We start from the raw sequence: 244,208 nt of genomic DNA, 5'->3' as shown, positions 1-244,208 counted from the left end.
GTGATCACTCACTGTAACTCCTCTAGGAAGCTAGCTTCCCTTTAATGACAAATATATTAAAGCAAAATATATACAAAATGGCTAAATCAAGATCATTTACCTGAATATACCTCTCCCATACATCGGCATCAGCCTAAATGTACTTAGTTTGATGGTTAAAGGAGAAGCCACTCTGGGCTAGCAACTCTGCAGCAACTGTGTAGGCACCCTTTAATGTCCTTAGCCTAGAGCGCACATTCTTCCATTCCACGTTTTGAGAACCAGAATTGGTTACGACACTTGCAACTTGATCTAGAGTATCTTTCTTGGAAATATTAGAATTCTGAGAACCCTCCCTAGAACGATAATGATGTCAAACAAAGTTCGACAAGGACCTTGTCCATTCCATCGCTTCCAACGTATTTGATGCTTTCCACGAGGAGCTTACGGAATTGGCGGAGGTGGGGGTGGAGGGCGTGGTGCTTGGCTTCTAGCATTGTTATGTGACATTGTTCAATATAATAAACCAAAAGAGATTAATATAATAATCAATGTTCTATATCGACACGAAACCAAAATGTAACAGTAAACTTCATAGTGTTGGACCTGAAACCAAAACAAAGTTAAGATAATCATACACAAATCTAATAAAAGAGTTACTAATATAAGGAAGGCTATAAAGAACCATACTGTCATATAGAATAACAAAAGTCATAAGCCAGAATAATACAAGCATCCCAGAGGCAAAACACATCATTCAACATTGCCAAAACAACAACAACAAAAAACATAAAGTTAAACCACTATTGCCAACAACACACTAGTTATTCTTCTCCATTTCGTTCATCTCGACGCTCCCACATGTTCGCCATCAACCCATCTCTCCACGCTGTCCAACCATCACTCGGAGTCATGGTTATCCCCGCATCATCGCCTACTTGTCCATTTCCTTCCTCTTCAATATTTGCTCTTTCTTCTTCCCATATATCATCATTATTATCAAGCAAAAAGTTATGCAACCCACAACATGCACAAATTATCTTTGCTTGTGTCTGAACGTCATGGTGGGGAGCATGCCTAAGATACGCAAATCTTTTCTTCAACACACCAATTGTCCTTTCAACAACATTCCGCAAAGATGAATGACGGAAGTTATACATTTCTTTTGCATTTCGGGCACCGTTGTATCTAGAGTACGTTGTTGGTCACTAAGATGATATCTTACAGCACGATATGGTGTAAGGAAGTGTGGAACTAGCGGGAACCCAGCATCGGCGAGATAATACTTACCTATGTGAAAAAATTAATTAGAATGATTGCTGAATTTTAATAATACTAAAAAATAGTTGGAATTTGAAATGTTTTAAGGATACTTACCATGTGGTACAGTTAGTTTGTGCCCTGGCCGACTCAACATTTTTCTCGAAAAAGCGACCATCATGGGCTGAACCCTCCCACCCAGTAAGTACATAGGTGAATCTCATACCAAATGTACATGCCACTAAGACATTCTGAGTAACCTGACCCTTTCGATTACGATACCTAACTTGATCTTGAGGTGGTATGTAAGCTTCAAAGTGGGTGCCATCAATTGCACCCACAACATCCTAATTAATATACCATCATCAGTAAAAGAATTATTAATTAACATTATGTGCATTAGATATATAGCTAACAAACCTGGAAAAAATGGTGCCAATGTTTAGATGGTCCACCACAGTCGGCTGGAGAGTTTTCTATGGTAGCAGGTCGTACCTTATCTCTATGTAGCCTAAGCAGTGCATTTAAGACTCGGTGGAAGTATCGGTTAATTGTTTCAGTTGATCTAAAAAACTGAACTTCGAAATTCCGATTCCTTAAGTCGTGCCCAACCGTGTGTAAGAAAATGGCTACTTGTTCTTCAACCTTAACAGACCGACTATCAACTAACCCATACGCCCGCAATCGAGTGCATAGACATTCAAATGTGAATATTCTCATTCTCAATTGTTCGTAGCATATACGGTCACTACACCTGAACATTCGCGTGAACACAATGTTTCTCTGAGCATCCCAATTTCTAATGAGGGCCCTAGGAACTATAAACCTTCGCTTATTTCTCCTATACCATTGGTACCACATCATAGCCTGCATGATTGTTAGCATCATGGTAACCGCAGCAAACCTACGCTCTTCGTCAGTCGGCATTCTACCTAATTAAATGGACAGTCATGCATGAGACCAATAAGACAAAGCAAAAACATGGAAAACCCCGATTGATAAAAATTTAAAACCCATCAAGTGTGATTTAAAATATGCAATGGTTGTTAATCTTAAGAAAGTATGAAATAATCTTTAGTGGTCAAATAACTATGACAAGTTAAAGAAAAGAAAAGATTGAAAAAACAATGATATTGACTGAAACTTTAGTGGTCAAATAACTATGGACAATGTCAACATTTCTATAGCATATTGATAGCAAAAATTTTGTACCATGTTGTATGCCACATTGCCCAGCGTCATGTACATGCTACATATAACATAAAAATTAAGACATCTCGAGTAATCCCGATTAATCCCCAACTGAGTAGACCTACTCGCTACTCGCTCCTCCACCGAGTAGCGGTTTAAAAAATCGCCTGAGTAATCCCGATTAATCCCCAACCGAGTAGACCTACTCGCTACTCACACCTCCACCGAGTAGCGACCGAGTAGCGGTTTAAAAAATCGCCCGAGTAATCCCGATTAATCCCCGACCGAGTAGACCTACTCGCTACTCGCACCTCCACCGAGTAGACCTACTCGCTACTCGCACCTCCACCGAGTAGTGATTTAACTGCCCAAAGAAATACAGTAGTTTTTTTTATTATTTTTGGGTTGAACACAAGTAATTTGTTCTTAACATCCTTGTCATGCACTGGATGAAAGTCATAACTAATAATTAACCAAAATTCTCACACCCCCATTTTATAATTACACTTAATTAACCAAAGTAGAAGGACCCAAATAAAAAATACTTCAAAATTGACTAAAATAAAGAGATGGGTACCAAAATTGAACAAGAAGGAACAAGCTTTTTATCTAAAAAGTTGCCAAAACATTCTCAATACAAAAAATATATATATTTTCGAATAGAGAAACGAGAAGGAGAGGAAGAGAGAGGAACGAACCTGTTCAGGAGAGGAAGTGATTTCTTCCTTGACAAAATCGTAACTCACTGGTTAGATTTTGAAGAAGTTGGGTTGGAGAAGAAGAAGTCGGGTTTTTTTCTTTTGGTGCGGCAATTTTTTTTTTTTTTTTGGTGGCAAATTCATGTGTTTTTTGGCGTTGCAAAATTTACGCAGCTCCCCCCAATGCAAAATTTGTCACAAAAATGGTGGTAAATCAGTGGGTGTGGCAAATCTTTTTTGCATTTGCAACTGGGTTAAGATGGTATCAAACATTGGCAAATATGAGATTTTTGCATTTGCCATGATTTGCATTTGCAACGGCTCCAATCAAACACAGCCCAAGTCTTCCATCTTAACAGGAAATTGCTTCAACACTCCCGAGTCAAAGAGAAGGGGTGCTGGGGAGACATATCGAGGGCTTCAGCAAACAGTGAAGGCATTAGAAGCCGAAATAGATAGGATGAAGAAGGAGCATGCATTGTAGCTAAAGCAGAAAGACAATTTCATACTTGATCTTACACGAAAGTTATCCAAATCATCAATAGTAGGAGGTGGAGGAGGAATAAAGAGAGTAGTTACATGGGCAAGGTTGCGACCCAAGGAGCCAGTAGTGGAAGGTGAATTGAAGAGCCCAAAACATCGGTTTCATTCACCAGCACCCACAGCTAAAAAGCGGAGCTTCTGGGATTAACCACTGCAAATAGCCCATCACTGACATCACTAAGTGGTAGAAAAACCAGAAGCCATGTAGCAGAACCAGCACGAGCTCCTTCAATGCTTCTTCAGGTATAGTGTATTCCTTTCTTGCATATTTCTCTCTGGATACTATTGGTTGTGAAATTTGATGAATGGCCTAATTTGTTTATGAATAACCGTTTATAAATAATTGGTAATCTATGCACACATCTGTCTACATTGCGTCTCATTCCATTTTTGGCATAAGCACCTTCTCCAACCGGTGAATGTGGTTTTGTTTAGTGGCATAGTATCCAAACTCTATCTTCTATTCCCGTTAGGATACGTGTGCATCCACCTAATAGAAAGGGCTGCCCTTAGCCCAGTATGGAGGGAAGGGAAAGAAACCGATGCAGCTATTTCTTCAGTAGGGTTCTCCTTCCTCTGCAATAGATCGTTTCGATCCTACCATTTCTTTCACATTTCTTTCTTTTTTTCACTTAATATGTAATATTCTATTATATAGCATAATATGAATGAAGCAAGCAACCACAGCGATCGCTAAAGCTTTGACTCCCACCCTAACATTGATCTTACTCTCATCCCTTATTAGGTAGGGGCTTATAGCTTTAGTAAATTCTTCATGGCTGTCATCATTTGCTCATATCTTATTGTGAAATCTTCCGGTAAGATTTGAGTTCCTTTTTTTTGTTAGATTCATGTATTTTAACACTGTCTTCATTCCTCTATTTGTAACTATGGATATGTCTTTCTTATACATCATTTCGATTGAAGCATGTTAGATTTGTATTGATTATTAGTTTTTCGTAGGACTTATGACACCGGTGGTGGCCAAACGATGGGTTTTTATTCTTTTTAATGAACCAATATGGTCTATTAGACTTAATTGGTGTAAACAAATGGGAGAGAAAGCTTCACAGTGACATCCGTTGTTCAAGCTACAAAAAAAAAGGTATTAATCATCCAAATTTGCCTAAAGCATTTTGTTGTATAAATTGTTTCAAAGAACTATCATAAAAATTAGGCAACTTATGTTTGATATAGATTATTCTGCTACATTGGATGGATTTAAAACATAACTTTGATAAAAACTAACTCTTTCATGTATCATTTTCATTATTTTGTTGCTTTTTACTATTCCCCCTTTATGATTTTTTATTTATGACTTTGCGGCAGTTGGTTTTTTTGTAGCAATATTACATGATGTATGGATAGTTAGGACAATATGGAGAAGGGGAAATTTGGAGGATATTAGCATAAGCGAGAGCCCTTTTATGTGACACTGATTTCTGTGCCCTTTTGCTAAGTTTGGTTAGATGAATTCATTTAAATAATTTGAATGAGGAGTGTAGTTCATAACTTGCAATTGTGCCTAGAACTGAGAAGCTAGATGTGAATGAGTTTATCATACTATTTTGTAGGGGAATGATTAATGTCTTTGAGATTGCTCTATGTTGTTACAAACTGCCCAAAGAGGCAAGGATCTGTCCATTTAGTCCATTTAATTGGTGTATTTTAATTGGACTTGTTTCATTTTTATGTGTAAGAATCCTATAAAATTGTGGTGGTATGGTGATACTATTAAGAGTGTAATGATATCAACCTAAAATATTTCCATTATTGTCATATATCCAGGGGATGAAGATGCACGGTTGTAAGATGTCGGTTTCTATTCCAGGCAGATATTGTTGTTTTGCTACTCTTTGGCATAGATTGGCTTTGTGGCATCACTTAGCCAAGATTTAGATGAAATACAGACGAATTTGTGAATGATTGATTTCTCTTTTTGCTAGAAAAGAAAGTAGGTTTTTTTTCAAGTTTGAACAACAGAAACCTTCATTCAAGAATTGTAAGTTTTCATTGATGGCCTGGATATTCCATGATAAAGTTGAAATGTTATTGGTTATAAAAAAAAAGTAGAAAGTAGAAACGATATTGAATATTGTATAACTTCAACTTTCAAGTACTTATTTAATTGTTTTTTACCCAATTGTTGGTTTAAAAATTAAAGAGACCCAAATTAATGGGCCTTAAATATAGGCCCAGACATGATGGGTTTAAAAATAGCAGGCCGGACCACCAGGTCGGGCTGCATAGCTGGTGCTTATCCCTGAGCGTAGCAAATTCTTGAGGTCGCTTTTCTCAAGTCACCCAAAAAACCACTTGCTACGTCACCCTCTCCTGTGTCTAACCGTACTCCCAAATAACACTTCTTTTTTGTCTGACCGTAACCCCCCCCCCCTCTTTTCCTATTTTCCCCTATCTTCCCCTCCCAATCGTCTCTCTATTCTCGCTCTCGGATTCGCCTAAAAATCTGCAAGTTGGAAATGGCTTTACAGATGGTGTGACGCAGGTATTCAATCCTCCAATTTACACTAAGGTTTCTCTATTCTCGCTCTCGGATTCGGCTCTCTCTCTCTCTCTCTCTCTCTCTCTCTCTCTCTCTCTCTATCTCTATTTTCAGTAGGTAAGAGATTTAAGTATATTCGTTCTCTCTCTCTATTTTCCGGTAATTATTATTTACATTGAAAACCCCAAAATATCATTTTGTTGAGCCGGTCCCCAGTGTAACCATTTGTACGCTTTTAAATGGTGATAATCTGCTTACACTGATTTCAGTTGTCTTCTTTTTTCAGGGTCCACTGATTAATGAAGTTGCCATACAAAAGGTTAGTTCTGTTTAAAATTTTGTCATCTTTTTATAAGCTCTTTTCTATTTTTCATACTCTTGTTTATAGTAATCCGTGATACTATAGTTGGACCCGCATTCTTCATTTTGTTGCAGGTTGAATGATTAGTTTGACCCACATTCTTCATTTTGTTGCAGGTTGAATGATTTATTAAGGATGCTTTCACAAAGGTAATTTTTATAACCTCTGCAAATATCAACTATGTTATCTAAGATCATAAGATCAAACTTAGATGCCTGATGACCCATATACAATGTGTTCCTTTCTATGAAAAACTGAGACACAATTTTCTTTTCCTCCAAGTACTGTACTATATTGAAGGTTTTCTTATTTTGAGTGGGCAAGATTTAGAGTTGGGGAATGTGACAGACTCATACTTATGTTGGATTTGATGTGCAGAACCTCTTTATGTTGCTTACCATGATGAAGAATGGGAAATTCCTGTTCATGATGACAAGTGAGTTTTTCTTCTATAGACGTTCTCTTTATAGTTCTCTCGTTCTAAAAAACAAAAGAGAATGACATTTAGCCTACAAATTAAAATGGTACAGGATGTTGTTTGAACTGCTAGTTTTGAGTGGTGCACCAGTTGGAATAGATTGGACATCTATCTTGAAAATACGCCAAGAATTCAAGTGGGTTTTCTTTCAAACCGAACCAATTGAAATCTTTTAAACGACAGATACTACATTTTCTTCAGATATATCTTGCTCTCGGATTCGCTCTTGGATTATTATATTTCTCGCTCTCAGATTATTATTATTAAGAAGCTTCACGAATTAGGACTCAGACATCAATCAATTGAGGCTCAAAATTCTTTATTCAGAAGTCATCAATCACTGTAGATAGGTAAGTTTCTTTCAACATCCATAGACGTTTTGACGCAGTAATCATTGATTCATTGGCATTGTCTTTCAGTCTTGCTTGTAAGCCAATTGTAGATTACACAACATTAAATTAACTTGCTTTGTTTAGTTCAATTCATGATCCAAATAGATAGATCGGTGGTATGCTTTGTTTACTTATCTCATTGACTTGGATTCATCACCTTGTTTGATCCGCAACCCATATTGTATATATTACAGCTATTTTATTTATGGGTGGGTTTCTTTTTGTTATACTGATTTGGGCTTTTGGGCTATTTTTGTTTGGGGGTTCAATTTAACTAAGTTCTGAAAATTTATTGTCATGATCCAGTTTAACTTTGATATTCACTTGTACTTGGCATGATTTAAATGTGTTTTGTTAAACAAAATAAGGCATAATAAAAATATCAATTGTACTAGCTTTGGAGTCCCTATATATCTGTTCTATTAGCTTCTTGTTTGGGTTATTGATGAATGTTGTTGCTAATTAGCTTTTCAATCAAATTTACTTGAACATCACATTTATTATATGTACTTCCTCTGCCTATTTTCCAAGTGTATTTCTTTATATATATAATTCATGCATGTTCTACCATGTCATGTCCCAATAACCCAATAGAAGGGATGTAAGTAGACTTACGGCTAGTGGGTTACACCACTAGTGTCGGTGTTGAAAGCCCCAACCACATCACCAACTAGAGATCCATTAGCGTTTACACTTACGGGGAGGTTTGAAGATGTGGAACCAAGCCTTACTAGATGCATTCAGTATAATCTACATAGACAGATATAAATTTTTCTCAGTATTCTAATTGAACTATTTTATTTCTATAGGAGGGAGTGGAGAACTTGATAATGAATACCAAAGTGCCTAATAAAAGCCTATTGGAAATCATTAACAATGATTGGAATAGTGGTGATTGGATCAATTGGAGGCAAAAGAGTGGTATGGGAAACACACTAACTTTAGCTAAACTCGAAATCAATTGGGCTTTCATAGAAGCACTTGTTAGATGTTGGGAGCCAAATGACATGATTTTCAAATTTGGCCCTCATCAACTTTGTCCTACACTAGAAGAATGTTCTCATCTTCTTGGCATGTCTCTTGAAGGAAGCCCTGCTTTTCCCCACCTAAAAGATAGCTATATAAAGGAACTTATCGATTTCCTGCATATCTCCAAAAAAACTCTTGAAAAAGAAACAAATGGTCAAGTGAAAACTTGCTCTCTTGATTTTCTTATCGCTAGACACTCGAATGTTGGTGATCCAAACGATAAAAAAAAATTAGCTAGGGGCGTGCAAATTCAATAGACTTAGCAATTGTGGGACATGTTCTTCTTCCGAATAACACAAACAAAATTGATGCCTCTTTATGCAAAATTATTCAAGAAGTTAGAACTGGGAGCGTTACTATCGTACAAATGATATTAGCAGAACTTCTTATAGGTTTGACCAATTGTGTCATAAATAGACATACCAAGCTTTCAGGATGCATTCCACTTCTTCAAGTTTGGGCATATGAGCACTTATCAAATTCCTTGGTGAAAATGAAAAGTGTTGGAGATAGCAGATATAATCTTGTCAAAACAAGCATTAGCAAGCGTCCTTGTACAATTCCTAAGGATGCTAACACATGGTACACCAGCTTAAATTCTTTGAAGACGAAGGACATCAAGTGGAAATGTGATTGGCTCTTGTGTCAGAGAGATATTTATCTACATATTCCAGGTCGACAAAGTATTGTACTTGTCAGCCTTCATGGTTCCACTCCGTATGTGCCACTTCGAGTACTATGCCAGTTTGGTTGTGTTCCATTCAATCCAACCACCGCTGATCTTGAAAATGACCGTGTTGATTTTACTTCTTACTCCATGAAAAAAGAAATTATATATGTCAAGACATGGGACCAGAGTCGTCAATCTGTTTTTTCGTTTCTTCAAAACAATACCTCTACCATAAGTGAAGTAAATCACCTTGCTCCAAAGCGTAGCAGAGAATTTGATGGAGATCAAGAAAACCCAAATAACAAGATGTCCACTTGTAATAATGCAAGAAGAGAGGGGATTTAATCTCTGTCATGATCACATTATACTTCAACCTCCACCAATGCATGTAAGTCCAATATTTTAAATTATATTGTTTTATTTATTTGGCAATGTATTTTAACTTTAAATTAGTGAACAAATTTATCCAAAACGAATAACAATAAATTAGAAAAAACTTTACTCTATCATTTTCAAACAATTCCAAGAAAAAAAACAAGATTTATTACCCTTTACTCACTGTGCAATATTTGACGTATTCGGTGTTACCCTTTACTCTTGCCAAATATGATTAGTTGTATGCTTCTGTCCTAGAACAACACATTTATTAATGGTACTTCCTTTGCACTATTTTCCATGTGTATTTCTTTATATATATCATTCATGCATATTCTACCATGTCATGTCCCAATAACTCAATAGAAGGGATGCAAGTAGGCTTACGGCTAGTGGGTTACACCACTGGTGTCGGTGTCGAAAGCCCCAACCACATCACCAACTAAAGATCCATTAGCGTTTACACTTTTGGGGAGGTTTGAAGATGTGGAACCAAGCCTTATTAGATGAATAAACCAATTATCTATATGTTTAAATCATGATTGAGAATTTTTGTTTGTTTATGTCAACTGCATGTAACTTCAATTTTAAATTTGAAAGTGTATTTATGCTTTAAATTTGTTAGAAATATTATCCAAAAGGAATAACAAGAACTAAGATACAACTTTACATTAGCATTTTCAAACAATTCAACATATAAAAGCAACCAAATCGTTATGTAGATTTACTTTATTGAATATCTATATTCCCATGGAGCTAACCATTTTCTTCTGTTTTTACAGCTGCACTTTTTTTGTTCTAGGTATTTCTGTTCTTGTGGAAAATATTGAAAAAAGGAAGCGGTATGTTTTCATTCAGATTTGTGGTATTCCTAATCCTACAACTAATATTTTCTTGGCCTCTAACTACCTGTTTTTATTACAATATATTTCCAAAGCTAACCACTATTTGTTTTGTCCTTGCAGGCCCAGTTCTTTTGGTTTTGTTTTCGTTCCGAGTATTTATGTTTCTTGGAGATATTTTTGTCAAACAAATTGGTATGTATTCATTCGCATTTGCTTTACTCCTTGTTTTAATTTGTTTTCAACTTGAAACTACGATTTACATGGTAATGCAATTGGTGGAGACGGTCTCATATAAGTCGTGCAATCCTCGTTAATATTCATGCATTTCTCTTGCGCTTAATATTCTTAATATCTCCTAATACATTAGTTACTTTGGATGCATTTAATAGGTGAGTATTGAGTAATAATGGCCCAAATTTCATTATTTCATTTAGATATAACAAAGTAAGTGGTCATATTTATGTTTCATATATATTGCAAGTTTTTCACATTTATGACAACCACGGTTGAAATAATAAGTTTGAAGTAGTTGGACTTTATAGTTTTTATCCGTTTATTCAACTTTTCCTGGCTTAACTTCCCGTTAGAGAAAAGAAACAACTTTCCTAAGCAAAACTTTCAACTATTTAATGCTCCAGTTTGCCCACCATGTAGGAATTTCAATTGACACGACATAAGAAGACTACCCTCTCGTCCCTCCTTTTCCACTCTCAGTATTTTAATGCACAATGGATGCAGCTGTGGAAGGTTTTCCAATAGCACTACACCAAATTGATAGGTTCTTTGGTAGATTTTATAGTCGTCGGAATCGACATACTCCCCTACCAACTACTACTCGGCCGCGTCTTCATAATCGTCGGCCCCGTAACTCTTTCGCCCAAATTTCAGCATACATCAGGAGATTAGACTACCTACCAGAAATTGCATATCCAACTACTCAAAGACGTACAATTATTTCCAGACGTACTTCTTCTCGGATTATGACGGCGGTGGCATCTCAACCTGAGAGTTCAATGCATATTCATAGGAGACCTGATCACCCAGAATCCTCTATTAGTAATCACATGGTTAGAAATTATGAAGAAATCTCTTCAGCAAGGGAGAGGGTCGATGATCTAGATGAAAATTGCCCGCTCATTGAATGGGTTCGTACGGTTGGAAATCCTGCACCAAATTCTTTGGTAAGGGAGACTATATCTAATTTGCCAGTAAATGTACCCCGTATTCAAAGGGTTGACAATCTACCATATCCAACAGAGACTTCAAGAGGTTATGACAGGGTTGGAAGTCAAGTAGATAAATCTTTGCAACTAGATAGTGTATCTGATTTTGATTTAGCAGACAATTGCCCGCTCATTCAGTGGCTACGTAATCTAAAGGTTACATGCCCAGTTGATAATAACATCATTTCCCACAAAATGCAACGGGTGGAGCAAAAAAGGGCAAAAAATACTACAAAAAAGAAGAGAGCCCGTGCAAAACAGACAAGTGAGCAGCATGCATCGACGCAGTCAATTAATAGTGCTAGAAGAAAAGCAGCACGCATTTGCCAAACCTCCGAGCAAAGAGAAGCTCATCGTCGCCTAGACACTGCTCGTAGAGGTTTGGCTCGTGGATTGGAAATGGATGCAATACGATATTCCCTCATAAGGCAAAGTGTAAAGCATGGTAGGTCTACAAATACTGCAAAAAAGAAGAGAACTCATGCAAAACAGACAAGTGCGCAACATGCATCAACACAGTCAATTAATAGTGCTATAAGAAAAGATGCACGCATTGGCGAAACCTCCAAGTACCGAAATGCTCATCGTCGCCTAGACACTGCTCGTAAAGGTTTGGCTCGTGGATTGCAAATGGATGGAGTACAAAATTCCAGACAAGCTCGTAGAAGATTAGCATTTGTAAGGCAAAACCCTGTTGAAAGGGTTGTTCAAAATGCCCTTAATGCGTTTCGTAGCAGAGTTGTTGGGCAAAGACTTGCACGTAAAACAATTGCCCTTCAAAGAGTTGTTATTGCTCGTCAAAGAGTTATTTCACAGAACGTTGTTCATCAAAGACTTCCTGGTGTTCAACTTATAGTGTGTGAAGACAATATCCGTGAAAACCCTGATCTGACACCTACTATAGACGACTAGATACCACTCTCCAACGCACAAGTATTTAGAAAATCCTGCAATGATATTTCATAGGTCAGTTGTCCTCTATGCAAAAGAAAATTTCCCGATCTAAAGATTTCTGCAGGTATTTGCTTTTCTTTGTATATTTTCTTGGAATATGTTTGTACTAAGTGAGAACCTCGCTTATAACAAGAATTGATGCAGGTATTTGTACCTCTTGCAAGTTGGATAACCGGGACAACACTAACGCTGGCATGTTCAGTGTTAACAATTCAATGGATCCGAGCATTGTACCTCTAGAATTGTCTCGTTTGTCCGATCTAGAAAGAATTCTCATTGCTAGGGTGCACCCCATGATGTCTATGTATCGTGTTAGGGGTCAACAATATAAGTACAGTGGTAATGTAATAAATTTTTCCCAAGATGTCAATCTGATTCACTACACCATAACATCTTTTTTGTGACAGGGGATTTTCTCAATTTGTGACACCAAATAGGCGTCAGAAAATTTGTGACGTCGAAGTGCCGTCAGTAATGTTGTTTGGCGTCACAATAAGTCAAAAAATTAGTTTTACTTTATTTATGAAAGTTATTGAAAATATAGTGACGGCAATGAGGTATCACTTCAATAAGGATCAGAGTCACGTGTTTGGCATGTGCCCACGATGATGAAGCGTCAACTTCCAATCTTTGCGATTTCTTCTTGACCTCAACTCTTTTTCTTCTCAACACGGCAGAGAGAAACCTCTTGTCCACTTTTCTCAATCTATTCGAATTCCACTCTCTTTTTTGTTCATCTTCCCCAAATTTCAATGAAAGTGAACTGAAGGAGGTAGGTTGTTCATCTTAAACAAAGGTACCATCTTTCCGATCTTTTAAGTTCAGTTTCTATGAAAATTAGTTATTTTTTTTTGCGATTTTGGTTTTTAGGTTTGCAATTCTTGATTTCGTTTCCTAGGGTTTATAATTTCCTTGCTGAATGAGTTTGTTTATAATAGTTGGTTTCCAAGTTAGACTTATTACACTACCATTGTTGAAAGTTAGACTTGTCATTTTTTTGCACTACTACAGCTGCAGAGAGAAGGGGAGGGACTTCCAACGTCAACCATTTAAGTAATTAGCTTAAAGTCTAGACAAGGAGAAATTAGCTTGGGAGAAAAGGACGATACCAATGATGTCATGTCATTCCAATCTCCACTGTACAAACATTTAAGTAATGGTGGGGGCGACTGAAAGGAATGAAACTCCTGGAAATATGATGGGAAAAGGATGAACAGAAAAATACTTCTCAAAGAATTGGTACTCATGCATGCACCTTTTTGGGTTCTCTCGAACAAGCAATGACTTCAGAAGTAGGGACACCACCTCTTCCCTGAACATGCCACAATTTATCTTGAAGATGATGCTTACCATTTTTCTCGAAGTGGGGGATTCTCAGTAGGAAGGAATCTTAATTGAGTCACAAAAGAGAGAAGTGGGGACGCATGGACATTCATTTTCCTAGCTATTTCCTACATAGCAACCATCAACAAGATAAGTATCTTTTAATGTATGATTTTGATTATTTTGTTTTCATGTTTACGTCAATTACTTGTTTTAAGTTCTGATTTCCACCAGGTAGCTAGTAAAGGGTAAGTTGGTAAGGAACACCACACAGTGTAATTATATTGATTCAACAATGAATTTCTAAGACAACATGGATTAGTATCTTCTTTCCCTCCATTTTTGGATTTAGTACATTCATCTTCATTTTATACCAAGCTAGATAAGTTGTCTGATCTCAATATATTGGGTTATGCTTATTTGTTCGATGCAAATTGAACCGCATGCATGTGTTAACGTTTGCTAGCGGACAAAGTAGTCAACGCAAACTCGCATCTATTTATAAGTCCACCACTTATAATTTGTCTCTCCTGCATATATCACTTGATATTTTGATTTTTGTGTTTTATTTTTTGAGGCGATTGAGTAACCTTTCAATTTATTTACAAAAGAGATTTTACTATTCTATCTCGATTTTTTTATTGTTGCTAGGTTAACACAAGCCCATTCGACGAAAAAAAAGGCATAAGCACTCAGGATCAACAAATTGGTGAGTATTCTAACTGTTTGGTGTATCGTTGCTTACTTAACTACTTCCGAAGGGCCAAGGAATGCTCACTACGCTCTACCAAATGCCTAGTCAAGTAGTAGAATTGGATAGGGCTTATTATACTTTATAATAACTTTTTGTTTAATCTGATCTTGTACCGACCTGCACTCGTACAAGATGGATCCATACCAACTTGCTGATACTGTGGTGGTGTGTTCATAGTGTGGTGGTGCTACTGGCATGTGGTGTGATTGTGTGCTGGCAAGTGTTGGTAGTAGGGCAGGGATCGGGTCGGGTTCGGGTCGGATATAGCTATATCCGAATCCGAATCCGAATAGTTTCATAATATCCGAATCTGAACCCGAGCCCGATTATATCCGAATCCGACCGAACCCAACTAACCCGATTGGATAACACTAAAAATTTAAAAAAAACCCAAAAATTATATCCGAATCCGAACCTGAACTCGACATACCTGAACCCGAATCCGACCCGATTATATAAACAAATATAAAAATCGACTCGAACCCGATGTATTCGGTAATCGGGTCGGGTCGAATTCGGATCTACCCGACCCGATTCCCTGCCCTAGTTGGCAGTGTGGTGTATGTGAGAGTGTGTGCAGGTGGTAGTGTGTGAGTGTGTGCAGGTGGTAGTGTATGAGTGTGGTGTTGTGCGGTGTGGTGTTGTTGCTGCTGGATGGAGTGTGTGTTACTGCTGCTGCTGGGTGTTGTTACTGTTGGATGGAGTGCGTGCCTGCTGCTGGGTGTTGTTGTTGCTGCCTGCGGCTACCATGGACCTGCTAAACATGTTGACTTTATAACCTGTAATATGAGTTTTAATTTAATCTTCTTGTAGGGGTGTGGCAGTTGTTAATCCATAAATTTGTTGTTAATTTAATTTTGTTTTTCATGAGAATTAGGACTGGAGATTCACGTGGACTTGCGTTTGTTCGGTACAAGTATGGTGAAGACTCTTAGAAAGCGGTTGAAAGGCTTGATGGTAATCCTCTTATTATCATTAAATAGCTACTGTTGCTTAAAGTTTAGATTTTTTTGTTACAAGTATCATATTGTGTACTGTGCCTTAGTTAGGGCAAAGCAGGTTTAGACTTACAAAGTCTTACAATTTTTTTAAACTCTCGGATGGAAGCTGTTTTGCATTCTTTCACGTTATTCTTTTGCCTGATTCAGTTACAAGATTATGCTGAATATATGGGTTATGTTGCTCGAGTGGTTCTTGTACCATCTTTACGAGATGCTTACCATGATTTTGTTTTTCCTTAGGTACGTGCTGTCATTGCCAAATTCTATAAACAATCCTTTTCTCCTGACATTAGAGCAATGCTTTAATTTTGAAATATTTAGATTTGAAGACTAATATTTTTGTTCATCTTCGTTTTGCAGCCTGCATTTGATATCCATTCAGATCTCAAAATCAGGTATATTCTTATGTTGGCTTCATACTAAGTCTGTTTTCTATTTTTATGTACTAGCCCTTATTGATCATTTCATTACTATTCATATTCATTGTTCTTTCTTCTCTCTTGACCCAGATTACCCGTCTTACAAATCCAGGGCTTTTCGATGCAAATAAGGTAAAACGGTTGGTCTCTGCCCACTTATGCGAAAAAGCTTGATATTTTGATGCAGTCTTCAATCGTAAAGGAGAGAAGCTTTGATCTGTAAAGCTTCTTCTGCAATTCAAGTTTGTTACAAGGCAGTATGTATATAGTCAATTCTTCAATGTTAGAATCTGCAGTGAGCCTGCATTAAGCTTGGCTGAGAGAAGTTCAAAGGAAGGCTATGAAGACAAACTATGGTGGGCTGGTCTTTCTTGTCGTTTTATAAGTCGTTGTCCACTGGTTTTTTGTAAGTGTTAGAACTGGTTCTTTGTAAGTGTAGGCGTGTTAATACAATTGTTGAATGAAATTTATTATGTGGGACTACGTATGTAGCAAGGTTACAATTATATTGTTTGTTGAGAATACAATGTTATATATATTAAATATTTTTAATACAAGATTTATTCTTTTATTTGTGTGGTAATCGATGTGGATGGATGAATGGAAACAATTGTATAGTAGTGATTATAGCATTTGCAAGTAGTTTCTAAATATATGGCAGCAGGTGCATTATTATGTTTTTTTAAAAAGCAAAACGAAAATATGATTAGTGACGCCATAATGTCATCACAAATTCAAAATACCCTCACAAAATTACTGACGCCAAAATGCCGTCACAAATTCAAAATACCGTCACAAAATTACTGACGCCAAAATGCCGTCACAAATTACTGACGCCAATATGTCGTCATAAATTTTTGTGACACAAATTGAGACGCCTAAATTGTGACGCCTATTTGGCGTCACAAATATTATTTATGATGCCAAATAGGCGTCACAAAAAAGCTGTTTTGGTGTAGTGATTGCCACTGTTCTTCCATTCAAGCCCGCTGATTTGTCTGCAATTCTTGTCGTTAATAGAGGGGGGCCACATGCAAGCAAGGAATTCCGTGTTCGGCGAGAATTTGTACGCACAGCCTTGGTTTGGTTGAAAACTTATCATCGGTACTATAATAATATAATTATTGATGATGGAACTATCGAAGGACTACCTGTAGATGGACAACCTGATGACCTACCACATATGTCCCGACCTGTGGAAGATATCGACAACGAAGTTTTTGCCATACCTAGGGAAGCCGATGACGATGACGGGCTACCTGACTTGTATAACCAGGATTTGCACATTGATGAGTTTCATGCTGTTGGAACTATTTCTATTGCGGCACAACCCAATCAACAAGCACGTCTCCAGAGGGCATTTATGGTACAAAATGTAGATCAAACTAATGTTCATATGCCTTTAACAACTCACATCATTGATGAGTTTTCAACCACAGGATATATTGTTATGGCATTTCCAACTTTGTTTCCTTACGGTGATGATGATCTACGACAAGCTCGCCAGCGGAAAGTCAATCCATTGTTGTACTTCCAGTTTTTGATGAAATATCATGATGGCCGATTTGCTAGAGATACGAGATTCCGCTACTTTGCTTGGAACTCTCTTTCAAGGTGGCAGACACTTTCTTTAGGTGATGTTTTTGTGAGGAAGAATCCGGGGATCTTTGAGTTGTCAATTGAGGAAATTCGAAATATGATTTCGTCCGGTGACAAGCAATTAGCTAATCGTGTCTCTTACTTTGCTAACAACATTCATGGTACTCGGTCTTATTGGTATACAAGATTGAAAAAGCTGACTGCCATGGTTAAACAGTTAGGTGCACCAACCATCTTCTTCACACTCAGCGCTGCTGACATGCAATGGCCAGAACTGTTTCGTATTTTAGATCCTTCTAATGATCTTGAAAGGATGTCTCCTTTAGATAAAAGAAGGGGACGCACAAAGTTAATTAATGATAACCCAAATGTTGTCGCTTGGTTCATTCAGGTAAGAGTGGAATTCTTCTTTCGGGATTACTTACGATATGAGTTCTCTGTGGTTGATCATTGGTACCGGTTTGAGTGGCAAAATCGTGGTAGTGGTCATGTTCATGGATTTCTTTGGCTAGCAGATGATGCTCCAGATGTTACTAAGATTGCTACAAGTGCTATCGATAGATCTAATGTTATTGATTATTTTGATAGACTTGTTTGCACTGTGAACCCAGACCTAAGCATGTCTAGAAATCTCCAAGAACATCCTTGTGCACGCACTTTGCCACTCGATTTACAACTTGATACAAACGAATATGACTATGTTTCATTGGTCAATTGGGTCATGCGACACTCTATATGTGGGAGTCATTGTTTGCGCTTACACAAAGCAACCAAACAAATGGTATGTCGCTTTAGATACCCATTTGATGTAATTGGTTAGTCGAAGATTGTAGAAGAGCCTCCCAACAGTAACATGTATCGTTTCCTCGGCCGCCGAAATGATGAACTAGTCTGTTCCCACAATCGAAAGATTTTGCAGACCTGGCGTGCAAACATTGATTGGTCGCATGTCCTTTCAGTGCAATCTGTTGTCAATTACATTGCTAAATCTGTTTGCTAAATCTGAACCCGACTTCAAAAGTTTGGAGATACTCTTCAAGATATTGTTGAAGATTTTCATCGACCCTGTCAAAATGCAAGATCTGCTTTCAAGCGGCTACTTATGAAAAGTGTCTCTGAAAGAGATATCTCTGCCCAGGAAGTATGTCACTTGCTAATGGGGTACCCATTGACCCGATCATCCAGAAAGTTTGTACTCTTAAATGTTAGCGAAAAGAGCATGCTAGCATCAATTGTACGCCGTTGAAGAGTGGCCGACGAGAATGAAATTGTTGGAACAGATCCAACCTTTGTAGGAAGATATCTGCAACGACCTTTTTGTTATGAAAATATTTCCCTCCCTCAATATGGCAAAAGACATTATTTCAAGCGGCATGTTTGGCACACTTCGAAGTGAGACGTTAGCGGTTGTGCGTTTGGTTCCGGAGCTAGACGGTGACATCCTACCAAACACTGAAAAATGGGAATCATTTTGTCGTCAACAAGTCTTAATTCATCACCATTATCGAACTCTCGAAGAAGCTCGGGGAGAATTTCCCTTGTGGTCTGAAAGATACTATGACTTGGGATTCGAAATCACTTATGGGATTATTCTTCCAGAACCGATAGATGACGAGCTTGAAGATGGTATTGAGGTAGAGGTTGGTACTGAAGACTTACTTCGGGATGAGTGGATGATGGCAGCAGCAATGGGGCCCATGTTTGTCCCTGGGGAAATTGTGGAATTAGGAAGAAGAGACTTCGACATTTCACACAATTGGGCTGATGGTTTACATCGATATCCAAATATAGAAATTGATAGAAAATTTGTCCATGCTCTGCGTGGTGGCAATGAACTAAATCATGAACCTCAAACCGTTGTACCAAATCATGATTTATCTAATGAACAAAGACTGGCTCATGATATGGTAGTTAGAGCACTACAAGCTGGAGCATGTATTCGGTTAATTGTTTGTGGGGGAGCAGGCACAGGAAAGTCCACACTCATAAATGTAACTGTGTATTCAATTACTGCAATTTTCAGAACAAACAAAGCAGTGCGTGTCATCTTTCACTGTGGAACAGAAAGGTGTGAAAGAAACTTCCAAAAATATTGAAGGTGATCAATGTCAACGTATGCAAGAAGACTTTAAAGACACCAAACTTATCATTATCGATGAGTACAGCATGGTCAGAAGAAGTATGCTTGCAAATATTGACCGGCGTTGTCGATATATTTTTGCAAAGAACGAGCCATTTGGTGATGTATCTATTATCCTCGTTGGTGATATGCGTCAATTACCTCCTGTATGTGACAGTGCATTATATGTCCAAGGTGGGTCTATTCAAAAACAACATGGTGGAATTGTGTATTCTAGTTTTGATAAATGTGTTCGGTTATCACATATATTTCGACAAGCAGGGGATGACCAAGCATCATTTCGAGAAACACTGTTCAGACTAAGTAATGGAACTTCAACCGTCAGTGATTGGCAATTATTTCTAACTCGGGATATTTCCTCGCTTAATATGGATGAGGTTAACACCTTCAAAGATGCTTTGCGTCTTTTTCCTACCAAATAGCCTGCACATGATTATAATCTCACCCGACTGATTGAGCTTGGTAAACCAGTTGCTCGAATTGTATCACTAAATAATTGTGAGACCGCTACCAAGGCTTCGTCAGATGATGCAAAGGCTTGGAGAAAGTTCTGTGTCTATCACTTGGTGCACGTGTTATGCTTCGTTCAAACATTGGCACCACAAATGGGCTAGTTAATGGTGCAATGGGCACTGTTGTAGATATTGTTTACGGAAATGGCTGCAAATCACCAGAAGATATACCTCTTGCTGTTATGGTTGACTTCGACCACTATCGTGGTGCTAGGTTCCGTCCAGATTCTAATACAATACCTATTACTCCACACACATCAAATTGGAAGTCAGGTAATGCTTCATGCCAGCGCATTCAGGTTCCCCTAGTACTATGTTGGGCGATAACAATTCACAAGAGTCAAGGCCTCACTCTTGATGGGGCTGTGGTAGATATTGGTGAAAGGGAAAGCCTCGGTTTGACTTTTGTTGCATTGTCTCGCACAAGAAAGTTGTGTGATCTGGCATTTTGCCCTATGTTCTCTTTGGAAAGACTTCAAAAGATTGGAAAATGTGTTGGTCTTAGAGGCCGATTGCAAGAGGAGAATCGTTTGTTGCACTTGTCTGCTTCAACCATTTGATGTTCTAGGAAAATCTTATAGTTGAAATGTTATTTTCTTGTTTTTATCTCGGTATGTAGTATTCATCTTTCTACCTTAATTTCTATTTATATTGTTTGCAAATTCACTTCATCAATATATTATATATTTATCATAAATGAATATCTACTGTCGTTATCATGCTTAATTTTGTTGTTTGGATTTATGTATAGGAGGACATTTTTTGATGGTTGCTGCAAATGGATTTTGTCACTTCAACTACTACCTTTTATATTATAGTTGTTTGGACTTTTGCTAGCCCCTCTCTCTGTGTCTTTTGAGTTGAGTTGAGTAGTTTGTAAAGTAAATAACTGTGTAACTTGTTATATGTATAGTAGTTTAGAACCTTTGGGATGTTGTTATTTTGGTTCTTCTGGTCATATGACAGGTTTTTTATGATTTAATATTGAAAATACAAAAGAGGCTCTGTCGAAATTTTCATTGAAGAGTTTGTTTTCCTTAAGTTGTAATGTCAAACTTAGTTAGCGTCGGCATCGTTTTGGCCTCTTTGATGCTCAATTTTGTATGACATTTATATTTGTAGTTCAATGTTGAGTGTTTTAATTGTCTTTGATGTATTATTGGATCTTCAGAAGGTGTTGATCATGGATTTCTTTGACTGAGTTTTATCTATCAATAAAATTGTCTCAATATTGTGTTTGGTTTTCGGCCTTGATATTGATTATGATCCATAAACATTCATGCGTATGTGCACTTTGAAGTAAACCTTTGATTGAACTTTCTTCTTCAATTTGTAGAAATGGTTGTACTTGCAACATGTTTTTTTTCCTTTGCAACTATGTACTAGCTAGATGTGCTTGATATGTTTTTGTCGGCATAGACTGCAGACCCTATTGCTTAGCTGGAATAGTGCATTAGTCATTCTATGGTTTTAAAAGTTGTTATTTCCTAAGAGCATCTTCAGTTGTAACATTTTCTTACAATTTCCTAGAAGTCGTAGGAAACTATATTAATCTTGCACAAGTAAAAATGCAATCACACACAACCCACAGTACTGTTTCACAGATTAACTTGTTTGGGAAAAAAACAATTTTTTTATCTTGGGATTAAAATGTCAAGAAATTGTTAGTGAGGCTAACGTGGGAATGTATATAATAATACAACTCCGCTTATTAGTGCGAGATAGATAGAAATCGAGGGCAAGTCGTAGAAATAAATAAATAAATATAATTATTGTTAAAAATAAAAAAAGAGAACCAAATAAATGATATACTACGCTCACGCCCCACGCAGTATACTAGTACGGTTATTTATTAGTAACTTTTAAGTAGAAATATAACACCTCCATCTTTGTCCCCCCTTCATAGTATGTCAATGTCTTGTTTAGTTGTTTGTAGAAAATTGCTCTTTCAAGCCAATAGAGGTAGAAACCTGAATACCCGATTCGTTTATATACAAAACCCATTCTCCAAACCATTCTCAAAGTGTACTGAAAATGATTGTTCATCCTCGTTCACAGTTTCTTATCTTGAAAACTCGTGTGGTCTCTCCACTGAAGCAGCTCTTAAAGCTGCTAAAATAGTTCACTTTGAGAGCACAACTAATCCTGACTCAGTTTTGAAGCTCTTCCAAAAATATGAATTTACCAATGCTCAAATCACATTTATGATCAGTAAATTCCCTGTGGTTCTGTTGTCCAATCCAGACCAAACCCTTGAACCCAAACTTCAATATCTCAAACAGATTGGTTTTTCCGACACTGACTTATGTCAATTCCTTACAAAATGCTATAACGTTTTTCATTCCAGTTTAGAAAACACGATCATCCCGTATTTCCAACTGCTCAAGACGTTACTTCCAAGAGAAGAGAATCTCGTTTCAGCAATAATCAAAGGGGGTAGTGTTGGGTTTCTTCGTTTGGATCCTCAGAAACATTTGGTGCCCAAAGTTCAGATCTTGCGTGATCTTGGTGTACCAGATTCTAGTATCTCCAAACTAATCTTGATTGGACATCGAGCATGTTCGCAAGGAAATGATAATTTTAGTGACTTGGTCAAAGAAGTTCTTGAAATGGGTTTTGATCCTTCTGGCAAGATGTTCGTCTATGCTGTTCGTGAAGTGTCAAGTGCGTGTAAGGCTAAGCGAGAAGCGAAAATGGGAATTTTTAGAAGTTTTGGCTGGTCAGATGAAGAAATTCGTTTGGCGATTAGACACATAGCTATTTCAGAGGAAAAGCTTAGGATCGGATTAGATTTTTTCATGAACCGAAAGAATTGGGAGGCTGAACTTCTTGCCAAAAACCCAAACGTACTCAGTCTTAGCTTGTATAAGCGGATTATTCCGAGGTTGAATGTTATTGAGTTTCTGATCTCGAAAAGCTTACTGGAGAAAGACAGAATGCTCACTAGTGCACTACTTCTGACTGATGCCAAGTTCATCCAGAAATATGTGGCCAAGTATGAGGACAGAGCTCCTGAACTTTTGAAGTTGTACCAAGGTCAGTTTCGATCTATATAATTAGCATTCCCTCTTTTTGTGGTTTAATGTTTGAGGGACATCAGATTCGAGTTTCAGAAAGTCAATGTCATTGAGGAGTGTTGGGCGTGAATTGAGATTAAAACGCCAACACTATGCTTTGTTTGTCAATTATGTACTTTGTTTTATGAGCACAAGAAGCACACATTTGTTTTATTTATTTAATTTGCTTGCAGTTTTATTTTCGTTAATTAATTTTATTGTAAAATTACTAGTTCTCATAGTTGTGGTTTATTGTTTGGCGAATATGAGTGTCCTTTTAACATGGAAAATGGTTTGATCACAATGAATATCCTGGATTCGATAGTGCTTGTATTATTTGTTGTAATGTTATCTCGTATCTAATTGTACCATAAGTCCAGCGCGGTGATAACCAGGTCAAGTGAGGCAGACAAATGCTACCAAGCATTCAGAGAAGATGCTCCTTACACTAGCTTTCTATCTATCTTTAGACATATAAATCTGGATAACCTTTTTCCAATTTTTCCTAATGAGTGTATTATAATTAGGTTTGATGCTGCCTTTACAGAGAAACTGGATGGGCTGGAGCGGAGCGGGAAGCATTGCCTGGAACAGTGAAGGAGACATAGTAGGAGCAGCACTCTGGAGGTTCAAGGCAAGCAAAGCTATGGAAGCCGAGATACAAGTACCAGAGGTGGCAGTAAAGATAGGTGAACATTTACAAGGTAGAGAGTTTGCATTTGAAAGAGATTTTTTGGAGGTTATCAAGGCAATCAATGAGCCTGAATGTAATTGGACTATGATAGCTCTTAGGAGCTCTATTATATCTCGATGTATGAGTTTTAGTTTCAGTAGATATAGATGGGCAAGCACTCCAAGCAGATATTTTAATGGGAATGCCCACTCTCTAGCAAGCTGGATGTGTCATCAGCAGGGCAGAGGGGATCTTCCAAATTGTATGTCAGATCCAAACTTGGTGCCTGTGGTTCTTGATATATTTTCTTTCCAAAAAAAATAGTACTAACTGAAATATCCCGATATATAAAACAGAAAAAAGGAAAATAGGTGACATATATATCGACAATTTAATGTCATTAACCACAGTATATCGGGTGGTTGTTTCAGACCTCTCAGTAAGCCCAAGTGTTTAACAAAATCAGTGGGCATTTTCTTGTCCAACTTCCTTCTGGAGTCTTCTTCAAATCCCTCGGCAAAACCGTTTCTATTCTGGTATGTATGTTATGTTTAGCTTTTAGTAACTTCAACTAGAAATCTAACTAAAGGGCATCACCAATGCAGGCCTTTAAAACCCAGGCCACGTCAGCGTTTTGGAGGGCAATAAGGAGCTAAAACTCTATATGACAATATTGATGGGTGTTCCAACGGAGAAGATGACTGCTCCTTTTAGTGTTTTATAGAAAAATATGGGGGTCGATGAACAGTAATTTTCACGTACGTCACAGGGGTAAAATCGTCTTTTCAGTATCTATTGTGGGGATATGTTGGTCTTTTCACCATCTAAAAAAAAAGATTGTCTCCGTAGTTCTCGATTATTCGTCTCCGACCCTCTTAAACCGGAGGAACGGATGCTCTGTCTCCCCATTCTCTCTTTACAATAGTTTTTCGTTTTGATTAGAGAGGTTCCAATCAATATTAAAGGCAACTAAATCCAATTTTTGCACTTCTTTATCCATATTTTCGTGAGACAATTTAAATTATAATGGTGACAATGGGTCAATGGCAATGAGTGCGTAGGTAGAAGCTTATGAGGACGAGTATATCGTATTAGGATCTTTTTCTTCTAAAAATGTCAACAATCTCAAGAAAGTGTGTACTGATCTTATGTATGTTTGGTGCAAAGACTAGAACTCTGAAGGTGAAAGGATCGGTCAGAATACCCACCAAAGTTCTGAAAATCACAGCCAAGAACTCTCCTTGTGGAGAAGGTAAGTAGATTGTTTATCTTGGTTTCGTGCTTTTATCAATTGTCTTTTTTTTTTGGGCTGGGAAAACATACATGGTTTTACTAATTTGTTATTAGAATGGGGGTAAATTAAAATTTTGCGCTGCATATGAATTGTTCGAAGAAAGTTATCAACGATAGTTTCGTACTGAGTTTGTGGATGAAGGTTTTTTGACAACAACACAATAGGTGAAAGCAGGCATATCGTTGTGGATGAACAAACTTACTATGAGTAAGATCACTTTCTACTTAATATTTGTGGATTTTGCAAATAGAGAGTTCATGTATGACATAAGTATGTACGCTACTATGACTTTCATAGAGGTATGCAATATATATGTATTGCTTAATCTTAAGCTTCCTATTATGATAAAAGGATCCCTTTGATGGCATGGCCCTTCGAAGAAAACAAGAAAAGTGATAAAACTATATATGTATATCAGATTATGGGATTTATACTTCACCATGTTATATCGACAATGGACATAAATTGCAAATTCTCATGCTCAATTGTGATGGATTCTTAGTCTTCTATGTATTTGCATTTTGTCATTAGCATCGTGTGATGTGCATAGGCTGATTAAGATCAATTATTATTATTATTATTTTTTAAGCAAGTGCCACACGATATATTTCCAATAATGTAACGTCCTATACGCATTCTTCCATTATTAGCCTTTAAATAAACTTTTGGATTTCTGAAGTCTGAACAAAATTGTTGTAATGTTTTGAATGACTTTGAAGCGTATTTGATATTAATATCAGAGGTGGATAGTTATATTTGTTTAAGGTTCATTGAAAAGACTATCTGCTAAAAGTATTTTTATTTGTTTTATTTTATTTTATTTAGTATGTATTTAGGAAAATGGTATTAGTTATATAGATTTGACATATTTCAAGTTTCTTAGCATTGAGAGTGGAGGGTCATTGTTTTTGTATGCAAACACCGTTGGGATTGAAAAGTGGTGTTTTGCCTGTGAAGGTTTTATAAATAAGTCAAATTGAAATTATTCAGGTCGTAGATGGGATTGGGAGCAAGGTTCTTTTTTTGGGTAGATAAGTGTTTATTCTATTAATGAAGTAGAAAGGAAAAGGAAAAATGTAGATAGTAGAAACTATGACAAGTCCAATATTTTCAACTAGCAAATGTACCATCTCAAGTGTATATACAGTTTTCAATTAGTAATAGGTTTTGATAATTTGTTTGTGAATTTGAGCATCGTGATTGTGCATGTTTTGATTGCACCGGAAACATGTGTCATCTTTGTTGATGATATTTAATTAACTGGAAAAGTGCAAAACATTTATTAGCAGGTGTGGTGTTGAAGTGTTGAACGAATGACCTCCAGATTGGTAGTTTTAGAGAGTTGTTGTTAAGTCGCAAGGCATGCTTTCTTAGCAACGAAGTTCGTGGTGGTGGTCATAGACGTACTCAGTGTAAGGTTGATTTTCCCATTTATTGTTCTATAATTTTCATCTTGAAATTGGTTATAGATAAGAAACTTTTTTAGTGACACAACAAATCCTTATCTTATATACGTGGTTTAGTTATTGCATTATCTTTACTATAAAGAAAAAGCTTGGGTGTGAGCGAGCGAGCAATAGTGCAGTGTGTGTTTGTCACGGTGGCATTTTAGTAAATAGCATCTGTAATAGGGGAGAGATCGTAAATTGCGTTAATTATCATAGCTTCTCGAATTATCAATTTTTCCTTTCTCCCTCTTCGTCTCCCACCCTTACTCTCTGCTCAAGCTACGATCTCTCCGCCCTATCTCATTGTGTCTATAATTTTTTTATTTATTTATTGTTTAGTCTCTCTCTTCGTCACCCCCGTTTCTTTCTCGACTCAAGCTTCTTAAGTTATTATTGAATATTTTATAAATTCGTCACCTCTCCCTCTATCTCTCTTTCTCTACAAAAATGTTTCTTTTTCGACGATTGTGAGAATGTGAGGTGCTTTTCTTTCCCTACCTCATTCAATTTCATGTTTTTTTTTTTTAATTATTAATTTCTACTATTATCTCTTCATCCACTAACAATAATTGCGATTAATTGAACTGGTCGTCCATTAGCAATAAGTGCAACTAATTGAATTGTGTAGGAACTGACTTGATTGCTTTCAATAAGATTTAGGTTTTTCCTCCTGTTTTGATGGATTTTATTTTATTATTTTTGATGGGGTTTATAGGTAATAAATACTAAACCATACCGGAAGTAAGACTTTGAACAAACTCTAAAGTTTTAGGTAGGTTTGGAGTGTTGAGTCAATTTTTTAAGGATGCTTCCAAAATTACTGAACCTAAGTCATCTTTATAGTTACTCCGGCTAAAAAATGAAAAGGTCGAATATATGAGTAGGACTCCCCTACTCTTGATGCACAATCTTATTCAAACACACATTCGCCAATGGAGAAAATTCACTTTGATAATGAGTCTGAGCCAGTTACTCACCAATCTCAAGTTCATTTGGACGGGTAATGCAAACTTCTATTATTGTAATGCAAACTTGGTTTGTTTAGAAGAAAAATTTTCCCTCTTGCATATTTTTTCTAAATTCGTAGCTAATGCACTTTATAAATTCTTTATTGGGCATGAGTTGTGAGCAACAATACCCTCTTATTATGAATATCATGATATGTCAACGACACGTTACATATGTTACCAAGTGAAATGATTTTACATTAAGCTCAATCCTTCTTGATGAGAATTATTGTTGCTATCTCATTGTTGTGGAGTTAAGTCCAATCTGAGCATCTTCTTGAGTTTACCACATGCTTCGGTGATATCACTAAGAGCTATTTTTTTTTGTTGATGCAAGGATTTTCAAGGTTGGCATCATCTTGCTTTCTTTACTACCTTTTTTGTAGCTCTCTCTCTTTCTTCATTTACTGATTTTTAGGTTCATTAACTAATTTATTTGTTTCTTTGATGTTAACTTTGATATTGTGTTGTAAGTCACATTAAGCCATGTTTTTACGTTAATGAATATGATAATGATCATTGTGATAATGAATTGTTTAGTTACTAATATTTTTATGTTTTGCTATGTTTTCACTTTTCTAATGATATATAGATTTAAGTTGGAGATGCTGCACTCGCTATCTTATTTTTTCTTTACATAATTTACATAGTACAACCTCTACCGATATGAAGTATTCTTCTTTTAAATAGCTTCCCTCTGTACAGGCTGTGTTTTTTTTTCCTGTTGTTTTGTTGTTGTGTTCTGTATAGATACTATGATTATTTTTTTTTTGTTTTTATATATATAATATTATTGTTGCCCGATTCAGTTACACTGTCAATCTCGGTATCTCTTAATCTCATATTAGTGGTTAATGTATAAACTCGGCAGTGCTCCCAAATGTATGATCTATTTACTGATGCTCCAACAATTGTTTCTCGGGTTCCACCCCTAACCACAGGAAGAACTTGTCTGAAATCTCCTCCAAAAGCAATCAAGTATCCCGCCAAAAAGCCTATTTTCTGAATTAGGATTTATTCCACGCATCAAGTCTCTTAAAGTTCTATCAACTGCCTCAAAAGAATTCCTATGGTTTAAAGGAGCTTCATCCCATATTATGAGGCTAGTTTTTTGTATTAGGCGAGCTAATTGTGACTTAACTGGAATGTTGCAACATGAATCATCATCAGCTATGACTGGAATTTTAAACCTTGAATGTGCAGTTCTTCCTCCAGGTAATAAAAGAGCGGCTATCCCCGAGGACGCCACCACCAGAACTATTTCTCCTTCAGAACGTAACCTTGATATTATTGTCTTCCACAAATAAGTTTTGCCGGTTCCTCCACTCCCATAGACAAAAAAAACCTCTCCCTTTTTCGAATGAACAGCTTCAACGACAACATCGAAAATAATATTTTGGTGAGTATTAAGCCCACTGTGCAACCTAGAAAAATCAGATGCAAGAAGATCTCTGTCAAAACACAGTTCCTCTCTCAACAAACTATTACGCGGGTGTTGATAGGATGAAGAATCCGGCGATGGCATGCAGAAGTCTTTCAGCTTTTTTCCATGGCCGCTCAGAATTCTTTCAATATCTCTCAATGCTAAATTTTTAATTTCAGCCTCACTAAGTTGCAAAGTAAGATCCCTTGATTCCCTCTGTTCTCTATGCACAATATCATCAGACAATAGTTCCCAATGCCCACTCCAAAGTTCAAGTGGATTTGTGACCTCACAAAATAACAAAAGTGTGACAAACAATTCACGTAAAGAACTGCCTGTAGACCAAGAACCCGCCTCGACCAAAGTTTCACGCCATTCTTGATCATCTTCTAACAATCCCAAAGCTAAGCATGCCGATTTAAAAGCAGGATATGTGACACCATTTACTGTCCGAATATCTTCGTAGCACCGTGGACCTCTAACAACATTTAATAACAAACGGAGATAAAATCTTTCTCCGGATGTTGGATGAGCATAATATAATCTTCCAATTTTTGTCCCACTTGCCCTTCTTGTCCATATTTTTTCATCCTTGTGCCAAACCCATTTAATCGGAAATTCGACATACGTGAGTTCCCTAGCATCTTCATACAAAGAGTTTGTATACAGCCACTCTGTAAACATAGTTTTCTGGACATTTGGCCTATTGACTACATCAACTGTGTGGTCTCTATCACGGAAGATAACCATATGTTCACCTTCTAAATGGTAGGAAAGTCTCTCTACAGCCGGTTCACGGAACTGAATCGGGAAATTAAATATCCGCCAACATGCTTCGTGAGCAGATACATATCTACAATCAAGATAAGTTTTGATTTCATCCACTTCTTGAACGGTAGATTGTTCCGCTGGCTCGACATTAGATAAATTCTCTTCAACCACAACTGTAGCCCTATCACTGCCTTTGTTTATGTACTTGAATAAATATTTAACCGATCTCCCCCGGTTGCAGATTTCTACATTGATATGAGCATCAAACTTTACGACCAAGTCTCTATTATAGGGCACTACGAAACCATTGCTCAACTGAATCCCACTCTTCGTAGCTGTTCTTAAATCGTCTTTTCTTTTATACGCAGCAAAACCGGCATCATCAAAAGAAGTTTCACTGCAAAATTTCTTTGGAAAATGCTTAGTACATTTTCCTTTTACTGTGCAAGGTGCATCACTCTTCAATAATCCACATGGCCCATGCATCATGAACTGAACAACATGTTCATATCCCACTGGATCAGCTATCTTATCAGGTAGTTCTGCTGAAATTATTTTGTCAACATCGGTAATGGTAGTTGGCTTATCATCACGATGAAGAAACAATAGGATGTGCGCATGCGGCAGTCCCCTCTTCTGAAATTCTACTGTGTAAACTGCTGCAGGGAGGGGAAAATTATATAGTTAATATAGTATGCTACCTTAAGAAGTGAGAGTGTAGCAAAAAAAAAAACGCGGTGCGAGAATCTATGATATACCTGCAAGAACCCGACCAAAGCGCTAACCCTGCTTTAAGTCTTTCATGAGTGCATCCAGTTTCATCTTGAAAATGCGTGCAACAACATCTGGCCTATCCTCTGCCTTCTGTCCGTCTATACGTTTCAACCCCTCTCTTATTTCACGCCAATTTGGATTGCAGGTAAATGTAATAAAAGATCTGGTGTGCCCGCCCATCTACAAATAGCAATGGCATCCTGATAATTTCAGATCTTATATCGTGGACCACCAGAAATGTCGAAAGGCAAGACAATTCTCTTCCCAATGTATAAATTGTGTGTCTCCTCGCAACAACCGTGATCCATTAGTCCATCAGATAGCTCTGCTCTGACTTTGGATTGATTATCTTTATACCAAAATAAGCGATCTTCTTCAATGCAAGCATAAGCATCTACAACATACTGCTGAAACAACCGACCTCCACGGATCAACGCCTGACCTTCTTCATACCTCTGCTGAATCCTATACGCATAGAATTCTCTCATGCTGACCCTTTGACGCTTGGTAGTCCTTCCTCCACCAGTGTCACGATAAGGGATTTTGACCATAAACCCATCCTCCCCATAAGGAAACAGTAATGGATATTGCATAGCCATAAAACTTGGATACAAAACACTGATTCTTTTCAAGCCGGCATCCTTTCTATCAACAATAATATCCCGTCCGTCGTTGTGTTCCAAACCGTTGCCCACCATAATAGCAGCAACCTCGCATCGGTTGTTGGACAGCTTATATTGCCTTGCATCCCTACTACTACGACTTCCAATAATCCGCAGACTAACATCTAAAAAATGACATTGCTGAAACCTGTCTCGTGCCATTCTAAAAGTTCGTGCAAGATGATTATTGTCATCTAATACCTTTATAAGACCTTTAACAATTTCAGGATCCAAGTTGTCCTCCCTGTCATCCTTTCTGAGTGAATTCAACCTGTTCTGTACCTCATTTTGCGTATCATGGATGTATAACTGTGCGAACTTGGGTTTATATCCTTCGCTCGGTATTCAAGTACCAAGCCTATGATAATTATGACCTTTTAGCCGAAAGGAATAGGGTCCCCGGCCTTTATTTATCTTCCTATCTACCTCCCCACCCATTGATGTAAAAGCAAACATCATATTGTAAGCGCGGATATTTCTCCTGAATTCCTGCGTTCTTCTTCCTCCTCTGTATTCTAAAAGTTGACCCAAAAAGTGAGGTGGGTCTTTTAGTAAAGGTAACTGGACTTTTCCTGCTTGGCAACAAATCGAAAAAGATGGATGACGCGGCCATTTCGATTTCTGGTTCCTTTCTTCATACCAGGCAAATGCTCCACAATGATCGCAGATATGTTCCATTGGCCCCAAATAATGCGTATCCAACAGATGACCTATAATGAAATTAAAAAAATTAAGTCATATCTATGTTACCCATACATAACTCCATAACTAAAAAAAGAAAATAACCCATTAATCATACCTGTGTCTCTTTCATTATTATGTGAACATCCATTAAACTGTTCATCTCACAAAGTCACACTAACTCCATCATTTGCAACGGTGCAACCATGTGTATGGCTTGTGGTTGTTGTAGTCGTGCCATCCGCACAAACAACAGTACATGAATGTAAACAAACCTTAGGCGTAGAACGTTTAGAAATCGGTCGGGACCTTTTATTTAAGTGCCTATTACATAGACACTCAATCTTCCTCTTGTTGTATCTCTGTCGAAGAATACTTCGACGAAGGAATCTCGACTTTTTCGCCTCCTCCCTGGTAACAATATTCATTTGTGCCTGATCATTTAGAGTCTGTGTATGATGTAAATGATAAATAAAGGGATGGAAAAGGGGTTGGAAAAAACAACAGATTAGAAATCAGTGAGGGATTGAAAGAGGGAGGGATCAAGCATTTTATACTCAATTGTTGCAAAGCTTGGGGAAGAAAATAGAAAATGAGTGAAATGTACGCTATGCGGATTTTAATGTAATTTTTTGCGAGGGAAGAAAATAGAGAGTGAGCGAAACGCTTTGTGGTTTTTAATATCTTTTTTTATGCGAGGGAAGAAAATAGCGGGGAGCGAAATGGTACGCTTTGCGGTTATGAATATACTTTTTTTTTTGTCTCTTTTTTTTTGTTAAGATGACGTGGAGCTATGACAACACGGTAAAGGACAGCCCTTTAGTAGTGTTAATAGATATTACAAGTTGTATATAAGTGTCAATCAACTGGAACTTTATAGAAATGAAGTTTTTCAGGTCTGGCTTGAGAACCAACACCAACTGGAACTGATCCTCAAAAGGCAACCTTGGATTGTGTCGCAGCATATCTTGCAGATTGAACCTTGGATAGATGTGAAGGAAACCAAGGAACTTGATTTCAATAAGTTCTTTATATGGGTTCAATTACTAAACTTTCCTGAGATTTTTCAGGACAAGGAAATAGTTGAGAATAATCTACTTGAATCTGGTTGTTTTGGACCAACCCAACTGATGCACTTAGAACTATACCCAAAGCATAAAGAAATGGCTGAACTAACAAGAGTCAAGGTGTTGCTTGATGTCAACGACCCCATTCCACCTGGTTTCAAGCTTCCAGAATCGATTAATGGAGCGGAATGGATCCAATTTGCCTATGAGTATCTACCAATTTTCTGCTTTCGGTGTGGCTTCATTGGACATATTCAGGCCTCTTGCAATTACAACAATGCTGATTTCTGTGCTGAACCTCAATACACCTCAACTGGTTTGAAGTTTGAACTCTACAACGCCAAGAACCGCATTTTCCCAAAACCAATTGCTGAGCGCCCCCTCCAAGAATCTCCAGTGATATCGCCAACTGAACCACCTCGAGGACATTACCCTTTTCTCACCAGGAACTCATTTAATGTAGAAGGGCTGTATACATCAATGAAAGGACCAAATGACGATGATTACAACCCAGGACCATCAGGTAAAGGTAAAGGTAAAGGACCGATGATTATGGAATTAAACACCCCTGACTCTAATCTGGGCACATGTCAGTATTTTAATGAAGACTGGATGATTAATGACAACCCTGTCAACTCTGAAGTCATTTTTTCTGATCAACTTGTTTTTAACCATCAACTCCCTGCCATTCAGTTTAATCCACTTCCACAACAGACTTTCTATGCAGGCTCATCACAGACAGAACCATCTAATCCTAATGTGGTTCCTTTGGTTGATCTTACTACGCAGTTGGATGGCGAGAATGCGAAACAGATGAATCAATGCAAAAGGCAAGAAATTAGTCAAGGCAAAGCTGCTGATACTGATGAAAACTTTACCCATGTCCAGACTGAAGTGGTGGATAGCTTTAACATGGACAGAGAGCAGCGACGCAAGACTCCTCTTCATGTAATTATGGAGGATCGTGAAAACTCCATGTCTTCAAATAGTAATACTTTGTGCCTATCTAGCAGGCGTAAGAGAAGCCAGATGGTGAAGGCAGCTGCCCGTAAGCAGCTCCACCCCAAGCAATGAATTGCATCAGCTGGAACTGTCGAGGATGTGGCCGTTCCTCGACTTTGGAGGAGCTTAAAAAGAAGATTTCTGTTTTTAGGCCTTTGTTGATTTTTGTAATGGAAACTAAATGTAGTATTCTAAATAAAGCTGCTAGTATGATACGTAGATTGGGTGACTATCGTTCTTATATGGTGCCAAGTATGGGTTTGTCAGGTGGTATGTGGTTGTTGTGGGAAAGTTTTGTGAAGGTTGAAGTGTTGGGAGCTGACAGTTGGTTTATCCATTGTAATGTCGACTTATTTATGAATGGAAAGGAAGAGAGTTTTGTTTTGTCTTGTGTATATGGAAATCCAAAACTGGCAATTCAAAAGATGCAATGGGCTGTCTTACCTCTGCTAAAGCCACAAAATGATGAAAAATGGATTGTGATGGGGATTTTAATGAAGTAACAACCCGTGACTGAAAGAGGGTGGTCGCCTTTCCACTTTGTACAAGCCATACCATTTCGGATATGATTGTCTTGCCGTGAATTGATCGACTTGGGCTTCATTGGGAACATTTTCACATGGACAAATAAACAAGTTGGACGACGGCGAATATGGGAACGACTTCGATAGAACTCGGTTAATGCTTTGCTTGGATTCTTCATTTTGTTAACACAAAGGTTTACCATCATATGTCTATGACTTCGATCATAAGCTCTTGGTCATCAAAGTTTGTAATGAATCAAATCACCTTCCAAGACCTTTCCGCTTTGAAGCCATGTGGTTACAAGATAGAGAGTCGTTGAACAAGTTCAAATGGCCTTTGAAATTGACACTACGGCTCTCCTCTTTTACCTTGTGTAATAAGCTAAAGCAATGCCGAAGAACCTCAAATGGTGGAATAAGAATATTTTCGGTCTCTTAGACACCAAAATGCAAGACGACAAAGATAGACTTGAGCAGATTCAATATGAAATCCTTTCTCAAACCGACCACGATGATTTGTTTCGGCGGTTGAGCACACTCAAATTCAAAGATACAATGATCTTCTTGTCCAACAAAGCTACTCATTTCCACTGGTCGAAATCTTGCTCTAACTGGTACAAGTTCGGTGACCTGAATACCAAGTATTTTCATGCTCTAGTCAAATGTCGTCGGCAAAGATCTTTCATTCACCGGATTAGTGACCCTACAGGGGCAATACTCACTGAAAGGCGCTAGATTGGAGATAGATTGACGGAATTCTTTGCAACATTAATGACAACTTCTGAACCGTCTTTGGATTCGGAGATTCTAAATGTAGAGACACCAGTTTTGTCCACTGAGGATCTTCTTTGTCTCGCGAAGCCAATTGACAATAAGGAGATCTTGTTTGCTTTAAAACAAATGCACCCTTTCAAAGCTCCAGGGCCTGACGGTTTTCAAGCAATTTTCTTCCATCATTTCTGGCACCTCGTCGGACCACAGGTGTGTGATGCGGTAAACAGATTTTTTACCCAAGGATCTTTTTCACTACAACTCAATCATTCTTTCATTGCTTTAATCCCAAAAATTTCACATCCTACATCCCCTGAACATTATCGCCCAATCAGCTTAACTAATGTAGTGTACAAATTAATCTAAAAAATTATTGTAAATAGGTTACGCCCTATTCTGAGGAAAATAATCAGCCCTTATCAAACCGATTTTCTTCCACAAAGAAGTATCCATGACAATGCTCTTCTAGCCAATGAGTTTTATCATAAAATTAGAGGTCGTGGAAATAGGAAATCCAAGTTCTTTGCTTTAAAGATTGACATGCAAAAAGCTTTTGATAAACTTGAATGGTCTTTTCTTAGAATTGTTCTTTCCAAATTTGGATTTCCTATTGACTGGATTAACCGCATTATGTTTTGTGTGGAGAAAGTTTCTTACTCTATTCTCTTAAATGGAGCTGCTCATGGTTTCTTCAAACCAACAAGGGGTCTCAGGCAAGGAGACCCTTTATCTCCGTATCTATTCATTATATGCACTGAGATTCTATCTTTGAATTTTCTGAAGTTACAAAGACAAGGTCTAATTCATGGCTGCCGTCTTGCAAGACATTGTGCTGCTGTTTCCCACCTTATGTATGCCGATGATCTCTTTGTTTTTGGGAAATGTGGTCTGCCGGAGCAACTTCATTTGAACAACTTGTTATCAGAATACTGCAGAGTTTCTGGCCAGACAATTAACAGAGACAAGTCTCAGATTCTTCATCATCCGAAGCTCCACAGGAGGCTTGTTTATTTTCTCCGCAAATCCTTCAGAATGCCTTCCACCAGCTGTATGCCGACTTATTTAGGAATACCAAATCTTACAGGTAGAGGCCGCATTCATAAATTTGCTCCGTTACTCCAACGTTTTCAAAATAAGCTTGCTGGCTGGAAGTCGAAGATTCTATCTAAAGCAGGCCGTTTGACCTTGGTAAACTCTGTTTTATCTTCAATACCGACTCACACCATGCCTTGCACTTTACTACCGGCACAGATTGTTGACACTATGGATGTCATAAGAAGGTCTTTTCTCTGGGGGCACTCTCCTTCTGAACGCAAGATGCATTATTTTTCTTGGAGGCTTGCTTGTACTGCCAAGGGTAATGGAGGACTTGGCATCAAAGACCTACAACTTCAAAATTATGCACTGTTTGCCAAAAAAGCTTGGGATTTGCTACAGCAAAATTCCATGTGGGCGAAACAGATGAAGGGCAAGTACTTCCATTCAACAAGTTTTCTCAATGCAAAAATTCGAAGCAATGACTCCATCATGTGGAAGCAACTTTGTGCGGTGCGAAAGGTGATTAGAGCTAGTTGTTTTTGGAACATTGCAACTGGTTCATCAATTAAAGCATGGGAGGATGCTTGGATTTTAAATGCTAACGAACCTCTGTCGATGCCTCCAAAACCACAGGCATGTGATTTGGAGTTAGTTGCTGATTTTATAAACCATTCTAATAACACATGGAATTTGGAATTGCTTCGTCAATTTTGGCCGCCTGATTTTGTTCATAAAATCACTTCCATTCCATTGTTTCACACGACTGATTGTGATAAACTTGAATGGAAGTGGACCAGTTCGGGATGTTTTTCTGTCAAGTCAGCATATAATGGATGTCTACATTTGGTGAATTCTGGAAGTAGTTTGGTGTGCGAACAAAGGGTTTTGTTCAAATTTGTATGGAGACTCAAGTTACCTTTTCGAATTAGATTTTTCTTGTGGCAATGTTTGCAGGGTGTCATCCCCACAGTGGATCATTTGGCATCTCTTCATTTTCAAGTTTATGCGCAGTGTACTCTATGTGAGACTACTTCAGAGACTCCATTTCATGTTTTTTTCGAATGCAGCTTTGCAAAGGCTGTATGGTGTGGTACAAATTGCTTGACAATGATCGACGACGTCCTCTACTTTTCTGTTCAGGATTTTAAACAAAGAATTTTCCAGATGTTTGATACTGATGAAGGAAGCAAAATTCTGAAGGGGATATTCAAGTTTGCCTGCTAGGACTGGGTTTGTGGTTCATTTGGCTTGCAAGGAACGACTCACGTTTCAGCCGCAACAGTCCAGATCCTATTTTTTACATCAGAAAGATTTATGGACAGCTGCAAATTCTTAAAGACATCCTAGATGAAAAAGAACACAAGGAGCTTATCACTATATATATTAAGTGGCATCCACCTATTGAAGGGTGGGCAAAACTCAACACAGACGGAGCTGCCCTTGCGAATCTGGGATTCGAAGGTGCTGGTTGTGTTTTACGAATGGCTAATGGTCAGTTTATCATGGGTGCTGCGATCCCAATACTTCACACCTCCAACAATTTGGCTGAGTTTTTGGCTATGTTATATGGTATCCATTTGGTCGTGAGACTCCGCCTCCCAAGATTGAACTGAAACCGATTCTCAATTCTCAGACAAATACATGATCGCTACAACGGTCGATACAAATTGGTCATTGGCGAAAAATAAACAGGGAAATCATGTCCTTGTTACAAAATTTTGAGGAATTCATAATTCTTTGGTGCTACAGGAGGGAAATTCAACTGGCCGACTGTTTTTCTTCTCATGTTTGCTAGTTTGGCATCGTCGATATCGTGGAGAGCACACCCAGTTGCAGAAAACACATCTTGGTCTCTAGATGACTTAAGTTTTTTACCTCCTTTCTCTTCAGTTTGGTTACATCGATCACCTGTTTTTGCTGCTTCAGTCCTAGCTTTTGATGCTTGGGGCTTTTGTAAATATAGAATTATAAATAAATAAGATCTTAGCTTTCGATCAAAAAAAAAAAAAAGTGTCAATCAAGTACTCAAGTGCAAATCTTTTCGATCAAACATTGTGGTGCTGGAAAATTATGCTTCTGTCAAACAGAGACACCACAGTTGACTTCCACAAAATGCGGTCCATTTAGGTCATTTGACTTTCATAGTAGCGTTGTCTTTGGGGTGTACATATAGTTTTTAGTGGGTGAAAATAATGATTCTTCACTAATAAAACGTAATCCATTCTCATCATCCTCGTTTCCTTGTGGAAGCCATGGAGCTCCAAACCATCCCTCGTTCTCCCTTTTCAGGTACACTCTACTTTATCATTCTTTTTCATTATCTTCATTTACTTGTCTGTTAACAGTATACCTCTATATATTTACTTCTCTCTACCAATATCATATATTTTTACACTAACTTAATTATCTCCCCTTTCAACATGCAATTTGAAAATCTTTGTTTTTGTTGAGTTATTATACACTGTCTGTGACATACCTGAAACAGTAAATATATCTCATATTTGGCCTCTTTTTTGCTTAATGTGTTATATACATATATAACAGAATGTTTCTGCATTTTAATGCGCAAACAATCCCGCAATCGGAAAATTCATTACAGAAGTAGTTCATGCAATGAAAAACCTATGTGGGGCAGAAGTTTCCAGAAGCATATAAGATCGGAAATGAAATATTCAGAAGGCATTGGACCTCACATTCCTAGTTCAAGTGGAGTAGGAAAGGATCCATTTTTGGATTCATATGAAACACGTCTAGCTGACGCCCGTGTGCTCTATTGTGTTGCTCCAGCCTTGGGTCATAACCAGGTATATTAGATTCAGTCATGTATGAAAATTGAGCTCTACTTTTTGTGCTAGTTTTGACAGTGTAAACTTTGTTATTGATTGATGTGTGGACGTTTCTTCATAGTGTATATTAGTTGAATTTTTGTTATATTATCTGTACTGGAGGGCACTGATAGAATTAATGATTTTAGGAGTCACATCCAGAATCTAACTTTCGGGTTCCTGCAATTATGAGTGCCCTTGAAAAAATGGAGCTCACTACAAAGGTATGAAACATGGTCTGAACTCTTTCTCAATGATAGTATCTTTTCACTAAATATGACAGGGGAAATTGTTTTGCAGTTTTAATGAAATATTTATATTTGTGTTTTTCAAGCCTTACCATAAGCGACCGCCATTGGGAGGTCTTTTGGGTTAAGGCAGCTAACTAACATTTGACTGTGCGTCCCCATTTTGTGTCTGTCTCACCCTTTCTTCTTCCTCCAACTTCTTTTCCCTTCCATTCATCATTTTCCGTGAGTCATGTTACCGATGATCGACGATCGTCAATCCTCACTGCCTCACGGTATACTAGTTGGTAGTAGTTACTTTTTGTCTATGTTTCCAATAATTTCTGTCCTGTCATAATGTCCAAGTAAATGCATTGAAGAGAGGTTTTTTTTCAATTAGTAGATAGTAACTTATGACCTCAGAATGATTTTCAGAAAAGTCCTTACTGAGATTTGTTGAATAACTTAATGTATTGTTGTTGGTTTTATTGTACTCTTAATAATGGTCTTTGTAAGTTGCCGCTCCCTAATTGGAGCCACTCGTTCCGTATTTGACACGACTACACGTGACCTACTCAGGCTCGCCGTGCTGGTGTTGCATGTTGATTGCAACAGAGTTTCCTTTTATTTAGGGAATTATACCAGCTCTTTACAATGTGTGAAACCCGTGTTGCTGTACACTAAACCTAAACCTCTACCTTAGTAAAAAAAAATGTGCTTGGTAATTTCTTTTAAACAACATAATATACAGCTCATGTTCCTGTTGACGCGGTTCTCCTTGAGGCGTAATTTGCTACTTAATTCCTCACAATAAAAATACATAGACCATTTGCTTTAAGAATCTTTATGACTTGACTTTTATAGGTTGAAAAAATTGCTGAACTTTTTTCTGTTAATATATTCTATTTATTGTTCTAGTTTCGTAGCTCGGAGGTTGTTGAACTTCAAAATTTCAAGCCTGCTTCGGTGGATGATATTACTAGTGTTCATTCAAAGGCTTATGTTTCGGGTCTTGAGAAGGTAATCTTGTCTTACACTTGTTTGGTTTCGTCCTTTACCAGCAGTTAATTTTCTATTAGGAAAGTACGTAAGATACATTGTGAAACATGTCCATATAGATATCTTGTATAAATGTTGCGGATGAAGACAACTTTTATGCTCGTACCTTTATTCACCTACCTTTTGAGCTAAAAGTATTTTTGTCTCTTGAGTATGTGGTAGTGTTATATATTAGACATGTAAATGATTGTACATCGATTGCTTAGTCAACAGTAGAAGATGAAGACAATCAACAGTCAAGATAGTTACAGTTTAACAAATGATAGAGTGACAGTTGTACATAAGTTTTCTGTTGAAGTAATTAATTATGTTTTGTAGTATAAATACTTGTAACAAACAAATGATTGATGAGTAATGAAAATAACATTCATTTGAGTGTAAGATCTTTTGTTCGTGGTATCAGAGCTTCTCACCATTCAGTGTTGATCCAAAATCAATTTTGAGAATTTTCATAGAATCATCAAAACAATACTTAGATCTATTACCTCTAAAGATCAAGTCGTAGATTTCTTCAGATTCAAGATTATCAATTGAGTTTTTCAATCAAATCTAGGGTTTCAAATGGCAAGAACCAATCAAACAACACAACCATCAATGAGTATCAATCAAATTCTCACTGTGATCGATAACACTCAATCAATTGTGAATACAGTTCTACCTGGTTCTGATTCAGTTGCTGCAACTCAAAATCCAGCAATAACTACAAATTTAAGTGTTGTTGCTCCGATTCCAGCATCAAACATCAATTCTAATGATTCTACTCAAGTTCCTATGTTCAATGTTAACTCATCTATGCAAGATCGACCTTCAAATCTCAATTTTAGTGATTCTACTCAAGTTCCTTTGTTCAATGTTAATTCAGCTATGCAAGATCGAAGTTTTTTTGGTTTTCAACCAATGATTTCAAGTTTTAATGGAGTTCAGTATCAAGTGCCAGTTTATACACCTTAAAGTCTTAAACCCTTAATTGCTGCATTGCAGCTTGAGATAATTCTCAACTGTATGACTTCAATAACTGGGGTTGTAAAATTTTGTTGCAATATTTTGTTCTCATCCCAATTTTATTCTTATACGCTCATTCATCTTTAATTCAATTCAGGCTAAAATTCAAGAGAGTGAGATAAAATTACGAATCCAAAAAATTTATCCTTGATTCAACTTGAAGGCTCCATTTTACTTCTTTAATTGTTTAGATAAAATTCAATAAAATACGTAATGTAAGAGAACTAAATGCATGCAACTGATTACAATGTTTTCTTTGTAAAAAATGTGTCTTTATGAAGCCATGTTGACTTGGAAATTGGTTTTTCTATGGAATTATGGAAACACCAAAACAGTAATATCGTGAGCCCTTAGTTTCCCTATATCGGATAACTCTAAAAGCTCATTTAAAGTGGTTAAAGGTTCATCTGCCTTGTGTATACTTGAAACACACTCGATCTAAGATATAAGATTGCGCAGTAAAAAACACTCACCTCCATTCACTGTTTTTTCAGTTACTGGTGTTTTGCTCATCATCCTTTTACTAGATTTAATTCCTCACTGAGGCATGTCTTCATTGTTTTTTAGGGTCGCTGCTATACTTATTGGTTAAGTATGTTTTTTAGGCCATGGATAAGGCTTCTGTAGAAGGTCTAATTTTTATTGAAGGCTCGGGACCCACATATGCTACTGAAACAGTGAGAACTGCATCCCTCTTTTCTTATTCTTCTCTATATTTGTATTCTGTTATTCCCATTGCAAGTATCTTTTGGTTTCTGAAAGGTAGTATTATGTATTACTTCATCATAGGATCTACAAGGATGATTTGCGCAATTCACCGTTTGTGTTACGCCTGAGTGTGTCTAATAGTCAACCTTTTATGTACTTCACCATTTCACTAGAATGATGATTTGCGTATAATCTCTATCTTTTGAAGTGTGTTCCATGCCTTTGACTCACATATTGATTGTCCCGAGATTCTAGATCAACTATCAGTCCATGTCCATGAGAAAGTCTTCACTAAAACATTTCACAGCATGACTGGAGGTGTAGTCTCATTAGGAGATCAAAATGGAGTGTGATACTCGCAAACAGGTGACTGGTAAGGGCTACACTATAGTTGGTTGGGAGTTAATTAGTCAGTTAAATTGACAAGTGGCCTCTAGTCGTCTCGGACCTACCATGCCTATTTGGTGATGAATTAATTGGAATTAATACTATGATATTTTTGACAATTTTTAATATGCAGACCTTCCAGGAGTCACTTATTGCGGCTGGAGCCGGGATATCCTTGGTTGATTCAGTGGTACGTTCCAGTGCAAAGCGTATTCCATCATCACTTTCATTTCACCTCTGTTTTGTTCATTCTGATATGAGCTAGTAAATTCTCGTTGGGGTTGTCTACCTGCCAAAAGATGCCATATGATATTTCAGGTAGCAGCATCAAGGATCAGACAGAGTCCACCTCTGGGATTCGCCTTGATAAGGCCTCCAGGACATCATGCTATTCCAAAAGGTCCTATGGGCTTTTGTGTCTTTGGGAATGTGGCTGTTGCTGCTCGTCATGCTCAGCGTGCTCACGGACTGAAGCGCGTTTTCATTATTGATTTTGATGTCCATCATGGCAATGGAACATGTGATGCTTTCTATGATGACCCAGACATATTCTTCCTTTCAACTCACCAAGTAAGACATCATTTGCAAAGCACTTATAAAAAAAAACTTGAAGAAGTTGTTGCTCATTTAAACTTGCATTATATGTACTTCAGCTTCATCTGTTTATATTATCTTGATGCCATTTTACTCTCTGTCCTCGTGGTAATTCTATATGGATAATAGCCTTTACATACGAGCTCATAGAGTACCTTAGTTTTGAACTGCCACTGTTAAATCAGGACAAAGCTGTTCTGAACATAGTTTTCAGTGACTTGTGGTAGTTGATGAGTTGCTAGGCCATCAGGCTACCAATTATCCATTTCGTCTTGGTTTCAGTCTTTCAGAGTTAGTCACTCACTCTGACATTCATATGTAAAGACTGAAACTTGGCACTAGGCTTTAACCAAAGATGGACGACTTATGAAGTTGTTTGCTACACATATATCTATCTTCATTACTTCAATGTGGAAAACCCACAGAATAAGATTCAGTTTGAAATTTCTATAATCTAGGACGGAAGCTACCCAGGTACCGGTAAGATAGATGAGGTTGGCCATGGACGTGGAGAGGGAGCAACACTAAATCTTCCATTACCCGGAGGCTCTGGTGATAGTGCAATGAGATCTGTGTTTGAAGAAGTCATTGTGCCATGTGCACAAAGATTCAAACCAGACATAATTCTTGTCTCAGCTGGGTGCGTTTCCTTTTTCTTTTTCTTTTTGGTTTTTTTTTTGTTTGTTTGTTTGTTTTTGGATAATTATTGTTTACAGTTGAAACCTGGTCAAGAATGTGAACTGTGCAAAATTATAACCTAACTTTCACCAGTCTATACACATAATCATGAAAATGTGTTGATCAGATATATTTGAAAGGGAAAATTTTGAACTGTATTGCATGAATGTCTTGAGAAAATAGTCACCCTCAAGCTCCTAACAGAAATTGTTTTTCCCTCAGTTACGATGGCCATGTGTTGGATCCACTAGCTTCTCTGCAATTTACAACTAATACATACTACATGCTCGCATCAAACATTAAGCAATTGGCCAGAGAACTCTGTGGGGGCCGCTGCGTCTTCTTCTTGGAAGGTGGGTACAATCTTCAATCTCTCTCATATTCAGTAGCAGACTCATTTCGAGCTTTTCTTGGTGAGCGGAGCTCTTCATCCCAATTCGACGACCCTGCCATCTTGTATGAAGAACCTTCAGCCAAGGTGAAACAAGCTATTCAGAGAATCAAATACATACATTCGCTGTAAAAGTTTACTTTCTACCGCACCGTATGTTAAACAGGTGTATATATGCTATACTTGTTTTTGAATAGTTGTGTATATCATACAAATAGGTCGAATACTATGCAATAAACGGGATAATCTGTTTTGATGCTGTAGTGCTCAGGTTTTCTTAATGTACACATTCTGTATGTAATATTATGCTTATGCAACAAAAATTTAACTGGAGAAAAGAAGTTTGCTATTATATTTTCGCCTTTGTTTTTTCTTTTGATTAGTACGATTACTGCTACACCCCCTTTTTTCTATACTAATGTCGGGGCATCCCTTTTTTTAACTGATGTCTCATACATTATTTGTAATACCATTCCCTTTCATAAACTTGGGTCTGAAAGTCGGGGCACTTAATCAGTGATTGTATTCTCAACTTAAAGAAGTCATTGTGCAATGCGGACAAAGAATCATTAAGACATAGTTCTTGTTTCGATTTGCTAGGTTAGTTTCTTTTCATTTACAATTGAGTCCGACTCTGTTGCGGTGAGTTGGTCTAGATGGCAAAAGAAGTAACCGTAGGAAGGGGAAGGTGCTTGCCTTTTCCTGTTGTTTAAAAGCCTTTTCAGTGCGGTTTAGAGCACAGTAAGTACCGCCTGATATTTAATTCCATTCCCGTGGCTTTCTCCCTAGTCTCTGCTCTTAATTATGTAACATTATTACATGGATGAGGTCACATTAGTTCATATGCTGTTGGAAGTCATTCAAATAATCCAACACCCTGTAGAAGCTATGCTCAACTACTTCAGCTCAGGAAACTCCCCAACACCACTGTTACTGATATTCCTCCACTCAAACAATCAGAGAGGTAATTAGTTACACACTACACTAATACAGTAATACTACACCTTTTCTTTCTTTTTTTCAAACCAAAGGAGAAACCCAATTGGAGATTACATCACAAGACGTCATGATGAGGAATTGGCCAAACCAAGCATGTTTCTTATATTGGTTGTGTTCCATTACCAAATGAGTGCATATATCTATTTCTATTTGCATGTGGTACACACTCAATAACTTGTATGTCCTCCTTGCAAGGTACTACTCTTCATTGAACAATTTGGCATATAAAATGCTGATAAGTTTATAGTCTTTATGCTATTGTGGGCAGCAAAGGGGAACCATGATTGCTAAGGTGGGGGTGGATTTATTGGTTTCAGCATGCATTGGCTTCGTTCCTAAGTGATTTGACTTGGTACTTCCATAACACGTCACCACACCCACACTCTTAGAAAGTGAGCTGAGTGATATATATCTGGTGATGAACTTAGAAAGTGAGAGTTTTAGTCATGTTGACGTACTCATTTTGGTGTGTGACATATGCTGCTGAAGCTTCAATGGGTCCGTTACACAGTTTTAGTATTGAAAATATAGTTGATCGTGGTTCGTGTCCTGGACACGCGTTCGTCCATTGAAAGTGGTAAGTAAACACAAAAGAGTAAGGAAATTCGCCATAGATATGCTTCAGTTGTCATAATATAATCTTGTCGAATATTACCACAAATAAATAATTTCAATATTGGTAGTCATTTTCTCTGCTTTTGCGTCAAACCTGTCATATGTCACATTATGACGGCGTAATCTGATGTAAGAATTTGGCAAACTGAATATGAAAATGCAAAGGTTCGATTTAGCCAGAATATAACATCCACTGCACCATAAGCTCAGCCGTATAACTATGTATGAAAGAGATGGCCACGAGCATTTTGTGGATGTCAATAGCATGGTTCACTGTACCTCTACATGCGTCTTGATGCCTACAGCTTGTGATTTGTGAACAATAATGAAACTCATTCTGATCAAATTTCTATAACTAGATTGACTTGCTTTAAGGTACACTTTGGGTTAAAACTTAAAACTCAATAATTAGAGGTACACTTTTGTTACAACTTGAGATAGACAAGAGAGAGAATGAAAGTAACTACCAACTTTGTTAGGTACAGGGCACTTACAATATCTGATGTTCAACTTTAAAGTCTAAAACTCACCACCAGAGTCGTTTTAACTTTTAAGTGAGAGACCACATCAAATAACATGACAAGTATATTACGGCTGCTAAATCCTGTTAAGATAAGTTTACGAGTAAACACATGACTTCGCCGTTACTAGGCGAAGTCACAAAGATCTCAACTTTAAGTGAATGTATGGAACAGTTTTGAAAGCCATTTTGATTTCGTAGGACCAAAAGACTATCGCAGTAGCTGAGGCGGAGAATGGCAAACAGGGTACCCAACAAATACGGAAAAGAAAAACAAAACAAAAAAGCCTCGTATTTGTACTGTGAAGATACAATTATACACCAAGTGGCATTCTGAACCTTTTTTTAAGGTATTTGACTCTATTTGTGTTGGCAATGTTCTACTTTTTAGGACTCTTTGCGGTTGTTTGGGCAGTTGGGTTGCATTTCACGAGTCATGAGGCCATTAAAAGGCTACAATTGTAGATCTAGCTAGTTGATATGATGTGGCTCATTCATAGAATAGAAACAAAGATGGCCTAAATATAATTTACATTCCTTTTCCCTCCCATGATCCATTAAACGTCTAATCGTGTCAATTCATCATGGGTCGTGTATATATTGTATAAAAGTATAAGACATAGAAATGAGAGTAAGCATGACGTTCTAGAAAGGCCCGCATTATAAATCTCATATCACAAAAAACTAACAATATGCACTAGTTATCGCTCCCTCAAACACAACAGATTCCGTTATAATCAATGATTTTTCAATGAGCTTTAAATGAATAACTTCACAACATTCCGTTACCGCCGCCTTCCAAACCCCCCCACAAACTCAACTCAAAACTTCAATTGTCATCAAACCACCTTCTCTCTCTTATCTCTCTAACTCTTTCAACCCCTATAAATATCAACCAAGACAAACTTAAAAACAACTTCAACCCCACTCTTCATATCTCATATAGGCATATCTTATTACTTGTTGCTTCATTCTTGTGCATTTTATAACGTTGAGCTATCGATCGATATGGGAGATGATAATGTAAACCTCCCTCCCGGTTTTCGGTTTTATCCAACCGATGAAGAACTCGTCGTTCATTTCCTATACCAGAAAGCGGCACGCTTACCTTGCCAACCAGATATCATTCCCGATCTGGAACTCTACTCCTACGACCCATGGGAGCTCAATGGTACGTAAATACAACTCCAATGATGAATTACATTCTATTTTGTTGCATGAAGAATTACTTTGTTATACATAGCAATATCAAAATGATCACTTGTAAATCGTAATATATGGTGACGTACTTACTCTTCTCGTATATTTTGTGATATGTTAATTGTGTACATGTAGGTAAAGCATTAGCAGGAGGTAATTATAAATGGTATTATTTCAGTAGGAGGACACAAAGTAGGATATCAAATAATGGATATTGGCAACCATTGGGTGTTGATGAACCTATTATTTCAAGTAGCAGTGGCAAGAAAGTTGGTATGAAGAAGTACCTCATATTTTGCTTGGGTGAAGCTCCTATGGGGATCAAAACAAATTGGATGATGCATGAATATCGTCTCTCTGACAGTGGTACTAGCAGTAGGACATCCAAAAAGAGAGCAAAACCACGGGTAGGTTTTTAATTAGCATGCACATTTACAAAATATATATCCAATTCAACCTCTAGGTAGCTTAGTGAGTTAATTACATAGTTTTTAAAGATCATCAAATCAAATCTTTGCTGATTCCATCATACATGATTGATCGAGTTGTACTATTGACTCAAATTATTGCTGCAGGAAATGAACTTAAGAATCGCATATGAATCCTATCTCCCATCCATAAAACACTCGATCTAGCCTTCAACTTTGGGCCAAAAAGAAATGCATAGGCAATACGTACAATATATAACTAGTACTTATTTTTGTACTTCCACGTCAACCAAAAGTTGGACACCACCCGTAGGGTAGTTTCTGAATGATTTAGGGGTGTCCAACTCAATTCAAAATATTCGTGACCCTCATTTTGGCCAACCAATATTTTACCGTGTAAAGCTTTACAATTCAAACACCATGGCACTTACATATAAACTCGATCGGCCTGAGTTGATTGTGATTCAAGTTGACTCAATAAACTTTTGAACAAATTATTTTAGCTTCTGCGTTACTCAAGTTACAAGAAAAGATTGAACTTCCAAATTCTTGCAATGACTTTTAAGGTTTCGCAGGAATCAAGTAAATGGGTCTTGTGTCAAGTATTCGAGCGCAATGATGGCTCACAAGGAAGCTTCTGTGATAATGATCAAGAATTATCATGCTTAGACGAAGTTTTCTTGTCCTTGGATGATGATCTAGATGAAATAAACTATCCAAATTAGATCAAATCAATGTGATCTAAATTTGACTAATGTCAACATATACATTACATCCAAATGTTGTTAATATTCCAATGTTTAAAATAAGATATTGCAGCAAAGTTTGGTGACACTTAATTGTAATTGCCACCTTCTCATTTTTTATTTTCCGCATATTGGAGTAACTGAGTAAGGATAAACGTGGAGTATGGGTGGAGCCCAAGTAGCACCGTTAATATTTGCTGGGCTTTGAACATTCCTTCTTAACTTTTGGCTTTGTTGCATCGATGATTTGATGGTCTTTGGTGGTCACTGGTGGTTGTCTTGTACTCTTGTGTCAAATTAAAGTCTCAAAGAACTGGAAAGGAACAGTAGTGTTTTTATGGGTGTTTGCTTAGGCTAGCATTTCGTCATATACATGTAAGCGCTTGCATGTCTGACAGTTTTCATCCTATATATATATATATCTGTGACTCTGTGGCACTAAACAACTAAGTGATTATTTTTTTTTCGATAATAACACATAAGTGACTAGCATTAGTCAATCTACAATAAAATATAAAAGGCCAATGTATTAACGTACCTTTTTGATATGGGAGTGACTTTCTTGGATCATCTAGCGCAAAAAAAAAAAAAAAAAAAAAAAAAAAAAAAAAAACACTGGATCATCTGTAAATAAACCATGACTTGCAAAGTTGCATTGTCAATATCTTTCCACTCGCGGTGCCAATTGCTATATAGCCAATTAATTTGATTGGCTTACTCATGTTACAACTTCGTACACACACGGTTTCACAGCACAAACATATGTTTGATACTTTGATTGATCATTGAATATGCACTTACTATGAAAAAGATTTATTTAATTAGTTTTGCGGGTTGTTGTGTGTCCCCTTAGCCGCAATTATAATAGTAATATTCCTTGGTTAATAAGCTTGTAACCACTCTCTAATCATCCCAGGCCGCCCAAACAAAAATAGCACATTTTGTTCTCTTCTTTAAGGGAAGAGGTGTTAGGTCTACTCATATTCATGCACGAAAAGGATTGGTTTGAGGTAAAGAGAGAAGTTGACTTGTTTAATAGAGACAGTTACCATTTATTTGTTTCTTGGAACTTTAGAAAGATTGCGATGTAAAAGAGTGCGCTCACTTGCTTCTTAATTGCAACAAAAGCCAACCCAATATAAAAAAGGACTGCCATATAATGTGGTTAAAGGACTTTGCTTGAAACAATGAGATCATACAATGAGATCATTTTGCAAAATGATCGATATCATTACACAAAACATGCTCTTGGACCTATCTCAAGTTGTTCATAAAAGTTGGTGTAAGTTGAAATGGACATGAAGGTTTATATGGAAATGGACCTACTCTTCCATCCCATAAAATCCCTTAGTTAAGTAGGTATGGCGATAATGATGATTTACATAATTAAGTTAGAAAGAGGAACTAAAAGGATAATTAGGCCAACATGATGCTTTTGAGCCTAACTCAATATACTAATCCATTTAAGATCAAGCACATCTATATATGAAGCAAAGTGTTCATTAAGCAGAGAGTCAACATCCACATGTAGTATAATACGAGATTTTGTTGATCAATTACAAAATTCATGCGAGCTTATGATGTAAATAGGAATTTGAAATTCCATGAAGAAATTTTACAAACCCTAATTTCAAAAACTTGGGCAGAAAAAAAAAAACATTTACATCACAAAAGTGAACTATCCAAGTCCAAGACCAAGCCCATGGGCTGAGTTGGAGGTTGGGCTTCTCCTTGGATTAAAACCAAACCCAACTAGCCCGCCCAAGTTTACACCTGAACGCTGAAGAACAATGATCGAATTCAACGTCGGTTTACCCAAACATGGATGCCCAATATTACTGTGTATCTAAAATGCATTTTAGTTACTTTGTTCTTGTGCAATGTCCTATTATGTAATCTGCAAAAAAATTGATGTCTGAAGCTAATAGAACTACAAGTCTAGAAATCTCAGAATCCATTTCATTTTTATACAGTTGGGGTTTTGTATACAAGATAATGATCCTTTTAATGACGCGGTTAAGAAAATGCTTGAAATAGGTTTTGATCCTTTTAGCAAGATGTTTGTCCATGCTGTTCGTGACGCGTCAGGGACGAGTAAGGCTAAGCGAGAAGTGAAAAGCTGCCGATAGTAATTGTTTAAGGAATGAACGGTCCTGTGAATTGGGACCCTAAACGTCTTGCCTAATGTGCATTCTTGGTCTCCCTTAAGACTGAAGAGCAGGATTATTCCTATAGGTGGAATGCTATTCAATATATGAAATCAAAGTGCCTAATAAAAAATGAGATAGACATGCCTAGCTATAAATGATCCTGTGTTTGTCAGGAGACTTGTGCGGTTGTGCCAAAGTATGAAGACAAAGCTCCTGAAAAGCATCTATGTGGTGGTAGTATCACATGCATATTTGAAACCGAAATTTGAAGAAATTATCTTCAAATTTTCAAATTTTGACCAACTCTGGTTGGACACAAATATAAGTCGCAAATTTGGAGTAGGGTCTACCATGCGACATTGATGTAGACATTACCATTGTCGCCCCAAGTTGAAAAAAGTTTAAAAAAAAACCATGCGACATTCCCACTATCACGCCAAATTGAAAAAGTAAAAAAAAAAATAACCCACGCGACATTGACAATGGCGCGCGACATTAGTATGGTGCGGTGTGCTGGTCAAAGTTAAAAAAAAAAAAATTGGGATTGGGACATGAGGAGGTGGGCCACGGCGTCTGCATCTGAAATCACAAATTTGCTAGACAGGTGATAACTCCTTATTTGCTTTCACCTAGAATTGGTTTTTCGCGAAATTCCGAGTTGTGGAAGCAAATTTGAACGTGATACTACCACCTTAGAGATGCTCTTATGAAAGTGTACCATAGTCCATGGCAACTATTTGATATTTATTATTTTATTTTATTTGATTGGAAAAGAATTTTGGAAAGCTTGGGAACATCACATTTCGAGGTGACGAGGTAACTAGTTGAAAGCCTGAAAATCTTGAAGAAGTTTATAACCTTTGGTCAGTCTAATCATTTGAATGTGAGAACTTTTAGCGTTATATCTTTTTTCATCAATAAGTATTCAAGCTAATTGGATCGTAACTTGCTGACATTGTGGGCAGCGGAAGCGACGGCACCTTAGAGAATCAAAGTTCCCGAAATGACTACAAGTTGGAGTAGCAAAACTTATATCATATAAGGTAAATTAGCACTATGAGTAATACCAAGTTCAACCATAGTAACCTTCACATATGCATAGACAACATGATTTACGTAGTTCGGCGACTCTGCCTACACCCACAAACGACAGCTTCACTGAATGTCCACAATATCAAGAAGATATTACAACTTGAGAACCCATGACTAGGGCCTCCCATGATTTACATCATGCCACATTTACAAGAGAAACCCATCCCACACCCACAACCTTGTTTCATACCAATTGGCATAACCAAATGGCCTTGAGAATGCACTCACACTCTCTGCACAATAGTGAAATCCCCTTGGAAGCACAAAGAATTCATGTACTGATCAGAGCATCGAAATATGCTCTAGATTCATTTCAGAGCAGGTGCTAACCACCAAAGTAAAGCTTCTGGTTCAAGTACATGTTCTCATTTTTCTTCGTTCAAACACAATGTCCCAACACCTTTACAACTTGGCTGGTGTAAACAACTCCACCTACAATACGGCCAATTCAAACTTGGTTACTTCAAATTTAAGTGTATACGAGAATACTATTTCACCAACCCTCCAATGCATGTACGTGCTATTTCACTTTCTTTTTCACTTTGGTGAATACAAGCCAATATCCTAACAGGCATTACGATTGAATATCTTCAGGGAGACAACCTAGTTTGTACTTAGCTTGCTCTTTGGGTGCTATGCGCCTATGCATAGCCCCCAAAAACCTTGTATTTTTTCATTTTTATTTCTTTTTAGTATAATTTTCGCTCACCTAGCAAAAAAAAGATTGAATATCTTCAGGGGGAAATATCTAAGATCCATGAAAGAAGTAGAAATAGACGAATGTACACTGAATGTATATTAAATACACAGCTGACAAAACTACTCAAGTTGAACTATCACATCATCATGGGTGGCAGGAAAAGAGTTAACGACGTCCATGCCGGCGACTCTGGGCATCGTTCATTCAAGGGGCTGCCAGACTTGATATATTACTTCCTACCGGGTTATGACCACTGAATTGGAGTTCCCAACATCATTATTTGGCAAATCGGCAGGGCTATCAGCTACTTCTTTCAGTTCTTTGAATGTGGATGCGGGAATTGAGCTGGGAACATATGGATTATGTCAACAAACATCTGTTCCATAAAATTGTATAGATCTTCAAGAGAAGAGTACTCACGACTACTAATGAAATTCGTGATGACAACAGCTACTTCATCCCATACTAAATCAGAAGGCAGTGCAATTTTTAGTCCGTTGATGATCACAAGTGCACGATGGAAGCTAGCTAGATTGTGGTTGTCCACTAGCTTGTGCAAGTCTAGATATGAGTCTGTTCTTCAAGCCTACAGAATGTATTCTCTTATCAACGAATCGAATCAACTCATGAGCTTCTGTGTATGTTTGTACTAGACATTTACAAAGGTCGTATGGTATAGAAACTTGGACAATTCTCGTCAGGAGTACCAAGGAAAGAGAAGATACTTGAATACCATTGTGAGGGAGCAATATTCACATCCAATGAATACCACACACGTGTCCAATATGTGTAGAACTAACAACCAACTTCATATCCTCGTCCTCAGAGCTCGCTTCATAGTGACTCGACTCAGGTGGCAACCTATTCAACTCGCAACCAGAGTGATGTCACCACCAACCGATCTCTCGTACTCGACCTGCGAGCTCGCTTCAAAATAACTCGGGTCGAGTAGACGATCTCACCAAGAAACGAACTCCATAGCTCGCTTCCAAATTTAAGACCCTTTTAGCAGTCCCATTGGAATGACATTTTTGTGGTTGGAATGCTATATTTGCCTTTAGCCCCCACTGGACTTGCTCTTATGGAAAACTAGCTAAATGCACGGGCTATGCACGTGTGCTAAAGTTAGTACAGCCCACATGTATCGAGACTTGTACCTACGCCCTTCTTTTACGGTCTCTCTCTTTTGATTTGTGTGTGTGTGTTTTTAACTTTTGGCTCAAAACTAAGTCGTGAACGTGTCAAAAAATTAGCACTTATCAAGTGAGCAAAATTAGCACTTATCAAGTGAGCGCAACAAACGTTTGTGAGAGGGGTGTGGGGTACGTGGCCCAAAATGTACTTTGGTAGGTTTCTGTATGTCCGTCCCCAATCTCTCGTTTTCCCTCTCCCTCTCCCTCTTTCACTCTCCGCTCACTTCCACTGCTAACAGTTATACTAGTAAATAGTAGAGACTAGAGATAGAGATGGGATCCAATGGCTGAATCACTGCTGAGTAATAAAGGAAATGTAGGGAACTGAACCATATATGCTAAGAAATAACGGTCTGGATGTTCAATCTGATTACTTCAGTGCACCTGTTCTACAAGTTAGTACTAACCAGAGCTCAGTTTATAATGTACTATTGTTCTACTTGGAAATTTAAAAGAAAGCTCCTAGATTTGCATAAGATAAACGTTAACTAAGCACGAAATTAAAAACTAAACTCAACCAAGTGTTAAGATCTAGGCATTATAAAAAGAAAACGTGTGGGTACATATGCAGTTATTCTTTTCGCTCCAGATAAGCTTATGCAAGTTCAACTGTTACACTATCGTCAATGACGGGAGAAGGTTCCCATATTGTATTAATCTGACCCTGAGCAACATCAACTTGGGAGGTTACCGAACCGGGATAGTACCTCCTGCAGGAAACGACCATTGAATTGGAGTTCCAACAATTGAATTTGGCAAACGAGTCGCAATGCAAGTCCTAGCCTCTCATCAAATTCTTCAGCTGGGCATTCATTTACTTCTTTATGTATTGCATGTGGGAATCGAGTTAAGAGTATACGCATCATGCCAACAAACATTTTCTCTATAAAATCATGCAGATCTTGAATGGAAAAGTAGTCATGACGACTGACAAAAGTTACGATGGCACCTACTTCATTCCCTATGAAATCAGAAGGCAATGCAGTTTTTAGCCCTTCAATGATCACAAGTGCCCGCTGCAAGCTAGATCCCTCAAGAATTACAAGAAGAAGGCTACTAAAGTTGTAACCTGTCCATACAGCTTCTGCAAGTTTTAATCTCTTCCTATTCTTCAAGCTCACAGAATTATCTCTCTTATCAATGAATTGAATCACTTCATGGGCTCCTTTGTAGGCTTGTACCAGAGATTCACCAAGTGTGGGTGGTAGAGAAACTTCGGCGATTCTTACAAGGAGTGCCACTGAAAGGGAGGACACTTCAATACCCTCTTGATTAGGATGAGCTGGATCTTTGAGTTCCATTGTGTGCAAATCTTGAGAGGGATCAGGACTTTTTGAGAGGAGTTGGGACAGATGAATTAGTGACTCGCTCGCTCTCACTTGCATCCATCTTTTCATTTCCTTCACACTTTTCCCCAGAGACCACTCATCCAGCCTCAGGTCACTTATGGGAATCAGATGTTCATAGTCCTCTATCTGTGTGTTGTCTTTATATGTCTTCAAAACATGGTTTGCAGATGCAGAGAAGAAATGCAAACACACAGTCAAATGGAATGTAGACAATAACAAGTGCGCAAGTAACATACCGCATTAGAGCCTCTGTCAGATTACATAAACGCTGGCTTAGCTTCACTGCGAGAAAAGGACTCGAATTTCTTGAATCTCTTTCTTCGTCAGACTTATTCGAATTTTCTAAATCTATTTCTACGTTCATGTGTATAATAATTCATTCTTGTCTTGCTATACAACGCAAAGAATCTAAAGCTAGTGGCAAAACTTCCCACGATAATAGTTACAATCTGCATCACAACTATTATCCACATAGGCAGAAACCCCTCGACAGAACTCCAAAGTATGCATTCTAAATACATCCAGCTAGTATCAATATAGCTAAACAAGGGATGCAATCACACTCACAAGTTGACAATTTTGGTGCTTACTTTGTACAAATTGAGGATTTGAGTTATGCCCACACAAGTAAGCCAACTTCAATCTCTCTAACAAACTTCCATGGCTCTTTGTGAAGAGATCTTTGTTAATATCAAGAAAAAGATCCTTTTGACGGTTAATTACGACAGCAGAGAACCACATCAGAAAGAGCAGTACTAGCATACAGCACATTATTATGATATGTTCTGTTTTGAACGTGAAGATAACACCCGTGTTAATTTGTATACAAATGTTGACTACAACCGTCACCACCAAAATGCTCAAGACCGCCATGTTTGTCAAACAATCCGACTTCTGATTTGCTCCGAGAGAAGGCATAAAAAATCCCATTGATATGCATATAAGAGTGGTCGCAGTAAGTTTTGAAATTTGATCAAGAGCACTTGGCATTGGTGTTGTAAGGTCCACTGGGAGTTTTGCAGTTGCAGAAAGTAGAGTCAATGTCACTGAATTCAATGAGAACAGTCGACATGGTATCCATCTTTTCCTGTGACGAAATCCGGATACAATGTCATAAAGCATAGCTACGAGACATACCAGAGAAGCTGTGGTTATGTATAACCCAATCAAAGGCACAGGTAAAGAATACTTGGCATCATCCAACTCTATTTTTTCACAACCGTGTTTCTCCATGGTCTCTCCTTGATCTGTCTCACTGGATAGAAGAATTTTCTATTGAGCTTGCCGTTGAGGAATTTGGAGAAACCAAAGTGGATGAGTTAGACAGTATATGATGTTCAAACAAACAATTAGCAGATAGAACTGCTATTTATTTGTTTAATTAATTGATATTATCTATGCTTGAAACAAATAAAACTGTGATAGAACCTAGTCAGCAACAAGAGATAACCTGGCTCACACGCACATAGGAGAAAGATTTCATCTTTGTTGTTTTCTGATCTTTCGTAGGGAACAAACAGTATTACATACCCGTCAATCTTTTTTTCTTTTTCTTTCTAATAAATATATTCTCGTATCCTAAAAAAAATATTATCCAACTAATAGAACATCATCTAAAATTAATGGAGCTTGATGAGACAGCAAATAACATGGAAGTATATTGAAAAGTACAAATGAAGCACACTTAGAAAGGATCAAAATTGATACGCAAAAAATATCAATATCACACACTTTCAGATACTTAATTCTGATGTCCCCAAACTTAGGGAAACAAAAACAAGATAACCAAATTAAGTCAGTCAAAACTTACCTTGGTATAACTCCATAAGTTCAAGGGCTTTGTCCTTATACTTGCCCACAAATTTCTTGATGAACTTTTCATCAGTAATAAACAATGCATTGACAAGGTATACGTCTTTCTCAAGTAAACACTTCGAGATCAGAAACTCAATAACATTCAACCTCGGAATAATCCGCTTATACAAGCTAAGACTGAGTACGTTTGGGTTTTTGGCAAGACGTTCAGCCTCCCAATTCTTTCCATTCATGAAAAAATCTAATCCAATCCTAAGCTTTTCCTCTGAAATAGCTATGCACGTAGGCTGGTGTCTAATCGCCAAACGAATTTCTTCATCTGACCAGCCAAAACTTCTAAAAATTCCCATTTTCGCTTCTCGCTTAGCCTTACACGCACTTGACACTTCTCGAACAGCATAGACGAACATCTTGCCAGAAGGATCAAAACCCATTTCAAGAACTTCTTTGACCGCGTCACTAAAATTGTCATTTTCTTGCCCACATGTTCGATGTCCAATCAAGATTAGTTTGGCGATACTAGAATCTGGTACACCAAGATCACGCAAGATCTGAACTTTGGGCTCCAAATGTTTCTGAGGATCCAAACGAAGAAACGCAACACTACCCCCTTTGATTATTGCTGAAACGACATTCTCTTCTCTTGGCAGTAACATCTTGAGCAGTTGGAAACACGGGATGATCGTGTATTCTAAACTGGAATGTAAAACGTTAGAGCATTTTGTAACGAATTGACATATGTCAGTGCCAGAAAAACCAAGCTGTTTGAGATACTGAAGTTTGGGTTCAAGGATTTTGTTTGGATTGGACAAGAGAACCACAGGGTATCTACTGATGATAGTTGTGATTTTAGCATTGGTAAATTCATATTTTTGGAAGAGCTTCAAAACTGAGTCAGGATTAGTTGTGCTCTCAAAGTGTACTTTTTTAGCAGCTTTAATAGCTGCTTCAGTGGAGAGACCACACGAGTTTTCAAGATAAGAAACTGTGAATGAACAATCATTTTCAGTACGCTTTGAGAATGGTTTGGAGAATGGGTTTTGTATATAAACGAATCGGGCATTCAGATTTCTACCTCTATTGGCTTGAAACAGCAATTTTCTACAAACAACTAAACAAGACACTGCATACTATGAAAAGCAAAGGAACTACAAGGGCTTTGGAGACGTTAAAGGGTTTTGCACTATAAGATTTCAAGTAAAACAAAGATGGGGTTGTTAGGGCATCACCAATGGGGCCTGGATACGGGCCTCTATCTCCAAATTTAACGGACCTTAGCGAAAAACTGCTTCTCCAATGCGGGCCTCTAAATGGGCCTCCAACTTATTCTATGGATGTTTATAAAGGACCTGAAACCCAAAGCCTAATTGAAACTTTGCACATGACATATGACTTCACTTAAGTCAGCACATGACTTCACTTTTTGATTTTTCGGTCTTGTTTCACATATTACTAGCAACAAGTATGCAAACTGAGGTACACATCAGTTGTTCAGTCTTTAAACCGGTCTTTCAAGATCGATAGGTACCATGGTTTCTGATTGTGTGGAATAAAAACAGTGGGGGGCTAATTGAAAAAAGGGGGGGGGGGGGTTTCTAAATTATTAATAAAGGGGGAGCTGGTTATAATTTCAGTGAGGGAGGTACTTCTCAATTAGATAAATAGAGAGATTAAACTTTGCCTATTCGATGGTGAGAGTTAGTTCCGGAAAACCCGGCTATCATATAGTGTAGAGATATGCATGTGTAATGCACGTATTAACAGTATAGGAAGTCACAAACTTTGCATTGATACTTTAATACTTAAATTAAACATAGGTTGTACAGAGTTATATACCCACTACCCATTTAGCTATATTATGAGCGTCATAATTACATTTACCTATTTAAAACCGACTGTAAAATCACTTGAAAGTAACTCTTCAAAAGCTTTCTAAATACTATTACAATGGTCTTCTAATCTCATACTGCTATCCTTTACTACAACAACCTTCATAAGTTTTCGTTGTCACCTATTACCACTGTGTTGACTGTCTGTAATCTCTTTGCTAACAGTACTACTAATTCTCCTCTTTTAAACTATGCTTGCATAACATTATAACACTTGAACCTGCTGTAAACCGCACCTAGAAGTCGTCCATCATGTTTGATATAGTTGGAACTGCTAGAAGTGAAGGATTAACTTCTCTCACGCATCTTCTAGTTTGTACTTCAGTAAGATGGTTAACATACTCTTGCTTAAGGATAAATAAATAATTGATTATGGTCACGCTTAGTAGGGGGGCAAGGGCATGCTCAACTGTAGATTGTATAGGAGCTATTATACAAAAAACTACACAAAAATCAACAACAATAATATTATATATATAAAAACAAAAAAGAAAAAATCATAGTATCTATACAGAACACAACAACAAAACAACAGGAAAAAAAAACACAACCTGTACAGAGGGTAGCTATTTAAAAGAAGAATACTTCATATCGGTAGAGGTTGTACTATGTAAATTATGTAAAGAAAAAATAAGATAGCGAGTGCAGCATCTCCAACTTAAATCTATATATCATTAGAAAAGTGAAAACATAGCAAAACATAAAAATATTAGTAACTAAACAATTCATTATCACAATGATCATTATCATATTCATTAACGTAAAAACATGGCTTAATGTGACTTACAACACAATATCAAAGTTAACATCAAAGAAACAAATAAATTAGTTTTTTTTTTTTGCACGCAAGTAAGAAAATTTATTAAAGAAGGAATTGTCGAAGATAATACAAGTTACATACTGTATCAACTAAAACGATAATATGTCCTAAAGGGACATTCTATCTTAGAGACAAAGTCTGGTCTACAAGAGTGCCATACTGAAGTGCCCATCGATAAAGTGGATCCCTTCCTTGCGGCTGCATCCGCGCTAAAGTTGCATTCTCTCCAGACATGTGATAGCTTCCAGTGTTGTAAACGGGCGATTGCTCGCTTCCATCTCGCTCGAAACCTCCATGGGATTGCCTCGCCATTGAAAGCTTTTACAAAGCAGCTTACGAAGTGGCTTCTATCCATATGCAACCCCAATCCATCTCCACTGCTTTCGGCTGCCATGACTATGGTCACATTCGCATGATAGCCGTCTACCCCACCCGCCGGACCACGGCCCGGAACCCCAACCACGCTAACTCCTTATTCCGCATACCATACCAGCCCCGCCCTTACTAGGAACTCCCTGGGCTGATCCATCAGTGTTGCATTTGATTACGTTGCCCACTGGAGCGACCCAGTGCACTTCTTGGATCGACTGTGCTGGTGCGCTTTTCACATGTACGTCCAACCTATCAAGAATGCGAAATTCTTGCATGTCATTGCGTTTTTTGCCTTTGGACAGCCAGCCCGAAACCTTGATCCCCTTCAGCACTTCTCTCTTAATGAAACTCAAGCGGATAGGGATGTCCTCGAAGTGCTCTCGGTTCCGGGTTTTCCATACCTGCACCATAATGTGGACTATGGCCGCGTTCCACAAGTCTTGGACGATAGAGCTTCTCCCTTTTGCTATTCTCTGTAAAGCTTTCAAGCTATGCTCCCGAATATTCAGTTCGAACAAGTCTGCTGCCCATGCCCAAATTTCTCGAGCCTTGCTGCAGTCCCATAACATATGCTAAACGTTTTCCTCCTCTTGCTGGCAGAGGTGACATCGTGATGCAAGATTGACCCCTACCTTTTTCACTCTGTCCTCTGTTGGTACCGCCTTGTGCAGCAGCTTCCACGCTATACAAGCTGTTCTGGGGTGTAGATGCACTGCCCATAGCTTCTTATGCCATGAGATCTTGTTCTTCTTCCGTCTAATAGCTTCAAACGCAGACTGAACTGTGAAAGTGCCATCAATTTCTGGTTTCCAAATACGAATGTCCTCTTCCCCACTAGGTTGTGGGATAGAGGACAAGTCTATGCCCAGCCGCATGAATACTTCAGTTACTGCCTCTGGAAACTTCCACTTATTGTCCTCTATAACATCTGCGACCTTTGCCTTGAAACCAGACCAGTTCACCTCTGGGAGCAGCCCCATGACCGATTGCCCTGCCCAATTATCTCTCCATAGATCCACCTTGTCGCCTTTGCTGATGATCCATCCAGTGAGAGGTTGTACATCCTGCAGTGCACCTCGAAGACCTGGCCAAACCGATGAAGGTTTGTGGTAAGTGAGGTAGCTTCCATCCTTTTTTGTGAATTTCCATCCTTTTTTGTAAATTAGTTAATGAACCTAAAAATCAGTAAATGAAGAAAGAGAGAGAGCTACAAAAAAGGTAGTAAAGAAAGCAAGATGATGCCAACCTTGAAAATCCTTGCATCAGCAAAAAAAAATAGCTCTTAGTGATATCACCGAAGCATGTGGTAAACTCAAGAAGATGCTCAGATTGGACTTAACTCCACAACAATGAGATAGCAACAATAATTCTCATCAAGATGGATTGAGCTTAATGTAAAATCATTTCACTTGGTAACATATGTAACGTGTCGTTGACATATCATGATATTCATAATAAGAGGGTATTGTTGCTCACAACTCATGCCCAATAAAGAATTTATAAAGTGCATTAGCTACGAATTTAGAAAAAATATGCAAGAGGGAAAATTTTTCTTCTAAACAAACCAAGTTTGCATTACAATAATAGAAGTTTGCATTACCCGTCCAAATGAACTTGAGATTGGTGAGTAACTGGCTCAGACTCATTATCAAAGTGAATTTTCTCCATTGGCGAATGTGTGTTTGAATAAGATTGTGCATCAAGAGTAGGGGAGTCCTACTCATATATTCGACCTTTTCATTTTTTAGCCGGAGTAACTATAAAAGATGACTTAGGTTCAGTAATTTTGGAAGCATCCTTAAAAAATTGACTCAACACTCCAAACCTACCTAAAACTTTAGAGTTTGTTCAAAGTTTAACTTCCGGTATGGTTTAGTAGTTATTACCTATAAACCCCATCAAAAATAATAAAATAAAATCCATCAAAACAGGAGGAAAAACCTAAATCTTATTGAAAGCAATCAAGTTAGTTCCTACACAATTCAATTAGTTGCACTTATTGCTAATGGACGACCAGTTCAATTAATCGCAATTATTGTTAGTGGATGAAGAGATAATAGTAGAAATTAATAATTAAAAAAAAATCATGAAATTGAATGAGGTAGGGAAAGAAAAGCACCTCACATTCTCACAATCGTCGAAAAAGAAACATTTTTGTAGAGAAAGAGAGATAGAGGGAGAGGTGACGAATTTATAAAATATTCAATAATAACTTAAGAAGCTTGAGTCGAGAAAGAAGCGGGGGTGACGAAGAGAGAGACTAAACAAAAAATAAATAAAAAAATTATAGACACAATGAGATAGGGCGGAGAGATCATAGCTTGAGCAGAGAGTAAGGGTGGGAGACGAAGAGGGAGAAAGGAAAAATTGATAATTCGAGAAGCTATGATAATTAACGCAATTTACGATCTCTCCCCTATTACAGATGCTATTTACTAAAATGCCACCGTGACAAACACACACTTGCACTATTGCTCGCTTTCGCTCACACCCCAAGCTTTTTCTTTATAGTAAAGATAATGCAATAACTAAACCACGTATATAAGATAAGGATTTGTTGTGTCACTAAAAAAGTTTCTTATCTATAACCAATTTCAAGATGAAAATTATAGAACAATAAATGGGAAAATCAACCTTACACTGAGTACGTTTATGACCACCACCACGAACTTCGTTGCTAAGAAAGCATGCCTTGCGACTTAACAACAACTCTCTAAAACTACCAATCTGGAGGTCATTCGTTCAACACTTCAACACCACACCTGCTAATAAATGTTTTGCACTTTTCCAGTTAATTAAATATCATCAACAAAGATGACACATGTTTCCGGTGCAATCAAAACATGCACAATCACGATGCTCAAATTCACAAACAAATTATCAAAACCTATTACTAATTGAAAACTGTATATACACTTGAGATGGTACATTTGCTAGTTGAAAATATTGGACTTGTCATAGTTTCTACTATCTACATTTTTCCTTTTCCTTTCTACTTCATTAATAGAATAAACACTTATCTACCCAAAAAAAGAACCTTGCTCCCAATCCCATCTACGACCTGAATAATTTCAATTTGACTTATTTATAAAACCTTCACAGGCAAAACACCACTTTTCAATCCCAACGGTGTTTGCATACAAAAACAATGACCCTCCACTCTCAATGCTAAGAAACTTGAAATATGTCAAATCTATATAACTAATATCATTTTCCTAAATACATACTAAATAAAATAAAATAAAACAAATAAAAATACTTTTAGCAGATAGTCTTTTCAATGAACCTTAAACAAATATAACTATCCACCTCTGATATTAATATCAAATACGCTTCAAAGTCATTCAAAACATTACAACAATTTCGTTCAGACTTCAGAAATCCAAAAGTTTATTTAAAGGCTAATAATAGAAGAATGCGTATAGGACGTTACATTATTGGAAATATATCGTGTGGCACTTGCTTAAAAAATAATAATAATAATAATTGATCTTAATCAGCCTATGCACATCACACGATGCTAATGACAAAATGCAAATACATAGAAGACTGAGAATCCATCACAATTGAGCATGAGAATTTGCAATTTATGTCCATTGCCGATATAACATGGTGAAGTATAAATCCCATAATCTGATATACATATATAGTTTTATCACTTTTCTTGTTTTCTTCGAAGGGCCATGCCATCAAAGGGATCCTTTTATCATAATAGGAAGCTTAAGATTAAGCAATACATATATATTGCATACCTCTATGAAAGTCATAGTAGCGTACATACTTATGTCATACATGAACTCTCTATTTGCAAAATCCACAAATATTAAGTAGAAAGTGATCTTACTCATAGTAAGTTTGTTCATCCACAACGATATGCCTGCTTTCACCTATTGTGTTGTTGTCAAAAAACCTTCATCCACAAACTCAGTACGAAACTATCGTTGATAACTTTCTTCGAACAATTCATATGCAGCGCAAAATTTTAATTTACCCCCATTCTAATAACAAATTAGTAAAACCATGTATGTTTTCCCAGCCCAAAAAAAAAAGACAATTGATAAAAGCACGAAACCAAGATAAACAATCTACTTACCTTCTCCACAAGGAGAGTTCCTGGCTGTGATTTTCAGAACTTTGGTGGGTATTATGACCGATCCTTTCACCTTCAGAGTTCTAGTCTTTGCACCAAACATACATAAGATCAGTACACACTTTCTTGAGATTGTTGACATTTTTAGAAGAAAAAGATCCTAATACGATATACTCGTCCTCATAAGCTTCTACCTACGCACTCATTGCCATTGACCCATTGTCACCATTATAATTTAAATTGTCTCACGAAAATATGGATAAAGAAGTGCAAAAATTGGATTTAGTTGCCTTTAATATTGATCGGAACCTCTCTAATCAAAACGAAAAACTATTGTAAAGAGAGAATGGGGAGACAGAGCATCCGTTCCTCCGGTTTAAGAGGGTCGGAGACGAATAATCGAGAACTACGGAGACAATCTTTTTTAGATGGTGAAAAGACCAACATATCCCCACAAATGAGATAGTGAAAAGACGATTTTTTTACCCCCAGCGGACGACGCGTGAAAATTACTGTTCATCGACCCCCATATTTTTCTATAAAACACTAAAAGGAGCGCAGTCATCTTCTCCGTTGAACACCCATCAATATTGTCATATAGAGTTTTAGCTCCTCCTTATTGCCCTCCAAAAACGCGACGCGGGCACGGGTTTTAAAGGCCCCATTGGTGATGCCCTTTAGTTAGATTTCTAGTTGAAGTTACTAAAAGCTAAACATAACATACATACTGTTTCGACCAAATATGATCAAAACACCAAGTGTTGATGAAAAGACGAAGAACGTAGAAAAGTAATTAGAAAAATGATGGTGATCGGGGGAATGATGAGACTGTACCTTGCGGTTGCCTACGCACTCCAAATTATCGGTGGGATCAAGTCTCAAGAACGTAGTTCAATGAAAAATAGTTTTGTATTTATATAGGTAGAGTAGAGAGTCCTTGCAGCTCAAGTAATCTTGTAGCTTGAGCAATTGTGATAGACTATAACTTTCAACTGATAATTATCTCTTTGATAAGAAATGAATCTGGACATAAATCAATGTACATTAGTGGCAAAAGCCATGTGGCTAAGGTTCACCTTTGTATTACACATGAGTTAATGGGCACATTTTGATCCATGATATTCGCGAATCGGGCTTTAGCCCCGATTAAACTAATAAAGTGGAGACTCCTACCAATGGATGTTTGCCACGTAGGTGGGGGGTCGAAACACGCCCCTTTTGGCATCGCTTAACAAAGTTCATATGGCAAAGAAGAAAAAGAAAAATGAGCGGAATGTATAACGAAGTGTCGTCGCGAAAAGAAATAATTGGAAAATTGACCGCTGAAAGAAAAAAAAAAAAAAAAAATTATCTGAACGAAAAAAAATGTCAAACTAACGATATCCTAAAACGCTTGATGTAATTAAATAAAAGATGGTCGAAAATGCATAGAAAAAAAATAAAATATGCACAGAAATAAAATTGCAAAAGAAATTGATTGCCGAAAACTGTACCGAACGCATCACGTAAAAATACGAAATTTGAATTCGACGACGCGTGCCAGCGGAATAACGATACTTGGATTATATCGTTAACAATTAAATGTAGGGGCAGTTTAGTAATAATAGTAATAAAAAGAAGTTAAATACTAATTGGACTCAAAGTGTGCGGATGAGATAAGAATTGAGAGTATAGATAAAGTTGGAGTTGGAGAAGAATCCCACCAGCACTGGAAAACCCGCTCGTAATCCTATATATAAGTGCTGTGGCCGCACATCCCAATCCACAAAAACACTTTACGCGCATCCAACAAAACAAACGTAAGCAGAAAAATCTTTGACATCGCACAAAACTCGACTTCTTCCGTATTACTGCTGCTGTGTGACGCCTTCCATCGAACTAGCACTGTTCAGCTCATCTTGGATTCTCGGTAAGTTAAACTTTCACTCCTTATATTCAGCTATAGCAACAGTGTTACCACCAAAGGTCCAGGCGATCATGGTAGGAAAGCCTTGTTCTTGTGGTGCGTCTGGAGAATTGTGTGATACAAGAAGGACCGCGATACTGACAAGATGGGTTCTTTAGGTAATCGATTCATCGTCAGTCTCTTACTAGAAGCCAAAAAGCTTGTGAACACATTCAACCAACCAGAGAGGGGCCAGGACAGTGAACCTCAAAAGTGAAAACCCGCTGTCCATCAAAAGCAATGAGCCATTGACTTTAGCTGGCAGTAATGCGTCGGCATGTAGTGTCCTAATTTACCCACAGCCAGAGGGGATCCTCTCTGTAGAATCCTTAACGTTCTTACCGGTCTGAGATCACAGCAAAGGTGAAAAAATATACTGTGTGGGAAGAGTGGAGGGGAGTAATATGGGTGATTTAATTTTACTAAACTATGGGGTGAGGGCGATGATGGCGCCAGCACTCAAAAACTTGATGTTAACAAAACATGATACGGTGCACCGACATCAAAGGAAGGGCACCGTAACTGCTATTATATAAACTGGTTTGGTGCATCCGGAATTGAAATAACAAACCATGATAAGGTGTCGTGCCAGCCAAGGAGGGGCACCGTACCTGTGTTGCCTTGATCTGACCCGGTTCACCCTTGTGGAGCTATTGCATCCGGTTTTTGAGCTATCTGACCCGGTTTTTGTTGTTTTTTTTGCAGGTAGAAACGACTCTATTACACGGGCGAAAAATATCGACGAAAAGTCTACAAAGAAAAGTGTCGAGCGGAGAAAATTTTCGCTTAGAAATTTGACGTAATGCGAATTTTTACCGCTCGGAGAAACGGCGGTACTACGAGCAAAATATATTCAAAGAGTTGACGGATAAAAGTTTCGTGCAAAAAGGTGTCAATTAATGCCGTAGAAGAATTAAAGAAGCTTACAAAAGTTTCGTTGAGAAAGACCGCTCAATGCCTTAGAGAAAAAAATGAAATTTGTGAAAAATTTTTCGCCGGAAAATTTTTCAGAAAAGTTCGACACAATGCCTTAGAAAAAAATAATGAAGGTGAAAAATTTTCGCCGAAAATTTTACGTGAAAGTTCGCACAATGCCTTAGAAAAATAATAAAAAGCTGGCTATATAGTTTCGCTTTGAAACGGAAAGAGTTGTACGAGTTGTATAAACAAAAATCGATAAGGAACCATTGGCTTTTCCCAACCCAATGATTATGTGATTGCGTGAATGTAATACAAATTCTTTTTTAATAAAGTATGTATTGGCTATTGAATATCATTGTGATGTTAGATAACATACCTGTGGAAAACTGACAATGTTGTTGAATTATATAGATGACACGAAATAGAATGAAACGCCCCCAATGCTAACTTTAAGCTTGCAAAATTAGATTGAAATGAAAAAATGCTCGATCTGCAACCCGACAAAACGAAACGGGGTACTTCATCAGATGTTGACATAGCGCGAGTAACCGACTAAGCGAGCGTAAAAGCGTTCAACTTAGACTGACGAAATTAAACGTGGTAATTTCGCCAGATTTTGTTGTAGTGATAGTAACGACTAAGCGAGCGTAAAAGCGTTCAACTTAGACTGACGAAATTAAACGTGGTAATTTCGTCAGATTTTATCGTAGCGATAGTAAATCGACTAAAAGCGAAATGTAAAAGCGTTCAAACTTAGACTGACAAAGCTAAACGCGGTAACTTCGTCATATTTTGTCGTAGTGATAGTAATGAACTAAGCGAGCGTAAAAGCGTTCAAACTTAGACTAACGAAGCTAAACGCGGTAACTTCGTCAGATTTTGTCGTAGTGATAGTAATGAACTAAGCGAGCGTAAAAGCGTTCAAACTTAGACTAACGAAGCTAAACGCGGTAACTTCGTCAGATTTTGTCGTAGTGATAGTAATGAACTAAGCGAGCGTAAAAGCGTTCAAACTTAGACTAACGAAGCTAAACGCGGTAACTTCGTCAGATTTTGTCGTAGCGATAGTAACGACTAAGCGAGCGTAAAAGCGTTCGACTTAGACTGACGAAATTAAACGTGGTAATTTCGCCAGATTTTGTTGTAGCGATAGTAATGACTAAGCGAGCGTAAAAGCGTTCGACTTAGACTGACGAAATTAAACGTGGTAATTTCGCCAGAGTTTGTTGTAGCGATAGTAACGAACTTGCCGGCGTAAAAGCGTTCAACTTAGATTGACGAAATTAAACGCGTAATTTCGCCATTTTTGTCGGCGATATTAACGAACTAAGCGGCGTAAAGCGTTCGACTTAGGACTCCGAAATTAAACGCGGGTAATTTCGCCGATTTTTATTGTAGCGATAGTAACGACTAAGCGGCGTAAAAGCGCTCAACTTAGATTGACGAAATTAAACGTGGTAATTTCGCCATTTTTGTCGGCGATATTAACGACTAAGCGGCGTAAAGCGCTCGACTTAGACCGATTTAAATTAAACGGGCAATTTCGCGGATTTTGTTGTAGCGATCATACCATTGAACCGGTGAAAGAACCGCTTTTTATTGATTACCAAGTCTTAAAAATGCAAAGATAACAACGGAAAATACATGCCCGAACTGGAAACAAACTAAATATTGTATTATTTTATTTCTCCGTGATAACGGAAAACACAACTAAAATCTACTTATAGAACTTGCGCAGATGAAACGCATTCCACGGCTTATCGAGAACATTCCCATCTAAATCTCGGAGAAAATAAGATCCTTTGGTGGCAGGGCGATCTATGATGTATGGACCTGTCCAATTTTCTCCAAATTTACCGGAATCTATCAACCTCGCCTTCGACAGAAGTACCCACCATCTTTCTCAAACACTTTAAGTCGAACTTTCTTGTCATATTTTCGTTTCATATCAGCTTGATAACGAATTAACTGTTGAAGACCAACATCTCTTGTCTCATCTATCAAGGCTTTGGCTTGAGCAAGTGCTTGATCATTCAACTCCAATTCCACGTTAGAAGTTCGTGTGGTTGGTGTCATCAACTCAGTAGGCAAGACCGCTTCCGTACCGTAAGCAAGATTAAACGGAGAAAATCCAGTTGAATGCTTAGGTGTGGTTCGATAAGCCCACATAACCGCCAGGAAGTTCCTTAACCCAATTTCCTTTGGCTGTTGAAGTCGCCGCTGAGCATTGCAAGAATGGATTTGTTAGTAGCTTCAAATTGTCCATTAGCTTGAGGATGGTATGGTGCCGAAAATTGTGATCGATCTTCAAGTCGAGAACAAAATTGTCGAATTTCTTCAAAGATCAAATTTGTTTGCCATTGTCGGAAGTCAATGATGTTGGAATACCAAAACGACAAACAATGTCTCGCTATAAGAATTTTTAACATCCGGCATGGATCCGGGCTAAGGGCATATAGCTTCAAACCACTTGGTAAAATAATCGATTCGCGATGAGTAAGAAACGAACACCGCCAAGAGCTTTGAAGAGGACCGACGATGTCAAGACCCCACTTTGCAAACGGCCAAGGGCTCAAGATTGGATGAAGTTCCGTTCTTTGGAAGATTTCCCATATTAGCATATTTCGACAAGGAACACACTTCTCGGACAAACGCTTTAGCATCCTTTTGCATGTCCACCCACCAAGATCCTTGTGTCATTGCTCTATGAGCGAGACTTTGCCCCCCGAGTGGTTCCCACATAGGCCCTGAATGAATTTCTGCCAGATCGAGCAAACCTTCAAATTCTGGCGAGACAATCGGCATAGGGTTAAGACTTGTGCCTTTGCGATAAAGTTGCAAATGACCGTTCGCTCAAGTCGATATGAGACAATATTTCCAAGCATCGCGCGTTTGACACGATCACCCACTTTATGATCGGGAGGCAAGATGTGATCATGTAAATATGTGATATAAGGAAGACGCCAATCATCTTCGCCACAAGGTGTAAGTGGAAAACTTAGCTCTATATCGGGAACCTCGGAGCATTGTCGCCTTCATGATCGCCGCCGGTATGGATCGAGACAATATCATTGACGGGATCATTGTGGTCATCCGATAGCATAAGTTGTGGATCAAAGCGTTTTCTCTGCAATGATAGCCGGATTATCAAGATCACGCTTTGCGCTTCCGAAATCGACACGGAGATATCAAATTGGCATGACGTGATTCCTCGAAAAATGTCTTGATGAAAAACAACTCGAAGTGATGTACATATCGCGCGACATCCTCGATGGACAGATCGATACTCGGTTCCTTTTGAAATTCAATGGTAATCTGGCGAGGCTTATCTGACTTAATTGCCGCGGATAAATAAGCAAGAGAATCTGCATGTCGCACGTCATGACGCGGACGCCGCATAACATCGATAGAATCAAAATTTCGAAAGTATCCGATGAACTAAGTCCACATAAGCCGCCATTCTATCGTCACGAGCTGCATACGATCCACCAAACTGGCTAGCGACTAACTTAGAATCTGTGAATAATTGTAGTTTAGTCGCCCCCAAGTGAAGAGCAGTGCGCAAGCCGCAAATGACAGTTTCGTACTCGGCCTCATTATTTGAAGCGTCAAAAACCAAATGCACTGACTTCTCAATTTTTTCTCCATTTGGTTGCAAGATTACACACCCAATACCGGAGCCATACTTATTATGCGAACCATCAGTGTAAACAATCCAACAATCAGCAGATACATCTGATAAGTTTGGCAAATCATCGCCCCCAAGAGGTAATGGCGTGTTGTCGATGACATTTTCTTCGTCTAGTAATGTGTCAGACATAAGAATATCATAAATTGGAAAATCAGCCATTAGCGAAGCCAAAGCTTGTCCTTTCTCAGCTGTGCGAGTTTCAAACACAATGCTATAAGCGCTAAGGTAACTTTCCCATTCTCGCTAGGCTTACTTTGATTCCCCGAGCATTGCAAAAAGCTTTCGCGCGATATATTCGGTATAAACTTTGACGACTCGTCCCTGGAAATAAGGCTTAAGACGTCGGGCAGCATGAACCAAGGCCAATGCAATTTTCTCCACTCGAGAATATCTTGTTTCAGCAGTTGTAAGAGTCTTGCTAACAAAGAATATAGGACGACCATCGCCACCGTTGACAAATAAGACGGCACTTACGGCATGATCAGTGGCGGCTAAATACAGACCTATAGGCTGCCCCGTTGCTGGACTGGCAAGAACTGGAGGTTGGACTAAGTATGCTTTCAATTGACGAAATGCAAGTTCACAAATTCTTCCAAATTGAAATTGATCGTCTTTCAATGTTTGAAAAAAAGGACGGCATCGATCGTAATACCGAGATAAAGCGATTTAGGGCAGCCAAGCCGCCCCGTAAGTCGTTGAATTTCTTTCTTTGACGCCGGAGAAGGCATTTCAAGGATAGCTTCGAATCTGATCCGATTTGCTTCAATTCCGCCTAGTCATCATGTATCCTAAGAATTTACCGGATGATAAACCGAAAGAACACTTAGCCGGATTTAAACGCGTGTTGACATTGGAGAGTCCGGTCGAAAACAGCTTTTGCAAATCAAGAAGGTGATCGTGCTTCGTAGATTTAATAACCATGTCGCCGATGTATGCTTCGATCGCCTTTCCAAGTAGGTCGAAAAAAATAGTGTTGACTAGCTTTTGATATGTGGCTCCAGCCGTTTTTTCAGACCGAAAGGCATTACCGGTAATAAATGCCTTGGTCTCAGTAATGAATGCATGAACTCTTGGTCCTCAATGAATAACGGAATCGATGATAACCGGAATAAGCATCCAAAAGACAAACGCTGAAACCCGGATGTTGCATCGACCATTTCGGATATAATGAGGCAATGGATACGGATGAACCGGACAAGCCTTATTGAGATTTGTGAAATCGATACAAACACGTAATTTGCCGCTTCTTTTTAGGCACTCGCAACAACATTTGACATCCATGTTGGATAAGTCACGAGGCACCTTATAAAGTTAATGGACAAGAGACGGTCGATTTCGCTCTTTCACTTTCATCTTTCTATCGGGGCCATCCTTCGGGGCTTTTGTCGAACCGGTTTTGCATTAGGATTAATGTCGAAGTTTATGACAAGCCACCGAAGGATCTATACCAGCATTTGCTCTATTCGCCAAGCAAACACATGATTATTCTTCCGCAATAACAAAATAAGCTCTTGTCTCTCCTCTTACGAAGTTCACCGAAATAAAAGTAGTCTCTTCGGGGAGTTTGCCAATTTGAACTTCTAAAAGTGGATCGATTGTCGGGGTCCTTCAACATTTCTATTGGCGAGAGTAAACCAAGGTCCCGGATGTCAGAATTGCTATTTGACGCGTTGGAACTCGAATAGTTCGGCCCAACAACTTCAGACTTCTTATAATCATCGAGAACATTGTCGTGGCAAATTAGAGATGCCAGTTGATCGCTGCGCACCTTACAAACTTTTTTATTGAATGGGAACTTGATGGCTTGATGATATGTTGAGACGACAGCTTCCATATAATGAATCCAATCGCGACCAAGGATGACGTTGTAAGGGGATTTACAATCCATCAATAGAAAATCAATATTGACTTCCTTCTGCATAAGAGTGACCGGGAGAGACACCTTTCCAACGCAATGAGTAGCGGTACCATCAAAACCAACGATAGGCGATTTCGTGGGTGACCAAGTTATCAATAAAAGGAATACTGCGATAACACCCAGAAAACATGACGCTAGCTGAACTACCAGTGTCGATCATTATACGTTGTACACGCATACAACTGATATACGCAGTTATCACGACAGCATCATAATGAGGAACATGCACGCCCATTAGATCTTGGTCAGTGAAACATAATGGTTCATCTTCAATAGTCTCCGTGTGAAAACCTTCCACGAAATTGATCCCGTTAACTTCGTACAAATTAGACAGATATTTGACTTTAGAACGACGAGCAATTTTCCGCTGAGTATTGGACAATGAATCAATGATGGCATGTCCAACCTTAATGACATTGTGATAAGTGATAGTTAAAGCTTGAGTTGTTACTTTCTTCTGCACATATTGATCAAGTTTCCCATTCTGCACAAGCTTTTCAATTCTTCCCCGCAAGGACCGACAATTCTCCGTCTCATGACCATAATCATTATGAAATTTGTACCATAACGATTTATCGCGAGTTGTTTTAGTGTCGTCGCGCAAGGGAAACGGCGGAGTGAGCAGACTCTTATCCTTGATTTTGTCGTAAACTACCGCATATTTGGTATTAAGCGGAGTTAATTCAAAATCAATAAAAGGCTTTCCGGTTCCCGCCGTGGGAGTCTTCTTTCTTATACCTGAGGCTTCGACCGGGTTGTCATGATCAAAAGTCGGATTCTTCCGCTTATTTCACCGATCATTGAAATCCTTTCCTTTATTATCTTTGTCACGAGAAGTTCGAAAGAGCCGTCATCTCTTCAACATTGATAAATTGTTGAACTCACTGGTATAACGACGCCGGAAAGATGGAATATCCCTAACAAAGAGAGTTGTATAACCCATCTTTATCAAACAAGATAGTTTCTTTAAAAGCGTAAACCACCATTAGATCGATTGCTCGAAATCTCTCAAATTTTGCAAATTTTGGCGGAAACGAAATTATAAAACTACGGAGAGTTTCCTCACGTTGTTGCTTGATGTTGAAAAGAACTCGGACTCCATTTGGACGCTTTGAGATTATGATGAAAACGTCTTGAAAACTTTTCGGTTAAGTCCTTGAACCGATGAATAGAGCGTGGAGGTAATTCGCTAAACCATACCAACGCTTCCCCTTTTAATGTAGAAGGGAAAAGTTTGCATTTTAAAGCATCATCACCTCCCGATAAAACCAGTTTGTTTGTGAAATTAATCACATGAAGCATAGGGCAACCCTCGACATCATCATATTGATCAAACTCTGGTTGTTTGAAGTCTTTATTATGAGTAGCCCTTTGGACGGCGAGAGCAAATTTGTCCAAAATACCATCTTCAACTGCCAGATTTTCTAGTGTCGATTCAAAAGGATCGCTGTCCAGAAGAGCTTTTTTAATCATTTCTCTGACACGTTGAGGAGTCATCGATCCGTGATCCGTTGGATTGTGATCATAGTCCGCGATGACGCCTTATGGGAGCGAACAGAACGAGAAGAAAACGACGAAGATTCATCGTTTCCGTGTCGAGATGATTGTGGATGGTACGTTGGGCTTTCAGTACGATAATGTTCGGAATGATAAGAACCGCGTTGCTGAAGTGTTTCACCATACTGATGGTTCCGATCATGAGTGCGATCATTATTCTGGTCACCACTCGAATTCCTCGGGACTTGCCGATAATTTGTAGGACCGTGGGGTGCAATCGGACGATTATTAGCAGTACCTTGCCTACCGAGAACGTGACCAAGTGGGTGGAGATTTCTCGGCGGAGGTCGGGGAATTCGTCGCCCATTACTCTTAACTCGGTGATGGCTGTTGCGAATATTGCGAATCTCATCCTCACCACTTAAACGATCCCACACACTATTATGTCGTTGGCGTGTGTGACGTTGTGGTGTGACAGATACAACATCATCTGCGAGTGGAGCGCGTCGTTTAAGATGACGCTTTGTAGTAAATTATTCTCGCTTTTGGACAGCCTTTAACTTTTGAAGAAGTGCTTCGAGACATATGACTTACATTATCCGCATCGATAATTGGAGAATCGCCGGAAGCAATAACCTCATCGCCGAATAATTTGGCGATTGGTGGAACGACGATTATTAGAAGGTATTATCTTTGTCGGTAGCCAAGTTGTCCTTGACCATCATGTTCGTGATGATCGCCGAGAATCACATCGGGACCTTGAGCTCTTCGAGTATCGCCATAACTTTCGCAACGCATCAAGGGTGTAGTATAAGAACCGCAGACGGCCAATTATGTTTCGACCAAATATGATCAAAACACCAAGTGTTGATGAAAAGACGAAGAACGTGAAAAAGTAATTAGAAAAATGATGGTGATCGGGAATGATGAGACTGACCTTTGCTGTTGCCCTACGCACTCCAAATTATCGGTGGGATCAAGTCTCAAGAACGTAGTTGAATGAAAAATAGTTTTGTATTTATATAGGTAGAGTAGGGAGTCCTTGCAGCTCAAGTAATCTTGTAGCTTGAGCAATTGTGATAGACTATAACTTTCAACTGATAATTATCTCTTTGATAAGAAATGAATCTGGACATAAATCAATGTACATTAGTGGCAAGCCATGTGGCTAAGGTTCAGCCTTAGACACATGAGTTAATGGGCCTGTACTTTGATCCATGATATTGCGAATTGGGCTTTAGCCCTGTCGATTAAACGAATAAGTGGAGACTCCTACCAATGGATGTTTGCCACGTAGGTGGGGGTCGAAACACATACCAGAATAGAAACAGTTTTGCCGAGGGATTTGAAGAAGACTCCAGAAGGAAGTTGGACAAGAAAATGCCCACTGATTTTGTTAAACACTTGGGCTTACTGAGAGGTCTGAAACAACCACCCGATATACTGTGGTTAATGACATTAAATTGTCGATATATATGTCACCTATTTTCCTTTTCAAGAAATAAGCCAAAAGGCCCTAATTCCAGTTTATATCACTGATAAAACCAGCCGGATTTACAAATTATTGGTTAGGACAAGTTAGACGTCATAATCACTAATAAAACTGGTTTTTGGTTTTTAATCATTCAAAAGGACAAGTCCATGTTGACTTGACCTTTTTTTTTTAAATATCCAATTATACCCTTCTATGTTTCGTAGTATATAAGTCATCATTCATTTGAACTAGAAACAAAAAAATTGAAAAACCATCGAGCGAAGCAAAAAGGAAACACAAGATCAATCGCTTTCGATTGAAGATTACAAATTGAATCTAGAGATTCTATATTTCATTTGATTCGATTTGAAGGTTTGTCTCAACTTTATTATTCAAATTGAAATTGATTCGATTCAATGTTTGTTTTGATTCATTTTATTTGTTTGTTGAATTAGAAGGTTTTTTACCTTGTTTGTTTTGTTAACTATTTTATTAATATATGTTTATTTTGATTTGATTCGATGTTTTTTTTTTCGATTCATTATGGATCTAACTTTTTGAGTATGCACTAACAACCGCGCATACCACATTTTTTAATGATGTGGTTGGTTGATTTTGCAGTGCTACCACCAAATGTCAAGAGGGGTCCCGGTAGACCATGTTTTAAAGAGAATTGAGAATATGGGTGCAATCGCAACAAAGCGTCATAAGTGCCGAAAATGTCATTCGACGGACCACCACAATCGCAAGACTTGCACCGGGGAAAAAGAATGCGGACCAAAAAATGAGGGGCAAAGTGGAATGAGGGGAAAGGAGTGGGGCATTCGATGTTGCAATTATTTTTTTCCAATGTCGAAAACATAGAGGAAGTTGCACATACATTCAAGTAAACATACATGATTCTCTATCGATATTCTCATTTAATTCAATAAAAGTTTATTTTAGTTTGTTGGTTCTATTTTTTGTTTACTTATCTATCCCGGGATTTCATCTCCCGTCACCCACATTATTTTTGTATGTGAGAGGGTATCGCGTAGTTTTCGGTCAGACTTGAAGGGGTATGCACGGACTTTGGTGCATACCCTCTTTTTGGTGTGCAATCTGACAGCTTTTGCCTTTGGTGGTGGTAGTTCATCAACAAAAACTAATTGTCACTACCACAATACATACACACAACCATCTCAAGCCGCATTGAAGCAAATCCATAAGGAGAGACAAGTAGTGTGGTTGAAACATTACCGTTAATTGAAAACAATGTATCCTACAATCGACATGGTATGCACTAGAGATTTTTGTTTGTTTGTTTTGTACAAAACCACAACATGTAAACTTGGTTAATGCACAATTAATACTTATACTATATTCAATTGCATGAATTAAATTCATTAAAAGAAAAATATATAATGTAAACCAAAGATTGTAACATTCATTAAAAAAGTACTTGTTTTCAACTTAAATTCATTATCCAACAAAAACATACATCAGTGGCACTTGAAAGTTGCAACTAACAATTTCATCCATTCGGCCAACATACATTTCCACAATCAAATTCATGTGCGATGTTTGGTATGCACTGATGTCTGTGCATACCTCGCATACCAAGAAGTAGTATGCACTGACACTTGTGCATACCATTTTTTTTGTGATGTTTGGTATGCACTGATGTATATGCATATCTCGCATACCAAGAAATAGTATGCACTGACACTTGTGCATACCATTTTCTTTTCTTTTGATGTTTGGTATCTTGGCCCGACGCGTTTGTGCATACCTCGTGATTCCAAGAGGTAGTATGCAATGACACTTGTGCATAACATTTTCTTTGTGATGTTTGATATGCATTAATGTTTGTGCATACTAAAGGTAGCATATTTAGGTGGTATGCACCGACAACCGCATACCATCTGGGAATGCTTATTGTCTTTTTTTCGGACAAAAGTCAACTATTGTCCTTGAGAGTGTTTTTGAAATGCGGGTGGGTTTTTTGGTTCATTATTTCCGAATTTTGTCCTTTTTAGTTTTGTCCCCTTTCCTTTTTTCTGTTTTATATATCGGGATATTTCAGTTAGTACTATTTTTTTTGGAAAGAAAATATATCAAGAACCACAGGCACCAAGTTTGGATCTGACATACAATTTGGAAGATCCCCTCTGCCCTGCTGATGACACATCCAGCTTGCTAGAGAGTGGGCATTCCCATTAAAATGTCTGCTTGGAGTGCTTGCCCATCTATATCTACTGAAACTAAAACTCATACATCGAGATATAATAGAGCTCCTAAGAGCTATCATAGTCCAATTACATTCAGGCTCATTGATTGCCTTGATAACCTCCAAAAAATCTCTTTCAAATGCAAACTCTCTACCTTGTAAATGTTCACCTATCTTTACTGCCACCTCTGGTACTTGTATCTCGGCTTCCATAGCTTTGCTTGCCTTGAACCTCCAGAGTGCTGCTCCTACTATGTCTCCTTCACTGTTCCAGGCAATGCTTCCTGCTCCGCTCCAGCCCATCCAGTTTCTCTGTAAAGGCAGCATCAAACCTAATTATGATACACTCATTAGGAAAAATTGGAAAAAGGTTATCCAGATTTATGTCTAAAGATAGATAGAAAGCTAGTGTAAGGAGCGTCTTCTCTGAATGCTTGGTAGCATTTGTCTGCCTCACTTGACCTGGTTATCACCGCGCTTAAAATCAATTCTTAACGGTGTTATGGACTTACGGTACAATTAGATACGAGATAACATTACAACAAATAATACAAGCACTATCGAATCCAGGATATTCACTGTGATCAAACCATTTTCCATGTTAAAAGGACACTCATATTCGCCAAACAATAAACCACAACTATGAGAACTAGTAATTCTACAATAAAATTAATTAACGAAAATAAAACTGCAAGCAAATTAAATAAATAAAAGAAATGTGTGCTTCTTGTGCTCATAAAACAAAGTACATAATTGACAAACAAAGCATAGTGTTGGCGTTTTAAGCTCAATTCACGCCCAACACTCCTCAATGACGTTGACTTTCTGAAACTCGAATCTGATGTCCCTCAACATTAAACCACAAAAAGAGGGAATGCTAATTATATAGATCGAAACTGACCTTGGTACAACTTCAAAAGTTCAGGAGCGTGCTGTTGTCTTTTGTGTTCCAATTGCACAAAACGTTACTGCCATCCTTGCACCAAGAACTGCTAATTTGAACTTTAAATAATTACTGACATCTATTAACTAGAAATCTATTTTCAATCTAGAGTAATTTCACTAATTTGTAAGTTTCATAACTGCGTAATGTGTTGTTTTGATGCATTGATGAAAAATGTGTTCACGCTACTCTTTACAGTTGTAACTCCATAAATGTAATTTGTTAGGACTTAGAAGACCAAGAGTTTCAAAATGCCATTTTTTTTGGTTTTTTTTAGTGGCTCAAAATGCGAATTTGCACAGTTCAAAAGTGCATATACTTTTTTCTGATTTTTATGGCTAAATGATAATTTTGTGTAGAATTATATAATGAGCTTATTTGAAAATTTTGGTTTCTGTATGGAGTATAACAGGTACCCTGAAAAAACGAAGGAGCAAATTGAGAATGCATGTCCTGTGTGCTGTGGAAATTATAATTTGCAAGGCTTGCTTGCAAGCGAATATAGTGGTGGTGTGGACTTTTGCTTTTTTGCTTCTGTTACTTTTTAATTTCTGGTAATACTTTTTGGAGAATACTAACGTACTATTTGTGTACAGTCCAGATGTGAGGAACCCAATCCAAATTTCAAACTTCAGCGGCTCCTCTACTTGGTACACGGAGCTTTGCCTCTCCTCTGGCCGACAAGTTGTTTGGAGCAGGATTCCGAGATAGAAATGGAAGCCGAATCACAGGGTAATTTAATCAAATGTGGCAATTACATTTGAAATTGGTGCTTTCTCTATTTTCTACTTCTGTTTCAAATAGCTATGTCTTTACCTTTTAGGGCTTGAGTGTGCGGAAGTGAACATCAGAAGGATTAAACTTGATGAGGATGAACGTCAGTATTGGTATGCTCTAATACCCTCATGTTTGTACTGTCTTCTTCTTTCTTTCTTTTGTAGTTTTTTTTTTTATTTCCAAATATTGTAGTTACTTGCATCTGAAATTGATTTTTATTTTTATCTTTGCTTTTTGTTTTTTCGATTTGTTTGTGGTGGTGCTGGTTGTGTGTGCACGCGCCGGGGAGGGGGGTTGTGTCATGTCATTTTACATGTCAAGTGGATCAGGGTCTTGTTAAAGCTAGATGAGATTCATTTTTCTTGCGTGACAAGTTCTTAGTTGTATGGTGATATAACTCTGAGTCATCTTAGTTGGAAATAGATTAGATCTATTTTTGTGGTTTGATCAGTAGTAAGTCCTGTATACATGTGTTTTTGTTGTTCACTTGCCAAAAAAGGAATAGAGAAAACATAAGGTTTGCCATTTCTTATGATATGCAGATTCATTTTATTAGACAGAATATCAATACAAGAAACCGGGTGGGAAGGAAATCTATATAACCTAATACTCATTGGACAACTAATGCGTTTTATGTTCCTCATTTGAATGGCGTATGTGACTTATTCCCATCGCATTGCCTTCTTCAACAGCGACAATTGCAATACATCCATTTTCAAATTCCAAAGAAGCTGCCCAATCCTGATTGTTCATATGATCTCTGTCTCACATGCTGTCTGGAACTAAGGGAAGGCCACCAGCCTGGGGTAATGAAGTGTATTCTTCTCAGAGGCAGTATGTTGAACATGCATATAGTCTCATAGTCAAGATACGGATGGGCCTCAAGAAAAAGATCTGGCGGGGAGGGAGCTCAATCAACAGAAGGTTCATTAACAGATGTGGTTGGTCAGTTTTCTTACTGGAGAACAAGCATCGACTGTTCCATTCCTTGTCCTCCAATAGAGTGTGGTGGTTGTGGTTCCAAGATTCTTGAATTGAGACGCAGCCTTAAGGCTAATTGGACAAGTAACTTGCTTAAGAGTGCTGAGAAACTGATACTAAGCAGTGGGGGTGTGAGCGGAGAAGGAGAGGGAGAGGAAAGAGTGGAGATTGAGAGTGCGTGGAGAGGGAAAGGAGACACACAAAACCAACCAAACACATTTTTATTTTTGTCGGCGTAACCCCTCTGCCCAGAAAGTTCGCTCCGCTCACTTGATTGCATTGGCCTTATTCATAAAAATACCAGATGATCAAGTTCACTATTTCACATTGCATGTGCCATTTTTTTTTTTTTTGGCTACAATTATTTCTGCCTTATTAGATGATAGATTGATCTGATATCGGTTGAGCTTCAGACCAAGTTATATCCAAATAACCCACAGTCAGCCTTTGGCACACGCAAGGCTTTCCATACTGCAAGTGAAGCATCAACAATATTATTAGGACAAGGAGGTTGGTAATCATGATCAGCATCACATTCATCAACCACCATAGCCTTAACTGTCCTTCCGATAGTTGTGTGGATATTTATCCATTTATGGCACCTTGATCCGTTATTATACCACCCAGTTGATAGGGCAACAACTGGTTTATCATCTGAATGATACTTATTATCACATTTTGATGGACGACCGCCATAACCACCTGCTTCAAAGCTGTTTAAGGTTAAAACTGCTTTGGTTTTGCCAGTTACAGGTGGTGAACACTTGAAGACAGGGTAAAGTCTACCTTCTACACAACATACGTCATTTTCCCCGTTGCACTCATCATTTCTTGGTGGTTTTCTTCCTCTTAATTACTTTGCCACTTGGCTTGCAAGTAGGATTGCCTTCAATTTTAGAGGCAAGTGTAGCAAGAAGAACAAAGAGGAAAAACATACGTAACTTTGAATTTATAGCCATTTTCTTTCTTCCAATTCAACTCTTTTTTATCTTATTTACATTATATAGACTTCTCTTTGTTACATGAGAAATTTAAGAGGTCGTTGTTCTCCTTATATAATTGCAAACTCAGGAAATGCCAGTTTCTAATAGGACTTGTTTTAGCGGATAAGTTCGATGATTAAAACTTATATCAACAGATAACTAGCTAGCCTTCTATGTTAAGGTTTTCTTGTTAATTCGGCATTATATATTTATTTACTAGGTATTGCCCGTGTCGAAGACACGGATGATATTACCAATTTTCTCTACACTATATATACCTCATCCGTATATTAGAATCACCTCCCAGCTGAAATACTTTCTATAATTTTTAGATATTGTTTTATAATTTGTTTGGGGGCTAAAGTCTGAAAAAAGAAGAACCGGTGTAGACAAATTTGTTTCTATAATAAGAACTGTGAAATATAATATTAATACCACCAATTCCAATCATTTGTACACATTTACACACACAATTATTAGAAAGTGCTATTATCAATTATATTAAACTAAAATTAGTAGAAAGAACATAGGTTATTCTTGATCAATGTAACAAATCTATTCCAAAGATGTAAGAATGAGGCTACATCCAAGATTCCACTCCCTTAAAACAATTAGGCGAGTACATAGTCATTATGAGTATATAACTTTTATACAAATTTAGCCTAAGGTTGTAACAATAAGTTGTCATTCAGAAAAGCAGGCAACAAAAGATGTTTCATGGTATCTATGTAAAAGTGTAATATTCCTACTTGCAATGTCTTTCTATCTCCCTCCCCCTCAATTGTAGCACCCATGAAGCTATATATAGGCAGTGACTAAGTTTGAACACACTTTTTCATACCACCTATTTTTCAACACTGGTAGAGTTTCAAATTGAGAACTTTGGTTTACATATTCTTCTGCTAAAGAAAAGATATTTCATTCCATTCAATCAATTTACACCACTGGAAAAGGAATGAAGAAAGACCTTTAACACTTGATGTTTGCCATACAATCAATACTTTTTCTTTTTTTCTTTTACTTTTGGCAAAACTCAAAGCCGCTGTGGTGAAATGAAAATCCCTACTATAAAGAAAATACAATGAATAAGTTTGTTTTATAAAATATCATGTCTTGAGTATCATTTCTAAATTGAGTTGCAATTTTATCCGAGAAAAGGATATGCAAACACCATCGGTTTGTCCCAACTCCAAAGCAAGTAGATGCTAACTGCTAAGGTATCAACCACCTTGTTAGCTTCTCTGTGAAAACGCGTGGCTAGAAAACCGCCGTGTATTGTTCACATGTTCATTTGTTAAATTATACCTTTAAACGACCTATCAAAGAATTTACATCTAAAGTTGCGTAAATTTTTTGAATACTTGTCTATGCTTAGTACCACTAATAAGGAAAACAAAGTACTACCATTTGTACATTCCCATGATCCACCATTCGGAACCCTCTATGTCCCTCTGTGTTTCAATAGCTTGACCACGCGATTTAACTCCCTTTTTGAACCTGCAAAAAGTAAACCCAAAAAATAAATAATTAAGTTAATATCAATCGGCAAAGGACTTTGCTTCATTTTCTTACTCGTGAGACATAAAATGTTTGGGGTATTTTCTCATCACGGACTATCACGATAACAACAATATCTTAGATGCTTGAAAAAAAAAAAAAATAGTCTCAATTGGTTGTTAAGCCATTAGTTTAAAGGACTGAGGATACCTTACAAATGTTAGCAATGATAGATTAAACAAACAATACCAATTGACCGTTTAAATAAGGGATTGACCCTATGAGAAATTACATCTGACTATCGCAATAAAAAAATTCAATTAAAGTATAATCTGGCTTTTCAAATTATGAAAGGAAAAATAAAATTAAGATTTGTTGAACCAAGTAAAATAAGTTGTTCGAACAAATTTTTGAATTGAGTATGTAATTAAAATGGGTAAGCAAATTTAAAAGAAACTGAAGTTGATGGTAAACTATGTTAGTGTCTATTTGAAAGGAGATTTTCCATTTGATAAGTGCTTCTGCACAATGAAAGACAAAGTAACTGATTTAGAATACGTATTACAGAGAAAATCATACCCTTGCTTGTGTTAAAATGAGATAACCCTTTCCTGAGAACAAAAAACATAAAGATTTCAAAAAAGTCATTTGTACCTAAACTACCAGTCCATTTAGAAGCAACCTTTTGAGTGATAAGACACCAATAACCACAAATTGATTAGTACAAAGTACAAACTACAAAATTATGAAAGATCTGCAAAGCAATCTTATAACCAAAACTGAAATTAAATCCTATATTATAAAACAAATCCGCATTCCACGTAATGAGAAACATGAGCAAGCATAAGTTTCTTGACGAGGCAACCTTTTCAGTTGTTGTCGTTGCCGACAACAGTTCTAATAAAAATATCACCTTAAACGAGCTTTAAAGTATAGATTGAGTAGTCCACAAAATTATTAGTGTAATGGTGCATGAAACCAAACAAGAGACATCTACCTTCACCTGCAAATTGGAGATAAGAAGCCGAGCATAAAGTGCCACAAATTTCCCAGCAAATTAAATCAGAAAAATAAGTAGCATAAAAATTTGAGGGAATAAGGATACTCAGTGCTGTTGTGGTGGTGGATGAAGTGAATTCCTCGTGTCAATTAGTGAGGGGTTCTGAGGGAGGAAAGGGGTGTAATCCGGGAAATCATCTGAATCCATCACCAGTTGACAATTTCTCAGTCATTACATGTGTATCCCAAGTTTACTGGAAATCATCCTCTGCTCCGAATCTCCTTCCAAAAATAAAGCCCTAGAAAATTGTCGAAAGAAACATACAGAAAATTAGAGAGCATGATAGAAGAGAGAGAGATTACATGATAACAATTATGAAGAGAGTAAAGATTAGAGTTGGAGTTGAGGAGATGAGGAGCTGAGACTTTAGAGGGGCAAGCAAGAGTGCGACATTTATTTGAAAGTTATATTAAAAAGTGTTTAGAAGCCCATGCCCATGCAAGGTTAAGTTGCCTCACATCTCTGCCTTTGGTTACTGTATGAGTATGAGTATATGGAAACATATAATTAATGGAAACATTTCCTGATTAAATTCGTATAAATTCGATGTAAAGCTCAAAAGAGCTAAATAGGAAAGATAAACAGTTTAGCAAAATATTTAGATGAGCAGTTGCGGTTTCCTTCTCTCTTATGATAAAGAAGAGTTATGGTATTAAAAACCTCTATGGTAGGGATCTGCATTTTGATTTCCATTATAGCAAGTTCATTCCCTTTAAACACTCTTGGATGGCCTTCTGCCGACAAAACCATGAAGTTGATCTGCTCTGCCTACTCAGCCCACCTAAAAATGTTTAGAAACCAACTGAATTAGGTAACATACTTTGCCCACCAGGAAAGCTCGCTCACTCACAGAAATATTGGGCAAGTAACCAATATGCTTATTGGGAGTCCTCTTCACATCCCCAAAGTTCAAGGAGGAAATCATTAAATAAAGCCATCAATTACCATGTGCAAGAGCCAATGAGCATTTGGAAAGATGACCAGTTTACTAATTTACTTACATAGAGGACGTGGCGAAAACAGTAAGCTACCTCCCTTTCTTTGTTAAACACATAGTTGCACCGTTATAGTACAAAGCTTTATACTCAAGTTAATTAATAATGGAAAAACAAAGCAGAAAATACAGCTCCTAGTTTAAAATACCTACTCTCACGAAATACATACACCATAAACGTACATTACAAAGAAATTTATTAAACATGGGTTGCACTTATAAGAGTCACAGAATAAAATTATAACATGAAGCCTTGGGAGTAATAAGTTGTTTATTAGCCCAAGAGTCAGAAAGTCAAAAATGGAACACCACCATTATTGTGGTTTTAATACGCTCGACTCGTCAATTAAAGGTGTTTCATACTCACTAAACACTTGTCTCCTCTCTAATAAAATCTCAACCTAATCCGGGTTTTCTTTATCAGTCCAAATTCTCAACAAATTCCAATTTACAACCCAATATCATTTGAAAGCTAGCATAGGAAATGTATATGAAGTTTACATTGGTTTTTTCCCTAACTTTTTCTTAACAATGACATCCTTAGTGGACATGTATATACCATTATTTCCACTTCAATTGATTTCTAAATTCTTGGGAAATGAATACAGGACCTTCAGTACACTAAGCATATGTCTATCAGCTTTCTAAAACCAAGTACTCTTCGGTATTTAGGTAACAATACCTCCTTTTAATGACTACTACCCTACCACCCTACATAACACACATACAAAACCCCAAATAATCATTTTTTTCTTTTTTTTTTAAAAAAAAAAAAACTCACAGTCTACAAAGACAAAACCCCATGAAAAAGTAAACATGCCTTGTTTATCTCAGCAAGGCATGGAAACACCTATTCCTGCAATACTCTCCTTCCAATATTCGATTCCTTTTGTTATCCCTATTCAACTTAAAAGTTCATATATAATCAAGTTTTGAATCTCAAACACAATTTACAAAAACATAATTTTGAAAATGAAAAAGAAAATAGGGAAGCATGCCATTTCTATGGAAATCACCATAAGAGCAATTCCATGGAAATCACCATAAGAGCAATAATGCAGTTGCTTTGCTTAGTAAAATCACATAAGCGAAGATAACTACTAACACTATTACTACCATGCAAATCTCTTGAAAGAAAAAACATACTATAAACACACGAAATCCAATGTCTCTTCACCTCTGTTTCAATCATTATTTGGTTTCTACATTTCAACCAACACCCCCATGTGCCTTCGAAGTTCACTTATTGTCGTCTTTCACTTCAACTCTGCAGTCGGGACACATTTTTTATAAACAACTTTCCTCTTACATTTTCCCTTGTTTTATGATAGTAAGGTCAACCAATTGATAAATTATACAAAATGTCCAAATAAAGTTTTACCATGTAAGACCCGTCTCTTCCCATTTCTTTCAATTTTTCTATTTTAACCCTTCCATTTGTACGTAGTTCTTCTTCAGAAAGGCTCACAGCAGGAGCTGGATTTTCCATTCCTAGATGTTGGATCACACCTTCGAATCTGAAAGGTAACAATGCAAAGTGTTGGTAATATGGTTCTCAATATTAATAGGATGCGTAGCCAATAACAAACTCTTGCCAAAACCAAAAACCAAACTATTAGCCTAAAATAATTTATTTGTAACCAGACATTCATGGCAGAGAATGGACCTTTGAATCAATACATTGACTAAGTTGTCTAAAAAAACTCAAAATTAGTAACGTCAATGTTTTCCAAATTGATGTAAAGCAAAATATACATTGTATGGATTATTTGTAACCACACATTCATGGCAGAGGTAATTCACATTGGATGAATATGAAGAGAGCTTAAGTAATTATCTAGTTTAGGTGAAATGACAACTTAGGTGTATGGTTACTATGAAGAGCTTTTCTTGAAAAAATAAAAGAAATGAAGAATTATAAATAAAATAATGAATCTAACCTCAAAGTTCTAGGAAAACAGATAACAGATTAGAGTTGTGCTTCTTGATTAGAGTTTATACCCTTTTCCAATTATGGTCAAGTCGAGTTTTGATCACCGCAAGTTAGTCATTGGACTGAGTTAAGAAAAAAAAAGTTACTTCGTTGAGGCACTCTAACAAACAATAGTTCTTTACAGATTCTTGATTAGAATATAGCAAACACTTCGGGAAGTATAATTAGAATTCCATATTCAGTCAACAAAACAACAAATTAGAAAAGAAAAACTAAACCAAAATATATATAAAAAAAATTGCTTAGCCAAGAACATAGAAAATTTACAAATTGTAACATATGTGATTCAAGCTAGTGAATAATCAACACTCAGAAGGAACATTTAGTGAAGTCGAGAGTTAAACCGGCCAGGGCGTACTTAGATATGCACGAAACAATTGTACCTGAAAGGCCATCTTCATGTGATAAGTGTTCCTGCACAATGCAAACAAAGAACCTAGCTGATAAAACATAATCATATCGTCAGTCATGATGAAGAGGAGGAAGCCACCGAGATCGAAGAAGAATATGAGTGATCATCGTTCTAAAATAGAGTAATTTATTTTCAGGATAGAAGAGTCGGTATTCGGGGTTTTGGAATGGTTTCTGATTTTTCTTTTTGGATTCTCGACGTTACTCAAAAAGAATCCTTTAATGTCGTTTTAGCTGGGAAACGCTAGTTTTAAACTTCCTAGATTCATTACATAAGATTTCAATGTGTCATACCTTGGGAAAGACTGCATTTCAAGCTACACCGTTTATCTCACTTTCTCTTATCATGATTATCTGACTCAAATCAACTTTGTCATTCTGAGAGATTGGCCAAGAATATGATACAAAAAGAAATTAAAGATTACTGTTAGAAAGTAAAAATTACGCAGAAGTGTTCTTAAATGTTTGTTGAATTTTTTATTTGGAACTGTAATATTGATGATGCTAAAAATAAATAAGAGAAGAACAGTTATACATATAATTATACAAATGGATGCACCTAATTCAATGGAGCCATGAACCATTATCGAGAAAAGGAGAAGTTCGAAAATGTTTGTGTACCTTCAATGTTGCACAAAAAAGACATGCTTCACAGAATCTTGCCCATGCCTTCATTTATTATCTAGCAAACCAAATGATGAGATGGTTTTGAAGAAGAGTGAGATAACAACACCATTCCATACAATGTGAGCGCCTAGGACAGAATAAACTTGAAACGAAATTGTTTCACTTTTTGAATGAGGGAGATAGAAGGTTTAGAAGATGACGGCTCTCATAATGTACCTTTCTGATTACAATTGTTAACATTCATCGAGAATTAATTAGGGGATTTACCTTGTGAATCCATTTAACCATGAACCATTAACGTCCGAAGCCCATCGCTTTTTTTTTTTCTCGTTTGTTTTACGTGTGCAAAACCAACCATTCATCAACAACATTTGAGCTTGTGTGGAATGAGTCAAGTGGCACTATTAGTTCAAAATTGAGAACAAAAAAATGTAAATCAATAAAATTAGCAATAGAATTCATTTTGCAAAAGAAAAAAGGGGGAGAAAAAAAAAAAGATTGCTAGCAACCTAACCTTAAAAATGAAGAGAATGGAGTCGTGGAGACAAATGGTTGTTATTTCACTGTGTATTGAAAAGAAGAGTCTGTATTCAATTCAATAAATGAGAAAAGCATTCAATCATTCAGTTTGTGCGTTTTAGTATTTATTATTTAAACCATGTAGAAAGAGCTTTTTAGATTCCACAGAATGTCATCTTATGCTTGAAACTGACAATCCAAGGGCAATGAAAATGCCCATATTTGAATTTGTTCAAAGTTTAAAAAAAAAAAAATGTTCAATGAATGAAAGGAGAAGTTTGTGGGGGAAAAAAAATCGAACAATCGAAAGAGAACCTACCTGAGAAAATAGGAGTGGTGCATCATGGCAGTCGCAATCCATCTCAAGGATCAGAAATTATATTGTTGGGAGAGGATGAGAGACACTGGAGTCAGAGATGTTGAGTTTAGTTGTTGAGCAGCCGACTTTGTTTTAAGCGGTACTTGATGGTGGAGTTAATTCGCGGGTCTATTGGAAGTTCAGAAGTTGACGTTTTGGTTCCTTCCTTTACGTTTTGTTTAATCTAATAGAAACAAAGCCCAATCCAAAAGCCCACAACTGATTGGGAAGAGAACCCGTTATAAAATTTGTTAATTGTTATAAAAAGAACAAACTTAAAGTTAGCCCATTAAATTTTTATTAATTAAAAATTTAATTAAATTAAAGTAGGCATCCGATGTGTAACCAGTGTATGAATTGAACACAAATTATGTGGTTCCAATGCTTAGGTTTAGCTCATTAAATTATTATTAATTGAAATATTGATTACATATCAATGCATGCATTGAATTTGTATTACAAAACATTTAGTTCATCAAGTAATACTTTTAAATGGCATTGAAAAGGAGTTTCAAAATGCTCTAGATCGTACATCTGCTCCAATCTAACTCAGATCCCTAGACGATCCCGAACACTCTTTGTCCTGCCATTGTGTTTTATTATAATAGACTAGGTATTACCCGTGCCTACGACACAATTTGTTATGAAGTGCTTATTATGTTATTTGTGGTATTAACGTTGGTTCACCCATAGTTCGTGATTTTGAACGGAATCACGGATGAATTCCGACAATTATTTCAGTTTTCCAAATAACCGAAACGGAATCGAAACGAAACATCATACAATAACCGAAATGGAATCGAAACGAAACATCATACCACCAGTGGTATTTTGAGTAAATATATGGAATACCGACGAAATTATGGATAATCAACTATCTAACAAAACTGCAACGAAACTACAGTGGAATTGGAACGCAAAAAAATTAAATAGTATTTGAATTTTTTTGTAGCAGCCATTAATGGCTTTTTCAGCTTCTTCTTCATCAATTCGTAACTCAATAACTTTAGAGAAGATGAAAGAAAATAGGATTTGCATAAGAAAATAAATAAATAAATAAATGAGTAGAGGAGAATTGGTAAGAGAGTTGCAAAGATTGGGAGAGATGAATGAAAATGTGTTGACGAAGATGAGTGGAGGTGAAAACAGATGTGTTGACGAAGATGAGTGAAGGTGAAAACAGCCAGATGAATAACCAGTTATTTTCAAATGTGTTTACTCAAAATAAAATACTACATGCCATAATAATAATATTGCTAACATGCAAAATAAAAAATAAAAAAAAATTCTCAAATTGGCCATGGATAAAAATAATTATGAAGATTCATCGTGTCTTAACTTTCTTTGGTAGCTGAGATAACAAAGCCTCTTTGCCAAGCAAATGCTTCAATGTAACAAAAACAGACTACGGCATCGAGCACATGAGTTTGCTTCTTAAGTCAGTTATCACGCAAAGCCTTTGGTAGATACAGCTACTAAAGCTTTGACACGTAACCCTGAAAATTTAACACAAAAATTAATAACATTACAAAATCATTCCACCATTATTAACGGGTTAATCCCCACTAAAACATGTTTTCTTTTACATAAAGGCTTGACTAAAATATTATGTTAAGTTGGTATTTCTTCAGCATCATTGCAGATCTGGCATGATGTCCATTTGCTCACATAGAACTGGAGCACATGTCTCAACTATCACACCCTCTCGTTGATAATTGAAATATTTTCACCCAAGAAAATATCAAGATTAAGCATCAGTAACATATAATATGTGAAAGTGAGCTGGGACCACTTTCCAACATACTTGCCTTTGAATTTTCTAGTTGTTAATTAGGAAGTCTAATGAGGACTGGAAACACTGTCACGCCCCAAGACCCAACACACATCCCGAGGACGTGGAATGAATCTCGAGGCCGACACCTATCCCGATTCTACCGAAATTTCGGCAGAGTTTCCTTTGTTTGATCGGCGTTAAGAAACCCTAAAACCCGTCATAACCTTTGTCATAAACCTGTCATAACCACGGACACTTTGCATAATACCCTTCCAACAACCATATATATACAACCCAACCTTCTAAACAACATCACATCCCATCCACCAACTATGTAAGTGTAACTGCTACTTAAATACATCAAATTTTACATCAAAATGAGCGGAGCTCTATATATATACAACAAAAGAAGAAACTATCTCTATACATCCAAAGAAAAGAGCTATGCTCATTATCTACAGCAAAAGAATAACCTAGATTATCTCTATACAGCCCCAAAATGTAAACTTGACTCTGTCTCTCGTCAAGCATAAGGGAATCCTCCCAAATCACCATACCCGTCATTTCTAGGGTTAGGGAAACCTTCCTCTGCAACTGGCTCGTCTGAAATGTTAAGTAGGATGAGCAAACAACTATGCCCAGTAGAAACGCACATAACCAATAAATAGCTACTTATAGAAAACATTTAAAACATGCAGGGTTTCTATAATAGTATTCAAATATTGTGACTATGTATATATACATCACTAACTAGCATAAATCATATCGGCATGCTTCATTGATATACAAAATATAGTTTTCACAATCGAAGATACAACTACATGTGGGTCACGGCGCATCCTATTAGAATGGTGAGGGTACGACCGGTACTTCGGCCCGATCCGCGAGGCAATCTCGGTTCAAGACTTCCCGGTGTGAACCATGCACCGTTGTTTTCCCGATTTTACCGGGCGGGAGATGAAATGCCGTTGTTGTGTTCAGACACACAAAATCCCCAAAGCTTTTAGGGCTCGGGCCCCGCCACCACGACCCCCCCCATGCACGGGCTGTCACCTAACTTACGGTGGTCAACCGTTCGACGACCGCAGACCGCCGGGGATCCCACACATCCGAGAGTGGACTAAACTCTCACTCCTCGCCTAAACCTCATCGAGGTAACATGTAACCCACACAAGCTAATCACCATACAGTGACACGCAAAGCATGGTTATCTAGAAAAGTAGAAAAGGAATTCCCGGACTACATCCAGTGATGCATCCCTTTAAAGGTGGCCCACCACCTCGAAAGGTGTACACCACAGTTGGAATCCTAGAACGAACTGCCGTCTCCGGAAATGCGACAACAGTTCCTTCTTTATAGGAATTCACAGTTCCTTTTCTAAATCTCCTCGTGATAAACATAGTAATATCTATATATATATATACTCGTATTACCGATTATTTTCAAATACTCTAGGTACATATCTAGTTTTTCTTTTAAAACTGTTGATTATATAGGTGTGAGTTCCTGGATTTCCCGAAATCGAGCAGAACAACCTATGACTCCCAAACGGGCCAGTCATAGTAAATAACAACCGATGATTTCCAAACGGCGAATAATCGTAAATAACACGACCATCCCGGGACCAATCCAGAACTTCGCACCTAGTTACAAACAACCGGGTAATCCTTACCCGCATTACAAAATCCATCTCTCTGTCTCCTTGCTGAGACAAGAGACGCGAACCTTTCCCCAAAACCAGTTTTTCACTTTTAACCAGAAAACAATCCCTCGCTACCCCCGATTTTACAGAAAATCATTTCACGCGAAAGCTATCCATATACTTAATTCATATCGAGGAAAACTACAATGCAAAACATGAATATCATATATACATGCATGGTTGATCATAAAACTATTTCTTAACATTTTAAACAACTCAAATCATGTATGAAAATAAGCAGACTATATATTGGTATGTAGGTTCCTACCTTAGCAAGCTCCGTTCTCCTCCAGCCCACTTAACTGAATCAATCCCGCTTAACCCAATCCACTCGAATTCATTCCTATCATAGCATATACAAATACGTCGATTATTAGAATTGATCGAACAACGAGGAATTCTTATCTAGTGTAAGTCGAGAAGAATTCTCGGCGTTAAGAATCGGGTTTTCGGATAACTTTCCATCTAACTACACGTTATCAGAGCTACGGGCCATTTAAAATCGAACTCTGACGGTCTCTACGGCTGTTTCGGCCATGGCAGGCCCTCATATCGACGCCAATCCTATTCTATCCTACTTTCCAGTCCCAAATTTCAACTACAACCAATCCCACGCCCTTCGATTCATATTAACTCTAACAATAATATCGGGGTGTTCTTTATCCCTCACTCATTACTCATTCAAGTCTTAAACAGTTATAAATCAACATGAATTGCTCGAAATTGGATTGAATAATCAAATTCTTACCAAGTCAGCCACAAAATCACTCCTAGCTTGCTGCTCCACCAAAATCGCAGCTCTCCTTCTCCAAACCGAGCTACTGCCGATATTAAACCCATCCCATTTCAGTTATACTTCCTCAATACATCCCCAACTATCGACGTCGAGTTCAAACTAGTTGTTTGGAGCGGATTAAACTCACCCGGCAGCGGCGGCAGCGGCGGTACGACGCAAATCCAATAATTTTTTGAATTCCCACGCTTGGTTGAGTGTTGTTAAGGTTTGGGCGTGAGGAATTGAGGTTGAATCGATGGAATTTTTGGCGAATTCGTGTTTCTCTCTCTTAGGTTTAAAGGATTGAGAAAATTGGGGAAGATGGGTGCGATTTGGGTTGTTTTCGCGATTTCGTTTGGTGCGATTTTTGTTTTACTAAGATTGGGGTGAGGAATTATAGGTTTGGATTACTGAAATTGGGAAGAATTAAGTTTCTCTCTCTTAGGGTTTGAGAGATGCGAATTTGGGGAAGAAGAAGTGGGTTTCGCGATTTTCAGTTTGGCCGATTTTTTTGATTTTTCCAGTTTTGCGATTTCGTGGGTTCTATTTGGGCCGATATATTTAGGCCCAAGCCTAATATATCCTAATTAGACTTAACGCCCTACTTAGACTCCTAACCACTAACGAATTTGACGTCTCGTCGTAATTATTTTTCCGGCCCATCCCGCTAAATTTAATCTTCTATATTCTATCTCACCGCAGGCTATAGCAATGACCCACTCAGCGTAAGTCGTTAACTTCGCCTTCAGACGCTAAAAAAAACTTAACCGGCATTTTGTCAAATTTTCGCCTATGGTTGCTTACCTAACGTGACTTATGAGTCGGAGTCAAGTTTCGGTAAGTTACGTACCTTTGAAATATAAACCAGACGACCAAATTACATAACGACCCTAGAGTTGATATGAAATTTACACCAATACCCTTAATAATAATTCAGGACTTTACAAACACCAAGTCCATACAGTCCTTCACAACACTCCTTGTAAGCGTCACTTGCACCTGGAGTCAATATACAAAACGGCATGCAAGTATATCAGAATAAGGAAAAATCAAATCAATGCATATCAACTTTGGGGGATCACCTACTTTTCTTGGTTTTCACTAAAACATCTAACATTGCATATACATGTCGGTTGGCATAAGTATAACCTCCAATGAATTTGAAGCAACAAAAAAGCTAAACGTAGTTATTATTTCTTCCAATATACTCACAAACTGAGTATATTTAACACCTTGATGACATGTGGTTTATAAAAGTAAGATGGAGCACACGACTGCATCAACAGTTCTCAATATTGTACTCACAGTCGAGAACACCAAAAAAACAATAAATCTACGAAAATTCCCATAATGGCCTTTACGAAATGTATGTAAGCAGAAAATACAAAACAATATGCATCAATTTATTAATTAGTTATCCAAGTTGAACGATGCAATCTAAAACCATTTCGCAACCTGAAATAAGGCTTGCATAGTTTCATTCAAACTAAAATAGCTGAATTCGAAATGAAATGAAAATGAAAACTTACCAAACATGATCGGATTCATTAAACTTGTTCAATTATAGAAATCAGAAAATAGAAAACCTACCAAGTGAATTGGAACTGTATAATTGTATCATTAATAAAAAGAAAAAGAAGGAGTTTATTAATTAGTTATCCAAGTTGAACGATGCAATCTAAAACCATTTCAAGAACTGAAATAAGACTTGCATAGTTTCATTCAAACTAAAATAGCTGAATTCAAAATGAAATGAAAATGAAAACTTACCAAACATGATCGGATTCATTAAACTTGTTCAATTATAAAAATCAAAAAATAGAAAACCTACCAAGTGAATTGGAACTATATAATTGTATCATTAATAAAAAGAAAAAGAATGAAAAACTCTGCAAGTACCAAATTGAATTCTGAAATTGGAATTAAGATTCGCCCAATGAACAATGATTGAAAAAAGTTAGTTCTAAGAAATTGACGAAGACAGGAAGACTTAGACAATGATGTTGGAAATTGCAGTTGTTTTATACCTTATAGAACCCTTCTAGAGTTATGGGGGATGGTTACAACAAGCGAGTTTGAGCAAGTTCGGAAACCACCGATCTTGGGAGAGAGAGAGTGGGGAGTTGGGGTTTTATACGTGAATTGTGGTTCTATTGAATAATTGAATTGAATGGGAAAGGAAAATGGAGAAACAAAAGAGGCTAGGGTGTAACGACTATACTAATGGCAGTTTTGAATAATCCAATTAATTTTCTGGTGAAGAAAAAGAAAATTTTGGATTTAGTAATGGGGCGGGGAGAGGAAGTCGAAGAGGGAGTTGAGTAACGACTGCCACTAATGGGAGTCTTGAAAAATCAAATAATTTTTCTGGTAAAGAAAAAGGAAACTTCAATGATTCCGTTTGGAATACAAACTGTCACATGTTTGCTAGGCTTTTTAAAGAATTGAGTGCATGGTCTTTCTAAAGTACTCTACCGTTTCAAATTTCATTATTGTAAATTTAGTGGATGCTATATCGTTTTTATATTTAGATTTTGGTAACTCTTCATGTGATGTAGTTTTAACATTCAAAATATTACCCTTTCATGCTAAATTGTATTTTTGTGTTACATATTTTTTTACTAACAACTTCAAGACAATCTTCTCATCAGCAAAATAAGATCAAGTATTAAGAAAAAGGACCTTGAAGATGAGGTCATTGCGAGGCAACTTTTCAAGAAAATAAACACAAACTCTCAACACAAACGATAAATATATAACCAAGCTAGTTGAATGGTCCTAGCCTTCTAATAGATCGTATCATTGTATCATGCTCTTGAAATTTAACAATTGTGTCGGGTATTAAGAGCAGTACTCTCAACACAAACGATAAATATATAACCAAGCTAGTTGAATGCTCCTAGCCTTCTAATAGATCGTATCATTGTATTATGCTCTTGAAATTTAACAATTGTGTCGGGTATTAAAAGCAGTAATGCTACATCGACCCACTTATTTGACCTACTATTTGAACCTACCGATGTGTTAAAAGTCCTAATCATATCATTGATTTACATAGAGATACGTGTCCGTGTGTATTCCAATGCAAACTAACGTTATCCAAATATAGTGAGTCGCAATAGTAGGTCTAAAATTAAAGTAGGTCTGTGTAGTACCACTCTGTTAAAAGTCACAAAGCAATGCAATCAACATAAACGCTAAATTTTTTGTACGTTCCGCCCTGTAAATTTATATATATTAATTGATTCTCCACGAACTTAATTAGTTATATAACTATAATATCAACCATTTTGGGTAGAACAAATTAGACATAATAGTAGGTGGGGGGAATTATTGTTAATAAACTAATAAGCAAATTAATTTATGATAAAATATCAGTAACATAGGAATACCATAGAAAATCAAAATTTAAGAAATGGGGTTGAAAAAGATGTACAAATCTACCCAAGTACCCAATGATCTTACTTGATACAAAAAAACTTCTCAAGCATTGATATGGTCAAGAAATAATAATATTATTACCAATAGAGATTGCAGCAAGGTTTCACGAAAAGAATGAATGATAGTCACAACGGTGCTCAATAGGAAAAGACATATATTTTTAACAACGACAAAAACAAAAATTTCAAACTGAACTGAAAACAAATTGAACTCAAAACCAATATTGTACTCATTGCCTCATTGGAGAACATTAATCATTCTTCTTCCGTGAATAACATTGTGTTAGACTTATGGGCTATGGCTAGCTTCTACCAGCATACTAACTACCTCGAGTTGTTTATCAAAGAAAAAGAAAAGAAAAGAAAAGAAAAAACATACCTCAAGCTATATTGTCTTGCACCTAGACACCTTCATCATCAACAAATTGAAACTACAAAATAAATCAATTCAAACATGCTAAAAAGTTGAAAGCAAATAAAGAAATTGTTGATGTTTAATTGCTACTATTAATGTTAAAATTGCACGACAAGAAAACATACACAAATATTTGTGGGCAGTCGCAAGATAAATGAACAAATATAGTTTTACCTTGCATGGTTAGCAACTCTGAGAACATCAAGAAGCCATAGTTTCTTGAATCTTGAGATAGATTAAAATTGACGAAGAAACATGTACGTACTGCTCTTAAAGCAACAACAACACAGTTAATTAGTATTATATATAATTCGTATCAAGACAAATATGTCTTAAACATTGGTAATACCATATATGCAACATGGAGTGAACAGAGTAACAACGTACGTAACAAACTAACAATGGAATTTACGTCATATTGTTGAACCCCATATCATTGTCCTTGGTTTTTAGAAATGCATTAAACCTGCCAATAGTATTCATTAGCTTCACAAAAATATGTAAAAGTACCAAAATCAAAGTTACACACCATAAAAAAAAAAAAAAAAAAAAAAGCTAACATGACTAAAACAAATTAGTTAGAATTAAATGGAAATAATTTAAAACTTAATCAGAAGCAATAAACGAAGAAAACACATAAAATGTTGATGAGAAAATAAAATGAAAAATGAAAAATAGAGAAGAAAAGCAATGGCAAAAACAAATAAAACTAAGAGCTAGTTTAAGAGAAATTGTCATTTTTATTGACTATTGAGTAGTGGTTACATTTTAGAGATGCCTTTTAATGGTGCTAATTAATGTGAGAATACTAATTAACCTCATATCATAGCTTGTTTACCGTTTAAATTAAGAAGAACAACAATTGTGGAAAAATTAAGATAATTTCAAAGACTAAAATGTAACGTAGGTACATTATATTGATGGGTCTTTTGATGATTCATAATTATGAGAATGTTACAAATTGATTATGAGTATAATATTGTGTAAAAGGTCATTCCAAAAGACTACGGGTGTTTCAAAATTTCAAAAATGGTGTAGAAAATTTCTTGGATGGTGTATTAATCCTTACTATTAATACAACCATTTTTTTTTTGCAATTGATTAATTTCTTTTAATACAATCTTTAAAAACACTTAATAAGTTTAATATAGGTAAGGAATCGACTTAAATGTCATTGAGAATTAGCATCAAAGGGGTTTCAAAATGCTCTAGATCGTACATCTGCCCCAATCTAACTCAGAACCCACGCGATTTCTTATATTAGCATTAATTGGTTGAAAATGAACTGGTAAGAAACCAATTGGTTGAAAATGAACGGGTATCAAAACGTCACATAAACCGTCTAGCACGGTTTCAAACTGACAATCTTAAATTGGTTGATACTTGAGTGTATTTCAAGCTTACATCTTGGGGTTTAATATATTTCAAAATCATACATAATATCGATGAAGACTTGTCAAAGGCGTATTTAATGTGTTAAGTAAACACTTTAAATGTTATTAAGAAGACCTTTCAAATGTCTACATTACCCCATATGTGTCAAAAACGTCCAATGTATGTATTGAACACAAAATATTTTTTCCCTATTAAATTTTTATTAATTAAAATATTAATAACGATTAGGCATCCAATGTATAACCAATGTATGCATTGAACACAAATTATTTTTAATTAATTGAAACATTGATTACATTAGACATCTAATGCATGCATTGAATTTGTATTTAAAACCCCTCTTTATGCAAATCCCCACACACATCTAACTCAGATCCCCACGCGATCCTGACCACTTTTTGTCTACCCATTTTGTTTTATTATAATAGACTAGGTATCACCCGTGCCTACGGCACAATTTGTTATGAAGTGCTTATTATGTTATTTGTGGTATTAACGTTGGTGCACCCATAGTTCGTGATTTTGAACGGAATCACGGATGAATTCCGACAGTTATTTCAGTTTTCCAAATAACCGAAACAAAATCGAAACGAAACATCATACAATAACCGAAACGAAATCGAAACGAAATATCATACCACCAGTGGTATTTTGAGTAAATATATGGAATACTGACGAAATTATGGATAATCAACTATCTAACAAAACTGCAACGAAACTACAGTGGAATTGGAACGCAAAAAAATTAAATAGTATTTGAATTTTTTTGTAGCAGCCATTAATGGCTTTTTCAGCTTCTTCTTTATCAATTCGTAACTTAATAACTTTAGAGAAGATGAAAGAAAATAGGATTTGCATAAGAAAATAAATAAATAAATGAGTAGAGAAGAATTGGTAAGAGAGTTGCAAAGATTGGGAGAGATGAATGAAGATGTGTTGACGAAGATGAGTGGAGGTGAAAACAAATGTGTTGACGAAGATGAGTGAAGGTGAAAACAGCCAGATGAATAACCAGTTTCAAATATGTTTACTCAAAATAAAAGACTACATGCCATAATAATAATATTGCAAACATGCAAAATAAAAAATAAAAAAACATTCTCAAATTGACCATGGATAAAAATAATTATGAAGATCCATCGTGTCTTAACTTTCTTTGGTAGCTGAGATAACAAAGCCTCTTTGCCAAGCAAATGCTTCAACGTAACAAAAACAGACTACGACATCGAGCACATGAGTTTGCTTCTTAAGTCAGTTATCACGCAAAGCCCTTGGTAGATATATCTACTAAAGCTTTGACTCGTAACCCTGAAAATTTAACACCAAAATTTATAACATTACAAAATCATTCCACCATTATTAACGGGTTAATCCCCACTAAAACATGTTTTCTTTTACATAAAGGCTTGACTAAAATATTATGTTAAGTTGGTATTTCTTCAGCACCATTGCAGATCACGATTGCAGATCTGGCATGATGTCCATTTGCTCACATAGAACTGGAGCACATGTCTCAACTATCACACCCTCTCTTTGATAATTGAAATATTTTCACCCAAGAAAAGATCAAGATTAAGCATCAAGAATATAATATGTGAAAGTGAGCTGGGACCACTTTCCAACATACTTGCCTTTGAATTTTCTAGTTGTTAATTAGGAAGTCTAATGAGGACTTGAAACACCAAGTCCATACAATCCTTCACAACACTCCTTGTAAGCGTCACTTGCACCTGGAGTCAATATACAAAACAGCAAACAAGTATATCAGAATAAGGAAAAATCAAATCAATGCATATCAACTTTGGGGATCACCTACCTTTCTTGGTTTTCACTAAAGCATCTGACATTGCATATACATGTCGGTTGGCATAAGTATAACCTCCAATGAATTTGAAGCAACAAAAAAGCTAAACTTAGTTATTATTTCTTCCAATATACTCACAAACCGAGTATATTTAACACCTTGATGACATATGGTTTATAAAAGTAAGATGGAGCACATAGACTGCATCAACAGTTCTCAATATTATACTCACAGTCGAGAACACCAAAAAAACAATAAATCTACGAAAACCATTAATTCCAATAATGGTCTTTATGAAATGTATGTAAGCAGAAAACACAAAACAACCTGCATCAGTTTATTAATTAGTTATCCAAATTGAACGATGCAATCTAAAACCATTTTGCAACCTGAAATAAGGCTTGCATAGTTTCATTCAAACTAAAATAGCTGAATTCAAAATGAAATGAAAATGAAAACTTACCAAACATGATCGGATTCATTAAACTTGTTCAATTATAGAAATCAGAAAATAGAAAACCTACCAAGTGAATTGGAATTGTATAATTGTATCATTAATAAAAAGAAAAAGAAGGAGTTTATTAATTAGTTATCCAAGTTGAACGATGCAATCTAAAACCATTTCGCAACCTGAAATAAGGCTTGCATAGTTTCATTCAAACTAAAATAGCTGAATTCAAAATGAAATGAAAATGAAAACTTACCAAACATGATCGGATTCATTGAACTTGTTCAATTATAAAAATCAGAAAATATAAAACCTACCAAGTTAATTGGAACTATATAATTGTGTCATTAATAAAAAGAAAAAGAATGAAAAACTCTGCAAGTACCAAATTGAATTCTGAAATTGGAATTAAGATTCGCCCAATGAACAATGATTGAAAAAAGTTAGTTCTAAGAAATTGATGAAGACAGGAAGACTTAGACAATGATGTTGGAAATTGCAGTTGTTTTATATCTTATAGAACCTTTCTAGAGTTATGGGGGATGGTTACAACAAGTGAATTTGAGCAAGTTCGGAAACCACCGATCTTGGGAGAGAGAGAGTGGGGAGTTGGGGTTTTATACGTGAATTGTGGTTTTATTGAATAATTGAATTGAATGGGAAAGGAAAATGGAGAAACAAAAGAGGCTAGGGTGTAACGACTATACTAATGGCAGTTTTGAATAATCCAATTAATTTTCTGGTGAAGAAAAAGAAAATTTTGGATTTAGTAATGGGGCGGGGAGAGGAAGCCGAAGAAGGAGTTGAGTAACGACTGCCACTAATGGGAGTCTTGAAAAATCAAATAATTTTTCTGGTAAAGAAAAAGGAAACTTCAATGATTCCGTTTGGAATACAAACCACCACATGTTTGGTAGGCTTTCTAAAGAATTGAGCGCATGGTCTTTCTAAAGTACTCTACCGTTTCAAATTTCATTATTGTAAATTTAGTGGATGCTATATCGTTTTTATATTTAGATTTTGGTAACTCTTCATGTGATGTAATTTTAATTTTCAATATATTACCCTTTCATGCTAAATTGTATTTTTGTGTTACATATTTTTTTACCAACAACTTCAGGACAATCTTCTCATCAGCAAAATAAGATCAAGTATTAAGAAAAAGGACCTTGAAGATGAGGTCATTGCGAGGCAATTTTTCAAGAAAATAAACACAAACTCTCAACACAAACGATAAATATATAACCAAGCTAGTTGAATGCTCCTAGCCTTCTAATAGATCGTATCATTGTATCATGCTCTTGAAATTTAACAATTGTGTCGGGTATTAAAAGCAGTAATGCTACACCGACCCACTTATTTGACCTACTATTTGAACCTACCGATGTGTCAAAAATCCTAATCATTGATTTACATAGAGGTACGTGTCCGTGTGTATTGCAATGCAAACCAACGTTATCCAAATATAGTGAGTCGCAATAGTAGGTCTAAAATTAAAGTAGGTCCGTGTAGTACCACTCTGTTAAAAATCACAAAGCAACGCAATCAACATAAACGTTAAATTTTTTGTACGTTCCGCCCTGTAAATTTATATATATTAATTGATTCTCCACGAACTTGATTAGTTATATAACTATAATATCAAATGTTTTGGGTAGAACAAATTAGACATAATAGTAGGTGTGGGGAATTATTGTTAATAAACTAATAAGCAAATTAATTTATGATAAAATATCAATAACATAGGAATACCATAGAAAATCAAAATTTAAGAAATGGGGTTGAAAAAGATGCACAAATCTACCTAAGTACCCAACGATCTTACTTGATACAAAAGAAACTCGCTACTGATATGGTCAAGAAATAATAATATTATTATCAATAGAGATTGCAGCAAGGTTTCGCGAAAAGAATGAATGATAGTCACAATGGTGCTCAATAGGAAAAGACATATATTTTTAACAACGACAAAAACAAAAATTTCAAACTGAAATGAAAACAAATTGAACTCAAAACCAATATTGTACTCATTGCCTCATTGGAGAACATTAATCATTCTTCTTCCGTGAATAACATTGTGTTAGACTTATGGGCTATGGCTAGCTTTTACCAGCATACTAACTACCTCGAGTTGTTTATCAAAGAAAAAAAAAAGAAAAGAAAAGAAAAATGTACCTCAAGCTATATTGTCTTGCACCTAGACACCTTCATCATCAACAAATTGAAACTACAAAATAAATCAATTCAAACATGCTAAAAAGTTGAAAGCAAATAAAGAAATCGTTGATGTTTAATTGCTACAATTAATGTTAAAATTGCACGACAAAAAAACATACACAAATATTTGTGGGCAGTCGCAAGAGAAATGAACAAATATAGTTTTACCTTGCATGGTTAGCAACTCTGAGAACATCATGAAGCCATAGTTTCTTGAATCTCGAGATAGATTAAAATTGACGAAGAAACATGTACGTACTGCTCTTAAAGCAACAACAACACAATTAATTAGTGTTATATATAATTCGTATCAAGACAAATATGTCTTAAACATTGGTAATACCATATATGCAACATAGAGTGAACAGAGTAACAACGTATGTAACAAACTAACAATGGAATTTACGTCATATTGTTGAACCCCATTGTCCTTGGTTTTTAGAAATGCATTAAACTTGCCAATAGTATTCATTAGCTTCACAAAAATATGTAAAAGTACCAAAATCAAAGTTACACACCACCAAAAAAAAAAGGCTAACATGACTAAAACAAAATGAAACACGTAAAATGTTGATGAGAAAATAAAATGAAAAATGAAAAATAGAGAAGAAAAGCAATGGCAAAAACAAATAAAACTAAGAGCTAGTCTAAGAGAAATTGTCATTTTTATTGACTATTGAGTAGTGGTTACATTTTAGAGGTGCCTTTTAATGGTGCTAATTAATGTGAGAATACTAATTAACCTCATATCATAGCTTGCTTACCGTTTTAATTAAGAAGAACAACAATTGTGGAAAAATTAAGATAACTCCAAAGACTAAAATGTAACGTAGATACATTGATGGGTAAATTGATGATTCATAATTATGAGAATGTTACAAATTGATTATGAGTATAATATTGTGTAAAAGGTCATTCCAAAAGACTACGGGCGTTTCAAAATTTCAAAAATGGTGTAGAAAATTTCTTGGATGGTGTATTAATCCTTACTATTAATACAGCCATTTTTTTTTGTAATTGATTAATTGAAATTTTCTTGGATGGTGTATTAATCATTACTATTAATACAACATTTTTTTTTTGTAATTGATTAATTTTTTTTAATACAATCTTTAAAAACACTTAATAAGTTTAATATAGGTAAGGAATCGACTTAAATGTCATTGAGAATTAGCATCAAAGGGGTTTCAAAATGCTCTAGATCGTACATCTGCCCCAATCTAACTCAGATCCCCACGCGATCCCGACCTTTCTTTGTCTTGCCATTGTGTTTTATTAATTAAGAAGAACAACAATTGTGGAAAAATTAAGATAATTCCAAAGACTAAAATGTAACATAGATACATTGATGGGTAAATTGATGATTCATAATTATGAGAATGTTACAAATTGATTATGAGTATAATATTGTGTAAAAGGTCATTCCAAAAGACTACGGGCGTTTCAAAATTTCAAAAATGGTGTAGAAAATTTCTTGGATGGTGTATTAATCCTTACTATTAATACAACCGTTTTTTTTTTGTAATTGATTAATTGAAAATTTCTTAGATGGTGTATTAATCATTACTATTAATACAACCATTTTTTTTTTTTGTAATTGATTAATTTCTTTTAATACAATCTTTAAAAACACTTAATAAGTTTAATATAGGTAAGGAATCGACTTAAATGTCATTGAGAATTAGCATCAAAGGGGTTTCAAAATGCTCTAGATCGTACATCTGCTCCAATCTAACTCAGATCCCCACGCGATCCCGACCTCTCTTTGTCCTGTCATTGTGTTTTATTATAATAGATAGAGGTGGAAATCTTCACCCAAAGATAATTTTTGGAATTCAAAACGCATTAATTTATTTTCCAATAACCATGCATTAACCATCTTTAAGCCCAAGAGTCTTTAAGTATACTTTACACACCATGGTTACAAACTGACAATCTTAAATTGGTTAATACTCGAGCATATTTCAAGCTTACATCTTGGGGTTTAATATATTTCAAAATCATACATAATATAGATGAAGACTTGTCAAAGGTGTATTTAATGTGTTAAGTAAACACTTTAAATGTTATTTAGGAGACCTTTCAAATGTCCCCATTACCCCATAGCTGTCAAAAACGTCCAATGCATGTATTGAACACAAAATATTCATTTCATATTAAATTTTTATTAATTAAAATCTTAATTACGGTTAGGCATCCAATATATAACCAATGTATGCATTGAACACAAATTATTTTCAATTAATTGAAATATTGATTACATTAGGCATCTAATGTATGAATTGAATTTGTATTTAAAAACCCTCTTTATGCAAATCCCCACACACATCTAACTCAGATCCCCACGCGATCCCGACCACTCTTTGTCTACCCATTTTGTTATTGAACACAAAATATTGTTTCCCTATTAAGTTTTTATTAATTAAAATATTAATTACGATTAGGCATCCAATGTATAACCAATGTATGCATTGAACACAAATTATTTTTAATTAATTGAAATATTGATTACATTAGGAATCTAATGTATGCATTGAATTTGTGTATAAAAACCCTCTTTTTGCAAATCCCCACACACATCTAACTCAGATCCCCACGTGATCCTTTATCTACCCATTTTGTTTTATTATAATAGCGGTGGAAATATTCACCCAAAGATAATTTTGGTATTCAAAAACGCATTAATATATTTCTCAATAACCATTAACTATCTTTAAGCCCAAGTGTCTTCAAGTAGACCTTACACACCACGGTTACAAACCGACAATCTTAAATTAGTTGATACTCGAAATTTATTTTGAGCTTACATCTTAGGGTTTAATATATTTCAAAATCATACATAATATCGATGAAGACTTGTCAAAGGTGTATTTAGTGTGTTAAGTAAACACTTTAAATGTTATTAAGGAGACCTTTCAAATGTCTCAATTACCCCATATGTGTAAAAAATGTCCAATGTATGTATTGAACACAAAATATTTTTTCCCTATTAAATTTTTATTAATTAAAATATTAATTACGATTAGGCATCCAATGTATAACCAATGTATGCATTGAACACAAATTATTTTTAATTAATTGAAATATTGATTACATTAGGAATTTAATGTATGCATTGAATTTGTATTTAAAAACCCTCTTTATGTAAATCCCCACACACATCTAACTCAGATCCCCATGTGATCCCGACCACTCTTTGTCTACCCATTTTATTTTATTATAATAGAGGTGGAAATTTTTACCCAAAGATAATTGTTGGGATTCAAAACGACTTAGCACATTAAATACAGCTTTGACAAGTCTTCATCTATATTATATATGATTTTGAAATATATTAAAACCCAAGATGTAAGCTTGAAATATGCCCGAGTATTAACCAATTTAAGATTGTCAGTTTGTAACCGCGGTGTGTAAAGTCTACTTAAAGACTCTTGGGCTTAAAAATAATGGTTATTAGAAAATAAATTAATGCGTTTTGAATCCCAACAATTATCTTTGGGTAAAAATTTCCACCTCTATTATAATAAAATAAAATGGGTAGACAAAGAGTGGTCGGGATCACATGGGGATCTGAGTTAGATGTGTGTGAGGATTTACATAAAGAGGGTTTTTAAATACAAATTCAATGCATACATTAAATTCCTAATGTAATCAATATTTCAATTAATTAAAAATAATTTGCGTTCAATGCATACATTGGTTATACATTGGATGCCTAATCGTAATTAATATTTTAATTAATAAAAATTTAATAGGGAAAAAATATTTTGTGTTCAATACATACATTGGACAAGAAATTTGTTCTCCAGAAACGAAACGACTAAACTGTAAACACCTTAACCCAAACTGAGCCACGCATAAACGACTAAACTGTCAAAATGTTTTGCTACATATTTAGTTACCTCAATTGGAATTCAGAACACATGGGCAATCAACATAAAATGCTGTAAATGTTACATGCATCATATTATTGTGGCTACAGTAACGTAGACCAATTTTCAGTAAAAAAATATAGCATGCAATAGCAAATTACATAAGGTTCTGAAATCGAAAACTAATTGAAGGGAAAGCAAATTGAATCATGTCAAGAACCTGTTGGAATCCTGGTAGTAAGAGTTTGGTTAGCCGAGGCCGAAAATCTAGAGCCAGAAACAAACATAGAACATGAATTGTTAAATGAACAATTAGAAAAGATGGACGGTGATGTAAAGAAATAGACATTAGTAATAGAAAAGCACTTCTTTGAACAATGCCGAAACTGGAGTGAGAGTTTAGCGAATTGTGAGAGGGCAAACGCTCCAGGTTTTATACTGAGAGTAGAGGAGCAACGTAAGGGAAAAATCATTGCTGTTTTAATAGCAGACAGTATTGGTTATTTGGGAAGGCCAAATGAGAGAGAGGAGTTACAGTATCTTTGAAATTAGTCGTTGATGATAGGCATTTTGATGAGGATGTGAAATTAGTCGTTGTGAAATTAACTCATGCCGTTTCTTTGAGAGCTTGAAAGGTGGGAGCGCTAGACTATACTTGGATCGTTCACTCTCTCAATTTAATTTATCGTGCTAGACTGTAGTGTGGCTGAAGCCCAAGCCCATTCAAATTAGATTCGGAAGTCAGTGTTTAGAATGTATATATTTGAGAAAGAAAACTCATAAATTAGTCGTTAACTTTGTTTTAAATGCAATAAATAGGAAAGAGCCAAATGGGAAAGAAGAGCAATTTGATTTATGTCCATTATTTTTTTAGTAATTGAAAATTTGAAAATATTAAGAATCCAATGTACAACCAATGCATGCATTGCATTGAATTTGCATTAAAAGAATTATCTCATCAATTAATAAGGGCCGATGAAATTAAATTGATAATATTAAGAATGCATTGAATTGACAACATTTAATTCATTAAATAAATCTTTTTAAATGCCATTGAGAATTAGAAACGGTTTCAAAATGATATAAGCCATACATGTCTCTCTCTTCAGATTCCCATGCACATCTAACTCAGATCCCCACGCGATCCCGACCTCCCTTTGTCCTGCCATTGTGTTTTATTATAATAGATTATAATAAAACAAAATTGGTAGACAAAAAGTGGTCAAGATCACGTGGGGATATGAGTTAGATGTGTGTGGGGATTTGCATAAAGAGGGATTTTAAATACAAATTCAATGCATACATTAGGCATCTAATGTATGCATTGAATTTGTATTTAAAACCCTTCTTTATGCATCTAATGTATAACCAATGCATACATTATGCCTAATGTAATCAATGTTTCAATTAATTAAAAATAATTTGTGTTCAATGCATACATTGGTTATACATTGGATGCCTAATCGTAATTAATATTTTAATTAATAAAAATTTAATAAGGAAAAAATATTTTGTGTTCAATACATACATTGGACGTTTTTGACACATATGGAGTAATGTGGACATTTTAAAGGTCTCCTTAATCACATTTAAAGTGTTTACTTAACACATTAAATACGCCTTTGACAAGTCTTCATCGATATTATGTATGATTTTGAAATATATTAAACCCCAAGATGTAAGCTTGAAATACACTCGAGTATCAACCAATTTAAGATTGTTAGTTTGTAACCGTAGTATGTAAGGTATACTTGAAGACTTTTGGGCTTAAAGATAGTTAATGGTTATTTGAAAATATATTAATGCGTTTTGAATACCAAAAGTTATTTTTGGGTGAATATTTCCACTGCTATTATAATAAAACAAAATGGGTAGACAAAGGATCACGTGGGGATCTGAGTTAGATGTGTGTGGGGATTTGCACAGAGAGGGTTTTTATATACAAATTCAATGCATACATTAGTTACCTAATGTAATCAATATTTCAATTAATTAAAAATAATTTGTGTTCAATGCATACATTGGTTATACATTGGATGCCTAACCGTAATTAATATTCTAATTAATAAAAATTTAGTAGGAAAATAATATTTTGTCTTCACCAACAAAATGGGTAGACAAAGAGTAGTCGGATCGTGGGGGGATCCGAGTTAGATGTGTCTTGAGGATTTGCATAAAAAGGGATTTTAAATACAAATTCAATGCATACATTAGATGCCTAATGTAATCAATATTTCAATTAATTAAAAATAATTTGTGTTCAGTGCATACATTGGTTATATATTGGATGCATAATTGTAATTAATATTTTAATTAATAAAAATTTAATAGGAAAAAAATATTTTGTGTCCAATACATACATTGGACGTTTTTGACACCTATGGGGTAACGGGGACATTTGAAAGGTCTCCTAAATAACATTTAAAGTGTTTACTTAACACATTAAATACAGCTTTGACAAGTCTTCATCTATATTATATATGATTTTAAAATATATTAAAACCCAAGATGTAAGCTTGAAATATGCCTGAGTATTAACCAATTTAAGATTGTCAGTTTGTAACCGCGGTGTGTAAAGTCTACTTAAAGACTCTTGGGCTTAAAAATAATGGTTATTAGAAAATAAATTAATGCATTTTGAATCCCAACAATTATCTTTGGGTAAAAAATTCCACCTCTATTATAATAAAATAAAATGGGTAAACAAAGAGTGGCCGGGATCACATGGGGATCTGAGTTAGATGTGTGTGGGGATTTACATAAAGAGGGTTTTTAAATACAAATTCAATGCATACATTAGATTCCTAATGTAATCAATATTTCAATTAATTAAAAATAATTTGTGTTCAATGCATACATTGGTTATACATTGGATGCCTAATCGTAATTAATATTTTAATTAATAAAAATTTAATAGGGAAAAAAATATTTTGTGTTCAATACATACATTGGACGTTTTTGACACATAATATTGAGACATTTGAAAGGTCTCCTTAATAACATTTAAAGTGTTTACTTAACACACTAAATACACCTTTGACAAGTCTTCATCGATATTATGTATGATTTTAAAATATATTAAACCCTAAGATGTAAGCTCAAAATACGCTCGAGTATCAACTAATTTAAGATTGTCAGTTTGTAACCGTGGTGTGTAAGGTCTACTTGAAGACACTTGGGCTTAAAGATAGTTAATGGTTATTGAGAAATATATTAATGCGTTTTGAATACCAAAAATTATCTTTGGGTGAATATTTCCACCGCTATTATAATAAAACAAAATGGGTAGATAAAGGATCACGTGGGGATCTGAGTTAGATGTGTGTGGGGATTTGCAAAAAGAGGGTTTTTTATACACAAATTCAATGCATACATTAGATTCCTAATGTAATCAATATTTCAATTAATTAAAAATAATTTGTGTTCAATGCATACATTGGTTATACATTGGATGCCTAATCGTAATTAATATTTCAATTAATAAAAACTTAATAGGAAAACAATATTTTGTGTTCAATAACAAAATGGGTAGACAAAGAGTGGTCGGGATCGCGTGGGGATCTGAGTTAGATGTGTGCGGGGATTTGCATAAAGAGGGTTTTTAAATACAAATTCAATTCATACATTAGATGCCTAATGTAATCAATATTTCAATTAATTGAAAATAATTTGTGTTCAATGCATACATTGGTTATATATTGGATGCCTAACCGTAATTAAGATTTTAATTAATAAAAATTTAATATGAAATGAATATTTTGTGTTCAATACATGCATTGGACGTTTTTGACAGCTATGGGCCGGGTAATGGGGACATTTGAAAGGTCTCCTAAATAACATTTAAAGTGTTTACTTAACACATTAAATACACCTTTGACAAGTCTTCATCTATATTATGTATGATTTTGAAATATATTAAACCCTAAGATGTAAGCTTGAAATATGCTCGAGTATTAACCAATTTAAGATTGTCAGTTTGTAACCATGGTGTGTAAAGTATACTTGAAGACTCTTGGGCTTAAAGATGGTTAATGCATGGTTATTGGAAAATAAATTAATGCGTTTTGAATTCCAAAAATTATCTTTGGGTGAAGATTTCCACCTCTATCTATTATAATAAAACACAATGGCAGGACAAAGAGTGGTCGGATCGTCTAGGGATCTGAGTTAGATTGGAGCAGATGTACGATCTAGAGCATTTTGAAACTCCTTTTCAATGCCATTTAAAAGTATTACTTGATGAACTAAATGTTTTGTAATACAAATTCAATGCATGCATTGATATGTAATCAATATTTCAATTAATAATAATTTAATGAGCTAAACCTAAGCATTGGAACCACATAATTTGTGTTCAATTCATACACTGGTTACACATCGGATGCCTACTTTAATTTAATTAAATTTTTAATTAATAAAAATTTAATGGGCTAACTTTAAGTTTGTTCCTTTTATAACAATTAACAAATTTTATAACGGCTTCTCTTCCCAATCAGTTGTGGGCTTTTGGATTGGGCTTTGTTTCTATTAGACTAAACAAAACATAAAGGAAGGAACCAAAATGTAAAGGAAGGAACTTCCAATAGACCCGCGAATTAACTCCACCATCAAGTACCGCTTAAAACAAAGTCGGCTGCTCAACAACTAAACTCAACATCTCTGACTCCAGTGTCTCTCATCCTCTCCCAACAATATAATTTCTGATCCTTGAGATGGATTGCGACTGCCATGATGCACCACTCCTATTTTCTCAGGTAGGTTCTCTTTTCGATTGTTCGATTTTTTTTTTTCCCACAAACTTCTCCTTTCATTCATTGAACATTTTTTTTTTTTTTTTTAAACTTTGAACAAATTCAAATATGGGCATTTTCATTGCCCTTGGATTGTCGGGCTTCAAGCATAAGATGACATTCTGTGGAATCTAAAAAGCTCTTTCTACATGGTTTAAATAATAAATACTAAAACGCACAAACTGAATGATTGAATGCTTTTCTCATTTATTGAATTGAATACAGACTCTTCTTTTCAATACACAGTGAAATAACAACCATTTGTCTCCACGACTCCATTCTCTTCATTTTTAAGGTTAGGTTGCTAGCAATCTTTTTTTTTTTCTCCCCCTTTTTTCTTTTGCAAAATGAATTCTATTGCTAATTTTATTGATTTACATTTTTTTGTTCTCAATTTTGAACTAATAGTGCCACTTGACTGTTCCACACAAGCTCAAATGTTGTTGACTGAATGGTTGGTTTGCGCACACAGAAACAAACGAGAAAAAAAAGCGATGGGCTTCGGACGTTAATGGTTCATGGTTAAATGGATTCACAAGGTAAATCCCCTAATTAATTCTCGATGAATGTTAACAATTGTAATCAGAAAGGTACATTATGAGAGCCGTCATCTTCTAAACCTTCTATCTCCCTCATTCAAAAAGTGAAACAATTTCGTTTCAAGTTTATTCCTGTCCTAGGCGTTCACATTGTATGGAATGGTGTTGTTATCTCACTCTTCTTCAAAACCATCTCATTTGGTTTGCTAGATAATAAATGAAGGCATGGGCAAGATTCTGTGAAGCATGTCTTTTGTGCAACATTGAAGGTACACAAACATTTTCGAACTTCTCCTTTTCTCTGATAATGGTTCATGGCTCCATTGAATTAGGTGCATCCATTTGTATAATTATATGTATAACTGTTCTTCTCTTATTTATTTTTAGCATCATCAATATTACAGTTCCAAATAAAAAATTCAACAAACATTTAAGAACACTTCTGCGTAATTTTTACTTTCTAACAGTAATCTTTAATTTCTTTTTGTATCATATTTACTGGCCAATCTCTCTGTAATGACAGTGATTTGAGTCAGATAATCATGATAAGAGAAAGTGAGATAAACGGTGTAGCTTGAAATGCAGTCTTTCCCAAGGTATGACACATTGAAATCTTATTTAATGAATCTAGGAAGTTTAAAACTAGCGTTTCCCAGCTAAAACGACATTAAAGGATTCTTTTTGAGTAACGTCAGAATCCAGCAAAAAAAAATCAGAAACCATTCCAAAAACCCCCGGAATACCGACTCTTCTATCCTGAAAATAAATTACTCTATTTTAGAACGATGATCACTCATATTCCTTCTTCTGATCTCAGTGGCTTCCTCCTCTTCATCTGTACCTGATATGATTATGTTTTATCAGCTAGGTTCTTTGTTTGCATTGTGCAGGAACACTTATCACATGAAGATGGCCTTTCAGGTACAATTGTTTCGTGCATATCTAAGTACGCCCTGGTTTAACTCTCGACTTCACTAAATGTTCCTTCTGAGTGTTGATTATTCACTAGCTTGAATCACATATGTTACAATTTGTAAATTTTCTATGTTCTTGGCTAAGCAATTTTTTTTATATATATTTTGGTTTAGTTTTTCTTTTCTAATTTGTTGTTTTGTTGACTGAATATGGAATTCGAATTATACTTCCCGAAGTGTTTGCTATATTCTAATCGAAGAATCTGAAAAGAACTATTGTTTGTTAGAGTGCCTCAACGAAGTAACTTTTTTTTTTTTCTAACTTTCAGTCCAATGACGAACTTGCGGTGATCAAAACTTCGACTTGACCATAATTGGAAAAGGGTATAAACTCTAATCAAGAAGCACAACTCTAATCCTGTTATCTGTTTTCCTAGAACTTTGACAGGTTAGATTCATTATTTTATTTATAATTCTTCCTTTCTTTTATTTTTTCAAGAAAAGCTCTTCATAGTAACCATACACCTAAGTTGTCATTTCACCTAAACTAGATAATTACTTAAGCTCTCTTCATATTCATCCAATGTGAATTACCTCTGCCATGAATGTGTGGTTACAAATAATCCATACAATGTATATTTTTCTTTACATCAATTTGGAAAACATTGACGTTACTAATTTTGAGTTTTTTTAGACAACTTAGTCAATGTATTGATTCAAAGGTCCATTCTCTGCCATGAATGTCTGGTTACAAATAAATCATTTTAGGCTAATAGTTTGGTTTTTGGTTTTGGCAAGAGTTTGTTATTGGTTACGCATCCTATTAATATTGAGAACCATATTACCAACACTTTGCATTGTTACCTTTCAGATTCGAAGGTGTGATCCAACATCTAGGAATGGAAAATCCAGCTCCTGCTGTGAGCCTTTCTGAAGAAGAACTACGTACAAATGGAAGGGTTAAAATAGAAAAATTGAAAGAAATGGGAATAGACGACGGGTCTTACATGGTAAAACTTTATTTGGACATTTTAAATAATTTATCAATTGGTTGACCTTACTATCATAAAAATATTTTTATTAGAACCTGTTGTCGTGGCAACGACAACAACCTGAAAGGTTGCCTGTCAGCAACTTATGCTTGCTCATGTTTCTCATTACGTGGAATGCCGGATTTGTTTTATAATATAGGATTTAATTTCAGTTTTGGTTATAAGATTGCTTTGCAGATCTTTCATAATTTTGTAGTTTGTACTTTGTACTAATCAATTTGTGGTTATTGGTGTCTTATCACTCAAAAGGTTGCTTCTAAATGGACTGGTAGTTTAGGTACAAATGACTTTTTTTGAAATCTTTATGTTTTTTGTTCTCAAGAAAGGGTTAGCTCATTTTAACACAAGCAAGGGTATGATTTTCTCTGTAATACGTATTCTAAATCAGTTACTTTGTCTTTCATTGTGCAGAAGCACTTATCAAATGGAAAATCTCCTTTCAAATAGACACTAACATAGTTTACCATCAACTTCAGTTTCTTTTAAATTTGCTTGCCCATTTTAATTACATACTCAATTCAAAAATTTGTTCGAACAACTTATTTTACTTGGTTCTGCAAATCTTAATTTTATTTTTCCTTTCATAATTTGAAAAGCCAGATTATACTTTAATTGAATTTTTTTATTGCGATAGTCGATGTAATTTCTCATAGGGTCAATCCCTTATTTAAACGGTCAATTGGTATTGTTTGTTTAATCTATCATTGCTAACGTTTGTAAGGTATCCTCAGTCCTTTAAACTAATGGCGAACAACCAATTGAGACTATTTTTTTTTTTCAAGCATCTAAGATATTGTTGTTATCGTACAGTCCGTATGAGAAAATACCCCAAACATTTTTATGTCTCTGAGTAAGAAAATGAAGCAAAGTCCTTGCTGATTGATATTAACTTAATTATTTATTTTTTGGTTTACTTTTGCAGGTTCAAAAGGGAGTTAAATCGCGTGGTCAAGCTATTGAAACACAGAGGGACATAGAGGGTTCCGAATGGTGGATCATGGGAATGTACAAATGGTAGTACTTTGTTTTCCTTATTAGTGGTACTAAGCATAGACAAGTATTCAAAAAATTTACGCAACTTTAGATGTAAATTCTTTGATAGGTCGTTTAAAGGTATAATTTAACAAATGAACATGTGAACAATACACGGCGGTTTTCTAGCCACGCGTTTTCACAGAGAAGCTAACAAGGTGGTTGATACCTTAGCAGTTAGCATCTACTTGCTGGAGTTGGGACAAACTGATGGTGTTTGCATATCCTTTTCTCAGATAAAATTGCAACTCAATTTAGAAATGATACTCAAGACATGATATTTTATAAAACAAACTTATTCATTGTATTTTCTTTATAGTAGGGATTTTCATTTCACCACAGCTTGAGTTTTGCCAAAAAGTAAAAGAAAAAAGAAAAAGTATTGATTGTATGGCAAACATCAAGTGTTAAAGGTCTTTCTTCATTCCTTTTCCAGTGGTGTAAATTGATTGAATGGAATGAAATATCTTTTCTTTAGCAGAAGAATATGTAAACCAAAGTTCTCAATTTGAAACTCTACCAGTGTTGAAGAATAGGTGGTATGAAAAAGTGTGTTCAAACTTAGTCACTGCCTATATATAGCTTCATGGGTGCTACAATTGAGGGGGAGGGAGATAGAAAGACATTGCAGGTAGGAATATTACACTTTTACATAGATACCATGAAACATCTTTTGTTGCCTGCTTTTCGGAAGGACAACTTATTGTTACAACCTTAGGCTAAATTTGTATAAAAGTTATATACTCATAATGACTATGTACTCGCCTAATTGTTTTAAGGGAGTGGAATCTTGGATGTAGCCTCATTCTTACATCTTTGTAATAGATTTGTTACATTGATCAAGAATAACATATGTTCTTTCTACTTATTTTTGTTTAATATAATTGATAATAGCACTTTCTAATAATTGTGTGTATAAATGTGTACAAATGATTGGAATTGGTGGTATTAATATTATATTTCACAGTTCTTATTATATAAACAAATTTGTCTACACCGGTTCTTCTTTTTTCAGACTTTAGCCCCCAAACAAATTATAAAACAATATCTAAAAATTATAGAAAGTATTTCAGCTGGGAGGTGATTCTAATATACGGATGAGGTATATATAGTGTAGAGAAAGTTGGTAATATCATCCGTGTCTTCGACACGAGCAATACCTAGATGGGAGCATATGTGCGGTTGGGATCGTTTTGAAGGAATTAAATTTGTAAATTAAATTGACCCTTTATTAACACACTTAATGACTCGAGAGTTTCACTTGAATTTAAGGGGTGTGATAAATGACACAATGAATATTAGAAACTCTTGAGTTTGAGAAGAAATGTCATACACAAAACAAATTTAAGTTGAGAAATTTGAGGAGTGCATTAAATTATTAAAAAACGCTTCTATAGCCATATTTAATTTGTTTTTAGTAGTCACCTTAAAAAAAAAAAAAAAAAAAAACATCTCAATGTCTTAAAGGGGATTTTCTCAAAACTCCCTTCATTTTCTCAACGCTCTTCTCCAATAATAATCATAACAACACCCATCTCCTTCAAGTATGACTCTGGCTGATAATTCTTCTCCTTCATTTAATCTTTGTGTAACTCCTCCATTAAAGATTATTGAGAATAATGAGCATCTTCACCTCCTCTCTGTTTTTGTGTTTTCTCCATTTCTATAAATTGTTATTACTTTTTCTCTCCCTATTTGCCTTCTCTTTTCAGGCCTTTCTAGTTGGCAACTCTAGCATCACCAATCCGCACATCTAAGTTATTTTTAATTTTATTTTTTAATTTTCCCTTAATTTTTTTTGTTAGCATGCAATTTAACCATTTGGGCACCCACTTTAAGTCTCATGGTTATCGTTAATGGCCTAAAAAGCCAGGGATTCTACTTGCATTGTATGACTATTATTTGTTTGTATATATACATTTGTTTGATATAGTTATATGCCCACTATTTCAGCAAAAATTCCTCCATTTCCTGTCTCCTATTACATTTCCTCTATCTGAATTTCTTCTTCTTAGTTTCACAGGCATAGGTGCTTGAAGAGCTAGTCTATTTAACATGTTTGTATTCTTCCCTGTTTTTTATACTCTTCAAGTTATGGAATACTTATTCTTAATTTCTTATTCATTTGTTGATGAATACTCTCTTATAGTTAGTCTTGGGTGAATCTTATCTATGAATCCATTAATGATATGGACTCTACCGTTCATCATGAACATGAAAAATAGATGAAAATACCTAATTGATATAAGGGATTTATAGAAACTCTTGTGTCTATGTTTATATGACATATTTGAAATGAAGGTGAGTAGGGGAGGTCAGTTAATTACATCAGTTTATGTAAAATCAGATTCACAATCTTCTTCTAGTACTTGCGTTAATTATTGGTAAAATGTTTTATTTTGTTATGAAATTTGGGTTTGTGTCAACCGTGTTGCATGTGGGTACATTTCATGATTGCTCTATAAATTCCAGAACTCTCTTTATCTTTTCTCTTTGTGCTTCCATTTTAATCGATGAGGTTGAAAAAATGGGAGAAAATTCTACCAATTTGAGGAAACAAAGAAGAGCAACGATCAGAATTCTGACTACTATTTAGAAAATTATACTTCTCACAGTCTTCATTTCATCTCTTCCTTCTTTATAGCATTGGTGTCATTCACGTTGGTGTAAGTCGCTTCAAATTTAGAAAATTGTTCTTCTATACTTTAATATCTATTTTATATTGCCAATATGTATATAATGGTGTCGCTACAAAATTTTGTTAGCACTTATTATCTTAATCCATTTTCAAACAACTTTTATTATGCGTCCAATCTAACTTGGCTCCAAGTTTCTCTTTTGGTCTTGACAATTTAACTTGCCAAATGAGTCTGCACACTCAAATGAGTAATATTTTAATGTGGAATACATATTACACGAAAAGTAGTAGCACATAATATAGGACGTGTCAATGTCTTTACGCGTGCAGTTAAAATATGATTATTACATAGTGGTATTGAATGAACTTACATTAGTTGTTAGCTCATCTCGATTGAGTTTGCAATTTGTTTGTGCAGCTGAAGCTCTTCCTCGCTTGAAATTTGTTTTAGCACCCTCTTGAAAATTATTTGCAATTTGTACAGCAAATTCAAGAAACAGTTTGGCTTGTCGTGTTCTCTTTTTCCTATCCTTCTACAGTTCTACAAATGCATTTGTTCTGTACAAGAGCAAGTCATCATCAAGAGGTATTTACTTACCAATGTCTGTTATGGTTGTTCATGTTTTTCGTATATGAATTAGTCAATGTCCTGTATTTTTTGTTTCATACGATTGATTTGATATTGTCAATTTTGTGCATTGCATATACACTTCTTGGTTAGAGAACTATTTTTTCAATATCATTTTTATTCTTTTATTATAACTGAATTTCATGTTTTTCATAATCATCATTCTAAAATGAGCATATGTACAATTATACATACTTATTTTTGTATAAAAACTCAAGTACATGTTCCTTGGTTGGAAGTCCAACGTAGAAATGTTTTCAATTACTGAAAAGTAAAGAAACACTTAACTCCCAAATCTAGGTTTGTTTTTCCTATTTTTCTTTAAGCATTTTATGTTTATGGTTAGCGATCTTTTTGTTCTTTAAATAGAATGTAAGAATAAAAAAATATGTGATTCTTTGAATGATGTCAACTTTTATGAAGTCTACTACACAAAATTAAAAAAGAGAGTGGAGTGTTGATGACGAATAAGGAGTGGACATGGAAGATGGAGTTGATGCACTCTGGATGGAGTTGTAGGAATCAACGTACATTATAGAACTGATGTTATGGTGTTCTCTATGACCGATTTTTTTTAGGTTTCCAGAGAACTACATGCCACACTGTGTGGCGGCTAGAATTTGTTTTTTTTTTTTTTTAAATTTTTTTCCCACACGCCTTTGACAATGGCGGTTGGAGAGTTTTTAAAAAAAAATCTTTCCAAAACTAAACCAACATATTTAGCATTACTTTTGTCATAGTAACGTTGACGTATGAAAGTATTTTGTTCTTTTGGAATTTCGTCACCCCATTTATATATCTGATGGTTAACCTCTATGATGTCGAATGTTTGTTAATAATTTGATTTTTGTTTGATTTACAAATTCACAATCTTTGACAGCTTTTGATTGAAGAGTTTTATGTTTGGTAGCTAACAAAAATTGAGGATTCACTTCTATGATTTCTAGGTTCATAAGTTCAAGATTATCATTAACATTGGTCGTACGCATACTCAAGATGCAATACTCTTACTCTTGGGCAAGAGTTCAGTTACTACTCTACGCAAGTAAGCATAGTTTTTTGTTTGCAGTGTGAACATATTGTATTTATTAGTATTCTTGGAGATTGTATATGATAAGATATTGGTGTCTCCTCAAGCCATAACTTCATTTTTGTAAGAAACTGATAATAAAATTGTTTCCGGGTAAACTAGGGAATTGCCAGTGTCAATGTGTCATGTTGTACTCTACCCCGGATGGTTAGAAACTCAATTTAAATATTTTGAGCTTTTTTTCTCTCTCCCCTTGCAGTGGTAGGGAATGCATGACATCTTTGAGTTAAGGTATGCACAATATCAATTCCTCATTGTCAATTGCTTATAGTTTGATATTGTAGTGGATTGGAATTTGAATTGTTAGAGGTTCAAAATGTCCTTTTGGCATTAAGTTGTGACAACTTGGTTTAGTCTACCACCCATGCTCTTCAAGGGAAGGACAATCCTCGATTATGCCAATGAGCTTCACGAGAAGAAATCGAATCAAGGTTTCTTCATTCTCTTTGAACATTTTTTTTCGTAAGTTCAACTAATATCTCAAAACCTAAATAAAATTATATATTTTATATTTTTTTTTTGTTTCTTCATTCTCTTTGAATGGTTTTTGCATAAATTTAAAACTTTAATGTGGCTATTTTATCGTTGTATGCCATCATAATGCTTCAAGAGTCATAGTTGCGGATGATATCCATTTTTCTAAGATATATTTTTTAGGTATTTACTGTCACTTTGCATTATAATTTGATGCATAAGTTCGGATGATATGACTCTGTTAAACATGTCATATATTTCTGGATAAATTTCATTATTTCTCCCGCATTACCTGTAAGAAATATACGGGTTTTGGGTCTATGAATAAATCTTTGGTTAATTAGTTTGGCTTTACTAGGTGCTTTCATGCAAAGGTGGGATGGCCTTGGCATGCCAACTTAAAGCTGCTCTCAATTGTCCAATGCCAAAGGTTCTTGGTGTCTTCATTGCTAGGCTGTCCTGACTTAATCTGCTATATATCTTGACTACCAAAGTGATGTGTTATGTCTTGGGAACCTCTAGGTACGACTGTAAGTATTGTTTAATACATGTTGAAGTATGCCCAGGCTCATATATAGCTCTCCTTGCTTTTACTTGCCCTCGTGTAAATCTAACGTCCATGATGGATTGTTGTGTATTTGCCAAGTATTTTTTTTAACAGTTCATTTGTTTGGTTAATTAATTTCCACACTAAAAGCACTCTTACTAATAAATAGTACGGTTTTAAAAGGTTGTATTGAACTTTCTACATGGTATTGCTAAGGTTGTATTAAACTTTCTACATGGTATTGCTTTATAATAATTCTAAGGGTTGGGTTTGATGGTCATGGCGAGTCTTGGGGATTAAGCCCACTTTTAAAGCTCACCTATTTAATACAACACAGTATAAGCCCATTTTCATAGTGTATTGTGCTATGTATTAACAGTGTAGTCAATTTTTTAATAAATTCGGAGCCAATTTGGCTTGATACATCTATCTTTATTTTGTTTCCTTTGGGCATGAACGATGAGTTGGAGTTTTGGTGCTGCTCAGTAGTAATGGACACGTTTAGAATATGCTTCGCTATGGTCGAACATGTAAGTTAATTGAATGAAAGTCCTTAATCACTAATAGTTTGGTTTGTAACAAGCTCCAAGTTGGTATTATTTTTTGGTTTCTTTGTAGGACTCCCAACTTATTTTTTTACGTGAAGGCTATTTAATTACATATGGCACTGTTATTTGGTAGTTATTTCATCTCTAATCATTGGTTATTCACACTAAACAAAATTTTGTTTTGTTAAGTGCCTTGAGTATATTCAGAATAGGGGATCGTTAACTGAGCAATGATTGCGTTGCCAGGCTATAGTAAATCTCTCTCACTTCTCCTTTTTTGTTCTATATTCTATGAAGAGTTTTCCAAGGATAGATTTGTTTACTGCTCATTTGTGTGTGTGTACCATAGTGAAGGTCAAGGAGATTAAATGGGGGCCACCTAACCAATTAGTGTAGACGGGTTAGCAAATGACAATTCTGGCATAGCAGGTTTAGAAGTGATATATAGAGATTGTGATTGTCATACTTGAGGTGTTATGCATGAATATTGGTATTGACACAAGCTCTGTTCGTGGCTGAGTGTTTGGCGATTTTGAAGTGCATCGAGGAGTGCATCCTAAAAGGGTGCAAGAGACTATGGGTGGAATAAGACTTTGTGGCTGCTGTGATGGCGTATGGATTTTCAGAGCTACTGTAGTTAGTTAAGCCTAAATGGTTAAAGTGTTATAGATTGCTAGAATTCACCAATTTTCAGTAATTTCAATTCCTCAAACCAAATATAGCCTAAATGAACTTGAATAAATTCATCTTGACTTCTTATTGTTTGATAACGACTTGAAATTTGTTACAATATTTGCACATTTTTTCCCCTTTTCTGCACGGAGTTAATGGAGTACAAGACTTGCAAATGTATTCCGTAGAAGAACTTGATGATTTTGTTAAGTAGATTGCAGATGTGATGAAGAGTGGAATTCTAACCCAGTAGGTGGCATGTGTTGAAGGCAGTAAAAGCAATTTCTGCCCTGCTCTACACCAGTATATAATTCAGTTAGCCAGTCAGTTTTGTCAGACATTTGCTTCCAAGTTAAATTAACAGAGATCTTTTTTTGTGGCTAACGCAAGGCATTTATCTGTACTGCTACACTTTGATAAATGAAGTTGCATGGTTTATTCGTTTGATAATTCGTTGGTTGTTCTTTAGCCTTGATTAACATTTACTGCATATTGAATGAAACACAATTGGAATAAACCATGCAACTTCAGTTCCATAATTTTATCAAACGAATTATGAAACCTACAGAAGTGGTTCCTAGAGAAGAAGACAAGTCTATACTCATTACTCAATTCAATAATCTAAGAACAACCAGCGGAACATGCCTTGGAGCTTTAATCATTGATTTAATGCACATTTATACCAAATTAATCAATATTTACTAAATTAATAAATATTTATGGACCTGGGCTGGGCTACAAAACGCCCCAAATTTGCTATGCGAGATTGCACCATCTCTGCTCGCCTCTCTCCTCCTTCATTCCCACCTTCCAAACTCTCAAAGAAACGGAAGCAGTTAATATCAAAATATAAAATGACTATCCACAACTGTGAGTTAAATGTTAGTCATTCAAATTACCACATATAAACATTTTATTTCTCGAGCCAACTTTTGACTACCAAAGAGACAAGAACCACTGAAGCAGTTCTCTTTCTTAGTAAGAACTTCAAATCCCATTTTCGTTGCTGCGGGTGTTATTTTTTAAAATTAAAAAGTTTTAAATGAAATTTTTTTTTAGCCTTGGGGATTTAATATAAATTTACACTATAAATTTCCATTACCATTTGGTTATTAGGGTTTTTTTGCCAAAGCAAAACTACTTCATTAACTTCTTAAACTGTCCACTCTCCTTAAATCTTTCATTCCAAATTCTCTTATAGCTTTTTCCCTCCTTTCCATTTGGTATAAATTCCCTTTAAATTGCTTGCTGGAACCTTTTAGAAAAACCTACAAAATGTACGAAATAAAATGGCCCTATCTGTATTTCTTTAGTGGGATGTTCATATTATATTTAACATTTTTATCATATCATCTAGATAAGAAATTCTGTTTACCTGCTTTATTAACGTGTTTTCTCGGTGTTTGTTTAGGATTTTTGGTAAAAGCTAGGTGTTTGAACTGTCAGTGATCGACTTCAGTTAGGCATCTCTTTTCCGTCTCTAACCAGCAACGTCTCAGGTAACTTTTACATTACAGATTACTAATTACGTATCCTTCTTCATTGGCCACGCTTGACGAAATGAAGTTTTGCTTTGTTTCTTACTGTTTTTCTTTATGTTGATCGATGTTGTTAGTCCATTTTTTCCATGTCCAGTCAATAATGATCATCATCGTCAAACTTTGATCTAGTATACGAGTCTGGTGTTAGTCCAGTGTTGTGAAGTATCTGTGGAAAATGACTATATGGTAGTTGATGCCACTTTTGTTGAAATTTGATTGATCCAATTTGCTTGACCACTAGGTAGGGTTTTTTTTTAATGATGAGCAAGCACTGAGACAGTGAAAAGTCTCTGCAGTGTGCGGCTATGTTTCTACCTTTATTTTGGTTAAGGAAAAAGCCATTCTACATATTGTAATGCTACACTAATAAATGTTATTCTTAATAGGAAAGAACTTAACTTTCCTGATGCTATGACCGAAAAAATTGACTCAGTAAGTATTGCATAGTTGCGGTTCATTAATGTTTTGATGCAGTCTTATGCTGACGAGTGTTGGGCCTTGAATCCTATATGATATCACCCACGTAAAAACTCTGCCCCTACGGATAATTTTCTGTCTTCCTTTGATACCTTCGCAATTTCTATTCCAAGCCCTTGATCAAAATCCATAGTTGCTTCAAATTGCTCGAAAAAAAAAAGTGTATTTGATCATTTCTTATTTCACATTAATGAGAATATCTAATTTTATGGGTTAGGCTTTGCAGTATATCTCACAAACCTCAAAATCTTAGCCTGGAATGAATCTTTTCAGTGGTAATGTAGAAAATATTATGGGGTGACATAAATATTTGGTCTCAGTTTCTGAAGACTAGCGTAATTTACGCTTTCATTCTATATTTCTTTACTTCAGTTCATAACATGCTCATTCAAGATTTCTCACCCCACTCAGAAGCTTTATATGCATTCAGCGTTTAGTATAGCCATTTTAGTGATATTGGAATATTGGTGTTACATTTGCTGCCCTGATCTTTCTGTGTGTCTCAGCCATTAAGGTATTTTTAGTATTTCTTTGAATTTGCACAAGAGTTAATTAGGGAAGAGTCCTGGAGCATGGTCTTCAAACTAAATGGGTCAAAGTTGAACCAATACGTACTGAGCATGTTTTAAGACGTGGCTGCTTATAAAGCAAATGCCATTTTTGTTGCTAAAAAAATCCGTAAAAAGCTATCCGTTTATATTTACCCGAGTATTAAATTGGTATTTCTAATTTTTGTTAAAAAAAACTATATAATTGATGACCCTCCTAATAATCATGATTCTACCACTGGCAAGTGAAGTAGCATCTTTCTTGAAAGTGGAGTAGTATATACTTCAACAGCATGTTAAAATACCTAATCGAAGTAGCTTAGTTTTCCATCTTTTCTAACTGTTCCTTTCCCAATTCATGTTCTTAGTTTGTTTGTTCTAATTTAGATTGGTCCCTTATAGGACGAGCTTTGTTTCACGAGCTCTTACATAAAAGTTGTGAATGGGCCACAAAACATGCTTTGCTACGTCTTCCAACCGTTATGTTATTAGAAGTAGCGCAATAGAGTTAGTACAATAGCCTCTAAATCTTTATAATGATGCATGCTACTATACTTAAGACCCTTGTCGCATCCTATTCCGTAGGGGTGGGAATTTGGCCCTAACGACCCTAACCCGGTCCTGACCGACCCGACCCAAAGCCATATAAAGCCCTCACAACTAAAGCCCTCACAGAGTTTAGGGCAGGGCCGACCCGACCCTAAGGCCTTCTAGGGCAGGGCTAGGGCTAAGGTTCTGAAACATAGGCCCGACCCTAATTCAGCCCTAACCAAGCCCTAGTTATAGTTTTACATTTTCACTATAAATACACGTACCATAATTGTCCAACTCTTTGTTAAATATTTTAAATTAAAATAACATTGTCATTTATAATTTATCACTTATATCCAAGGGTACTTCTAATAACTTGTCTTATATAACAAAAACTTGTCAACCTATCTAGCAGCCATGAAGAATAATGAGCACTAGCCTAATAAAAAAATAAGACTTTATTCATTTGATCATCAAATCAAAGTCTAGAACTTATTATTCTCAATTTATTTTCCCACTTACTTCTTATAAATTATATTTTTATTCGCATACAAGCCAAGTCTAGAACTAAAGGTTTCCGTCCACACCATTAAAGCGAAATACAGAGCAGACATTTGTAACACAGAAACCAAAAAAACAACCTTTGTCTGAAAAATGACATTTGTAAAACGAAGAAAATATATAGGCCCGGCCCTAAAACCCAACCCTAAAACCCGCCCTTAAAGCCTTTAAAGAGGGCCTAGGGTAGAGTCAGGGCTTGAGATTTAGACTTGTGACCCGGCCCGACCCGACTCTATGTTGACTTTAGGGCCGGGCCAACCCGACTTTAATATCTAAAGGGCTTTTAAATGTTTAGGGCCGGGCTAGCCCGACCCGGCCCATTGCCCACCCCTACTATTCCGCGACCTATAACTTTACTTGTATTCCGGCTCTTATTTTGGATCGGCTACACCAATTAGGTTGCCTACGTACCCATTTCGAGATCAAGACGTCGTAGTTCACCTCCCTCCTCTTCCCCCCTCTTGCTCTTCTCATATCTTCCTTTTTATATCCCTCTCTTAGGTTTACTTCATGGGCCACAGTGTGATCTTGGGCCCACTCTCTTGGCCCAATACATACTGTGGTCTTGACCCTATCTCTTGGCCCAATACATGCTGTGGTCCATTTATGAAAACAGCTACTACATTTGCCCCCTCTTGGGTTCAGCGGCAATGACGATGGCGGGCCCGAGAAGTTTATGAACTTCCTTGTCTCTCTTTCTGAACTCTAGATATCCGCAATATCCTGAGATTGTATGCAGTCTTCTTCTCCTCGAGACGTTTCCTATCCATGTACTCTGCTACTAGATCGTATGTCTGTAAAGTACTCAGTCCCTATTCTCTGTCCGCGTACTCTTGCACTTTGCACTCTCATCTTTCTTGACTCTGTGACTTTGTTGGTCGCGAATTGTATTATAGTCCTCCCCTCGTCTCGCTCTTCCTTCACCACTACTTACCCGAGTTCTCCAACCTCAGTCGATAAATTATGTGTATCTCAGATCTCCATAGGCTTCTGTTATATGTAGGTGCATTATATCTCTTCTAACCCCTTTCCTTGGTTACGCTTTCTCCATCTTTCTAGCCTCTTTGTTATGGTTCTTTCTGCAAACCTCCAATAGTTCTGCGAGCATCAACCATAAATAAACTCTACTCCACGATCCCTCTTTCGATAGTCTGGGACTGAAGAAGTCTTACTTTCGCGGTGTTTTCTCTGCTAAACGTCCTTGGTCGCGTGACCCGAAATATTCATTCTCTTTCTGCTATTAGCTCTCCTTACAGAATTCACTATCAGTCCTTGAAGGGTCTCTTTCCCTTGGCACTCACTCTTCCACATCAATCATCATGTCCGCAAAGTATCTCAATCCATCGGTTCTCGTTCATATAACTCATTAGCGTATCCACGAAGGGTCTCATCCCGTTCGCTCTCTCTCTTCAAACTCAATCCTCATGTCGGTGAAGTGTCTCAACCCAGCTATCTATTTCCCACTACAAAATTCACTACCATGTCCACGGAGTGTCTCCCCTCAGCCACCTTCTCTCTTTCATAAATCTCGCTACGTTACCATGTCTGTGGAGTGTCTCGTCCCCTTCATTTCCCTTTCGTAGAACTCAGCATTGGATCCGCGGAGGATCTCGTCCCCTCTGCTCTCATTCAGAAAGCGTGAAGCATATCTAGGGACAACTCTGCTTGCCCCCATGTCCGCGAAGTGTCTAACCTCAGCCACCATATCTCTTTCATAGAACTCGCTACCCATGTCCACTGAGTGTTTCGTCCCCTTCGTTTCTCTTTCTCAGAACTCACTACCCTGTCCGCGGAGTGTCTCAGCCCAGCCATAAACTCTCCTTCACAGAACTCACTGTTATGTCCGCGGAGTGTCTCAGCCTAGCCATATATAAGCTCTCCTTCATAGAAATCACTACCATATCCGCAGAGTGTCTCACCCTTTCATTTTCCTTTCGTAGAACTCAACATTGTATCTGCCAAGGGTCTCATCCCCTTTGCATTTACTCATGGAACTCGATATCTCGTCTGCAAAGGGCCTCATCCCCTCTATTTCTCTTTTGTAGAACTCAATGGTATTGTTCCTTCTGAATATGTTGCTTGCTCCCAATTGCAATTTGGAACTCCGGCTCGAGGAGGCTCATCCCTCCCCACCGCCTCTACTCAGGAGTGGAGTCTGTTTAGGGACAACTCAGCTTGCCCCCATGTTTGATTCGGATCTCATGTCCGCGGAGGGCTCATCCCCCCTCCCTGTTGTCTATGCTCTGGAGTGGAGGCTGATGAGGGGCAACTCAGCTTGCCCCCATATTTGATTCGGATCTCATGTTCGCGGAGGGCTCATCCCCCCCCATTGTCTATGCTCTGGAGTGTAGTCTAATGAGGAGCAACTCAGCTTGCCCCCACGTTTGAATCAGATCTCATGTCCGCGGAGGGTTCATTCCCCCCGTTGTCTATGCTCTGGAGTGGAGGTTGATGAGGGGCAACTCAGCTTGCCCTCATGTTTAACTCGGACACGAGGGTCCACAGAGGGCTCGTCCCCCCGCACTCATTCGGATAACCCCGTGACATGTCTGCGAAGGATCTTCTCGAACCCCTCCGCTCTCCTTTGAATTGCACATCCGGGGACAGCTCAACCTGCCCCATGTTTGATTCGGACACGAGGGTCCGCGGAGGGCTCATCCCCCCCGCACTCATTCGGATAGCCCCACGACATATCCGCGAAGGGTCTTCTCGAACCCCTCCGCTCTCCTTCGGAATGCACATCCGAACAAATTTCGGCCTTTCGCCCATGTTTGATTGATTCGACGAGAGTCCGCGGAGGGGGCTCATCCCCCGCACTCATTCGGATAGCCCCACGACATATCCGCGAAGGGTCTTCTCGAACCCTTCCGCTCTCGCCGAATGCTTATCCGGGGGAACGGCTCGATCCTGCCCCATGTTTGATTCAGACACGAGGGTCCGCGGAGGGCTCATCCCCCCCGCACTCATTCGGATAGTCCCACATCATATCTGCGAAGGGTCTTCTCGAACCCCTCTGCTCTCCTTCGGAATGCACATCCGGGAACAGCTCAACCTGCCCCATGTTTGATTCGGACACGAGGGTCTGCGGAGGGCTCATCCCCCCCGCATTCATTCGGATAGCCCCACGACATATCCGCGAAAGGTCTTCTTCGGAATGCTTATCCGGGAACAGCTCAGCCTGCCCCATATTTGATTCGGACACGAGGGTCTACGGAGGGCTCATCCCCCCCGCACTCATTTGGACAGTCCCACAACATATCCATGAAGGTTCTTCTCGAACCCCTCCACTCTCTGGCTTAGAGGTAACTCATTTTGCCCCAAACTTGAATCAGACACAACGGTCCACGTAGGGCTCATCCCCCCCGTTCTCTGGCTTAGAGGCAGCTCCTCTCTATCTCTTCCCACATAAGAGTAGACCCAACATCCTCACTACATAGAGACACCAGCAGATTCCGAGGTTCCCCTGAGAAAATGACCTCAATACCCCCATCAAAGATAAAAAGTATCAGTTTCAGTATCAACTCAGCAAGAAAGAGAATATTGTTCAAACATTCACCCACCATCAAAACAACTTACAAGCAAAAGAAGATCAATTAACACAAGGAAGATTCTCAATATTCAAAGGATCCAGCTCACAGCCCTCTACAGAAACAGAACTGCTAGCCGGATCAACAACCACTTGAGGAACATCCAAGACAGTAACAACAGGAGGAACAACTGGAGGAACATATGGAGCAGCACCTAGGTCGGATGGCAGGTCAGATCGTCTACTAGCATCTGCACCAGTATCTTCAGCAGACACTGTGGTAACCCCACGTTCAACTGACATCTTCAAGAGCTCATACCTACGATCTAGCTCCAGATAATCATCTACTAGAACGTAAGTATCACCACCCTCCACCAAATCGATCAACCAGGTTGTTATACCCAGTCTCAGCTCATTCAACAACGGCCCGCGCCTTTTTGCACTCAGCGACCCACTGCTGAACCTCCAGCTTTACAGAGTCAAGAGAGGGTTGCAATAGAGCTACTTTCCCACCCAGCTCTTGCACCTGAGTCCTCAACCCGGCGACCTTAGCTCTCTCCACCTGTTGCTCGGCCATCAGCTTGCCATAAGCCTTCTTGCTGGCATCCAACTCTTTCTTGTACAGATCGGAGATAGATGTCATCTCCCTCAACTTTTTGTACATGGCCTAAACCTGACAAATGACAAATTAAGATTAGAACTGTTCAATATTGACAAAGCCCAAAGAAAACAGGCTTAAAATGGAAGAACACTCACATAGCACAATGACCGATCCATCTTCTTCAAGTTCACCTCCAGACTCTTCCCATCCAGCTTACGCCTATCGCCATCAAGAACAATGCTATCCAGCAACCCTCCAGCAACCAAGATGGACTTGAAACTGCAATCCCCATTCTTCACAAACTTCTTCAGACAACTAACAGGGTCGTCCTCATACATTACGAGCCTGCTCAGAACGTCATCATCACTCTTCTCACTTGGGGCTGCACTTCCTGACCCCTTGCACTGTTCAGCAGCAGGCTCATCATCATCAACCTTCTTCTTTCCACGGGCCTCAGCCACCCCAAAGATTAGCGGCCGGATCAATCGTTCATCTTCCTCTCAAAGGTACCCGACCAAGAGGTAATGCGACCTCCACACTTAGGGTCGTTCCTCAGGCTCAGTTCGGGCCCTCTTAGCCCCCTCCGACTCAACCACTTTAGAGCGCCTCTTCAGAATAGGCCTTCGGAACGAAGTGGGAGCATCACCCTCCCCACCAGCAGCAACACCACCAGCACTTCCAGCACCCACATCTCTAGAAGAGAAGCAGATGGATGCAAAACGATCTGCATTGCCAGAGGATAAGCGGTTGGATGCAAAGCGTCCTCCATCCCCTAGCTCAGAACGTTGGGATGACAACCGATTCACATCACCCACCTCAGAGCGTCTGGATGCAGAACGGCTTTTAGCAGCTCCTCCAGCTGGCCTAGCTACCCCAGAACGACTATCACCAGCCCTTCTAGCCTTTTTCCCTCCAGAAACAGGTGCTTTCTTTTGGCTCTCCCTCTCCATGATAGAATCCGAGCTAGAATCAGAAAGATCAACTACTACCTTGCGAGCCCTCGCCTTTTGCTCCAGCCTCTTACGGTCGATCTTCTTTTCTCCACGCCTTTTAAAATAATGAGCTAACTCCCCCAACAAAGCTCGTTTCTCCTCCAAACTCAAACAAGCAAACCTTTTAACAACACCAGCCTTAGTACGAAAACGAATATAAATCTCTACAAAAATAAAACAAATAAATTAGAACGTCCAAATCATAATACACCATACACACATTACGACCTAAAACCAATGACTTACCAGCCATCTGTACAATACGATTTTCAATCTCCAAACCAGGAAGACAATATCTACCCACAGCCAACAATGGCTTACGCCCCCATTCCTCCTTACTCACCCCCACGATAATAGGAGATTTCCCCTTACCGACCTGAAAATTGAAATTCAGAGCACCCGATCTCCTCACAACAAAATGCTCCAACACATCTGATAAATAGATGTTATAGCCCTTGTCATTCAACAAATCCAACACATGGAAAATCCTATAACTATTCCCTATGAACTGACAAGGGGCTTTTCCCAAAAAATTCAACACCTCCACAGTAAGACGGGAAAAAGGCAACCTCATCCCAGCCTTCAACTGTCCATAACAAACAACTACTCCACCCCGAAGGAACGTAGTCATTACCATACAAATTCCTCTCCTCATGCAGGTCGTACATGGCCAGGTCAGTCTCCACCCAACCAAACTCCTCCCTCAGAGAAGCGTAACAATCCTCTGACTTAGGCCTCCACGCATCCTCAGCCCTCGTCTCCAAAGAGGGAGACGATGAAGCCTCTGCACCACTACACACCCTATCATCAACCTCTTCATCACTTACTATTTTCTCTCTCCATTCATCAACTTCAACCTCACCACTCAAACTATCACTAGTCATAGACATTGCAAAATCAAAGAAAGCTTAAAAGATCAAGTTTTTAAGTTGACAAACACGAACCTGATAGCAAAGGAAGAGGAACTTTCTTTCTTTCTTTCACTCTGTTTTTCTTTTTCCTTTGTTTGAAAAGTGAACAAACGAAAACGCTTTACAAGTAAAAACCATTCAACTGCCCAAAACCTCGAGATAATACAAAAATGTTTTGTGTTCCCAAAACCTAAATCATTACTCGCCCACAAATTGCCATAATTTCGGGCCCACGAATCCAGCCCAACAGTTCCCGCACATTCCTTGAAACCTAAATTCAAAACAAACAGTTGTCAGACATGTGCTTTCAAACTTTACTTTTAAACCGTTCTTTTTCCACGTTACACCTGTCCAAACAACGAATAAAAAATAAAGGGGGCTCTGTAAGTACCTTCCGTTCCACACTACAGTGCACGTGTCCACATACTAGGTCGTCCTACTTCAACTCGTCCACACCGTCAGAGTGTACCCACGACCCAACACCCAGGTCGTCCACAACATCAGTTACAGCCATTTATGAAATCAAATCCACTAGCACAACCTTGGAGCTCAATCAGTGCCACAATCAAGGAGACATTAACTTTGTAACAGCATAATAATGGTGAATCATAAAGATAGCACACAAGGTGGATATACACTTTATAACGGTTCAAAGTAAATATGGAAGGTCAGCTCAAACATCTATAAATAGAGAGAGATGAGCTACGTAAGACTTGATTCAAGTTGACCCCAAGAAAATTGATATGTAGGCAACTCTTATCCCAAGAAGAGTGCATCCATTCTCTACCACACGAATCATAAGGTCGTTGTCCATTAAACATAACATCTACAGTAGCCATTGCGTCCTAGCAAGAAATCCAGCTACAATAATATCATAAAGCATCAGTAGGAAACATATCAAAGAAGCTCCAACTATGTACATGCCAATAATTGGCATTGGCGAAGAATACTTGGAAGCATCTATGGTTCCATTGACGCAACTATGGTTTGCCATTGTTTCTCTACTGTCTCTCTCTTTCTCATCGTCTAATGTTCTTTAGTCAAGGAAATTGGAGCCGGTTGAAATAGTATACACCAAAAGTCCAAAACAAGATGACTTTTTCCAAGTCAATTGGTCGGTGGACAAGAGTTATGATTTGTGGAAATTATTCCAATCTGTTTGTCAATCGGTCGGTGGACAAGAGTTAATATGATATTCCAATCTGTTTACGTTTACACCTCAGAGCATCTTTAGGTGAGACACTATCCTAGCATCAAACACCAAATTTTGAATAATTTGGTGTTTTTTCATCTTCAGGAGAGACACATGTTGATGAAAACACCAAAAAACATCAAAGCAAACACCAAATCGGCCAAAATTTGGTGTTTGCTTTGGTGCTGTATCAAATCTCTCTCACGGTTTTTACAAACCACGTGGTTTTTTGAACACCACATGGGCTTGGGCTAGAGTGTGGACTTCAATCATGCGGTTTTGCAAAAACCGCGCGAGAGATTTGAAAAAAGAAGAAAGAAGAAAGTTGATATGCGACACATCGCACGATTTCTGGAAAACCGCGTGGGCTTGAGCATCTGTGACGCGGTTTTGCGAAAATTGCGTGGGATATACGGCGTCGTTTATCTAAAACCGCGTCATTTGATGTCAACTATTTGATATCGCTCCTGAAGTTGGTTGGTGTTTTTCTGGTTTGGTATTTGGTTTGGTTCAAATACTTTGTGTTTTCTTGGTTTCTCTCCTAAAGATGCTCTCTTGTTACTTGATGTTAATTGGACCATCATTTTCATAATCTATGTTAGAGCATTCCCAATGCAAGCAACTTTTTTTCACTTCCACGTAGGACTATTTCCCCTCTTTGCTATCTTTGTGTGAAAAACAAGAAAAGGTTACGCAATGCAGAGGTGACTTTAAACCTCAGATGGAATGTTTGATTCTGTCTGAATGTAAAAATTGAAAAAACGCGTGAGACGAAATGAAACAGCTCGTCCAAAGTTTTAAAAAAAATTGAAAAAGTCGAAAAAACACGCGAGACAGAATGGAAAATTCCGTCTGAAAAAAAAACAAAAAAAAAACACACGAGACGGAATAAAACATTCCGTTTGAAGCTCACAACTCAGTGAAAATCTCAGTAGCAAGTGCTACCCTCATTGTAACTTAGTTAGAAGTCACTGACTTTGTCACCCTTGCATTGGGCAAGAGTTTTTTGGTATTCAAAGGTGAAAACTCTCAATTTCCCCTCATAGTGACTTGCATTGGGAATGCTCTTAAGGCAAATGAGGCGGCTACTACTAAGTCCCAAATATCAGTCAACAACTCATAGCCTCATAAGGCCTAACAATTTACAAGTTGCATGAAATTTATATCTCAATTAAATTTTTACATCTTTTTCACGTTAATAGCCTCATAGGGGCCTCACAATATCGTTACATCTTTTTTACATTAATAGCCACGTTAGTGGGAGGGACATCAATGTAAAACGGTGAATGCATTTTTGGCTTGTAAAATCATCTGTTTGGGCTATACGGCGCCATTTATCCGAAATCGTGTCATTTGATGTCAACTATTTGATATCACTCCTGAAGTTGGTTGGTGTTTTTTTGGTTTGGTATTTGGTTTGGTTCAAATACTTTGTGTTTTCTTGGTTTCTCTCGTAAAGAAGCTCTCATGTTACTTTATGTTAACTGGACCATCATTTTCATAATCTCTGTTAGAGCATTCTCAATGCAAGCAACTTTTTTTCACCTCCACGTAGGACTATTCCCCTCTTTGCTACCTTTGTGTGAAAAACCAGAAAATATTGCGCAATGCAGATGTGACTTTAAACCTCGAACGGAATGTTTGATTCCGTCTGAATGTAAAAATTGAAAAAATGCGCCAGATGGAATGAAACATCCTGTCTGAAGTTAAAAAAAAACCGAAAAAAGTCGAAAAAACTTGCGAGACGGAATGAAAAATTCCGTCCGAAAAAAAATCAAAAATAAAAACACACGAGACGGAATAAAACATTCCGTCCGAAACTCACAACTGAGTGAAAATCTCAGTAGCAAGTGCTACCCTCGTTGTGACTTAGTTAGAAATCACTGACTTTGTCACCCTTGAATTGGGCAAGGGTTTTTTGGTATTCAAAGGTGAAAACTCTCAATTTCCCCTCATAGTGACTTGCATCAGGAATGCTCTTAAGGCAAATGAGGCGGCTACTACTAAGTCCCAAATATCAGTCAACAACTCATAGCCTCATAGGGGCCTCACAATTTACAAGTTGCATGAAATTTATATCTTAATTAAATTTTTATATCTTTTTCACATTAATAGCCTCAATTAAATTTTTACATCTTTTTCTCATAGCCTCATAAGGGCCTCACAATATCGTTACATCTTTTTCACATTAATAGCCATGTTAGTGGGAGGGACATCAATGTAAAACGGTGAATGCATTTTTGGCTTGCAAAGACTTCTGTTTGGGCAATACGGTGTCGTTTATCTAAAAATGCGTCATTTGATGTCGACTATTTGATATCGCTCCTGAAGTTGGTTGGTGTTTTTTTTGGTTTGGTATTTGGTTTGGTTCAAATACTTTGTGTTTTCTTGGTTTCTCTCCTAAAGATGCTCTCATGTTACTTGATGTTAACTGGACCATTATTTTCATAATCTCTGTTAGAGCATTCCCAATGCAAGCAACTTTTTTTCATCTCCATGTAGGACTATTTCCCCTCTTTGCAACCTTTGTGTGAAAAACAAGAAAAGGTTGCGCAATGCAGATGTGACTTTAAACCTCGGACGGAATGTTTGAATCCGTCTGAATGTAAAAATCGAAAAAACGCGCTAGACGGAATGAAACATCCCGTCCGAAATTTAAAAAAAACCGAAAAAAGTCGAAAAAACACGCGAGACGGAATTAAAAATTCCGTCCGAAAAAAAAACAAAAATAAAAACACACAAGACGGAATAAAACATTCCGTCCGAAGCTCACAACTCAGTGAAAATCTCAGTAGCAAGTGTTACACTCGTTGTGACTTAGTTAGAAGTCACTGACTTTGTCACCCTTGCATCGGGCAAGGGTTTTTTGGTATTTAAAGGTGAAAATTCTCAATTTCCCCTCATAGTGACTTGCATTGAGAATGCTCTTAATGCAAATGAGGCGGCTACTACTAAGTCCCAAATATCAGTCAACAATTCATAGCCTCATAGGGGCCTCACAATTTACAAGTTGCATGAAATTTATATCTCAATTAAATTTTTACATCTTTTTCACATTAATAGCCTCATGAGGGCGTCAATTAATAGCCTCAATTAAATTTTTACATCTTTTTCTCATATCCTCATAGGGGTCTCACAATATCGTTACATCTTTTTTACATTAATAGCCACGTTAGTGGGAGGAACATCAATGTAAAACGGTGAATGCATTTTTGGCTTCCAAAGTCGTCTGTTTGGAATAATCTGAGGATCTTCAACTTGCAAAAAGGAACTAAATTTCGGAAATTCTCGTGAAATTTTCACGAAATATTTTGTTTTCGGCGGGCATAGAAACATTTCAAACCCTACACTTTATGTTTGCAAGTTTTCAACATAATTTCTCGAAAATTTCGACTAGTTTTTTTATTTCGTTTATTTTGTACACTAATATGCAATTTTTCAGGAAATTTACAGAAAATTTCGAATGGTAACAAGTGCAATAAATAATTTAAATAGTGGTTAAATTATTTTTGTCAATTTAACATTTAGCCTTTAGTATTTACTAGTTAGACCTAATCTTTCTCAAACAAACATTTAGCATTTAGTATTCACCTTGCTATCTTTGTTGTTTTTCCCTTTTAATTTTTAATTTTCATTTTTTTATGGAGGCACATTTGATTATTGAGATATATCATATTTTTCTATTTGAGAAGTTTGTTAATTTTGAGAAAGTGAGTTATTTATTTTGGTTATTTTTGGTGTATAGACATTTAAATTTGAAAGAATAGTTGCTACGGCCATATTTTTTTGTTGTTGATGTATTCGCCATATTTTCTCTTACTTTTCGCGATTCTATATTCTCGTTTTTTGTGGTCACTGAAACAATAACCGAAAACAAAATTTAATTCCTTATATTAAGCGTACTCCGTATATTAAGCTTGGAGTAATGTGCAAGCATTGTTGTACGAGTTTTTGCTGATTAAGCTAGCTAGCAAGTTCCCAAAAACTTCTTTTGTCCTGCTGCCTAAAACCAACCTCTCGTACAAATTACAGATCCTAATGGCTCTGTTTGGCAGTGTGAATAGAGAGTCCATATTCAGGAATTGGTGACGTGGCAGTCATGTTTACCTTATATATACTAGCTTCTTGACATGTGGCTACGCCACGTGAGCGGGCAGCTTTTTGGGCAGTGGCAATTCTGCAATTGTTTGCAAACAATGAGGGCAATGTCTCAATTTCAAAAAGAATAGTCCACGTGTGTGGTCAGCTTTTTGGGCAGTGGCAATATTGCAAATATTTGCAAAACTGAGGATAATGTGCTAAATCAAGAGGGAGATATCTAAAATTTACCGGTCAAATACCAATCTTACCCTTCCATAACATATCTTATTACGTATTTACTTTTTAATAATAATTGTAATAACCAAATATGTTCAGGGGTATAAGCGACAAATGTCACTGTTCACATAGAGAAACTCTTTAAAGTAGTTAGATACACATAAGGGTGTAATACGGGGCGGGCCGGGTCAATCACGGGTCAAATAGTGATGGGGCGGGCCGGGCCGGGTCTAGGGGATACAAATCCAGTGGTCTCCGACGGGGCAGAGCGGGGCGGGTTGAAGTGTCATGTTTTAGTACCATCACCCAGCCTGTTGGGTCAACTTACGGGGAGGGTTTTGGGCGGGTCATCCGGGTCGGATGGAAATTATAACTTTAACCCAATTTCACCCAAAAAAAACTTTCTAATTCTGCAAGTAATATATTTCTAATTCACAACATAAAAAAAAAAATGGAATCAATCAATAAAAATTAAACAAAAATAAAAAAAACTTGAACTTGAACCCAAAACCATATCTGTAAATTTGAAAATTTTTTCTCGTGATTTACTATTTGTAAATTGATTATTTTTTATAGCATGATGAAATGAAGATGGGAGCGAGGATCTATGGTACCAAACAATAAAATATAAACTAAAAGAATTCGAAATTAATATAAGAATGAATGATTCATCTTCTCCAAAATTCAAAAGTTGAATTTGAACTTTTGATATTTGCCCAATGTTCAAACTTGAATATGTGAAATTGATATTGAACTCATAAGTTTGTATTCATATCTCTCAAATTACTACAAAAGTTAAAAGAAAATATAAACAAAATACAAAAATATTAGAGTTAGAGTCTTGAAATTGTGCGAGTCAACGGGGTTGGGTCAACGTCTTTTGACACGGTGCAGGTCGGACGGTTTGACGGGTCGGGTTTTAGCATAGAACCTACACCCATAGCCCGACCGCGTAAAAACGGTGGCGGGGCAGGGCGGGTCTATTTTCGGGTCTGTGCGGGTTTGGGTAGCGGGTGAAGACCGTTACCCTACCGAATGATGGGTCAACGGTTTTTTTTTACACTCCTGGATACACAGTAGGCACAGCAAATTGTTACAGCACTATGAAACGAAACCTTAGAAACACCCAAATCGTTTTCCACTAAGAGCTGCATGAGAACTCCTGATTGTGAAGAGCAATTCACCAGATCTGAGAGCTAAGAGTGAAGCGACCTTCTTTGTGTGTGTGTGTTTGTGAGGGAAAAATAAGTTGGAACCATATAAGGTGCACCTAATACATCCATTTCTCCTTTTAAATTTCCGAGTTGCACCTAACAAATTCATTTCTTTCCCGCACATTTTCATCAAAGATCATGGACACGTGCACACAACCGAAGATATTTTCTCCTGAGCAGCTGCACACCTTCACTTCTGCTTTTTCTACGAGTTTAGGTTTTGGTGGATTTGGAAAAGTTTACAAAGGCATATTAGACAATGGTGTCGAAGTGGCTGTTAAGGTTCTGAAAGATGGTGTACTACCTGACACATTAAATGATCAGTTTAAGGCTGAGGTGAGCACACTTGGGAAGACCGGCCATCATAGGAACTTGGTCAAGCTTTATGGCTCCTGCTTTGCGCCCGACATGAAAGCACTTGTCTATGAATTCGTTCAAAATGGATCTCTAGACAAAGTTCTATACGGAAGCAAAACAATAAAGTGGGAGACGTTGTGCAATATTGTGGTTGGCACAGCAAACGGACTCTCCTATCTGCACAAGGATTGTGAACCCAGAATAATCCACTATGATATCAAGCCTTCTAACATACTGCTCGACTCAAATTTTGTTCCTAAGATTGGTGATTTTGGATTAGCCAAGCATATTACCAAGGACAAAACTCATGTCACCGTGTGTGGATTTAGAGGGACCCTTCGTTATTGTGCTCCAGAGCTTTATTGGAGTACCTCAACAACTGATAAATGCGATGTTTACAGCTACGGCATAATGTTGTTTGACATCTTAGGGTGGAGGATAAGTGATAAATCATCGTTTCCAAACCAAGTTTGGGAAAAATTAAAGAAAGGAGAATTGGAGGACTTCATGAAATTTTGTGGCATTGAGGAGAAGAATATAGAAAACGCCAAGAGGATCTCAATGATTGCCTTATGGTGTGTGCAAATTTTGCCGTGTGATAGACTATCAATGAGCGACGTGGTGAGATTTCTTGACGGTAGAGAAGAAATCCCGATACCTCCTGATCCCTTTCGGGATTGGAATTCTTCGAGGGTCTCTTCAAGTAGTGAGCTTGAAGAGAAGGAGAAGGTTAGAATATCTCATTTTCTTGTTCAAGATATATGAGTTTTCGATTGTCTACATTTGTTCCTAAGAGTTCATAATAGTTTCTTTCTATCCTGTTTTGCTTTGCTTCCTCAAGTGATAAATTGGTAAACAAAAGATTTTTTTAAACTTTAAACTATGAATCTATGACCATATTACTATATTGTCACTGTTCAAAAGTATATGGCTTATTTTGGTACAATGTGTACGCAGAAGCAAAGGGAATCAGTAATTCTTGGGCCTTGGGGTGGTAATGGAGGGTCAGAGTGGGATGATGGTGTTTTCTCGACAATCAAGACGATATTTGTGTCCAGAGGAGAGAGAGAGATTCGGAGTATCCAGATTGAGTATTGTGGAAAAAATGGAGAGTCCATTGTGTCTGAAAGGCATGGCTGGGTTGTGGCTGATACACTTGACAAGGTAATATGCTTTTTTCTTATATTAGGAGTTTAGGACAGTGGGTTGATTTTGTTTTTTTTTAACGTTTGAAAAGGATAATCTGGACGTCATGAAGATATTTATAATAGAAAACCATAAAATATATTACCGTGTCAAATTCTAATCACAATCGTCATAAAGTTGTGTCTAGACTGCTTAATTTTGAACAAGTTCTTCAATCTTAATTAGACAGCAGGTTAAAAACTATCAGATGGTATAAAAATTTATTATCTGTTCATCATCTTGGTGAAGAAGTCATCCTCACAATTATATTAGATCACGGTGTATAACAATGTATGTAATTTGTGAATTATGAAACACCGTGTGAGAATATTAGACTACATGTGTAACTAGTCCCGACATTACAAAAAATTAAGAAGTTTGGTCCCAAATTAACCGAAAAAAAAGTTTAGTCCCCATATTATCAAAACTTGTAAAGTTCGATACCTTTTTTTTTAGTCGTTTTTCGGCTTAATTTTGAACAAGTTACTCAATATTAATTAGACAGGTTAAAAAGTATCAGATGGTATAAATGTTTTTCATCTCGGTGAAGAAGTCCTCTTCACAAGTATATTATTAAACGTAATTTGATTAATCTGTTTACTACAAATCAGAATCAAAATTTAGTTAGGGTACCCTGACAAATAATCAATGTGCGGAAGCACTTGTATAGATCAGAATTATGTTTTTAGCATTGCTAAAATTTTCTCTGTTTTTTTTTTCTTCTCAAACTTGTGTTTTGGATTGCAGATTGAATTAGATTACCCAGATGAGTACCTGATGAGAATTACCGGGTTTCATGCTTTTGAACAATATGCTTATAAACACTTTGAGGACCAAGCTGGAGGTTTACATCTTTTGAGATCCCTTTGTTTCTTCACTAACAAGAAAAAGTATGGACCTTTTGGTAATGAGAGAGGTACTTACTTTACTTCTGGGAAGGATGGGAAGGTTGTTGGGTTTCATGGTAGATGTGGAGCTTTTTTGGATGGCATAGGTGTGCATATGGAGTATTAATTTCTCCTACCATACTGTTCATGTTTATGGATACTTAATTTATGTTGGATGTTGTGTCCTTGTAATTTGGGTTACTTTTACTTTGTCAACAAAACTTGCTACACGCCTACACGGCTACTGCAACAAACCGTCCATGGTTGCAAACCGCGAAGTTACTATCTCTTACTCCTTAGCCATTCTAGTGTTACGTCATTTATCTGCTCGATCATGTGTTAGATACCATGTGAATATGGAGGAAAATCTAGTAATCCAATAGATGTGTCAGTCAGACCGCCTGTGTGGCTGTGTTACTTGCTGAAAACTAACTCTGTAATGTGGTGTGAGCTCAAGATTGAAGGTTTTCACTTACAAATTGATTTGGGAATCAATGCGTACTCAAGTCCGGCCTTGGTAAAACTGAATTTAAGCATGTAACCCTGAAGTCTGCATTTAAAGGGAACTTGAATGATTTAGTCCATGAAAGTTTTTGAAAATTCGTTTTTACTTGATATATATCCAAAACAAAGATAAGGACGAATGCTTTCAGTGGTGTGGTGGTAAAGGATATCTGGATGAAGTGCCTTGACTGAATACTCAGCACCTGAGTTATGTGCTTATGTTTAGTTTAACCAATGGTGTTCATACTTGCATTTTTACTTTTAAGCTTATTGGATTTTGCATCTTGTTACTTGCAAATGTTGAGACTTACGAACGTTTTGTAAAGCTCAACAAAATCACTGTGACAGGAAATGTTACGTCAGAAGAAGTCATCAGAGTACTCCAGAAAATGGGGAAGACTGCAGCCAACTGGGAAGAAAATTTAATCCTTGTCAGACTTATGGTGATTTTGGAAGGTGATCTGAAGCTCTAGTTTTGTATTAATACTGGAACTCTGTCAGAGTTGTGTGTACGTATGGGATTTAATGTTAGAAAAATGAATTTGCACAAATCCATTGAGATATGAATGAATAATTTGTCTCCCAAATTATCCCACTTGAAATGAAATGGGTTTTTCTTGAAACAGTATGTAAAGTGAGAAAAACCTTTTCCAAGGGGTGCACTGGTTCGAAACAGTGTATTATGCCGAAAAGGTGCGACCTTTTGAAATGTGCACTGGTTCGAAACAGTACATCATGCCGAAAAGGTGTGACCTTTCGAAATAAGCACTGGTTCGAAAAAATGTTTTATGCCGAAATGGTGTGTTCTTTCAAAGAGTTGCTTACTTTTTCCCAAGAGTCATTGTGTTGTTTCGAAGAGGCACCACTCACTTATAAATAGTGGATAAATTTGGAGAGAAATACACACCATATCACACAGAATTCTGATATTTCTCTTCTCCCTCTGTTCTTAGTCAAATATTATGTTGTGTTCGCTGATTATGTAGAATTGAAGTGCTAGCTTTCTATAGAAGGAAATCCGTTCTATCTTGCGAGACAGTTTTCAATCAACCTTCAAACACCGTGAGGGGGAAAATTTGTCTTAAGGACATAGTGTATCTACACTAGGCTCGGATTTAACTAAAAAATACAAGACACGTACAAGACAAAATGTTTGTATAATTTGGTAATTGGTAAAGAGTAAGTACAATTCAGTTGTATATTCCTAACAACTTAAGACATTCCTTTTTCTTCTTCTCCATGATGTCATTGCTGAAGGAATAATCCTAGGAGAATCTTTCCAAGTGGCTGCTATGATTGAGAAATTACCACCATTTTGGAAGGATTTTAAGAACTATCTTAAACATAAACGCAAAAATATGAATCTTGAAGAACTGATTGTCCGTCTAAGGATAGAGAAAGATAACCGTCTATCTGAAAAGAAGGGCAAGGATCCCATAGTGGCAAAGGCCAATGTTGTGGAAGGATCAAGTGCTAAGGGAAAGAGGAAGTGCCAAGACAAAGCTCAAGGCGAAGAAAGTAGTACACCTACAAAGTTCAATGGCAAGTGCTACAACTGTGGCAAGGCTGAACATAAGGCAAGTGAATGTCGCAGGCCAAAGAAGTACAAGAAGTAAAAGACTGAAGCAAATGTGATAATGGACACGCTTTCGATCTAACAATGTTCATGACATGAACCTATCTGCTGTGGGTTCTGAATATCTCATGATTGGAAATGAAAAGGAATGGTGGGTGGATACTGGTGCTAATCGCCACATATGATCCAACAAGTCGATGGCCACCACTTATCATGTTGTGGAAAAGGAATAACAACTCTTTATGGGAAACTCTTCTACGTCCAAGGTTGAAGGCAAATAAAAGGTGGTGATGAGGTTGACTTATGGGAAGGAACTAACTCTGAATGAGGTGCTCTATGTGCTTGACATTCGCAAGAACTTGGTTTTTGGGTCGCTGCTGAGCAAGAATGACTTTAAGTTAGTCTTTGTTTCTGATAAATTTGTACTAATAACCAAGAATGATGTATTCGTGGGTAAGGGCTATCTTCAAGATGGTCTCTTTAGGATGTCTTGTTTTACTATTGTACTAAAGAGCGCCAATAAAGTTGAATCTTCTGTTTACTTGATCGAGTCTTCACATGTATGACATGGTAGATTACGACAAGTTAATTACTAGGTATAACCTGTGCCTTCGGCACAATTGTCTTTATATTTCTTGATGCACATTGTTGTTAAGAAAAAAAATTTAAAAAAATAATAATAAAAATAATAAATATATATAATTAAATAAATTCACTCAATATCATTTGTTTAGTGTTTACGAAAAAAACATATATTCCCAAGACACGCCAATTTTAATCTGGGCAATTTATTTTTTAATTGAATTATTTTTAATTATATTACTTTGAGTTCTTGTGGTCGACACATTTTTGTTTAGATAAGAAGAGCACCTTTTAAAGACTATATAGGTGACAAATAGTTGGGATTCAAAACGCATTAATTTATTTTCCAATAACCATTAACTATCTTTAAGCCCAATGGAAGAGTCTTCAAGTAGACTTTACATACCACGGTTACAAACTGGCAATCTTAAATTGGTTGATACTCGAGCGAATTACAAGCTTACATCTTGGGGTTTAATATATTTCAAAATCATACATAATATAGATGAAGAGACTTGTCAAAAGTGTATTTAATGTGTTAAGTAAACACTTTAAATGTTATTTAGGAGACCTTTTAAATGTCCTCATTACCACATAGGTGTCAAAAACGCCTAATGTATGTATTGAACACAAAATATTTTTTCCCTATTAAATTTTTATTAACTAAAATATTAATTACGGTTAGGCATCTAATGTATAACCAATGTATGCATTGAACACAAATTCCTAGTATTCAATTAGTTTAGTAATTTATAATTGTTCAGTACGAAAATATTTAAGTTTGGACATAGTACTTACATGTTGCTCCTCAAGGAAGATGACCCAAGATGAAAACCGGGGCTGAAGTTACGTGTTGTTAGTGGAAAGTGCTCATGCTGAGTTGCACCAGAAGAACATCCAGCATATGACGGTCCAGCAGGTTCTGAGTTGATGTACGGCTGGGGTGGAAGAGTGTCAGCAATTACAATATTCTTTCCTTTATCTGCTCGTTGGGTGCTTGTAGTGAAACTTGTTGCATCGATAGAATGTACTGCTGTTTCCACTATGAGGCCGTGAGTTAGGGAAGGAGGATATATGCGATCCCTTTAGGTGGCTGAAACTCTTAGGGCTTCCTCCTGCTGTCGACGTGCACGTTGAGCTATTGAATGCCGAGAAGGTCCTAACTGAAGGAGCGAACGCATGTTCCGTGTGGACATAGAGTGCGTTGCTTGCCTGACAGTTGACTGGCTATTTGATTCACTGCGGACTGTAGCCTCATGAGATAACTGGTGTTGTGTTGATGAGTCTCCCATACTAACATCAGAATCCATTGTGTTGGATAGTGCACGCTGTTGGTGTCGTGGAGCAGTGCCAGAAACAGCTATCCGTAGGGCCTTAGATAGATTCATTCAAGTTAAAAACATGAGTAGTATAGATTAGAAAACCAATAATGTGGGAATAAGTAAGAAAGCAAGTACATGAAAAGATTGTTTTTAAGGGCATCTAACCTCAAGTTGGGCTGCTCATTGGTTCTGAATGAACTCTTGTACCGTTACATTGTGTATGTATGATGATGTTTGGGTGTCCATGGTTTCTATAAACAGTCTGATAAGATAGGGGTAATAGGTAAATAAGTACACAAAATACTAATGTTGGCGTAGATACAATTTTATGATAAGCTCCACGAAAAGCAAAATTATGAGACAACATCTCAAACTAACAGTTTAAAGTATAATAATAATGGGAACCAGCACTGGATTACCGAATGCTTAAAAAGACTATAATCCCTTCTGACGATAGCAATGAACTAACCTTGATTTTATTGAGCTTGCATTAAGGTATGATTTCACTGGAACGTAATAAAGAAGGAGGTAATGATAAGTATCCAACACCTGATGCAATAAAAGTAAGGGTTCAAGTTAGTGTTGGAAATGGAGATAAAATGGAAAATTAAAAAGGGATTAAGTAGTTGAAGGGGTCGTACCTGGTGAAAACATGGGCGAATCTGAATAGCAGCTGTGTAATTAAACTGTGGCAAAAAGCAAAGAAGTTCAGTTTCAAGAGCACGCTTAATTGTAATAAGTATAATGTCAGTTACAGCAGTATGTCACGCCTGATGTGATTTATAGGTTAGAGATTATAACGGCCAGGTAAGTTTCACTCAATGCTTTTATACATATCACGCCTTAAATTATGCTCTGCATTCATACAATTAAAATCAGTTCCCATCATGCTGATATTCTTATGGCTTCGAGTTCTTTGGAGTTCCTATGACCTACCTCATCCCTATGACTCTCTTTAATGGAGTCTATAAATGACATATATATCAGTCTAGTTAATTATTTATCCAAGTTATTTATCAGTCTGGTTTGATTATGTCTTACTCTGTGTCTTTAATGTTTCAATATTAACATATACTTCACACCTTCTATGCCACTCGCAACTTGAGTTGCCTGCTAGCATTCCTTTTATCTATATGGTGAAACAGCTAAGTATCAAAGATAATTATGGTCCTTAGGAGTACTTTACCTCTTTCTCATATGTATTGCTAGTTATGTAATATGGGATGATACGTTGATACCTTTCATATCATGGTCTTCACTGTGGTTTGAAATGAAATTGATCTGTACTTACCTAACTGTATAGATCTTGATATCTTATGATTCAGATATTAGGACTCACTATTAACTTATTTGTTAGAGTGCATTTTGTGGCTTGAAAGACTTTTTCTATTTCTGTTTAGTTGCTTTTCATAAGTAGAACATATTATTTGCTTTCAATACTCCATAGATACCCCTTTGAGTTCCTTAATCTCTTTGATGTCGATATGCTATATAATTTTCAATTAGCTCCTCCACTGTGATATGGTGTATCATTGTGATTCCTCCCAGAACTCCAAAGAAGCTTCATGAAAAACAAAATTATGAGACAACATCTCAAACTAACAGTTTAAAGTACAATATTAATTGGAACCAACATTGGACTACCGAATACTTAAAAAGACTATAATCCGTTCTGACAAAAGAAAAGAACTAACCTTGATTTGATTGAGCTTGCATTAAGGTATGATTCCGCAGGAACGTAATAGAGAAGGAGGTAATGATAAGCACCCAACACCTGATGCAATGAAAGTAAGGGTTCAAGTTAGCTTTTGAAATAGAGGTGAAATGGAAAACTAAAAAGTGATTAAGTAGTTGAAGGGGTTGTACCTGGTGAAAGCATGGGCGAATCTGGATAGAAAATGTGTAATTATACTATGACAAAAAGCAAAGAAGTTCAGTTTCAAGAGAACACTTCATTGTAAAAAGTATAATGTCTGTGTAGGGGAGTGATATTCTCTATCCAGCACGCGCTTAACATGGTGGAACTAATACACCGACCTATGGTCTCAGGTCGCATCCATGAGCCAACATCGCTCCACAAGACAGATCGCAACATCACGCGAACTACGCCAGGCAGTGACACAGACCCCCTATCCATAAGCAATCATGACTGAAGGTGTACTTGCACTCATCCTGACTGTCAGTCACTGGTCACGGCCGCAAGCTACTTGCCCAGACTGCCACTCCTCATCATCACAGCAGACCTATGTAGATATTTCTCACGTGCTCCCATGATCCACACCCCACGTTGGTGACATCCTTTACACGTGGAGGGTTAGGATACACTTTCAATCTCTATAAATACCTCTCCTATGAACTACGCCAGACCTGATTCTACTCGACCCCCCCAAGAATCCGTGAGTAAGATAATGTGGGCGCTTAAGCTCTCAAAAGCGAACTTCGGTCTCACCCATCCATCCATACCAGTCTCCCAGAGACTGTTTGTAAGGGAATATCACACCACACCTTTACATTGGCGCCGTCTGTGGTCTCGATTACTTGAGAAACCAAACCACCTTCACACTAATCAGTAGCCAAAAATCAAAACAAAAGATTCTCAAGCCCACGAAGCATGGCAAGCCTCGAAGCTCAATTCCACACTTTGGCGAGGCCGCTAGGAACAATGAATGAACAAATTGCCCAACTCGGGCAAGAAAAAACGCCACATTACGTGCACAAGTTGATACACGAGAGCCCACTAGTCGGCATCATAGAAGACGGCGTCATCAACGTCCGGTCAACAGATCACCGAAGCTAAACCAAAGGCTCGACAAGAATGCGGTCAAGAAAGATTCCACCCGATAGTGCAGAAAAATGCTGAAAACCTATCAGCGATCTCCATTTGTTTCTTTGCTGAAGTACTTCATAAGATCTCCCCTCGGACTTTGTCCAACCACGGTTCCCATCAGATGACGGTCGACATGCCCAAGCCAAAGATATAGCACGATATACTCAAAGCCTTGCACTCTACAAATACGCCAGAGTTCGACCATCTCCGATCGCGGGCTCTTTCCAAGAAAGCTTAAAGGACGGCCCACTCGATTGGTTCTTCTCCCTCGAGCGGACTCCATAAAAGCTTTGAACGGCTTTACCCGACTGTTCATGAGCCAAGATGCATTAATAACAGACGCAAGAAGAGTGATCTCAATTCACTCTTCCAGCTCGCTCTGGGCAAGGAGGAAACCTACAGCTCCTTCTTAAGCCGGTTCAAAACAGAACTCTTGGACATGGAGAGCGGCCTCAAAGAATCATTTGCCGCAGTGGCTTTCACAACCGCCTGCCGCACCCGCAACACCGACCTAACCAGGTCGCTCTTGCAAGACCAACCCGAAACGTTGGCCGAGCTGTACGCTCGAGTGGATAAATACATCAAGTTGCAAGAGGCTTTGCTAAAGCAGAAACAAGAAGAATAAGAAGAAACAGAAGAGGGAGAGGTTTACGAGGTAGCATCATCCTCTAGGAAACGACCCCGGCAACAAGGGCAACCCTCCAGACCCAAACCAAGAAATGATCGGGAATTCGCCGTGCTCACCAGATCTCCTAGTTACATACTAGAAAAGATCAAGCGAGCTGCATTCTACCGACCAGAGATAAGGCAGCCAACAGATCGCCCAGACCAGCCCTACTGCGCTTTTCACCGCCGGTTGCCCGCGAAGACCGGCGTATCTTTGGGGGCTCAAACATTATTTGCAGGATCTGGTCGAAGCCGGGCACATCAAGCAGTACACCAATATACCGGACGGCGACCTGCGCCACAAACTGATGGCCCGCCGAATACGCAGCAGGTCCCCACCCCGAAGGAGCGTCCAGAGGCCTCAAAGCCGCCCTCACAACCGAGGACGTTCCAGAGAACGCGTCCATCAAGATCGCCGCCAACCATCAAGAGGCGCGAAAGCACGCGAATCATCCACATGATCACGGGGCGATTCGTCACCGCTCGAAGCTCGCGAAAAAAGAAGGCGCGTCGGTGCCCTTCATGAAGTGTACAACTTTTCTTCACAAGCTGCACCCGCGCCACACAGTACAGGGCGTAGAACAGGAGACATCACCTTCTCAGAGGCCGACCTCAACAAGGTTTGCCTCCCACACAACGACGCACTCGTGGTCCACGTCAAAATCAGTGACTGGACTGTCAAGCGAGTGTTGATCAATCCCGGTAGCTCTTGCGATATTCTGTTTTACCATACGATCCAAGAGATGAACTTGCCAAAGTCGGTCTTCATCGACCCCATCGCACCCCTCTTCGGATTCAATGGCTCCAGAGCCGATCCAATAGGAGACATCATACTCCCAGTCTCAGTGGGATTCCGGGAAGACAAGGTCAGCTTCAACACGCGTTTCAGCGTCCTAGATACCAAGTTGTCCTACAACGCCATTCTAGGACGACGGTGGATACATCAGATGCAGGCAGTACCATCCACATTGCATCAAGTGATCCGCTTTCCTGGTCCAAGGGGAATGATGGAGCTCCGAAGCAACCAGCTCGAGGCCCATCATTATAACCAGATCATCGCAGCAAGCAAGGTCGCTGAACCTCCCATCACCATCAGCAACGAACCCACTAGCTATACAATGGCTAAAGATTTAGTGGCTGAGGTGAGAGCTAGCGCAACAAAACAGAACGCTGGGGGCTCCAACAAGAGTGTCCACACAGCAGCCCCGATCACAACCATTACCAAAGCAGCAGGCGTACCAGCAGTGCGAATCCTTGAGGTTTCCCCAGTGGAAAACGTCACGAACCAACAAAATGTCGTGGTACCACCACCCCTTCCCATCAAACCAAAGAAAGTGGCGTGAACTACCCCGCCCCCCGCCATGTTGTCACGCCAACAAAGATCTTCGACCCGTTGTCGTGAACCACGAGGGGCGTCCCAGTTCTCTTACTACTCCGAAAAATAAGCCAGCATACCAAAGACAGAGTCTGCAAAGAACAATCCTCCAGAGAGCGCCCAGAACGCACAGAGCCAAGCACCAACTCAAGACAAGCAGCAAGTGAACCTGGGAACCGAGGACGACCCTAAACTCGTCTATGTGGGAGCCAACCTCGACCCCACACTAAAAGCTCAGCTTGTAAATTTTCTCTCGATGAATAAAGATGTGTTCGCTTGGTCGTATATCGACGTGCCTGGTATAGATCCTAGCGTTGCATGCCACCGTTTAAACGTCAACCCTGGTGCCAAACCAGTTCGACAACGTCCTAGAAGATTGTCATTACGCTTTCAAAAAGCAATCAACGACGAGGTAGATAAGCTCAAACAAGTAGGTTTCATCCGGAAGGTCGACTACCCAGAGTGGGTCGCAAACATAGTGGCCGTCCCGAAAAAGAATGGTACAGTCCGTTTATGCGTCGACTTCACCAACGTCAATCAAGAAACTCCAAAAGACAGCTTCCCACTACCCAGAATCGACCAACTTGTTGACCAGACCTGTGGACACGAGTTGTTATCATTCATGGACGCGTATAGTGGGTACAATCAGATACCACTAGCTGAAGAAGATCAGGAGAAGACAGCGTTCATCACTGAGCAAGGAATTTATTGTTACAACGTTCTCCCGTTCGGACTAAAGAACGAAGGAGCGACCTATCAGCGGCTAGTAACTAACATGTTCCAGGACATGTTAGGCGATACCATGGAGGTCTACATAGACGATATGGTTGTCAAAAAAAAAAAGCGGTGACCACCTCACTCACCCTCGAAAGCAAGCGTTCTCGGACTACGACGAACCGGAATGAAGTCAACCCGGAGAAGTGTCTTTTTTGAGCGCCCTCCGAAAATTTCTCGGATATCGCCCTCCAGCAACGAGGCATCGGGCAAATCCAGACCAAATTCGGCGTTCATCATCGACATGCCCGACCATAAAACAAAGAAACAGATACAAAAGTTGTCAGGTATGGTCGCTGCACTCAACCGATTCATATCCAGAGCATCAGACAAATGCCGACCGTTCTTACAGATACTAAAGAAAGGCGAGCAATTCTCATGGAACGATCAATGCCACCAAGCATTCGCCACCCTTAAGGAGTACCTCACAACACCTCCCGTCCTAGCCAAACCAACAGACGGAGAAACTCTGGGGCTCTATCTGGCGGTATCCGATTTCGCCATCAGTTCGGTCCTATTCAAGGACGAGCACAATTCAGAAAAGCCGATCTACTTCACAAGCAAGACACTCACTCCAGCCGAGAAGAACTACTCTTACATAGAAAGAGCGGTCCTTGCTTTGTTATACTCGGCAAGAAAATTCAGACCGTATTTCCAGGCTCATCCAATCAAAGTACTTAGCGATCTCCCTTTGAAGAGGATTCTTCACAAAGAAAACAAGACTACTAGGATGGCAATATGGGCGAAGAGTCGGCGAAGCACCACATGGACTTCGTCCCACGATATCGCAGGCGGTCGTTCGCAGACTTCTTAGCAGATTTCCCGGCCGACGATTCTAACGGGAGGTCAAAACGAGGTCGCACTCCAAGAAAGCGAGCATGCAAACAAATCGTCTCTCTATCGCCGATGGTTCCAAAGAACCACGGAGGCGGGTATGGGAATCGTTTTAGTCTCCCCGAGGGAGCTATGGTAGAGAAGGCAGTTCGTATAGACTTCTCAACGTCCAACAACGAAGCAGAGTACGAAGCACTAATAATGGGAATGCGCGCGGCGATCCAGCTCGGAGTGAAGGAGATCCAAATCTTTAGTGACTCGCAACTGGTCGTTCGCCAGGTTGCAAAAGAGTACACTACCAGTGAAGGTAACCTCTCCAAATACCTTCAAGTTGTTAACGATTTGCTTCCGTCATTTAGCAGAGCGACGATACACCATTTTCTGCGTGACGAGAACCGTACGGCACATCCAGTACGGCACACTCCCAGATGAGCGCACCAAAGCCAAGAAGGTTCCACACCAAGCACGTAGCTACTGTTTGGTGAACGGCAGATTATTCCGCAAATCTGCAGGGGGACCTCATCTGAGATGTATCGACCCGCAGCAAGGCCCGACTAATTTTGCTGAATTCCACGAAGGAGAGTCGGCAACCATGCCGAGGTCGATCATTAGCCCACAAAGCGATCTCCCAAGGGTACTTCTGGCCTCGTATGCAGATTGATGCTAAAGCGTATGTCTTCAAGTGTGTCAAATGCCAAACATTTGGTCACAACATCATACAGCCAGCTTGCGAATTGATTAACATCGCGAGCCCTTGGCCGTTCCACATGTGGGGCATGGACATTATGGGACCATTCGTCCCTCAGAAGAGCACCGGCTTCCGCTTCGTCCTTGTTGCCACAGACTACTTCACTAAGTGGGTTGAAGCAATTCCATTAGCACACGTCAAAGAATCACACGTCAGAAATTTCATTTGGACTCATATCATCACCCGGTTAAACTACACACATACACCGGTGATGGACAATGGCTCCCGTTCAAAAAAAAATCCAAAAGAGTTTCTGGCCAAATGGAAGATCGTTCATGCGTTCTCTACACCACAGTACGCTCAAAGCAATGGACAAGCAGAGGCCAACAACAAAGCCATTTTGGAGAATTTGAAGAAGAAAATTGAAAAGAACAAGAGCCAGTGGCCAAATCAGCTGGAGAACATACTATGGGCTCATCGCACTACAGCTCGCTCAAGCACCGGCGAGTCACCATTTTCCCTGTGCTATGGCACAGAAGCCGTCATCCCCACCGAGCTGACAATCACGACAACCCGATCTGAACTTGTCGAATCAGGCCTTAATGACTCAGTTCTAGCTCGAGAGATCGACCTCCTCGAGGAACGGCGCGACCTAGCAGCCATCAGGGTGGCAGCCTACCAACAGGTCCTCAAGAGATCTTACAACAAACGAGTACATCCACGGTCTTTTCAACCGGGGGATCTCGTTTTGAAGAAAACTCAAGATGACGCTAAGCTAGCACCAACGTGGGAAGGCCCTTACATAGTGGAACGCGTCGTTGGCAACGGCGCGTATTGGATTAAAACCCAAGAAGGAAAGTTGCTGCCACGACCATGGAACACATACTTGCTAAAGCAATTTTACCAATAGTTGTATTACGCATTGTAATTCCTGTTCCCAAGCACTACAAAGTTCATATGAAAGAAAATCAAGATTGTTATCATAAATATCGGATCCACTCACATCTCCAAACCATACCTCTCACACAGCAAGTTCCATACCGAAAAACGCTCCCATGCGAGCAGGACGCTCTCAGGAGCTCACAGGCTTATCGCCTCTCCGAGTCTCGCTAAGTTGAGGACCTATACTTCTAGGATCAGCTCAGCGAGAACGCTCTCAGGAGCACCACGCCCTCAGAGGCTAAACACGCTCCCATGCGAGCAGGACGCTCTCAGGAGCTTACAGGCTTATCGCCTCTCCGAGTCTCGCTAAGTTGAGGACCTATACTTCTAGGATCAGCTCAGTGAGAACGCTCTCAGGAGCACCACACCCTCAGAGGCTAAACATGCTCCCATGCGAGCAGGACGCTCTCAGGAGCTTACAGGCTTATCGCCTCTCCGAGTCTCGCTAAGTTGAGGACCTATACTTCTAGGATCAGCTCGGCGAAACGCCTCGAGCACCACACCGCCGAGGGCTAAACACGCCCCATGCGGCGGGACGCCTCGGGAGCTTACAGCTTATCGCCTCTCCGAAGTCTCGCTAAGTTGAGGACCTATACTTCTAGGATCACTCGTGAGAGAACGCCTCGAGAGCACCACGCCTCGAGGCTAAACACACTCTCATGCGAGCAGGACGCTCTCAGGAGCTTACAGGCTTATCGCCTCTCCGACTCTCGCTAAGTTGGGGACCTACACTTTTAGGATCAACTAAGCGAGAACGCTCTCAGGAGCATTACGCCCTCAGCGACTAAAACAAACTCTCATACGAGCAGGACGTTCTCAGGAGCTTACAGGCTCATAGCCTCTTTTCATCCTCACTAGACGAGGACCGATACTCCTAGGGTTAACCAAAGAAGAACGCTCCCAATGAGCAACATAACCCACAAACTCGTAGGGGCACGGTCCCCTTTCGTCCTAAAAAATCAAACACTTACATGTCGCGTTCCCGCTCATTATCATACCAGCTTAACATATAACGAGAATACATCTCAGAAGCAAAATCCATAAACAGAATCAAAGCCATGAACAAATCAGACCAAAAAGTATACAGCATTAATCAAGTGCTCACCAAAAGGAGCACACATTTCGGATCCAGTGAAATCAGCTCTAAAGCACCGACCTGCTGGGTCTACCCAGAAAATCCAGGTCGGCTACCAAATTACAAAAACCAAAGTTAATGAACTACCACTTTCGTGGAAACCAATTCTCCAAATTCAAAAGAAGCGAACTGCTCGGGCAAGCCCGAAAACGCAGCTCTAGTGTTTAACCCTCGTAGGGGCAAACACAAAAACAAATTCTCACCAGTAGACAGAATCAGCATCACGGAGCAGCGACCACATGTTTATCCTCAGGAGCAGCGCTGGTTGAGGGAACATGCCTGGCAGCTCGCAGAACAACACGCATTAATCGGCCTCGAGCCCCATCCCGCCTTCTTCACCGACAAGATTTCGGCCCAAATTTTGGCGTACTCACTACAGCGATGGTATACGCTGTTCGAGCCTTTACGGGCAACCTCCGCATTGCTTTCACGTGCTTTCGGTGACTTCCGCGATCTCCACTTGCGGATCAGCCGTAAAAGCGAAAGTTTCGTGATTTTCATCGAACAATAAACGACGACATCTCCAACAACATAGTCTCCAACCTTTTCTTGTCCGCCACCCGAGCAGCTCGCAGACATCCCAGCTCGACTAGGGCATCAGCATCAGTATCAGAGCGTTGCACAATACTCTTCAACTTATCATAACCAGCAAGAAACTACAAGTGGACGGAAGGACAATGAAAATCAATCAAAGCGGACGACTGAAAAGTTAACAAACAACGTACTCACCAAACAGCTCGCCATGTCCATGGTCCCCAGGAGCGTATCCATATCTTCGTCCTCGACCTCAGCTTTGTCCCCGTCCAGCACGATACCCCTCAGAAGACTAGTCGCTATAGGCGCGGAGTGGAAGCTGCAGTCGGAGCGCTTTACAGCACGCCTCTTCCCCGTCTTCCCGACGTAGAAGAACTCACTCTCCACGTCCCCAACGCGAGGGTGCGAGCTCCCACTAGCGACGTGGCCCCCTTGCTCCAGGTCGTCTATCCGTTCGGCGGCCCGAGGGACGCCGTCCTCCCGGTGGGGCGACCTGATCACAATACCTCCAGTGGGGCGCCACGACCTCCGGGGCCGTTTAGCTTTTTTGGACCCCGACGCTACCGCCTTCCTCTTGCCACGGTCATCGTGCACATGAGGATCAAACTCCATTTCCTCCATCAGTAGAGGAGAGCTTTCTCGTAGACTGCCTTCTCCCCTAATAAAAGGGTAACACCGAGCCATAGGAAAAGCTAAAGCACAAGGAACAAAACAAAACCAATGAGGGACAGATAGCATCCAACATCACGATCAAAAAATGAAAGAACAAACATACCTGAGAAGATGACCAAAGAAAGCAAGCAAGTTCAGAGGAGAAAAGACAGCAGCAAAAGGAAGTCCAAATGCCGTCGCTCTCCCCGAACAGTTTATATTTATGCAAGTGAAACGTCTCTTCCCGAGGTAACTCATTATGGCATCGAGACGCCAAACGCCAATTCAACTGGCAACCATCATTTCACATTTCACAGACCGTTCTTATCCGCTGCACGCGCCAAGCACGCGATCAAATGGAGGTGACTATCGCCACGAACGCTCGGCCGTACCGATCTCGATTAACTAGAGGACGCTATGGTCGGCTACACGCAAAACAGTTCAAGAGTGACACAGGTCCACCAACCCAAAGGCATACAAATCAAGCAGACATACAGTACGCAAGGAAGAAAGACAAAGGACAACAATATAGCCTTAATATAAAACAGATAGCAAACTGAAGACCACAGTCTAGCCTCAGGTCGCCGGATAAGCCGAGCTGCTGGGTCTACCCAGGAAATCCAGCCCAACTAAGCATCAGTATCATAAAAACAGGCAAAGAAAAGAACGAACTGCCCAGGTAACCCCAGGAAAACAGCTCTATTGTTTTAGGCCAGAGGCCGCGTACAAACACAAAAACCAGACATTGACCTCTTAAATGACATCATCGAAGCCTTCAACAAGAGGGACGCTCAGCACTTGGGAACAACTCGGATCACCAGGAGACGCCACCACTCCTTCAGTTAACGTCCCACCCAGACCGCCAACGACAGGAGGCTGATCCGCAACCACCTCACCAGAAGGAGTAAGAACGACCGTAGGACCAGCACTACCGACCTCGAGTGAATCGACCTGTCGGTCTATCGTAGGTCCTTGAGTTGGCTCCTCGGGCAGGTCGTCGTATCTCGCCTCCAGTTCTTCTATTTCAGCATGGATAGCAAGATAGGACTCCCTCGCATCTATCGCAGTAGCTTTACAACGTTCAGCGAACGTATTAGTAGCAACAGCCTTTTTCTTCAGATCATCGACCTCATGCCTCAACCCAGTCGCCTCGTTCACAGCCGACGTCCTCTCCAGAGTCAGCGTAACCAGTTGTGCCTTCAGAGTATCCAGCTCCACCTTCTCCGATTGAGCTATCGCTCGGAGATCGGCGACCTCGAGCCTCAAGGACTCGACCTCCGACTTCTCCATCTCAAAGAAACAAGGCACCGCCTTTCAATTTCGATACCCAAAAACCAAATTTACAGCAGCTTCGCATACATAGTACCACAAACAAATGATAAGCAACAGTGTACAATAAGTGATAGCACAAACAGTAACAACGCGACCACTTACCAGACAAATCGCCTTATCCACCCCTCTCAGATTCGACTCTAGCTCCTTGGCATCAAGGTCCTTCCTATCACCATCAAGCGTCATCCCCTCCAACAAGCAAGCAGCTATGGGTGCGGACTTGTAGCTGCAGTCCGACCTCTTCACATAGCGCTTCTTCCCAGTCACCTCATCAATGTACATCAGGTTGCGCTCCAGATCGTCCTTGCCAGTACTGGACTGCCCCTTACCAGCATCTCTTGAGCCAACCTTCCCCTTCATCTTGCACGGGCATCTCCAACAACCCGGTCGAGCGACCTCGGGGCAGCCCCCGAGCAACCTCCTCCGGCGCCCCTCAACTAGGGCGCCGAAGTCGGGCATCGGCCTCGACCTCGGTTGCGAAATGCCTCCCACCGGTTCGCACCTCACCACCACCCAGGCGGCGGGGCCACCCGCGCCTCTTAGCGGTCGGTACTCCGGAATGTCGGAGGGAGCGTCCTCCACATCAAAAGGAGCATCCTCCCGACCCTTACCCGATCCAGACCCGGAGGCCCCAGCACCCTCGAAGGGTCGCTTCACCCCAGTACGGCCCCGGTTTCTATCCTCTCTGGTCACCAGATCACTCCCACGCTTCTCCATAACACGTCCCTTGGACGCTCCCTTACCACGAGCCCTTGTTTTCTGAGCTTCCCTTCTCTTCCGAACGACAGGCCCTCCACGCTCCTTAAAGAATTCTGCGACCTCTGGCAACTTCGCCTTTTTCTCACCGAAATTTAGCGAAGCTCGATCGACATTCCGGTTCGTCTCTCGTGCGGGGCGGGTATCCAGAAAAAAAAGACAAAATAACAAATGTTAGATCAATACAGATCGGTCGATATCGCGATGAAACCTAAGAAAGCGTCGGTACCCACCAAGAAAATCACACGCGTTTTCATGTCCACACTAAACCCGCCGCGCCGCGGTGGTTACCGACTAACAGGAACGGTCTTTTATCCCAAGACTCGTTACTCACTCCATCCAGAACGGGCGACAAAGTAGCTCGGGTTTGCAAGCTAAAGTTATATGCCCTAGATCGCTTCAAAGTGAAGTGCTCAATAATATCAGCGACTTCGATCTGGTATTCACCGCTGGAGTTCAACAGGTCGAACACCTTCAACAACCGCCACGTGTTACCCACGAAACCGCCAGCGCTTTTTGCCACAACAGTTCAAAAATTCAAACCAACCCGAAAATGGTATCGTCATATAGCCCGCCGCGCCCCTCACAGACGATCACCCCGTGGTGCGGTGGGACGTACCTATCGCTAAAGACCAGAACGCCTCGCCCAAGCTCGTGGATCTCTAGACCGTCCACGTTTATACCATATCTCTTCCTTAGATATGGAAACACCCTCAAAGCGTGTTTATCCACAGCCCTAGGCGGCAGCCCGCTCGAAAACGACCCCTCACCGCGTCCTGAAGTGCTAACGTCAGCAACCACAGGAGCAGATCGGGCATCGCCTTCCTCACTCACAGCCTCATCCCCATCACCCTCACACCCAAAGATACCAACCGATTCGTCCTCTCCCTCCTCCTCATCTTCCCAACCAAGGGAAACTTCACGAACCTCGTTCGAACGAGTGTCATCGGAATCCGACATCTTTCTCCTCTAAGCTTAACAAATCTAGCTACTAGTATCTAACAGAGTACCCTAACAACTCTAGCACTGAAGCTTAGCACCAAACAAGAGAAACGGGTTCAAAAATGGCAGAGAACTAACCTGAAGATTGATGCGTTAATGAAGTTCTCTCTACCAGACGAAGTAGCCAAATGAAGTCTCAGTCAAGCAAGTAAAATTTTTGAACAACCGCCCCTCCAGTTTCCAAGGCATTATGATTACACCCTAGCCCTAGCCGCCCACGACTTCCAAGCAACTGTCTTGTCTTTTCACATCCCGAAAAAACGGGGCGCCACGTTTTCTCCATCGCAATCGCCGATCCTCGCCACGTCTTGCACACGCGTCACACGATCGCACCAACTAGCTCACGCGGTTAACACTAGCTGTTCTACACTGATCGTGGCAGATTCCCACCTATCACATAGTACGCGCGTGCCACCGTTCTCTCTCAGCAGGTCGTTATCACAACCTACTGAGAGGGGGCAGTGTAGGGGAGTGATATTCTCTATCCAGCACGCGCTTAACATGGTGGAACTAATACACCGACCTATGGTCTCAGGTCGCATCCATGAGCCAACATCGCGCCACAGGACAGATCGCAACATCACGCTTAACTTCGCCAGCGAAGACACGCACCCTATCCATAAGCAATCATGACCAAGGTGTACTTGCACTCATCCCCGACCGCCGGGCCATCGTCACGCCGCAGCTACTTGCCCGTGATCGCCACTCCTCATCATCACAAAGCACCCTATGTAGATATTTCTCCGCGTGCTCCCATGATCCACACTCCACGTTGGTGACATCCTTTACACGTGGAGGGTTAGGATACACTTTCAATCTCTATAAATACCTCTCCTATGAACTACGCCAGACCTGATTCTACTCTGACCCCAAGAATCCAGAGTAAGATACGTAGGCAGTTCGCTCTCAAAATCGAACTCGGTCTCACCCATCCATCCATACCAGTCCCCCAGAGACTGTTTGTAAGGGAATATCACACCACACCTTTACAGTCTGTTACAGCATTGTGTCACGCCTTGTGTGATTTATATGTTAGAGATTATAATGGAAAGGTCAGTTTCACTCAACACTTTTATTATACCTGAATTGCAGCATTGTGTCACTCCTTGTGTGATTTATATGTTAGAGATTATAATGGAAAGGTCAGTTTCACTAAACGCTTTTATTATACCTGTTTCACTCATGCCTCAATTGCAGCATCTATTCGACTGCCTAAATCCCCTTTTTTTTTAAGAAATTCACACGTTTTCCCATTGCAACAGACGACACCCACCTTAAAGAAATGACTTCATACGAACCAACGAACCGTAGGCAACTAAACTGAAATGGGATGACCGGATATGTTAGGAGGTTGAAGAAGGTAATCTTTATCAGGGAAAGTATACTTTTTCAGGAATCATTTTCTCTTACTGCGTGAGAATTCTTTGACACTTCTCTAGAAATGAGTGGCCAAATCAACTTTGATGAATGAGAAATTGCCAAAGAGTGGCGGGAAGCACTCCTACTATTATAGTTTGCGTAGCCAAGGAAATTTGAATTTAAATAAATACCAAGGGTCGTTCAATTTGTATGACCATGGGGTACCCAAAAAAAAATGGGTGTATGATCATGGGCACCGTTAAATGCAGAATCAAATTTGCATAGACTAGATGGGGGTGATCCACCCTAACGGAAAAAGAGCCTTCTCCCCAAGTAATCAAACTTTTTGTGTGTGTTCAGTAGTTACCGCGCAAAAGCGTTACGGCTGAAAACACAGGGGTTACCAAAAAACCGAGAGCAGATAGGTAGGGGGGTGATTAAAAAAAAGTGTAACAACAGTTATTGTGCGGCTACTGTGAATATTGTTTGGAAACAGTCAGCTGCAATTGCAATAAAACACACTTGATCACGACAACAAATTTTTTTGATTGAATCAGGGGAAATATTATAAATATTAAAAAAATTTATTGATGAGCAATCAGGGGAAGAACAAAAAAATAGCAAACAGCGAAGAAGTTACACCGCCTATCAAAGCTAAGTACAGTCTTGTAAGGTAATCTAATTGAATGCCTTTCGTAGCTGATTTGTCGTGCATATTGCAATGGAGTAGCCCTTGTGGTTGGTGGCGGCCACGCTATAGTGGTATTCCCTTAGGCTCGCCCAAGACTTTCCCGCATATTTGGCCATGACCACCAAATATCGCAGTTTCGGCCATGACTTTCCTTTACTTACATCAATCCATTCTCCTGCAAGACTTTTTTGCGGGTGGGTCCTCACGGCTGTTTTCTTGGACAGAGGCTTCTTTACATGTGGCTTCAGCTGGAATTTCCAATATTGACCCTGGCACACTGCATTGGGGCAAAATTAGTTTGGCAAGGCTATAGAGATGTAATCCTTTAATCAGCAAATTTAGTCAGAAAATTTAATACCTTATTTAATACTTCTTTGGCTATTGTGTTATCAATGTCCTCTGGGAAAATCCTTTCTATTGTGAATGATTCATACTTGTCCTTGTCACTATAGTCAGTGACTCTAACTTGAAAAACATACGCCCTTTCTTCAAGGCGCTGCAATTCTTTCCGAAGCTGTAGCGGGCCATTTTCCTATACGGTGAAATACATAAGGCATAATACAACAAAAACTTTGTTAGATAAAAAAAACGATGAACAATTCGTTAATAGCATGCCTTTGAAATATGGACCAATTCTTTAACTGGCTTTTGAATCAAGTGTTCGGAGTTTTTATCAAAAGCAACAAATGTGGTGTCCCCCAATGAATCATTAACTGTCATTCGTAGCATATACCTACATCATCATTTTTTTTTATGGGACAAAAAGAATAGATCATGGATGAGAGTGTGGACAGCACGATGGGAAAAACGGGAAATGACTTAACGAAGAAAAAAAAACATTTTTTGCACACCTATAGACCACGCCAACCATTGTCACCAAGTTCGGCGTTTTTTTGAAAAAAAATGCGTTTAAAACCCGAGATATTGGCAAGGCGTCTGGTTCCAGTTTAAAACCCGGGTTTTTCAAAAAAACCCGTTTTAAACATTTTAAACGCGTTTTAAACTTAAAAAACGTTTAAAACCCGAGATTTTGAAAATCTCCCGTTTAAAACTTTTTTTTTTCTAAAAGAAAACACGAAGAAGAAAAAGGGGTTTTGGAGTTTACCTTTTTGAAAAGTGGGCGTTAGATTGGCTTATTGAGACAGATTTATTTTGTTTTGGACTATTAATAATTAATTATAAATTTTAAAGTTATTAACTTATTTGTAGAACTTGATTATGTCATTATGGTTGGAAATTAGTAGTATCTTATTTAGAGTCGTGTTTTGGTACTAAATCTAAAACTTATAGTATTTGGATGAGTAATGATAATTTGATACTTTCATGTATTTGAATTTTCTTTCATTTGTATTATTTTTATTTTTATTTTATGTGTCAATTCTTTTTTCCACTCTTATAAAAAAATCAAATTCTTTATCTATTATATTCTTTATCATCGGTTTTTACCGTTTCTTTTACGTATTGTACGTATTATACGTTTTAAACCCGTTTTACCGTTTTAAACCCGTTTTTTATGCCCCACGTTTTTTTTCCGTTTTTTTCCCGAGATGTTCCGTTTAAAACACGAACTAAGTTTTTTTTCAAATACACCGTTTTAAACCCGTACCGTACTTGGTGACAATGACGCCAACACTACAATGTGTGCATACTATTCCAGTGACAGTTTTCTTACAAGTAACGCACGAAGTGTAGAACCACTTTCTATCATATTAGGGACGTAGCTTATGGTAGCCTTGCAAGTGTACATTGTTCCCTAAACAAACGCAATAAAATAAGGATGGTGGTGGTTCAAATGAACGTAACTATCAAGAACAGGGGAAGCATATACCTTGCATGATCGATCCCTTCCCATTTCCTTCAATTTACCTATGTCAACCCTCCTATCAATGAGAAGGTCTTGCCCGCCATATTGACCAGGGTCTTCCAATTCAACAACTATTTTCGTTGTATCAAAACTGAGAAACAAATGTAACACATCAACTATTACGAAAAAACCATAGGCCAAAAGCAACTCATAAGTAAACCATGCTTTAAACTTATTACCCGTGCTAAGTATGTAGACCTAATTATTCTACATGCTAATCTAAACTTGCTGTCACATTCTTGGCTATGTTGTGAGAGACTTTCATCATAGATTTTAGAGGTGAACTTCTTGCTTCATTTGGTTTGCATTATGCTCGCGAGTTAACCTGCTCATGATAAACCTTTTGTTTCTTATAAATCCCATCATTTCTAACTTCGTGCTCTCGCAAAACTTTTAATTTACAATCTCTCTATCCATCGCCAGCTCTTAAAATTTTCATTGGCTTATAATTGAGGTAGAGCTCATCTTTTTAAAACGTGGTAATTAAATTTGAGGATTGGGCAATTTTAGGATTAATTTTGTTTTACTTAAATGTGTATAGGTTCAATTTACCGGGGATGTGAGGTTTTTGACTTGGTTGACTTAAACTCTATCTTTGTAACACATGAATGGGTCATTTTTCTTGATCGACAAAGAAGCAGAGAACAAATTGCGCAGTGGGGCATTCTTTTTGGGTCACCTAAGTAACCAATTTTAATTCTTTGCAAATATTAATGCTGCTTTTTAACTAATGCCACGACGTCACGTAGGTATCCAATTGTTTATTAGTTATTACAATGTAGAGTAACAACCAATTGCTTAGAAGTGTAAAAGTAGTTATTTCATTATCTTTTTTTATTCCAGTTTAACATTTTGTTCTTGCATTCAGTCATATATTTCAAGTGTCTTCCGTCGTCATTTGGCTTAATTAGCTTGCTTGAACGTTGCACTTCTTTGTTAGAGCTCCCTTCAAAGTGTCGGTATCCTCATCCAAAGGTGTATGTATTAGAAAGTTAAGGAATATGCATGTAGTGAAGCTAGACTAATCACCTAAGTTACATTGACACGGACACGTGTGTCCATTTCCGACATAGATCAATACAAGTGTCTGACACGGAAAAATATAAAAAAATGAGGTATATTACATACAATGTGTCCATGTGTGTCCGACACACACATGAAAATGTATCCGACACAGATTATTTTTGAAATATGGTGTGTCCATGTAACATAGCTAATTACTATTGTTTATACGGGGAACAATTTAAACATTGATAAATTTTGCCAGTATTTAACTCTGAAGATAGAATGATTTGTTTGATTTTTCAAATGGCCATATTGCAGGTATTAGCTAGCAAATAAGCATTTGCAAATTAATTTTATGTATGCTCATTTGCAAATTAATTTTATGTAGGTTTATGTAGATTTTCAGCATTTCAAACCATCAACTATTTTTTATAAATTTGGAGTTAGTGTTTATCCATCCCATTCCTTTATACATTGAATCCTTTTAGAAATAGTTTTCATTTAGAAATGAAGTCTTTTGTACTAACCTTCGTGGATTTTTGTTTAAATTCTATACGATCTTCTTCTGTTGAATTCAAAAGTAGTTGCTTATTGATATGGAATCTATGTAGTAATGCCTTTATTAGCAGGTTGCCTTCTACGGTGAATCACCCAATTCGTTCTGCCTTTCCAATCTCATTGTTTGCCGCTCTCTTGACCTGAGATGCCTTCAATCCAATCATTCAAGTATATCATGTTTTAAGCTCTCTGATGCGCTATTACGAATTCTTATTCCAATCGTATTGAGAATATACCCAAGATTGAGTGCATAGTAGATTAAAGACAAGCTAACTATAAGGACACCATGACGACAATTTACGATGTGACTAAGAAACATATCTTACTACTATAGAGAATGTGCCCAAGATTAAATGTATGGTAGATTAAATCTAATTAGAAGTCGGCAAGATGTAGTCACTAAGGAACAAATCTTACTATAGAGAATTTACCCAATATACTTTGTTGCTTTGTAATTAGGCATTGTGTTTCTTTTTCACATATATAGAAAAAAGTTATGAAAAGCAAATAGTTTTTACTTCTAACACACATAACAACCATTTGCTTATGGATTCAACAACCAGTTTTTGTTTTCCAAGGAAAGGGTCATTTCCCATGGGTCTTTAAGTTGGAAGCCCTACCTGTGTTTGATACCTATTTTTAAACTGGAAAAAAAATGTGCTATACCCATATAACATGTATACTGACTCTTTTAATAAGTAATTATTGTTTCAGTTTTTCGTAGGAAGAAAATGATTGCTCGACTTTAAGAAGCACATTTTTTAGTATGTAATTTCAAACTCCAATGATCTGTTATGGTTGCTATAGTTTAGCCTTACACTTCTAACAATGTCAATTTACTAATCTACATAATTATTTTCCAGTGTGTTGTTATTGAAGATGCACTTGCTGGAGTTCAAGTTGCCAAAGCTACACAGATGAGGTAAGTGTGTTTTGACTTTTGGTATTCAGTGTTTGTTCTGTTTTTCGTGTTAAAATAATGGTGTGGGTGGCATGCCCATTCTATAAAGATTTTACCCAAAATGCAAGTTATGTCATACTATATGCCTATGTGTTCCCAATTTATTCTCAAGAAAGTGTATTCTCCAAATTACAAGAATGTGTTGCGGCTACTATGCTAACTGAAAACCTTTTTGTTAGTGCTTCCCTATTATCTGATCCACACATTTGCTTTTACCACTCTACTTTGTGATGTGGATGCTTTTTGGGTAGAGTGTGAGGCCATGGTGCTAATAATTTAGCAGACCATGACTTCTCATGCAGAATGCATTCCCTAACCTCCTCACACACAAAGTTTATGTCCTATTATTGTTTTTTGTTTTCATTTGTGTATTTCTTTTTTCGTTGCTGTCTGGTCGTATCCTAATTCTCAACCAGATTATGAACATCCACAGTTAGGGATGTAATTTTAGTTTGCGAAATGCGTACTTGCAGTGTTAATTGAAGACAGCAGACCCCTCAACTTTCGATGTACGTGGAAACAATTGTCTTTATACCAGGTGCATACCCTTTCATTTTGATTATCACAAATCTTTTTAAAAAGCACTGCTATTGTTTAATTATTATTACTTTTGTCAGGATTCCCTACAATAATCCAATGCACAAAAAAGGTGAGTTCCTTCGTCTGCAAGAACAACACAATCAATTACATCCCACACGGATGAATGTTTGCATAGACAATGGTTAGAACAAGTGGTGGAGGAGAGTATTGGTAGACTCAGAATACATGGCAACAGTAACAACCAATGATACTCCTACACTACCTTACCACTTCAAGCAAAGATGGACTAAATACAAGGTGCACGACTAGCAGCTAAACAAGACATTCAATTAGATTACCTGAAAAAAAAAATGTGATCAAGTTTGTAAGGAAAGTCTATGAAGTTCACTGTTTTATACTTTTTTTGTTCTGCGACTAATTTGTTATTAAAAAAAATTAAACTCCACTTATAAGATTTTATCCCATTCAAGAAATAAGTTGATATGTATTGTGAAAAGTGCATTCCAATGCAATTGTACTGTGGTGATTTGTGATACTGTAACAAAGCAATTTGGGCTCCTATCGCCCCATACTACACCTATCGAGTAATCCGATTTATGGGTTGTTGGTGTCATGACAAACAATTCGTGAGTATATTAATTTACTTAGATTCATGGATTGTTAGTTGCATTTGCTTACATTCGTCTCATTGTGTGTAAAAACATTGCCACACTGAGGAATCATAACCAACTGTGCAGCAAACCTAAATTTTCTCGAATGAACAGGATGTTTGTGAGAAGATTTGCAATGAAGTGCGGGACCATATATAAGTCATGTTGAGATTTTCCGCAACTAAGAAATGGGTCTGTATTGCAGCTAGACCATTTAACAAAAAATGTCGAATATAGGGAATATAGGGTAACGTTAGCACCAATCCAACTTCAAGCGATTAGGCAAGCGTGACAAAAATGCCGTCAGAAGATATCAAACAGGAACATCACCTTGCTAAGAAGGCGAACATCACCTTGCTAAGAAGGTTACAGGAAAATAGTGGGTATGCATTTCTCTGGAATTAAATTCATAATAAATATAAAATAGAATCAATTGCCTAAGGTTTGATTCCTAAAGCGATACAGGGACCCTATAGCCCCCCTATAGAGGCTACTATGCACTTTGACGCCCGATTCGTGATGATATGCTCACAAGACCTTTCCCTTTTTTAAGCTAATGTTTAGATTTATTTCGTTTTTGAAGTCTAATTTGTTATGGTGGACACTGGAAATGTTGCTTTTACATTCTCCCTTTGATTTGGAGGATTGGTGTGTGCGGAAGTTTTCAATAAATATTTAGGATTTTGGATTTGACGTGTTCCTTGCTCCCTGAGTGTTTTTCCTATTATTATTACTATTACAACAACGATATAGTTGTGTGCAGTTACAGTGATCTTCCTTTTCCGGGACAGTACTATATATTCCAAAATATGCGGGAACATACAATGGGCGATCAAACATATCCTATAATTGGAAAGACTTAACTCAATCCCGTGAGATCCGCCAACAAACTAACCATCATTCTAACTCACCAAATTAAAAAAAAAAAAACACTAAAAAAAAACAATTCCAAACCAATACATTTCTATTGAGCTTCAACCATAATGCACGCAACATATTAGGCAGGTCCCTTAAATACCAAGGTTCCGTTTGTAGCATTACAAATCTCTCTAAAACAACGTTATATTGGGTAGTATACAATGCTCAATTATCTTATGTTGTATATTAACTCATTCCTTTATCTCTTGTGTCATTCTTCACTTGTTTTTCCAGTGTGTGTCAATAAAAAATCTAAACTCTTTGTCTCTCTTATGCTGAAGCATTTTAACATGCGAACTGGTTCATATGGACTGACAATCTATATGAGGTATGGGCAGAACTTGATATCTCCAAAATAAAAAAGAATGAAATATTTTTGGGAAAACGTTCGCAAGACAAAAAGATGTAGGAACAGGATGCTACAAAGAAAAAGAAAGTAATTAGTTTTTTACAATAAGACTACGAGGATACGAAAAAATATTGTGTGCGCTATCGAAAAATAGAATATGCCTTTGATAAACTACTTGAAGAATATGAAGTTATATTCAAGAAAATTATCAAAAACTCATTGAAGAAAATAAACTTCTAAAAGAACATCTTACTACTGAGAAGACAAAGAATGTTGAAAGTGATAGTGAATATCATAGCCAATACCTTCTTTTGGACATTGGATCACAATATTTACATGCCTTTAAAACATAATAAAAATCTCCGTTCAATATAATAAGTACGTCATAACCAACGTGCCGTAGTCAATATATATTTTTAATAAAATTTTATGTACTAAAAACAGTTAGAAAATATATAGCATTAAACAAATACAATATTTTCATTTCAAAATTAGATGTAACAACATTATCTCCGATTACATTCGATTTCTCCTCTACTATAAAGACTAACTAATCATTTATACAATATTATTCACAGCTAACTCCTTCCATTCAAAAGTTTGTTATTTCTTTATACCAAATTTTCTTAGTTAAATAATGCATTCTTTCCTCTAATTAGCATATAATGCTCTGTTTCAACAATGGGTAATCTTTGCAAAGTACCCGGTGAATCAAACAATAAAGTACTTATTTCAAGTGAAGCTAAATTTCAAGATTATAAGCACAAAACAACCCTCGGCAGGGATCATCAGGCCATCAAGCAGCCTTAACAATGTACCACTATATTTACAAAGCACACCTAAAGATGATTGTCAAAATTGGAATAAACAATTAAGAAAATGACTCAACTAACATAACTAGAATGTCTATGTGGTTTTCCTAACAATATAATTCACAAAACGCATGGAGAGCATCGATTAATGCTATTTGAATTTCATAATATTAGTACGAGTTTAATAAAGATTTTTGGGTAAATTATGGCTTCATGTAAAACACTAATTATTGACATTACTCATTACTCATTACTCATTACTTCACAAATGCTTTCCAGTAGTGAGAATATAATTAACATAATTGCCATCAACATATAGCAGCACGGTAAATGAAAATATGTACAAATTCTCGCGTAGGACAACCATTAAAAATAGTTAGATGTATAACATACAGACAACATCACAACTTTCACAAGCGCCTCATCACCAACCGTGCCGTTGCACGGGTTATACCTAGCAGAAGTTTTCGTGATTGTGAAATAAAAGTTTCTGCAGAGAGTCTCATGTCATTGCATTTCAGAAGTCGTCTTTGTTATAAGTATTCTCTACACGACCTGTCATCTCTCGTTGACGCATTTATTCATCTAACTTGTTATAATGGAACTGTTAAGCGTCTGGGTCCACTCCTTAGAGGGATCTTTCACTTAAAGAATCTGCACTTAGCTGTAGCTAGTATTCGGGTATGTTTCTGGTCTGTGTATTCTAAGTTGTCTAGGTTATATTAGAATCATTCATATCACGTAAGGCAAATGCATCTGGTTTTTAGATTTTTGTCGATTTCAAGTACTGGTACTTTTGTTTGGTTTTTCTAGACTCTCTCGCACCCCAATGTATCAGCTCATATGCGTTCACTTTCCTTATTGACACATCTGAGTGTGTTGATGTACGGATATGGAATTGGGAGCACTGGTGCAAGTGGAAGGCAATTTGTAGATTTGCTGTGCAACATGCCTAATATTGAATCTATATACTTTCCCTATGTAACTTTTTATTCTATTTGTTTTCCTTTTAGTCTTTAACTTATTCATCGTCATGACTACATGCTTCTGATTCTTTTGTTGCGCATAAATGAAATTCCATTTAGTGGACATGGTCAAATAATTGGAACAACTCCAATATGTTTTCTTTCTCACCTGAAGTTAGTTGACATCAAATCCTTTTCATGGAAAAAGAATGAGATGTGGTTTGTCAAATTTTTGATGAAAAGTACTAGAGTCGTCGATAAATTGACAATCAAAGTGACAACGTGCCCACATTTTTTGAGCCGGTCCAATATAAAAATGGGGGATATTGAAGAGTTACAGGTGGTTGCTAGAGACTCAGATTGTGTGTTTGACTTGGCATAAAGCGTTGTTTCGCAGACTTGTAAGTACCAATTGGTTTATCAATCCTTTTTTTTATTTAGTTTTCCTATCCTTTGTTTTTTCATGTGAATTTTGTCCCTTTTTGTTTCAGCATATGTATAAACTATAAAGGGCTGTGAGCTTACTTTTTAGATATGCTTCTGTTTGCTAAAGTCTCACTTAAGACACATATGGTAACCCTAGAGTTCAAGTTCAGAATCCAGAATTCCAGACCAACCCTGCTGTGGTGTAATGTAAATTTTACGTGGATGATTCGTAGAGCTGAGTTTGTCTGAACTCTCATTATGCCCTCTTGCCATATAATAGTAGCATTATGTGGTGCGGTCTCATCCCTTAGGTCGTTTAGCAAAGTCCAATCTTAGGCGTTACCTGGCGGATTAATTCTCCTTGAGAAATCGACGTGGAATATTAAGTCACCTTCCAGTAGTTATGCTTTCTCTGCTTCCTGTAATAAGACTACTATAGATTTGATTTCTAATTCATTAGAATGGCAACGTCCATAGATTTTCTAGTACCAGAAATATGGTTCACCTTTATAATGTGGTGCTTTGAGTTGTATTTCAGGGAACATGTTTGCAATTTAAGTGGCAGTGGTTAATCTCTTGGAGTTACTCAGGAGTTTAAGGTAACTAAAGTGGGCCTTGGTGATAGTGGAAGCAATATGTACTATGCAGGAGGTCTCAGTAACTAAAGCTGATGGTCTTGGCGTTAACGGTATGTACTAATGTAGGAGGTCTCAGTAACTAAAGCTGATGGTCTCTACGTTAGTGGAAGCAGTATGAGAGAACCCGACATCTAAAGAACATTTTGTCCGAGAACAGAAGGCACCATATTAGATTTCTGGGGTTGAAGACTTGCTTTTATGTTGTAAAATTTAGAGCGATTTTTTTTCTCCATTCACACTAGTGTTACCTAGGAGTGTAGGGTCTTGTTGTCTTCCCTCAAACCTTTGAACGAAACTTAAAATTTTGATCACATTCCTCGTTGATTATCTGTGAGACAATGAGAATGTAAATGAATTGTTCTCTGTTGTCACTGGGTCTACGTTACTTGGTAACCCTTTAGACTCGAGTTGAAGTTCAGACTTCAAACCAACTCTGGTGTGGTGTAATGTAAATTTCATGAGGATGATTCGTGGAAGTGAGTTTGGTGAACTCACATTATGCCCACTTGCCACATATATGTGGTGCGATTTGAAGCGAAGGCAAAGCTTAGGCCTTACCTAGTCACCTGGCGGGTTATTTGACATTAAATTTTGTCACCTATGCTAGTAGTTATCCTTTTCTCTGCTTCCTGTAATAAGACTCTTACAAATTTTATTTCTAATTCATTAGAACGACAACAGCCATAAATATTCTTATGTTAGAAATATGGTGGTTCACCTTTATAATGTGCTCTCAGTGTATTTCAGGGATCATGTTGGCATTGTCAGTGGCAGTGGATTATGTTGGAGTTGCTCAAAAGTTCAAGGTAACTAAAGCTGTTGGCCTTCACATTAGTGGAAGCGATATGTACAATGTAGGAGGTCTCAGTAAGTGAAGCTGAAGGACTGATGGTCTTGGCGTTAGTGGAAGCAGTATGTTGGTATCTGAGAACATTGCATCAGAGAGGCACCTTATTGGATTGTGGGGTTGGAGACTTGCTTTTATGGCGGTGTAAAATCTTTAGCTTGGTTTTCTCCATTCACGTTGTGTTATATATGACGCATGTTTTACTGACAACATGAGAAAATTTCCTGTATTTGAACTCATTCAATATGGCCATATGCATAGTTCTGGCCTCATTGTCATCTTCCAAACGCTTGAGCAAAACTCAGAAATTTGATCACATTTCCTTGTTGGTTATCCGTGAGACGACGAGAATGCAAATGCAATTGATTTTCTGTTGTCACTTGGTCCACATTATCAATACTAGAAACCAAGGAGTTTGACTTTACATTTTGTGTCCCAAAGAAAGTTGTGTATGCCTCCTGGAGACAGGAAATTAGCCCAAAACCAAATAAAACTGTTTTTCCCGCTTCACGCTCTCAAAGTTCGCGCTCATTTTTTCACTAATAGACTTTCCCGCCCTCTTTTAAACAGTTTCCTCTTTACCAAGGGATGTCCATCTTGCCCAGCCCAAAACCCGAACAAAATACCCACACTGAACCCTGTTTGAACCCGACAAAATCCGAACCCGAACCCAAACCGAAATACATAGGGTAGAGTTTGGTCACATTTTCTAAGCCCTGACCGACCTGAGAATTTAGCTCTAAATCCGTTAAAACGGCTAAAACCCTAAACCAAACTTAGACCGAAATCGAACCTCAAATCCGGTCTCAATTGTATACTACTAATCTCATATAAAAGAATGAGTTAGATAAATATTTTGATTATGATCTCATTCATGTTTACAATGATGAGTTATTTAATATATTGGATTATGAAAAAATTTATGTTGAGATTTCCAATTTTTTCAGTAATTGCACGTGATCATGTGTTTATAGTGCATTCCGAGTCAATCTATTTTTAAATCATATCAAATAATTATGTCCGAGTATAGGTGATAATTACTTTCAAGTTCATTAGAAGTTTTATTTTGTTTGAAGGATTGATGGATAACTGAAGAAAGAATAAAATGTAGATATATATTTCAAATAAAGTTTCTTATTGTTTTCTTTTTTCATTTATACCGGGCTTTATCCTATCCGAAATTCGAACCCAAGCTCGATGGATACCCGAAATATATGGTTAGAATAGGGTTTGGTCACATTTTTCAACAAAATACCCGACTCCAAACCCGACCCGCTGAAAACCGGTTCGAATTTAGATAACCCGATACCCGTTCAAAACCCGAAAAGTCATGTTCGGGCCGGGTAGGGTACCCGATTGGACATCCCTGTCTTCTCTCAAATCTCTCTCTTAGAAACCGTTCTGAGCAAGGCATAAGTGCATAACTATATAAGGTAAGACTCTCAAATTCATACCTGTCGCATCCACACATATACATTTTTTGAATTAATGCATACCAAAATGAATGACTACTATACCATTGTCCAGTTTACGCCGCCCACTACATCAGTTATGACAACTCCATATAACACCATACTTCACAAACCTTTTGTGGAACAACTCAACTCCTTGAGTTTGAGTTAGGTTGCGTTTAGAAATATTCGAACAACACATTTTTTTATTACTTTCTTAAAAACTTTTTAGGGGTTGAATGTATGTTTTGGGATTATTATTCAAAAGGTTGATACATTGGTACGCATGTAAGTTTTGTGAGCGATAATATGTGTAGGTGTTTTTCCTTGAGAAACCATGAATTGCAAGATTTAAACCATTTTATATGTTTTATTTGGAAATTTTAACACTGCCCATTTTAGTTTTATTGTTGCGTAGAGGTTACAGGAGTTTTAGATTTTCTTTGTAGGATTAATCAACAAGCTTTATTATTATTTTGGGAACATGCTAGGTAAGCCTGATACTTTGGTAAAAAATTTCTGAATAATCTGTATTGTTAGTTAGTTATCCTTTGGAAACCTATGAAATGTTAAACTACTAGGTATTACCCGTGCCTATGGCACGGTTGGTTATGAGTTATTTATTACGTTGTTTGTGGCATTAATCTTGGTACACCATAATATTTTCATATGTGCAACAAGGAGCCTATGTGGTAATGAATACTTCCCAATTGTTGTTTATTTTGTGGATGACAATATGTGGTAATGAATGCAAAAACCCAATTTGAAATCATGAATTGAACGCAATTGACAATAAAATTAATGTTAATCATTATTTGTGTAACATCAAACTAGGAATTGTCGATAACACATTTTATTATTGTCTTACTAATCTTCTAAATTTAAAATAACACTTAATTAATGCTCACTATCAATTGTGAATCGTTAGAAGACTCAAATTAGTTTAATTGGTTGCCAAAACCACATAGGCATTTTGGTTATGTTGATACATTTTCTTTATTGTGTTTTCCAATAGCGACTGTCGTCTTTAGGTGAGTTTTGTAAATGTAGGCGTCTATTATTAAAATGGCTTGTTGACCTGAGGGGCCGAGGGTGCGTATGGGCTTATAAACTGGGAATTTGTCTTCATTGGAAATAAGAACTTTATTGCATGCCTCATCGGGTCAAACTTGTACGTTATGACGACACCGTTTTCTTTCATCTATGGAAAAACATGGAACAGGTGAATGATAATGATCTGTCAAACTTAAAAATAAAGAAACTCCCAAACATAAAACCATATGCACATTCTAGAATATGTACAAAAACACGTGCATTCATCATTAGACAGATTAATAGCGATGAAATGAAACAAAGTTGATCATCATTCATAGACAACCTTTTTGTATAACGTTTCATTACTGCCACCAGCTATAGAAAGCCTTTAAACAATGGCAGAAAAACTTGCAACAATCTGATTCACATTTCTTGCACAGATATGATCTCTATATATCACTCCAAAACCTACTAAGCCTATATTGGCATTTGATGACTCATCTACACTGATTTATTTGATTATCTCATGGTCCGATGATTCCCATTTAATCTCTTTGACTTTGACTGCAGCACCATGTCTGTCTTGCAATCGCCACTTCTTAATATCATAGGGTTGGCTGTGCTGTTGAACATACAGCCTCGAGAGCCAGAAAAAATTATGCACTTGCCTTCCGATTTCCTTTATGCAAAAATTTGCCTCTAGATCCTTGCCAACTAACGTTGTCCCATTTCTACATTTTGAAAGTGATACCATCCAGAAAATGTTGCAGCTACCCGAAGATTTTTAATGTTTAGGCTACGCCCCTCACATTGTGTAGTAGCATCTGCACTCTATTCTGAATCTCTCCTTTCCATGCCAAGATCAGTTGTTGCACACTGTTTGCACAACTTCCTAACCAGCGACTTTGGTGAATTATCCACTACAACCACTTTTTCATGCAAAGATCCAATGCCTTTCACGTGTTTGAACGTAATTTAATATCGGCTTTGAATCGGTTGAATGCCAATACCCCAGTATCTACTCTTTCACGTCTCAATATGAAGAGATTAAAAAAGAAGTAACTTGATAGGTAAGACTACTTTTAAAAAAAAAGTAGGCATCAATTGAAAACATGAAACTGCAAATGGAAAATAAAGGTTAAATGTTACTTACAGAGTTTCCGTATCTATCACTGGTACAAATTAAAGGTTACGACATTGTTTAGACATGCTCTGTGAGGTTGAAAGCCTATAATCCTATATGATCATAGACTATTTCCTAGAAGGATATCTTCGTGTTGTATTTTATCTAAATTAGTGTCTAATAGTAACATAAAAATATATGACCATCAGACATAGTTTTTACATCAATAACAAATTCAACATTAGACAACCACCACATAACAAATGTCCTTTGCAAACTCTCCACTGAATAAATAACAAAACATGAGAAGTGAGAGAGATATACCATAGTCTAGCAACGCTTTCATTGCTCAATTGATGTCATCAATTTGGTAGTCAATATTTGGAAGGTTGTTTACACAAACTACGTAATTGTGTCTGCATATTATAATTCAAAATCTTTTAGATATAAGAAAGAGATATAAGAAAGATGCAACATCAGATACACCCTCATATGGCATTCATAATGAAACAACTAACTAATGGTATTGTCGAACCAAGGCCTCAGATGGCATTCTAAACTCAAAATAATCATGAAAAACTACAAAGTATAAATACATGCCCAACTCTTATCAAATTTGCAGCTAGCCATGATATGCAGTACTTAAAGTACAGCCTAAAACAGTAAATAAAAATATTACGATCCCCTATTCGGATATCCATAAAGGAACAAAAGCACATTCAAATCATAAACTTAAGTTCTCATCCAGATGATAACTATACATTCATAAATGATGAAGAGGGGAGTCGCACCAAAAAATCCACCAACCCTATCCGATTCAGTTTTCAATTATAGGGTTTCAAAAAGAAACAATGTTCCTGTAAAGAAGCTTGGGCGATCGTAACCTGGTGTTTGCATCCAAATCATACAGACATTCAACATTTTGAGCTATCTAAAATAGTAAAAGATATGAGAAATTGGGAACTCGACTTTGGATCTTAGCACCCAAAAAGTCTGTCTGTAAGCAGATCAACTGAGTGAAGGCGACTTTAAGTGAGAATAACCATTATTGATAAAAGAAATGAATGGGTTTATTCCACTGCATTTGATGAATAAATAGAAGCAAATTGAAACCATAGGGATCGGTTCTCTTTTGTGGAGTTGAGTTGTGGTTTTGTGCGATTCAGACTTGAGAGTCTTCAGTGTTAGAATCCCAATCCCAAGCAAGTTTTTGATGGTTATTAAGACCTTTGGCCTTCGGTTACAGAAAAATAAGCCTTCGACCATCATTTAATGGATTAAATGTAAAATGTGGGCTATTTGCCTATTTGGAAGTTCAAGAGTTTTCAAAATTAAATGGTTGCCCTTAAAATGTGTATAAACCAGTCTTGACTATCCATATGTTGGGAGTGAGCACATTTTCAATGGCAAAAGACTCTTCAAATCACTTTTTAATTTGGCATTTGAGTTATTTCTTTAGTTACTAATTGGAAACATTTATGTGGAGGATTTATTGGAAGTTAACCATAAGCAAATGAAACTTCGGAATCGCGAATTGTCAGAACTATAACGAATAATAATAATAATAAACATAAGAGATTTCGAAAGAGAAAAACCGTAATGCTATCATTCCTGAAACACAAACAGTGATTTTACTAATAATGTTTATTGTTTTTATCGTAATAACTGAACTACAACCCAAGCTCCATACCAGAATTTCACAAAGTGGATACTTTGTTAATTGAGTTATAAAGCAAGACTTAATGTAGATAGTACATTCATCACACATATTTTAATTCATTCATTCATCAAATGTTTTAATCGATTTATGCTTGTACAATGCTTACTCAAGAGATTCTCTGCAACAGTGCATCATCACTTCATCCATAACAACATTCGTTATGAACATGTTGATCTATGGCTCTTCCATAGAGATTTAGCAACTGAAAAGAATTACAATAGTAGCTCACTCGTCAAAATGTTTCATTAAACCAATAAAGCAAATTAAAGAACACATGAAACACAATAGCTATAGTTGAACCCACTAAAGTAACAAACAAAGTAACAAATTTAAACACAGCAGTGCACATTCGACACTCTGAAGTCGCAATTAATTTCAATACATAACATGTTCTAGTAAGCATAAGAAATTTCCAAAGCCTTCAAAATTCAAGCAAAAAGAATAATACACAATCAACTCATGGGAAAGAAAAGATAAATTAAAAATGGAAACAACTAACAATGATTCAATCCACCCAAGTACCCACTCAAATTCCTTGCTAATTCACAAATATATGATGTAAGTGAGTAACATTTCTAATGGAAGAATGTAAATAGATAATCTACAGATGATTTCAAAACAGGATAAGAGTTTGAGATTCAGTACCTTATTTAAAAATGCCTTATTCAAGGGGTTAGTTTCTCCCCATCAGGGAAGAATAATAACTGCCCTCAACAATCCTCATTAAGTCAGAAGAATCAAGGATTATATTTTTTTAGATCAATCAAACATAATTTTAGAGCTATAAAGAGGAGAAGATATAAAGAGGAGCTATAAAAAATTGATCTTACTGAGTCGTTGCGCACTCTTAGATGCTTACCAACAGGAACTTTATGTATTGAGACTGAAAGGCCAAAGAGAAAACAGGATCATCATTTTGCTTGAGAAGGGTCTTTAACCAAGAGAGGGAGGGTCTTAATGGCGTATAAAGAGAGTTTAATTAGCGGGGGAGACCGTTCCTTTTCCTCAAGTGTTTTAATTCATTCGTTCGTTTTTTTTTTAAATTTCTTGTGGGCTGGGCTCAAGGCATTGAGCAAATGACTGAATGAGGCATATTTAATGCACGTATTAGTAATCCGTTTATAGTGTTGAAATTAAATACGAATTAGGCCAACTGAATTTTGCGGGTCAATAGGAATTTAGAGAGAATTTAAATGCACTGGAAGTCTGGAAGTCTATTGCCGTTGGAGATACATTTTATTTCTTGAAGTAACCCTTTCAAATGCCACAAGCGCCTTTTAGCTGGCACATTCATTTATGAAGTGTAATAATTCATTTAATTCATTTACAAAATATTTCACTTATTAAAGAACATTTTAAATATCATTAAGAATTAGGTTTCAAAACAATCTAAGCCATACATGTGTCTTTTATCCAACTCAGATCCCCACGCGATCCCAACCACTCTTTGTCTACCCATTTTGTTTTATTATAAATACTAGGCATTACCCGTGCCTACAGCACGGTTGGTTATGAGATGTTTATTATGTTGTTTGTGACATTAATCGTGGTACACTGCATGTGGCATAGATGGAAATTTATGGACATTTTATTTTGAATTGGAACTACACGCTGGATGACATAATCCCTGGTGTTGTTTATTTTGTGGATATCAGTATACGGTAATGAATGCAAAAACCCAATTTGAAGTCATGAATTGAAGGCAATTTCATCCATTGTACTCTCACCACCTTCACATTTTATTATCTTTTTTTTTTAATGAAAAACATAAAGACAATTCTACATTAAAATCGATAAATATTATGTAACATCAAGCCAGAAATTGTCAAAAACACATTTTATTATTATCTTATTAATCTTTTGAATTTCACAGAGCACTTAATCAATGCTCTCCATGCATTGTGAATTATTAGAAAACTCAAATTGGTTTAGTTTGGCAAAACCACGTAGGCATTTATAGTTTTGTTGAGACATTTTCTTCATTACTTTCTTCTAATTAGGTGAGCTTTGTAAATGTAGTCGTATATTGTTAAGACTTTTTGATAACCTTAAATGTCTAGCAGGAAACATTTATAGAAATTGTGTACCAATCTTCTCATTACATTGTTTTGCGCTACTACTCTGCTGTTTCTAGAAATTTCAACATGCATGATATCAATTCTAGTTATTGAGCAAACTGCAGAATTAATTGAATTAAAAATATAGGTCATTTGTGATTTTGGAAGCCTTTGAAGAGACTTCCACAAAGTTAGTAAAAGATTGGTAAAGTTTCAAATTGGCCAATATCAATATAATTCAGAAATTCTATCTATGATCTCCCAAAAATTCTAACTTAAAATTACAGTCCTTTTGACTTGTAAGATTTATACCTCATTTGTATCTATAATACAATTCAAAGAAAAATCCTAAAATTGAACAAACAAATAATAATGAATTGTGGGCTCAACATAATATATTTATTGTTTTTCTGAATATATACAACGGAGGTCTCATTCTGGAGGCTTCTTGTCATAAAAGATCGAGGTTTTCATTTCCTAAAGTCCCCCGCCTCCGAACCTAAGAATATCACATCAAAATTCGATCAAATAAATACAAATACAATTGAAAACATGAAACAAACAAAAGACCTGCACATACAAGATATAAAATGTAATAAAAATCTTCATATTCAATATTTTCCACATCTCCTTCTCAAATATATATGATAGGGTCATTTCCCAAAACTTTTATACCAACATATTACAGAGGCATTGGAAGCAACCATATGGTGTGAAATGCTTCCCACAAATCTAAGGCCCTTCTATCTTGAGTTTATACATTAACCATGTTAGACTAACGACATTGACTTACCACCTGTACACAAACTTAAATGGTTGGAGAAATATAATAAAAGGTGCACTACACAGCAAAAAATATGTGCAAAAGAAAATAACATGCACTACATAGACAAAAAAGATGGATCAAAGAACCACTGAACTACAAATTGGTATTGCCTATACAATTTCTCTCATCCATGGATTTCCATGTGAGAGGCTTGAATGAAGCAACTGATGTGGCTTCAATGTGAGGAGGCAGCCGTCTATCCTTCGATGAACTATGTTGTAAGTTGTAACTGCATGCAGTTTCTTTGTAATTCCACTCAATGAGGTTCTACTGCACCTAATCCTGTTTATTCTTCACCTTCATTTGATAGAATTTTTTATGTTGATAAAGTAGAATTAAACAAAAAGGTGAATACCAACTTTAGATAATGTACGTCGTTAGATTTAACAAAGAAAAAAAATTCCACACTTGGATATTCTGGTATGTTCTTCCCTTTAACTTGAGCAGTACGTTTAGCCCATTTCAATGGCTTGTGCATACGTAACGTACCTACGAACTATATTTATGGAGAAAGAAAGAGGAAGGGGGGGGGGGGGGTAAGAATATGAAAATTTGTGCCTCTGAGAAAGATTGTACAATAGGAAAATCAATAATGACAAAATATGTTATCATGATCCATTAAAGCATAACTGGTTGTAGTAGAAGCGCAATTTATTATTGTGGAAAAACCCATTGTTATGGAGAGGGTTTTCATATGAAATTATATCAAAATCTCAACTCACATTCCACAATGGCTATACATCATGTCATAACAAACTTCAATGTGAAACATTTATTAAAAGTCACTCTCATATGGGACTTATGTATTATATGGGAGCCTAACTTAAAAATCCAAACACAAAATAGTAGGATCAACAAACCACAAATTAAAAAGTATCGAGGGCATAAAACCAAATTAACACGTAGGCTATGGCGTTATCACTTCTCTCATCCAATTGACTCTTTAGAAGTGTTCCATAAATGGGCTTTTGGCATGATTTGTCCTTGCAACTAAATAAACAATCAAATACCCAATAATAACCAAACGGACCTTGTGATTATCTTTGTCAGTAGGGAACATAAGGTCACGTGGTTAGGTTTTTCAACTAAAACCTTGGCCCCTTTGGCACCACCTTGGGGACGTCTTTAACCGCATTGACCACTTTGGAAGACGGGAGATTCTGAATTATATTGTTCTTGAGAAAAAAAAATAGTACACCTCCACCACACATTAAATTGGAGAAATCACAACCGAACTTATCCAATCGGCAAAGTAAAAATATAAGACTATCATCATGGGAAATATTGGTAGATTATTATATAGTGCCAATGTTCGAATAGACACAAATAACACCATACCAAAATGAGGTTTTGAAACTAAGAGCTTGATTTAATTATGCAAGAAAACGATTATAGGGTTTCTAAAGTCCTAACTCCCAACTAAGAAAACAATCAAAAAGATAGGAGAAAGAGAAGGCCCATTTTCAAATGGGTTAATGTCAAACATTTTCTTCATTAAAGAAAAAAAACATAAAACATATATATTTATTTGGAATGTGAATTGAGGGGAAAACCCTTTTACTTCTTTTGGGTCAATGTTTTAAATACTTTTAATCAAGTAGTCAATGGTGCATTAATGTATTTAAGAACTTCGACCCAAAAAAAGAAGGAAGAACAGTGACACTTCCAACAACCATCAACAACAAATCAACACCCCAATTGATGTTGTCTTGTTTAGTATGAGCCATAGTTACATACCCTTGTTCAGACACTCTCGAATTCTCAATCAATTTATAGGTAAGGGAAAGAAAAACACGGCATTAATTTAATGTTAGCTACAATTGAACTTGCCAAAAATTTGGATCGGTTCTCACAACCAAATTGGGGATTTCTTTCATTGGATCTTTAAACCCCAAACTGGGCAAAACCGTTGCCACATATTAAGTCCACCTAAATAACACACCCACCTAGAGTTGTTTAAATAATAGTTATTGGTTATCTTTCTTTTTTAATTTTCTTATAATTTAATATAGTTCTAAAGCCCACACCAAACCTGAGAAGATCAACTCTTTCTTTTTAAACCGGGGAGCAATCTCAAAACTAAAAATCAAAACAGAGGGTATCTTAAATTAACCCTATTTTTTCCCCATCTCCACCAAGCCCAAGATATGTACACTCACGACCAAATCAAGAAAAGAGGTAAATCCAGTGAGAAAAATGCTTGTCAATGGCTCATGTCTCATCATATCAATACACCCCAGCCTGAACAAAGAGGGAGATGGTGGAAAACATACATGTGAGGAAAAAAGCTTTGAGAGACTATCAAGCTTTGATGTTTCTCCTTCGTTGATGAGATTGAGAACCCTGAACCCAATCGAAATCAATAAAATTAAAATACCCAAAGGGAAAAAACTTCGAAATTGATGTATAATTCATACATAAATAAGAAAAATGCGAAATGGAAACAACAGCTATGTCAAATTTAACTTTATAATCTACAATAATCCAACAATGGTGAATTATGATTTAAGAAAGAAAGAATTTATAGCTATTGACAATAATCCAAGATTAATTAATACGTTCTACACATCAACCCTGCCATTGATCGTAAACTGATTAGCATCAACTAACAGTCATCTAGGCGTACAACAAATTCAAGGCAAGCTCTCATACTCCAATTGAATAATGGTTGAACAATGGAAAAATGATGATTGAACTGAAATTAGGACCATAAAAAAAAATGGCGTTTGTTTTATCTATTGAACTGGATCTAATCGATTTCAGCTTTCAACAACAATCCTCTTACAAAATGCTGAAATAGGGAATTAAACAATGATAGTTTCTAACGTTGTCTAGAAATTGCTATAAAAACGGGAAAACAAAAATTAAATAAAAAGGAAAATTTGAATCACCAGAATGTCGACTTCTTCTAATGATTTACAATCACCGAATGCCACCTTCTTCCCCAGAGAACCTAAAACCACGAAATCCATGATAATAAATATCTTAAAATAACCATATAATAATAACCATTTCTTTTGTATTTGCATGAATAGAGTTGATGAGAGTAGAGACAAACTTGCTTGCCGAATTTGCAATAGATTTACTGAGATTAGAGAATAATCTTGTCACCAATAAACAAATAAAGAAATTTATCGAACCGGGAATAACACCAAAATATGAATAAGGAGAAGAATCTCATGCGGTTTATTAAAGTTTAGTCAAGGAGTTACTAAAAGAAATCTATTGATGGAGATGAAGAAATTTAAGTAGAATTGATTTTTGGAGAAAGAGAAATGAAGATGAGTAAAGTATGGATACCCAATTATTCTCAGGTTCAAGAGGCAGTTTCGTTTCTTTTTCTCTAAGTAATTTAATTTATGAAGTTATTGCATTTTAATTTATGCAGTTACTGCATTTTAATTTATGAAGTTATTGTATTGTATATCTTCATAAATTAATTAGTAAGCGTTTTTTAAGTATGAAAATTAAATAACAAAATTTTTTTTTTTTTTTTGTAACTAAATTAATATATGGTATTGGAAAGGTCCATGGAAATGAATTCATTAAGTAACATTTTAAATGTCATTGAGGTTTCAAAACGTTCTAAAGTTATTGTATTGTATATCTTCAGAAATTAATTAGTAAGCATTTTTTAAGTATGAAAATTAAATAACAAATTAATTTTTTTTTGGTAACTAAATTAATATATGGTATTGGAAATTAAGGTCCATGGAAATTAATTCATTAAGCAACCTTTTAAATGTCATTGAGGTTTCAAAACATTCTAAGCCATACACGTGTCTATGCAAATCCCCACGCACATTTAACTCAGACCCCACGCGATCCCGACCACCCTTTGTCCTGCCATTGTGTTTTATTATAATAGATATGGAACGACACCATAGTAGTTATGCATGAAAAGGAAACATGAATGGTATCTTCTGCCGATTTAGCAGAGATTCTTGGGTTCTTAGCTTCGTAAGATTACCAAATTCCAGTGAATCGAATTTTGTGTACCTGCACAACTTGCCAATAATGAACAGCTAGAAGCACCCGTTTATAAAATAAATCAAATAAGCTGACTTCGGAAAAGCAGCTGACATTTAATCCTATCGAGTCTGTTTTGTTCATCAGTTGATTGTGCATCCTGTAGGTGAAGACAATCTGTCACCGTCCTAATTTCTAAACAATTACACAATGAATATTTGAAATATAAATATCTCAAACATCGCTGTGTTATTGTCTAAAAACTCAGACTATGACGGGGTAGATACAACACATGCCAAAAACCTAAAACCCACATCATAAAAGAATCAACTTAAATTAAAATAATCCCAAGAATTTTCCACCATCACTTTATTAAGCTATCTTCCGTCCAAACAGAAAATCAAACAACTCTAAGAATAAAAGTCTTCAATATCTTATTCTCATGTCATGCTGAAATGTAAATTACGTTATTACATCCTTCCAAGAAGAATCGGACCTAATAAAATAACTAACTGACTGCTCCCGGCAAGAATCCAAATCACACGCCGCGGTTCCACTGCCTTCCACCTATGTTTCCAAGAACACACCCACGTTGCCAAAACAAAGCAAACATGGGTCAGCAAAATGAAATTTGCTGGTATGAGTAGACTAACCACATATAAACATTTCCAGTCTTTATTTATCCAACTAACACTTTAATTATATCATAACTTAAACATTCTCAACTTGGAAGACAGGTAGTTCCGTCATTTCAACCGGCATAGTTTCTTCCCAAACAAGACTTCTATTTTATTAACTCGTTTTAATAACTAAGTAATTGAATTAAAACTTACCGATATCTACTGCTGTATAAGGGTAGGACCGCATCCCTGCACAAAATATTATTAAGTCATACCCTCCTGCAAAAGAAAGTTATAACTTTTATATAACCTATGTAGATATCATATAGGTATTCAAATGTAAGCCCAAGCACACTCGCATAATCAAATTAATACAACTAATCTACAAGGCGAATACCTTAGTTCCTTTCTAGGACAGTCCAAACAATCTAGTCATTCATGGCACATTCAATGAATACCCGGGTCATTCATGACACATTCAATGAATACTCATTTATAACGCTATCGGGTCATTTATGACACATTCAATAAATGTCCACCTAACATATGACATCATCAGTCATAAAACTCATTTCCAAAACTTGAGACATGGAGAGATTCAAAAAAAGTGTGGTAAATTTGTTTACACATTATTGAACTTTATTGTATATATTATTTCAGAGAACGAAAGAGTATCTTGTTTCTTGTATTTTTTGGTTTACGCGTTATTAATTATTTGAATGTCTAAGTGTCATAACTTTGTATATCATAAAAGGCTGAAATATCACATAGTAGTTAATATATGTACACACGTATATATCGAAAGGTCTTAGCCTAAATCTAAGCATGCTCATAGCCCTAGACCTATCCTAATAGCCCAAATCATAATCCGAATTAAAAGTCAAACTGGGTCAATTGGTCAAAGTCAACCCTGGTCAACAGTCAAAGTCAACCTACCAAGGGTCAACAACAGTCAACCAGCCAGGTCAACAGCAGTCAACCAGACCTAAACTCCTCTAACCCAAAAGCCCAAAGTTTAAAACTTAAACCCAAAAATGAAATCTAAAAGTTTAAAACACTCAGGCCCACCCACTAATTCGGCCCAACCCCAATCCAACCTAATACTCACGTACTGTTCACCTTCTTCTTCCTCACAGCACCTCTCCTCCACCTCCATCCACCACCGGCCATCCAACAAGACTAGTTGGTTCGACCCAACCAACCATAGGAATGGTTTGGCCCAAGCCCAACAGAAAAATAGAATCGTTGGTCATCTTCAATTCTTCCCCTCACAGCGCCTCCACCACCACATCAGCCACCACCGGCCCAGCCATCACTCGCCACCACTATTGAACCCAGCAGTTTGGTTCCTTGAGAAAACCCCTATATACCTATACCAACAAATCATGATTCCCTTATACTGCGAAAAACTCAAATCGACGCCATTAATGCTATGTGAAAGCTTCCCCTCACACTCTCCAGCACCCAATCAAACCAAACACCAACACTTCACCACAACAACCAAACATCACCAATTATAACCACAACAGTTTAACATCGCCACAAAATCAAATAAAACACATCATTCAAACACAACAAAGAATAGGACGATTTGGTTCTGATGGCGACGCCATTAACAACCGGTGTCAAGACTTCTATAGTTCAATGCGCAAATTCGTCAGAATTTTATATACTGTAGTACTTCAAAATAGTATCTAACAGCCGGCACCATTAACAAAGTTTACAAGATATCAAATAAGGAAACCAGTATTACGGATATGATTAGCAGAAAACAAATATTTTAAAAAAAAATATTTTCAGACTATTCACAGTTTGTAAACCGAACAGCTAGATTTTCGAAAGCAGAAAAACCCTGAAAGACCGAAGTCGACTGTCACGCGAAGAAGACGGTCTTCCTCGTTCGAAACTTTTTCTTTTTACTGGTACACAGCAACCGCTCACTGATGTTACTCTCCTTTCCGTTTTCTTTTCTTTTCTTTTCTTTTTTGGTTAAAAACTCTCTATGTTTTTAAAAAAACTCCGTGAACTCCTTTTTGTTTTCAAACTCCCCTAAAAACAAAGAATGAAAGTTTATCTCTACTAATATATATCCTATCTTTTGTTTTATCTATTATCTATTATTATTATTATTATTATTATTATGAAAAAAAATAAAAGTTAAAAACACTTGGTGTTATACAATCAAACTCACTAATACCCACATTCTCATTTCTACATGGCATGAATATTCCTTTTCACTGTTGTTTTCGGTTGGGTCAATTTGATTGTCAAATATATGCATACAAAGTATCGTTATTGGTGAAAAAATACTTATAGTTTTGTACATATAATGCTGTTATATGCTTAGAAGAAGAGTAACAATATCTAAAAGAATACATGTGAATTTGATTGTAGATTTTATCTATGTAGAGGAGCACGATTACCTAGTCACGCCCGTAACATAAAATCTTGCTCACTTAGCTAGTTTTTTTAAAAAAACAAGATTACCTAGTCACGCCCGTAAGTTTGGGCTCGTGGGAGTCGAATCCGCTAAATTGGTTACTTAACTGTTCTGGCATTGGTTGATACAGTTAAGTACCTAGGTTGATCAATGAGAAATATATTGTTTTGATGTTTTTTTAAGGTTATGATGGAATTTATATTTATGAAATGTTGAAAATACAGAGGTGATTCTGCCGAATTTTTTTTATCTTTCGTCTAAGTGACTGACGGAGTTATAGAGTTTTGGGGTGTTATATATACTGTGAAGCATGTTCTCTGTTGCCATCGATCTGTTCCTAAGTTTGATGAATAAGTTGCTTGGATTTCTTAAGATATATGATTTCAGCTCCATATGTCCAAAATGTGTACATTGAATTTGAATGAGTGCAAAACTCTGGACAAGTCGTACAGATAGGAGGTAGTGAATTCAAATTGTTTACCATATGACACTAGAAATAGGAGTAGCTTGAGAAATGAGAACTTATATCTTATCTAAAAATGTGACTTTCTTCATACATTTGATTGAAAATGTGCCTCATTGGATTCTGATTATAATTCGGAGAGACTGTAATCTTTTGTCATAATCGTAACTGAATTCTAGAGTATGCAATGCAATTTTGCTGAAGGGAGGATATTGCAACAATGCGCATTTAATATTGTCCTTAAGCCTCCATTCACCCCTGGCAATAAGAGCGAGCCAGAAACATGTACGAGGGAGTAGCTTGCTTGGTTAACTTACCGTTGTACGTGGTTTTCTGTTGGGTTGTGGAACCGTCGAGCTTTGCTCCGGTGTCCGACTATGCCGCTTTTTAGCTTGGAGAAGGAGGCACACCCTACGCTCCACTTGGCCTTGTAGAAGGTGCACCCGCTCGTCTTTGCGAAAAAGTTCTTTGGAAGTTGGCAACGAAGGCGGCCACTGCTTCGACCACCATGCCTTGGTCGAGGCGCACCCCGCGCTCATGCCTTGCGAAAGTTACTGAAAGTTGGTAACGAAGGGGACGCGACCTGCGCTCGAGTACGCCTTGTCCAAGGCACACCCTGCGCTCATGCCTTCCGAAATTTTCACTGGTTTTTTAATATTTCGGCCGAAAACCCATTTTCTCACCTTTTTTTATGTGTACCTATATAAAAAAAATAGAATAGGGTTTTGAGACAACTTTGAGAAATTCATTTCATGGGAATTGTGGGAGCTCTATTGAGCTAGGGTTTGAGTGAGGCATCTTATTCTTGATTCTTGTTATTTCTTGTAAACTCTCCAATCTTTACTATAAAGGAAACTCGACTCTTATGTGGACGTAGGTAACATCTACCGAATTACCTTAAATCTTTGTGTCTCTTTACATTATTTACTTCCATATTTATTGTTGCTATGAATTGTGATGATAAACTAGTGGTTTTGCTTTGTTGAGTTTGTTGTGATAACTACCAAAGTCTTGGGTGGGTGATTTTCTTGGTGTGATCTCTAAGGTGAAATTATTTGGGATAGAAAGTAACTAAGTTGAGGTGTGACTTCCTAGTGAAATCTCCCAACATTTTCGAGTCACCTCTAGTCTTAGATCAGGTAGGTTTAGGCTCGACTGAATTGTTTGAGGTTTTTCAAACAATTCAAAGCCTTAAAAGTATGTGGGATCAAATTGTACTATTGTACTATTAGTCAAGCTTGAGGGAGCTTGGCGGCCTGTACGTACAGAGCTTGAGTAGCTTGACCCGATCATTTGAAAAATGAAACATTAGTCACAGACTCACAGTAAGGCTAGAAAATCTTATTATAGTCTAGTCAACTTATGTTGAGATTAATTCAGCCAACCCAAAAACTAATTGGATACATTTTGATTGAAAAGAAGAAAGATGTGCACTTAGTGTTGGAGTTATCCCTCACATGAGGAGAGAAAACAGAGCTGGAGAGAAACGGGCGAATTCGGCGTTGAAATGTCGAGAAGCGGCGCCAGCGGATGATGATGAAGCGACTTCGGCCTCGAGTTCCAATAGAATAGGGCGACCAGCTCATAGAGGGGCGACCAGCCGATCTCTCGATACATTGAAGCGCCTTCAGTCTCATTTTAATTTTCGTGGGCTTTGCTACAAAGATTACATGAAAATTTGGTTTTGGAGATAAAACCAAAAATCAAGGTTTTGGAAAATCTAACCTAACAAGTCAGGAAGGATTGGAATCCATACTAAAACAAAGAGAGAGAACCTTTACAGAGATACAACCCTGTAAAGAGATAAGAGTGATCTAGTAAGGTGAGAGACTGAAAGGAGAGATTGTAATCTTCCTTCCCACTTTATTAAGAACTGGCTCTTGTGGAAGTAGGCATCATTGGCGAACCCACGGTAAATCTTTGTGTTGTGGTTTGCTTTTCTTTACTTTACATTATTATCAGTTGTTAATAGTTGTTTAGCGAGTTGGGCATGTTAGTATAGGTAGTTTGTGATATTTGAGATTTATCTGGAGTTGAAGTGTGTTCATACAAGTTATCTGTGTAGTGGGGGAACCGATTGGTATTGGTATAATCCCCAACAAGTGGTATCAGAGCCTTGGTTAGAATAGCCTAGGGTGTTATCCGAATCTTGGTCAGAAGGTGTTTGACGAAATTCCTGAGAGAAGATTTGAGGTTAAATAACTTGTAGAGATGGACCATTCCGTGAACACTCGTATGATGAGTCTGAATAGGAAGAACTACACCATCCGAAAGCCAAGATGGAAGACTTGCTATATCTTGCAAGGACTTGGCACTTCCCATTGAGAATGAGGGAGTAAAACCGGAAAAAGACCCGATGAGGCCGAGAGTGGAAAAAGCTTGACGAAAAAGCGATTGGATACATTCGACAATGGATTGACGACATGTGTCTTTCACCATGTGGCCCAGACTACGACCTTCATGGAAAGAAACTTCGAAGACCTTTATGAGAGGAAGTCGGTGGAAACAAAGTGCTAGTCGTTAAGAAGTTTGCAGACACAAAGTACCAAGAAGGTTCTTCAATGTCTGAGCATCTTAATGAAGTACAGAATATCATCAATCAGATGCATTTGATGAAGATCAATTTGGGAGACGAAGTTGAGGCTTTGTTTCTATTAGGCTCTCTACCCGAAAGTTGGGAGACATTAGCAGTTTCTCTACATGGAGCAGCCAAGGATGGAATTGTTACCATGGAGATGGCTACCACATCTCTGTTGAATGAAGAGACTAGAAGGAGTGCAAGAAGCAGCTCCTCTCACTCAGAGGTCCTTTTCACAGAGAAACGGGGGAGAGGTCGAAGCAGAAAACCATCTCGTTCTAGAGGTGATGACGAAGTAAATCTAGGGGTGAAGCTAGAACTCCTAAGGCGTAGAGGCAATGTTACTATTGTGCCACAAAAGGCCACTTCAGGATATGAGTGCAGAACACTGAAGAGGGATGAGAAGAATAACCGTGTACATGAAGACATGGTGCGAGGAACGGAAACACACAGTGCAGAGATACTACCGCACTAGTCGAGGACCTAGTGGGAATTGTGTCGATTGTGGTGTGTCTTTGCCTTAGTACCTCATGTCGATATCTGAGTGGGTGATAGATCTGGGGAGCATCCTATCACGTCACAATCCGATGAGGGGATTCTTCACTACCTACAACCGTGGTGAATATGGTGAAGTGAGGATGGGTAAATGGAGTCTCAAGATTATAGGCATTGGAGATGTTCATGTAGAAACCATTGTCGGCTACACCTTGACACTCAAGGATGTAAGACATGTCCCCGACATACGGTTAAGCCTAATTTCGGCCGGAAATTAGATGACGATGGCTTTGTAAACTCGCTTTTGGTAACGGGTATGGAACCGAAAGCGAGGTTCCATTGTAGCGCCGAGGAAAGAAAACTTGCTCTCTTTACAAAACACGAGGCTAGTTTGTGTAAAAGCGTATCTTAATGCGCGTAAGAAGAAGCTTCATCTGAACGTGGCAAAGAGACCGTGTCACATAAGGGCATAAAAGGGATGGAAGTTCTTGCTAAGCAAAAGGCCATGCCGGACATTAAAGGTACACATTTAAATACATGTACTCATCGTTTGGTAGGAAAGCAACACAGGTGTCTTTCCAAAGATTCCCCGTCTCACGAGAAGGGACAACGCCCCTTGAGCTAGTGCACCGCAGACTTATGTGGTCCTATGAGAGTGAAGTCCCACCGGGAGCTTCGTGCTTCTTGACATTCATTGATGATCGTCAAGAAAGATATGGGCCTATAGTCCGAAGACCAAGGATGAAGTACTTGGCGTGTTTGAGAAATTCCACATGGTGGAAAGAGAGACCGGGAAGTTGTTGAAGTGTATTCGCCGGATAATGGGGGTGAGTACATTGGGCCATTTGAAGAGTATTGCCCGAGTCATGGGATTCGTCATGAGCGGGCCCGTTCCCAAAGACACCGCAAATGAATGGAATAGCGAGAGAAATGAACCGCACCATTGTAGAGAGGATGAGATGCATGCTATCTCACTCTAAGCTACCTAGAAGCTCTTGGGTAAGAATGCGTCTGGCCGGTGCATGTGATCAACTTTGTCACCAAAGAAAGCCTCAATAATAGTGATTATCCGAGAGAGTATGGTCGCGGCGAGATGTTGATTATGGATACTTGAGGGTATTTGGGTGCGGGGCATTTGTGCATATTCGAAGGATGAGAGATCCAAGCTTGATGACAAAGCCAAGCGGTGCATTTTTCCGGGTTATGGAGATGAAAAGTTTGGTTACAAACTCTATGATCCGATTAACAAGAAGGTAATCTGAAGTCGAGATGTTGTGTTCTTAGAAGACCAAACCATAGCAGACTTTGAGGAGGGTGAGAAGCTACGAGGCTTTCACCAATGATCTTGTTGATTGAACCGAAGTTCCTACCGTGGAACGTCGCGTAAGGCATTGAGAATCTGAGAGAACCATGAGTTTGAAGCTCATGATGAGAATCCTATTGCTCATGATGGGATAGAACCTATTGGTATAGAAGATGCAGATGAGATGCATGAACCACCACCGAGAAAGCGAAGTGCATCCTCCCGAGGCACCGCCAGATGGGGCAAGGAGGTCGGCGAAGAGAGACTAGCTTCAACCCGGTATCCACCACATACGTGCGTGCTACTATCGGATGGTGGAGAACCTATGTACTATCAAGAGGCACTTGAAGGTACAGACAAAGAAAAGTGGTTGGGAATTGAAGGCCATGCATGACGAGATGGATTCTTTGCATAAGAATCACACTTATGAGTTAGTTGAGAAACCCACAGGGAGAAAAGTTCTCAAGAATAAGTGGATATACAAAGTCAAGCATGAGAGAACAATCCTCACCCAAGGCACAAAGCTTCGCCTTTGTGTGAAGGGATTCGGTCAAAGGAAAGGAATTGACTTTGATGAGATTTTCTCTCTGTAGTGAAGATGACTTCTATCCGGGTGGTATTGGGTATGGCCGCAAGTATGAACCTAGAGGTTGAGCAGGCTAGATGTTAAGACGGCTTTTCTTCATGGAGACCTTGAAGAAGATGTCTACATGGACCAACCGAGGGTTTGAGGTCAAAGGCAAGGAGCACCTAGTATGCAAGCCGATAAAGAGCTTGTATGGGTTGAAGCAAGCACCGAGATTGGGGTACATAAAGTTTGACTCCTTTATGGCGAAGCAAGGATACAAGAAGTCCGCTTCCCATCATTGTCGCGTTTGTTCGAGATTTCCGGGATGGAGATTTCATTGTGCTATTGCTGTATGTGGATGATATGTTGATAGTTGGCCCAAACATCAACAAGATATCCAAGCTGAAGAAAGACTTGAGTAAGTCCTTTGAGATGAAGGATTTGGGTCAAGCAAAGCAGATACTTGGGATGCGGATCACTCGTGACAGAAAGAGTGGAAAGTTGTGGCTTTCTCAAGAAAGCTACATTGAGAAGGTGTTGAAGAGATTCAACATGGATCAAGCGAAGCCAGTCAGTTGTCCGCTTGGTGGCCAGTTCCGCATGACCAAAGAGATGTGTCCTAAGGGTGAGCATGAGCAGAGTCGGATGGGAAAGATTCCTTATGCATCCGCGATGGGCGGCTTTGATGTATGCCATGGTGTGTACTAGACCGGATATTGCTTTTCGCCCGTTGGGGTTGTAAGCGATTTCAAAATCGGGGTAAAGAACATTGGGAAGGTGTTAAGTGGATATTGAGATATCTCAAAGGCACTTCCAAATCATGTTTGTGCTTTGGTGGAAGTAAGCCCTTACTTGAAGGCTACACCGATCACGGACATGGCGCGGTGATGTTGACTTCGATGAAGTCCACCTCCGGTTATCCGGTTACTTTTGCGGGGGCGCTTCTTGGCAATCTAAGTTGCAAAAGTGTGTTGCTCTCTACTACGTAGTTTGTATATTGCAGCCACCGAGTGTTGCAAAGAGTTGCTATGGATGAAGAGGTTCTTCGACGAACTAGGGCTAAAGCGAAAACAAATTTGTAGTTCTATGTGACGGTCGAGCGCCATCCACTTGAGCAAGAATCCGAAGTTTTCATTCTAGATCCAAGCACATACACGTGCGTTATCATTGGATTAGAGAAGTACTTTCGAAGACAAGCATTTGTGTATCGAGAAGATCCATACCGACAAGAACGGGTCGGATATGATGACCAAAGTCTTACCGAAAGGTAAGTTTGATGTTTGTTGTGCTATTGCGGAATGGCGACACTCCTCCTCGCTGATTTGGAAATTGCATGGAGGTATCCCCCACCGCTCGGGAGGGGAGATTGTTGAGTTATCCCTCACACGAGGAGAGAAAACAGAGCGGAGAGAAACGCCGGAATTCGGCGTTGAAATGTCGAGGCGCCCGCCAGATGAGCGCGACTTCGGCGCCGTAGTTCCAATAGAATAGGCTTAACCGCCATGTAGGGGCGACCCGCTCGATCTCGATACATTGGCCAGCGCTCAAAGAGGGCGCTTCAGGCCTTCAGTCTAATTTTCGTGGGCTTTGCTACAAGATTGATGCATAAATTTTGGTTTTGGAGATAAAACCAAAAATCAAGGTTTTGGAAAATCTAACCTAACAAGTCGGAAGGATTGGAATCCGGACTAAAACAAAGAGAGAGAACCTTTACGAGATACAACCCTCAAAAGAGATAAAGTGATCTAGTAAGGTGAGAGAGACCGAAAGGAGAGATTGTAATCTTCCTTCCCACTTTATTAAGAACCGCTCTTGTGGAAGTAGGCATCATTGGCGAACCACGGTAAATCTTTGTGTTGTGGTTTTGCTTTTACTTGCTTATTATTATTATCATTTGTTAATAGTTGTTTAGCGAGTTGGGCATGTTAGTATAGGTAGTTTGTGATATTTGAGATTTATCTGGAGTTGAAGTGTGTTCATACAAGTTATCTGTGTAGTGGGGGAACCGATTGGTATTGGTATAATCCCCAACACTTAGTGCTTGACACTTGCAACTTAAAACTACATATTACATTGACCTTATTCATACATAAATTTTTGATGATCAACTTCACTTTTTCCCACTGCATGTGGCATTTCGTGCTTCGATATCTGCCTTATTAGAAAATGGATATCTGCCTTATTAGAAAATGGATTTGATATCGACTGATATCGGTTAAGTTTCAGACCAAGCAATATCCAGATTACCCCAGTCATCCTCTGGCACACCCAAGGCTTTCCACACTGCTTTTGAAGCATCAACAATATTATGAGGACAGGGAGGTTGGTAGTCATGTTCAGCGTCACACCCTTGTGTAGAGTCACATTCATCAACAACCATAGCCTTAGTAGTCCTTCCATTTCCATGGATATTTATCATTTTGTGGCACCTTGAGCCTTTATTGTACCAACCAGTTGATAGTGCTATAACTGGTGTATCATCTGAATGGTACTTACCATCACATTCTGATGGACCACCACCATCAGCGCCTGCTTCAAAGCCGTTTATAGTTAAAACTGCTTTGGTACTACCAGTTATAGGTGGTGAACATCGGAAGACGGTGTAAAGTTTACCTTGTTCACAACATTCTGAGTCATGTGCCTTGTTGCATTCACCCGGTGGGGGTTTTCTTCCTCTCACTTTGCCACTTGGCTTACAAACCCCAGGCTTGGCTTCAATTTGTAAGGTAAGTGTAGCAAGAAGAACAAAGAGGTGCAACATACACAACTTAGAATTTATAGCCATATCTTCCAACTCTCCTTTTATCTCACTTTCTGTTGTGAGAAATGAATGTGGGTATTGTTCCTTATATAGTAGATTGCAACTTCAGAAAATGCCAGTTTCTGTCTTTCTGATAGGAGTTTTTTAAGCTTGATTAGTTTGATGGTTAGAACTTATATCAACAGATCGACAAGCTGTGGTAGGGTGGCAGTTCCGGTTTTTCGTTAATTAAGTATTATATAGCTGACGATGCCATAGTACTTATGCTTGAAAAGGATTCAAGAATGGTATCTTCTGCCGATATAGCAAAGATTCTAAGGTTCTTCGATTGGTATGATTAAGATTCCAGTGAATTCAATTTTGTTTACCTGCACTATTTGCCAACAGTGTACTGTGATGAAGTAGTGAACAAGAACCCGGTTGAAGTAAATCAAATAAGTTGAATTCGGAAAACCAGTCAGAGTTTTAATTCGATGGTCATGCAGGCCTGTTCATCAGTTGCTTGTGCAGGTGAAGACAATCAAAATGAACAACACCCACATTCTCATTTTCACATGCATGAATGTTCTTTTTCACTTTTGTTTCGTTTACTGATCAATTTGATTATCGAATACACAGTTACACACATACAATTCAAGCTGTCGTTAATGTTGAAAAATAATTAAAAAGCATAAACTCTGATACATTCTTATTTGTCACATACTCAGAGTTTTCTATAATGTTTTTAAAAGCTCAGAACAAGAATAACAATATATAATAGAATACATGTTAATTTTAATTGTAGATTTTATCTATGTAGAGGACGCATGATTACTACTCGCGTGCGATATCAACAAACGGTTTGTTATGATGAACATATATGACTGCCGTTCAGTTTTTTTTTTTTTTTTGGACACTAACTGAAACGTCCTTAGCCTAGTTAAGTAATATGACAATCAAGATTAAAAAGTGGCAATTACAATTGTAGGGGAATGTTACTTCACATATAATTATATAAGAGAATCACTCACTATTTGTCTGGGGAACTGCAGGTTCGACCAATTGTTGGTGTTCTAAGCATTTTTACATTGTATAATTATTTCTAGCTACAGATTATTCATTTTGCTGTCTCTGTATTAAAAGAAGCTATCGTGATATTTTAACTGTGTAAAGATTAGTCGTCGATATTTTAACACCAGGCTAGGCACCTTTTCACCATACCCCTTTTTCCGACCACGCCACAGAGGTATCGCACAACACGAGGTGGAACTGGGGACATAAACTACGGGTGCTACAACCGACCCATAGTCTGGTGGCGAGGGCAGCAAAGCTGCTTTAATGGACAAGGATTCCAACTAGTAAAGAGCAAGCGGCAATAGAATCTGCATGTATAGAACATGTTGTAAACTTGTAATAAAGAGGTTGTCGATCACTGCAGTCTGCATAGGATGTTGAAATCTAAATCATTGAACTGTACTTTTGTGGACCACTGATGAAATGCAGACAACTTCAATTCATATCCGAAATGTAGTGAAAATTATTATGCAGTCAAGAAAGGTATTTCTAGTTTGAGACAGGAATTAGGTAATGTGTTGTTCGTGTTCTGTCATTTCCAAGGAGAGACAGCCTAGCTATTCCAAAAAAAGACCGACTATAAAAAGACAAGAAGAGCAAATGTCACTAGAGTGCATCACACTTTCAAGGTTTCAAGTCTCCATGGGGTCACCCTGGTTATTGGCGGATACTGGCTCAGCGAGACTGGCGTGGGTGTGCCCTTTCTTTGGAGTTCGGTCTATGGGCCAGTTGAAATATCCTGTGCAGTTGCCGATTAGTAAAGTCGGTAAAATCTTTGGGTGATGATACCAAAGGTCTGGGACTCGAACTTGCCAGCATCAAAGAGTTACTGATATCATTTAAAACAGATTTACTTTTGAGTGATAATACCAAAGGTCTGGGGCTCACATCTAAGAGTTACTGATTTCATTTTAAACAAGCTTACCAATATAGCAAGATAGAAATCGGTTGGATTGAATCCATTGAAATGTCATCATTTGATTTTCAATAGCCAGTAAGTTTATCTCAATTTTTGAACCATCTTTCAGTTGAGTATGGATCCAGTCTCAGCATAAGGTCTGGTACAATAAATTTTGATCAAGTTATTGGATAACCTGGGAAGTGGATCAAACCTAATCCACTTTAAATTCCATACACGTCAGACCTTTGTCCATCTATAAAAAGGTTGGCTTTTATGCCCTTTGGACATATGTAATTTTGATGATTCATGAATTCTCCTACACATCCAAAAGAAGCAATTTGGCTGAAACCTACTTTTATCATTGTTGTTGACAAACCAGAAGGTGATCTGGTTAGACTTTAACAAGGAACTTACCAGAAATGAATGTGTAGACAACAGAATAGGCCGGAGAGCAGTTCACAGCTGGCCTTACTTGTTTTGGGCATTTCTATCACTATTATACATCTGGCTTGCGCTATGTCACTAGCTATCTCATTTGCTTAGAGATATTCTACATCCGGAGTTTGAGTGTTTCTTTATTTTCTTCACGAATGAACATTTTAAAGAGTGTAAAACCCTGATGATGAAAGAAATGTGGTGATATTGAGTGCTAAATATTTAACAATATACTCATTCTGCTCTGCGAGTGTTAAGTTGGTTCGCAATACAGAACTTCTGGAGCACAAGAAACTTCTCACAATTAACGAAAGGAGAAAAGGAATACTGAAAATTAGTGAATAAGGACATTAGTGAATAAGGACATAGGAAAGTAAAAAAAAATAGCGGAACAAAACAAAACACATGCACTTTAGTCGACACATTTCGTCTCAACTCTTAGAACTTATAAAAGCATTTGAACATTGAGAACGTAACTCCTCACAGATCATTTCATCTAATCCCATCTCCATCTTGCACTAACACCTCTGCTCATCTTCATTCTCTTTGCATTATCTTCACAGAAGAAAAACATTTTGTGCCACAATGGGTCTTTTCTTCACTCTAATTGCACTAGTTTTTTTTCTTGGTTCTTCACTAGGCGACCTTAGTGTTGGTTTCTACTCAAGAACATGCCCAAATGCTGAAACCATTGTTGCTTCTGTTGTTCGAGATGCCGTTGCTGCTGAGCAAAGGATGGCTGCAATCTTACTTAGGCTTCACTTCCACGACTGCTTTGTTCAGGTCACAATCTCCCCATCTTTACCATTCTTTCACCAAAAATTGAGTGTTAATTTCTTTTGGCAATGGTGTTATACAGGGGTGTGATGGATCTATTCTTATTGATGATCCCAACGCAGAAAAGCATGCATTTGGTCACCAAGGAGTTCAGGGATATGCAGAGATAGAGAAAGCAAAAGCTCAATTGGAAGCTATTTGTCCAGGTGTAGTTTCCTGTGCAGATATTGTGGCCATGGCAGCTAGAGATTCAGTAGCATTGGTACGACTCTTTTAGTTGTAATGATTTCTTTTGAGTGTCCTATATAATTATTATAAAGGAAATTGATTCTCATATTATTTGATACAGAGTAACGGGCCTGTTTATCAAGTTCCAACCGGCCGGAGAGACGGTCGGCTTTCTAACGTTTCTTTTGCTGACGATATGCCAGATGTTAGTGAATCTGTTCAACAGCTTAAAGCAAAGTTCTTGCAGAAGGGTCTTTCAGCAAAAGACCTTGTGCTTCTCAATGGTAAAAAAATATCTATTTTCTTTTTCTCAAGTTTCTTTGATTTAATGATTAGCAAAAACTTTTACCAAAAAGTAAAACCGTTTTCGGTATGGCTCGCCGATGGGTGGGATTGTAACCTCTTCTGCAAGGTTGAGCCATAGTCAAATTGGTTGCTCAAATTACCTACAGAAGACAACACACCATATCGAGGTCTTATGCTTTTATCTGAATGATGTTAGAACACATGTATGCCAATTAGGTATAGAAGAATGAGATTGGTGACGGGCAACCACCATAAAAAAAGAGAATGAGATTGGTGAACATTCTAATAGGGTCAAGTAGAAGATTTTTATTTTTATAATAAAAATCTTCTACAACATGAAGTGATAAATTATTCATCTTCGGTTTGTGAGCTAATTATACATATGATTAACTTCACTTCTATTGAAAATTTACAGCTGCACATACCATCGGAACAACTGCATGTTTCTTCATGACACATCGCTTGTACAACTTTCCTAATTTCGGTACTGATCCAACCATAAACACTGCTTTCCTTCCGGAACTAAAGGCTAACTGCCCACAGAATGGAGACGTTGATGTTCGCTTAGGAATGGATCATGGTAGTGAGCGCACATTTGATGACATGATCCTGCGCAACATTAAGAATGGCTTCGCGGTGTTAGAATCAGATTCTCAGCTCTACACTGATCCGGAAACTAAGAGTGTAATTGACTCTTACCTGGGCATTTTGAACTTTCTTCTTGGACCATCTTTTGCAAAGGATTTTGCTGATTCGATGGTCAAAATGGGGAAAATTGGTGTCAAGACAGGTCCTCAAGGTGAAATCAGGCGAGTTTGTAATGCTATTAATTAAATTTTGGAGTGCCTATTTCGCTTGATCCCTGTTCACCATAAATGTATATGAAATACAAGTAGTTAAAGTCATGAATGTAAACCACTAACATTTCAGTTACATGAGCGTAACTGCTTACATATAGTTAGTTATTCACACAATACCAATGCCTGAATAAAACTCATGTTAAACCTGTTTCTGTCACCTGATTGCAATGCCATGTGAAATATTGTGTGGCAATGTTCATGTTTATCTAAAATCATAAATTTTCACCATCAGTTAGTACAAAGGCTCTTATTCCAATTTTGTTTTTCCCCTCATCAGTTATTCATATTCAATAATAACACATTAACATCAAAGGGTTTCCACTGACAAATTACAATAAGTAAATAATTGTTATGTTGTGTACTTCTGCTATCTACAAAGATAGATCCATACCTTTTAATCTTATAGTCGCCAAATGCTTGGCACATGTGTGTATGTCACTCAGTCAGTCAGATTTCCTATGAGTGTCAGACTGATAAAAGACCAGCACAACATCAACATTAAAAGACAGACTCGAGAGAGACTTTAAGAACTTAACGACATTTCCATGGACTACCTGGGAGCCTGACTAATATATGGCACTTTGTAGATGATTGAAAGGAACCAGAGTCGTCTCATGTCCCATAGTACATAGCAAAATCCAATACAGTATGGATGTAGTCTAGGGCCCACGGAGACTAACATGGGGTGCTATAAATTCATTCGCAAGAGCAATTGAACTACAACCAGCTTCCTTTTGAATCCCATTCTCTGCCATCACCATCCTCATCTTCTCTGCCTTCTCCCATCGATCTGAAGCAGCATATATATTTGACAACACCACATAGTATGCATCATCGCTTGCACCATTCTGAGAATTGACCATACCAACCTCCAGCTCCACTCGCTTTGCCATTTCTGTTTCTGAGTAAATCCTGCAAGCTCCAAGCAAAGCCCCCCAGACGACATCATTTGGCTTCATTGGCATTGTCTTGATCAGATTGTAAGCCTCACTTACTCTCCCTGCTCGTCCCAAAAGGTCAACCACGCATCCGTAATGCTCAATCCCTGCAACCAAACCATAATTATCCTTCATCTTAGAAAAAATCTCCAACCCTTCTTGTACAAATCCCCCATGTACACACGCTGAAAGAACAGCTAGAAATGTAACCTCGTTAGGCTTCTCTGCTGACACCTCCATTTGGTGAAAAAGCGCTAAAGCCTCGTCACTTTGACCATGAACCGCTAGGCCAGATATCATTGAGTTCCAGCACACATCATTCCTTCGAGTCATTCCTTCAAAAATTCCTCTTGCAGTCCTTATGTCGCCACATTTTGCATACATATCCACTAACCCATTAAGGACAAACTGATTAGGCTTAATCCGTTTGCGACGGATAAGATCATGGACTTCTCTACCAGCATCCAATGAACCCAGCTGTGCACAAGCTGATAACATGCTTGCGATTGTAACTCCATCTGGCTCAAATCCGTCAGCCTGCATTCTCCCGAATGCTTCAAGAGCTTCCTTGCAAAACCCATTTTGCGCATACCCAGCAATCAACGCATTCCAATTTACCAAGTTCCGTTTATTAATCCGATCAAAGATAACTCTAGCTTCCTTAACATCACCTTTTTTACAATACCCAGCAATCATTGATGACCAAACAAAGAAGTTCCTTACAGGCATGACTTCAAAAACTTCCCTAGCTTCTTCCATCATTCCATTACTCACATACCCATCAACCATAACAGTCCAAACAACCACATTCTTCATCTCACTAGGAACCTGATCAAACAAAAGCCTCGCCGCAACAATGTCTCCACTCCTCGCTAACCCATCAATCATTTCACTCCAAGTAACTGAACTCCTCATTTTCATCTTTCCAAACAAAACCCAAGCAGTACCCATATCACCATTTTTCAAATACCCATCTATCATTGCATTCCACGTCACTACATTTGTCTCAGGCATTTCATCAAATAGTTTTCTAGAATCAAAAATCACACTACATTTAGAATAAAAACTTACCAAAGATGTCCCTATCATCACATTTGAGGCAACCCCACATTTTGTTGACTCAGCATGCAAAGACTTTCCAGTGTTGAGTAAGGAAAGTGAAGCACAAGCTTTGAGTAAAATGGGGATTACTGCATGTAGGGTGTTTCCTTTACGACGAGTTTGAGTGTAAATATTGAAGGCTTGTTTAAAACATCTTTGTGAAAGGTAGTGTTTTATCAGATTTGAAGGTGACTCCATTTACTTGCTTCACTTTTTCATGGCAAGAACCAAAATATATATCGCACATTGTTATATTTCGTGAGATACTACGATATTTCATATTTTCCAAATACGAAACAAATTGTAATAAGAGAATAAATTTCGTGTTTTTAGCAGTAGACTTGTTTCTGCACCAGGGCAACTACTGAAAAATCTAACTACTTATTTTCAAGAGAAAGGTAGATTTGTAATAATATATGTGATGTAGGGGTAAAATTGTCTATTTACACAGTGAAATTCGCGTCTCTTTTGATTTTTTTAATAGCCACCGTAAAAAAAGTTAGTTGCTACGAAATGGTTGTGTTCACTAAAATGGAGTTTTTGTTTGTATTAATTATCAAAACTCTTCTTCATTAATTTGATCACAATTTGTTCTTATAACATATGGAATATATTTGCCGCGAGATGGCAAAAATATGTTTCGATTATATATATTTTTTGTCATGATTTTGGTGTTGTTTATGGAGTGTATAAAGAAGCTTTAAAAAAGAAAATAATGTATTCATATGTCATGTGTGTTCAATACGCAAAATTTGAAATGAAAAAAAACAAAAAACACAAAAAAAATGTTCCGCGACAACTCCCTTCCGTAAGATATGGGTTCTCACGGCAATCCGATGCCTGAGATTTCGCGGTAACCAGATGGCATGTGGGGTGTAAAAGGATATATAAAGAATAACCATTCTTGTTTTACTTTTTACCAAAGGAGTGCCAATACCGGCCACCCCCTAGTTACAATGTTTAGCAAACTAAGATACTCTAATTAACTGTTTTGACCTGTCCTCACTTGTCTTGCGGAACTGGTTGGCTGTCTTCAGCTGGTTCGCTTTCATTACCATATTTTTTGCACTTATAAGCAGCCCATGCCAGCAGTATGCATAACAGTATAATGGCAGCAGCAGGCCAAAGGTATCTTGTCCATTTATTGCTATCAGGTTTCACAACAGCATCAGGCATCGTGGCACAAGTAGCAGACGGGGGACAAGTATCAGGTATCGTGTTATGCGATACCACAAATGATTTTTCACTCTCTTTGTACAAACGGAGAATCCCATCAGTGTCTAACGTTGCCCTGTAGACTCTCCCATTGTCCAAATGTTTTTCTCCCTGGGTAAAATTCTTGGTTATGAATGATTTATCATGATCACCGAGATATAAATGACCATCAGAATTCAGATTTAACACTAGATTACTGATATTCATAGATTCCCCAGCTGTTTTACTACTCCGAAACCGTGTGTACCTGCTCCCATTTACTTTGTAGGTGACAAGGTCACCATCTTGTTGCAAAATCAATTGGTAATAATCTTTCTTGCAACTAGATGACATGAGACTTTGTCCAGGTTTCAGTCTCTGACCAGCTAAAATTGTATTAGTAGGATAATCAAAACTTTGCCATATCACATTAGAATCAAAACTGTATAACACAAGGTTACCATTATCTTGCATCAAAGCATATGAAGCCAGTTTTTCGACGTTGAATAGTAGCTTCGCTTCCTCCCCTTGCTGCACTTGCACCATGAACAACCCTTGTTGGTTAAAATATATGGATGAGTTTGTACCATAAACGGAATGGTCAGTGCAATTAACAGCCCATACAAGGGACCTTGTGTGGTTTCTGTTTAGCCATATACCAATTGTGTATTGCTGACCATCATCACTAGACAATGGGTAGAAGCCAAAAGCAAAATCAGATGATGGGGAGAGCCAATAACTAGTATGATTTGGCCAAGTAGAAATAGATGAACCTGTTGTTATGTTAAAAGAAGAAGCGTTAACATCAACTAGAGTGACTGCAATGACAGAACAGACGAGTAAAAACAGAAGGCTTGTAATTCTGCAGCAGCTAAACATTTTGATTATTTTCAAGGGCTTGCTTGTCTTCAACTTCTACTTGTCATTTTTTTATAGATAAGATGGAACTAGAGAGGAAGTATTCAATAATTTTTAGCAGTGTATAATATAAGAAGTTATGTACAAGGAATCCTACTATAAAAAAAATTAATGTTTTGATTTTCAACTGGTTATTTTTGCAATGATTCAGACTACAAGAATCTAGACAGAATAAATTAGTAAAGGAAGATTTTTTTTTTCTCTAGATTGCCATTTCACAAAATATAGCATACTATTTCAAGAATGCTAGTAAGATGGCAGCTACAACATACCAAGGTTCGCCAAACTCATGCCGTTGACAAAATACAATCGGTATATTAGGTATCACTCTATGGACTCCCAAAAGCCCAATATAGATACAAACTCGCACAAGACTGCAATATACACATAACTCAATTATATCCCAATCTGAGACGTCCAACCATGTACTTCAGTTATTTTGTCTCTCCCAACTTATGTCTGCTCTGTAATGATATTGGAAGATACAAGCCTCAATAAGTTACTCTATCTCTACAGTAGCTGGCATACTCCAAAGTCATACCAATGTGTATACGACGATCCTATGCATATACAAACAGATTCGTATTGGATAAAACGTCACAGCAGCTGATAATGGTCATTCTTGTGAAAGCAACAGGTCTTGATCTTCGGAGTTTTCCCAGGCTTCACTTCCATTAGTAAATAGACAAAGGATGAGACGAGAACCTGCAGCACAAGTAGGACATGCTTCTAAACAATAAAAAAAAAATGCAATATACGAAGATCATGTAACTATAGCTGGGGACCAACACAGAGTTGAAGATCTATAGAGTATAGCAGAACAAAAGGAGAGAGGTGAAGAGAGTTCGAGCCGTGTTTCACATTTGATGATGCACCTACCTGAAAAACATATGCAAGGAATTTTCAAAAGAAATGATCAGCCATCAAAAGCTGTGGTTTCTTTTTATCTTCTTCAATCTCCATAGAAACTTCAGCTTTAATTTCCTGGATCTTCTTATCCCAAATGCCATCTATTAGCTTCCAAGTGTCATCACTAATAATTTGAGTCTGTAATGTGGGGAAAACACAAGAGTCATCATAATAGGAGAAGTGTGCATGAGAAGTGTGCCATCTATTGATAACATGCTTTTTCCTCTTACCTCCAAAGGACGTGGAGCGCCAAATGTTGAAAATCCTACATTTCCAGGGGCAAACGTAATCCTACCAGGAAGTGAGATTCCATGGATACCCCATCTTCCAGCATAGATCAGTGCACCATACTCATCTACTGGGCGGACAGGAGGCTGCAACAATAAGCACCAGATTTATGAAAAATTCGAGCAAACAACTTTTATGACATGCATATACAATTGTTCGGTATTGCCAATTGGAAATACAAAACGTACCTGCATATAAACCTAGAACCAAAAAACCGAACCGAGGAGGAAAAAACAAGTCTAGATGATGACTATACAAGGAAGCAACATCTAAAAATTATTCATGTACAATATGTTCAGTAACACACGGCCTTGGCAGTTCCAAGCAAGATGGCAAAACTGTATGAATAACATTCATGACAGGAAGAGCACTTCTATTTGGAGGAGGGCAATATTACTGCAGATGTGCTATACTGCTATCCAAAAGAGGACCTGCTCTTCCAATCAATGAAGATATCAATCAATGAAGATATCATTAGTGATGGAAACCCCACTTGGCTACACAGACATGGCACCTTTTGAGAGGTTCTTTAGCTTTGTGTGACTGTCACTACACCAAGATTGCGACTGGTAGTAGTTAGTGATTATTTAGCTTGAATCTTAGTAGGGTGCAGGAGGTTGCTCCTTCTAATCTTTTAGTTCTTTTGTTCTTCTTTCATTTTTTTTGTTTAATAGAATTTTAAACTTACCAAGCAAAAAATAGTAACACATGGAAATACTAAACTCCTTGTGGACAAAGGGGCAAAATAATAAAAGAACAGAAGATGCTGTACTCAAACCCCTCCTCCAACCGCCACCCTTCTTCTTTCTTTTCAAGGCGCATTTTAGGTGATAAATTAGAAGGTTTTCTGCCGAGTCTTCTCTCCCACTTTCCGATCCTTTTTTTGGGCTGGGTGTGTTAGGTTGAAGTTGGACAATTGCAGACTTGGAGGGAAGAAGAAAATGTGATTCTGTAAACTAAACAACTTAATAACTAAATTAGACTTATGCTGATGTTTTCATCAACTTACTGGAAGAGTAGAGAAAGGAATAAAGGTTTAGAGTTTTAACTAATTAGACAAGAAAACCAGACTTCGTAAACAACTGAATCTGGGCTTCTCAGGCACATAAATAGCAATAACTAATATGAGCGGACAGATTTTTTTAATTTAAAATGCATTTAGATAAAATGCATTTAGATTGTAAAAAAATACACTTGTAAAGCCGCAACATAGAAAATGTCAGAAATACAAGGACAAAAGCACCAGAAACACGAACTTATTTTTTACAGGAACATTAGTTGCTTCTAAATTGAAAAGAAAAATGTAAGAGGCTAGGCACCTGAGGTACTCGTGGAGCTTTTTTATATATTTCCCATATTTCCTCAGCTTTAATCTCCTTTTTCTCAAGTAAAACATCTATAACCAATAAAAAAGCGTAGTCAATCAGCACCAACTTATAAATAAAAACTGAACCAGAAGCTTTTGTTAAGCCATATGTTATTTACTTATTACAACTCATACATCATCCTTTAGGTTAAAACCTATGTAACATGGACACGCCATATTTTAAAAATAATGTGTTGGATACGTAACCCCGTGTCCATGTCGGACGCACCACGGACACATATTGTAAGTGATACACCTCAAATTTTAAAATTTTGCTGTGTCAGACACTTCGTATCTGTGTCGGATATGGACGCACGTATCCGTGTCAATGTAACTTGGGTCAAAAGTATAGATTCTGGCAACAAACTTTAAGCCTATGAAAAGTTTCATAGTAAATAGAAAACATTGTGCAGGTAAACAATTTATATGACCTGTAATTGTCTCCACAGCTGAATGGTATTCCCTCAGCACAGATAAGCATTTCTCCACAGCAAAGCGCATGTATTCCTCTCGAAGTGCTTCCAGTTTTGCTGCAAGCTGAAAATTGGACTTCAAAATAAGCAATGACAGAAAAAGGACTGTCCATTTCTTTTTCTTTGTTTCTTTTTGACTATCAATAAAAAATAAAAATAAATAAAAAAATGACACGTAATTACTAAAGTAGGACTGCATAAACCTACATTTGGTACAAGATCAATTTGATTCCTATAGTATGCCTTCCCAAAAGCAGTCATCCCTGTTCGCAGAATCAAAAATTCAGCATGCCGTGAAGCTTCAGATGTAGCCTTTGCAGCAATCCAACACATGTTGTCAATCCCAAATATCTCCTCTTCAATCACCCTAGCTGCAAGAATTAAGCTCAGTAAACATACACAAACAGAAAAAAGTAAGCACAGTTGCCAGTTTAACCCTAACCAGAGTGTGTTTTCCTGTATGTTTCACCAGGTCGAAAACTACTGTGCATGTTTGGAATGTTATTCCAGACTTCCCGTATTTATTGCAAAATAAAACCCCAAGTAATAAAACTTTTACTGATAAGAAATAGTTCCATTTGCAGGCAGACCAAAAATAGAAGTTGATAGGAACCAAACCAGTAATAGACAGCACATGTTTTTTCCCTCTTTACTTTTATGCCTGTTATGAAATTCACATACTTGTTTTTACATTGCAGCTTAGAGAATTGAAATTCACATCCTTGTTATTTACAGTTTGAATTAAATTATAGACAAATGAAAATATAAAAATTATAAAACATGATCAACTTATCTACAGAAATGAACAAGCTTAAAATAAGAGTACCCTTAAAATAACATTAAATAACCATATTAATTAAAAACAAGCACCAATTGCTGATTTGCATAAAAATCAAGAAACCAGGATAAGTAGCGGCAATAATAACTTGACAAGATCAGATAGAACATAAGAAAATAGGATTGAAAAATTCATACTCACGTGCACATGCTCGTATTATAGAGTTCACATAGTCTGACTTCTTCAAAAATACTGTTCCAGAAACTTCAGCATAACTCATGTTCGCTTGGCTACGAATAGAACGTATATCTGTCTGCAATTTGAACAAAGGAAGAGTTGAAATAAAAATTTCAACAACCATGAAAAAGGATTATTGAAGTAGGGACTAGGAACCACAGCAGTAGAACACAACCTTCTCTCTGGAGATGCAAATTATCGATACTCAAATAGAGTGTTTTACTGACCTCTGTGAAAGGGCGATGAGGATTTGGATAATAACAAGCAAGAATGGCCACAGCTGCTTCGCGGTAAGCCAACCTCAACATTAGTTCCTCCGGAATTTCAGCACTATCTTCTTGACCTGTTTCAAATGTGCCTTTTTGCTGCAAAAGCAGAATTTATTTGGCAAACAGAAAGGCAATGAGCACATTAATTAAACAGGGATACAGTTGAAGTATGCTATATTTATCGGCTGAATAACTTAAAAGTCACCTACCCTCTTCAAGGCTTCTATTAGTTCATCCCGTCCAATGTAGTCCAAATCCTTTCTGGCAGTCAAGATTCCAGCTTCATTTCTGCCATCCAGTCAAATGTGTGATAAATAAATTTTAACTGCCAAATTTCTCCTTGGTGCTGGACTTCTGCCATGCAGTTAAAGACTATGGATTTAGCAGTATTACAGTATATTTTGCAGTTCTGCTCCGGTGAAATCTATGGTGAGCTCTGCAATTTCCTGAAGCAGAATATCCCTTTCCTTGTCTGACCGAAAAAACTTGTTCTTAGCATGCACCTGTTAAATGTGATGAACTAACAATTAGACATCAGAAAAGAAGTTGCAGTGCAGACTCACATCACCAGAAAAAGGACAATACAGAAGCAAAACACCCATTATATGGTCAACGACGCCCCATCAACAAAACTAGAACAGAGATACACAAAACTTAAATGATGACAAAAGATTGCCAGAATCTGCAGAAGTACCTGTAGTATGGCCAGTCGACCATCTTTAGAAGGCAAACCAACTCTAATTATCTTGTCAAAACGGCCTTTCCTCAAGAGAGCAGGATCAAGTATATCGAGTCGATTTGTTGCACCTATAACTAAGATCTGACACCACATGTTTACTAATAGCTCCAATAAATCTCCCCAGTTAAAATTTAAGAAGATTCTAATACATACCTGTGATGTTGAAACCTTGAAGCCATCCAGCTCAGTAAGTATCTGAAGTAGGCCTTGTTCTCTTTCTGCTCCACCCTGTTATCAAACAAAAAATAACAAAGTCTACCAGAAGGCCACAGGAAATGGATGAGAAGTTACAGAAAGTAAAATGGTATGATTGACTATAACATTAAGCTTGTGATCTTTATACGAAAAATTCATATTATCAACATAAATTCAGAAACTACTACTGTGATGGGTTTGACCTAGTAAGGTCTTGTGAACTATCAAAACTGAGAATGCAAACTCACAAACTGGTGTACTAGTAACAAAACTGTACTATATATGCATAGGGTTTAGAAACAACATTGGTTTTGACTTTGGCCAGGAAACTTGACACAATTTTGTGATTCCCATGGGGATTTAGTACCGCATTGGATGGGATGCTGTTCTAGAACCTGGATATATTTACCAGATACATATGTCAGCCATCTGAGGAAAACCACACACCTATGATGGACATTGGCCCTCGAGCGGTTAGGTGGGGACAGTATTGATACATCATATGGTGTGGGTTGTTACTAATTTTGTATCTAAGTGAAAGACGGCTCGTTCCTGAGGTGGTGGAACTCCGATACTCCATGAGTGTTTAGTCCTACACTCCTACATAAGATAAACATATAAGATGTTGTCCTAGATCCTGTATAAACCGGAATAATCTACCACATACATGTGTTGATGCCTTTTGAGCATAGTCCCAAACTCATGATGAGCTTTGGGTGGCTAAGTGAGTACCGACACATTTTATGGGGAGGGCTGTTACAAATATCCATCTTTTTGTCTGACGATGAAATCCCTAAAGCAGTTCACATATGTACGCCGCACTTTTTTTGTACCAATTACCTTGAAAAGGCACCTGAAAACATCCTCCAGAAGGTGATAGTACATGTGTCAAGGAAACAAGTTTCAAGTTTGTTCATGTGGTTCATGGGTGTGGTGTGTGCGTGTTAAATAAACAATAGAACGTATTACCCCTCCAAGATCAGGTCCACCACGTTTGCTACCAATTGCATCTATCTCGTCAATAAAAATAATGGATGGTGCAAAGGATCTCGCACTACTGAATAGATCCTTGACACGAGCTGCGGCAACACCAACAAACATCTGGGAAAAAAAACACTCTTCTTAATATCTGAGAGAAGTTCACATCAACTACAAACGAGTGAAATGAGCATTATAAGTCTTTTGAGAAAACAAAGCCCTTAAGGTTAAACTTTCATGGAAATGAAATGAAGAGTAATGATTAGCGGAATAATATGTACAATTATGTATTCTTTTTAGATAAGAATTCCCCCAAACTAATGATATATAAAGAATGTCTAAGAGGCTAAATGCTAGTTGCCAATAACGATCATGTACGTAAGAGATTTTTCAGATTCATTCCGAACCATAAAAATATGTACCACTTTCCTATCAAGGAAAACAAACAAATAAAACCAAAACTTGTTCCATAGACCGAATGTTGCAACGTTTTCTCTGCAATATAATGGGAAACAAGTTCTTACCTCCACAAAATCAGTGCCCGTTGCAGCAAAGAAAGGAACCCCTGCTTCACCAGCTATAGCTTTGGCTAGCAATGTTTTCCCAGTACCAGGAGGCCCATGAAGAAGCACACCTTTTGGGCAATAGATGCCTTTGTCTTGAAATTCTTCTTCATTCTTTAGAATTCTAACAATTTCTTGCAATTCCCTCTTTATATACTCCTGACCAGCAAAATCATCAAATGTGACACCAGTAGTTTCTTCTGCTGATATAAATTTCGCCCTAGTGAACATAATAAAAACAAAGACTTGAAATCCAGATAAAGCCGGATGCAGAAATTAGCGCTCAGTCCAAGAAATAATTAGGCTCCAAATAATGTCTAGACAAAGAACAAATAAGTGCATGTCTACAATGAAAGTAATAGCCTGGTGATTTTCCAAAACAACTGCTCTAGGTTTGGTATGTCCAGCATCTTACAATTTTACTATCAGCAAATATTTCAATAAACTGACAAACAGACAGGTAGAAACAAAATAAAGTGGCTGCAAGAAAATAAAACGGAAAACATGATGAATGAGGTGATCAGTTCTGGAAATTGCTTGCACTTACCGACTCTTTCCTAAAGATCCAAGTGTGCCTAAAGATCCAAGTGCATAGCGTCTGAGGGGCTCTGCTTCTTTCTTCTTGGGAGGGGGCAAGTCACACGGTATTAACTTTGCATAGATTGGTCTCATGATACTGTCAATCCACAAATATAAACCAATTGCAAGGGCAAGTCGCATAGACCATATAACAGCAGTTGCGACTGTGGAGTAGACTTGTGCAGGTACAGGGTCCACATTAATAACATCAACATTTACCAACTGCTGATGTAATTTCTTCCAAACATCATTCCAGCAATCAATTGGCATTCTATCAACCACGTGGCGTCGGAAAATAATTTCTCCCTTAGGATTTCCTACTGAATCATCCATCTTTTCGTCTTTGTAGTAGGGTAAAATTACTGCATAGAATAAAAAATCAAAAATAATTAATCTTTAGCTGACACTTCATCTATTATGAGTCACCAAACTATATATGGCCTTAAATCATATCACCACAAGAACATTCTACAACGGAATGACAAATAGAGCACATTTTAACTTATTTATTTAACAATGTGAAGCTAATAAGAGTACATACCAGAAACAGTCTGCCCAAAATTAGAATACTCCATATACTGAACATTATTCGAATTAAGCAGCCTCCAAAACTCACTATAATCAATCCTATGTGAGTTTTCAGGATCCCATTCTGTTCCTTTCAACTTCCCTTGCATAGTTAACAATGCCCTACTCCAACATGAAGCCATCATAAGTTGTCTTTCTAATTGCATATTTGCCTTGTTCTCAAATTTCTCCACTTTACTTATCCTTTCTCTCTCTGCATCCTTTAGTCTTTGAAATAACTGAGCTGCCTCTCTATCTTCTTCTTCTTCTTCTTCTTCTTCATTAATAACAGCAATTTCTGTACTTGTACATGAACAAGTTGATAAATATTTGTTGTTGAACTTTAAAACTGGAGTTTTAAAGATTTGAGGTAGAAACAAAGAAGAAGGTGAATGTGTTAGTGTGGAACAAGTTCTTGAATGAGTTTTGGGTTTTGAAAAATTTGTTGGTTTTAATGGGTTTGAAATCATCTTCTTTAAAACTGGAAAATCAAGTTTTTTTCCTCCCTCTGTAAACTCTCACTGAGACTGAAGAAGAAAGCCCAACTTTATCCACTTGGAAGTTGGAATAGAAACTGATTTGGTCTTGGGCTTGGTCTTGGGCTTGGGCTTGGGCTTGGGCTTGGTCTTGGGTTAAAAAGGCTTTTAGCCCAATTAACTTGAGCCCAACCCGTCTCTGCCGTACATAATTCGGAATAATTCAAAATTGAGCAGTACATAATTACAGATGCGAATATAGTAATACAACAGATGATCTTTTTTCTTTTCACGACTGATGATGCTTTTGATGTGGTTCGCAATTGCTTTAGCATCCACGGAGACACCAGCCAGTACACGTACAGTGTAAGTTTTCGGCATGCCGTCTGCCTTAGTCAACGTCTAGCTAACTCTGGCGTAGAGCCAGACAGTTTTTTTTAGTGTTCCGTCCAATAATTTTGCCAATTAGTATTCTGTCCCCACTTCTTTCATTATAAGTGTTTCGTCTCCAATTTCACAGCAAGACCAAGTCAGTAGTTATTGACTTGACCCGTCTACTTTGTGCTTGTGTAAGTACATATTTACCCCTCTACAAGTAAAATGATCAAAATACTCATTGACTCTCTCAAGACCAAAAACACTTGCCGATTGCCATGTGGCATCATCTTCAACATTTAATCCAACGAACACAAAAGTTTTTCCTAAATGACACCCACTACCCTTTCCAACCTAAAATGACCAAAATACCCTCACTCATGGTTGCCTCATGTGCCACGTGTCGCCATCCTATGCAAGCAAATCAACAGTAAAACACGGCATGTCCAATCCAGGATTTGAATTTAATCTCCTTCGTTAAAAAACCGGTCTATTAAAACTCTCTCAAATTGTAACAACTCGCAAAATCTTCCTGTTTTTTTTAAAATAAAAAACTAACAAAAATACCCCCCACTTAAGTCCAGGCCCAAGACAAAATTTGTCCTAAAACTACAATTCCAAAACCACATCTTCCTTCTCTCCAAATCTGAAATTTCTAGTGCAATTACTTAACAAGATAACGAAACAAAACAAGAAAGTCGTAGAATCATCAACACGAAAGAAGGAATCAATATGTAAAAATTATTTTTTCATAGAAAATCAGTATGTAAAAATAAATTTGCAGAGAAAAATTACTATGTAAAAGTAAATTTGCATACTAAAATTTCACGTAAAACAAAAATTTACATAATCGGGTTGTTCACAAATAACCGAAAAACGAAAAACCGAACCGAACTGGCCCGAACCAACCATTTTTTCAATTTTTGACATAACCAGTTCGGTTTACGGTTCTAAAAACTAAGAACCGACCAATTTAAAACGGTTTTCGGTTTTGTACCTCGGTCAACCGATATAACCGAACCGAACCGGATTTATTGATGTATATAAATATTATTCTATTTTTAGTATGATGTGTAGCAACAACCGTTGGATCACATCTTGTATTCTCTATTTCCCAAAACCAAAAAAGCAACGTATTCTCTCTCACACACTTCACTTCAACTATGCAGCCACCACTCTGTAAATCAAAACCCAACAACAACAAGGAGGGAAGAGATCTACAATCATCCATTCCAACAGCTCTAACTCTCCATCTCCACTAAGTAATACATCTTCTGATTCTTTAACCATGCATGGATTCTTCAATGCCTCAAGTGGATCCAGAAGTACATCAAGATGTTAATGTCACTCAAACACTTGAGCCTGGTGCAAATGCGGAAAAGCGAAAGAGAGGAGATAGATCAGAGGTATGGAGTCATTTTAAAAACGTTGAAGGTAGTATTCCTTTAAAGGCTCTTTGTAACTACTGTAAGACACCATTCAAATGTGATACCTCTTCCAATGGGATCGGACCTCTAATATGAAGTCTCACATTGAGAAAGTATGTAAGAAGTACCCTAACAGAAAACCAAAAGACCCAAAACAGTCAACATTATCCTTCAAAGTAAAAGAAGATGGTATGATCTTGTAGCCACTACTTTCAGTCAAGAGTCTTGCCTAGAAGCCCTTGCCCAAATGGTAATTGTTGATGAGCTTCCATTTAGATTTGTAGAGAATCAAGGGTTTGTGAACTTTTGTCGAGTCGCGGTTCCACAATTCAATGTCCCACGTCGCACGACAATTACACGACATTGTATTGCTTTATATTTTGAGGAGAAAAATAAGTTGAAGCGTGCCTTGAAAGGCCAAAAAATTTGTGTTACTACCGATACATGGACCTCTCTCCAAAATATTAATTACATGTGTCTCACTGCTCATAGGGAGTGGAAATTGAACAAAAAAATCCTTAGCTTTTGTGTAGTACCAAACCATAAAGGTGAGACCATAGGGAGGATGGTGGAGAAGTGTTTACTAGAGTGGGGTATTGGTAGCTTTTTAACTGTTACATGTGATAATGCAAGCTCAAACAACTTAGCTATTGATTGGTTGAAGAAAAAGACTAGTCATTGGAAAAATACAGTCTTGGAGCATAAATGTTTGCATGTTAGATGCTCTGCTCATATTTTGAATCTCATTGTTCGTGATGGCTTGATGAATTTTTTTGATGAATCAATTGTTAGAATAAGGACTGCGGTAAGATATGTTAGGTCATCTCCTTCTAAATGGGCGACTTGGAACAAGTGTGTGGAAAATGAAAAAATTGTTTGTGCAAAAAGTGTGTGCTTAGATGTGGGGAAAATGAAAAAATTGTTTGTGCAAAAAGTGTGTGCTTAGATGTGGTGACAAGGTGGAACTCGACGTATTCGATGTTGGAAGCAGCAGAGAAGTTTGAGAAAGCATTTGATATGCTAGAGGATGAGGACGATGGGTATAGGCAGTCTTTTGACATACCAGTTCACCCTTCGAATGAGAATGAGGATGAGGATGAGGGAAACACAAGAACCTCAGCTAGTAAATCTAACAGTTGGCCTCCAGATAATAGGCCGGGATTGGATTAGAGCTAGAATGTTTGTTTAATTTCTTGAAATTTATTATAAAACTACTAACAAAATTTATGGATCTAACTATGTAACTTCCGATCTTTTGTTTAATGAGCTTATTATTGTGAGGTCTAGCTTGAAAGAGTTATCTGAATCGATCGATTTGTACTTATATGATATGGGTGTGAGGATGATTGCAAAGTTTGACAAGTATTGGAGCCCAAAAAAGATTAATCCATTGTTGTTAGTTTCAGTAGTTCTTGACCCTCGTTTGAAATTGGAATATGTGGGGTTTAGTATGACGGGGTTGTATGGAGCATCCACAATTGAAACAATAAAAAAGAAGTTGAAGGACACACTAGTATGCTTACATGGATGGTATGCTAGTAATGGGAAGAGCCCAAGCACAACATTGGAAACTGAAACTTAACCAATTGTCTCCAAAGATCCAGCGACAAAATGGATGATGCATAACTTGAATGGAAGTTTAGGAAGTATGACGGAGGTTGACAAGTATTTGACTTCGACTCTCGAAGAACAAAATGTATCAAATGTCTTTGATATCTTGGGTTGGTGGAAGAGTAATGCCACTAAGTTTCCCATCCTCTCTCTCATTGCACGGGATGTATTGGCCATTCCAATGACTTCAGTTGCATCGGAGTCGGCTTTTAGCACGAGAGGCAGAATACTTGATCCATTTCGTAGCTGTTTGTGTCCTAACACAATTGAAGCCTTCGTTTGCACTCAAAATTGGCTTCGGTCTAATGCAAAGCCAATTGATCTACAAGCTTCAATAAAGGAACTAGAGCAATATGAGGAAATTGATTCTGGTAATGTATTCTTTAAAAAAATTAGTCGTTTCTACTAAACTATTACACTAAAATAATTTAACTCATTTTTCAGAGTTGTTCGAAGCTGCGATTTCTTCGGACAACAGGTTTGATTGAAGGATTGAGATGTAAGGGCAGTAGCCCTGTTGTTTCTTTTGGAATTTTGGTAAGTGAGAAATCTCTAACCTTTTAAAATTCTGATGGCTGGTTTACGACTTTACATTCATTTTTTTTTTTAAATATGATTTTGTTTTCTCTGGTGGTGATCAATGAACAGTTTTGGAGATAATTTTTTACTTGCTTTCGTGAATGTTCAAAGATATGCTACACCATGGGCTTGTTTGCCGAAAGCTAGCTTTGATTTATTGTTGTGAATTTGTGAAGAAGTGTACTTTTGTGAATTTGTGGAGATGCAAAAGCTATGACAGTGAATGTGCTTAACGTAGTTATGTGAATTTGTAGAGATATAGGCATATATATAGCAAACATTTTGTATATTTTGAAGACATAGTGTTAAGTTAAATGTTATAAACAAATGTTTTTTGTTGTGTTTTGATAAGACTACTTGATGCATTCTTTTAAGAACATTTGTGTTTTAATTTACAAGCTTACAAACAGGACTAAGTTTATTAAAAAAACCAGTCTGCGAGAGGAGAAATGGCCTGCTAAAGTTGTGAATCTAGCTTTCAAGATTTGATTTAATACAAACAGATGTAAACATTTCTTCAGCTCCAGTTACTTGCAATAATTTGGAGTATTTGTTTTTGAATCAGAAGCTTCAAAACAGAAATTTGAGATATGGATTCAAGTCTGCAACTTTTCATTGTTTGGGTGAGTCAGGAGTCACGGTGCTTTTGTGTAGAGTTGTGTTGTCAAAACTAAAAACAGATTTGACACTGTCTCGTACTTGAAACTTTGCAAGCTATTTATCTGCTTCCTAACAAAATGGAAAACAGTGTTGCCAAATGAGGTAAACATTCTAAACTTGTTCTGAGAACAAGTTTAGAAGTGGCTTCACTACTACATAAAAGCTCATTAACCACTGTTATATACAGTGGTAAAAACCCTTTAACCACTGTTTCTAAACCGTGGTATCAGCTAGGGTGGCAAATACTTCTAGCAAAACCGTGGTATTAAGTTCCCCTTATTTACCACGGTTTAAGAACAAACCGTGGTATTATATTTTCAAAAACCGTGGTTAATAATCTATAGGATGTGCTATTTCTGATGCAAACCGTGGGTTATATTAGTCTTCTTATACCACTGTTCTTGCAAAACCGTGGTATATAGTATATGTTTTTTTTTTAAATAAATAAAATTAAACCTCATTTAATTCAATAATCGAAACACCACCTGATTAACAAACAACCTGCAAAATAGATTTTGAGCCCATTTTCCATCTTGTTCAATTTTGAACATTGTACATTCAACTTAAAAGTAAAATATAGGGCAACTAACGAGAAAGAAAATAATTAATTGACATCTACCAAGCATGAAATACCATTGTAGACTAATATTTCAAATTATTTCAAGTACAATAAGAAAATAACCTTTCAAATCTACGTGTTCCAGCTTGTACAAATTAAAATAGTAATCTAATTGATTATGCTAATAATCTGGTCATTCAATTTATGCAAGAATTGTCATCCCTTGTTGAGCATTCACCTGCAACAATAAACAAATGCTAAGATTCTGTGTATATACATGTATTCCTAGAGCTAGTTTCAAGTTGATTTCAGTTGTTCTTGTGGAAATAAAATGTGTAAGTTAAGGGAAAGAAAGCAAGAGTCCAAACCTAAATAGAAGGGGGAGTTCAATACATGTATTGCCTTGCTGATAACATCATAAGTTTTCAATTTTCATAATAATGTGAAAGAGAGGATCTAAAATATTCGCTAGTGAATTAAGACTAGAAATACAAATTAAATAGCGGGTTTCTTGAAAGTATATACGAGTCACAGAGAAGTAAAAAACCAATAATATTAATAATTTAAAGAATTAATTAAGAAAAATCAGAATGAACCTTTTTGCCCTCTCCAAGCTTTTTGAGGAAATTAGTGAGTGGCTTTACATATTCAGTAAGACTAGTAATGCTATTTGTATCACACCTAATGAACTCCCCGAACCAGCTTAAGTCTATAGCATCAACTTTGAATCCTCCTTCCTCTAAATGTGTTATGGTTTTGTACCAACACCAAGCACCAAAGCCTCCTCCATGTACAAGGACAAAATGGTTGGTCTCCAGTTCTTTAATCTTCATTTCCTGTTTCAAAAAAAAAAAAAAAAAAAATAAAAATAAGAGTGAGAAATTAATTGTCATAAATGCTTCACCACTGCAGCATGTACAAGGCGATCAGAATAGACGATAAGCTTTTATTACGGCCACATATAACCACGACTTGGCCAATTGGACGCCCCATCGATTCATCGAATAGTGCATCTCCTAGAGCCTTGGCAGTTTTCTTAACAGACCCATCCCTTCGCCCTCCCATTAGCGAACTGCGGGAAGTTTTGATCCATCTCTAGCTCGTCTCTTAACCGATCCCGCTCGATAAAATTGGGTTGGAATACATTGCTGTTGTTAGTTATAAGAAACCAAAGTTATATACTAATACATTCTTGTCAAAACCAACCTTCGAGATTATTATTAACAAAAAAAGGCCCGATGGGCAAGCCAAATACTTTCGAATCTGAGAAGACTCTAGGCCATCTAATAAAGCCCTCTTGGCTACCTCCTCCTCGAGGGGCAATAACATCTCATCACACCAGTGTTGAACCTGGATAGAAATGTTTCTTTATTGACCGACTCCACCAAAAAAAAATAAAGGGGAGAGCGAAAAATGAAACTTGAAATTAATATAACCAACCATGTGCGGTGGCGGTATTAAGGTCTGAATGACCGTAACAAAGACGGTTTCTTCCGGGCCCCCCGCCACTTGAGCACCCACAAAGGAATATGTTGCATGAGAGGATGAACACTAATGATAATGTCCGGCTTGTACTCCATCGACCGCCTCCAACTCTCTTGGTTTGCACAATAACAAAATGTTAAAAATGAGAAAAGAGCATACTTGAAAACACAATTAAGATTCAAATAGATTGACGTTAAACTTCTGCAGTCTTTCTAACAACTAAAGCAAGGTCAATAATCAAAGTGTGAGGCGTAACCTTTATTCGGATGGTTGAGTGAACTGGTACCCAACAAGATATTCAAGGTTTCTCCTTTGGGATCAAAAGCGTGGGCAATCGTGGCACTATCTCGCTTCTTAGAGAAGGTTAATTTCTTTAACGCACAAGTCATAATAGAACTAGGACCAGGGAGTGATATCTATCACCTTGCCACGCCACTCAAATTTGGCTCAAAAGTTGACCAAGGGATCCCAATCGCCGACAGTTGTATCATCGCATCATACTTCCTACCGGAAGGACTTTTTGAGAGCAACTCCATCAGAGTCTTATAGTCAAGAATCTCATCTGCCCTAAACTCTTGACTAAATCGATATTCCTTGCCCCACAAGTAGTCAGAACATCGCGTATTTCCAAGTTTTGCCAACTGACAAAGATAATGACCCACTCCACCGAGGCAATGTAATAAGAATGTTTGTTTGTTTTGCCACTCCCATCAAGCTTGATACCGCCAGATTTAGTGAGAGCACTGAGTGCCGTTGACCCGAATAACGGGTAATCCAAAGACCTTCACCGATACTCGAGGCCTCTTAACTCGCCAAGCTTCCCAGGCTACAAATGAATTCCATGACCCCCCTCCACTCTGTCATCCAAATTTAAAACAAACAAGTGTGGCGGGATAAAACTTATTATCAAGATTTAATTTGATACAACTCAAATCATCTTCAAATATAGTATGTCTCAATTACCCGTTCTAGTGATAATTTTACGAGAACATTTTAGTTCAGATTCTGAAGTGGAACTATATCAAATCAAAAGACAAACCATTTAACAAAGAGATTCAATCAATCAAAACAATGCCATAAAATTTGCTCTACGAGAGAAAGTATCGATGCATAACATAGTAAGGTAAGTAAAATGATTTTAATGGACAAGCTATGAGTGACAGTCAAAACTTAATGAGAAAGCTTTATTCTAATACAACTCAAAGTCATTGGTATGTTCCAGTTCAGAACTTGAAGAGGGATACCGTATATACCCAAACAAAAAGAGAAATCTTTTAAGAAAGAGATCCAATAAATCAAACTATAGCCATAAATTTGAATATACAAGAGAAGAGACCCTGACACAAATCAAACTAAGGTAAGTAAAAGTGTAAAAAAAAGGTTAATACTTGTTGGTTATACCCTACAATCTTGAAATGTCAAAATATCAATTATCTGTTGTACCAACATTTTTAGAGGAAAGTAAAACAAACTCTGATAATATTGTGTATTGTCTCAAGTCTTATATTGCCAGCTTAAACTCTTATCGCCTAAACTTTTATCATACTTTGACCAGGATCGCTTTATTCAGAAGACTCCATGAACAGCCAAGACCAAAGTCAAAGACTACAATTATTCACTAATACCTCGGGAGGGGTGAATACACATTCTCAAGACCCATCACATAGTTATACACCAAACTTCATATGCTCATACCACCAGCAAATTACGTGGCAAAGAGGAGAAATTGTCATATAATTACCGAAATCGAACTTAACCGTCTTTCATGTCAATCCATTTAAAGACAATATGAAGTTGTAGAATTTTGCATCAATGAGAAGAGGACATACTTAGCGTAAAAGGCAGCTAGTGCAAACAAGATAGGCACAATGAATCCAACGAGGTGAAGTGCTATGAAATGCAACCTTCCAAAGTTTGAACATGTTTCACCATGAACTTGTATTGGCTCTACATGTCATTCAATGGCTAGCCAGTGTACTCTTTCCATACATCTTTCACAAAATCATCTGCATGCAAGCAAAACAAAACAAGAATTATAAAAACTGACCTGGAGCTTGAAAGAACAAAAAACAAAACGCGGGAATTAAAAATTAGAAAAGAATGATCTTTTTCGGATTAAAAAGAGCAAAATAAAAAATTCAAACCCAAACGAACAACGGATCAACCCTAATGCAATTGAATGATTTTAATTTCAGAGAACAAAACCTTGAGAAAAAAATATCGAGAACAAAACCCCAATAAATTGAATGGGATTTGATATTGAACATAAAATTACTAATTACCTCGAACCTCGAAAGTCTCGATCCAAGATGATTAAGGATGGCTGCAACCCATAGCGATGCAAGTAGATTAAGGAAGAGAGGGAGATGATCTCAAACAAATTTAGAGAACTTTGTTGGTCCTTATCGATTCAAGGCCAAGAAATTCTTAGCAAAGGTTGCCCAATCTCAAATTCCTAAAGTTTTTTTTTTTTTTTTTTTAATAATAATTTCTTAAGAGAAAAGTGGCTACTATTGCACGATGACTACTTTATCCACGGTAGGGCTATTTTTTGCAAAACATTTGCCACCTTTTCTTAGAAACAGTAGGGTATATGAATATCAAAAATCGAAATTAGTCGATATTGGTAGTACCGTGGTATAAGACAATTATATCCCACCGTTTTACGAGACCAGTGGTATTTGGCTTGTACCAAAATTAGAAAAACCATATGTACCGTGGTAAGTGACTACTAGCCACCCTTATTAGAGAAACAGTGGTATATGCCATTTGACCAACCGTGGCTAATGTGTATTTCTGTAGTAGTGCTTGCTTTTGTTGAGGATGAGTTGAGCACCAACAGTCCAGTACCATACGCGCAAAAATCAAGCAGTTCTGAAAATTCTAGCCTGTTATATATCTCAACGAGATGAACTTCAGTTCTGGATCCTAACATTTTTGTTTTTTCATAGTGATAACGTCTCATACTCAATAATGATCGAGTCGGTCGGCAAAATAATGTCCTTATGAAGGTTAGTAGAAAATCGTTTAACAACTGATGAACTCGGCAATTAATTGCGTACTATGATATATGGACTACGCAAATATCCAAAGCAAACAATTGAAAATGCTTCAATGATAAGATAAATTAAAGTCGGGCAACATACATTCACTAGAACAATAGTCTAACATTTGATTGGATATGAACAATTTGGCAATTCCTAACTCTCATGCTTCTTCTTCTATTTTTTTCGATAATTGATCTCATGCTTCTTCAACTACTGCACAGTGCATACTATTTCTCAAAAGCCTATTTCTCATAACCTATACCATTTATAATAATTGGAATATCACTACTGCACGCGGAATTACATTTAGTCAATCAAACGAACAAACCTCATATTCTATCCATTCTTCACCATTGATTGGTTATGTTTTTAAGATACCTTGTAGCGAATAATTGGCTCTAATTCAATCAAATGGTTGGTGTGAGAGTTTGGGCTAGACTGCTAGTAGTCATGAAATCAATGAACAAACCTTTGGAAAATATTGATGCGGTGTTAGACTACTGTTAGGTTGCAAAACAATCCATTTTTATTAAGTTTTTTTAGTCCCATATCATCTATGAGCAAGCCAAGTTTCTTTCAACGAAGTTATAAATAGTTTGGGCCAAGGTTCGAGTTATAAGCATGCCCCTGTGCGGCAGGGCATGATCCAAAGGTTTTGGAATGGGCCTTTATTAAATGAGCCCGTGGTGAAGTGAAAATTGTTGTTAGTTACTTAGTTGGGTTTCAAGTCATAGATTCGGTTTTAAACTGAACCGAACCAATTTTACAGTTCAGTTAGAACTTGGTTTTCTTCAGCTGCGGTTTGGTTACGGTTTGGAAAGTTAGAAACCGACCCTTGTGATTCGGTTCATATATTTGGACTAAACTGACCCGAACCGAACTGTGGACAGCCCTAGTCACGGACTCACACCTGCACATAAAAATCAGTCACGAAATGAGAAAGAGAGTGATTCTTCATGGTAAAATCTTGTTTCTTCATCATGAAACTATGTTTCTTCATTGTTAAACTTGATTTATTCATTGTTAAAAAATATTTATTTTTCATCAAACCTAATTTCTTCGTTGCCGAAACTTGTTCTTCTATTTCTAATTTCAATATTGAATTGTGTATTATCAAAATTGAATTAGTGTTCTTCTTCGTTAAAATGATTGAATGAGATAAACTAAAGAATGAAAATTAGTTTTTTTTCCTCCAAAAGGTAAAAGAGGAATAGAAATAGATTGAGAGATAAGAAAGAGATCGTGATTTTTGTATAATCTCAAAAATAAGGAGTTTATGTCACAAGGCATCAGAAATAGAAAGATTTTATGGTACGGGGCGAAAGGGAGGGGTTTACATAAACCCGAATCTAAACGAGGGAGCTAAGGCCCATTTCTTGCGTCCAATCATAACATCATCTTCATCTTTTTCATATGAGAGCGAATAGATCCAGTAAAATCTAAATCAACTCTTTCCGACGGTTCTTGCTTGTTTTACTTCTTCAACAAACATTTACCACCACCACCATCTCTACCTTCAACCACCGCCACCATGGTTAACTAACACCTCCCGGCCACTATAATAATTCAACCAATATGAATTTAATGTTGAACTTCAATAATAGATAGTGTATACTTTTAAATTTTCAAGAAGTTTAATTCAATGAAAATATTGTGACACGTTGAAATTTTTCGAAATACATGTCTTCATAAAAACACACATGACGCTATGGTTTTTCTCACCTATTAAGCGGGAATGAACATTATTGGGTTTTTACTGTGAGGACTGCATATAAGTTTTTAACACAGAACAGCTGGGAAGGGCAGTCCTCTAGTTTAAGCCAAAGAACCATATCTAGAATATGGAAAACAAGGCTACCAGCCCATATACAACTGTTCATCTGGAAAGTCTATAAAAGAGTCTTACCCATGGGGGATCTTCTCATGGAAAGAAATATGCATGGGGAGTTTGCATGCCCTTTCTGCTGGAGCACCATAGAATCAGATGTACATCTTTTCTTTGGATGTGACTGGACCAGAAGTACTTGGTTTGGTTCACAACTTGGGATCCATATACAGCTAGATAGTGGTAATACTATCAGATTTTGGTTGGATAAATTCATGACATGGTGCTCTAGTGGAGAGGAGCATACCACTCAAGCAGGAGTATATAGTTGTGTTTTACTTTACCACATCTGGGAAGTTCGAAATGGAGTGAAGTTTGAGCATAAGACCCCAAGCAGAGCAAGGCTCCTGAGGAAAAGTGCTGCTGTCACAGAAAACTGCTGCAAGGCCTTCAGAGAAGCTCCTCCTAACCCTCCTCTTAACCCTCATCATATTAATGGTTTAGATAACTTGTTTCCTGTAATTCCTAGAAGTAGCATTTTGATAAGATTCGATGCTGCTTTCCACAGGGAAACTGGATGTGCGAGTGCTGGATGCATGGCTTGGACTGATGAGGGTGATTTGGTGGGAGCAAATTGCTTAAAGTGTTCAAAGCAAAAGGCCCCAAGAGGCGAGATGGTGGCGAAAGTGAAGTTCTTTGGGGCTACTTGGCTTGCTTTCTAGGGAAATATGAATATGTGATCCAAGGGGACTGTGAAGAGATCATACAGGCCCTCAATGGAGGAGGGTGCAAATGGCATCTAAGTGCACTTCTTTTTCTTTGTAAAAAACTTTTCAATAATCTAGAATCAGTAATGTTCAGGTTGGGTGAGTCGGATCAGAAATATGGATGCTCACCAGTTAGCTCAGTGGGCAATCCACCAGCTACCTATGTCAGATCTACCAAGGTGTATGACTGAGACAAACTTTGTACCGCTATGGCTTTAAGGCTTTATGGTTAATATATGGAAGGAATATGGTTATCCAAAAAAAAAAAAAAAACATTATTGGGTTTGAGAAGTGACTTATGAACAATTCGAACATAGTTACATACTTACATGCTGATGTTTAAATTTTCTACTTATGTTACAACGGTAGTTGCATACACATTTTCAAATACACTGAAAAACTTGAAATTATAAAACAACACAATCAAGGCATCTTTGTTTCAGTCAGATACGTGTCAACAACCTTTGGTAGCTTGAAATCAGTAGACTATAAAATTTAATATGCATTAATTTGAAATGTATAACTGGAAGCAGATGCCATATCACCCGGCAATGCCAAAAACTTTGGGATCTGGCCCATGGAAGTTGGTAGTGAATGGACTCACGCCAGTCACGCGGATCCAGAATGGAGCAAATAATGATGCCACAAGAAGAGACCAAATTACCACCACTGTTGGAATACGCTGCTTGAAACCAAACAATCCCTTCAAGAATAGATGGAGATGGACCACACAGAAAGCAAAGAAGAGCCAGAACAGTAGGACCAAAGACCAATAACCACTGTTGGCTGCTAAGAACATTCTAGCAACCATTGCCCACAAGTTAATTCACCAATGATGGTAAATCTACTATCGTCTTTTGGTCTATGGTTTTCGAGCACGCTCTTCATAGAGATTAATAGTCTCCACCTCTCGTCTTAGAAAGTTGCACAACTAATAGATGGGTATGTGTATGCCTATGTTGCACAGACACTAACTTGGACGCAGACGCAGACACAGACACAGACACAGACACAGACACAGACATGGCGACTCGATTATATCTCAAAAAAATAGGACGCAACAAAAAATGCAGAAATTAATTAATATCTATAATTTTATTTTATATAAATAGAACATTAAAAACTAAATTAAATGTATCAACATTCGTAAATTCAAAACTATTCAAGACAAATAGCCATAATATTAAGTTTAATATTTCCTAATCAAACTTTAGAAATATGTCATAAGTCTTACCAAAATTAAAATAGGAAAAACCTAGTTTTTTAGCATTATTTTGAGTTATTTTATATATTTTTTAGTCAAAATTAAATCCGTGTCCTGACCAAGTTGACCGCGTCCTGACTGCATCTGACTCATGTCCGGTTTAGTCGACCGCGTCTTGACTATGTTGACCACGTCGGATGCGTGTGTCCGCGTCTGGGTTCGCGTTCGTGTCCGACGTGGACACAACCTTTTGGTAGGTGCGTCCGTGATTTAGAGGTGTATGCATGTGATTTAGAGGGTAGATTATATTGTGAATAGCTTAGTAATCGGGTTATATTTATTATGACACTTCATCGAACTAACTTAAGATGCTTCTGTGATGATCACACATGGCAAAAGAGGTCAACATGAGTGAAGGTGCTAAGTGAGGATGGTGACACGTGGCATATGAGGGAAACATGAGTGAGGGTATTTTGGTCATTTCAAAGTGGAAGGGGTAGTGGGTGTCATTTAGAATTTTTTTTGGGTCCTATTACTGCCGACTCCAATTTGTGTTGTGTTAGACTCCAAAAAACAATTATTGAAGTGCCATTGGTTTGAAAAAAATCTAAAAAAAAAAATTATTAAGAGTATGTCGTTGGGTTAAAAAAAAATTGAATTCAAACCCAAACTTAAACGAACTTAAAGGTCGTTTTTGACTAAACCCCAAACGACGACTTGGCCACACCGTTTGGGACTTAGTCAAACGACCCAAACCACACCGGTCAAGAGCCTAAAAACATAACTTTATATTTTTTAAAGTTCAATCCCAAACGAACGACATTGTTTTTTGGACTAAGTCAAACAAGATGACCATGTCGTTAGAGACTTAGTCCAAACGGTGTGGGTATATCGTTGGAGATTTTTCTAAGTTCAAACGGTGTGACCATTTTTTTCTAAGTCAAAATCCCAAAACGATACTTTACCCACATCGTTTTTGACTCGGTCCGCACGATGTGGCGTATCGTTTGATTTTGAACTTTGAAAAAATTTAAAGTTATGTTTTTGGCTCTTAACCGGCGCGTAGGCGGGTCGTTTTAACTAAGTCCCAAACGTGTGGCCAAGTCGTTTGATTCTTAAATTCAAACGACTAATCGGTCGTTTAAGTTTGGGGTTTTCGAATTAAACCTTTTTAGGACCAATGATATACTTGTAATAATTGTTTTTTTTTAGATTTTTTAGACCAATAAAGACACTTCAGAATAATAGTTTTTTTGTGAGTCCGCCCAACACAAATCAGTATCCGTAAGTAGCAAATACCTTTTTTTTTGTGTTCGTTAGATTAAAAGTTGACAATAATGTCACGAGGCAATTGGCAAGTTTTTGGTTTTGAGAAAGTTAATGGGCTTTTTTGTCATTTTACTTGTGGAGGGCTAAATGTGTACTTACACATGTAGAGAGTGGACGGAATTGAGTAAAAAACCGCTGACTTGGTCTGTGAAATTGGGGACGAAACATTAATAATGGAAGAAATGGGGACAAAATATTAATTGGCAAAGTTGTTGGGGACGGAACACTAAAAAACTGTGAAACCACAACCACTCCCTGCAAATGGGAAGCTCATTCTCAAGATACGATCTGTCTCAGCACTGGTGACATGCATCAAAGCAGAGTTTGGTGGCAATAACGTGTTGGTCTCACAGTGACCAGTGCCGGCTCGTCCATAAGGCGAGTTAGGCGATTGCCTAAGGTCTCGAGTGAACAAAGGACTCAAATTTCCACAAAAATCGTATTATGCCTAACATAAAATTCCTACTAAATATAGGCAATAAATCTTACTAAAATATTTTTGGATACTACAAAACATAATACAAGTCTCCTAATAAAAGATAATAACTCTCAATCTCTTATGTTAAAAAGAATTTCCAAAAATACCTCAAATTTCAGATGGTTAAATTTTCAATTTTCTATCTCTATACTATATCTCCATAAATAATAAGTCTAATCAGACCTATGAGAAACAAATTAATCAAAATAAACATAAATTTAAATCCTATTAGGCAAAGAAAACTTGTTATGTAGTGTAGAATTGCAAACAAAAAATGAGAAACTAACTTAAAATTTGGTTTGGAAAAAAGCCTCAAGTTCTAAGTTTCCCTTAAGGCCTCACCGAAGGTAGGGCCGGCCCTATGACTAATAATGCATGATGTCCAGAATATTACATGCCGCAGCTCTCCATCTCCAAAAACACATCCAAATATCTGTTACGAAATAATGACAATCCTTCCCAATTCCCAAAAATACTATATTTCTTATTGTTTTGGATTGCAAGTTGGACAATGAACTCAACTTCCAAAAGGATTAACCCGCCTAAGAGATTGATAACAGAAAACCTGTGGTTCTGGCGTATTAATTTCCTTCCAAACAATCTACATTGTTGCCACATATCAGCTGCAATTAAGTAGCTAGCATTTAGAAGTTCTAATTCTACATTATGCTGCATCAAAGTTCAACGATCATGATCGATTTATCATGTCTTTAAGGGTGAGAATTCACATTTGAATCGAAGCTTCAAAGTTAATTTTATGGTGGTAGCCGGCCACCAAGGAACTGGTCATGTTACCTACTCTATTGAACTTTAGAACTGTATATGCATGTAGTGTAGGCGTGTAGCATTGAATTAGGTAATGGATAGGAGTGAGCCAACCAAATTCTATTTACTAAGAAAAAAGTTCATTGTTTCACACACTTACTAATACTAGCATTATCAATGAAAGGAAAAAATGGTTGATCTCTAAAACGAACATAACACAATAATTGTTAGAACAACTTATTGATAATTTTAATGGCATTATTCCTAATAGTTTTGATGTCATCTGCAATGGCTTCAGCGTCCATGGCAATGCCAGCCAGTCCCCGGCTTGAAAATCCGGCACAGTATAAACGGTTCTCTCCTTTCCAGTGATTTGGAAAGCTCATTTTGGGCATGCCATCTCCATTGAGGATATAAACAAAGTCCTGCAAAATGAAGATTCCGTCGGCTCAAGCTCATAAATATGCAGAAAAGTGCGAGAGTAATTTGGTGTAAATTAACAAAGTGATTGATTTAGACCTGATAGACGACTAATTACCTTAAGCCAAGAATTTGTCGTGCTTTTATATCCAGTCGCGAAAATCATGGCATCAAAAGTTTGTTCTTCACCTTTTTCAAACGTCGCTTTACCGTCCTTGATGCTTGTTATAGCTGGGAAGATCTAGCCAATATCGAGTGAGTTTAAAAAGAGTTTGTATATATTATTTTACATACAGACATGTAACATTGTAACGTAGAACTATATTAGGAGTATCCTGTGCGAAGATTGTGCTACCTTGATTTCTCCTTTCTTTATCTTCTCCACAGTGCCTACATCAATAACTGGAGATTTTCCAGTTACAAATTTACGATAAAATGGACCTTGCTCCGGTAGATGGAGCCCATATTGGGTGAGGTCTCCATACCGAAATTTCGCATACATCATAATCAAATGGTCGACCAGACTCATTGGAAGAAATTTCATCAGTGTCATTCCAACATAAACCATTTCCTTACTTAGGATGTGGCACTGCACACAGTAATTAGATTACCAAAAATAAGTTAATAGGGATACAGTTTAAATTACTTGGATAAAAATGCTGGTTAATATGACATTGCATGCTATATTTCATTCAAAATATTATCAGAATATTCCCTAATTAATTTGGAGATAACTTCATTAACTACTTATAATTATCTTTGACTCTTGACCAATTATAAAGATTCCCTATTTGTGTTTTTTTTTATATTTCTTTTTTTTAGAAGATGATCGCAGATTTAAGATTCTTCCACGTGATAATGGTGTCTTAATTTGTCAACGGTGTCTAAAAATGACAAAATTTAGACCAATAAACTTGTTCTTTGCAAGCCATATTTTTGCCACCTGCCTACGAGTCTATGACCTTAGACGTTGGAAAATAAACATGCATTTGACTACTTTCTCAACTATGTCAATTGTCAATGGAGAACTCTAAACCCTACCAACCTTCATCCTCCACTACGCGTATATGCTTGAGCCGATTGAAACTTTGAAAGAACTTCAACAAAATGAATTCTATGCAAAATATGAATTAGACAATTGTAAATAAGAAACAGAGGCAATGGACTCTGTCCGTTGACTACTAAAGTAATAACTAAGACCGCAAGAACTTGTAATTCATAAAGAAAGAGATATATGAAGGAGTATGTACAGAGCAGACTCACTGGACTCCTTACTACGATTGACGTATCAACCCCATACTTTGAAAGATCATAAGATATTTCCATCCCAGAGTTGCCAGATCCAACAACAAGGACCTTCCTGTCCTGGAAGTTCGTCCCAGATTTATACTCACTTGAGTGGATAGTCTCACCAGGGAAACTATCAAGCCCAGGAAGCTCAGGGATGATCCCTTTGCTATTTTCTCCACTAGCAACGACCAAAAAATCACCTGTATAGGTCTCGGTCTTATTTAATGTTGTGTTTTTCGCTTCGATTAGCCATTTCCCAAGGGAAGAGTCATAGGTGGCAGATTTAACAAAACGACCGAAAAAAGGTTCTAGTTTAAATTCTGTGACGTAACAATCCATATATTGGATGAAACCTTCTCTAGGAACAAATGTTGGAGCAGAAGATGGAATTGGGAAATGAGGCAATGAACAAAATTTTTTGGCAAGATGGAGTTTCAATCGGTCATAAGCTCGATTCTTCCACAAAGAAGCACAGCAATACTCTTTTTCAAGGATTATGCTAGAAATGGAATGCCGTTTTAAGCATGCTGCAGTTGCAATGCCTGCAGGACCAGCACCTACTATGACAACTAGTGGCTCCACTGAAACAGCAGACATGCTGACTAGACCGTACCTCTCCCTGGGTTTTTGTTGATGATGGGTTCTTCACATTTTTTGTGAACTTAAGTAGAGAAGAAGCACTGATGAAACCTGTTGACATTTACAGCAAAATTCTTCCACATGCCCTAGCATTTTCCTATCCATTTCTGACAATTGGAATCTTATGCATGGAAGCCAAGCTTCGCCAAGTATTACTAGTACAACCGTATTGCCACAAATGTAACATATATATGTGGGACAAAAGAGAAGGATATACATGGCAATCAAAAAAAATCTATTCCTCCGTATGATTGATTCACCCTAACCATTTGATTTGTTTAATATTCAAACACGATCGTTGAATATTCAAAGGCAATCGTACCTAATGTACTTCTATCAACATCGATAACGACACAATATTAGGTAAATTGATCGCAAACCTAATAATTGTGTCGGGTGTTATTCCGTTAACGATAGAATATTATAGATGAAATGTGTCGGCTAGCGCGTCACATTATTACTCTAGGTTTTGTTTAATTATCTTTTGACATATTTGGCGTCTCCACATATGAACTACTGGATCTGTGATGGTTCTCAATATATATGCGATATATTATTTGAGAACCGTCACAGATCCAACATTTCACCATGAAAATTGACCAGCCACTAAAGAAATGGGCCTCTAACCCATTAGCAAATATCCAGCCCAATTAACAAAAGCCCAAGAAAAGAGTGAGGAAGAAGTTTCACTGACCCACCACCCCCAACAAAGAGCTGTCACTCACTCATTTCCTCTCCTATATAAATACCAAAACCCTTGATTCGCGCTTCCCTCTTTTCTCATTCCACATTTTTTTTTCCAGCTCGGTCCTTGTTTCTACACTCGTTCTTTCTCTCTCTCTCGGGCCGAGCCACTTCTCCCTTTCTCTCTCTTTGCGTTCACTTCTCCGTCACAATTTCGGGTACGGTAAATATAACTTTAATTTTATTTATATTAAAAAAAAAAAACATTTTGAATTTCTAGGGTTTAAGAAAATTTTCTAGGGTTTACTTTTTGTTTCGGATTTTGAAATTAGGTTAGGGGTTTTGTTTATTATGTGTTGGTTATTCGAATATATGGATTTTGAAGTTAATAGGGTTTGAAATTGATTTAGGGTTTAATGAATTCTATAATGTGTTATATGTTTCCTTTGTTGTTTATAGGCTGCGTCAAATGTCTGTTGATGGACTCATCAACCAACGTCAGTGGCTTATTTTGTGTGACTTCTTGTTCATGAACCGTGGTCGTTTGTGGTGTTCCCAACGAATATTATTCCGGCATTGGACTTGACCCATTCTTTTTATTCGAGATCTTGGTTACTTTTGTAGATAGATAGTTTAGTGTAAGCAAACAAAAAAAGAACAAAAAAACAAGTAATTGGATTGGAAGAAATAATTATTTGGCATTGAAAAGGATATACATACAAAAAGAGATATTATTTGGACATTGAATATTCATGACTGGAACAACACTCCCTCCTGGTTTTCGGTTTCACCCGACTGATGTTGAACTGGTTCTGTACTATCTTAAGAGGAAAGTCCTTGGAAAATCGCATCGTTTTCAAGCTATTGTCGAGCTAGACCTGTACAAGTTTGCTCCTTGGGATCTTCCTGGTAATTATGAAGCTTCTTGGTACTTTATTTTAGTTAGTAGTCTCAACTTTGTGTTGAACTCATTTTTTGTTTTGTTTATGCAGAAAAATCTTGCTTGAGAAGCGGGGATCTGGAATGGTACTTCTTTTGTCCAAGAGACAGAAAATATAACAATGGGCCAAGGACTAATCGTGCCACTGGAATTGGATATTGGAAGACGACTGGTAGAGATAGAACCATCTGTAATGGCCCAGACACTGTGGGGATGAAGAAGACACTGATTTTCCATTTAGGAAGGGCACCGCGAGGAGATAGGACAAATTGGGTTATGCATGAATATCGACTTGAAGTCAAGCAATTGTTTGACACCGGTGTCTCACAAGTAAGACTTTGTTTCAAATTTGCATGTAGTTATATTTCTTTGGTTTATGACCTGTTTTTGTCAAGTTAAATTGTTGTATTATGGTTAATCTAATATTAGAGTATGTGATTCTGCTAAGTGCTATACTACATATTTTGCAAGCAGTCTTTCTATATCGCTGTCAAATGAGATATGTATCATTAGCACAAAGTACATAGAGCATATACTCGAGTCACTTGTTTGTAATGTATAATGTCATATATATATGTATCGAGATCAGTCTTCTCGAGATATATGAAGCTGTTGCTGTAAAACAGAAGTGTTTTCTTAAAGATTGTACGTGCTTTGACTGTTTTTCTGGTCGTAGAGGAATGTGTGATCATGTAGAATCAATCCAACATAATAGAGAAGACTGATCTCGAGAAATTTGAGAGTTAAGTAGTGGTCCTAATTGAAACTCCCAAAGTTAATTTATAGCTTAGATCTAATTTAATGCCTCAAGATATGTATACAAATAATTTAGGACTCCAAATCTAATAAAATTGTGGGATTCCAAATGGGAATAAAACAATCAAAGTTTGAATAGGATACAAATTCATAATTAATGGCCCTATAATTATGCTAAGTCGCAACTATTAAGGAAATAAGATCTCTCATTCTATCCAGAATTTTAGGCTTAACGTGTAAGAGTCTTTTCCTTTACACGGTACTATTATTCTATTTGGTGTAGGATATTTTTGAATACCTATTGTGAATATTGGTCGACTTTCTATGGTTGGTATCCCACAAATCTGAATTTTATTAGAGAAGACATATAATTGAAACATATATTACAATTTGTTTGGAAGCTTGGGCATTTAATTGATATACATGCTAACAATTATGACGTGTTTTGTTGTACACGATCATTTGAACAAAGTAATTGAAAGAAGCCAAAACAATTTAAACGGGTATCGTACATCAAATTAAATTATTATATGTGTACGTTAACATTTAAAATGACATACCAAATTAAACATTGTGACTTCGTCATGGGCAATTTCTAGTCATATACATGTGACACTGTTTATCTTCGGTCTTTATATTTACTTGTGATGTTATGAGTGGTGTCTGATTAACTAACTCGCATTGGGTGTTCTATCATACAGGATTCTTTTGTACTTTGCAAAATCTTTGAGAAAAGCGGTGCTGGACCGAAAAATGGTGAACAACGTGGAGCACCATTCAAGGAGGAAGAATGGGAGGATGACTTGATAGACAATTCTTTGGCACCTCTAGCTCTTAATGAAAGTGGTTCCCCGTCAAGTGTTCTAGATACTGAAAAAAATGCTGTCATAGAAGATAGTGCACTCATTCCTGGTGAGACATGCGAGTCATTGGAGCCTCCTTGCAAAAATGCATCAAATGATGCAAGTGGGAAACCTCCCTTCGTATTAGAAGATGACGATATGGACTCCCTGTTGGCAATTTTGGGTGATGAAAATGACATGTCTCAAACTATAAATAATAACAATGAGGTAATTTGTATTGCTAGTGCAGTAGCTAACTTTTCCTATTCTGTTTTCTCCATAATATGTTATAAGTTTCTATTCCATTTCAGTTTAAACATTGTGCTGTGTTTGGTCTGTGGAATCATTTTCCTGGTTGAGCACACCCTTGATAATTATCAGTCTCGCTCTTTCTCCCTGTTTTATTACCTTTGACAGCATCCTTATTTTGTATACTGTTGATTTAACAAACAGATCCCCTGGCTGTTGAATCAAGAAAATAATGTGGAAGCTCCACCACCAGATGGCTGTGATATCTTTGGTAGCTTGGGGGACCTCGGCGTCAGGGCAGAGCCTTCGACAGTTGTTGCCTTTAGTCCCACTGACGTGAAGGACAAATACATTCTAGGTCAAACCCTTCTAGGGGATGATGAAGTATATTTGGAGTTGAATGACTTTAATGGTCCTATGAAGTACCCTATCCATGGGGATGGTCCTAAGCACATCCAGTATGACAACTTCAGCTCCAGATTAGAGTTGGAAAGTGGTCTTCAAAACAGTCCATTTCCAAGGGAGAATTTATTTGCTATTGGGTTGAATGATCTTGAGATTCCTGCGAAATACCCGGTGGAATTGAATTATTCTGAGAATATCCCATCAAGCAATCAGTTTGGCTATAGGGATTTTGATAGTGTGAAAGGATTCTCGTTTCCATATGCTTCTTCAAATGCTATTTTCCCTGGATTTGGGGATGGATCCTCTAGTTCTAAGCTTCATGGGGTTTCGGGTGTATTTGAGAATCGCTCTGGCGTTCCCCCAAATGTAAGTCTTTCTTGCGTTTCATGGAATCCTATTTTCTGAAGTGCACATCTCGTTTTTCTTTTTCTTTTTCTTTTTCTTTTTTCTCTCTAAAAGATCAGTCTGACTGTATTAATCTGCTCCCTTCTGGTTGATTGACTTCTTCCTGATTCTGATTTTGCAGTACTTTCAAGGTAACGGGTTTGGAGGAACTACTGTCTGTGGAAATGAAGATGCTAATAAAACTCCCAAGATGCTTTCAGGTGGAAATGTGGAAAGGATAAACACATATGGCCCACAATCATCGGCTAGAGGTAGCTTTCACTTCACTTAAAGATATTCTGTGGCCAGGGACTAGCTTTTTTGTTGTGGATGAAGGAACAGTTGAAAATAAGTGATCGACTCTAAATGGAGCAGTGGAGTCATACTTGTGATGCAGTTATACTTGTGTTGACTGCATTCCTGTGATTGATGTCTTTCAGTCATTTTGCTATCTTGATTTCTTAGCATTTTTTGTGTAGAATCCATGGTAAAAGGTCTGTGACCTCTGGTTTGTTCTGAAAGCAGCCGAGGGTTTAACAGGTTTTTTCACTGGTTTATTGTCGTTTCTGGCTAGGTGTTGCAATTTTTTGTTGTTTCATGGTTGTTGTTTTATTGTCGTGTTCCATTCCAGGTGAACAACACAGAGTTAATTCAAGAGTTCTATGCCTGTTGGGTTCCATCCCCGCCCGTCCTGCCTTAGCTGCAGAGCATCCATCTCCTATGAATGCAGGAAAGGGATCCAAGGGCAGTAGTCTCTTTCCAAACATTGATGGCTCCTCCATTCGTGTCAAGGCTGAGGTGACTGTTAGGTGTGGGTGCACTGAGGAAGCTTTGTCAGGAAATTTGGGGGAGTTCCTTTATCTGTGTTGTTATGGATGCAAATATCCCAGACAGGAGCTTCAGAAGGAGCCTGCTGTATGTGGCAGCAGTGGGTTAACCTTTATTTTTCTCCTTGGTGTGGTCACACCGTTGATGTGGGTGTTTTTCTTTTCAATGGTAGTCAGACTTGGCTAGTATACCTGGAAAGCCAATTATCTCTTAGGGTCCATAATTATACCTGACATCAAATTATTGCAATTCCTGTCCAAACTATTTTAGATGATTAAATTATTTCTGTTGTGTGTAATTGTGTAAACCGTAGTTGCTGATGGGTTATTTACTACCTTGTTGGAGCTTAAGACTACAGTCCACATTCACGACACAAACTGATTATTATTTTCAATCATTACACTCGGTTGTGAGAATTAGCTTAAATCTGCACCCTGTTAGGGTCAGGAACACTCTCCAACAACGTATGTATCTCACCAATGGGATCCAATCATGCAATAGCCAGCTACCTGCAAGTGACTTTGTTTACAATTTCAGTTGAGGACAACAAGAGAATGTGGTATTCTTAGTAAACGTAGGTCTACTTTATCTGCAAGTAATAATACGTTGAACTGGTTCAAATGACTAGAACAAATTGCGTCCTTAGAAGGATTGAGAGGTATCGTTACTTAAATACGTCGTAGCATAGGTGATCAATTTATAGCTGTGGACCTGTAGTTATATTATCTTCTCTTCTCCATTCAAAAAGGCTTCTAACGTAAAGTCTTTAAGCATGAGAATCATAATTAGAAGTTCCCCCCTTTCCGAACAGGTTGAGTGTTAATATGATATCTATAGCATAGAAGTATTAAGTTTATCTAGCCAATTAGTACATCAAAATCAAAAGGCAGGTAAGAAATCAGAAAAATGGATGGGTCAAATGATTCTGACTATGTCAACATAATAACAACATTAGTTTAAAAAACGGCACTACCGAACTTGAACACTCTCCTATAACTGGCTCCAATGAATTCCCTAACTTTCCTCCTAAGTAGTTGGATGTCTTAAGGCTAATCAAAATGTGGCGTAATTTATGGTCTCATCAAAAGAGAGAAAAATAGAAAGGAAGGAGGTAAAAGGAGGGGGAGGAAATATAGAGAGGAGGAGAAAGAGCTAAACATAAAAAGATATTTTTCTTCTCTTCATCTTTCTTTTTCTAATTATTTTTAGGATAATTGAATGTTTAGAAACATAGGAATAGATGATGTCAGCTTAGCCTGCATGGTCTCCTACTCTCCTTTACAATCCATTGCCTAAGAAATGTTATTTGTTATGCAATAGGTATGCATCTTTATCTCATTCTCTTCTAAAATATTTTTTTTCGTTATATGAAGTGTTTTTTCATGATCAAGATGAAATATTTTTGTTTAGCATCTTTATCTCATTATTCACACCTATTATTGTTTGCCTAAGAAATATTTTTTGCTGATTGTGCATCATTCATTTCATATTATTCATTTATTTTCCCCTGTGCGCGGCTTTGATCATACCATCGTCTTGGCTCTTGATAAATATACACATTTCTTGACACTATAATGTTTATATTTGCAGTGTTTCTGTTCATCTTTTCGTTAACGAACAGCCAAACTTCTTCATCCTAAAATTTAGCCCGGTCAGGTACAAAAATAGTTTATTTTGATGGCTCCAAGTAAGTTGCGTAAAGCCATTGGGGCAGTCAAGGACAGGACTAGTATCAGCCTAGCAAAGGTAACTCATAGCAATTATTCCGCTGACCTCGATGTTGCAATCCTCAAGGCAACAAGACACGAAGAGTATCCAGCAGATGAGAGGTACATAAGAGAGATTACAGCAATGACACTTTGTTCAAGATCCCATGTTAGTTCATGCGTTAATGCAGTATCAAAACGACTGAACAAAACAAACAATTGGACAGTTGCACTCAAGACGCTTATGTTGATACAAAGACTGCTCTCAGAGGGTGATCCCAGTTATGAGCAAGAGATGTTCTATGCTACCAGAAGAGGTACTGTTCTTGTTCTTGTTATGTTTTGGATTATGCAGTACATGTTTTATTTTGTGTTTGAGCAAGGTAATAACCCCAATACTTTATTATATTCGTCAGAAAGTTTAAAAATTGTTAAAGAAGAAATAACAAAATAGAGAAAGTTCCTACGACGGCATCACAACTTTCAATTCAACTAACTACCCGGCATTGTTTGCTGGTATATGTGCCTACACTGGAATGGTGAAAGCTGCATTGGTGTGCACTGCGATCCAACTTAATATGGCATGCAAATCACTGTTTGCTAGCTAAATAAGTTTCTAGGCTGACCTCGAGTTGGAACAAATGAGATGCCAAAAAGTATTTCCAATATGCTTTTGCACATCTTACTTAGTAAGGTTGTAAATTCGCAATGTAATCATTAACAGCGAAAAGAATGCAAACGTCATACTAGGTAAATTAACACTCACTGTGCTTAATGAACAGGTACACGTTTGCTCAACATGTCAGATTTTCGCGATGGTACAAAATCTGGATCCTGGGATTTCTCTGCATATGTGCGTACATATGCATTGTACTTGGATGAACAACTTGAGTTTCGTATGCATGATAGACGTAGAAGACATGGATTATTAGGTGAGGATGACGAAGAAGAGTTCATAATGAGGAAGAGATCGTCCCCGGTACCAACTACCCCTGTTCGTGACATGAAGATTTACCACGTTTTTACTAGGGCTCAGCACTTGCAACAGCTCCTTGAGCGATTTTTGGCATGTCGACCAACAGGCAAGTTTTGACATATAAAGGATGTACGGTTTTTAATAGAAATATCATTTTCATTATTTGGCTGTGGCAAATTTATTAAGAAAAAATGTATTCAAGGTTCAAGTGTGCCAATTGACAGGACCCGCTAAGACTAATCGAGTTGTGCTAGCCTCCCTCTACCCTATAGTGAAGGAGAGCTTCCAGATATATTCTGATGCAACAGGAGTAATGAATATTTTGATCGAGAGGTTCATGGATCTAGAAGTCCGCGACTGCATGAAGGTGATTGACATCTTCAACAGAATGTCGAAACAATTCGATGAGCTTGAAGCGTTCTATCGGTGGTGCAAGGTAACGGGATTAGCCAGGTCTTCAGAGTATCCAGAAGTCGATAGAATTGAACAAAAGAAGCTTGATATGATGGACGAAGTCGTAAGAGATAAGATGGCCTTGGCACAAGGTAAAAGAGTGAATAAGAACATAGGATTGAAAACGGAAGGAAAATCTATTGAAGATAAGGTGCCCAGGGCTACCAATGGCATCCGAGCGTCACCACCACCTAAAGAATATCCCGAAGAAAAGAAAGAAGAGACCAAACAAGACGGAATAGAGAAACAAAATAGCACTAAGGAAGAAACTCATAAGTTGGATCCACGAGATAATGAAGTGAAAAATGAAGAACAAACAAACAAGTTGGCTCTAGCATTGATTGATATTAGTACTCCAAGAACGACTGAGAATGCAACGCCGGAGTGGGTTGCATTTACTTCAGAAGATACACAGAATTGGGAGACATCATTTGTTCATTCATCTAGTACTTCAGATAATCAGCAAGCAAAACCTGGAGGTGGCTTCAATGGACTTCCGCTTGAGGCTGTGTACCAGCAATCCAATTCAATGACACTCCGTGAAGCCTGGGGAGCCACAGGAAGTGCTAGTAGTGTCGCATTAGGTTCAACAGGGAAGCAGCAGGCAATGTTGGCACTGCCAGCACCCCCCGTTTCTGGCACTGGTGTTCCATTGGGAGCATCTGATCCATTTTCTGCATCGTGGTCAGTCTCACCACCAGCGTACGTGCAAATGTCCGAGATAGAGCAGAAGCAGAGGATGTTGGTGGATGAGCAACTATTGTGGCAGCAATATGCTAGGGATGGGAGCCGAGGCCATATGGGGGTGCAACAATATCAGAATGGTATGGGAGCTTACAGCCGTATGTACTGAAGCATGTACAGAGAGTAGATTTATGATACATGTTCACAAGCGCCGAACTGAAAACTTTCATGCGTACATGACACTGCAACTACATGGAGCATCCATTTGATAACTCATATAGGACTGTAGTATGTAAAATAGGAATGCTAGTATGCTCATCAAGGGGATGTAGGGGCTAGAACATAGAATTATTGATTTAATTGTTACATTTGCGCTCTCTTCAGTTATCTGATAAAATTCCTAGGACAGTTTGCATAGCTGTTATACAAGAAAGAGGGAAGAGGCTAAAACTAACGAAATCTATAAAAAGGGACATTACAAAAAGCTTACAATTGAAACAAACCAGTGGTCCATCTTTCACAATTAAAATGCAATGGTCCTAAGCAATGTTTTAAAATGCGAAAGCGCGGCGCGAGGAGTTTGACTAGCTAATGACGCGAAGCGTAAGCCTCAAGTGGATGTCAATTTTCCAATTCCTCGCAATTCCTATTATATAAATATAAAGTTCTTAGTTGTTCAAATTAATAGTACACGAGAAAGTATTATAAATAAGAAATGTTAAAAACTTATTTTTTTTTATTTTATTTTTTTTTTTTAAGAGGGGGTTAAGGCTAACCCCACCTATTTTATTGATAATCAACTTGTTATATATGGAGTTCTTGAGGCATCATCCTCATACATACTTTCTCTAAGAGTATAGTTATTAGAAAGAGGTTCGACAAAAACATAAGTTCTAAGGCCTCAAGCCTAACACCAAATCTATTCAAAGTACATCATTACTAACTAGAAGTACCTCATTCCTCCTACTTTTCTTTCGAGAATTGTTTTGCCAAGATTGGGTGATCTTTTGAAATGTGCTTTTGGGCCTTCTCAAACTCTCGGAAGAAAGTTCCACAATGGATGAAAACAAATGCCTGGCCCATTCGCTCATCCCAAACCTCTTTAATATAACCATCAAGACGCTTAACCTTTTTCTAGCCAAAGAGAAAATTTCCTTCATCATGGCGAGAGTGGGATCATCAATTTCACCAAGAGATCGTTGAATGTGCTTCTTAGTTTTCTTTTTCTTCTCGATAGTTCTTCATTCATCTTCATTAATCAGAGGTGTTACTGCCAAAATTTCATAAGTAACCTCAACCGAATCCCGAGGATGAGTGCTTTCAACTTTGTTTGTAGCAAGAATAATTAATGTGGTCATTGAAGAACTCATTCTATTTCTCACTATTGACCTCACCATCGATAGTATTCGAGCATTCATCCCCATTTGTATTCACAAGAGCTTCATACATATGGTGGTGCTTGTCTTGGAGAATACGTAGACTATCTTGCTGAGTTTCTATGCCAATGGCACATTCTCCTATTGTAGTAGCTTGAACAATATCAGAGGTAGCAACTAGTGTTGTGTAATTTGCAAGAGCAGCAAATTTGTTATCTGCATTCAAATTTCTCATTGATGGACTACCTAGGGTGGTTTCTACGATCGACTCATCTACAACCTTCTCGTGTCTATGTTCCTTTCTTCTCCATGCCCCTTGAGTGCTCTTTAAATTCCCATCATTCATTCGCGTCGTTCGGTCAATTCTTGCATTTTGAGCGGCTTTTGGTATTTACTTTTCACATCCTGAACCATTTTTTTTTTAATCACTCACAAGGATCAGATAGATTAAAGATCAAGTATACCCTTGACACGAAATTAAAAACGGCTCGGATAGATGAAAAGTCAAGTATACCCCTGACACGAAATAATAAACGGCCCAACCGAAATGACCCAGTGTATATAATATGAACATTGTTCATACCTATTTTAGGTTGAAAAAAGGGGTATGAACAATCACTATCCATACCTCAACATAAGCTATGAACAATCATTGTTCATACCTATTTAGGTCACTGTTCATACATCAACATAATGCGTGATCAGTAAGAACACCTATTGGAGTATGAACAATTACCTATTTGGGTTGTTCATACCTTAACATTAGCTATGAACACTCATTGTTTATATGAACAATCATTGTTCATACCTATTTGGGGTATGAACAATCACTGTTCATACCTCAACATAATATATGATCAGAAAGAACACCTATTAGAGTATAAATAATAATTGTTTATACCTATTTGGGATATGAACAATCACTGTTCATACCTTAACATGAGCTATGAACAGTCATTGTTCATACCTATTTGGGGTATAAACAATCAATGTTCATACCTCAACATAATATATGATCAGTAAGAATAATTATTGGTGTATGAACAATCATTGTTTATACCTCAACATGAGTTATAAACAATCATTGTTCATACATTAATATATTGTATGAGGTACGTTTACTTATTTGAATATGAACAATCATTGTTCATACATCAACATAAGGTATGAACATTCATTGTTTATAACAAAATGACAGAAAAGGTAAAATCAGAAAATATTTATTTCAAATATGGAATTTTGTCCTTATGGGTTATTTTCACTCGAAAATTGGTTTTCAGGGTTAAAAAAATCACCCGAAGATTATCCTTAGCTTTAGAGTGATTAAAAAAAAAATACTAGTTATAAGAGTGATTTTCACTAAAAAATGGGCCTTAGGACAAATTTCGTATGGCTTATATAGCCTTACAGTTGAAATACCTAGACGTACTACCCTTAGCTAGATGGTATTAGCTAAACATGCTACATACTCTAATACATGGTTCATTCGCTTCACATAAGCTAAACCTAGACGTACTACCCTTACAATTGCTCCTATTTGCTTCGCATTCACTATGTTTGAAAACAGATTAACTCTATTTAATAAAAATCTAACCAAAAATTTATCTCCAAACCATTCCATTTTTTTTCTCCAAATGAAATAGTTTGTAGAAAAGTCTTTAGTTAGATTTTAATTAACCATAATTAATCTATTAATTAATTTAATTAATTTGTTGTGACCTTGATTTGTTAATTAACTATAATTAATCTGTTGTGACCTTGATGGAATAGAGTTTATCTGGTCTTGATATTGATGTTGATGAATTTAACTGAAATTTGTTAAAAATTGAGCAGCAGTATTGATTTGTGTCAGAATTGAAGCATCGACGTTAATTGGAGTTTGAATTGAAGCAGCAACGTTGATTTGTGTCGGTTGTGTCGGAATTGAAACAACAGTGTTGATTTGAGGATGAATCTGATTTTGATCATCGATTTCAGTTCTAATAATAATGGAATTAGAGTTTGACGAAGGAATAATTGTTTGATTTGTTCTTGTCATTGGATAAATTTGAGTGATTGATGAATCTTTAAGAATGGATCGAAGAAAACTTAAGAAGAATTGAAAAAAAAAATTAGGGATCTTAAACTTTGATCTGATTGATTGTAATCAGAAGGTTTTCTTGCTCTAATACCATAAACAGATATGAAAACATTGAAACAAATATTTAGAGCCTGTTTGTTTTGAAGGAAAGACTAGGGAAAAGAAAAGAAAAGAGGTGTGGTCCACCTTTTCCGTAGTTTTGTAGCTGTTTGTTTGCCCATGGAAAGGAAAACTTGTTGTCCGTGCGGAAACAATGTTGGGGAAATGGAAATGGTTTTGTGTCCGAGCTCCAGACCTAAAATTTTTACGGAAAGAAAACAAAAAAATAAACCCAAAAAAATAAAGAACCGAAAGAGAACCAGAGAGAAAGGAGCCGCCCCCTTCTTCATCTTCCTCATTTGTCTTCATTACTTTATCACTTCTCCTCATCTCCAATTTCAAGTAAGGACGTCTTTCCAATTTCAGGTAACTGCCTCTATTTTTCGTTGTTGTTGTTGTTGTTGTTGTTGTTGTTGTTTTTTTTTTTTTTTTTTTTTTTTTAATAGCGAAATTCTTCTATCATGTTGAATGCGAAAGTATCACGAAGTTATTATTTCTCCTGCATTTTGTAGTAGAGCATAATATAGTACTGTCTAAAAATTCCAATAATAAAAAATACAACTAAATTAAAGCACTGTCTAAGAAATGTGAGAGGAGAAAACCTTCTGGTATAACTCACTTTATATGATAGACTACCCTTCTCGATCTTGATGACAAGGTCACCATATTACTTGGTCCACAATTTTTGTTGTACTGAAGTTGATCAGCAATGGGCTATGGTTTCATCTGATCATAATCAAAATCTAGATGCAACATTTGGAAATGAACACGAATCAATAATTTCTCCCTGAAATTATCTCCCTAATCAATATTCTCATAAGGCAATTAAGGCAATTAAGGAAATTCGAGGTGTTTTGATGACTCGCCTTGAAAAATCAATGGAAGGAGGTATGGGCAGAGTAAAAGAAACCTAATCATCTATTTTTTTAGCATTCCGATAAGAAGTAAATGATTTTGCCGTTGACAGGTGATTTAAGGAATTCCGTGGGAAATTCGTTAGATTTGTAAAAAAAAAAGTGGTAGATAGCACCTATTTCTAACATGAGAACCATGATATTAAGTGAGTCGATAAAATGCAATTTATCTTACTTATGATTTAATATGCCTCCCGGGAAATAATTCTTTCTCTTATGATACTAATTCAAGAACCTTCTGATATATATTGTATGAAGTTGTATGTTTTGATTATGTCGTAGGAACACAGATGATTGTGAAATAGTTGCATACTTGTGTGTAATTGCTACATATTTTGTAGTGTTACACATTCTTGAGAATAGGCCTATTGATAGGGCGCCACGTAGAAATCGGAACTACGAGAGACACCTAGCCCTTGAGAGGTTGTATTCAGATAATGATAATAATTGTCATAAAATGCTCCGATTGAATAGAGTGTGCTTTAATAACCTATGTGAACGACTTCAAGAAAGAGGTTTGACTGCTAGTAGGTGGGTTCCTGTGAAAGAACAAGTGGCGATGTTTCTTTATATTTTAGGCCACGATACACGTGTGGTGCCTACTGCTTGGACTTTGAAAAGGTCATAAGAAACAATCCACATACATTTTCATAAAGTTTTGCGAGCCGTATTGAGGCTTGGGAGGGAATTCATAAGACAGGCAAGTCAAACAAACTCTCCAGCAACAGGAGGTGATCCGAAGCCTTGGGCCATGAGATATTTTAAGGTACATCGAGTTGTTAATACTTGCCTTTAAACCCAGCTAGCATTTCTCTTAAAGTACAACGTTATTAGTTTTTAATTAGTTCCCCTTGTTTTATGTAGGATTGCATTGGTGCAATTGATGATACTTTTATCCCGGCAATGGTACCTATAGAAGACCAACCACGCTATCGTAACCGGAAGGGAAATTTAGCGCATAACGTTCTAATGGCTTGTACATTTGATATGAAAATATCATATGTATTGGCCGGATGGGAGGGTACTGCCCACGATAGTCAGAAATTGAGAGATGCTCTA

General features: G+C 37.5%; 19 protein-coding genes, 10 long non-coding RNA genes and 2 pseudogenes across 43 annotated transcripts; 13 read left to right on the top strand and 18 right to left on the bottom strand.

Annotated features, from left to right (window-relative positions):
• Positions 1–803: 803 nt before the first annotated feature.
• On the bottom strand, positions 804–2,166 carry LOC147490714 (uncharacterized). Its single transcript, XM_086565491.1, has 3 exons — positions 1,660–2,166; positions 1,357–1,586; positions 804–1,095 (listed from the first exon to the last, which is right to left on the bottom strand). The coding sequence occupies exons 1-3, from the start codon at positions 2,164–2,166 to the stop codon at positions 804–806; spliced, it is 1,029 nt and encodes a 342-aa protein (XP_086421617.1).
• A 13,330-nt stretch (positions 2,167–15,496) lies between these two features.
• On the top strand, positions 15,497–18,417 carry LOC147490713 (uncharacterized). Its single transcript, XM_086565488.1, has 4 exons — positions 15,497–15,535; positions 15,727–15,807; positions 15,940–15,974; positions 17,019–18,417. The coding sequence occupies exons 1-4, from the start codon at positions 15,497–15,499 to the stop codon at positions 18,415–18,417; spliced, it is 1,554 nt and encodes a 517-aa protein (XP_086421614.1).
• A 1,945-nt stretch (positions 18,418–20,362) lies between these two features.
• LOC147490712 (ATP-dependent DNA helicase PIF1-like) lies at positions 20,363–20,809 on the top strand. The gene has a single exon (XM_086565481.1). It carries the CDS (start codon positions 20,363–20,365, stop codon positions 20,807–20,809), a length of 447 nt encoding a protein of 148 aa, XP_086421607.1.
• A 1,309-nt stretch (positions 20,810–22,118) lies between these two features.
• LOC147490711 (uncharacterized) lies at positions 22,119–24,450 on the top strand. 3 transcript variants are annotated; one of them, XM_086566382.1, is made up of 3 exons: positions 22,119–23,285; positions 23,833–24,240; positions 24,410–24,450. In XM_086566382.1, the coding sequence occupies exons 1-3, from the start codon at positions 22,157–22,159 to the stop codon at positions 24,433–24,435; spliced, it is 1,563 nt and encodes a 520-aa protein (XP_086422508.1). In that variant the 5' UTR covers positions 22,119–22,156; the 3' UTR covers positions 24,436–24,450. The 3 variants fall into 3 exon arrangements, with proteins under 3 accessions (XP_086422508.1, XP_086422507.1, XP_086422509.1); XM_086566381.1 differs by lacking the exon at positions 24,410–24,450 and having other exon boundaries at positions 23,833–24,378; XM_086566383.1 differs by lacking the exon at positions 24,410–24,450 and having other exon boundaries at positions 22,123–23,285; positions 23,853–24,140.
• Positions 24,451–28,544: 4,094 nt separating this feature from the next.
• Positions 28,545–30,922, bottom strand: LOC147490710 (uncharacterized). Of its 2 annotated transcripts, none has more exons than XM_086566378.1 (2): positions 30,680–30,922; positions 28,545–30,580 (listed from the first exon to the last, which is right to left on the bottom strand). In XM_086566378.1, the coding sequence occupies exon 2, from the start codon at positions 30,408–30,410 to the stop codon at positions 28,659–28,661; it is 1,752 nt and encodes a 583-aa protein (XP_086422504.1). In that variant the 5' UTR covers positions 30,411–30,580; positions 30,680–30,922; the 3' UTR covers positions 28,545–28,658. The 2 variants fall into 2 exon arrangements, with proteins under 2 accessions (XP_086422504.1, XP_086422505.1); XM_086566379.1 differs by having other exon boundaries at positions 28,545–30,577.
• A 7,666-nt stretch (positions 30,923–38,588) lies between these two features.
• HDA14 (histone deacetylase 14) lies at positions 38,589–44,663 on the top strand. Its single transcript, XM_086566900.1, has 9 exons — positions 38,589–38,729; positions 38,985–39,244; positions 39,415–39,489; positions 40,411–40,512; positions 42,159–42,230; positions 42,782–42,838; positions 42,967–43,218; positions 43,701–43,882; positions 44,143–44,663. The coding sequence occupies exons 1-9, from the start codon at positions 38,693–38,695 to the stop codon at positions 44,441–44,443; spliced, it is 1,338 nt and encodes a 445-aa protein (XP_086423026.1). The 5' UTR covers positions 38,589–38,692; the 3' UTR covers positions 44,444–44,663.
• Positions 44,664–47,187: 2,524 nt separating this feature from the next.
• On the top strand, positions 47,188–48,882 carry XND1 (xylem NAC domain 1). Its single transcript, XM_086565790.1, has 3 exons — positions 47,188–47,616; positions 47,781–48,052; positions 48,649–48,882. The coding sequence occupies exons 1-3, from the start codon at positions 47,454–47,456 to the stop codon at positions 48,796–48,798; spliced, it is 585 nt and encodes a 194-aa protein (XP_086421916.1). The 5' UTR covers positions 47,188–47,453; the 3' UTR covers positions 48,799–48,882.
• A 5,572-nt stretch (positions 48,883–54,454) lies between these two features.
• On the bottom strand, positions 54,455–57,920 carry LOC147490707 (uncharacterized). Its single transcript, XM_086566876.1, has 2 exons — positions 57,114–57,920; positions 54,455–56,390 (listed from the first exon to the last, which is right to left on the bottom strand). The coding sequence occupies exons 1-2, from the start codon at positions 57,772–57,774 to the stop codon at positions 56,356–56,358; spliced, it is 696 nt and encodes a 231-aa protein (XP_086423002.1). The 5' UTR covers positions 57,775–57,920; the 3' UTR covers positions 54,455–56,355.
• Positions 57,921–60,771: 2,851 nt separating this feature from the next.
• On the bottom strand, positions 60,772–61,179 carry LOC147490706 (uncharacterized). Its single transcript, XM_086565472.1, has one exon. It carries the CDS (start codon positions 61,177–61,179, stop codon positions 60,772–60,774), a length of 408 nt encoding a protein of 135 aa, XP_086421598.1.
• A 16,789-nt stretch (positions 61,180–77,968) lies between these two features.
• Positions 77,969–79,044, bottom strand: LOC147490705 (uncharacterized). Its single transcript, XR_015199794.1, has 2 exons — positions 78,846–79,044; positions 77,969–78,256 (listed from the first exon to the last, which is right to left on the bottom strand). It is a non-coding gene; the product is annotated as an uncharacterized LOC147490705 (long non-coding RNA).
• A 146-nt stretch (positions 79,045–79,190) lies between these two features.
• On the top strand, positions 79,191–80,759 carry LOC147490704 (lysine-specific demethylase JMJ27-like). The gene is made up of 4 exons (XM_086568779.1): positions 79,191–79,397; positions 79,484–79,619; positions 79,711–79,774; positions 80,357–80,759. Exons 1-4 carry the CDS (start codon positions 79,332–79,334, stop codon positions 80,448–80,450), a joined length of 360 nt encoding a protein of 119 aa, XP_086424905.1. The 5' UTR covers positions 79,191–79,331; the 3' UTR covers positions 80,451–80,759.
• Positions 80,760–81,019: 260 nt separating this feature from the next.
• LOC147490703 (putative ripening-related protein 2) lies at positions 81,020–81,688 on the bottom strand (annotated as a pseudogene).
• A 2,357-nt stretch (positions 81,689–84,045) lies between these two features.
• LOC147490702 (uncharacterized) lies at positions 84,046–87,214 on the bottom strand. 2 transcript variants are annotated; one of them, XR_015199793.1, is made up of 4 exons: positions 87,181–87,214; positions 86,561–86,696; positions 86,357–86,446; positions 84,046–84,423 (listed from the first exon to the last, which is right to left on the bottom strand). It is a non-coding gene; the product is annotated as an uncharacterized LOC147490702 (long non-coding RNA). The 2 variants fall into 2 exon arrangements; XR_015199792.1 differs by lacking the exon at positions 84,046–84,423 and having other exon boundaries at positions 86,243–86,446.
• A 1,510-nt stretch (positions 87,215–88,724) lies between these two features.
• LOC147490701 (uncharacterized) lies at positions 88,725–89,310 on the bottom strand. The gene is made up of 2 exons (XR_015198173.1): positions 89,049–89,310; positions 88,725–88,794 (listed from the first exon to the last, which is right to left on the bottom strand). It is a non-coding gene; the product is annotated as an uncharacterized LOC147490701 (long non-coding RNA).
• Positions 89,311–90,275: 965 nt separating this feature from the next.
• On the bottom strand, positions 90,276–97,721 carry LOC147490699 (uncharacterized). 2 transcript variants are annotated; one of them, XR_015198895.1, is made up of 4 exons: positions 97,581–97,721; positions 97,368–97,457; positions 97,158–97,209; positions 90,276–90,583 (listed from the first exon to the last, which is right to left on the bottom strand). It is a non-coding gene; the product is annotated as an uncharacterized LOC147490699 (long non-coding RNA). The 2 variants fall into 2 exon arrangements; XR_015198896.1 differs by lacking the exon at positions 90,276–90,583 and adding an exon at positions 94,212–94,337.
• On the bottom strand, positions 91,133–94,004 carry LOC147490700 (uncharacterized). The gene is made up of 3 exons (XR_015198894.1): positions 93,312–94,004; positions 92,832–92,906; positions 91,133–91,464 (listed from the first exon to the last, which is right to left on the bottom strand). It is a non-coding gene; the product is annotated as an uncharacterized LOC147490700 (long non-coding RNA).
• A 1,851-nt stretch (positions 97,722–99,572) lies between the features above and the next one.
• Positions 99,573–107,626, bottom strand: LOC147490698 (uncharacterized). Its single transcript, XR_015199300.1, has 6 exons — positions 107,296–107,626; positions 107,150–107,196; positions 103,226–103,315; positions 103,016–103,067; positions 100,220–100,318; positions 99,573–99,896 (listed from the first exon to the last, which is right to left on the bottom strand). It is a non-coding gene; the product is annotated as an uncharacterized LOC147490698 (long non-coding RNA).
• Positions 107,627–111,509: 3,883 nt separating this feature from the next.
• On the top strand, positions 111,510–113,399 carry LOC147490697 (uncharacterized). Of its 2 annotated transcripts, none has more exons than XR_015199213.1 (6): positions 111,510–111,683; positions 111,966–112,014; positions 112,128–112,258; positions 112,469–112,527; positions 112,782–112,854; positions 113,149–113,399. It is a non-coding gene; the product is annotated as an uncharacterized LOC147490697 (long non-coding RNA). The 2 variants fall into 2 exon arrangements; XR_015199214.1 differs by having other exon boundaries at positions 111,945–112,014.
• A 1,757-nt stretch (positions 113,400–115,156) lies between these two features.
• LOC147490696 (uncharacterized) lies at positions 115,157–120,659 on the top strand. 2 transcript variants are annotated; one of them, XR_015198587.1, is made up of 6 exons: positions 115,157–117,313; positions 118,313–118,480; positions 119,470–119,567; positions 119,812–119,843; positions 119,967–120,043; positions 120,445–120,659. It is a non-coding gene; the product is annotated as an uncharacterized LOC147490696 (long non-coding RNA). The 2 variants fall into 2 exon arrangements; XR_015198586.1 differs by having other exon boundaries at positions 115,157–118,480.
• A 17,608-nt stretch (positions 120,660–138,267) lies between these two features.
• On the top strand, positions 138,268–140,971 carry LOC147490695 (LEAF RUST 10 DISEASE-RESISTANCE LOCUS RECEPTOR-LIKE PROTEIN KINASE-like 2.4). Its single transcript, XM_086568576.1, has 3 exons — positions 138,268–139,350; positions 139,579–139,785; positions 140,554–140,971. Exons 1-3 carry the CDS (start codon positions 138,403–138,405, stop codon positions 140,818–140,820), a joined length of 1,422 nt encoding a protein of 473 aa, XP_086424702.1. The 5' UTR covers positions 138,268–138,402; the 3' UTR covers positions 140,821–140,971.
• A 27,214-nt stretch (positions 140,972–168,185) lies between these two features.
• LOC147490694 (uncharacterized) lies at positions 168,186–171,092 on the top strand. Of its 2 annotated transcripts, none has more exons than XR_015200113.1 (3): positions 168,186–168,581; positions 168,714–169,266; positions 169,830–170,647. It is a non-coding gene; the product is annotated as an uncharacterized LOC147490694 (long non-coding RNA). The 2 variants fall into 2 exon arrangements; XR_015200114.1 differs by lacking the exon at positions 169,830–170,647 and adding an exon at positions 170,677–171,092 and having other exon boundaries at positions 168,198–168,581.
• Positions 171,093–178,423: 7,331 nt separating this feature from the next.
• On the bottom strand, positions 178,424–182,340 carry LOC147490693 (uncharacterized). The gene is made up of 4 exons (XR_015198852.1): positions 182,047–182,340; positions 181,880–181,941; positions 181,262–181,331; positions 178,424–178,661 (listed from the first exon to the last, which is right to left on the bottom strand). It is a non-coding gene; the product is annotated as an uncharacterized LOC147490693 (long non-coding RNA).
• Positions 182,341–193,448: 11,108 nt separating this feature from the next.
• Positions 193,449–194,254, bottom strand: LOC147490692 (kiwellin-1-like). The gene has a single exon (XM_086566210.1). The coding sequence runs from the start codon at positions 194,207–194,209 to the stop codon at positions 193,640–193,642; it is 570 nt and encodes a 189-aa protein (XP_086422336.1). The 5' UTR covers positions 194,210–194,254; the 3' UTR covers positions 193,449–193,639.
• A 2,905-nt stretch (positions 194,255–197,159) lies between these two features.
• LOC147490691 (peroxidase superfamily protein) lies at positions 197,160–199,390 on the top strand. Its single transcript, XM_086566888.1, has 4 exons — positions 197,160–197,357; positions 197,434–197,613; positions 197,701–197,863; positions 198,301–199,390. Exons 1-4 carry the CDS (start codon positions 197,160–197,162, stop codon positions 198,717–198,719), a joined length of 960 nt encoding a protein of 319 aa, XP_086423014.1. The 3' UTR covers positions 198,720–199,390.
• LOC147490690 (Pentatricopeptide repeat (PPR-like) superfamily protein) lies at positions 197,638–200,982 on the bottom strand. 4 transcript variants are annotated; one of them, XM_086566885.1, is made up of 4 exons: positions 199,137–200,982; positions 198,585–198,747; positions 198,311–198,494; positions 197,638–198,025 (listed from the first exon to the last, which is right to left on the bottom strand). In XM_086566885.1, exon 1 carries the CDS (start codon positions 200,980–200,982, stop codon positions 199,405–199,407), a length of 1,578 nt encoding a protein of 525 aa, XP_086423011.1. In that variant the 3' UTR covers positions 197,638–198,025; positions 198,311–198,494; positions 198,585–198,747; positions 199,137–199,404. The 4 variants fall into 4 exon arrangements, with proteins under 4 accessions (XP_086423011.1, XP_086423012.1, XP_086423013.1 ...); XM_086566886.1 differs by lacking the exon at positions 197,638–198,025 and having other exon boundaries at positions 198,174–198,494; positions 199,137–199,215; positions 199,300–200,982; XM_086566887.1 differs by lacking the exon at positions 197,638–198,025 and having other exon boundaries at positions 198,174–198,494; positions 198,585–199,790; positions 199,894–200,982.
• A 676-nt stretch (positions 200,983–201,658) lies between these two features.
• On the bottom strand, positions 201,659–202,857 carry LOC147490689 (G-type lectin S-receptor-like serine/threonine-protein kinase LECRK1). The gene has a single exon (XM_086565462.1). It carries the CDS (start codon positions 202,855–202,857, stop codon positions 201,787–201,789), a length of 1,071 nt encoding a protein of 356 aa, XP_086421588.1. The 3' UTR covers positions 201,659–201,786.
• Positions 202,858–203,072: 215 nt separating this feature from the next.
• On the bottom strand, positions 203,073–211,371 carry EMB3144 (AAA-type ATPase family protein). Its single transcript, XM_086565526.1, has 16 exons — positions 210,812–211,371; positions 210,239–210,632; positions 209,653–209,911; positions 209,120–209,251; positions 208,109–208,183; positions 207,911–208,036; positions 207,610–207,719; positions 207,426–207,504; positions 207,175–207,312; positions 206,912–207,023; positions 206,140–206,303; positions 205,891–205,996; positions 205,413–205,489; positions 204,036–204,179; positions 203,776–203,943; positions 203,073–203,601 (listed from the first exon to the last, which is right to left on the bottom strand). Exons 1-15 carry the CDS (start codon positions 211,305–211,307, stop codon positions 203,800–203,802), a joined length of 2,556 nt encoding a protein of 851 aa, XP_086421652.1. The 5' UTR covers positions 211,308–211,371; the 3' UTR covers positions 203,073–203,601; positions 203,776–203,799.
• Positions 211,372–217,241: 5,870 nt separating this feature from the next.
• Positions 217,242–220,001, bottom strand: LOC147490687 (putative monogalactosyldiacylglycerol synthase 3, chloroplastic; annotated as a pseudogene).
• Positions 220,002–227,553: 7,552 nt separating this feature from the next.
• On the bottom strand, positions 227,554–229,867 carry LOC147490686 (putative indole-3-pyruvate monooxygenase YUCCA10). Its single transcript, XM_086566725.1, has 4 exons — positions 229,108–229,867; positions 228,200–228,433; positions 227,963–228,085; positions 227,554–227,849 (listed from the first exon to the last, which is right to left on the bottom strand). The coding sequence occupies exons 1-4, from the start codon at positions 229,729–229,731 to the stop codon at positions 227,652–227,654; spliced, it is 1,179 nt and encodes a 392-aa protein (XP_086422851.1). The 5' UTR covers positions 229,732–229,867; the 3' UTR covers positions 227,554–227,651.
• A 666-nt stretch (positions 229,868–230,533) lies between these two features.
• Positions 230,534–235,159, top strand: LOC147490685 (uncharacterized). 3 transcript variants are annotated; one of them, XM_086565171.1, is made up of 8 exons: positions 230,534–230,675; positions 230,917–231,366; positions 231,450–231,727; positions 232,855–233,223; positions 233,449–234,015; positions 234,176–234,305; positions 234,513–234,573; positions 234,665–235,159. In XM_086565171.1, the coding sequence occupies exons 2-7, from the start codon at positions 231,210–231,212 to the stop codon at positions 234,533–234,535; spliced, it is 1,524 nt and encodes a 507-aa protein (XP_086421297.1). In that variant the 5' UTR covers positions 230,534–230,675; positions 230,917–231,209; the 3' UTR covers positions 234,536–234,573; positions 234,665–235,159. The 3 variants fall into 3 exon arrangements, with proteins under 3 accessions (XP_086421297.1, XP_086421295.1, XP_086421296.1); XM_086565169.1 differs by lacking the exon at positions 234,513–234,573; XM_086565170.1 differs by having other exon boundaries at positions 234,513–235,159.
• Positions 235,160–236,066: 907 nt separating this feature from the next.
• On the top strand, positions 236,067–239,089 carry LOC147490684 (putative clathrin assembly protein At1g03050). 2 transcript variants are annotated; one of them, XM_086565172.1, is made up of 4 exons: positions 236,067–236,181; positions 236,452–236,884; positions 237,350–237,649; positions 237,768–239,089. In XM_086565172.1, exons 2-4 carry the CDS (start codon positions 236,539–236,541, stop codon positions 238,847–238,849), a joined length of 1,728 nt encoding a protein of 575 aa, XP_086421298.1. In that variant the 5' UTR covers positions 236,067–236,181; positions 236,452–236,538; the 3' UTR covers positions 238,850–239,089. The 2 variants fall into 2 exon arrangements, with proteins under 2 accessions (XP_086421298.1, XP_086421299.1); XM_086565173.1 differs by lacking the exon at positions 236,067–236,181 and having other exon boundaries at positions 236,488–236,690; positions 236,795–236,884.
• The last annotated feature ends 5,119 nt before the right edge of the window (positions 239,090–244,208 follow it).

The sequence above is a fragment of the Coptis chinensis genome, chromosome 6, assembly GCF_015680905.1.
Source record: "Coptis chinensis isolate HL-2020 chromosome 6, ASM1568090v1, whole genome shotgun sequence".
Lineage (NCBI taxonomy): Eukaryota > Viridiplantae > Streptophyta > Magnoliopsida > Ranunculales > Ranunculaceae > Coptis > Coptis chinensis.
The sequence above is the reverse complement of the archived record's forward strand: the minus strand, read 5'-3'. Positions and strand labels throughout refer to the sequence as shown.

Excerpts from the sequence above, each read along its gene's own strand:
- LOC147490714 (XM_086565491.1), bottom strand. The coding sequence starts at position 2,166 with ATGCCGACTGACGAAGAGCGTAGGTTTGCTGCGGTTACCATGATGCTA. Across the intron at positions 1,587-1,659 it reads ATTGGCACCATTTTTTCCAG|GATGTTGTGGGTGCAATTGA; the intron begins GTTTGTTAGCTA and ends TATATTAATTAG. Across the intron at positions 1,096-1,356 it reads CAAACTAACTGTACCACATG|GACAATTGGTGTGTTGAAGA; the intron begins GTAAGTATCCTT and ends TGTTGTTGAAAG.
- LOC147490713 (XM_086565488.1), top strand. The coding sequence starts at position 15,497 with ATGGTGAAGACTCTTAGAAAGCGGTTGAAAGGCTTGATG. Across the intron at positions 15,536-15,726 it reads AGCGGTTGAAAGGCTTGATG|TTACAAGATTATGCTGAATA; the intron begins GTAATCCTCTTA and ends TGCCTGATTCAG. Across the intron at positions 15,808-15,939 it reads GAGATGCTTACCATGATTTT|CCTGCATTTGATATCCATTC; the intron begins GTTTTTCCTTAG and ends TTCGTTTTGCAG.
- LOC147490712 (XM_086565481.1), top strand. The coding sequence starts at position 20,363 with ATGGGCACTGTTGTAGATATTGTTTACGGAAATGGCTGCAAATCACCA.
- LOC147490711 (XM_086566381.1), top strand. The coding sequence starts at position 22,157 with ATGTCAATGTCTTGTTTAGTTGTTTGTAGAAAATTGCTCTTTCAAGCC. Across the intron at positions 23,286-23,832 it reads ACTTTTGAAGTTGTACCAAG|GTTTGATGCTGCCTTTACAG; the intron begins GTCAGTTTCGAT and ends TATTATAATTAG.
- LOC147490710 (XM_086566378.1), bottom strand. The coding sequence starts at position 30,410 with ATGATGCATGGGCCATGTGGATTATTGAAGAGTGATGCACCTTGCACA.
- HDA14 (XM_086566900.1), top strand. The coding sequence starts at position 38,693 with ATGGAGCTCCAAACCATCCCTCGTTCTCCCTTTTCAG. Across the intron at positions 39,245-39,414 it reads CAGCCTTGGGTCATAACCAG|GAGTCACATCCAGAATCTAA; the intron begins GTATATTAGATT and ends TAATGATTTTAG. Across the intron at positions 40,513-42,158 it reads ATGTTTCGGGTCTTGAGAAG|GCCATGGATAAGGCTTCTGT; the intron begins GTAATCTTGTCT and ends TATGTTTTTTAG.
- XND1 (XM_086565790.1), top strand. The coding sequence starts at position 47,454 with ATGGGAGATGATAATGTAAACCTCCCTCCCGGTTTTCGGTTTTATCCA. Across the intron at positions 47,617-47,780 it reads CGACCCATGGGAGCTCAATG|GTAAAGCATTAGCAGGAGGT; the intron begins GTACGTAAATAC and ends GTGTACATGTAG. Across the intron at positions 48,053-48,648 it reads AAAAGAGAGCAAAACCACGG|GAATCAAGTAAATGGGTCTT; the intron begins GTAGGTTTTTAA and ends AAGGTTTCGCAG.
- LOC147490707 (XM_086566876.1), bottom strand. The coding sequence starts at position 57,774 with ATGTTACTGCCAAGAGAAGAGAATGTCGTTTCAGCAATAATCAAAGGG. Across the intron at positions 56,391-57,113 it reads ACTTATGGAGTTATACCAAG|GAAAAGATGGATACCATGTC; the intron begins GTAAGTTTTGAC and ends ATTTCGTCACAG.
- LOC147490706 (XM_086565472.1), bottom strand. The coding sequence starts at position 61,179 with ATGGGGCTGCTCCCAGAGGTGAACTGGTCTGGTTTCAAGGCAAAGGTC.
- LOC147490704 (XM_086568779.1), top strand. The coding sequence starts at position 79,332 with ATGCATGTCCTGTGTGCTGTGGAAATTATAATTTGCAAGGCTTGCTTG. Across the intron at positions 79,398-79,483 it reads TGCAAGCGAATATAGTGGTG|TCCAGATGTGAGGAACCCAA; the intron begins GTGTGGACTTTT and ends ATTTGTGTACAG. Across the intron at positions 79,620-79,710 it reads AATGGAAGCCGAATCACAGG|GGCTTGAGTGTGCGGAAGTG; the intron begins GTAATTTAATCA and ends TTTACCTTTTAG.
- LOC147490695 (XM_086568576.1), top strand. The coding sequence starts at position 138,403 with ATGGACACGTGCACACAACCGAAGATATTTTCTCCTGAGCAGCTGCAC. Across the intron at positions 139,351-139,578 it reads AGCTTGAAGAGAAGGAGAAG|AAGCAAAGGGAATCAGTAAT; the intron begins GTTAGAATATCT and ends ATGTGTACGCAG. Across the intron at positions 139,786-140,553 it reads TGGCTGATACACTTGACAAG|ATTGAATTAGATTACCCAGA; the intron begins GTAATATGCTTT and ends TTTGGATTGCAG.
- LOC147490692 (XM_086566210.1), bottom strand. The coding sequence starts at position 194,209 with ATGGCTATAAATTCTAAGTTGTGTATGTTGCACCTCTTTGTTCTTCTT.
- LOC147490691 (XM_086566888.1), top strand. The coding sequence starts at position 197,160 with ATGGGTCTTTTCTTCACTCTAATTGCACTAGTTTTTTTTCTTGGTTCT. Across the intron at positions 197,614-197,700 it reads CTAGAGATTCAGTAGCATTG|AGTAACGGGCCTGTTTATCA; the intron begins GTACGACTCTTT and ends TATTTGATACAG. Across the intron at positions 197,864-198,300 it reads AGACCTTGTGCTTCTCAATG|CTGCACATACCATCGGAACA; the intron begins GTAAAAAAATAT and ends GAAAATTTACAG.
- LOC147490690 (XM_086566885.1), bottom strand. The coding sequence starts at position 200,982 with ATGGAGTCACCTTCAAATCTGATAAAACACTACCTTTCACAAAGATGT.
- LOC147490689 (XM_086565462.1), bottom strand. The coding sequence starts at position 202,857 with ATGTTTAGCTGCTGCAGAATTACAAGCCTTCTGTTTTTACTCGTCTGT.
- EMB3144 (XM_086565526.1), bottom strand. The coding sequence starts at position 211,307 with ATGATTTCAAACCCATTAAAACCAACAAATTTTTCAAAACCCAAAACT. Across the intron at positions 206,304-206,911 it reads TATAATACGAGCATGTGCAC|CTAGGGTGATTGAAGAGGAG; the intron begins GTGAGTATGAAT and ends TAATTCTTGCAG. Across the intron at positions 203,944-204,035 it reads GCGCTCCACGTCCTTTGGAG|ACTCAAATTATTAGTGATGA; the intron begins GTAAGAGGAAAA and ends CCCACATTACAG.
- LOC147490686 (XM_086566725.1), bottom strand. The coding sequence starts at position 229,731 with ATGTCTGCTGTTTCAGTGGAGCCACTAGTTGTCATAGTAGGTGCTGGT. Across the intron at positions 228,434-229,107 it reads CAATCGTAGTAAGGAGTCCA|TGCCACATCCTAAGTAAGGA; the intron begins GTGAGTCTGCTC and ends TACTGTGTGCAG. Across the intron at positions 228,086-228,199 it reads TAAAGAAAGGAGAAATCAAG|ATCTTCCCAGCTATAACAAG; the intron begins GTAGCACAATCT and ends GATATTGGCTAG.
- LOC147490685 (XM_086565169.1), top strand. The coding sequence starts at position 231,210 with ATGACTGGAACAACACTCCCTCCTGGTTTTCGGTTTCACCCGACTGAT. Across the intron at positions 231,367-231,449 it reads TGCTCCTTGGGATCTTCCTG|AAAAATCTTGCTTGAGAAGC; the intron begins GTAATTATGAAG and ends TTGTTTATGCAG. Across the intron at positions 233,224-233,448 it reads CTATAAATAATAACAATGAG|ATCCCCTGGCTGTTGAATCA; the intron begins GTAATTTGTATT and ends TTTAACAAACAG.
- LOC147490684 (XM_086565172.1), top strand. The coding sequence starts at position 236,539 with ATGGCTCCAAGTAAGTTGCGTAAAGCCATTGGGGCAGTCAAGGACAGG. Across the intron at positions 236,885-237,349 it reads GTTCTATGCTACCAGAAGAG|GTACACGTTTGCTCAACATG; the intron begins GTACTGTTCTTG and ends CTTAATGAACAG. Across the intron at positions 237,650-237,767 it reads TTTGGCATGTCGACCAACAG|GACCCGCTAAGACTAATCGA; the intron begins GCAAGTTTTGAC and ends GCCAATTGACAG.